Below are 288358 nucleotides of genomic sequence, written 5' to 3' on the forward strand. Positions count from 1 at the left end.
TCTTGTTGGTTGCTTTCTCTTCTAGGTGTTATCTATTACTCTGTTTTCGGTGAAACCCAGGATTATGTGACAGAAAGTTTTTGTATGAAAACTCCTTGAAAATCAGTTTTAAATGTAGCTACAAAGTTAGGCAGTTACTACCATTCCAAATTAGGAAGAAGATGTAGCTGCAGATCTAGTTAGGCAGAAATTATCACTTTTTTTACCTTTGAAGATGAGAAATATAGAACTATTACCAAAATTGATCTTAATGTAATAATCATCATGAAGCATTAGTGAACATATAAGTTAATAGCTTTGTTCCATTTGAATCAGAAAATTCACAGATTCTATGTAGTGCCAATGGTGCCAAGATTATATTATATCATTGTTTTAAAATTATTATTCATATCTCTATAATACAATTCAACCGGAAAAAAATGATTATTTTTTTAGAGTCAGGGTCTTGTTCTGTCACCCAAACCGGAGTGCAATAGCACAATCAAAGCTCAATGCAGTCTCAAACTCCTGGCCTCAAGTGATCCTCCCACCTCAGTCTCCCAAGTAGCTGGAATTACAGGCGCACGCCACCAAGCTAGGTTAAATTTTTTTATTTTTATTTTAGTAGAAATGGGGCTTTACTATGTTGCCCAGGCTGGAAAAAAAAAATGATTTTTATGTGCAGAATTAAGATGCTGTGTGCCCTAGAGGAAGAAGAATGCCCAAGTGATTTTTGGTGTTGACCTAAACCTTTATTCAAGAACACTCACCGTTTAATAATAATGTTTTACTGTATACATTTGTAAGTACATAAACCACATTTTAAAAAATGCTCATCTATTCCTAAAAATCATCCTAAGTAAAGTTACTAATTGAGTCAGGTAAACAGCAAAGACCTTTTTGTGACATATTTCAGAGTGAAATACCCATGACTTTTAACTTTAAACATTTAGCAGCATAAACAGTGGTAAGTTTGTCTTAGACCATTTGGAAAATTGCCTGGAAAGAGTTTGGGTCTTAGAAAGAATTTTGCTTCAACGTGAGATCTGTGAATTGGAGAGCTGTGAAACACTGTGCAGAGAGGCACCAACACTTTCCCGCCCCCTTTATAGTTAGTTGTAGGACTTCCTTGTAACAATACCCCTTTTGAAAACACTTTTACAATAGATGATAATGCATTGATTTAGTCACATTTCTAGTCTTTTGTAGTACAGTTAAAGATTGTATTGTTTTCTTGACCAAGCTAAAATAAAACAGATGCAAGTAAATCAGACAAAGATGTGAATTTGGCATATGAGTGGACACGGTAGAATTAATATTTATTCCTTATTGTTCAGTTAAGCAGTGTTAAACATATTCAGTTAATATGAACAAGGGGGTAATGCTTTCATAGTAAAAACTGCTAAATTTTGTAAATTTTGAAATTTAATAACTTAAACATTTGAAAAAGAGAGTAATGGGCAGAAACATGATACTAAAATCTGGAACATCTACTAAAGAGTAGAATAGTTCATACACTGAATCACTCATTCAACAAATACCTGTGAATGCTCTGTGTGTGTGTGTGTGTGTGTGTGTGTGTGTGTGTGTAATTATAAATATTTTTGTGCTAAGTGATATGGGGAATGCAAATTATATTAGGTCAAAGTACAGCCATCACCAGTCTAATATTCACTGTGATGGGAAAATAAGACACTATTAGTGCACAACAAAGTGGAATTTATTTATTTATTTATTTTTAAATTTGTACAGATTCAGGAGGTACATGTGCACGTTTGTTACTTGGATATATTTTGCAGTGGTGGACTTTGGGCTCAGTCTCCTGCCTTTTGGAGTTGGAAGTGTTTAAATGTTAAACTCTTCTGGAAACATCCTCACAGACAGACCCTGAAATAATGTTTTACCAGCTATCTGAGCATCCCTTAGCCCACTCAAGTTGACACAGAAAATTAACCATCACAAATGTTTTCAAAGGAGAAAAAACTAAGTTTTAGCTGAAGAAAGACAAAAAGACGAAATTGGTGCTTAGGTCTATGGATTGTGATGATCTCGCTTTGCAAAAACATCTGGATATACTATGAGATCATGCTGGAAGATCCTCAGATTAGTTCTCAAGAATCTATGAGAGTTTAAATAGGAAGCAAATACTATTTTCATTTTAAGAAGGTATTTATTTTTCTTTTTAAAAAATATATTCTGGATAAATTTTTTAATATTGATGTCATAACCAAAATTTTACCAGGGTATATCATATTCTGTCAGTTGTGCTTTTATTTTTAACTAGATACTAAAATGTGAGTAAACAAAATCTCAACTAAAGTTGATTTCTTCAGTTTTTTTTTCTATTTCAAAACAATTTTAAATGGAAAATTATGATAAATTTAGAGATATAATAATGTTAATAAAATTACCCAATATAAAGCCAGGTGCAGTGGCTCACGCCTGTAATCCCAGCACTTTGGGAGGCCGAAGCGGGTGGATTACTTGAAGTCAGGAGTTTGAGAACACCCTGGCCAAGATGGCAAAACTCCGTCTCTAGTAAAAATACAAAAATTAGCTTGGCGTGGTGGCACATGCCTTAATCCCAGCTACTCAGGAGGCTGAGGCAGGAGATCATTTGAACCCAGTAGGCAGAGGTTGCAGCGAGCCGAGATTGTGCCACTGCACTCCAGCCTGGGCGATGGAGTGAGACTCTGTCTCAAAAAACAACAACAACAACAATATAAATAAACCAATAAAGGAATACGGGATGTCAAATTATTTATTCATAAAATAATTGATTAATATTTGCAATAAAGGCAGGAAATCATTTAAGGAATATATCTTGATTTGTTTTACTAACTGATGGAGAATGTTCTTTCTTATTATCTTTTCCAAACAATACTTTATGTCACCATGGAGAAAGAGCATGATTCACCAACAATTCAGTACGGTTTTTTCAGGTTCTCTGTGTAATAGTTTTAGACCTTTTCAATTAAAACAGTTGAAATTCTTGCATGTAAAGTATGCTTTAAAATATTTCTCTTTCTCAATCTTGCTACCTAATAGCAAATGTAACTTTATAAGATATAATTGTAATCAATGCTCACCAATCAGGAATTGTTAATTTTTCCAATTTGCTATATATGCTGAAGAACGAGGGAATTTAGTCTTTTGAATGAAAAAAATTGCTTTCTTAAGAAGTCAGAGTAGATGATATTCTGTTTACTACGTGAATAATACGTATACAAATATGATAAAATAACATGATAAATATGACAAGTATTTCATAAATAATATGAAAATTGTGATAAAATAATATAATATAAAATATAAAATATGTGTGGTAAATGATAGATCATATGTACAAATTGTCTATAGTTTTGAAAGGTGTTTATTATATTTGACTTTTATAAATTTTTATTTTTTTCAATAATATGCTATGAATTTGAAATGAATAAGCCTCTTTGTATGTGCCAATCATGTATGTAACTATCATTTCTAAAGTGGAAATAATTTGGGTTTCTAGTTATATTTAAGGAGTTTTTACAAAATTTTGAAAGAATCCCCAAGTGTTTTCCTGAACTTTATCGAGAAACAGTAATCCAAAGTTAATTACGTGCAAGGCAAAGAACTATGTTCCAGTTTACATGCGATCAAATAATCAATAACTTAGAGGTGATTTATTTTAAATCCCCTCATTTTACAAATGTAAAGCTAAAGTCAAGAAAGGTTTGGTAATTTTTTTTTTGTATTTAAAAGTTTAAACCTATAGAAGAGTTGAAGTAATAGTATAATGAACAACCATATAATCTTCACTGTTTGATAACATTTTGACAAATTTCTTTGTTCTCTTTTCCTCACACACACACGTGCATATATATGTATGTTGAATTTTTTGCTTAATTACTTGCTGTTAAACATCATGATACTTTACCTCTAAATGTTTTAAAATATACCTGCTAAGTAGGACATTCTCCTACAAAAGCACATTACTATTATTACCTCCAAAATTACTTAGTGCAATTCAGTTATAACATCTAATGTATCATTCATGTTCAGATTTTTGTCTCCAACATGTCTTTTATGTTTTTCTCTTTATACTGGGTTTCAATCAAAGTTCATTCATTACACTTGGTTAAGAATCATTGGAATATTTTAATTTAAAACAATTCCTATGCTTTTTAGTTTTTGTTTTTAATGATACTGAATTTTGTGAGAGTCCAAGCCAGTTGTCTTATACAATGCCCCCATTTGGATTTGCTTGATTGTTTCTTTATGATCAGATGCAAATTAACATTTTTGGCACAAATATTAGGCCATTAGTTGACACTAGATAGTTCTTATTGCATCAGTGAGGAATCACATAAAGTTATATTGTCTTACTTTTGGTGATCCTAAATTATATCACTCAATTAATGGAGTGATCTCAAGATCTCTTCATTATAAGGTCTATTTTCCCTTTGTAATTTAAAAAAGTTATCTGTGATATGATATTTTTAGACTGTGTGAATATTCTGTTCTCTAATAAACTTTCACCAATTGGTTTGCAAATCTCTGATATTCTTGTCTAAGTTACATATTACTTTGGGGGTTGTATAATGATGATGTTTTAACTCTATAATTCTATATTTATTGTTAACATTCCTCTCTATGAAAGACAACTCCTTTTTTTCAGGCATCTTTATTTCCTTGTCCTTTCCCATAGTTGTCAAGGATCACTTCAGCACAACTGTCTTCTTTCTAGAAAGCCTCGTCTCACTCCTCACCTTTAATATGGCAAATGCTCTAGTCTTCATCCATGCACCAACATCTACCATCCTGGCCATTTCAGACATGCCTTGTCTCACTCCTCACCTTTAATATGGCAAATGCTCTAGTCTTCATCCATGCACCAACATCTACCATCCTGGCCATTTCAGACATGCCTTGAAAGCCACTCAGTCCCATTGGCTCTGAAGGGCTCTCATGGCTTCATGGCTCCCAGGTCCTCGTGGCTCTGAAGGACTGAGGAATGACTGGACGCGAGAGGTCCAGAAGAAAGGGTTTTGACTCAACCAAGACACAGTTTAATGAAACCGAAGTTTGGGTAGTAGGATTAAGGCTGACGGACAGATTATTTATTTACACTTTTAGTGAACAATTTCAAAAATAAGAAAAGCAGTAAAATAGTAAAATAAACCCTCAAATACCCATCATTCAATTTCGACAACTTTTAATATTTTGCCAATTTTATTGGATCTATTTTTCACTCTATTTTTTGTTGTCTAATGAAAATCCTATGCATGATGTCTTTCTATTCTTATATATGTCAGTATTTATTAAACTGATAGGGTTTGTGTTATGCAGAATTCCAAGATCGTCCCCCTAGATTCCTGGACCCTAGAGTACACACATTTTATCCCAGTCATTCAGTCAAACAGTAATGTAGGCACTGCTCTAAAGAATTTTGCAAAAGTAATTAAGAACCTCAATCAATTGACCTTAACATAGGAAGATAATCTGGGTGGGCCTGGCCTAATCATATGAGCCCTTTAAATCTCAGTCTAGAGGTCAGAGACAGAGGAAGTCAGAGATTTAATACATGAGGGGGATTCAACATGCAAGACATTCTCCATTACTATGAATAGCTTGAAGATAGAGGGAGCCAAGTGGCAAAGAATGAATCCTCTAGGAGCTGAGAGTCGCTCTGGTCAACAGCAAGTAACAAAATGAGAACTTCAGTCCTAAAAGCATAGAGAACTGAATTTTGTCCACACCCTATATGAAATTGGACCCTAATCCTCAGATAGGAGTAGCAACCCCTAATGTTGCCTTGTTTTCAGCAGTTTAAGATCCTGATAAGAGAACTCAGCCAAGATTCCTGATCCATAGAAAGTGGAGATAATAAATTTGAATTTTTTCAAGTTCCTAAATTTATGGTATTTTCAAAACTATAGAAAACTAACAGAATTATAATAAAACTATATATTTGTGTATATAAAATAAAATAAAACTGTAGCAAACTAATTTTTAAGAAATATCACCACCATACCATCATCACACCTAACAAAATTAACAATCATTACTGGGGAAAAGACAGTCTTTTCAATAAATGGTACTGGGAAAACTGGATATCCATATGCAGAGAATGAAACTAGACCCCGTATCTCTTGCCACATACAAAAATCAAATCAAAGTGGATTAAAGACTTAAATCTAGGATGTCAAACTGTGAAACTACAAGAAAACATTGGGGAAACACTACAGGACATTGGTCTGAGCAAAGATTTATTGAGCAATACTCCACAAGCACAGGCAATCAGAGCAAAAATGGACAAATGAGATCACCTCAAGTGTAAAAGCTGCACAGCAAAGGATACAATCAACAAAATGAAGAGAAAACCCACAGAATGGGAGGAAATATTTGCAAACTACCCATCTGACAATGGATAAATAACCAGAATATATAAGGAGCTCAAACAACCCCATAGGAAAAAATCTGATTACCTGATCAAAAAATAGTCAAAAGATTTGAATAGACATTTCTCAAAAGAAGACATAGATTGATGGGCATTTGGGTTGGTTCCAAGTCTATGCGGCACATATACACCATGGAATACTCTGCAGCCATCAGAAAGGATGAGTTCATGTCCTTTGCAGGGACATGGATGAAGCTGGAAATCATTCTCAGCAAACTAACACAGGAACAGAAAACCAAAACCACGTCTTCACTCATAAGTGGGAGTTGAACAATGAGAACACACGGACACAGGAAGGGGAACATCACACACTGGGGCCTGTCAGGGAGTTGGGGGGTTAGGGGAGGGATAGCATTAGGAGAAATACCTAATGTAGATTACGGGTTGATGGGTGCAGCAAACCACCACGGCATGTGTATACCTATGTAACAAACCTGCATATTCTGCACATGTATCCCAGAACTTAAAGGAAAAAAAAAAAAGCTGAGATACAACCTTGGAAAAAGAAAAGAAGACATACAAATGGCAAATAGACATATGAAAAGGTGTTCAACATCATTGATCATCAGAGAAATGCAAATCAAAACCACAATGAAATATTATCTCAGTCCAGTTAAAATGGCTTACATACAAAAGACAGGCAATAACAAATGCTCCAGAGGATGCAAAGAAAAGGGAACCCTTGTACACTGTTGGTGGAAATGTAATTAGCACAACCACTATGGGGAACAGTGTGGAAGTTGAGCTAAAAATTGAGCTACAATATGATCCAGCAATCCCACTGCTGGGTATATACCCCAAAGAAAGGAAATCAGTATATCAAAGAGATATCTGCACTCCCGTATTTGTTGCAGCACTGTGTACGATAGCTAAACTTTGGAAGCACGTAAGTGTCCATCAGCAGATGAATGGATAAAGAAAATGTGGTGCATATACACAATAGAGTATTATTCAGCCATAAAAAAGAAAGAGATCATTCAATTAATGGAGTGATGTCAAGATCTCTTCATTATAAAGGTCTATTTTCTCTTTCTAATTTAAAAAAGTTATCTCTAATATGATATTTTAAAACTGTGTGAATATTCTGTTCTCTAATAAACTTTCACTAATTGGTTTGCAAATCTCTGATATTCTTGTCTAAGTTACATATTACTTTGGGGGTTGCATAATGATGATGTTTTAACTCTGTAATTCTATATTTATTGTTAACATTCCTCTCTATGAAATACAGCTCCTCTTTTTCAGGCATCTTTATTTCCTTGTCCTTTCCCATCATTATGTTCCTTCCCATCATAACATTATCTTAACATTATGTTAAGTAAATAAGCCAGACATAGAAAGACAAACATCACATGTTCTCACTTATTTGTGGGATCTAAAAACCAAAACAATTGAACTTACGGAAATAGTGAATAGGATTGTTCCAGGGGCAGGGAATCATAGTAAAGGGCTGGAGGGGAAGTGGGGATGGTTAATGGGTACCAAAAAAATAGAAAGAATGAATAAGACCTGCTGTTTGATACCACAATAGGGTTACTGTAGTCAATAATAACTTAATTGTACATTTTAAAATAACTTAAAGAGTGTAATTGGATTGTTTGTAACTCATAGGATAAATGCTTGAGAAGATACATACCCCATTCTCCACTGTGTGCTTATTTCACATTGCATGTTTGTATCAAAACATCTCATATAACCCATAAATATATATACCTACTGTATACCCACAAAATTTTTAAAATAATTTAACAAAAAAATGAGAAAACAATCATTGCTTACTATGTTTGATCTTTGAGGGTTTTTAAAAGACATAATAATCATGGCTGCTGTTTTATTTGTTAAGTAGGCTTTTATGAACCTGTCAGGAAAGTTAACAACATCATATAACCTTACAATTATGAGAGAGCAAATTCAAACAACTAACATGCAAATAAACTTTTGGATCGCATCCCAAAAAAACTTGGAGTCTGTCTGTATTTCTCAAATTAATTAGTTGAAGAGTTGTAATCAAATGACTGTGGAGACCAAATTACTTAGAACATGTTAAATCATGTCATAGTTAACGTCTCCTCTTTGATGAGTCTCTGCCATTTTAAATAATTCCAATGAGTCACTTATTCTAAAAGTTGAGTATGTATCATTTGCATTGCATATTACTTATTCTCACAAAGGTGTTTTCCCTTTCCAGTCCCTTTTATAATATTCCCAGTGCAACCACCTCTCTTCTTGCACTTCAAGGTTTGGTTTTGTAAATAAACTATATAAGGAATAAAATACTGAATGATGATGTACCCAAGAGTTAATGATTTTTCATTCTGAGATGTTAGTTATATCACTTTCTGAACTTAACTCTATTTAGAATTTTGTTTCCAAATTAAAAACAAGCTGGTCATTTTCTAAATATTCTGCAGCTTCTGACATCAATTCCTTAGTGAGTTTTGATTTCTTGATGATTCTCAGTACCATGTTCACTGGATATTTGTCTGAGATTTTGATTATGTATCTCCCTGAAATCTTCATTTTCCAAACTAACTTTCTTAAGTACTATAGCTCCTTCCCTAATGACCTCCTCCAGATCTTATCCCTTTTTAGAAACTTTCCCAGGTTTTATGGAAAGAAATTACTGATGCATTTCACTCACTTTTAGTATAAGAACCACTAATACATACCTCCTGAAGTCACATAATTACTGATTTCCAAGCTTGTTTCTTGCAAGTTGTGGCCTATTCTGGTTTGGAGCAAATATTTTGCGTGTTTTTGTTGATAATTATAGAAACTATAGCAGTAGAAATTGCTTTGAACGTGGAGCAATCAGCATAGCCACAAGCATAGCTTGCTGCTAAAAGATTTAAATCAGTAGTTTACATTTGCAGGTCACAGTTTTCACAAAAGTTCTTCAAATCATACATCCAAATCATTCAGTAGCCTGGCTATGTAAGTTTTCAAAGGATATGTGTAACTGTTGTTCAAAAATATGCAAGTGATGCTGTGAATAATAATTTTATATGTCACTAAAATATAGTAGCTTTGTCATTAGCATATTTCCTGTCTGTAAGTAATAGAAATAGAAAGGTGGTTATATAGGATTTTGTTGTATTTTTATGTAATCCTACTTTTGAAAAATAATCTCTCTCTAATCTGTATCTACAGAAGATAGATAATAGAAAGATATAGTCATGCATCTTTTAATGGTGGAGATACCATCTGAGAAATGCATTGTTAGATGTTTTGTCTTGTGTGAGCATCAGAGAGTGTACTTACACAAACCTAGACAGTATAGCCTACTACACACTTAGGCTATACGGTATAACCTATTGCTCCTAGGCTACAAACTTGTACAGCATGTTACTGTACTGGATACTGTAGGCAATTGTAACATGAGCTAAACATTTGTGTATCTAAATATGTGTAAACATGGAAAAGGTACAGTGAAAATACAGTATTTTAATCTCACCGGAACACCATTGTATATGTGGTCCATTATTGTTATGTGATGCGTTTATATACACCTACATGTGAATCTGGAAGGATGTACATCAAAATTGAATAGTAATAATCCCCAGCTGATTGTAATAAAGAATGATTTTTATTTTCCTTCTCACAGTTTTTTTATTTTCTAAACTTTTATGATGATCATATATTGCTTCTACAACTCCCATCCACCAAAAAACTATATCTATAGTGTACGTATATATATATATATATACACACACACACATATATTTGTGTATGTATATCTCCAGAAAAAGTATTTTCAAAAAGCAAAAGTTTATCATGTCCTGACCTTCAAGAAACCTTTAAAACTACTGATTTACTTAAGAACACAAAATAAGGTCTTAGTTTCCCTAGTGTGTGCCAAGTATTTGAGCTTTGATATTTTTGTGAGTTTTTAGTCACTGTGAACATGTGAAGCTTTCTAAAAGCTATGTAACTGCTGGTAGTTGGCTTTTGGGAAGAACAGATACATTAAGGTCCAATTTCTAAATGTTTTATTATAAAACAGTACCTTGAAAAGCTCTTCAGTATGATTATCGAGGGCTCAGTCTGTAGTGACCACATGGGTATCTATACTTGCCATCAACTGTCAGAACTAGTCTTCAATGTCAAAAAGAGTTATTTCTATTGATACAGACCACTACCTCCAAAAACCAGAGATTAAATTCTTCCTAAGAAATACCACTTCTCTTATTGATGATTAACAGTTCCACAAACTGTGGATTCCACATTTTCAAATACGTATCTCATCATAACTACAAAGAAAAAGCAAATAAATGAAGCCAATGTATCATTTTATGAGACCTCCCAACACTAATTGCTCCATTGTTCCCTGGCGCCCTTGTTATAAAAGTGGCTGCAACTATCTCATTTGCTGAGGCCACCACTGATGGCTGTTGCATTACCTTCTCCATGGCTAGACATAGCCAGTACCCAGCAACTTCCCTCTTGGGACTTTTTTCTGACCTGCCCCCCATTTAGAAACATATTCTTCTCTTGTACTGGTTTCATGCTGTTGAAGGAAAACATATCCTTTTTTTGTTTCACTATAGAAATAATAAACATAGCCCTCATCCACTTGGCAGAAACAAAAAAATGTTTACCTAACTATATAAAATGCCTCTGCTCAGGAATTTGAAATGTTCTTACAGAAAAGGGTGTTTCTCACAAAAAAAGTTTTTTGTTTATGTAATCCATTTGCTAGGACATGAAGACTCTTGGAACTTACAATATCATTTGATTAAAATTGTAATGAATGTCCCAGGTAAGAAGTATTATATCTTTAAATAATTTCACATTTATAAAAAAATAGAAAGAAAATGGAGTGTTGATCAGAAAATTTTAATTTAAAAAGTTATTAAAAGATGTTAAATAGATTAAAAATGGAAGACTATTTTTAAAGAATTCTATTTTATATTATTTATCCAAGAAGATTAGAAAGACTATTATTTGTATTTTATAATTCACTAGTTACATTAAACAATTTTTTTTTCAGTACCTAATATGCCAAAGAACTGAGTTGAGACAACAACAAAATGAAGCATACTTTCCTCCTTTGGAGCAGAGAGTAGATAGTATATTTTCCTGATTCTAAGACTTTGTGTTCCTGTTTGAACATGTCTCAAACCAGGATTGGTCTTTTAGTTAATGAATACATTTGAAAGAGTATTATTAATCATTCATGCATCTTACATTTGACTCCAGTCTTCTACTGTCCCTGATGATCTAGAAGCAGAAATCAGAAAGCCAATGCCACTTCATGCTATGGGGATGTTCCAAATCCTATCAGGGACAAAAGAATGGGTGAGCTAGGTCTTGAGAGAATCCTGCTCTGCATGAGTTATTTCTATGGCTGCTGCATTCTAAATGACTAAGCATTTCTGACCCTGAAGAACCTGGCATGTGTCCTTATGACCCCACGTGAGAGGATTATAGAGAAAGGCATTAATTTGACTGGGATATCAGGAAAGATTTAAAGATACTGGAGCTGTCAGATTATTTTTATAAAAGCATTGTTTTGCTTCCATTATTTCTTTGTTCAAAAAATATCAAATATCCAGCCTGAGCAACATAGTGAGACCCCTATCTCAACAAATAAATAAACAAATAAATAAATAAGCCTGGCATGATGTTGCATGCTTGTAGTCCCAGCTACTTGGGAGGCAGAGGCAAGAGGATTGCTTGAGCCTGAGAGGTTGAGGCTACAGTGAGCAATGATCATGCCACTGAGAACTGAATTTTTAATTATATTTAATTTTAATCAATTAAATTTAAATTTAAAAAGGGAAACTGATTTTCTATATTGCTGCATATTTGAATGATAACATTGTTTATATATTGGGTTAAATAAAATATTTTATTAAAATTTATTTCACCTCTTTCTCTTTAAGGTAGAGACTACAATATTTTTAATGATACATATGGTTTGCATTATGTTTTTCTTAGACAATGCTAGTCTAAGGACAATAAAAAAGCCTGCTTTTCTTGACATTCTACACTTCAAATAAAACATTCCCTTTCCTCCAGATTTCCTCCCTGTTATAAAAGACTTTTGGTTGCAAGTGACAGAAGTTTAATTCAAACTGGTTATAGAAAAAAGAAAGAATTTATTGGCTTAGTTAATGAAAACAAGCTGAAGAGGGATTCAGGCATAGTTGGAGTCACAGACTCTGATGATGTCATCAGAACCCTCTTCCTCTTCTCACTTTCCCTCAGGTCTGCTTTCCTCTCTGTTGGCTTCATTCTTTTACTGGTTTTCTCCTCACAGTAGTCCCCAGTTTTAGGCTTATATAATTCTTACAGCTAGCCAATCCCAGCAAAAGCAGAACTTAAAATTTCCATAAGTAAGTCTTATTGGCTGGCTTGAATTACACGCTCCTCTTTGAACCAATCACTGTGTCAAAGGAAAACAATTAAACTTATTTCCCAGACATTGGTCATATGCTTACACCAATGTTGGTGTAGGAGGAAATTGATGCCACTCACCTCACATGCAGTGATACCAAAGAAGGGCCTGTTCCTCAGAGGAAAATCGTGACAACTTGTCACCAGAAGAAAGAGAATCATTAATGGGTAGGAAAAAACACAGACACCCAAAAAAGCTGATTGTTCACACTAGAAGTTTTTTCTTCTTCTTCTTCGGAAGACATATAAGACGCCTGGTCAACATAATGAAACCCCATCTCTACTAAAATACAAAAATTAACCAGGCGTGGTGGTGGGCGCCTGTAATCCCAGCTACTCGGGAGGCTGAGGCAGGAAGATCGCTTGAACCCAGGAGGTGGAGGTTGCAGTTAGCCAAGGTCGCGCCATTGCACTCTAGCCTAGGCTACAAGAGTGAAACTCAATCTCAAAAAAAAAAAAAAAAAAAAAAAAGACACTGTTCCTTACAACACCCTCCATTTTCTGAAGCCCCTTTCTCTCTGGCTTCATCTGTTGTGCTCCTTCACCACCCCATTCCCAACCCTTCCAGTTTATGCCTCCCAAATAGGATACTACATGTAGCTCCGTGAATATGATTCTGTTTCTCTGACTTTCATGCCTTTTCCAATTTGTCCCCTCCCCTTTCAAACACCCATGAAGTCCTACTCATCCTCAAGTGTCAATTCAATCATTACACTTTCTGAGCCAATTCTTGATTTGGCTAGCCTAGGACATGTTCTGTAACTCTCCTTTGCGTTTCCCCTGAAACGGTACACCTTCTAGCAGATCAGTTTCCAATTCAAGTGTATAATTTAATTGTATGACGGGACTAATGTATATTTTTTTTAACCTTGCTTTTCCCCCTTTAGAACCTTGCTTTCTTGCTCAGGCTGGACCTGAACTCCTGGGTTCAAGTGATCCCCCTGCTTCAGCTTCCCGAGTAGCTAGGACTACAGGTACACACCACTGTGCCCAGCGAGGGCTAATGTAAATCTTGAGCAATGTCTGCTTGAAGTGGTATATTTTAAATGATCGATTTCATATAGTTTAATGAAGGGAGTATTTAGAGGTGTTGCCATGATTAGTAGTAAATGAGGTATGGCAGAGATGAGCAATGGTGGAAATTGCTAATTGGATTACCACCCCTAGACCTGAAAGGCAAGGAAGAATCATGATATTGGAACCTAGTAATAGCTAATAGCTGAGACTGAGAAAGACAGAGAGTAGCTGTGGCTGTAGGTGGAGGGATACAGACACTTCCAAAACCATGCCCTGGCAGCATAAAGGAGATACAAATAAGCACTCCAAATTCTCTCTTCTCTATATCATGCTGATCCATCCATTAGCCAAAGTTAGCTGGAATTTATTTGTATTCCCAGTCCCTATCATAACTCCCTACATATAGCAGATACAAAGTATTGAATGAATGACTCTCCATAAATCTCCTATATTCCTAGTTTTTTAAAGTTCATTTTTCTTAGTAAACACAATCAATGTAATATAAATGTACAACTAGATGTGATTTGTTAACCTTTGCTATGTTTTCAAATAAATATATTCAAAAATTAGAAGAATATTTTTGTCCAACTATTCATTCACAAATTAGGTTTGAAAATGCTCATCACCATCGTTCTCAGGAAACACGGTCTTCTTGGCCCTGTACCTATGATATTCAATTAATCCTCACAGTACCCCAGTGGAGTTAGTATTATCATCCACTTTTATATGTAAGGAAACTAAGGGTCAGAGATACTTGAAAATAATCAGACTATGCTATCCTCTTCAATTCTTTAACTGCATGTTAAAGAATTTAAATATTTAAATTTATGTTAAGATAAATATAAATATAAATGTTAACATAAATATTTATTTATTTATGTTAAAGAATGTTAAAATATTTAAGCCATTCTCTTAATAAGTAAAAAACAAAATCAGTGAACCAGAAATATTTCTGTCACCACTGAGCTATGAAAAGAGCAGTTGAAATATTGCTACTTCAGTAGTTTTAAAGTGGCCATGAAAATATACCTTGAGAAAGAAATAGTGGTTAAAACCATAAATATATTTATTTTATTTTACTTGAAATCTGTTTCCAGGGACATATGCACAGATGCTTATTTTCTTCTATGTGATAGGCGCATAATAGCAAAATTTACAAAAAAAGAAGAAAAAGAAGAAGAAAGCCGATTTAGGATTAAAATGGTAAATGCAAATGAAAATAATGGGAAATACGAAAACTTTAATATTTTTCTAATCTGCATGGTTTTTGAAATTTCTTTGGAAGGGTATTTTGAAAGTTCTAAATGCAAAATGTGATTATTACTATATTGTTACCTTTATCAAAATATCCTTTCATAAGAAAATAGTGCCCGAATTGTATTTAAAAAGAAGGTATTTTTGTGTATTAGATATATTAATCATAAACTATTTTTAATGCAATATATGATGTAACATGTTCATATATATTATAAACTCCTAACACATGTTTAAATGTATTTTTTCTTGCAATTATGTACTGCTTGGCACATAGAAGAAACTAACAATGTGTTGACTGAGTTTATTCCAAATGCTAGTAATAACTCAATAGCAATAAGCACTACTAAGGTTTAGATGGTGATCTCAAAAATCCCTGTCTACCAAAAGCAACGAAGGTTCTTTAGAGAAATGGGTGATTTCAGTTCTGGGGCAAGAAATACACAAAATGAACCTGGCTATCTTGTGCCAGAAATCAAAGACATTATCAGAGAATATTAGGGTCATCTCAAGAGGTTACCATAGCCAGCATGAAAAGCCCTAAAATGGAGGATGGGGAGAATGGACCATCACCAAAAAAGAAAAATTATTGCAATGCATTCAAACAGAATGTACTTATAATCCTACATATCAATAAAAAGCTGACAATTATGCAATAAAGAAATGTTTGGTCCTGGTAGTAGGTGATCAGGTAAAAAAAATAATAATGAGATAAAATAAAAAGAAAAGTTTGGAATGAATTAACAGGTAGTTCACAAAACTGGAATTGTAAAGGAGGATACAACATTAATATGTGTTCAATATCCACAGTAATCAGGGAAAAGCAAAATAAAAATATTAAGACTCCATTTTCTTGTCCATCAGATTGGCAAATCTTTAAAAGTTTAATTAAAGCAAATACTGGCAATCGCATAAAAAAACAGGAAATGTTGGAGATTAAACCTTTTTTGACTGGGCCATTTGGCAGTGACAATTAACATTTTAAATGTATATGCCTTCTGACCTAACAATTCTACTTTCCTGTATCTACCTCACATAAAGACTTGTACTACTTTTAGAGAGATATTTAAAATGCTCAACTGATCACATTATTTTTAGCTGTGAAGAGTAACACAAATTCAATCAGTGAGGGAATTAGATATATATGAATCAGTTCAAAAGTATGTCTTGGGATACCTTCAAGCCATATTAAGCTTTTTAAAAGTCCCAGTGAAGAACATACAGTGTGATGTTATTTACATTAAAACCCCACAAAATTATTTAACTCCTTATGTGTCTTACAGGTAATTATACAGGAAATAGTTAAGCAAGTATACACATCAAACTGATAGTATTACTTATTTCTAGGGAGAAGAATCATGTTAGAGGGAATTAAAATGGACTTTTGCTTTAACTGTATTTTTAATACTATAAACATAAGAAAGTGTTTAAGTAGTCTTTGTTTTATACTTCCAGTAACCGTATTAGGTGGTCATTTAAGGCCCCATTTACAGGTGAGGAAATAGGGCTCAAAAATGTTGCCTGACCTGCTGAAGTTTAAACAATAGTAGAATTGAAAAATTAATTGAGGCTTATCTTAGGGCCTCTATGCAGACTCTTTTCTGTACATTGCAAGTAGAAATGATTTTATATTTTGCATTGGTGAAAACTTTTCTAGGGAGATAACTGGGTTGGAAACAGAGATTTGGGAGCAATCAGTATTTGCCAGTTAAAACCATGCAAGGATAGTGAGATTGTCGGGTAAGGAGAGCAAGCCCAGGACAGAATCCTGAGAAGTGGCAACATTTACTAGAGGAGCAGAGTTTAAAGACTCATAAATAAATCAGAGAAGTTGCCACATAATCAGAAGGTGAGAGTGAAGTCAAGAGCTGAAAGACAGATAACATTTCCTGGAGGAGGAAGTGGTCAACATTGGCATGTGCTGAAAACAGGTCAAGTAAGAGGGCTTTTGGATTTTGGATTTGGTAACAGGGAGATCACTGGTGATTTTGGCAAGAGTCTTGATAAATAGGAGGAAGCAGAAACCCATGCAGGAGGAAGAAATGTGAGAAAGATAGGTGGACTTAGTATGGTGGGTCCTCAAAAAGTATAAAATTACAGTATGATTCAATTCCACTTCTGGGTGTATATACAAAAAAAATGAAAGCAAAGATTCAAACAGATATTTGCACACCCATGTTTATAGCAGCATTATTCTCAATAGCCAAAGATAGCAACAACTCAAGTGTCCATCATCTGATAAATAGGAAACAAATGTGGTATATACATACAATAGAATATTATTCAGCTTTAAGAAGGAAGGAAATTCTGACACATGCTGCAACTTTGATGAACCTAAGTGAAATAAGCCAGACACAAATGGACAAATGTCATATGGTTCCATTCATATGAAGTACCTAGAGTAATCACATTCATAGAGATAGAAAGTAGAATGGTGGTTGCCAGGTTGAGGGCAGGAAGGAACGTTCAGTTATTGTTTAATAGGTACAGAGTTTCAGTCTAGAAGAATGAGAAAGTTCTGGAGATAGATGGTGGTGATGGTTGCCTAACAGTGTGAATGTACTTAATGCCTCTGAACTGTACATTTAAAAATGGTTCAAATGGTAAATTTTGTTAAATATATTCTACCATACACACATACAAAAAAGATATAAGGGCTCAAGTCAATGTGGGCAACTTTCTCAAAAAGTTCTGATGAAGAAAAAGAAAGTAATATGACAAGTCAGTCAGAGGAGGAATTTTTAATAGGGAAGAAACTTGAGCATATTTATCAGCCTGGAAGGGATCATTAGAGAAGAAGAGAAGTAGAGATATACATCCACTATTCAGGCAAAAGGTACACAAATATTGAGGAAATACATTAAAATTACAGCAGACATTGAGGACTATGCTTCCAGAGTGTGACTGGGTCTTTGGGGACTGATAAGCCTAGTGTTTTATATAATGATACCCAAATACAATAATATTTAAAATTTGTCTAAACACATAGAATCTAAGCAATTTTAATCACATTGACAACTTCTCTGTAGGGATTTCCTTATAAGTAGTTCACAAAGGAATTCAAATAAAATTTGATATCAATGACATACTGGGGTTTTGTTCGTTTATTTGTTTTTGTTTTTTGTGCGTTTTATGGAGGGGACAGCTTTCTGCATTTGGTTTATTTAACTTCCTGCAAACTCACATTAAGTATGAGTTTAGGTGAAATGGAAAATATTTCAGCTTCTAATCATCTCCTAATTACTCTGTTTGTTTGTTTTTGAGACGGAGTCTCACCCTATGGCCGAGGCTGGAGTGCAGTGGCAGGATCCCGGCTCACTGCAAACTCTGCCTCTCAGGTTCAAGGGATTCTCCTGCCTCAGCCTCCTGAGTAGCTGGGATTACAGGGGCCTGCCAAAGTGCCTGGCTAATTTTTGTATTTTTTTTAGTAGAGATGGGGTTTCACCATGTTGGCCAGGCTGATCTCGAACTCCTGACCTCAAGTGATCCACCCACCTCGGCCTCCCAAAGTGCTGGGATTACAGGCGTGAGCCACTGTGCCCAGTCTAAGTACTCTTTAATGCCTCTTTGGACATAAGGTTAAATAAAAAGCAAAGAGTGTGGTGCAGTGACAGCATGATAGCTTCTAAAGTCCAGAAAGTGGTTCTTGCAACATGTGGAGGTTTGCATAATTACTGTATTGCTCTTGCAATCCATCTCCTTCTTCCCCAATGAGCAAGGGAGTTTGGGAGCAACTGCCACACATAAAAAATGAAGCTACACATTGGCTTCTATTATCTGGCAACCTAAACCCATGATAAATATATTTGTATATATCCTTTTATTTGAATTTGGCAGTAGTACTTGCTTTGATCAACTTTTTTATGTCTTTTTTCAACCATTGTCCCTACTGTCCTTTAAATATTCTCATTTACTACTCCAACCTGTAAGAAACTTAGCCAGCTAAATGTTCAGTTTTGCAGGATCTGCACCTCTGCACCTGTTTTTTACTCTTGTGGCTGAAGTAGTGAAAGACCATAGTTCATGTGTAAGTAACAGTTTCAGTTTTGCAGTGCTTTATCTATATGTAACAGGCAACTATTCATGAGAAAGGAAGTTTGAGACTTGTAGGTAAAAAACCGCTACCCAAATTCCAGGAAAATGTCTGTTTACTGGAGGTTTTTTTTTTTTCTTCCTTTAATAAGATGCCTGTAGTCAGATTAGCATTTGTGTCATACTTCAAAGACTTTAAATTAATTAGACTTGTAAAAGCAAGTTAATTCCCATATATCAGCTGGACAGTTTTCTTCTGCATAGAGCAATGTTTTCTGTGATCATTGAGCCACACAGGAGATGCTTCCTTATGTAAACGAGCACTACTTAATCAAGTATAGGTTTCTTTTCTTTTCTTTTCTTTTTTGAAATGGAGTCTCACTGTGTCTCCCAGCCTGGAAAGCAATGGCCGCGATCTCAGCTCACTGCAACCTCCGCCTCCTGAGTTCAAGCGATTCTCCTGCCTCAGTCTCCTGAGTAAGTGGGATTCAGACGCCTGCCACCATGCCAGGCTAACTTTTGTATTTTTAGTAGAGACGGAGTTTCACTATGTTGGCCAGGCTGGTCTTGAACTCCTGACCTCAGGTAATCTGCCCGCTTCAGCCTCCCAAAGTGCTGGGATTACAGGCGTCAGCCACCGTGCCAGGCCAACTATAGGTTTCAATAGCTTAACTTTTCTAAAATTTGCTTACACATATAAACATGCATATACTTTAATTATATATGTGTACAGGCACCAATTATAGCCTGTTGCTGTGATTTCAAGTGTAAGCTTTATGAATAATTTTCCATGCCCCATAAAATGGATAAAGCATAATGACTGTTATTTCATAACTTCCTCTTTTGGTGGACTATCCTTTTGCAGAGGAAAAAAAATAATGTAACTAGAGAAGAGAGTTGAGCAGAGAACTGAGCTCTTTGAAGTGCTGGTAGTTTGTCTCAACCCATGAAGCAGCTTAACAAGCAACTATAACTAAGCATAGAGGTAAGAACAATTATTTGCTATTTTTCATTTTATTATTTGGATTGCTATTTATATAGCAACAATTTAAATGCTGGCCACATTACAGTGTAGATTAGATAAACCTGATAACTCTTTCAAGTAAGTAACCGACATTTTAAATAAAAAGTTTAATACATTTACAAAGCTTCAGCTTCACATACAAGCTTTTAAAAACCTGGAAAAATTTAAAGTTTTCATTGATCTCCAAATTATTTTACCTGCAAAATAAAACGTTATCTTTCTTGTGTATTTGTAATTTTGCACACAATTTAGTGCTGAAGAGGCATTTGGATTATTAACAAATTTGATAACTTTTCTTCTTTCCCAGCTCTAGATTATTTCTAATATTCTCTCACAGATATACTTTTGTTCATTTTGCATATTATTAGTTGAGCACTTTCCAGAAAAAAAAGCATTCTTACATTTGTTTTTACCCACCGTGAAAATATATTGTATCATTTAAAATATGACATTTCAGTATTATTTTTATATCATCACTTTATGATGATATTTGTTTAGAAAAATTAATTTGTAGTGTAGACAGCATGACTTAAAATTTTAAATGAAATATGCAAATCTAATTTTTAAAATGTATTGTTTTCTAAATAAGTTTAATTTGTATTTATAATGCTTAAAATATAGTAAGAATGAAAACAAAGTAAGACATTTGGTTTGATAATTGGAAATCAAACTAAACTGAAACTGATCTTATTAGTGAAATTCTAAAATAATCTAGATCCTAGAAACTTTTATTCAAATTTGCACTAATCCAGAATAATACCTACACATATTAACTGTATTTAATACAATTGTATTCATAATATAGCAATTTTTAAATCTTCCTTTTAAAAGCTGTTGGTTTCTTTATACTTTGGTAAAAACATTAAGGAGTGTTTAATACAGCTTTGAGAAGAAAAATCTGTTTAAGTGAACTACTCTGGCTATATATACATATGGAGGTTTGAAGAGTTTGCCTCTGAGCATTTTCATAATTGAATCCTTTTGAGAAAGTTTCATACATCACACATTTACCGTGTGAGATTTGGTAAGTATAAATATCCCAAGATGTATTTGAAGCTTTCTTAATTTGGTTTGAAAAAATTAGACTAATCTCATGGCTTCCAAAAAAGAAAGTCCACACTATCCCATCAATTAATAGATTTAATTTTTGATAAATTTTGGTAAATGGTGCTGTTATTACTGGTTCTAGTATGTTACCTAGTACCTAGTTGGTTTTTTGTTGGTTTGTTTTACGTATTTTCATGCACTACACCAATAAGTTGCACCAATAGTTGCTGTCTTCTTATTATAGGGAGAAGGAAAGCAGAGTGTTACTGTTACAAACTCAGATGTGAATTGTTGAATCAAATTTGACATACTTAACTCGATGAAAATTTTAAAATTAAGTTGATGGTTGTTAGAAATCCGTTACAATTGTGCTTCTTCATCTTTATCACACACTAATTAAACACAACTGCTTGTCAGGTCTAGGGGCTCAAGCCTGTAGTCCCAGCTACTTTGGAGGCTGAGGCAAGAGAATGGCTTAAGTCAGAAGATCAAGGCTGCAGTGAGCTGTGATTGCACCACTACACTCCAGCCTAAGTGACAGAGCCAGATTCTGTCTCTAAAAATATAAAAATAAAGAAACCTTAAAAATAAACACAACTACTTCCATCAGAAGTTCAAATGTCCACAATTTTAACTATGAGATATTTTGATATCATGAGCTATTAAGTGTTATATGTAGTATGGTAATATACTAAATAATGGCTAACAATCACAAGGAAACATAGCCCAAGGAGATTACAATATAAATTGGTCATAAGTGTAATTCAGAACAGCAAATGAAGGCTAAAGCAGCAGAGAAGATACTATCTTTCTGGCAAGACAGATTTGTTGTTGTTGTTGTTGTTGTCAATAATTAGTAAAGTCTGAATGAACATCCTAGTTCTAGATTATGGAAAATAAGTTTTTAAGTTGTTCTCTCTTTGATAAAATTGTCTTTACATAAGAAAAAAATGAGTGCTCATCTGAGTTTCCATGATAATATTAATGGTAAATAAATATTAACAAATATTTAATATTAATTATTTAATATTATTGTTTATTCATCATAAATATGATAAATAATTTATTACTGGAAAATTTAATTTTGGCTTCTGAGCTGTAGTATATATTTTACTGTGTTTTAGTAGATTATGTTTATGTGACATGATTGTCTAAGAAGTTTTCATTGAATCTAATAAAAATTGAGACTGGATGACTGCTGTGTATAGTATTGTAAAATTTGGTCTCTGTCTTAATAAGGCATAGTTTGATTGTGTGAAGTGGATGATCTTCTTGGGGGTCTATTAAACTATTGGGTCCAGGGTTGATGCTGCTAATCTCACAGTTAAATGGATGTTCTCCTCCTCCTTCACAAGATGACCTTCCCAAAGTTGCTCATCTATAGAAATAGAAAAGAATGATCTGCTTATAGAGGGCTCTATCCCACTCCAACAAATAAACGTATATTATTTTTCAAATAATAATTACATTTAGGAATAACAGTGCTATTTGTTTTTGACATAAATTACTGAACTTCCAAAAGAACATTGAAAGATTTAGTTTTTGTTTAGCTGTTTTGTTTCCTCTTCTTTTGGCCATTTTCCCATTTGCAAGAATAAAGAGAAGAAAGTTTGTTGCCTGAAAGAAAGATTACAGTTTGGGTGCAAACTCAGAGACATGACCTGTTATTGAAAAACAAAAATCTTTGTATCCCAGATAATGTGGGTCTTTCAGCCATTTAAAAGAAAATTTGTGCCCTCCTGTGTTTGTTGACTTTCTATTTATTTTTAATAAATGTAAATTCCAAATGATTGCTATATTTGCATATTCACATATAATTAAAATATGCTAAATAAATAAGAAATTATTATGATTGCAAAAATATGAGCTATGACAGTACATGAGCTCTGTATGATAAAATATGTATCATTTTCATGATACATGAAAAGAAAATACCTTTTACAGATATAAAGAATAAGGGTAAGCCATTTTATATTTCTGAATACTTCCATTTAAAAAAATAAATGAAATGGAATCTAATTTACATATCTGCATTGTAGAAAATAAAACCACTGTTCATTAATTTTTAATCTTTAAAATATAACTTGTTATTTGAGAATTAGTATAGTTCTGTTATTTGTCTGACATCATTGATGCTTTTTATCATTTTTTATTAACTAAAATTAGGCACTTAGATTTAATGTTTTTAAAATTCCTTCCAGTTTTATTTTTATCTTTATATACATTTTCTAAATATAGGTTTTAACTTTTTATTTAATTTTTTTGCTTTTAATATTATGGGGGAAAATACCAGATTTGCATATTTAAATCCAAATTTAAATAAAAATGTCATTAGAATCATTCATTAATATTGCAACCTTGGAAAGCAGATGAAGAATGAAGTTAGTCTATTGGTGTTGCTCCATGAACCAGTATAAAATTTCATACCTCATTATTATTCTACTTTACAGATATTTCATCATGAGCCTTTAGTTTTTTTTTAATATGTAGTGGTTATCACATTCTCAAAATTTTTCTCACCTTGGGAAAAAATAAATTGCAATATGATTTTGAGAAAAATCACCACAGTTTTGATTTTGAAAAAATAAGTAAAATTTTTAAAAGTGTACCTTAATTCAATCTATTTTCTTTTGCACAAGAAAAAATTTTAAGTAGGTTGCTTTTATTCTCGTTCTATGTGGGTGAATATAGCTGAATTGGAGGAGCAGCAAAAACATTTTCTATGCAATTAGGCGGCCTTCTGAATAAAATACAATCATATATCTGATGGCAGTGAGTTTTCTTAAATGCTCACCAGAAACTCTTGTTACACTTCACCTACTTTAAAACATCTTATTTAGAAATAATTGGAAGCTCATATAAGTTGTAAAAATAAAAAAGTATAATGAACCCCTTATATCTTTACCTAGATTTGCTTAAATATTTTATCCCATTTGCTTTATAATGTGCTCTCATTTTTTTCTTTATATTTTTCTATGGTCATAATTTTTTTCTGAACAACTTAAGAGTAAGTCACACATAACAAGGGCTTTCAGTCTGAATTTTCCAAGAATAGAGATAATCTCTTATTTTTTTTTCAAATAAAATTTTTTAAAAAATTATTATTATACTTCAAGTTTTAGGGTACATGTGCACAATGTGCAGGTTAGGTACATATGTATACATGTGCCATGCTGGTTTGCTGCACCCATTAACTCATCATTTAGCATTAGGTATATCTCCTAATGCTATCCCTCCCCCCTTCCCCCACCCCACAACAGTCCCCAGAGTGTGATGTTCCCCTTCCTGTGTCCATGTGTTCTCATTGTTCAATTCCCATCTATGAGTGAGAACATGCAGTGTTTGGTTTTTTGTTCTTGCGATAGTTTACTGAGAATGATGATTTCCAATTTCATCCATGTCCCTGCAAAGGACATGAACTCATCATTTTTTATGGCTGCATAGTATTCCATGGTGTATATGTGCCACATTTTCTTAATCTAGTCTATCATTGTTGGACATTTGGGTTGGTTCTAAGTTTTTGCTATTGTGAATAGTGCCACAATAAACATACGTGTGCATGTGTCTTTATAGCAGCATGATTTATAGTCCTTTGGGTATATACCCAGTAATGGGATGGCTGGGTCAAATGGTATTTCTAGTTCTAGATCCCTGAGGAATCGCCACACTGACTTCCACAATGGTTGAACTAGTTTACAGTCCCACCAACAGTGTAAAAGTGTTCCTATTTCTCCACATCCTCTCCAGCACCTGTTGTTTCCTGACTTTTTAATGATCTCCATTCTAACTGGTGTGAGATGGTATCTCATTGTGGTTTTGATTTGCATTTCTCTGATGGCCAGTGATGATGAGCATTTTTTCATGTGTTTTTTGGCTGCATAAATGTCTTCTTTTGAGAAGTGTCTGTTCATATCCTTTGCCCACTTTTTAATGGGGTTGTTTGTTTTTTTCTTGTAAATTTGTTTGAGTTCATTGTAGATTCTGGATATTAGCCCTTTGTCAGATGAGTAGGTTGCGAAAATTTTCTCCCATTTTGTAGGTTGCCTGTTCACTCTGATGGTAGTTTCTTTTGCTGTGCAGAAGCTCTTTAGTTTAATTAGATCCCATTTGTCAATTTTGGCTTTTGTTGCCATTCTTTTTGGTGTTTTAGACATGAAGTCCTTGCCCATGCCTATGTCCTGAATGGTAATGCCTAGGTTTTCTTCTAGGGTTTTTATGGTTTTAGGTCTAACGGTTAAGTCTTTAATCCATCTTGAATTAATTTTTGTATAAGGTGTAAGGAAGGGATCCAGTTTCAGCTTTCTACATATGGCTAGCCAGTTTTCCTAGCACCATTTATTAAATAGGGAATCCTTTCCCCATTGCTTGTTTTTCTCAGGTTTGTCAAAGATCAGATAGTTGTAGATATGTGGCGTTATTTCTGAGGGCTCTGTTCTGTTCCATTGATCTATATCTCTGTTTTGGTACCAGTACCATGCTGTTTTGGTTACTGTAGCCTTGTAGTATAGTTTGAAGTCAGGTAGTGTGATGCCTCCAGCTTTGTTCTTTTGGCTTAGGATTTACTTGGCGATGCGGGCTCTTTTTTGGATCCATATGAACTTTGAAGTAGTTTTTTCCAATTCTGTGAAGAAAGTCATTGGTAGCTTGATGGGGATGGCATTGAATCTGTAAATTACCTTGGGCAGTATGGCCATTTTCACGATATTGATTCTTCCTACCCATGAGCATGGAATGTTCTTCCATTTGTTTGTATCCTCTTTTATTTCATTAAGCAGTGGTTTGTAGTTCTCCTTGAAGAGGTCCTTCACGTCCCTTGTAAGTTGGATTCCTAAGTATTTTATTCTCTTTGAAGCAATTGTGAATGGGAGTTCACTCATGATTTGGCTCTCTGTTTGTCTGTTGTTGGTGTATAAGAATGCTTGTGATTTTTGTGCATTGATTTTGTATCCTGAGACTTTGCTGAAGTTGCTTATCAGCTTAAGGAGATTTTGAGCTGAGACAATGGGGTTTTCTAGATATACAATCAAGTCGTCTGCAAACAGGGACAATTTGACTTCCTCTTTTCCTAATTGAATACCCTTTATTTCCTTCTCCTGCCTAATTGCCCTGGCCAGAACTTCCAACACTATGTTGAATAGGAGTGGTGAGAGAGGGCATCCCTGTCTTGTGCCAGTTTTCAAAGGGAATGCTTCCAGTTTTTGCCCATTCAGTATGATATTGGCTGTGGGTTTGTCATAGATAGCTCTTATTATTTTGAGATACGTCCCATCAATACCTAATTTATTGAGAGTTTTTGGCATGAAGGGTTGTTGAATTTTGTCAAAGGCCTTTTCTGCATCTGTTGAGATAATCATGTGGTTTTTGTCTTTGGTTCTGTTTATATGCTGGATGAACATTGATGCAAAAATCCTCAATAAAATACTCGCAAACTGAATCCAGCAGCACATCAAAAAGCTTATCCACCATGATCAAGTGGGCTTCATCCCTGGGATGCAAGGCTGGTTCAATATACGCAAATCAATAAATGTAATCCAGCATATAAACAGAGATAATCTCTTATATTATGGTTACATCCAATTATCTACTTCATAGATTTACATAGCTACACTACTTTTATCTAATATTTGTCCATGTTCCAATTTTGCTGTTTATCAAATAATGTCTTTTTAAATATTTCCCCTCCAGTAAATCACCCAGTCTGGAGTCAATTATCACACTTAGTTGTCTTGTCTTTTTAAAATGTATTATTGTTAAGTGATAAGTAAAAATTGTTTATTTTTCTTGTGTAACGCATGTTTTAAAACATTTATACATGGTGGCTAAATGTATAATGGATCAATTGAACTAATATATGCATTACTCAAATCCTTTTTGTGGGGAAAACATTTAAAATCTAATCTCTTAGCAATATTTAAGAGTAGAATACATTGCTATTAATTATAGTCACTACGTTGTACAATAGATCTCTTGAATGTCATGTCTCTTTAGTCTCCTTTTGTCTGGAACATTTCCGTATCATTTCTTTGTCTTTTATGAAAATGAAGATTTTAATCATTATGGCATATTCACTCTTTTTTTTCATTTTAATAAAGTGCTCCTCATTGTTTATTTTTCTGACATTTCCCCATGATTAGATTACGGTTATACACTTTCTGCTGGAGTTCCTCATAGGTGATGTTGTTTCCTCTCCTGCTATCGTATCTAGAGGCACATGAGGGTCTTATGTCCCACATTGTTAATGTTCATTTTTGTTGCCTAGTCAAGGTGTTGTCTGATTTCTCTATTGCATAATGATGGCTCCTCATCAAAAATTTCCTCTCAGATTTAACATTCATTGATGTTCTTGTCAAATGCAATCTTTACTATAATGGCTGCAGTATGATGGCTTTACAACTTCAGCACTCCCTCCACATTTACATTAGTCTTTCCCATTCTACTGTAAGCAAAAGAACTCCCATCTTCAACATCTATTTAATTATTAATTTATGTATCTGTTTGTTACTGGTATGGATTCATGAATTTCTTTTTTCCATGACTCAACTATTTTGGTGCTTAAATTGTTCACATTTGACCAATGGAGCCCATCCATTCTAGAACAAACTAACCTACCTTCCTTCCTTCCTTCCTTCCTTCCTTCCTTCCTTCCTTCCTTCCCTCCTTCCTTCCTTCCCTCCTTCCTTCCTTCCCTCCTTCCTTCCTTCCTTCTTTTCTCCCTCCTTCCCTTCCTCCTTCCCTTTATTCCTCCCTTCCTCCCCTCCCTCCCTCCCTTTGTTCCTCCCTCTCTCTTTCTGGCTTCCCATTCAGGGTGATCACAACACTCCTTTTACATACAATTAGGTTCATTGTTTCCAATTTTAGGGTTTTTCCCTTTACATTTTTATTGATTTAATTTTATTTTTTGAGTCAATTAATTTACTTTAAATCTTTTTTTAACCTGTAGAGATTAAGTGCTGCTTGCCTTAGACATTTCTACTAAACAAACCTGATACACCCTAACTCAAATGTTATTGATACAGTTCAAAAATACCTGCTTGAGTTTGGGGTTGAGCTTTTATCTTTGTATTTCACATCTCTTCAATCTACATTTAGTCTGAAGTCAAATTATCCTCCTTTGCATTCCAAAAAGTGACAGTTTCAGAAAAGAAAGTAGATAGCTGTAGTCACACTGGTAGTTCACTTACCTTATGGGTTTATTATTCCAGAGTTTTTAAAAGTTAAATGGGCATGTTACGGAAAAAATAATTATGTAAAGCAAATAAAGACAAGAGTAATCATAAATATACATAGTCTATAAGAGCTAAAAAAATTTTCACTCTTTTATATGTGATTCTAGAGTATTCCTGCCCCCAGTACTTCCCTATATTCTACTCCAGTATTCATAACTGAAAATAAACCCTAAAATTCATAATAGGAAGAGAAATTTGTGGTTGGTGTCGAAAGATTCATTTTCATGTTCCGTTTTATCACTTACTGACTGTGGATCTTGTATAAGTTACATCTCCTGTCTTTCCAGACATCCACCCTTATAACCCTAAATAAAAAACAAATTCATACCTCCTCAACTTTCTACCAATTTCTGGGCTCATACTCCACACAGATTATTAAAGCTATACACTCAGATGTTAAGAGGCATCTCAAATTCAACATGTCCCACATAAAACCCCTCATTTCCTACCCCTCTGTCTGCTCCATCACCAGTCTTCTTTGTTTACTAAATAGTACCACCTTACCCCCATTATCCAGGCCAACAGTATCCTTAATTTCATTCTCTCTTTTCCTCACCTACACTCCATCTATCAGCATGCCTGTCTCTTCTGTTCCCAAAATATATTCCAATGCTGACCAGAATCACCTGTTTCACATCTTGAGCAAAGTGTAAGACACTGTCATCTCTGGTCTGGACGTCTCTGTTTTTGTGTTAGCCTATTAAGAAACCCTCTTTTTCTATTCTTGCATCCCTACCAATATGATCATTTAAAATATCCATCAAATCATGTGACCTCCTGCTCAAAATTCTTCAATTGCTTCTTATTTTAATTAGGATAAAATCCAGATTCCTCACTAAAGCTTATATGTCTTTGTGTCTTCTCTCATATCCTTTCATCTCTTCATTCATGATATTCTGGCTCTACTCCTCATGTTCCCCCCAGAGTATTCTGAGCTCATTCCTGACTCAGGGATTTTCCACATGCCCTTCTCTTTTCCTGGCATGCCCACACATCTTAGTGTGACACAACTTCTTCTTTATTTGGGTCTCTTCTCAAACATATCTCCTAATAGATGCTTCCCGTGGTCCACTACATATTTAATTGTAGTATTCCCAACCCCATCACTCTGTCATTTTACCCCATTTTAATTTTACTGATAGCACATAAAATGTTACACAACATGTTGATTTTTATTTCTTTATCCAATTATTTGTTATCTGTTCCTTTCACTAGACTGTAAGTTCCATGAGGGCAGAAACTTGGCCTTTGTTGTTCATGTTACCTTTACATTTTCTAGTAAAATAAATGGAGCATAGTAGGTGCTCAGTAAATAAACAATGATTAAGTAAAAGGTCTCAACATTTCTGATAAGCATAATAGAAATAACTATCTTCCAACACTGTCTTCAAGGGGCCAGTACTCTAAACTGCCATGCAAATGTCAGGTGTAGTTTATTTTGTCCGTGTTGAGTCAAACGAACTGAGACCAAAAAGTGGTCCTTGGAGACAACAAATAGACAGAGAAGTTCTCTTTTTTTCTGTGCTGGCAATTTTCCACTGAGCTAAAAAGAGATAAGTTCATAGTGACTGCCACTAACTTTTTAGAATCCTGGGGTGCAACACCTCTGCATTTCTTGCCCCATTGCCTCTGCCCTTGTCCTGCCTTGCCCTCACCCCCAAGAAAAGCATGCACCCACTCTTCCTTGACAGTTAGGGTTCATTGTTTTCCTCAACTACATGGAAGAGTAATCTCCCTCCAGAATCCTTTCCTGATTAGCCATCTGCCTATGCTGGCCTCACATCTATGCTTATTTTCAATATTTTTTTGTAATTACTTCCTTGTTCTATTTTTGATCTTGAAATGGATTATAAAACTACTCTAGGAAAATTCTTTTTCTTGTACATCCAAAATATCAAGGTTAGTTATATGTATTAACATATAACTAAGTTTTTGAGATTATAAGGCCCTAAATAATAATAAAACCAATGATAATGATGATAATTGCAAAGTTAGTAACAATAATAGCTCTGCTATTTCGTGTTAAACTTTTTTTGTATCATCATGTCAGGTGCTTCACATGATTAACGAATTTAATGCCCTCATCAGTCCTATGAAATAAGTACTATTATTTCCACTTTACAGATTTAAGGAAAAATATAGAAGTTCAGAGAGGTAGGTAGCTTAATAAAGGTCACACAATTGATCCTGGTGTGTCTATCTCTAAACTGGATCTGCATCATATTTATATATGGCCTATACCACTTAATTTCTGAGAAGCAAAGTAGGTAAATCTGTGGTTTAGATACAGTTAAGAATTTATAGATTATTATGATGCAGTCCTAAGCCAGAAATCTTACAATTTGGTGGAGTAAATATTAAAAGAAATAGATTTTAAGACACAGCATAAAAAATAGAAGGTGCCACATGAAAGATCAAAATAATTTAGAACTGTACTTCCAGGTGTATTGATGGTTACAAGGCTCCCTGGAGGTAGCTGGTTTAAAGCTGAACTATTGAAATTGTTTCATTAGGTGGAGAAAAGTTGTGATAATAAATTTTCAGAAGAGTCCAGAAAATTTTCAAAGAAATAAAAATATTCTAATATTACATTAATTTAATATTGAGCCTTAACTTAAAATATTGAGCCTTTTTAATATTGAGCATTATCTCCTATAGTGCTACCACAGGAGATATTTGGTGGCTCTGACTTTATGGTTCTTCTCAGGAAGTGGGTTATGTGATGAGAGGATTTTTAACTCTTGCAAGAAGCTCTGTTTTCATTTTAAAGTGAGTTTATTCATGAAGTCATATATCAAGCAGTATACTTTGGGCACTATTTTAGGTGCTGGGGAAATAGTTACGGACAAGATCAAGTTTCTACCCTCAAGCAGCCTTCAGTCTAGTGGGGAAAGAATGGAGTAAACTAGTAAAGAAATAAAATTTTAAAGGACTTCTAGATAGTGATAGTGACCAGAAGAAAATCCAGCATAGTAAAAGGATAAAGAGAAGATGGGAAAATCATCTTTACGTAGGTGGTCTCCTGAGATGGCCTATTTGAAAAGGTAATATTTAAGCTAAGACCTGAACAGTGAGAGGATTGAGAGCACCATGCAGACGACTCCAGGAAGAGTAGTTCAGGAAGAGTGATTGACCAGCGCAAGGGCCAGAATGAGCTTGGCATATCTGAGAAGTAGAAAAGAGCCTGGGTCTCAAAGGATGGTGGGAGATGAAGCTCAGGAGCTGGAGTTGAGAAAGGGCCAAGTCACATAGACTGCAGACCAAGGAATGGAGTTGCACATATGAGCAAACATTTGCAAGGACGTGCACGTGTCTTAATTGGGGATGGGAATGCAATGAATGACCATTATCTCTGGCTAACACAGTCTTGGAAAAACTGTTGTATGAAGAGAAACAGGAATTACTACATAGGTAAAAGTTTCATAGGAGATAAATTATTACATTTAGGTGAATTTTAGATAAGCCAAGTTTACCTGGATAAAAGTGAAAGGGGCTCAGGTATTATTTAAATTTGTAAACTCAATGTTTTCAGCAAAAATTGTCATGGAATAATTGACTCTAATCTTGGCCATTTGAAGATATGTACACTGATTTCTGATAATGGTGTCATCATGCAACCTAGTTTCTGCATGGATGAAGCAGAAAAGACTACAGAAACAACTATATTTTAGCCTCCAGAGACCACAGATGTTTCCTTGTTTATTGTTCCCAAATCCCAGTAGCTATTGGGATTAGGGATAGCAATCCCTGGCAACATCAACCCGCTCCCCTTAAAAGTAGACGTAAATTACTCTGCCATTTTCCATGGTAATTATATTCCCTATGATTTATTTTTATTATCCTAAGAGATCTAAATGAATCATATCACTACATTTTAAATCTCTGTTAGTTGGACACTGCTTCCTTTAAGGGGTAGGAGGTTGAGGGCTGTGATTTGGAGAAAGAATACAGAATAGCTTACTGAAAAGACTCTTTTTAAATTGAGTAAACAAGCTCAATATTTATTTGTTAGGAATGATGGAAAAAATGGCCTTCCCTCATACTTAAGAAGTTAATAACAACAAGTATAGATTCTTCTATTTCTGGTTCAGGTTAAAAGCCGCCCATAAAAAACATTACCTGGCCTTGGACTGAGTGTGTACTAGAAGGATGACAATCATGTTGTCCCCAAGGCAGTTGGATGTGTTGTTGTAGGAGCCAGAAGCTTACTTTTGAGTGCTCCTGGCAACCTCCAAATAGAAAACCATTGTGCTACTGGTATTACAGGGTGTGGAGGATTATAGATGACTTATGTGCTATTTAAGCAATGCATTCTATCTTATCATGTATATATGTGGGTATGATGACCACCATACTATCGGATTATTGCAGAGTGTGAGGTAGTGTGCGGTTTTTAAGTGCGTGTGTGTGAGAGAATAAATGCTTGAATATCTGCAATAAGTATTAGAGAGCACTCCTGAAATATAAGCCACTTCCTGACCTGGGCATATTAACCAAGAAGCAAACCTATTAAAAGTATGAGAGCATTCGATTTTCTACAATAATAGTACACATTTGTTGACATGAACTAGATTCAGGAAGGGAATACAGAAAGAGCAGGCAGACATTGGGCCTATTTAATTAACTTGGGGCTTATGATCACCCTTCAGAAGAGGATGCTAAGGATGCCTTCTCCAGAGCCAAGAGGCCTCTCCTTGTGCCTTTATTTGGCTTTCCTCCTCTCATTGGTGACCCATCATGTTAGGAAAAAAAAAAAATCTCTCAAAAGTGTAAATGTTATTCTTTCTGTGGGTGATGTCATAATTTTAGTGGCCCAAGCATTTGTTACTAAAATAGTACTTAGCAACACATAATCATTATTTTCTCCTCTTAAAATTCTGAGTGTGTTTGTTCTGATGAAGTCAGGAGACACATTTTTCAGGGAGGTAGGAGTAAGAGCTTAAAAACACGAAGTAATGCCTGGAATAATCTCTTGACTTGTGTTCCTTAAATAAGCAAGAAGACAACTAAATTTTCCTTCCTGTGGCGACAGCTCTGGCGGAGTAAAAAAAAATTTTTGAAATATAGTGCTAAAGGAAGTGGTTTTCATGCAACTGTGCATCTTATACTCTTCGTTAATGTGGTAGATACCATTTGCTTGGCTTCATTTGACTTGTCTTTCTCATGTTTTTGCTTGTAAAGTGGGTGAGAAAAGTTCGACCAAAGAAACCTGTGCACTGACCAATCAATAGTTATGTTTCTAAAGTTCCTGTTAATCATTTCAGGAAACATCTTGGGCTCCTTTTTAATTACATCCTACCTAATATAAAAACTGTAAAGGTATCTCTGTATACCTATACCATCTTGTAGAAAATAGCTATATATTTCTTAAAATTTGTAATTTGATTTGAATCCTCATATTTTGAAGAGACTTGAAGCTTAACAAGAGCTTATTTTTTAAAAAACATATTCTGTATTTTAAAATTTCTAATTACTATTTTAAATAATGAAAATAGCTGTAATTTATCAAAGGCCTGATCAATGTTAGGATAATTCTCATGAAGTCATTTATTATCATAATTCCACAAGGTAGACATTTTAAGTTTGCAGGAACCTGAGACTAGGAAAAAATTGTCCAAAATCTTATGCCTAATAACAGATTCTAAAGCCTGTCTTTATGTCTAATAGCCAAGGCCATGGGAAATTACACTTAATCTTTTCCTGCCCTGATTCTTCTAAAAAGTGTGTGGGTCATGTGCAGGCCATTGCACCAAGTTGGTTGTCAGGGGGAGGTGGGTATGCCCTGTTGCCAAGAGCAGCCAACAACAAAGGCAGCAGGGCAAGGTTGCAGCAAAGACCAAGGTTGCAACATCAATAACTACTGCCAGTGGAAACTAGCCCATGTGTCATACTTGGTATGTATATATCTGTTGCCAATAACCCCAAAGTAGACAGTGTTTTCCTTTTAGTCACTGAGTAATCTAGTCATAAACAAAACAGATTTACTTCATCGGCTGCTTCTTTCATCATGGGAAGGAAAATGCCCAAAGTTATGCCACATATCGTCTAAGCATACCTTCTTTCTAACAATTAATTTTGGCTGCCTTCTATGAATCTGATATTGGTGCCAAACATTCCCTTTCCCACAAGTTCAAGAGTAATCAAGAAAAGTTGACACCTTCTAGTGTCCACGTGGGCTTCTTGGTATTTAGGGACCTTGGCAAATTATTTACAGCTTCTTTCAGACGAGCCTTCCAGAGCTTTGTAAGAATAAACAAACTTCAAAGGTCTCCGAAGGGGAAAAACTGTCCTGGCTAAGTCTATAATTTAGGCTATCTTTAGAGAGTACAACTCCATAAAGAGAGAGGTCCAAGAAACCAGCTTCTTTTATACAATTAACTTTTTCTTTACTTAATTGTAAAGACTAAATGACAAGTAGGAAAGTGCTTTTGCAGAAGCGTGGGAGTCTTAAAGCTGTAGAAGGAAGAAACACTGTGCATGGGAGTAAGTATGTGGGTGGGAGTTATAGATTACTGCTCTTTTGCTAGTCTAGAATAACTATGCATAAACATCTTTATAGTAGTAACTTGAACAGAATCGTTAAACTTCTATTAAAGGCACTTGATACATCATTCAAAATAAGCACAGGTTACCTTATATCCAGAAACAGAAAAAAATCATTTTACATCCAGCCAAAAAAGATTTTAAAAGAGCCTTTGATTTTTGACAAAACAAGTGATAATAAAATTAAATTTTTATTTTATTTTCAAATATTAATCCAAAAGCCGACATGCTGTACTTCTTGAAGTTATCAAAGATAAGCTGGCTAGCTTTGTCTGTAGATATCATACCCTTAAAAGATTAAGCCCAGGAAGTGAATGACAGTAACACCAAAGACTGCAACAGCAAGAGCATAGTACTAATGATCAGTCAGAGATTTCTTCCGACCCTGCCTTTAGAGGCTATGTGATGGACACCTTGCCACTTAACACAAATAGTCACTATTTCATGCAACTAGTAATAGAATTCTGTCCTTACAAATGAAGAAGAATTCAATGTGCACATGTAGTACAAATACTGTGAAGACTTTCAACTATAATGTGAGACATTTGAATTCAATAAAAAAGGGAGAGAGCAATAAAATAATTATAATTGTTTATCTGTTTAGATTCACCAGATACACACTCTCATTTTTCTCATTCACTAAATTTTGCACATTTATATTATTTACTTAGTTGATCATAATTATTTACCATTTCATATTCATTGTCCTTGTTATACTGCATATTTCAAGAGGCTTCAGGTCTAGTTTTTCTTACCATGTAGCCTCAGACTCTAGGAAAGACTGGAATTATGCCAGGTGCTCAGTGACTATTGTAGACTGGATAGGAAAGTTGATAGCAATAAGGTTTAGAATGAAAATGCAGCAGTAACTGGTGAGCTGGTGACCTATGGCCAGAAAAGTTTGAAAAAGGAAAAGAATGCTCCACATTGTCTAAAAACACATTCATTACTGGGAGGGCTCGATGGAATCAGGCCCTGTCAGCAGTTACTCATTGCTAAGCCCATTGCAGAAACATGGGCATTCAGATCCATCCAGGTGGGGCCAGGAGGGTCAACTGGACTGACGGCACATTCACGAAGGCCATAAACTAAGATGTCTAGCATTATCTTCAAATGAGTTTCAAGTGAGGTATGTTCTGCTAACTTGTTTGTGTTTATAATTTAACTATGTTAATTTATTGAACGAATTTATAAAATATATTGAATGTACAGAATAGCTTTTGTTGAATACACATAATTACATGTATGAGTATGTAACTGGTGAAGATATGTATATCTTCAAAAGGAAGTGGCCAAGGACACACTTTATCTCTCAGAGGCTCTGATGTCACTCTCAAGGGGGTGCTTATAATCACAATTTCTTAGCAAGAGACAGGGTATAGAATTTTAAACAAACAGCAAACTAAGCATTTTAGAATATGTAGGATTCTCCTTTGTGTGATCTTAACTCTTTGTCTTATCTGTTTTTAATCCTATGGACCACTAATGCTTACCCGGCATAAAGTGAAACATATTTTGGTTGCCTAAGAAGCACCACTTCCAAGCATGTGCATGACAAAATGTACCACCTTGCACCACCAGTTTAGCTATCCACAGCTAGTCCTAACTCCCTCATTTCTAGATGCATATGGGCACCAGCCTACCCAAATCTAATTCTATATGAGATCGAGTTTCCTGCAGATAATTCTGTTTCTATTGAGCCAAATAAACTTTACTTGCCAAAGGAAAAAATGGAACAGGTCAATGGATTGCTACCTATTCTGGTTAATTTCCATTTCCTAAACTCTAGCTTCTTGCAGAGTTTAGGCAAGAAGCTGGCAACCTTGGCTGCGCTTTGAAATCATCTAAGGGGCTTAAAAAAGATACAGACGCTTGGATGCCCCTCCCAGAAATTTTGATTTAATTTGTCTGAGTTGCAGCCGGCCTATCCAAAATGTAGTCAGGGTTAAGAACCACCGCCCTAGTTTCAGTCTCCTCATTATGAGCATGGGGTCATAATTACCTCACATACCTCTTGTTTTAAGTTCAAGGAGATAATGTGTGACCTTAGAGTCCTTAACACTTTCATTACTCCTTTGCTTCATGAAAGACAAATAAAAAGGAAGGACATGGGGTTGGCAAGTCTGGGAAGGTGAGGAGGAGGGATCCTTCTGCAGAGTTCTTCCAATGAGCAGTTCATTAGGGTTAACAAGCTATCCTTTGTTAAAGCAAACGCTCTTGAGGGATTAAGCCTCATTCTCGCCTTAGTGTGAATGACTTTAATCAGATAATCTCCTATCACCTAGTTGAGGATTTGTTACCGAAAGCCTAGGGGAGGCAAAGAGAGAGAGTTGCAAGGCCAGTTTGGGATTCACTGAGGCAAGCCAAGGAAGCCTCAGCCTCTAGGAAAGAAACCTGACATGTAGTAAGCTTTCCATAATGACAGCATGAAAAATCTGAACAACAAACTTTCTCCTCATGTTGCTAGGACAATATTTGTTAAAAGTGTTTTTCTGATCAAGCCTCTTGTCTGTCCAATAGCCTTTCATGACTTTTTTTCTGACTTTCTTTCTGCCATGAAGCTCTTAACAAGTATCAGGTAGTTTTACCATTTGCCAGCTGCTTGGGAGTCCGTGAGGAGCAAGGCCTTGCCCAGTCCTATCCTCCTTGCCATCTGCTTGGCACATGGTAAGCACGCAGGGTTTGTTGAATTTAACTGAATGGTTTCATTTGCTACGCTCTTTTCCAACTGTGATTTTTCCCTCACGTCTGTCCCCAACCGCTAGACTATGAACACCTTGCAAAAGACTTAATAACTTCTTTATCCCCAGTGCCAAGCACAGCCCTTGGCACATAATCAGCAGTCAATGACTATGTGTTAAATGTATTAAGGAACAATAGCCAGTGTACTGATGCCTAAGTTAATATATTAAAATTAATTTATGACTGTACTGCTCAGTTCCCACTCTTTTGGACAAGGCAAAGAGGAAAGAAGAGAAAAAGAAACAGATATATGAAACTCCCACCATTTATTAATGGGACAAATGTTGTTCTTATTCAAAGGTCTCTTTAGAACATCTTTCGAGACATGATTTGAAGGTAATTTCAGGAAACTCAGATAGGCAAGAAGGAATAAGAGGAGCTAACAAAAGATCCACAGAGAGAACTCACACAATGGAATGAAAAGAGAGGGATGTGGAATATCATAGAAACCAAAGGAAAGGAACCTCAAGAATACAATGAGTAAGTAGATAGATACAGCCAACATTTAGGAACATTGACACTGCTATTGGCATTGTCAAAGATTGGTTTACCTTTAGAAATAAATAAGACAATGGCCATATTTTTTCATATTTGTTTTCTATATGGAACAGTGTTACTACGTAGAAATGTTTGGGTTACAGTACATAAAACAGTTTCACTACGACATTTATATTAAAAGCCCTATTAGATACTATTTTTAAAAGATTGCAAGGGAATTCTGGGCTAAATAACAACACAGAATTTTATGAAATGGTAGAAAGTGTTTTACAATATTACATGTAATTACATATTATAAGCATAAATAGATAATATGTCAATTTTGATCTTCTGGCTGTATTCTATATTTATTTTTATATCCGTTTAGTTTATTGAAAGACCACGATTGCATATTTACTTGTCTTTAACAACAGTCCATAGTAGAAGGTACGCATACATCCCAGGTAGAGTGTTTATAAATATATTACACATTAGACAGATGAATTCAGGAGCTTGGGGTACTGGCTGTGAAACACTGTGGGGCAGGAGGCTTGTCCTCTTGTTAGCTGCAAGGCTTTGGTCAAGGGCCAACTCTCCAGCTTCCATTACCTCATGAAAAATGAAGATTATATATAAATGACATGGGGGAGGTGGCCTTTGTTTTATAAGATTGTCTTAAAAGATTAAATTTGGAAAAGAAATTGCATATATAGTACAATATTAACTATGCTTTTAAAAATGCATTGGAAAAGCCTAGAAGGAAATAAACTGTAATACAAACAGTTCCCTATCTCTGGGAACTGGAAACACTGCTGATATCAAAATATTCTACCTTCACTAATTTCGAATTTTCTACATTGTGTTGACTCCAAATAATAAATAAGTCACACACAAACAGGCATACCACATCTCCCTTCCCTCAAGTTATGTTATCTCGAGGATCATGAGTCTTATGGCTTCTCTTCAACTCTGAGATGTAAGGTTCTAAGGTTTGTTGTACCCCATTGCCGAGGGTCTTCAACCAAATCACATTCCGCTGCTGGGTCCCCAGCCATTTGCTGTCTGTTGCCTCCTAGACAGAGCCCACTTTTGGTTTGCTGTCATTCTCAGCAGTGGTGGACTTCATGCAGTCTCTTCTGAGATTAGACTATCAGCCTTTACACAGCAGTCAAGAGTTATCTAGTTATCTTTGTGAAAACAAAATTTAGATAATGTTCCATCACCCCACCCCACCCCTGCCTCTAACATAATCAAACACTTCAATGGTTCCCAGTGAGGAAAAGTATCATGGTTGTAGCTTTGCATTTTGAGTGTGATTAATTTGATGGAGATTCATTTTTTCCCTCTTCCTTGACTGTAAGCTCCTTGAGGTTAGGTAGTTTTTGTTCACCATTGGCTCTCTAGCCCTACCATGAACCCTGGCCTTAGGGCTCTTGCCATGCAGTCCCCACTGCTTTGAATGCTCTTTCCCCAGTTATTTCTCACTTCACCGAGAACCTTGCCTGCATATGACCAGCTCAGTCCTCCATCCTGTTTCACACAACCTTCTCTCCCAAATCCCCCCAACCTGCTTTATTTCATAGCGCTTATCTCCATCTGAAATTACCTCATATGTTTATCTTTTATTTTTTATTTTTGACTTATTTTTTGTTGCTTGTCTCCCCCTAGTAGAATGCAACCCCTTTGAGGGAAGTGATTTATCTGTGCTGTTCATTTCTGTAACCACAGTACCTAGAATAGGAGTTAGCCATGGCTGATGCTCAATAAATGTTTGTGAAATGAATAGAGTCATTGTGTGAAAAGTGTTTTCTGTATGGAAAGAAGAAAGAAAGGATGAAAAAATAGAAAGAATAAAAGAAGGAAAAAATGAAAGAAGGAAGAAACAGAGGAAGGAAGAACTATACTCTTGGAAATCTCATGTAGCACCTCCTTACATTAAACTGGGGAAACTGTTAGGCCTATTTTAGAGCTTCTTCTTGTCCTTATTGTCTTTAAGAAAAAAAAAAAGACAATGAAAATGAATGGCCTGAGAGAGTCAGAAGACACTGATGTCAGTTCTGCTCTGCCATGGTGCCAAGTTCCTTAAATAATGCACTCCTCTGGTTTAACAAGGGAACAAGGCCAGATGCTCTCTAACATTCCATTCAATGCTAAAATTCTATGATTTTGAACTTTTAATTTCAAAATGTATTTGCTTACTGTCTCTCTATTGCCAGATCCTAAAATAATGATATTGAAGATACAGATTCAACTTTTAGGTAAAATAACTTAATTGAGAAATGCATAATATTTAACTGCTTTAAATTTCATAAACATTTAGTAGCAAATATATTGATTTTATATATTTTCACATTCATGTGCAATATACGTGTTATACATACAATATATTGTATTATATATCAAATATATACATAGTATCTATTAGAATACATATTTTTATTTTTAAATAATGAGCACAAAGAAATTGTGTTGTGTATGAAATATATAAAGGTCCTTGAAGATAAACTAAATTCATGTAATTCTTTCTCTCAAGTATATGTATTCAAATATCTGAACAAGTTTGAATTCTACAAAAGAAGGTCTCACCTCTCTCCTCAACCCTGTTGTGAAGTTTAATGTGATAAATTTAATGCATCTACTTAAACTTGATTCTCCATACAAGAATGTTTGCAACTTTTGATTGCCTTTTAGAGTCATCTTCTCTTGACCATCTATATTTAAATATTGATTAGGAAGCACAGGACATGAGACTAGGTTCTGGTTTTGACACCATCTTTCAATCAATTATTTTTATCCTGGTATAATAAAAATAGCATTTTAAAAGAGTATACCTCCTTGAGATATTTTTATTTAGGTGATTTGTTTGTGTGAGAGTGTGTGTGTGTGTGTGTGTGTGTGTGTGTGTGTGTCAGGAAAGACAAGTTATATTGCAGAGGCAGTGAGAGCTTATTGAGCTATGAATGTGGTATGCAGAAGAAGTAAGTCACAATTCACACAGGCACTCACACACTTACATAGGTACCTTAAATATCCCCATTGGACTGAAAAAGATAAATGCTGCCATTATCTTTATCTTTATTATTGGTAAACAAGGAGCTGACATTATCTATAAAAACCATATTCCTTAACTGTATTTTTATTGAGATTCATTGGTATAATTAAAACTTGAATGGACTGAAATATTTCAGGAACCTGCAGTGAACACTCTTTCCTTTATCTGAAAATGTAGTTTATTTCATCTGAAATTGTTTTCTATAATTTCCCTCTCCACCCATAAATGACCTTCTTTTTATACTCATGGATATACTCACTTATGAACCTGTAGACTATACACTTCACAGAAATAGGAGAAACCATAATGTTCTCCTGGCACTGAGGGAATATCAATGGTATTCTAAATGAGGAACTATTAACTTTTTATTACAATAATGATTTTTTAGTAATTTCCATAGTTTGAAATGTGGTTAGGATGCTACTGGCAGTTGAAAGCTGACAACATGATTGAATAGTTTTAACATGATCTGGTGTTTGTTACAGTGCTTTAAAATTTTAAATATTATCATTCATGTTATAATGTTATCCAGTGATAGTCAATTAGGCCAAATCAGTGGTAATTTAGTGTTATATCACAATTTATTTGGACTCGAGTTATAGATTGACCATTGCTTTGTGAGTTTTCTTAGCCATTCTGTTTTTCTGTATCTAATGTAAAATAACATTTTTTCTCCTTTTTTATTTACCAGGATGGTTATTCTACTGTTTCTAACATTAAAGGATCATCCTTGTATTTCTTTGTATTCTGTCATGGAGTAAAAAACATGTCTCATCTCAGTTTCCATTTCTCTTTTGCTCCCAGAAGTCCCCCCTCCTCCAGTGTTGAAGTAGAAATATAATTTCCCCTTTTGCACCATAAGCAGGTTCAAAAGTCCTGTGTTTCACCATGTTGCTCCAAACAGCAAATTTTCTAACCCACATGAAAAAAGAACACTACAGTTCTAACTTGGAATTCTACAAGGGTTTGAGAACAATTGAAAATAAATTTCTACCACTAGGATTAGTCCTTAGTGGTTCGCAGGCATTCTAAGCAGAGGGGCATGGAAGCTAGCTAGGGCACCAACCTGCTAGCAGATGCAAAGTTTGCTCTACTAAGAAGTTAGGCCTTTAATATCACAGACAATGGGAGGCAAAATGAAGACATAAAAAGGCAAGTAGCAAGCAATTCAGTAGGCTAAGCCAGGGATTTGAGAGTCTCCCAAGGCTCCTCCCTTCCTCATTCCCTGCATGAGTCATTTTTCCAGTCTGTCCACACCCATTCACCCCTCCATCCCACACTCTCATTCACCCTCCAAGCTGCCGTCACAGGAACTTTCTGCAATACAAGTCCAGACTCCATCTCTGGCCCTTGCTGCCTAAACTTTCCTAGTTCATTAGTTTTGGCAGTAAAGTTGAGACTCGTTAGATCAACACAGACCTACTTTTAGTGTCATCTCCTGCCACTCTCCTGTACTACCCTACCCTCGCTTCTCACAGAAAGGCTGAGAAGGCTGGCAGACCCCTTGTATATACCCTGCTCCTTTCGTTTTCTTTGAGACAGGGTCTTTTAATGTCACCCAGGCTGGTCTCAAACTCCTGGCCTCAATCCTCCCTCCATGGCCTCCCAAAGTGCTGGGATTACAGGTGTGAGCCATGCCATCCAGCCTGCCCTGCTCTTTTCTCTTCTCCACCTGGACTCTACTCCCTTTTGATCTTGCCAACTTCTACACACCTTTCAAGGCACCAGTTAAATGTAAATCCTCCAGGAACCCTTCCTTTGCCATCCTCAGAGCCCTCATTGGATTGCTTCCCACATACAGCACTTATCCCTTATGCAGAATTAATCGGTTTGTCTCTCACCTACTAGAGGCGTTATCCTTGAGTGTAGGGACTGTCTTATCCATTCTTGCATCACTGGCATAGTAGGCACTAAATGTAGTTGCTGAATGCTTAATAAGAGGAATGGAAGTCTTCGTAGCTTGGGGTAGATACTAATGGGCAGATAGAAAGTTCCCATCCCTGTTCTCTGAGAAAGTGTCAGTGTTCTTTTAGTTTGCTTAAACTGTGTGGGTACTTGAGTCCTTTTAAACGATTAACGCTGGGAAGAGGCACCATTTAATTAATTAATTTGTTCTGGAAGGGATCAGTGTACAATTTTAACTCAGTGCTTTGTGGATCTAGCTAAAGGTCAAGAACTAAAGTCGGCTATTAGTGCCTCTGGAAGATATTTCTGCACTTTAGCACCTTTCTGATGTTTTTCCTTCACCTCGAGCTGGCCTCACTCTCTTCAACAAAACCGAACCTGCAGGAAGAATGTTGTACCATATCCAGCATTTTTGTCCCAACAAACATGGGACAAACGTTTTTCACTAGAATCATCCTTGAACAAGTTATCCGAATTCCTTACATTCAAAGGAAATCCTGCCCCCAGTCTCCAAAACTTCATCACATCACAGACGTTCAGGATTCTTTCCATTCAAAGCAAAGCCAAGTTACATCTTATAGCACCCAGTGAATTATGATATGGGGCTGCGGTTTATTTGCTCTGGCGACAATATGGCTTACTTGCCGTGGAATATCCCGGTATTTCAGAAGTAACATATTATTTTTAAAGAGGGAGCTTTGCTTTCTCTAAATCACATGGTGCAAAGTTGGGAATACAGTGGCCTGTAAATTACAAATATTATTTACAAACTAGAAGGAAAGCTGACATGTGTTTGTGCCTGTGTGACAGTTTCACTAAGGAATTCCAAAACTGTGGATAGCCTGTTACTTGAGAAAAATACACGGTGGCAGTCTTGCAGATGTTTTTCCCGCCTGTTAGCCCTCCAGGTTCAAAAACTGTTTGGTGCATTTTAAGGCGGCAGTCTCACCAGATCGCAGGATTCTAGTCTAATTGGCTTCTAACCTTCAATCTAACCTTGCCGGCTTCCTTGCAAAGCCCGGTGCAAGGGCCTCTTTCAAAATGAACCCACTGGTGTGCCTAGCAGTCGGTAGAAGAAGCGGGAGGGCGTCCGGTCTGCACGCCCGCCGCGAGGTTACAATGCTGAACGCATGAGATGGAAGATACCAACGGGAGGCCGAGGGGATCCACGGCGCCCGCGCGGGCTCCGGCTTCCTCCTGCTCTCGGCGCCGCTGGGCGACCGCCCATGACCCGCTCTTGCGGGCTCTGTCCGGTTGACAGGCGACCCTGTGGCCCGGGGAAGCGCGGGAGGGCGCCGGCGGAAAGTTGAAGAGCGTTTTTCTCGCCGCCGCGTGCATTAGGAGCTCGACGAGTCCGCCCTGGGCTTCCTGGTGGGGCTGGGCGGGCGGGGGAGGGGCCGCGCAGCAGCAGCGGAAGCCAGACCTCGGCGATAAGAGGCTGCACAGCGACATGCAACAGTCTTTTCACTGCAGCTGAATGAGTTGTGGCGCCCACAATGCTCCCATGACAAGGAGCTGACAAGTTCCATTTTCCGTCGCGGGCATCTTGGAATCATGACTCCCACAATGCCTTGGGCACTTGGTCGACAGTGGGGCCGCCTCTGAAAAAAAAATGTGAGAGGTAAGTTTCCATTTTCACAGTTTCCCCGCGCCGCTTCATTGTTCGGACTCCGGCGGGTCTGCCCGTGGCTGAAGGAGGAAGTGCGAGGAGGTGCTCGCCGGCCGCGGTTCTCCCGGGCAGGGGCGGGCCGCTCGCGGTAGTTGGTTTCGCGTCCCTCAGCACCTCCTGCCCGGGGGAAGGCGGGAGGGTGAGCCGCAGCCGCTCCTGCGCCCTTCCCTGCCGCGGGCTCTGCGGACGCTGTCACGGCACAGCCCGCGCACGGCTTGGCAGCCCAGCGGGACCCAGGGAGAAACAGGGGGGCGAGAAGAGAAACAGGTGCGTGCAAGTGTACTCACAACTTAATGACCTTTGTCGGGGGAAGGTGTGAGTCCCTCTGAGTCGAGCGGCGCGCGGGTCTTCCCGGCGGCTCCCGCATCCCTGGCCCCGGGGCTGCCATCCCGCCCGGTTTTCATCTGGGCCAAATATGTGCACGCAAAGGTTAATTCTCTGCTTGCTACCCATAAATTACGCATGACATGTTTAGCTGGGCTGCCTTATATGGAGAGTGCTGTATTTCAGGCCAGTTTGCCTTTTGCCAAGTTTACAGGGCGGAAGACGCCCTGTAGGAGAGGGCTGCCTCCTCCTTTTCTTCTTCTTCTTTTTTTTTTCATCGTTTTGTAGTGCGTCACTCAAAAACTGTAAGAAAAGTAAGTATAGAAGCTCTTTGGGTGGAGCCGCAGTTGGTTGAATTGCTTTCATGAAAGGTTGAAAAGAATGAAAAGTAGTTAGTACTTGGGTTCTGGTTTTTAGACAAAAGCAGGACAAATATGTAGCCACCCCCCAACTTTTTTTTTTTTTTTTAAACGGAGCCGGAATCTGTTATTGGTAGTAATGTGTCATGTGAGAATACTTTGATTCCAGAGCCTGTAACACGAGCAGGTATATGGTGGCGCTTATGCCTTCCCCTCGCACAGCACTTTACAACTACAGGGGTGTTGCTGCCAGAGTAATATTGTATTCTTAAGGCTCTCTGGGGCCGGGAGAGTATGCGGCTGTTGGGATTCTGGGGTGTATTTCCGTGGAGTATGTCTCCCCAGGATTAAAGTTAAGAAGCTGCCGGAAAGGTTGTTGCCGCTGACTTCACTTTGTGTGCCCACCAGCACAGGCACAAGTCATAGCAGATGGATGGCAAACTCTGCCATATACTCTGAGGAGTTTCTTAAATTAATACGCTAGGAGAGAAGTCATAATTAATGCTTTTAGACTTTCGAGCCCTCTGCAGCGTGCTTTGAAATACTACACCGGTGGACACTATGTCCCTTCCTCCTGGGTTTGAACACAGTGTCTGTTTATACACAGAGGGTGTTTAGTACCTAAGTATTCTATACCAGCACAAGAGAGCCACTCCACAGTTATCTCTCTGTGTGGATTCCTAAGTGTGTTGGTGTTTCTCCTTGCTGTTGAGATAAAATATTATCACCCAGAGAGAAAATGAAAGTTCAACGACTGTAAAATTTATCCCAGGAATGTGCAGTTCAATACTTAGAATGTCTTAGATGTAGTTATAGATAGAGGCACTGAATAAGTTATTTTGTAGCCTGAGAATGCACATCGCTGTCACTTGTATCTTGCTTTCTTAAAGTTGGTGACAACTAAGGCTAAACTTCTTTAGAAAACCTAATGTTCTAGTTTTTATCTGTTTTGTGTATTTGCATGGGAGTTACTTTATTATTATTATTATATTGTTAGGTCTTCTTTGAAAATGTAGGCATAGCTTTTTTAGTCTTATTTGTTTAATGGGGGGTTTCCTTGCTGAAGACTACAAAAGTTGCCTTTTGTGTTTTAAGGAACAGGTTGGGTCAGCAACAGAAAACCTGTTCATCTATAATTATAGTGTCACTTAAGACATAATAATCAGATTTCATTATTACTAAGAGACTCAGAAAAACCTCACATATGCCTAGTTTAATTTTTTTCCTTATGTAACTGTGAACAAATTTGTGTGTAGATACACATCAAGTGTGGTACTCTGCGCAGTCATGCCAAAGAGAAACTGAAGTGTTATATGGTTTGAGATATTATTGCTTGTGTTTACATTTCCACATTTGAGGCAAAGTTAGACTCCAAGTTGAATTCATTAAATTTTGATTCCAACATTCTGTTCTTCCTTTGGGCACAGAATTCCTATGAAATGAAACACTGGGTTTTGTTCCAGAACAAGAACAGACTAACCCAAAATTTCTCCTGGGGGAAAAAAAAAGAGTAAAATTATATTTCTCATTGAAAATTGTATTTCTCATTGAGGAAGGGTGTGTTACTTTATTATATAAAATGCCTTATCTTCATTATAAGAAAAAAATGCCCTTGCATTTGTCACTGTTGCCATACATTAGGCCTGTATTTGATAGATCTATATGGAAACAGAGAATAAATAATCTTGCTGCACCTTCTGGCTTTCTGCTTGGTGATAGATGTGCGGATTAGAGAACATCTCAGGTCTTGGTTAGGAGAAGCTGAAAAGAATAGGTGATTGGGTTTTTAAAATTCTGTATGCAAAGGCATTAGGGTGGGTAGTAGATATGAGAGTCAAAAGAGTGGAGGAAAGAAGTGAAATAGGTTCACGAAGTGATTGGCCCAAAATAAAATCCCATCAACCATATGGATCATAGAGAATGTGACATAGAAAGATTTTAAAGTGTATGGTTTTTTTAGGCCAAAAAGCTTCATATGTTTGGAAATCTAGAATGTGCTGTCCAGTACAGTAGCCACATGTGGCTGTTGAGCACTTGAAATGTGTCTTGTCCAGATTGAGAAGTGTAAAATACTACCGGTTTTGAAAACTTTATATGAGGGGAAGAAAGTAAAACATCTGATTAATATTTTTATATTTATGATATGTTTTAATGATAATTTTTGATATATTGGTTCTAATAGAAGATCTTACTAGATTAACTTCACCTGTTTCTTTTCTCTCTCTCTCTCTCTCTCTCTCTCTCTCTTTCATGGTGTCTAGAAAATATAACAAATGTGGCTAACATCGTATTTATTTTGGACAGTGTTGTTCTAGGATAAAGCAGGAAAACAATATTCTGGGAGAAAGCTTAAAGATTTTGCTGGTCAAAACAATAAAATTGGCTTATTTTATTATACATAGAAATACCTCGTCTTTCTTATCCATTGTAACCAAAATTTGAGAAAACACACCACCTAACATCTATTTTTATTTCCTCAAAGCTGCTATTTAGTTTAGAGATTTGATGGTGAGGTAGTAATAATAGAGAAAAACTTATAATTAGAGAATGAGTCTTAACACCTCTCAAAGGCCAAAATAGAGTATGATTGTTACTTAGGAACATTTTAGAGACACTGTAGTTATCATTGTCCTGAAGTTACCAAACATAAACGAGTCACTAAAATTATTTTAAAATAGAGATTTTAGTAAATAGCAATTATCTTCAAATACTTAATATGTGTTTTCTTTTGCTAGAACTTTCTTTAGAAAGTTAAAAAAAAAAACCCATATCCAAAGTCCTGAGCAAATGTTAATAAAAGATTGCTGCATTCATAAGAATGAAAGATTTTTACCTGCAGATAGGAGGGTATTGTTTTGAATATTAGCAAAGGTGAAAATGTGTTTCTAACGTAACATTATGGGCTCTGAAGAATTTCTATACATGGAGACACTGTCTTTATAATTTGAACACATTCTTGAGAAGGCATCTGACTGGTAAACAAAGCACAATGGCATAGGTCCTGGAAACATTCCTTTCAGATATTTTCATAACTGAAGTACATTTTGCCATTCACAGTGAGTGTTAAGCTGAAAAAAATGTGGTTCTTTTCTAGCCATATAAAGTATGCTTACTATTATTTTCTCGAAGGATGCCAAAAAATGTAAAATGGATGTTGTGGATTCTTCGTGGGGAGGTTAGCTAGTTTGTATATAGAGCCTCAAGAAGAGTTGCCTCAGCTTGGTGCCATCTTGAGTCTGTCTTCCACTAGATGAGGCATAGCTTCCATTAGTGTCAGTGCGTGTGTGGAGGGTGAGGGGAAGAATGATCCCCATTAACTTTGTATATTGTTTCTGATGAGTCATGGAGCATATTCACTAATGGTTGGAGAATTATTGATTGCAAGGCAGAGGATTCAAGAAGAGCTATTGGCATATGGCATTAACTGTCTCTAGACATATTTTTTATTTTTAAATTTGAGGTAGAGAAATCGGTTTTTACGTAGTGTTTTTCATATTATAAAAAATAAACGTTTATATAAGCATTACAGATACATCCTTGAGGAAAAAAATAGTAAATACATGGTTATAGTTTTCTACATATTACCAGTTTTTTTCATAACAGATCCAGAACATCTCTTTCAGATAATCGTTCATGTTTTTAGAGAGGCATCTCATCATATGTGCCTGTGAAATCTGTAAAAATATGTGTAACACACATCTTGAAATATTTGTGTTAGGAGAATTAAGTCTTACACATTTGGTTCTTTTTCTACTGTTTTTGATTATGTTCTCTAGGTTACTATGATTATCTTTTGTTAAAACAGTTCAGGAAATATTAATCTCAAAACGAAATGTAGCCATATTGGACAGAGTAGAGAATTGCTTTTCCACAGAGACCAGTTATTCCAAAAAGGTGAAGATGTTTCTGAAATAATATCATGCTCATATGCTCCAAAAGAAAAACCATCATCTCTTTTGACATTCTTTTAGGAAACTGAGAGATGTATGTTTTATATACCAAAAGAGGTGAATAATAGTTGATAAAGGTATGCAAAATACATACTCCTGTGAAGTGTGAACATACAATTTGTATGTAACGCATGCATGAGCATATAACTTTCCCCAAGACAATGCCAATTTATTCAAATCACCTGAATGTTAAATAATATCATACTATTAAGAAGAATTGTGGTAAATATGAAATCTAAATACCAGTGATGATGTCCATGCTGATGTCAACTCCATTCCAGTCCTGCTTTAGCTAAATTCACAAAATGAAGAGATGTCTTTCTCCAAAGTAGTTTTCCAAAAATTTGTATTTGACACTGGATTTTTTCCTACGTTTTCACTTTTAAAAGTTTAGAAGCTATTAACTAAAAATGAACTTGTTTTAGAGAGCTAAGAAGATTCTAGATTTATGGGGACATTTAGTTCTATGAAATAAGCATTACGTTGCTGACTTGAAATATTATTCTATCATATAAAGTTGATTTATAAGTGAATACATATTGTGAAAAAATACCACAGTAGACTTAGTGAAATCTACCAAACTTAATCAAGATAGATATACGTTGTCCTCAAAAAAATAAGAATCTGGTAGGGAAAATAAGAGCTTCGAAAATAACTATAAAGTAGAAAGTGATATTTAATAAACAATGGCTGGGTAACATGGTATGAAAGTTCAGATAAGGGAAAGTCTTAAGATAACTCTGACTTGACCCACATACATGTAATAAAGGGAACAGTCCTTAAATGCATAAATAATGGGAACAAAAGGTATTCAGTATTTTTCAGCCTTAGCAAAATATTATTCTGTTAACGCAGTATTCTATTCAGCAATGGTTCCATATTTTCCATATGTTTATAGATAACATTCAGATATCGAATTTTCATATATGTTTTAATTCATTTATTTATTTCTTTTATCTAGGAGAAATATAATGGTTTCCAAATGTCCTATACTAGATTATTGATAGATTTTGTCATTAGTTTTACTATTGAATACCATGAAATATCAGCTGTTGCAGCCACTAAATAGTTACAAACTGTTGGTACTACAGTTTACTAGTCAATCCATGGTTATATGCTTGTGCTATGCTAAATATAAAGGATTCAAGATGAGGACTTAAGCAGTTCATATTTGTATTTAGAATATTATCAAAGATATTTTCTTAACTTGTCTCAGTATTAGAATTTACAGCCCATTTTCAGCTTATTGTATCCAGAAATTTCAATCATATCCAATAATTTATCAGCATTTGTTGATGACAGTAAAAGTGACACATTAGCATTTTATTTGTTTCTGTGTTGTTTGATTACAACAGTGACATTTTAGCACTCTTTGTGGACGGATAACTCTTCTAGTAGAAAGAAAGCAGGAGGGTGGTCAAGCTAAGTGACAGATACAAAGAGTTGGAGGACATAGGGCTTTCTGTGGGTAAGAAATGGATGAGAAAAGCTTTATGTCACTGACTAGGCTTGCAATTCAGTATTCCCCTATCAAAGGCCCCCTTACTGATGTTTCTGTTTACCAGATCTTGGTTTCAAGATGCCAGGTTCTGAAGAGATACACCACGAGTTCTTATAAACACTATATCTAAATTTGGTTTGAAAGTCTAATGTTTGGCTGTGTGCAGTGGCTCACACCTGTAATCCCAGCACTTTGGGAGGCCGAGGCAGGCAGATCACGAGGTCAGGAGATTGAGGCCGTCTTGGCCAACATGGTGAAACCCCGTCTCTACTAAAATACAAAAAATTAGCTGGGCATGGTGGCGCATGCCTGTAATCCCAGTTACTTGGGAGCTGAGGCAGGGGGATTGCTTGAACTCGGGAGGCGGAGGTTGCAGTGAGCTGAGATCATGCCACTGCACTCCAGTCTGGCAACAGAGCAAGACTCTTGTCTCAAAAAAAAAAAAAAAAAAAAAAAAAAGGCTAATGTTTATACCAGGCAGGTAGAAAAACAAAAACGGACCTCATTAGAGGATACATGAGGTTTCTAAAAGTGGAACTCCTTTGTAAATGTAAGAAGTGATATCAATATTATTATTATTTTAATATACTTATTTTGAAGTAACTAAGTTTTTTTGTTTATTTCTTGAAAGAAACAATAGATTGGGGAAAAACCATTTACTCTTTTCATGCCCTAGTTTCTAAATCTGTGACATTATAAAGGTGTAAATATTTATGAAAATAGTAGAAGTTGCCACTGGCTGTATTCTTTTAAGTAAGGTATCTCATTTAATCTTTTCTACTGTAAAGTAGCCGTAAAGTAATAAGACTTTTACCTTAAAGATCATGACTAGAACAATTTTTTCATTTGCGGAGATATGAGGCTTGTCATTTTTATTATTCCAATGTTCATGTTTTTAACCAATTTTTCTTGTCTTGCCTCCACTGATTATATATAAAGAATAGCGATGAGAATATAGCTGTAATTATGATTACTAACATCTTTGAATACTTTCTGTGTGCTAAGCTAAGGTTTATAATTAATTCATTTATTCCTCAGAACAACCCTATGGTATAGGTACTGTTAATATTCTGATTTTACAGATAGGGGAACTGAAGCACAGACAAGTCCAATTAATTGTGCAAAGGTACTTAATTAATAAGTAGCACAATAAGGAGTTGAACCAAGGTAGCCCAGCTTTAGAATCCATGCTCCTGTGTAAAAGAATAAAAACAGATTTTAAAAATACTTATTTTGGATGCTGATAGGAGCTTGAGAACATAAACGTTTGGAATACTTTAAAAGACTTGTACTTTCTACATCATTTGAAGAGATTCCAGAAGAATGGGCAGAAAGTAAGAGGATAGAGAGAAAAGGCCTGGGGTGAGGGGTGGGAAGCATTAATAGGATAGGAAGAAATGAGGAATCAGGTGTTCAAGGGAGATTGGTGCTACACTTTTGAGGTCATTGATGACCAGCTAGTAAGTTTAATAATACGTAGTGTGGAACATAAACAGACACTTGGTGTTTAGGGTAGTAACCTTACAGGAGTTGTGTTTTGGTGACATTTTATAGGGGTAGGACACATATAGAATGAAGTAGAGATTGTGGTTATACAGAACAGAGATGAGGGACTAGATGAGGGGAGTGGCCCTAGAATGAAAAGGAGGACATGTATGCTGAGAGAAATGTGATAAGGTTAGGCTGCATAGGATGTACCAGCTGACTGGATGTGGATATTAAAGGCAATGGGGGTATTAACAATTATTTTTAAAATACAGCAAGAATTTAAAAAACTTTTAATCAATCAAAAATTCCTTATTTAAGAATTATATAAAATATCAGTAAGTGAAAAACATTTAAAATTGTATTTTATCAGGGATTATAACTTAAGTAGAAGATACATGTTAATTTCTTAAAACATTTCATTTCTGTGCTAAGCTCTTTCAAAGCACTGGATGGTGATCTAAAGGTCACCAAATTCTTTGTCCCAAATTGGTAATTTTAAAGTAAACATAATTTCAACGTTAGGCCTATTTTGTTATTTGCTGAGAAATGTCTCAATGTCAACCAGGCAGTTCTCCTCTCTTATTAAAGTCCATGCTCAGAATGCCTGTGTAACCTATCCTTAGTGATAAACAAGGTGGCAGATAGATACATGATAAAACAAGTTTGCCATGTGCTCAATGTGGCTGACATTTATACTTCTCAGACCTTGCTATTTTAGGGAAGGTATCAGTATAACCAGGGCATTCTTTTTCCTGGAACTAAAAATCCTTAATAATCAGTCACTATTATAAACAGAATGATTTACATACAGGAATCAATAAACAGTTGCTTTTGGTTAATGGTTATCTGGAGTAGGAGGATAGTTATATTTCAAATAGAATAGAAAGCTTTATTGGAATACTTACATGTCTTTTTAGTTTGAGGACCTTACAAGCTTTTTACAAATAAATGGTTTAAAATAGTTTAAACAGAAAATGTCAGAACATTGATAGATTATGTTTTATTTAATATACAGAGAAAAATTCCCATGAAATAAAGACAGTTTTCAAGAAAAATATTCTATTTATAAATATTTACAACTTATTAGTTATTTAGATTGCCCGTGTCCATAAAAATAATACAGAAATTACACTATTTATGTCTTTAAATATAGCATGTTTCTATAAACTAGAGAATAATGTTGACAGTATTTTATTTTGCCTTTGTTAGTATTATGTGAAAGTCACACTTATTACATGCCTTTTTCTATTATTAGACTTTTTTTCCTATCTAGTTTTTGCCTTGTGCTATACAGTATGGTGAAAATCTATTTAGCTATGTCATTAAGATAATGCTTAGAAAATGCTAATTTTTAAGTAACTAAGATTAAGTAGTATTGGATATTCTTTGCCTTCTTTATTATTCTGTCATTGGGCTAATTTTAACTAGACAAATTTATTCCAAAGTATTTTGAGCCATTATTTGAACTTCATTGCTGTAACATTCAGGAAAAACTGCATTGTCTACCTAGTGGCATTCAGATAAGGCATTTGGTCTTAGGTACCTCTTCCAAAAGACTTTTAAGAGGTTTGATAAGCATAGCAAAAGTGAACGACGGAGGATACAAGAAAATCTTTGATCCAGGAGTAGTCTCTCTGAAGCATTGCATGACCTTTCCAAAAAATAATTTGAGAAGTGCCTAACAATAGAAAAATATATATTTTTTCCTTCAATAGGAAAGACTTTAGAAAAAATATACTCAAGTAGAATTCTGCATAATGCTTTCTGGGGGACCACATTTGCTGAAAATTGCCTACGGGAAATGACTTTCTCAGAGTGATATAGTTTTGAGGACTGAGATTTTAAAAGTAAATATTTTATTGGGAGCAATTAATTTAGGAAGAATAGTATTATGCCTATTCCTCTGTAGTTGATTAAAGTTTACTAAGTGCTGAGGTCTTTTCCCTTAAAACATTACTTTGCCATGTTAACAATCAGGTCATAGAGGAATGAATTCATCTTTTGTGTTTTGCTAAATAATCAGTTAACAAACATATTCTGAGCACGTTTAAAGTCAAAGGATTGTAGTAGGTCACAAGAGGGAGATCGAAAGTATAATTACATAGTGTCTTTCCTTCTTTGACATACAATTGGGTTGAGGAGAAAGACTTGAAAACTTAATGCAAGGCACTATACAAGTTAGTACCAAAGGAGGAAACTGAAAGAGGGAAGGAAATTCAAAGAAGGAAGTTTTTGTGGAACTGAATGGCAAGGGAATGCTGTGGGGAAGAGGGGGCATCTGTCATAGGCCCAAAGATTAAGCACTCTTTTCGGAATATGGAGTGACATAGTAAGAATAAGGTGGAAGTAGTGATGAAAGCTACCATATTTGAGCAGCGTCTTTTCTATGTGAGGCCTTGCTAGCTTATGTTGTTTTTGGAAAAAAACAGATAGACAACCTGGTAGTGATAGTAGACAATGAATGAATTGGGCCGGTGAGTCAGGAATCATCATCCTCTTAGAGGACACAGACTTAGAGAAATTATCTTATTTGCCTAAATCCACATAGCTGGTGATCAGCCGAACTGAACAGAAGCCAGGTCTTTTCATACTTCAAAACCAGCATTCCCCAACCCCATCCCTCCCCATCCCATGATTCTGTTGGGAATGAGTGTGGCATGTTTATGACATAGTAATTTTAAAACTTCACCCATACAACAACTGACATAAGTCAAGAAGATAGAAATTTTATTTAAAAGGCTGTCAAATGTATTTTCATCTTTTTTGCTTTGATGATGGGTTACAAATAGCGTATCGTTTGACAAATGCTTATACTCTGTTTCTTGGATTTGTAAAAAAAATAAAACAAACTAGGCCTCCCATCTTCAGTAGATATGGTATGGAGTTGCAGTATCATGATGTTGTAACAGTGCATTTCGCAGTAGGTAGACCCATTTGGGATTCCCTCAGAGGAAGCTTGTGAAGTTTGAAGATAATGTACTTTCTCACCAATAGTATGAGGCTATAAAATTTTCACCAAGAAATGATAGGGGCAAAAGTTTATAGATCATGGTTGTTTGATTATTTTATGCTTTTATGTTACATCATCTAATTTATACATCAGTCTCTGCTCTCTGTAACTTTACATGTGATGTAGCCTGTGACTTTAAAAGATAAGCTGTTAATTGTAGAGTTGTGCTGTTGGAGACCTGTCACTTTGCTAACAAATTCCTCTCTTCATAGAGCTATTTAGAACATATGGCAAATAAAATTATGTGATTATGTGTTTTTAGAGAAAAATTTATTTATATAAAATGAAAGTCTTTGCTTTTGGCTGCAAAAGAAAGCATCCTTAATAGCAAATATTGATTGCAGTGCCAGTGTGCCATGTATCATGCTATACCCTTTGGAGGAAAAAGAGGTAAGATGTGCCTGTTCTCAAAGTAATTTCCAGTATAGTGATAGAAATATTCACAAATAATGGACGGGCAAAACAAAGTGGGCACAAAGAAGCCAAGAATAAGCTGTTTGTGGGCAGAGTGTGGAATTTGCCTAAAACCATTCGGTAGACAGGTTAACTCTTTAGATACTTTGTATATATTGGAGAAGAGACAAAATCAACTCATAATTTATTAAAATGATGTGATTTGATATGTACACCATTTAGTTTTTCTGTTCAAGTATTTGGTAAATAAGTGTGATGCCAGCATAGTATCATCCTGGACTAGACAGAAGAAATTAATTTATTTCTGATGCTGGCAGTTTTGGAGAAAGGTGGGCACATACGGTTCATCTGAATCTTCCTCATGCTAAATTCTTGATTGGAAGCAGGTTAAAACACTCAGGTTAACGTTTATGTTAACAGAAAAGAAAAATCAGTCAGAGAGAGGTGCGTTGTATTTAACATTAATGACAGAGAATTTTAAATATGCACATGATTCTCTTTTTCCTCCAGCTTTTCTTTCTGCACAGGAAATAAAGCTGTATTTTGTAGGCCAGCTTCCAGACTTTGAAATGGTGAAAGTGCAACTGTGCATATTCTTCTATAAGACCCCATTCAGCTGTGACGTGTTGTTGTTTCCAAGATTTAATCTGCATTCTAGTTTAGAAAATTCAGGATTTTATTGCTTATTATTATTCATTTTTATTCATAAATATTTGTTTAAAGCCCATTACATATAAAGTTTTACTATAAGATTTTAATTGAAATTTTTAAGACAAATTAAGAATATGGTTTCTGATTTTCTGAAGTTTATGGCCTATAGAAAAAGGTCCATTCATAAGTGAAATAATAAAAGCAAAACAACAAAAGACTCGAGCTTTAGCCATTCTAGTAATTATTAAAATAGCTACTTTCTTCGTAGGAACTTATTATTTTACATGTGTGATCCCATAGCTCTTACACAATTCTGTGTGATTTAGGCATTGCTATCTTTCTGGCTCCCAAGTGAGAAGATTGAGGCTTGGAAAGATTAAGGTTAGGGGATTTGCTCAAGGGTCATATGATAAGGTACTACTGTGAGAGCTGAGATCTCAACCCAGGAGTTTTGCTGTTTTTCTGCTTGTTTATTTCCATCAGTATGGTATGAATTAGGCACACAAATACTCATTGCATGTAGATTTGGGACCTACTCCAAGTTAATTCTGGAAAGACTCAGTGAAGAAGATAAGATGTGGAAGAGGTTTTTTTTAAGCATTATGGTCATGAAAGAGCAGACTATGGAATGGACTTTGAAGTTTCACTAGCTTTGAAAGGAGGGGTATATCAAATGGCCTAATCTGCCTGTGTGGTTTGCTCAGTATTAGTTCTACTCATACCTAATACCCTCTGCCCCAGCACTCGCCAAGATCAGCAAAATCTACTTTTAGACTCAAAATCATTACCACCTGTGAAGTTTCTGATGTCGCTTCTGAGTGACATAGCACTCTGTCAATTGCTCTGTTGGATGGCTTTGCTGAATGGCACCTTTTAAGAAGTGCCTTGAGCCCCAAAAGAGTTTCAAATGCTCTTGTAATCTATTCAGCTGCATTATTGAAGATATTAGGGTAATTCAATTCATTTTTTCATCACTAAAACATAGAAATCTGTTGCCAACATTAAAATAGACAAACATATCATTGAAAATTTAATAGCTCTACATTCACTTGGAGATTTCCGATAAACTTTTCTCACTTTCCCCCAAATCCTTAATAATTAGAGCATGTCCATGTGTGTATGTGTGCATGTTTTTGTGTCATATCCCTATGTGTCTATATATATATTCCATAAATGATTGTGAAGTGGTACACAAGTTGTAGCTAAAAATGAAATAGAATAAATGTATGAAGCTAAGGGATCCATTCTCCAACTAATGCGTTAGTTGACAAATTTGCTCTGAAATATTGATACCATTTTGTGATTCCCTGTATTGAATACAAGTATGGGCTTGTGAAAATATAGTATCCACAGACCCTAATTAGAAACAAAATAAAGGTATTCTAATATACCTATGCAAATTTAAAGTTTTAACTTATTCATATAACAGTTTTCAGCTTGTCAGTGACCTGATATCAATGGATTTGAAAATGATTTTACCTTTAAGTACCAAGAATTCTTAGGGACATGTGTGTGTGTGTGTATTCAGATTAAAGATTCCATGCTAATATACTAATTTTTTGGCAAGAAAATTAAGCACCTGTATTTCAGTTTAATAGTACTGTGGTAAATGAAATATATTAAACATGCAGATTCTGTTACATTCACCTAATATTAATTTGAATTTTTAATATTCTAGGCACTGTGCTAGATATTGAATACATAATGGTAAACATAAACAGATAGTAAACAGTTATAAAATTTAGACATCTCTCAATTTTCAAATTGGCCATTGCAGAAATAGTGACATTTTATTAGGTTTTGTTGCCACAAGATTTTCAATAATTAAAAAAAAATTATTTATAGATGCCAGTAAATATTTATTTTACAGCATCTAGATGCCAGTAAATATTTATTTTACAGCATCTACCAATGTTAGATTTACTATGCACGAAGGAAGGATTTTATTTTCATGTAAAGAAAAATGCCATTTTATGCTTAGAATCAATGCTTTACAATTAAACAAGAGAAATAGCATCACAAAATAATACGGGAAGAGAAAACTCATTTTGAGTAGCAGCAAAATATTGTGAGTTTAAAAGGTCAGGCCAGTACAGGAGGCTCCAGTTTTGCCACTCACTATGCAGAATGCTGTGACAGCCAGGGCTGATACAGCTGAAAATATCTGCAGCTTTGGAAGCCTTGTAAGTTTCAGAAGGTCATTTTGGCATCATGATAGGAGCACAGATTCACATGGAAGGTCAAACTGGACAGCCAGGCAGGAAGATAGGTTGCTGAACCCAGTGCTTGTAGATTTTAGAGCAATCACCAACTGCAGTAACTGAGTTTTTTAATTCAATGCAGCCATCTTTCATTGTAATGTTTATTGGGGAATGAGCTTTACTTGGTGGGGAAATTATAAATTACCTTCTCTCTTCTGAAACCTAAGTGTTGCATCTACAACTTTCCCTGGTATCAAGACAAATGTTACTTTAATTTTATTTACGTGTGATATATACCCCATCAAGCTTACAAAAGTAAAGTGCACATCAGATAGGACTGTTGTTGTTGTTGGTGGTGGTGTTTTTAATCAATTAGAAGGCAAAGAAATGAAACAAGTACTTATGATGAAATTGAGCACTAAATTTATCTCTCAGCTTCCTGGCAACTGAAGCAGAAGCTTTAGGAAGTGAAAAAGTCCTGAGTTTATTTAATAAGATTTCTTCAGATCCCATACACTGTCTTATTCTTAGCCCTTTGGGTGTTTAGTTAAATATACTGACTCTGCCCTTGGGTGAAGTCTTGAATGGGTGAATTCCAATTACTAAAAAAGTGAAGGCTGAATTCTTTAGCCTGCCTTTAAGGCCCTTACTGATTTGGCTTCAGCCCAAAGTTCCAGGGTCATCTTCTGCCAGCCCCATTACATACAGGTGTTCCATACAGACCAGTTCTTCCAGTGTTGATATGCAGTGCTTTCCCACATCCCTGCCATTACTGTCTGGATTTCTACAGTTTGGATTTCTACTCCTTTTTGTCTCTAACCAAATGAAACTTGTCCTTCCAGACCAACCTTCCATTTCTTATCCCTTTTGAAACTAACCTTGACCTCTCTCTTTAACTTACCAAGCTTTCTTGTTACCTCTACTGTGTACTTCTCGCTTCCTTTTTTATATATAGTTATTTGTGTGTTAGTTTTATACCTTTAATTAAACATCAAATTCTTAAAGGCTGGATCCAAGTATTCTCGCTATATCTAGGCTACATATAAAAGGTGGTCAATACACAGTTAATATAATCAATACACATATTTTATGTGTATTATATATTGTTAATGAATATATTCATTTAATAAAGTTACTGTTGAATGTATTTGAATTTCTTGAAGGAAAACATTTCTTTTCCTAGGATAGTAGGGAACAAAGAAAGAAAACCTAAAAAAAGAAGCACAATTAGAGAAACACACTCCTGTAATTTTTCTCAAAGGAAATATTTTGAGACAGCAGAACCAAGATTATAATTTTTTTTAATTGTTTTGACTTTGGGTTTTCTTTTTATAAGTCAGCTTAATATTTGTGATTTCTCTGTGCCAAAAAGTAACCAATATTAATAGAGAACAGCTTTAGTACATGTAAAAGAAAAAAATCCTTTATGTCATTTCAAACCCTCAGTGCTTTCTTTCTGACAGATTTTTAATGGTTTTATCAGCTGTTAATTAGGTTGGTGCAAAAGTAATTGCAGTTTTAAAAAAAGATCGCAAAAACTGAAATTACTTTTGCACCACCCTGATAAAAAATTGGCCTGACTATATTGCTTTGAAATGTTTCAGACAGTATTCTGTCTCCTTCATTGCTCTTCAGATACTGTTTTAGCAGTTTATCTAGATCAGTCTTACTGTGTGCATAGTCAGCATACATCAGTTTTATACTTTTAAAGCGGCATTGCATTTTACCTACGTGGAAGTTTTCTGCAGACATATTTTAAGCTTCTCTAAGAAAAGCTCTGAAGAAAATGTAGGCTCCTGTTGCTCGGAGGGCTGATGAATAAATTTAAAAAAATCATGCTCAAAGACCACTTCCTTGACAATTAATCTTTCAAAATCAGCTACGGAGTATCTAGAACTTCATAATCTATTCAAAATTGATTAACAATCTTAATTGAGAAGACATTTGTATCTGAAGTGTAGAATTTTCTTGTCTCCAGGTATACATTATTAATGTTTAGTGTCTACCCCATGGACATAAAAGAGCAATAGCATCCGTTCTCAGCTCTGTAAAAGAGACCATCTTATCTTCTCTAGAATCAATATTCAGGGGTTTCTCCTTCACTTACACACACCTCACTCTGAGCTAACCACAAGCAATGCAGTAGTGGTACCTCCAATAAATCCCACTCACCCCCTATCTCTCTCCCTTCTTTTGGCTTCTGTTGTATATATTAGTAGTCATTGTCATTTCTACCAAGTTTGGTATTAAATTGCTAGCATGTATCGTGTATCGTGAATGAAGTTTTACATTTGAAATCAGAAGAGCTGATTTGGAGTTCTGGTTCTTCCATTTATTTAGCATAGGGATTTTAATGGGTCAGTCACTTAACCATGCAAGCCTCGCCTCAATTTATTTGTTCACAAATGAGCAAAATAATATAACCAACCATCTCTTAGAGTTGTGAGGAACAAATAGTAATTAGGATGAAAATAAATTGTATGTCAACATATAAAATATTATTTGCTATTTTTGAATAATAGAATGTATAAGTTGTTGGGAAAGTAAATTTCTATGCTTGGCTTCTTCAGTGGAAACTTTTTTTTTTTCAATTTTTTTTTTTTTTTTTGAGACAGGGTCTCCCTCTGTTGCCCAGGCTGGAGTGCAGTGGCATGATCTCATCTTACTGTGGCCTCCCGGGCTCAAACAATCCTCCTGCCTCAGCCTTCCAAGTAGCTTGTACTGCAGGCATGCACCACCATGCCTGGCTAATTTTTGTATTTTCTGTAGAGACGGAGGTCTCACTGTGTTGTTCAGGCTGGTCTCGAACTCTTGGGCTCAAGCAGTACTCCCGCCTTGGTCTCTCAAAGTGCTGCGATTATAGGTATGAGCCACTGTGTCCATCCTGAAACTTTTTTTTTTTTAATTAAAGAACCAAATGAACACCTTGCAGATTTTATGTATAAGCCAGAAAGAAAGCTCAGTACATGTATAGAATGTAGCACAAGCCAACTTTTCAAAAATTAATCTTTTTAAGGGGCATTATGTAATGAAGGAGCATACATTTTTAGTTTTATCCAGGATAAAAGTGGTTCTTTTTCCCCCATTAACTTTAACACAGAGGTTTTACTTTAATTTAAATTCCAAGGACTAGGTTTTTGTTGTATATGAAGAAAACGATTTGACTAAATCCAATGTAAATGTTTTTCCTTATTCTTTGGGGGCACACACATACACACATTAATCCTTATTTTATATTTTATTTATAATACAAATATTTAATTATATTTTATTTATAATACAAATATTTAATTATATTTTATTTATAATATAAATATTTATATTTTATTTATAATATAAATATTTAATTATATTTTATTTATAATATAAATATTTATATTTTATTTATAATATAAATATTTATATTTTATTTATAATATAAATATATTTTATTTATAATATAAATATATTTTATTTATAATATAAATATTTATATTTTATTTATAATATAAATATATTTTATTTATAATATAAATATTTATATTTTATTTATAATATAAATATTTAATTATATTTTATAGGTTGAATAGGTTCCTTGTTTATCTTTTTTGCAAAATAATTTTATTGTTATAAATTGTTCTTATTATAAGCAATAAATAAGGAACCTAAATATCACAATCTGTAAAGCATTTTATTTGTGTGTGATTTTATATGATAGTTCATTAGACATTAGATAGGAAAGTATGGAAAGTTTTGAGATTGCTACATGATTGCTCTTTTAATTTGTCCAATGTATTCCTTTAAATGTTGTGAGGGATTTTTTTACCAGTGAAGTAGCTTTTGCATGCTAAGTTGTAGTGAACTGCTGGGCAGAACTAAAACATAAATGGTTTGAGGCATGATTAATAGTTGTATATGGTGGCCGGGCGTGGTGGCTCATGCCTGTAATCCCAGCACTTTGGGAGGCCGAGGCGGGTGGCTCACGAGGTCAGGAGATTGAGACCATCCTGGCTAACATGGTGAAACCCCGTCTCTACTGAAAATACAAAAAGTAGCCGGGTGTGGTGGTGGGTGCCTGTAGTCCCAGCTACTCAGGAGGCTGAGGCAGGAGAATGGCATGAACCCAGGTGGAGCTTGCAGTGAGCCGAGATCACACCACTGCACTCCAGCGTGGGTGACAGTGTGAGACTCCGTCTCAAAAAAAAAAAAAAATGGTTGTATATGGTGTAGTATCTTAGAGTGATGTGCAGTGGCATGCATGATTTAAAATAATATTAATAATCATAACAGAGCTTTTTTGTAACATTTTATAAGCATACTACCTTGCTGAAGTAGTCGATGGAATATAATCAAAGATTGTGTCACCAAATCTTTAAACAGGACATTTTATCAGAGAAGATACTCTGGTTTCTTAGGTAAAGTTATAGGGTAGAAACACAGTAAGCAGTCTCTGGTAAGAATAATATTTTAGCCTTGATTGATTATGGTTGCCAAAATTTAATGGAATTAAAAATAACCTGGGAAAACATAGATTCCTGGTTTCTATCCTCAGTAGGTCTAGGGTAGGTCCCAGGAACGGTATATATTTTTAATAGTTACCCACGAGTCACTGATTCAGATAATCCAATAATCTTTCTGGAGCATCAGTATCCCAGAGAAACAAATGTTGCCGTTAATAAACAATTTGCAGTTATTTCAGTTTATTAGCTAGCTACGATTGCATTCTGATTTGCTGTGGAAAGCTGGTCATTACTTTTTAAGAGCATATGATGCTGATGGAAACATGTAGAGCTTTAATCGCTGTCTCATTAAAAGGATGTAGTTTATTCTTTGTGTTTCCTTATTTGTTACAGCTTTTCCAGAATGCACAGAACCTTATGTGCAATTAAAATAATTAAGAAAAAGATATTGTTTTCTATTTAGCAAAGGAACTAAATCTCATGCTCCCTTATAGTTTCTGTTCAATATGCATTCTCTTTTGAAAGTACAAATTTGTAATAATACAATTTTTGATCTCGTCTCCCAAGAAGCCTAACTTTATTTATACTCTGACTACACGGTAAAATCACATTGTCAAAATAAAAGCGTTGGTAATGCTCACATTCTGCCAACCAACCATATTTGAAGTCTTTTAAAAATTCACTTTCAGGTACTTTATTCTGTAGACTGTTATTTAATAACTAAGAAAGAGAGTTTGAGGAGGACAAAGTGAGGGCGGAATGTTTTTATTTTCCAAGAGGACATACATGCAAAGGCATAATCATATAAGAGTATATACCTATCTTGGTTATTTTAATTAGAAGTGCATGCTGCTTCAGGGAGACTCCCCACTCCTGACTCAGGAATGACTGCGAGTGGAACCCCCGCCTCAGGGAAAATTACTACATGGGAAAATATGCTTGGGCCTACATGAGTTTTCCAGAGTTCTCTTGTACCTTAGCTAGTTTGATAATGCTTTGCATTATGTATAGCAGTTGTCAGAAACCATTTCCTTTAATCAGTTAGCATCCAAAAAAGGAAGGGGTAGCAGATATTTTCTGACATTTGTAGATATAATGTATTAAAAAAAGCATTACCTTACTCTTATGACATAGTGTTGTCAGAGATTTCCCAAATACAACATGCCCTGCAGATTCTTAAAACTACACATTTTCCTTTTGTTAATAAGAAAATAACAGTAAAGTATTTATTGTCTATTTTGATACCCTGTCAACCCAAACATGTATTCCAAATTCCAGCCTCTGTTTCTTTGTAAATAATTACAAAATGCAAATACTATGATTGTTTTAGGAATGAAATGCCATGTTTTGATGCAACAGGAGTTGAAAAACTGATTTTACAAATGTTTCCATTGATTAGCTGCTATATGAGGGCTAACAGTTGAAAATATTTTGGAAAAATACAAAAACAGGCTTTCATTTCTATTTATAGAAAAACAGACATACTTTTTTTGCATGTTCCCACAAGAGAAATTTACAGTGTAGATAAAGTACAGCATAGGCTTAACAAATATAGAAAAATATGTTATTGACTCTTGGTGGAAGTACATATTCGTAAAGGTTTTCTTAAAGTTTTTTATTCTAGTTCAAAGTTAATACATATATGAATACACTTCATGTTCTAAGGATTTATATTATTAAAATCACTCATAAGCATAGCTTTTTATATGCAATTTCAGCATTGATTAAAAGAGTGAAAAATGGGCATTAACTTAGTTGACTACTGATAACAAAATGGACATATAGTGGAGTAATATATAATTGTTAAAAAGTAATTATATTGATCTGTTTCTATTGACATAGAAAGATCATTAATATATTTTATATTGTGGAATATTAACATAATTTGTTGTTTAATCTCTGGACCTAGTTAGATATGTGAATTATGTGAAACCTTCTTCCAAGGATATTTAAGTTACATTGAAGTGAAAATAGGAGTTGTCAATGCATGTCTTTGTTTTGTGGCGTATCTTAGTCTTTTAAACCAGGGAAAAACAACTGGGTCTTGAGTCAGTGTTAGTCAGTGAAAACATTATTCTTGTTTGTGAGCATATGTGAATTTGTTATTTTTTTGAAAAAAAGTCAAGTTAAACTGATATATCTTGTTATGAAGAATATATATTATTATGAGGAATATATTCAGTTAACATTGGTATATTTTTTAAAAGTATGTTTGAGATTATTTGTTAAAAAGTAATCCTTAAGGTCAGTTGTATAAGTCAATAGAAATATCCATAGGATTGTAATGTTAAAGTGTGTAGCACCTATGTGGCTTGAGTATTTGTAAGTTTGGAATAAGAAATATGTTAGTGAAATAATAGGGACTTTTACTGATTATATGGAATGGAGGAAATATTTGTGTATTACGTTGTGTCATGAGAAGTTCACTAATTTGTTTTTTTAGGATACATTCGAGCAATTCCATACTCATTCGTCATTGGTTTTAGTCATTGTATTCTGAAAAATAATTATTTTGGTCTTTTTATTTAATTATAGGCATAGATTTTTCTATACTTTTTTTCATAATGATTAATAGTTAAATCACATATTTTGGGCCATATTCAATATAAATAAGCTAATACAATTTTCCTGATTGAGGTTATCACACCAGGTTTAAAATCAGACATTTGGAAATTCAAATTCTATTTGTTAAGATAAAGCTTCTGTGGTCAGATTTAGTGGGTAGTACTGAGGGCAATTATCACATTAAATTTTTAGAAATTCTGAACAGTGTGGCAACTATTAAGTTTGATCCTAATGAGATATGCTTTATATTTTGGGCAGGTTTTTTTTTAAATTATATCTGTCATTTTTTTCACATGTTGATTTTGTAATTTATCCTACTTGAGTCTGCTAAAATAGGAAAAAAATAGGTTAATTATGGAGAAGATCTTATAACTATTGGTTGTGAGAATGATTTCTGTGTGAGAGGGAAAGTTGGAATAGAGGGGCAAAGAGGTACAAAATGCAGCAGATTTCACCAATGTATGAGGTGCTGTGGAAATATTTTCTTAGTTCTGTGATCAATTAACTTCATACTTATTTTTGTGTTGTGCAATAATGTCATTAGGGATGCACAGATGAATTTGCTACCATTATTTAAGCAGTGAACATCATATTTTAAATGTTTTAGGCAGAGGTGCCACCAACCTCAGCAAGAAGCTTGGTGATGTTCAGAAGATATAGAGGTTAAATATGAAAACTATGATTTTGGCCCTTAGTTACTGTATCAAATAAAATAATACTCATTTAAGTAAGCTTTAGGATCAAAGTCTATAATCAGGACATTGTAACGGGAATAACAGTATTACTGTGTGTTGCATTTCATTTAGCGTTCACATTTTTGTTGTGTTAGTTCTACATTGACAGATTCGGGTTGGGTCACTGTACCATTCTTCCTGAAAATTGCCAAGATGATGAGATTTGATTTTTCTACCATTTAGCTCTTGAGCACATAACAGCATTTTAACTTTTGCTGTAGTCTGTGTTCTGATTCCCTATTTACTATTTTGAAATATTAAATGATATGGACAGATCAGATATGTCTACCTGAGGCTAACAAGATGATGTCTTTGTGTAATATATAGGTAAATAAAACACTAATTAGGAGTAGTGCTTTCTCTTGTAGAACAATTAAGTAGCATTCACAGTTTTATCTCATTATACCTTCTTGTAGAAGGAAATGTTAAAATACTTCCTCTTTGAATAGCATCAGAAAAAATGCAGTGTTTCTTTTGCTGGAATTGAAGACTGGTTCTGTCAGAATTTCACAGATAATTATTTAAATATTTTAAATTTGCAAAGCCACATAAATCTGTTTCGAATATTCCATGGCTCAAAATATCTTTCTTCAACTTCATAATCAAGGAGGTATTTAAATATGTTGCTATTTTAACTTCATCGCCTCATGTTCTCTTTCCAATGAGTGACGTTTGATGCTGGTTTCATTCACTTATAAAGGTGACATCCCCAATATACTAAACCATATAGCTTAAGCATTGTAATTTGTCGAAAATACAAACTAGTCTGATATACTAAGAAAAATCTTCAGTTATACCACAAATATTAATTGTTCGTTTCCTCTGGGCCAGGCATTGTTTTGGTGATCTGTTTCTATTAATGGAGAACTAGTGTAACCACTGCCTTCTCTCATGGAGCTTACATTTTTGTGGCAAAGGCAAATGATAAGCAGATAGCGAGATAAGCGTGTAATATTACTCTGCTTTCTTCACAGTACTATGTAGTATTAGATGGGGTTTTTTTGTTTGTTTTGTTTTTTAGACGAGGTCTCACTCTGTTACCTAGGCTAGAGTGTAGTGGCTTAGTCATAGCTTACTGCAGTCTTGAACTCCTGGGCTCAAGCAGTACTCCCATTTCAGCCTCCCAAGTTGCTGGGACCACAAGCACATGCCATGCCATCATGTGTGGCTAATTTTTAAAAATTTGTTTTCTGTAGAGATGGGGTCTCACTGTGTTGCTCAGGCTGGAAGTGTAATGTTATGTACTTCTCTCAAAACGAGTCTGGACTGCTGTTGGGAGGAACAGAAGGTTGGGTGCTTTGGATGGTGGCCTGAAAATCTTCTAAGAAGATAACTTTGCAGTAGGGACTTGGACGAAGGCCTATTGGGGTATAGAGCTAGTATGCAAAGTGCAGTGATTCATTGTGATAATTATCTTCTAGTGAGCTTAAACCTTTTACATTTTTAAAAATTTTGCCTGATACAGGAATTAATTCAAAATTCACTTTTAAATCATTGTCTGTATAGAAGCTTTATGTTCTGTTTTGTCCTAAATATGAATACTTAAGGATCAACAATCATTTTCTAATTGGAATACAGTTTAGTTGCCACTGGAATTCTAATCTTTGGCAGTAGTGTGTCACCTAACCGACACTCCTTCATTATCCTTCCTACAGTAGACCACTAGGTGATTTAGGGAACCAAACTGTTGAATGGATCAGAATTCTAAAAGACTGCTTCGACAGAGCTTAGATTACTTATTTGCGTTAGTAAACACAATCTTCCTTTCTTGGCAGCAGCTAGTCTGAAATGTGGCAGACCAGCAGGCCACATTGGCAGTCTCTATGCCATTCCAGAGGATGTGTGATTGAAAGTTATCTTTTTCTTTGCAGTATTGTTAAAACTTAGTCATTTACATATCTCCTTCATGATTTTCATTTATGTGTAGTCTCTTAGGTATATTTGTGTGTATATGTATCTATTCTTTAAATCTTTTTTAAAAATTTATTTAATTAATACTTTTTTTTTTTTCAGACAGGGTCTTACTCTGTTGCCCAGGTTGGAGTGCAGTGGTGTGATCATGGCTTACTGCAGCCTTGACATCCTGTGCTCAAGCAATCCTCCTGCCTCAGCCTCCTGAGTAATTGGGACTACAGGCATTTGTCACCCTGCCTGGCTAATTTTTGTATTTTTTGTAGATATAGGGTCCTACTATGTTGTTCAGGCTGGTCTCGAACACCTGGCCTCAAGCAGTCCTCCACTTCAGCCTCCCAAAGTGTTGGATTACAGGCGTGAGCCACGGTGCCCGGCCCTTTAAATTTGTAAATTAAACTTTAATTTCTTCCTAAGTTATAATATTGATGTAATCACAGACCGGACACACTAGTTTTAGCATTCTAATCCATCTGTTAAAATTATGTTGTTTGTGCATCACCTGAAATTGCCATGGGTACTGCTGGTAGTGTGCTTACCCCTCACTGAGAAATACTTACCTCTGCTTTTTGCTATGTGGAGTTGAATAGTGCTGAAGGCTGCATTAACTCGTTCAGATGGCAGTTCTTCCCATATAATGTATAACATCTTTGTTACTCTACTTAGCACCTTAGTGAATACAGAGATGGCTGTACAGCCTCCAGAAATGCTAAGTTGGTTGGTTGTATATGGAAATCTCTGTTAATATTTGGGACAAACCCTGGGAATAATTGTGTGAGCAAACTTAGTTTACTAAAGAACTGCATTGCTAATTATGGACTTGTTGACACCAGTGAGCCAGGGGAAGAAGTTGTGGTTTTGGGCAAGGGGTTCTTTCTTATCAACTCCAAACTTACAGGGTGAAGTTAGCCATCTCTTTCAGTTAGATTGAAACTATCTTAATAAACAAAAATCATAATAAACGACCTCAAAAAATTACTTAGTTAACTTCCTCAGTATATAACTTATATCAACATTAAAAGCATATTAAATAAAATTCTTCAAAATTACCAGCTAACTACTCTGGGATATAACTGGACTGATTGCCTATATTTGCTTTAGAAGAACTTTTGCAATGATTAGTAAACATATGTGAGCAAGAAATTTAACCTTGCTCATAGAGGCCATCCAGTTCTCCAAAAGAGAATTTCATTTTCATACCTTGTAAGCATCTCTTTATCTTCTATAGCAGTAGGTATGTGACTCTTAAATAGGCATTCATATGAAGCCATATATATATATATGTAATTTTTAAGAATAATTGTTGAAAGAATAAGAATAATTTCATTCTTCTTTATCCTTTTCTCGGTTTTTATTATCTCTGTCATTTCAAATTTTATTTCTTTCCTTTTTATTTTCTCCCTTATATTTATCTTAAAGTAGAATATATACATGATTTCTGATATCATTCAAAAAGAAATTGGTTCTTGTGGCAGAATATTAGTGTTGTAGATGATGTCAGATAAAGCAAGAAACTATAGCGTTTGGAATGTGATCAGTAGGTTAAAGAGGGACTGCTGTTACCTATTATTCAGATTTTAAAGTTTGATTCTTTTTTTTTTTTTTTTTTTTTTTGAGGCAGAGTCTCGCTCGGTCACCCAGGCTGGAGTGCAGTGGTGTGATCTCGGCTCACTGCAAGCTCTGCCTCCCAGGTTCACGCCATTCTCCTGCCTCACCCTCCCGAGTAGCTGGGGCTACAGGTGCCCGCCACTATGCCCAGCTAATTTTTTGTATTTTTTAGTAGAGATGGGGTTTCACCGTGTTAGCCAGGATGATCTTGATCTCCTGACCTCGTGATCTGCCTGCCTCGGCCTCCCAAAGTGCTGGGATTACAGGCGTGAGCCACCGTGCCCGGCCTTAAGTTTGATTCTTACAATATTTTTGTTGTTCAGAGAAGTTTATTATAATGTATTGAAATATAGGTCAGATATTTACCTCAGAAGCAATGTACCCATTAGTAGAAATCTTTCCTTTAATAATTATTTACAGACAAAATTTATTTTAGGCCAAATATGTTTGCAAGAATTCTCATAATCTGGACATTACCCACATATCTTTAAACATTATATCTATCTGTAGAACAAAACCCCATTACTTAGTTAATGTTTTGTGAATTCAGTATTGATCCAAATTCTATAAAATCTTAATTTACCAAAAGAGATTTCTATTTTTTGAAATTCTTTTTTTAATATAGAGAAGGAATATAAAACAATAATCTGATATCAGCAGTTTAGTGAAATTGATCTATAGGATATAATTTGAGTTTGTTACCCACAGTGCCCTATATCAAGGGCAGGCACATACATTATCAGGTCTAGCTAGACTAATGCATAATGGCCAGTATCTATTTTAATTGTTCAGTGTCTATGCCTGAACTAATTATTAATACTTTGATTATCATCCTTGTCTATGTCCTTTACAATTAAATGGTACAAATCTATGTTGATAATGCTTTCAGTAGCACTTTTGAAGTAAATAGAATTTCTCTGCTACAGAAAATAAATATAATCAGAACACTGATTTGCAAGCATTTTAGTAATCAAAGTATATTTTGTACTTGAGGGATTGTCTGTAACCTGGCAAAAAGGAAAAATAATCAACTCTAGAAATTAATTTTTAGTTGTATTTAGATATGACTACCAAGCAATGCAGATATTTCTTGGGGTACCAGTCTTCTTACATATATTGTCTGGATGCCATAGATCATGATATTAAATAATCTATTTCATCAGTGTTGGGACCACATCCTCCCATACATGTTTATTTCTGTAAGTGTGAATGAAGTTTACTCATTTATCAAACATTTTAAAAAAAGATCTGTTATGTTCCAAGAACTGTGTGATGGAAGACACTGGACCTACACCCTGTTGTCAGGGCATATATAACATTGAGGGGGAGAGGTACGAAGAGCTACAAAGTACCAGAAACATTCTGAGATGGAGTAATGTTTAGCATAGTTGACCCAGTCCTATAGAGAAGGTGATTTTTGAACAGCAATTTAAACAAGGAGAAGGAATTTGCCAAGTTGCAGGGGTGAGGAAGTGTGTGTCAAACCAAACAGGGAGTTAGCATGTAACAAGTCCCAGGAGCTCACACATGTCTTGGCACCTGCCAAGAACCCTCAGCAACTCCTCTCCAGGGGAGATACAAGAGGTACAGCACTGAGAGAAGCAACAAGATAAAATGTATCAGTTTGTTAAAAGGGAAAGGTTCAAGAAAGAGGGAGTTGTAAATCATGTTACAGGTCAAGTAAAGGCAAGAACAAAACATAGTCTTTGGACTTGGCTTTCCTGACAGCATTGATGAACTTTGCTGAGCAGTAAAGTAATGGGTGTGAAAGTCAGACTGATAAGGATTCAGAAGTGAATGGGAAAGGAAGAAGCAGAAAAACAGCACGGTAGATGACTCTTTAGATATTTGCTTGGGAAGGATGGATTAAGTGCATTAGGGAGAGGAGGATGCTAGCCAGGGCAGGGTCCTCTTCCTCCTGCCATGTCACCGTCTGCATGTTGGAGTTTCTTCAGCACATTTGGAAGCTAAGAGAAGGAACTGCTGAAAGACAGGGCGTGCATGTATAGAGGAGGCAGAAAAAGAACTAGATCTTGAGAATGACTGAGTCAAGGTGGAGGCTTGTGGAAGCTTAACTGTGGGCAGGAGGAGGGAGAACTGGGAGACCAAGAAAGATACAGAAAGATAGGTTAAAGACTTGTGAGTAGGAAGGTAAGAAAAAGTTCATGCTTAAGGGCTACTGTTATGGCTATGAAATATTCGTGACGCATAATATTATTATCCACTATTGCTAATGAACATGGAGAAAGAGTAATGAAGTTTTAGAAAGGCTGCCGTGTGCAATGAGATAGGGAGCTGTCCAAGGACAGGGCTAGATTGTGAGGCAGTGAAAGGGCCTATGTGACCCTGGAACATAATAATTTATAGAGGCAATGATTGTGTGTGTGTGTGTGTGTGTGTGTGTGTTTTCAAATGTATGTTTCAGTGTGTTCATGTGTTGTATTCATATATGTGTTCATGTGTGTGTGTTTGTATATTTTGTACCCTAGAAGTAATCCAAATCCTGATGCAGCAGTTGATAATTTAGTTTACCAATATTTTTGGAACTCCATCTATTTTGCATCATTATGGCTAAGCCATGGGGTTACTGAGATGAATAATATATTTTTTCTGTCCTTAAAAACATATGGTCTAGTGGGTCAGATATATAAGGAAATAAAACACTGTATAGGGCATAGGTGCAGAGATAATTCAGAGAAGGCAGTATTACGATATGGATGGATAGAGATGGGGATAATGACATCTTGGTAGCTTTTTGGAGGAAGTAACATCTTAGCTGGCTTTAGAGGAAGAAAATAGTTACATGTGAGGCACTTGAAGATTCTGAAGAGAAGGAGTAAAGACATTGTTGACCATGCAGGTGGTCCATTCTCAAGGCATGAAATCATTGAGTAATTCTTAATGCAGAACAAAGTTTCAGGAAGATAGACACAGCTTACAGTTTATGACTGGACCTTTGTTTTTTTTTTTTTTTTTTTTATAGAAACTGGCATTAAGACCTAGGAACTTTTTTGAAAACCAAAATATTTCTTGAACACTGGGGATGAGGTTTTTTTTTTTTTTTTTTTGATGGAGTCTCACACTGTCTTCCGGCCTGGAGTGCAGTGGCGCAATCTCGGCTCACTGCAACATTCACCTCCCAGGTTCTAAGTGATTCCAGGAGAATCACCCAGCCTCCCAAGGAGCTGGGATTACAGGTGCCTGCCACCATGCCCGGCTAATTTTTTGTATTTCAGTATTTTTAGAGACAGGGTTTTGCCATGTTGACCAGGTTGGTCTCGAACACCTGACCTCGTGATCTGCCTGCCTCGGCCTCCCAAAGTGCTGGGATTACAGGTATGAGCCACTGTGCCCAGCCATGGGTTTTTTAAATTTTTTTTAGACAGAGTCTTGCTCTGTCACCCAAGCTGGAGTGCAGTGGTGCAATCTCAGCTCACTGCAGCTTCCGCCTCCCGGGTTCAAGTGATTCTTCTGCCTCAGCCTCCTGAGTAGCTGGGATTATAGGTGCCACCACCACGCCCAGCTAATTTTTGTATTTTTAATAGATATGGGGTTTTACCATGTTGGCCAGGCTGGTCTTGAACTCCTGACCTTGTGATCCACCCACCTCAGCCTCCCAAAGTGCGGGGATTACAGGCGTGATCCACCAAGCTTGATTGATTTTTTAAATCTCTATCAAAAGTTGTAGTCGTACTGTAGTATTTTCCAAATAGTTTTGGAAAGTAGTTTTTTAAACGAAATTTAGTGTTAAAATGGCAATATTAATCTTAAACAATTTAAGTTCTAGATGTTCGTGTTTTTTAATGTACGTATGTATTTATATCCTATACTCTAGTTTCCAAAAATTATAAATATACCATATGCCAATAGAGCAATTTTGGCTCATGAAGAAGTATCATCAAATACTAGTTATCATACTGTGTCATTGCCTCTTTAAAATGTGAAAATTTTACTTTTTAAAGCCTTGTTTTCCTCATTGGCAACATTCAAACAAAAAATAAAGAAGAAAAATCCTGATAGAAAAAGTAAGTTGTTAAAAGTAAAAATGCCCTGCTCTAAGAAGTAGTCTTGTGGTGCTGAGTTAACTGATCATCAGGCAACAGGGGATCCCTCATCCCCCACCCTCCAGCTTTGTTTGGAATTGTACTTCTGAAGTGCATCACGCTGCTCAAATCAAATTGCTCACTTAATATTTAATGTTTCTGCGATGGAATCACTTTCTCCCTTGAGGTTGACTTCAGATTTACCAGACACACTGACAACACTGTACTCCTTATTTTCCCCACATGACCTCAGCTTCTGCTTTAAAAATGTACGAATAAAGGATGCTTTTGTTCATATCTTGCCTGCCTGTGATATATTGACAAAGTGTCTGCGGGCTCAATGGAATAGTTTTACAGTATGAGTGCTGTTTTCAGTGGAGGGGCAGGACTTGGGCTTTAGAAGGAAGTGAATTGGATAGGTCAGGAGAATGTACCATTTGTAAACACCCCTTTCCTTTTTTATTCACGTGTCAGGACAGCAGGAGCAGGCTGTTCAGTGCCCGTCCCTGCGCAGAGCCGGAGGGAAAGCAGCTTGGAAGTCAGCTGCAATTTTTAAACCTTGCTTTTTATTCCCTGGTAATGATCTTCAAGTGCTTAGACTTGTCTGAGAAGCTGTTTTGAAACTAACATGGTTTAGTCCACTAACTGCATGTTGGGTAAATTCAAAACCCACATGCTCGTCCTCTTGCAGTGGAATAAGTCACATCTGATGGACATTTTCTGTGCTTATAGCATAGTAATGAACGTCTGACAGGCGCGACCTTTCATAAGACAACCCACACTATTGGCTTTCTGCCCAGAATATTGCTGCAACACTATCTGTGATTGGTTATCTCTCTATCATGCATTGCTTCACAAGGGGAAACGGCCCCTTTTTTTAATAAATCTACGATGGCTGGCTGCAATATGCCTCACTGTAAGTATTTTGTGTATGTATGTGTGGGAGAGAGAGAGAGAGGCTGACTTGAATATTACTTAGTCTGGTATCACATGGCAAGGTTGTGATACTGTAGGACATCAGTGAAGTGCTACTTAGTAAATCTTAACCTATCTCTTTTTTCTACAGGTTGGTACTAAGAAGTGCCTTTCCTGACGTCTCTGCTGCTTGGAACCGCTTCTAGAGCAGTCTCTGCTTTTGCCTTGCTTGCTGCCAGCTAGACTGTGACGACAGCACATCCACCCTCCACCTCTAGCCCAGACACCCCCATTTCTACTTATAATCAAGAGAAAAGCTCTAAGTATCTGGCATTGCCCTAGGCTGCTTTAGTGTTAAAAGAAAAGTTTGCTGAAAAAGTAAGATATCTTCTGCCAGGAAATCAAGGAGGAAAAAAAAAATCATTTTCTCGATTTTGCTCTAAACTGCTGCATCTGTCTATGCCAAACTAATCAATACCGATTGCACCACCAAACTCCATTGCAAATTCAGCTGTGAGGAGATTCCCTTTCAGACAACTTTGCTGAAAGCAGCTTGGAAATTCGGTGTCGAAGGGTCTGCCACGTTTTCATGCTTGCATTTTGGGCTCCAAATTGGCACTGGGAAGGGGTTACTGAGAGCACAAGGCTGATACCAGGCCCTACTTTTAAACGTTCATCTACTTACAATCCTAGTATTTCTCTAAAAACCAAAACCTCTTTGAATTAACAGTTTCATGCTGTGAATTTCTAGTGGGAGATCTTTTCCTTGATATTGACGACACAATTTTCCATGTACTTTTAAAGCAGGGAGTGGGGAAAAGTATTTTGAGGGGACATTTTCATCATCAGTTCAGCTTTTTTTTTTTGGTTGTTGCTCTTTTTTGGGGGGGTTGGGTTTGTTGGTTTCACTGAAACATTTAACTACCTGTAAAATCTAAACATGGCTGTTAGTGTCACACCAATTCGGGACACAAAATGGCTAACACTGGAAGTATGTAGAGAGTTCCAGAGGGGGACTTGCTCACGGCCAGACACGGAATGTAAATTTGCACATCCTTCGAAAAGCTGCCAAGTTGAAAATGGACGAGTAATCGCCTGCTTTGATTCATTGAAAGTGAGTAACTATTATATTCTTTTAAGGATATTCAATGATTGAATGAGGGGTATATGGACATACAGTTCTCTGCATATGGGATTATGGATTGCTTTGTTCATAGTTTAGTTATACAGTGTGTTGATGATGTTGGGCTGGGGAACTTTACGAGAAGCAGTAGAATCAAGTCTGGCCAAACTTTGTTATGAATAACTTTATCAGTCCTTTCACTGCATGTTTTTTTTTGCTAGGGCAGAAAGTGTTGACATATTTTTCACTTAGTAATGGCAAAGTGTCTGTCTGTCCCTGGAAATGGTAAATGTAGCTACCTGTGAGTGTTTAGCATATGCATATATTATATATAAGGCCATGGCAATAGCTGAATGAGGATGATTTTTATTTGTTGGTAAAGGCATTGTACAGTTGCAAAAGAGAAGCAGATTTAAAATCAGCTAAACTTGGATAGACTTTTTACTCTTTTAATATTTTGACATTTTAGATTTTCTTTTTATTTTGTGGGCATTTTATTTTCAGGCCAGAGCCACGCATTTTATGGAAAATGTAACTAGAAGTAAGGTGCTGAACTGCTGCTACAGCACCTTACCTGAGGCACAAACTTTGTTGCATGTGAGTTATATAAATAAGTAGAAACTCATAAGTACTATTGTTTATTGGATTTTTCCAGCTTCAAAAATTCTAATGTGAATTAGCAGTTTATTTTCTGTTAGATCATGATTTTTTTTTATTTGTAATAGTCTTAGCTAGAAATGTTAAAAGTTAGCTTTTGTGGGCACCATAATACTAAAATATTTACTTTAGTGTTTCTTGACATTCAAAAATGTCATTGGATTTGTAATTCAGGTATCATATTTGAAAATGAGTCTTTTAAAAGATAACATAAATATCTTTATTTTGACACACAAGGTCAAGACTAGAAATGTGTTCCTGGGTACTTTCAGCCTACTTGGTTTAATCAAATTGCTTTTGAATATGAATGTCCTAATTTAATTCTTTGGACCTTTGAGGGGAGGACACTATCACTTCTACATATGTAGAGAAGTAAAAGTCTCATAGATCCATCTTGTCTTTAAAAATATATGGTGCTATAATAATCTTTTCTTTAATAACATCAGGGTGAGTTATGAGTTAATTGTTTCAGTTCATTGTTTCCTGGTCCATTTTAGGCTGTTCATTTTGCTAAAGTTTTTGCCAAAGATTTCGAGAATATGATCTTTAGAGTTGAACAGAAAGGAGGTATTAACAACAAAAATATTTTAAAATGTTAGATTCTTCTTAATGTCATAGTCCTAAAGATCAATAAGCAAAAGTTATAAACTCCCATTGAGACTTTCTTCACCCTTTCCTTTGAGAGGCATCAGTGAAGGGCACAGTGGTTGTACCTCCGTGAATGTGTATTCCTAAATTCATGCTGGCTGAATTCAGGTGTAATTAGAGACTGAGACCCATAAAATGAGGGGCAAGGAGCTAATTACTCTTGTCGGTAACCAGCTGTGGCCATAAGTAACCCTGTTTTGACCCAATTAATAGTAAATCCAATTTTTAATCCTACAGACAGTTGATGGTGCACTCGTAGCTGCAAAATGAAGGACATTAAATTTGGCTGTGACATTGAGTGGTTACACAGAAGACCTGCTTCTACAACATTTGGAAACATTGTGAAACATTACTATTCAGTTGCTATTTTTCCATCTCAAAATATTTTTTTTTAGTTGCTGCTCACTTATGGCCACAGAACAGTCCCTTTTTGAGTAAAGCAGCAAGGTTGCTTAATGACATGCTATGTGGTTAACAAGATTCAACTGCCACATCAAGGACTTTAAATAATTTCAAGATTTTAAATGTATTTATGAAATGAACTCATTACAGCAGCTAATCAATGCAAACTTTGTCCTTTTTCTTTGTCTTTCTAAGAGAAACTGAATTTAATTTAAATTTAAATTACAGTGTCTAAAACTTGGTAAAATATTTTAAATTTGAATAAGAGGAAAAAAAAAACATGAATTTATTTATGATGGAGCTTCATACCCAGGACAGTAGCTTCTTAAATGTTAGTAAAATAATTATGTTAAGCATTAAAACAATTTTGAATATGTAATTAAGCATTTATGTTAAAAAACATGTTTCTTACGTGTGTGTGTATATATTTATAACTGACACATGTGATTCTTTGTACAGTATTTAGAATCCTTCCCTTCAGATAGCAGTCCTCTTGTATTCAGTCTTGTGGCTAAAATAGATCAAAAACATATTTTAAAACTGTTAAAGTAACTGTATGACTCATGCTTGAAGTTCTGAAATTTGGGAGCGTTATGAGGTTTCCATGCCATTAACCGCTAGATCATTTGCATTCTCTCACAGAGTAAACGGAAAAAAATTTAGAAAACTTGTAATAATCCTGACTTCTTTAATAAAATGTGTCCTGTGTATTGCTTAAATCCATAGTCCAGCCTTTTCTGAGTTCTTGAGCCATGAGATGGAGGTGGCCTGTGTAATCTACTATTTTTAGAAAGTTAGGAAAGCAAACCAAATACTCTCTGAGAGGACCCTATGAAATGGCTGTACCCTTCAGCTGTGCTGCTTCAGACTTTGGCCAGGCTCCCAGGTGACTTACGTTAATAGCAGACTTCTAGTTAGAAGAGGAGAATTTATTTCATTAAAAAAAAAAAAAATAAGTCAAACAGTTCAAGAAAGTATTCATTTATGTAAAAGAAGTCAATTGGTATGTTACTAAAGATAATAGGAAGAAAATTAGCTCACTATTTTAGTTGCATACTGATGATTTTAAGGTTTAAATAATTAGATTTAAATATACCGTATGTAAATGTAGAAGTCTGTATCGTAATAAATCTGTTGCTAAGTAAAATGGGAATACATGACAACGAGGAATGTAGGTATTAAGAATGTCAGAATTAGAACGAGAACAGTAAAAGAGCAAAAGCTGTAATAATGTGTGCTAGTATATAAACAATACTCTAAATACTTAGTTTCTCTAATTTTCCTTTTACAATTGCAGTTTTAATTTATAATAGTCTAAGAGCGTATTCAAGCTGAGACTTAAATTGCTTACGTGCTATAGATTTAGGTGTATTAGCTATTTCAGAAATCCAGAACATTTGCAAAGGTGCATTATTTTATGCCAAAGAGGATTATGTTCCCCTATGGCTTGTGAAAGAGATAGGAAAAAAGAAAAGAAAAATATTAACACTGCAAGCCACCATTAGAAAATTATATTTCAAAAATGATGTTTCAAATCAATGACAAATTGCCTATTCAGTCATGAGCTCTCAACTAAAATTTGGGGAGTCAATGTAAAGAAAGCCTACAGAATGTATTTTAATATTTGCCAAGTTATTTATACCCTCAAAAAAAAAGCTTTTACGATATGATCAACAGAAATAGACTTATTGTTTACTGAATTCTATTTCAAATACCCATTCATTTTTCAGGTACTAGGGATGGGAGAAAGAGAATATAACCTTTATATTTACTATCTATTTTCCAAAAATCTAGCAAAATTCTTTTACCTTTGAAAACTTTAGTCACTTGTTCCTTTATCAAATTGAGCCATTTTATTTAAGATAATTAAAATTTCTTTTTGCTATATACAGTGATATCTATCTATAAATAGCACCCCGATCAGATTTATCATAGACACATTTGAGATCAGATTCCACTGCAAAGTGGCATACAATCAAGGGTGCTGAGAACAGTTTTAAAGAGCCTCTGCAGGCTTAGCAGAATATATGAAGTATGGAAATTAGGTATTAGAAGGCACACAAATATATGTACATACAGGTAAATGAACAACTAAAGCACTCAAAATCAGTAAGGCAAACAAGTATCCAGATGGTCACATATGGATTGGATGGCATAACTAGACATGATAAAGTAGTCCCAAAGGTGGTTATAGTTAAATTTTAGAAGATCCTCTGTTGCTAGCATGGTTTATCCTCAATCCAGAAATTGCCTGTGTTGCTGCTGTTCTAAGCCCCAAGCATAGACTTTTCATCATATTTTAAAAACCAGTTTCACTGATAATCCTGATAAAATATCTGCAAGTTTTAGACTAAATATGCAATTTTCAATTAAAATTTTGATCTATTAGGGTCCTAACTGGAATCACTGTTACCAGGAAGTTTTTTTGTGGTTTGATTTTTAACCACTGGTATCTCCCATGTATTAAAACTTTGACAGATTATTATATATACTGTGCTGGCACATATATTCAATGTGTCTTTCAGTGACAGATTGACATATCACTTCCTTGTTTTCTCCTAATAACTTAGGAGATGAACTAACTATAAGGCATAACCTGCGCAGCAGTATGTTTCATATAAAAGGTCCCTAAGGAGAAACTTCACAACTTTGTAAAGAATATCCTGTGAATATGCTGCAGTGTCATCAACTCTGACATAAACCTTTCTTTAATGAAATTCTCAATAGCTGCAGTTGCTTTGGTGAAACTAGTAATTGTATTCATTTGCCTGTTTATATTAGAACTTTTTTAGAAAACTTTTTTTTATGAGTAAAGGTTTTTTTAGACTATTAGATAAATTGTAAACCATGTTTCGAATCAAGCTACCTGCTGCAGTAATTCTAGAACTATTTATTTTGCTTCATATTATAAGATTTTGGTACACTGCGTCTACTTTTTTTCTCATGAAATCTTGCTTCACTGTGTGAGTGTGACAAACTAAAAACAATTTAGACCTCAAGCAATGTGGCACTTACAGCTGAATTCAGTTTCATTGTAATTCAGATGTCTGAAGCTAATCAAAATTCCACGGAGTACCCTTGAAACAATTGCATATATAAGGCTGTTTCTCACTTAAAAGAGACAATGCAGTGTGGGGTGAATTGTCTTTTGAAGAACTGTATGACACATGCCCAGTTCAGGTGAAAGGTGAGAAATGGAATGTTTCTCAGACCTAGCACAGACACCTAGGGACCTAGTTTGGGAAGCTTATCTTGTCATTTTCCTTGCCAAGGATAAGTAGAGGATTTCAGCTATCAACATTGCTAATCCGTTACCTTTCATGCTGAGCAATGTCTCTGCCTTCCCACAGACTTAGACAAAGCTTCTTATTTTCTTACAAAGAGGTCCTATTGAGGAAATTTGAATTTTTTTTTTTTTTTTAAACTTAGCAGTACTACATCCTGTGCTTTTAGATAGGTGAGCAATTTTCCATGTTAACAGCTAGGCCAAAAATCATGACTGCCAGTAGAAGTGGGTAACTAGATAGATAGATAGATGGCCTTTGATTTAGCACTGATGATAGTTATTAGCATGTAGCAACTTAAGTAAAAGCAACTGGAAAGGCTTGATAGAAATTCTGAGTTGTTTGAAGTATAATAGATTATTAGGATAGTAATTTCTTTGTGAATTTTACTGTAAACAAGCTTGATTCTAGTGAGGACTTATGCTAATTGCTCACTTATACTAACAGCAACTACAGAGTTTTTATTTAATACTGTTTCTTATACAAATATCATCAAATGCACATCTACCTACAGCATCATCCCTACATTTTTGGCACATGTTTGAAATATTTTCACTTTGAGATAAAGTTTGATTTTTTTGCTAGCGATAAAACTTTCTATGCTATGAGCTTGTGTTTTGAAAATTACTGATAATTACTAAACAGTATAACCCCTGATATCTTCTAATTTGGTTGACAGGCTGTTTGTCCTCTGGATTCCTGAGGGCCTTGGCCATCTCTGACCATTACATTTCTTCTTTTGTTATCTCTGAGTTCTTTCCAGCTTTCTAATTGTCCATCTTTAGAACTATTGGTTCCGATCTTAAATATGTCTTTCCATAGTCACACAGAAGTGATTTAGACATTTTGTCTGTGAAGAATTAGATTCAGCTTTGCATAACAGAGACACCTCCCCTACCCTCCCCAGCATTTGGTATAAACAAATTAGGGGTTTATATTTCAGTCGTCTAGGTCTATTTGGCGACTCTATAGTCATTGGAACTCAGGTTCCTTCTCTCTTAGTTCCTAAGGAGCACATGGCTTCCAACTTTAGGATTATTTCAAAATTGCAATGTGGCCACTGCAGTGCCAGCCATCATATCCTTAGTCTAGCAGGACGCAGAAAAGGCAAGACACCATAACTCAGCCCAGCCAGGCTCCTTTTAAGCAAAGGTTCTCTGAGCTTCAGCCAGTAATTTTTCAGTCTCTTATTGACTGATTTTGGTAGCAGGGATTGCTAGGAAGTATTTTTTTGTATGTTTGTTTGTTTTGTTTTGTTTTTATTTATTATTATTTTAAAAAACTGTTGCCTTGATTGAAATCAGGAGTCTGGTAGGTAAGACAGAAGGGGAGAATGGAAATGGATGTTCAGGAGGGCCATTTCTGGAATAAAAGAGTGTTTATTTTTCCTCTCATAAAACTTTCAGAATTAAGTAAATCTCTCTGGAAAGCATCTGGGTAAGGGAGGTGGTTGAAGAGATACCACTTTTGAAGAGAAACTGAAGTCTTCTCATCTTGACAAACTTGTCATCACTTCTGTCTTGCTTATTTAGTAAATAAAACCTGGCATATCACAAATGGATTTATTTTTCCTTATAGAGAAAACTAAAACAGCTTCATTTTTTATCTTCTTATAACTGTACTTATTTATTTATTTATTTGAGACAGAGTCTTACTCTGTTGTCCAGGCTTGAGTGCAGTGGTGTGATCTCGGCTCATTGTAACCTTCGCCTCCCACGTTCAAGCAATTCTCCTGCCTCAACCTCCCGAGTAGCTGGTCCTACAGGCGTGTATCACCATGCCCAGCTAATTTTTGCATTTTTAGTAGAGACAGGGTTTCACCGTGTTGGCCAGGCTGGCTTGAACTCTTGACCTCAGGTGATCAGCCCGCCTTGGCCTTCCAAAGTGCTGGGATTACAGGCGTGAGTCACCGCGCCCAGCCTACTATTCATATTTATATAAACAGTCACATTTTTATAACTGGAATATAGCAGAAATGCCATGTCATTAAAAACAGGTCCCAAGTGATTTTATATGACAAAAGAATCTGCACTTTGATTTGTATTTCTGCTGCTTCCACAAATACACTTTCTTATTTTTTCCGTATGGAGTAAAATAACAAGGTGAGTTAATATTTATTGAAACTTAATGTATGTCAATCAGTGTTTTCAGTGCTTTTCATTTTTTTCATAGTATTTTGTCCCTATAAAATCTCATCGAGATAGTTACTGGTGTTACTTCCATTTCACAGATGGACACACTGAAATACAGAGAAGTTAGGTAATACATGCAAGGTCAGTCAGCCAGTAAAATGTGGACTTGGAGCCTCGTAATCTGATTTCACAGCCTGTACTCTTAATTGTTTTGTTATGTTTGCTGGAAAACATTGCTTCTTAATTTCCATATGCATATTCTAAGGATTCGACAAAGAAAATATAACTAACAGCAGTACTTAAGAATAAAAATGAATATCCAAGACAAATTTATAGTACAGGGCCTAAAACAGTAAGTACTCAGAAGTAATCACTGTATTTTAAGTCAACAAATGAGTCAAGGAGTGAACCCAAAATAGCAGAAAGAATGCTGCCACCAACTTTCAAAGATGTTGTATCTGTTGTAAAATATATGGCCATATAGGAAAAATTTTAAATGAATCATCTTAGATAACTAGTCACTGTATAAACTATATAGCTGCCTCCCCAGTGCATAAAAAGCCATATTCAAAAGGTTTAATTGTTTAGAAAATGTTTTTCCACAGAAGCAAGGTGATTAAGTCATCGGGTCAACCCTGAGAAGCCAAAGTAGCCCAGAGGATGCTTGAGTTATAGTTCAGTACAAACAGTACCTTGGAAACCCTGGTTATTAATTAAACCCAAGAGGCTCCATAGAAGTGTTATCTTATCATAAATCTTGAGAACTCCTAGAGTCACAGACCCCAGCTGCTTTTGTCAAACTATTTCTGTGGCAAAGATGTATTTTAAATTTCAGTTTAGGGTTCCAGAAATTCAGCTTGCCTAGTGCAGGGGAGGTGGCCTTTCCCAAAGTCCTGGAACTCATGCTGTGAGCCAGTGTAGTTTTCCCCAGCTTTAACTTTGGGCTGCTTCTGTTTCCTGAAGCTAGTCTTTAATAGGGCATTTGCTTAGAATCAGCAGGATCTAAAGACAGGGTATGCAGTGAGGAGCTGGAGTCCAAAGCTTCCCACCTGTGTAACCTTTAGGGTGGGAAGGTGTCGTCAATATGTCTTCCAAGTGACCCCCATGTTTCTAAGGACTCAGCCTGCCTGTTTTTTGAATGTAGTGCTCATTGATCCTGGGCCCTGTCTACTGCAGAGCTTAATGAACAGCTTCTCCCCATTCTTCCCCCTCTCTGAAATTTTCAGCTGTGTGGTTGTTGCTGTTGTTTTCTAAATACTAGTAGCCATGGGGAAACAGGTAGATCATAAAAGTATCAAACTCAATTTTTGTTTTGTTTTGTTTTTTTTTTTGGCATTTTATCATAGGATATGGTCAAGAGACCGGTTGTAAAAACTCAGATGTGAGGAAGAAAACCATTAGGAGGTGATAAGGATTCAACAATTTAAGTAATATAACTTATGTACTTCCTATGTCAAACTTTAGGGAGGCAGATGTTAACAATACAGTCCTCAAGGAGCCGGTTACTAACAGGGAGACTAGTATATTAGGTGGTGGCGGCAATGGTTAGGAGGGGGAAGTTTCTCGACAGCAATTGCAGGGTCAGTGAAAGAGATACTTGAGGAAGAGAGAAAGAAATGGCTCTGGTGGTTTATCTTTCCTTTTTCCCCTTCCCTCTCTCTCACACTATTAATTATGACATCACAAGTGGGAATAAAAGAACTAGAGGGAATCCCCAGTAAAAGACTTCACATAGCCACAGGCCACCAGACTGTGGCAGCTGTCCCTGAATCATCATGGGTCAGTTGGTAACGACCTGTATTTTAACCCTAGATCACAATTTTAGGCCCAGCAAAATTGTTCTGAAGCTGTCTAGATTTATTAAGCTATATTTATATTTTAGTTTATGTTAATATGAGGTTGAGATCCAAGACCCTGTTTTCTCCAGACCTCATATGAGTACAGTATCTTAAGTTAGAATTTATCTCTCTGCATAAAAATCAGACCTAGTGCGTAGGCTTCTGGATCTCAGAATCACTTATACTTAAGTCCAGGCTGTTCTCAAATAAGGCAAGAAGCATCTGCTGTTAATAGCTGACAGTAAATTACACAAAGTAAAACATGGAAAATTAAAGTCAGAAAAGCTAGGAAGCTTTTCTATCATTTTCAATTTTCTGCAAAAATACAGACATAATCAGTGTTTAGGATCTGCTTGTGATGGATAAATTACATCTGTAATTCCTTCTTTTCCATATTACTGCATTCAGACGATAATTTGCTTTCAGATATCTTTGCTCATCTAATCGTTCATAGACTGGAAATAAGTAGTAACATCTCCCAATCCTAGGAAGCATTTATAACTAGTCTTTGCCTTTTTGGGTGTTGATAGACTAGTGGTGATTATAAGCTTTCGAGCTTCTGAAAAGCACAACGAAGATTAAAATAATCATAGGATAATAAAATACTTTAAAACCCTTCTAGTCTTTAATTTTAAAATGTTCCAGTAGAACACAAATTTGCTCAGGTAACACACAAGTAAGCATTAAATGCCTTCCTGTGTATCTGAGAAGTTTGTTATGAAATATTTTGGAAACCGCTGCATAGTCAGTGTAGGAGGAGCAGATGAATTTTAGCTGTGGTTATGTGTGCTGTAAAAGACTATACGTGCTTGTATTAGTCAGAATGAGTACACCACTAATTTTTGTATGGTAAGAGATTTATACTAAGCTCATCATCAGTTTCTATAATTCAGTGAGATAAAACTGAGTCAGATTGATTTTTAGGTAGCACATGTAGAAACAGCTAATTTTATTCCCCTGATTTGATCCTCATCTATTGATTATATAAACTAAAGAAGCTAAGAACAATTAACCCTTACGAGGTTACACAGTCAGGAGATGCTGAACTGAGATTCAGTGTAGAAAGTCTGTCTTCAGAGCCTATGCTTTTAGTCTTTATGCTAAGTTTAACTTGTTTAAATAGCAAGATTATGAAGCACTATACAGTGACCTCGTATAGACAAAAATATAGTATATTGATTATTAGAGAAACTACATATTAGACTGTTGTACATACGTGGGCAAGTATTTGTTAAATCATTTCAGTTGCCTAAATTTAAGCAACTGTGCTGTTTAAAACATGCTCATTCACATTTTTTCTTAATCTAGAAAGTCACTTCTGAATAATTGCTTGTTTAGATTTTCTCATTTGGTGTGGGAAATTTATATTAAAATTTTAACTAATATTCTAACAATACAGAGTCTGAACCTAAAGTCCAGAAGAATTTTAAGTCATGCCGCAGACAGGATGAACAGTATAGCAAATCAGAATAATAGACTGTTTGGGGGGGTTGGGGGGAACCCATGAGAATTTCAGGATTTCAAGATAAAGCTTGGAATTGAGGTAAAGGCATCAGATAAGGAAGTGTTTCATTTCATAACTTTTTTTTTGCTTGAAATATAATATATTTTAAATCACAAAAGTAGTATAACTGTTATTTTTCTAATGCACAGAACCATGAGACTTTTTTTTTTTTTTTTTTTTTTTTTGAGACAGAGTCCCACTCTGTCGCTCAGGCTGGAGTGTGGTGGTGCCATCTCAGCTTACTGCAACCTCCGCCTCCTGGGTTCAAGCGATTCTCCTGCCTCAGCCTCCTGAGTAGCTGGGATTACAGGCATGCACCACCATGCCCAGCTAATTTTTGTATTTTTACTAGAGGTGGGGTTTCACCATGTTGGTCAGGCTGGTATCAAACTCCTGACCTCGTGATCCGTCTGCCTTGGTCTCCCAAAGTGCTGGGATTACAGGCGTGAGCCACTGCGCCCAGCTCAAGGCATTATTTTATAAGAGGCTGAGATTTTATTCATCTTACTAGGCATTTATTTATATTATATTGTTTCTAATATATGCCTAGTAAGACAGAAATATGCTTAAAAACCTTTGTAAATCTTTACAAGTTGTACTATATTAAGTTAAAATCCAGATGAAACCATTCACCACCTCTTTGACAATGATTCATATATCTTATTGTATGTCATGCTTGTTTGTGATTTTGAGTATTACATTTCAGAAATTTTCTAGGACTAAAATTTCAGTAGTTTATTTTAATTTTTTGTTTATTTGTAATAATTATCAATAATGCTGAAATATTTAGATCTAGTAGGTAGAATTTTTTTCATGTGAATACATTAATTTTAATGATGTATTTAAAAATAGCTCACACTATTCTTTTTAAGACTTTTGTTATATGTAATTGGACAAAAATTTGACCATGTAAATATAAGAATCGTTGATTCTATTTTGTTCATGATATGGCATAAAGAGCATGTTTGCTCTCAAAAAACATGGGTTTGAGAAGATGAAATTTCTGGGCATACTGGGTATTTAGTAGCTATCAGATTGTAATCCTGAACTCTTAAGAGATGTATCTCGGATGGGCGCGGTGGCTCACGCCTGTAATCCCAGCACTTTGGGAGGCCGAGGCGGGCGGATCACGAGGTCAGGAGATCGAGACCATCCCGGCTAAAAACGGTGAAACCCCGTCTCTACTAAAAATACAAAAAAATTAGCCGGGCGTAGTGGCGGGCGCCTGTAGTCCCAGCTACTTGGGAGGCTGAGGCGGGAGAATGGCGTGAACCCGGGAGGCGGAGCTTGCAGTGAGCCGAGATCCCGCCACTGCACTCCAGCCTGGGCGACAGAGCGAGACTCCGTCTCAAAAAAAAAAAAAAAAAAAAAGAGATGTATCTCAAATATTAGAATTGATCATGTTATTTAAAATACTCCATGGGAAATATAATTATTTTTATGGAACAGTTCATTTGGATGAATGGTAGCTTGAACAGAAACTTTCGATACCAATAGCTAGTGTTATAAGTGTCCTTTCCTGAAACTCTTGCCACGCATTGTGTTTTGGCGATTTTCATGGTTGTACGAATTTAGTCAGACAGCCAATTAGAAATATATTTTTAGAAAATTAAAAATGAATTTATGTGGATTCAATGAGATCAGTTGGGTAAATCCCTTAATTCAGTGTCATGCTCATGTAAATACTCCATAAATGGTAGCCATTAGTATTGATTGTTCTTATCTGAATGCCAGAGTTTAGTCTAAGTTATCTTTCTTCTTATGGGAGGAACTTTGTCTTAGGTCAGAATAAAGATTGTTATATAGATTCAAACTTGGTATGTAATTCAAACTTATTTTATGTTCAAGACTAAATTGATCATAGGGAAAAGTGACTGGTGTTCCTTGTCCTTTCATTTCATTTCTCTGGACGCTTTCTTCATTGGTTTACATTAGCTATAGTGTAACTTTTTATTGTGTTTTGGTATTTTCTGAGTGTCTAGATTGGCCTGTATGCTCTTTTCTTTGGGATGAAATTTGTAATAAAAATTATTTTGTAGCAAATAAATACTGGCGACAGGAATAATGACAATGTGACTACCAGTGGTTTTCACTTCATTCCCAGTGTCACGTTTAGAATTTTCATCAAACTAGGATCTTCAGAATAATTGCAAAAAGCCACATGAAAAAATGTGCAAGTGAAAACTTTTTTTTTTTTTTGAGACGGAGTCTCGCCCTTTCACCCAGGCTGGAGTGCAATGGCACGATCTCGGCTCACTGCAACCTCCACCTCCTGGGTTCAAGCGATTCTCCTGCCTCAGCCTCCTGAGTAGCTGGAATTACAGGCGTGCACCACCACACCTGGCTGATTTTTTTTTATCTTTAATAGAGACAGGGTTTCACCATGTTGGCCAGGCTGGTCTCAAACTCCTGACCTTGTTGTCTGCCTGCCTCGGCCTCCCAAAGTGCTGGGATTACAGGTGTGAGCCACCGCGCCCGGCCAACATTTTATTTTTTATGGCAAAGAATCAAGACTTTGTTAAGAGCCTAAACCGTGGATTCAGCTGGATCTGAGTTTGATACCATAGTGACTTCCTAGTGACATTGTGCCAATCACTTTACTGTCCCAAGCTGGTTTCCTTATCTGTAAAACAAGTCTAGTATCATTTGCTTTCAAGATTTGTGAGGATTCAATGAGATCAGTTAGATATAAATCATTTAATGTAGTGTCTTACTCCATGTAAATACTCCATAGATACTAACGGTAGCCGTTTGTATTGTTCTTATCTGAATGACAGAGTTCAGTCTAAGTTATCTTTCTCTTATGGGAGAAACTTTGCCTTAGGTCATAGTGAATGTTATTTGTCATTATGCACATTGCACTACAGGTCTCTGTGTTGTTTGAAAAAATTAAAAAGGACTTAACCTTGAATGTATATAAGTGTGCACATACTAGCTTATTTATTTACCTGTTATCAAGAGAAAATAACCCCTTAACCTCTTAACATATGTATGACTTGACTACTAGCTAAACCAGTAGGTATTAATGGAATAATTCAGAATTTATATTGTCTGTACCTGAAAATTCATTTTGTAAATGCAGTTAAGTATGAATGGAAAAATGGTTGTAGCCATCTGTTAGCAAATCTAAATTCATTTAAAACTAATCCTATTTAGCTTTATGCTGGTCTACAATAAATAATTCATACTTGATATTTCAAATGCTGTATTATTTATGTAAATTTTCTCCTAAAAGACTCACCTAAGACTTTTCTAGAAATAAAATTGTTTATTCAGCAAAGTACCTGCACAGATTAGAAGGTTAAATATTAAAGTTTATTTTTTCATGATTGCACTATTCTTTTCTATTTTTTTATACCTATATAAACTTAATTGGTCAAATATCTACCACTCACTTCCTCAAATGTGTAAAGAAGCATCCAAATCCATAATACTCTGTTTATCACAGCTTTTTTTTTTTCCCCCTTTCACTGTCACTCAGAATCGATAGGGATCCAATTCTAGCCTGTTGAAATGGTCCGTTTTGCTCCAAGACTTTTTTTTTTTTTTTGAGGTGGGAGTTTAGCTCTTGTTGCCCAGGCTGGAGTACAATAGCGTGATCTTGGCTCACCGCAGCCTCCACCTCCCGGGTTGAAGCGATTCTCCTGCCTCAGCCTCCCAAGTAGCTAGGATTACAGGCATGTGCTACCACGCCCGGCTAATTTTGTATTTTTAGTAGAGACAGAGTTTCTCCTTGTTGGTCAGGCTGGTCTTGAACTTCCAACCTCAGGCGATCCGCCTGTCTCAGCCTCCCAAAGTGCTGAGATTATAGGTGTGAGCCACCATGCCTGGCCTAGCTCCAAAATTTTAAAAAGCATTTGCCTCATTTATGAGTTTGAGACTTTTAACATCATTAGAAATAGGAGAGCATGTACTTTTTCCAGCAAGTGTAAAGGGGGAAACAAACACCAAAACCCCATCTCCCTGATTTTTTTGGCTTTTCAGAAATAATACAGCCTAGTCCTATGGCCAGTTCTGGGTTTTTCTTGACAGCGTCTGTAACTGTTCTTGTTATAGTCTAATTCTGGGTATGAGTTATGTGTTTACAGTTTGATTTACTGAGCCATGCCACTGCATTCTTGTTAAGGTTATTGATTATTGCCCATTCTGTTCTGCTGTGTATTATTGATTTAGTGTGTGACAATGAGTTAATTGTATTACTTGATGTTGAAGAAGGATCAAATATCTGTTCAAAGGGGATGCTTGTAGCCTGTGTAATTGAGTTGGCTATTTCAGGCTTTTAACATGTTGTGAAACAATTAGGAGAAAGTACAGGAGGACCTCTGAGGGCAGGGAACATAAAATTTGTTTTCAGCTTTTTCGCAGTTGCCAAAAATGGTGCCGTAAGGCTTTCCTGGAATTAAGTAGTCAGTTGGTATTTGGTTAGCAGATGCTTTGTAAAACCTAATATATTCCCACTATATTTCCTTTAAAAATCAAGGGGGGGTTAACACCTTTAGATTGTCATGTTTTATTGAGAAAAATCCACTTCTCTGAAACTCCCTATTACTGGATATAAGAAAAAATAACAAGCAAGATGTGTTGTGTATGTTGGTGCCCACATTTTGGAGGAAATTACAGAGATAGAAAATTAAGCTAAATTATTAAGAATCTGATGAGTTCTTTTTGCTTACTACAGTTTTGTTTCGTATTTGATAAAAAAATTTCCATGTAATAACATTTAAGATAAAGCCAGTATTATTTTCTTTGACATTATTTTGCAGTTTGAATTTTCTAAGCTTTAGACAATTCACACTTAATGTAAAAAAAAAAATTAACCTTCAGAATGAGATCATGGTGCCATGGTTCTCTAATGAATGTTACCTTTTGTTTTAGCAGCTCAGTTGGCTCTAATCCATGGAAAAGTTTTTATTTCCCATCAGCTCCAAAGTAGGAGCCAAACCAAAGTTTAAAGAAACGTTTTCCAGCAGACAAGTTTCTACAGATAATAGTGAAAGCGTGTGAACACACACACACACACACACACTCTCTCTCTCTCTCTCTCTCACTCCTCTCTCTCTCACACACATATGCGCGCGCACACACCCACACGTCTTATGGAAATATTAAATCAGGAAGAATTTCTGAAGTTCTCATAATAAAAATAACTGTAATATTAATAAAGTACTCCTTATCAGTTATTTCTCGTCACATTGTGGCCCCAAGGGTTTGCTTGACTTTTCAAAATGTATTTGCTTCAGGATAAATTGAAGAAGTACCACTCTCTCCCTGTATTAATACCTTTCAGGGCTTTTGATCTGTAACCTCTTGTCACCTCTGGTTTATCTGGCTTAGCATATGAATTTTGAAGAATGAGGGAGCATAAACAATTATGACTGCCTTTTAAAAAATGCACGTTAAACCTGCGGCCTCAAACTTGTCAGTTCTGAACTTTAACAGTAGAAAAGTGAAAACTCAGCGTTGAAAGTAGAGAGTGTAAGAGATTTTGCCAGTTGGACCACTTTGCTGCAAATACCTATTAGACCCAAACCTTTCTTTTGCCTAGTGATCAGCTATACTAATAGCAAGATCCACTTAATTCCATGTGAGTCAACAGCTTGCATGGCATGCCCACTGTGTGCAAATAGCTTCTCAGGTACTTTTCCAAGCGTCCTGCCTGCACAAAGCAGAAGAGACTTGGAATATATTTATTTATTCTCTCACCCCACTGCTTGCTCTATCACCTAGACCTTCATGCTCCATCACCTAGTCCTGCTTGCTCCATCACCTAGTTGGAATTTCTAAATCAACAGACATGGGCAGATATATATTTTAAAAGCTGTGTGCCTCTGATTAACAACCATTCCTTTAATACTGCTGAGAGGTTCTGGGAACATAGTATTTTTGCCATGACTTCTCAATCTATAGAGAAGATGTATTTATCTCCTAAGGATAAAACCATCTGGAAATTTTCACATGCTCCAGACTTTCAGATAGAGCTGGCTTTGCCTTCTCTTTTTCTTCCTCCTCTTCCTTCTTTTTCTTCTTTTATTTATTTATTTATTTTGCTTTGCTTATTAAAACTATGGATGAATTTTTAAAAAGATTAAGAAGATAAAATAACCTTCTCACCTGCTTAGTAATTTCTTATTCATAGTTAGAAGGTACAGTAACTGTTTCATAACTGTCCCCATTAAATTTCTGATTCAAAAAATATATATTTTTCTTTATAAATACCGTTTCCTATGATTTTTGGTCCCTAAAAAGCAAACAAAAAAAAGCTACTTGATGGTACCTTGGTTGTAGTTAGCAGGTCTCCATTTTCTACAGATCTTCCATTCTGCTTTATTAACTTCCTTTATTAATGACAAATCAGCCAGTTGATAAAATAATGTGTTAACTTTTAAAAGATTCTTATAAATTTATGTGGAGTTCTGTGACTACCTGATATGACTTTGTGACTATTTTAGTTGTATAAAGAATTTCAAATTATTTATTCCTTTAAAAAAATTTTTTTTTCAGAGACAGTCTCACTGTCACTCAGGCTGGAGTGCAGTGGCGCAATCTTAGCTCACTGCAACTTCCACTTCCTGGGTTTAAGTGATTCTCCCGCCTCAATCTCCTGAGTATCTGGGATTACAGGCATGCACCACCATGCCGGGCTAATTTTTGTATTTTTTGTATAGATGAGGTTTCAGCATGTTACCCAGGCTGGCCTTGAAATCCTGAGCTCAAGCGATCCACCCACCTTGGCCTCTGAAAGTGTTGGGATTACAGGCGTGAGCCACCGTGCCTGGCCTATTTTTTGTTTTATTTTTTTAATCTTGAAATAACTCCACAGTTATCTCCAAGTAAGTCTAATATCTTCTCTTTGAATTTCTAACTGATTCTTATTTATAAACCCATAGAATCTGTAAACCCACAAACAAATGATTCTTCATCGATCAAGTTCTGTTTTCAAATAGATGTTCAACGAGATGTTCAAAAAGACGATAAAGGATACATTGTAACCTAAGGACTTTATTTCGTTCATTTGGTCATTTACCTTTTAATTGTAGTGGACTTAAATGTATACAGATTTTCATGTACAACAAGTAGTATCCTTTAGCTGCAACAAATGAATAGATTAGCCTATGTGAATATAGTTTTGCAAAATATTAATGTATGAAAGTAGTCCTAAGACTGCAAGTACTGTTGCTTTAGAACTTCATGCATAAATTGGGTGTGTTGTTACAGGATACAGAGAAAATTGATGGTCAACCTTAGCCTGTAGTATATTTTGACAGTGTGAATGAGTCAAGCAAGCAATTTTCCAGACTGTTTAATGGTACAAAGGAAAGGGCTGCTAAGGAAGTCATTCTTATGACTAGCTGAAAAATATTTTTCTTAGTGACTGTTCTAGAGAAAAACAGGTCACCGTTGGAAGAAAAAAGCAGTCTCACGTTACAAGCATTTTGAAAGTGGTTTGATCATTAAAATGTATTTATCTTACGACAAAACTTAAAACGGATACTGCTTACTATATTTGCAATGTCTTGAAACTCAACAAGAAATTATGTAGCATCATTACAAGTTTTAATTCATGGTAGAATTTTGGAGATTATATTTATTGAGCTATGTTTTTTATTTCATTAGTACAAATAAAACTGCATTTTATTTGTTCTAATGATAAAATGTTTTAAGTTTATAAAATTACTGCAAATGTATTCCACTGTGTGGTTCTAAACTGCATTTGAATTAAAATAGGACTTGATTGATGGAGAATCATTTGTTTGTGGGTTTACAGATTCTCTTCTAGGTAGTTTGAAAAGATTCATTGTCCAGCAGCAACTGTTCACCCAGAGACATAGTGCTTAGCATGAGCTTGATGGATTCAAACCACTGGGTTTATCATTACTACATAGATCTTTGAAAAGACAGGCTGCAAATCTTGTTTCTAAGCTGTGACTAGCTATTATTATGTCAATTTGAAGAACAGAAGTAAAATCAATCCAGATTCAAAAAAAGACACTCTACAGGCATTCACAGACTGCAACCAGTTCAAATTGTAATATCCTGCCTATTTAAAGTCCCCTGATTATTATGATTATTCAATATCATGTTAATATTTAAAACTTGGAATACAACCTACTAACCTTATTTTTATTTGTACTACTGGAAGTTCCTCTAGCATTTTTGAAGTAGCTTGGAAAAAAATTGAGATTCAGTTGTGGTTCTACTTACATTTTTACTAGAGTAAGTTGGAGAGACAAATCAGTGAGTAGTCAAGTCTTCATATAATCAAAGCTTTTAAAATATGATAACAAAAACTTCAGGTGTTAGATTTAGCTTCACGGAAAACCTTTTTTTGGGGGGCCTAAGTTTAAAATGTGTTTTTTCTTTGCATTTTAAAAGATTGCTTGTGCAGTGTTCAATGGTTTTGTTTAGCATTTAGAGATGATTTTTTCCTTTGTCACTTTCCACATTGAACTCTGCTGATTTAGTGTGTTAGAATTGCCATCAGAAGAGTCCTTAGAAATGATGTCATGCAGTTCATTAGTTTTACAGATAGGGAACCAAGGAGTGGTGAGGTTAGGGTTTAATCATATCCATAAAGATCTTGAGGTCATTAGGACCCTTTAAATGTGACTAGTTAAATCACAGCAAAAACTAGAATATATTGTCTTCATTTCAGGAAAATGGCATCATTGACACACCTGACAGATGAAAACTGCTATTAAGGTCGAGTCCAAGTGACAAAACTTTCTTGACTGTTCTGAGGCCTTGGTTACGGTGGCATTAAAGTTCTATACTGTTTTTTTTTTTTTTTTTTTTTTTTTGGCTGGACAACAGACTCTCCAAAAAAATGCATGTGTATACATTATGCTTATTATAAAATTTACTAATAAAATGACATGGAAGACAATTAAAATTATAATAAAATATACAATGCTCAACATTTAAATTCTATATGGCCAATTGATTCTTACAGAATGCCTTTTTGATTTTTGTCCAACTCTTGCATCTGTAGTCAACCTGTGGTCGCAATTGACAGAAGAGTTTAATTCTTTCTTTGTGCTCTTACTCCTGGGTCCCTCATTGTACAGTGATCATCAAATGCAACATCCTTCATGAAAATGAATAGCTTCACTTTTTGGCATTTCCTTCCTTTTTATGTGTCATAGAATACACTACATTATTCTTGATTTTACAGTTAATTTGTAAATTGTTTCTAACCCCCACTAGTTTATAAACTCCTTAAGAATGAGAAGCTTGCATTAATCACTTCTATATATATAGTGTTTTGAATATCCTTGGCATTCATTAAATGTTTAGTGAATTGAATGCGATGTTTCTTCCAGACTATGACCAATAATTGTGAGAAGATTTTATGTGTTTTTAAATTCAACTTTAGAGAATTTCTTTTTGTGTAATAGGACATTTGTTGGACAGCAACATGTAATTACTCATAAAATGTTTCTCTGCGGAGTCCAGCATCCTTCATTTGTGATAGGACTCATCCAGTTAAATTGCTCAGGCACTATAATGGACTATTTATGTTCTGTTGATGTAAATTTCTAGAACAGGCCTTTCCCTGGACTCATGCCATGTTTTGTATGTTATCTTGTGCAGGCAGCACATGGGGACCTAGTCAGGCTTCCTGATATGATAGCTGTATATACAGCCCATGTCTCAGAGGGGAATGATAAATTGGCCTGTGCAGTGACACAATACACAGTTATTTTGGTGACAGTATTAACTCTCTTTTCATAAGGGTGCTTTGTTGGAAAACTATTCAGCTTAACACAGAATATTTAGCTTTCAAAGGTTGCATAGGGAGAAATGATACTGCCAGGATAGAAACATTATCAGTTTTTTCTTTCTTTTTTTTTTTTTTTAATCTTTTTTGACTCTACCGAGAATATTGAAAAGAGTTTTGATTAGTATTGGTGTTTATTACGAGAGGAACATTCTGGGAACCAGACTATTAGTATAATTATTATTGTTTTTATTATCAAACTAATAGCACTAACAAGGACATACGGTATTTGTCAAGGGATTCCTATATCTCTGTTACACCTAAATTTCTCTATACTCTAATTTTAGAAAAAAAGTTTTGTCTTCCAACTGTGAATACTTTATAGTGTTGCAACTTCTGCTTCTAATCTTTAATCTGAAGTAGAAAAGAGAATCCAAGCTTCCAAGAAGTATGTCTCTAGACTCTGCCACTTATTAACTTGCTCCTTATTTTTTCTCTCCAACAATTATTTTAAGATCTGTATGATATAAGCTATTTTTAGAAGAACTGAAAAGTTCTAGAGAGTAAAAAAATGTTCCAGATTGTGTGTTGGTGCCAGTAGTACTGACAATTAAATATTTGATTGAGGAGAAACCTACATTTATCCACTTTGAAGAGGATCATCAGGGGAGTTAAAAATTTAGTACTTCAGGCTCATTAAGAGTTAGAATAGAGTAATTATGTAGCTGGTAACAAATGCTACAATCACCACTTGAGCATTGTGATATGTTACTCATTGAGACTTACTGGCCTTCTTCAGGGAACTTCAGATTTTATAAAAGTCATTTGCTTAGAGAGTAAAGTTCTGCTAATCCATTATTTTAGTTCTGTCATCTTTTTCTGCAAATAGGGTGAGTTTTCCGAGAGGGTAAGTCCCTGGTAATAATCTTAAAAATGATACAACTTTACAGAATATCTCCCCTTGCCATGAAGCAATACTTAATGTCTTGAACAGTGAGCCTCTTGTTCATGCAGCATTTAAAAGAGATGAGTGTAGAGGTCTTCCTTCTACATTCATTTTATTCGTTAGTAATTGAGAAGCAGGTCTAATTTTCTAATCTTGCAAGTTGGGAAATTATTAAAATGCTCAAGAGACAGTAGATCAAGCCTGGTGTCCCTTTCTCCATCAAATTTTAAAGGATTTTTTTTTCCTCAGTAATTCTGCCTTTGTGTATTTCCAATCTTGCTTCCTATTTGCATTGCACACAGTGGCATGTCAATTTCAAAAGAAAATGTATTCAGATCTACTTTCAAACTAACTGAAAGAGATAGTGGTATTTATTTTATCCTGAGGTTTTGTTGTTGTTGTTATGGTTGTTCTTTGTTTTTTAAATCTGGACATATCAGTAATCTCCTAAGAGAATCTATTCCAAACACAGAGACTGTTTATTCTTGTTTTAGATACTGTTTTAAAAGCCAGGTTATGTTATTATAGTATAGATATTTTAAAAAATAATGAAAACAGAGTTTTTTTAACCATATTTTTGTACTGCATAAAAATGCAGTGACAAGAGAAAAACATTAGAACTCTGTCATACTCCTAATATAGACCATTGCTGTTAGGTTTCTAACTCCATGTTCCCTGTCTGGAAGCTTTATAAGGCCGTGCCTTAGTCTTCTTAAGCCTAACACATTGTAGCCTTCCAATAAATATTACTTTATTTGTATTAAATTTAAAATGGAATAGAATGTGGTACATCACCAGCGTTCATAGCTCCTGACCCATGCCATAACTTTCCTTGCCCCATCCCCAAGATTAAAAAAACACAAACTATTAGACTAATTATAGTCATTACAGTTGTAAATTAGGTCATGCATTTCATTAAAAATTGACGCAGCTCCCTTTTTGAAAGGCTATGTCACGGAAATGCAAACTAGCCTTGTATATAGAACACTAAAATCATTTAACTTGAATTATTCTAATTACGATACCACAAAGATTAAAAAATACATCTATATTATCTCAGTCTGATAACTGGGCTGGGAAAAAATGTCAGTTTTGATATGTAACAAGATTGGTATGAGTTATTTTACGTGACAGTTTTATTGATTGATTTTTTTCATTTATAATCACTAATTTTGTGAGGTTTTCTCCCCTGCAGCAGTGGACTGAAAAAGTTAACATTTTTCTGGCATTTTTTAAGCGCTAAGAGTAGAAATCAATAGTTAAATTGACCTAATAAAAGATCTGTGCATCCTACTACTGTGACAAGAAGAGCAACAGAAAGCAACATGTATAGACTCTTAACAAGGCTCAAGGCACATTTTGGATTTGTTTTGCATATGAATTTAATAAGCATGAGACAGTGCTAGTGAATTACATTTGTTTTATTGAGTCTATTTAAGCCAGGATACTGTTAAGTAATAGACTGACGGTTTGTGGGAGCCAGATTCAGTAACAGGTCAGCAACAGACTTGCCACATGCCAAAAATGGGGTTATACTGGTTTCAGTTTGCTAACTGCCTAAGTAAACTTGTGTAGAATTTGCATTTTTTGCTTTGCAATTACTGGTTACTTCTCTTTAACATTACATTTGCATTCTATGTAAAAAATAGATTTTATATTTAATTCAAAATTTATCCAAATGTACTTACTCATTGGACATTATTTTTAAATGATAAAGGAACTTAAAAAAGTGATAGGATCAATATAGTAATAATTCTAACTCCCTTTTATACCCATATAAAATTCATTTAACTAGACTTATTCATTCAACAATATTGTTAAATAACCTAAAGGAATTTTTTTAAAGAAATAGTGTAAACATACAAATATGAATAATTTGAACTCCCTTTTATATAAATATATCTGTAGTCACTAACTGTAAATAATTTAAAAAATATATATGTACACACACGTGCGTGCACACACACACACACGTCATGCCTTAACAATGGGGATATATTCTGTGTGTCATTAGGGTATTTCATTGTTGTGTGTACATCATAGAGTATACTTACACAAACCTAAATGGTATAGCCTACTACACATCTAGGCTGTATAGTACGGCCTATTGCTCCTAGGCTGCAAACGTATACAGCCTGTTATCCTATTGAATACTGTAGGCAGTTGTAACATAATGTTATGTATTTGTGTATCAAAACATACTCAAACGTAGAAAAGATATTGTGTTGTGCTATGAGGTTATGATGTCTACAAATGTCACTGGGTGGTAGGAATTTTTCAGCTCCATTGTAATCTTATGGGACCACCATCATATATGTGGGTCCTTTGTTGACTGAAGCGTTGTTATACAGCTATTGACTATAGTTAGTGAAAAAATCTAGTTCTATGATTGGTTTTGTTCCCTCCTTTCTTATGATCACTATTCATTCAACACCTTTTATATGACATGCAGTTTGAAAGCACAGGGTATGCAAAAATTATCCCCGTTTTCGGTTGCAGTATCTGTTGCTGACCCAGATAACTTCATTTCCTTCAGCTGTGCTTTCATTTTCAACTTCTCTAGTTGGAAATAAATCCTCTTGTGTTGCCCCTTGAGGGAGAAATCGTTTAGCAGGAAATCACTTACTAATCACAGTTCATTAATCACATATAAAGAATACTTTATAAATGTCAACTGTCATTCATAGAAAATGTATGTTACCTTGAGGAATGTCTATGAATTACTTATTCATTTTCATTGCCTTTCACACATTATATTCCTTAGGAGTTTATTAATTTCAAATATAAATTGACTATGACTTATACAGAGTCTTGCAAACAAGAGAGATAGCAGTTTTGCACCTTTTCTTTGATTTACTTGTTATCTTCCTGGTCATGTAGTTAGTCTGTTAAAGTCACTCTGCCTGTATAGCTTGTTGAAGGTTACAGGCAGTGGAGTGCTGGAACTGGTTTATGTCGAGACCTCTTCCCAATTCCATGTTCAATGATGTCTTTGTTGATAGCTTAAAATTGGCTATGGTGAGAGCGTTTACACTTTGGAAATTGGCAGATGGCAACCATAGTTCTCTCCTAGACAACCACTTATTAAACCTTTAGCAGCACTCACTGTTTATAGTGTTCTTTTTCGTTTTTTAAAAATACTTTTATTATGAGGAATAGCCATGTAGAATTTTATTTCCAGATATTTTGTTGTTTAAAACCCTAAGAACATCACTCACTATACCAATTGCCAACTGAGTAACTGGGAAAGTTACTTAGCTTTTCTGTGCCCAAATGTCCTTATCTGTAAGACGGGGATGATAATAATAGCACGTACCTTGGGATTGATGTGAGGTTGAATAAGAAACACATTTATTTCAGTGAATACATAATGACCTGGAATGAATACTCAAATAATGCTACCTGTTATCTCTCTGTACTTTAATTAATAGATATTTATTGATCCCTTACTAAGTACTTAGCATTTTGCCATGTACAGTGGGTCATCTACTGAGACTCAGTACCTCCCACATCAAGTTATTAGCCACATTGACCTGTGGCAAATGACTTCTTTTGATGTTCCCATGTAATGCCACATACCCGCCCCCCCCCGCCCGCTTTTTTTTCATTTGTTTTTGTTTGTTTTTTGGTCTTTCTGCCTGGGACTCTTTTTTCTTCCTACATGAGTTTTGCAGACCTTTTCCATGTTTATATATGGCTCATACATTCCCTCCTCTAGAAAGCTTCTCCTCACTCTAGACCTGGCCACATAACTGTTTTGCCTCTTTGCTTATGTAGTTTGGAGTATGAATCATAATAATTATGTATCTTACTCCATCTCTGCATTTGATTCCACAGCCTACGACTTACACCTTTGTGTTCTTAACCTCTTAGTAAGAAATGCCTGACACGTAGTAGACTGACTAGAAGTGTACATTGAATGTTTGCTGGTTAAAGGAATGGAACATGGACTTCACTCATAGAGACCTTACTATTTGGTTGAAGAGATAATGCATACACATGTGACATGAAGGTAAACACAAAATATATTGAAGATATCTGTATTTTATTTTTTTTAGTTTATAGTTAATTTTTACATACTATATATTTTTGTAGTAGGTAAGTCAATTATTTTCATGCTACAGATATGGACATTTATGTATTTATGTACAAATACATTGATTTAGGTTATCTAGGCCAGATTGTAAGTAGCAAAGCCCTGTTTGTAAACCAGGTTTTGTGACTTCAGGTTAGAAATATTAAAAAAAAAAAAAAATCCTTAATTGCTCTTCCAGATATGAACTCATTCTTTTTTTTTTTCCCCTGTGATTTCTGTCTTTTTTGTTTGTTAAGTTTAAAAAATTTATGGCAATTTTTAAATGTACATAATATTAGAGAAACAATATAACAACCCCCTCCATATATCTATCAGTCAGCATTTTGTATGCATGTATCCGTATGTGCATCAGCCAACATTTTGCCCTTTTTGTTACCTTTCACACTCCTTTTACCCCTGTAGCATGTTAAAAGAAGTCTCAGACATCCTATCATGTCACTTATACTTCTTCAGTAGTATCTCTGACAGTTAAGAACTTATTTTAAATATAACTCCATTTCCAAATCTATGAAAATTGACGACAATTTTATTGTATCATTTGATAGCCACTTTATGTTCAACTTTTCCTGATTGTCACAGCAATGTCCTTTTTTAATAGGTACGTTTTTCCAGTTAGCATCTATGGTGTCATTTAGCTTGTTCTTCCATCATCCTTATTTTCTGTAAACTGAAAATTAGAGTCGAGTTTAACTTTAATGTTATTTATTATTATTTGGGGGGAACATTTCCTGGAAGGTTCTGTATACTTTCTATTTCATCATATCAAGAGGACATAATTTTAGTAATCCCTGCTTTTAATGATGCTGCAATCTATCAGTGAATCAGATTGGCCTGGGCCAATCCTTATAAAGTTCTCCATCAGACTTGGATCCAATGATTTCACCTCATTGTTGATCATTTTGTAGCCATGATATTTTTTAGAGTTTGCAAAAATGGTGACTTTTAATTATATAATTTCTGCTGCGTTTATTATCAAGAATTTTTTTCATAAAGATCTTTTCATAGTAACTAATGGTCAACTTCAAAACATAGTTTATATCAGAAAAAGGGAAAAAATGCATGATATTTATCAATTTTCAGAATCAGATATTCTCTTCTAACATAAGATCTAAATAAGCTTACACATATAATCAAGGATGCCAGTAAATTTTTCTAAAAAATTTTTCCCTTGGGAAAATTATTTATTTATTTATTTATTTATTTATTTATTTATTTATTGAGACAGAGTTTCACTATTGTCTCCCAGGCTGGAGTGCAGTGGTGCAATCTTGGCTCACTGCAACGTCTGCCTCCTGGGTTCAAGTGATTCTCCTGGCTTAGCCTCCCGAGTAGCTGGAATTACAGGCATGCACCACCATGCCCAGCTAATTTTTTTGTGTGTATTTTTAGTAGAGATGGGGTTTCATCATATTGACCAGGCTGGTCTTGAACTCCTGACCTCAAATGATCTGCCTGCCTTGGCCTCCCGAAGTGCTGGGATTACAGGCGTGAGCCACTGCGCTCGGCTGATAAATTATTTGAATTGCTTCTCCTAATTTTTTTTGATTAATATGTTTTGATAACATTGTTCCTATGGTAATATTATCAAAAAAGTTTTCTTTCCTTCCTTTTTGTTTATCATTAATGTGCCTCTGTATGGTTGAATTTATTTACTCAGAAGATATTTATTGGGCATCTGTCTTTTTTTATCAAGCTCTGTGCTAGTCCCTGAGGATGTAGATATGAGCCCTGCTTTTTTCTTTTCTTTCTTTCTTTTTTTTTATTTGAGACAGACTCTCACTCTGTCACTCAGGCTGAGTGCAGTGGCATGATCTTGGCTCACTGCAACCGCCGCCTCCTAGGTTTAAGTGATTCTCCTGCCTCAGCCTCCTAAGTAGGTGAGATAACAGGCATGGGCCACCATACCCAGCTAATTTTTGTATTTTTGGTAGAGATGGGGTTTCACCCATGTTGGCCAGGCTGGTCTCAAACTCCTGGCCTCAAGTGATCTGTCTGCCTTGGCCTCCCAAAGTGCTGGGATTATAGGCTTAAGCCACTGTGACCGGCTGCTTTTTTCCTAGAATATATAGTTTGGGTTTCTTTTCCACTCGTGATGTGATTTAAAAAATTGAACCTGTTGTATATGAATGTGGTTTTGTAAACTATAATATTTGGTATCATATACTATATTTTTTTCTATATATATATATGCTACTATATAGTCATATAGTAGCATTTTTTTTTATAGCTTTCTTTGGAGTTCTTGGTCTTAGTGTCTAAAATAGTGGCCATAAAGGAATTTGGAAGTTAAGTTGTTCTTGCTGACCCAAAGAAAAATCAGATGTTTCTGTTTAGGACACTGTATGTGACAAACAAGGAAGTTTTTATTAATTTATTTTTTTGAAGAAGAATTGATGAGAGAATAATGAGAATTCCTCCAAGATTAAAAGTAAATTATAAGATCCTGTGCTATTTTAATGTAAGCCAACATTTGAATTTAATTTGACTTCTATTTTCAGTAAATTAGAGTGAAATTTTAGGGATGTCTTTATCTCCTATAGTGTGTGTTTTGCCAAGATTTATTAAGGGTAATTTTGGATTTTAGAAAATGTACAGTTTCTAAAGGCTTGTGAACGTTTTATATTGATAGAAAATGTAAGTAAGACTAGTAACACATTATTTTCTCCAAAGGATCCTGTGACTGACACAAAAAATATGATATAATATTGAATCTGCCAAAAGATGCACTGTTAATCTAGGGTTATGTTATGTTGTTATTTTATTAGGTATGTGATACTATGGTGTGAATTTTAGAATATAGGTAATTATTTAAGTAATTACTGTAATTCTAAACATCTTCTGAGATGTTTTCTCTAAAGCAGAAACTCAGCTTTTACTCATGTTTAGATAATGTGATATAGCTGTTCTAGATATTTGAGATTAGGGTTGAGGCAAATTGTTGACATATAATTAAAATGTATTTTATAACTAAAATTTAGAAGAATGGAAAAAGTTTACATTGTATTTATAAGACTTTGCTAACATGCTTTATGACATTACGGAGAAGTACTAGGAAGAAGGAGATCTTTAAAAGGAGTGATATTCTGTTTGCTTTGCTGGAGTACCTTATCAGGAAATTTGAAATCTTAGCCCTTTAATTGTGATATCTGTTAATTCTAAAACTTACACTGAATTTAACTTTGAAGGTCAACATATGGATTTTTTTAAAAACAATATTTACTCTATCAAAAGATTAGTTGTATTTTTGACTTGAGGAAATAGCTTAATCTGAACAGCACGAAACTTGACAAAAAAGTTTGCTAATACATAAATATTGGCTATTTTAATCTGTTGAAAACGGAAGGCTAGTACCAAGGGAGACGGTAGTAAAATTATAGAAGGAGCTAGTGAAAAGTAAACATTATGCAACATGAAAAGAATACTAGGGGAAAAACTGACAGAGTAGAATAACAGGAAGATTAGTCACTTCTGGAAGGAAAAAAGTAGGTAGGGGCAGGGGGATGAAGTACTTTAAACAGGAATGTGGAACTGGAAGTGCTAGGGCTAAAAGACAGATGTGAGCTTATTTGGGAGCTAAACTGGGCTTTGAAAAAGGAATAATACTGGTAGCATTTAATATCAAAATTTAAATTTTATGTTAACAATAAGAAAAAAATGGAGAAAAATTTTTGTTAGGGATTATAAAATGCCTGTTAAAATAAAAAGACTTATATTTACTCCTTTGTGGAGCTGAATTGGTTTCGGTCAGACAGCAATGTCAAATGCAAATCAAGAAAATACATTTCTGAGGCCAAGGCAGGAGATTTCTTGACCCCAGAAATTTGCAACAACCCCAAGGAACATAGTGAGACTCTGTCTCTACCAAAAAGAAAAGAAAAGGAAAAGAAAAGAAAAAAAATTAGCCAGGCATGGTGGTGAGCACCTGTAGTCACAGCTACTCAGGAGGCTGAGGTGGGAGGATTGCATGAGCTTGGGAAGTCAAGGATGCAGTGAGCCATGATCAGCCATTGCACTCCAGCCTGGGCAATGAAACAAGACCCTGTCTCAAGAAATATACATATATATTTTATCTTATATATATATATCTTATATATTATATATATATATAATATATATGTCATATATAATATATAATATATATAAGAAATATATATATAATTTCTTTCAAAACCGGTCAAAGTTCTTTTACTTTCAAGTGATGGATAAAATAAAACCATTGTGGATATCATGGGATATATGTGCTATTGGTTTGAAATAATTTTCACTTTTGCATTTATTTATCTGTCAAAGGAGTACCAATCTCTAAATATTTTAAGGATTATTTCTATGAATTCTCTAAAAAATATAAATTGTAACTGTCTATATCATACAAAAATATTTAGCAATCCTTATAACAGAAAACAAGATAGTAAACATTGTGTGTATGTTCATGTGTGTGTATGTGTGTTTATTGGTAGTCTCATTAATCCCTAGTCTCTACTGACGTTATTAGGGACATTAGTGGAACAGATTTTGCTGAACACATTTTCAGCCACTCTGAGTGTTCTTAGGTATTTTATTTATTTAGAGACTGAATCTGTGTTGTCCTGCCTGGTCTCAAACTTCTGGGTTCAAGCGATCCTTCTGCCTTACTTTCCCAAGTATCTGGGACTACAGATGCACACCACTGCCCAGCTAAAATGTACTTTAAATAAAGTAGATAATTCTGGGGTTATCTCAAACTCCTGGCTTCAAGTGATCCTCCTGTCTCAGCCTCCCAAAGTCCTGGGATTACTGGCTTGAGCCACTATGCTTGCCACCTCTGGGGTTATATTAGCATGACACCAGGACAAAAATCTGCCCATTTTTATATCAGGAAAAAAAATGCTACTTTCATTTAGGTGCAGAAAATGGCTTATGCCTATTGAAATAAAAAATTCAGTCTAATTTAGACACCTAAGATTATTATTTGCTATAACGACATGGAATACATCACTGTGTGTCACTGAATTCATGGAAATGCAGTACAGAATGCAATACAGTAATCCCCCCTTATCTGCAATTTCACTTTCTGCAGTTTCAGTTACCCATGGTACAACACGATAAGATATTTTGAGACAGAGAAACCAAGAGAGAGACCATATTCACATAACTTTTATTACAGTATAATTGTTCTGTTTTATTATAGTTATTGTTGTTAATCACTTACTGTGCCTAATTTATAAATTAAACTTTATTGTAGGTATGTATAGGAAAAATAATAGTATATTTAGGGGTTGTTACTGTCCATGGTTTCAGGCATCCTCTGGGGGTCTTGGAATGTATTCCCCATAGATAAGGATTATCTACTATATACAGTCAGGTAAGCCATTCCCATTGATTTTATTACAAATTGCAGTGCTTCCATGGCTTGCTTACACATAATTTGCTGAGGTAACTTTTGCAGAAAGTAACCATTTTACGTGAACACCAAATACTGATTAAAAAAATCTCTTTTTCTCCTTTTCCCTCTCTTTCTCTCCCTTCTCCCTCTCTCCTTCCCTGTCTTACTCCCTCGTTCCTGCTCTTCTTCTCTTTTCATACTCACACAGACACTCCTTCCCCTACACACACACACATACACACATACACACACACACCCTGCCCCTGGGCATAACTGAATAGGAAATGTTTATTTTCCAAACTACAGAAAAAAACCTTATCTCAAACACTGAAAGTCCTTCCTTTTCCTGGTTTGGAAACACTAAGTCATACTGAGTCACTTGTAGATTTTCTTTAGCCAGTTTTATTTAAAGCATAAAGTTGTGAGGACAAAATGACTCAGGAATTTGTAATGTACCATTAGAGCTTTTCACTTTTAGGATGCTAGTTCATATTCAGATGACTTAGTATTAAAGATTGATGGGTTGTTTACTTTCTAGAAGAATCTGAGGAGCTCACTGTAACTTCACTTATTTTGACCTAAGTATGGCCTAGAGTTTATGCTTATTAATTCATTTATTTCTCGGTAAAGCCATGTCCAAGGAATTAAATAAAAGGAAGCGGACCCAGTAAGGGTTGATGAATAAGAAGCTGTTACCTTACTCATTTACATGTATTACTTCAAATGTTATTGATTGATTGATTGATTGATTGAGATGGAGTTTTTGCTCTGTTGCCCAGACTGGAGTGCAGTGGCATGATCTCAGCAACCTCTGCCTCCTGAGTTCAAGCGATTCTTCAGTCTCAGCCTCCCAAGTAGCTGGGATTACAGCCTCCCCACTACCACACCCAGCTAATTTTTGTATTTTTAGTAGAGACAGGGTTTCATTATGTTGGCCAGGCTGGTCTTGAACTCTTGACCTCAAGTGATCCACCCGCCTCAGCCTCCCAAAGTGCTGGGATTACAGGTGTGAGCCACCGCTCCCGGCCTTGATACCTCTTTAAAAATGAAGTTTGTTAAAATGATCAGAAACTTTAATGCAGCTGATTGCATTGCCATTGACATCAGTGAGAAATAAAAACTATAGCTATAATGGTTAAGTTGAGCAGTTGGAATCTGTATGTCTGTATCTATCTATGTTTATTTAGATGACTGGATAAAAGAGTCATGATTCCTCCTAGTCTATCACGTGGTAATGCCAAGGTCAGAAAAATCATTTGTTATGATCTATCTTATGTAAAAGCCTGTGGAGTTACTTTGTTTTCCTCACTCATAAGATGTCAAAATGTGCTTTCTAGAATTTTTGAATAATTTTTGCTTAAATTCAGTGTTAAAGTTGGAGACTGAAACAAATTTAAATCTGTTGTTAGCCAAAGAGTAAATCAAGCTTATGTGGGTGCAATATATAACATGACTACCCAAGAAATTCTGCAAAAAAATGTAGTTGTCTAGCAATTAGGTACAGAGTTGTCATCTTCCTTCTATGATAACTTTTGATTATAAAAATAATTGAAGGTAAATAAACTGTAAATGACACACCACCTCAAGCTATGCCACATGGGCACCTAAATAAGTTCTTTTTAGTAAATGCCACCAAATGGCTGTATTTCTTACAGCTTATGGCTAAATTCTGACAGAGGGGAGGTGCCTTCACCATAAGAGTATTTTCTCTTTGAAGTTTTCATGGTTTTGTGTGTGTGTGTGTGTGTGTGTGTGTGTGTGTGTGTGTGTGTGTGTGCGCGCGCGCATGCGCACACACTAGTTTATATTAGGTTAGAGTTTAAAAAAAGCTGAAGATAGCCAAAATTAGTCCAGAGAGTTAGACTTGCTGCCAAACTAAAGAAATAGCTTGGTTTCAGTATTCTTCTGGCTTCTCAGTCTTAACATTTGGGGACCTGAGTGCTTGATTTGAGCTGACTGAAATTAACCCAGATGGCCCACTTTGGGTCCTCAAGAGCTAATTAAAGGAAGTCATTTCAGTTGCTGAATAATCAAGGCCGTACCTTCCTCCAATGTTGGTTTCAGCCCACACCTTACAGATGATCGCTGGCTTTCTGAAGCTCTCTCTAAACTCATAATTATTGTTTGGACCCTGCATGTAACTAAATTAATTTGCCAAGGATGGGAATGAAATGTAAGTTTTATTGGCAACAATGGTAATCCCCCAAAACAGAATGACAGATACAGTGATGGTAATAATGTTACTGCCCTGTTAATGCCTCCGAAGATAAGATACACTTGAAAAATAATGTGAAAACTGAATTTGTCCTTGATTTGAAAAATCTGAGAATCACATAAAATGTTTGTTAATTTCTTAAGCTGGTAAATATCATTAAGAGAAATGGACACATATAAGATAAGTTTGTGTGCATATTTGTACACAGTTAGGTTTTTGGAAAAAGACAGGGATATCAGATGCTCCTGCCACCAGGGTTCTGGCCAAACACGACATTTCCTACTCTTGTTTTTGAAGAGTTCTAACACTTCATCAGTTTTCAAGTGTCAGTAGAGAGTGGGCATAAAACCACAATTTCAGGAGCTGCATTCTCTGGGTCCAGATTTCATCTTTGCTACTTATTAGTTGTATAACTTTTGGCAACTTAACATTATATGCCTCAGATTTATCAGATATACCCTATTAAATGGCAATGTGTCTACCTTGTTAGGTTATTGTGACTCTTAAATAAGTTAATACATGTAAAGAACTTGTGGAATTTCAGGGCACACAATGTTACCTTACCATTGATATTATTTGCTGTTATTAAATCTTAATTTTATGTAAACATTTTAAAATGTCTGTCTCGTTAACAATAAATGTGCAATATACAAATAAATGAAAATCAAAATTAGTGGTGGAGTTTTAATGAAATAATTTAGAGCTCCAGCTCTGGAACTGTATAATCTTCATTCAAATCACTGTGACCTTGAAGAAGTTATGTAACCTAACTAAGCCTCAGTTTCCTTGTTTCCAAAATGGGAGCAGTACTAATATCTAATCCTTAGAGGAGTTGTGAAAATTAAATGGGATAACACGTATAAAGCACAGAGAACAGTGCTTGGCACTTAATGAGTCTACAGTGTGTGTTAGCTATTGTTTTATTAATTCTGTCATGATGAAGTGAACACTGTGATGCAATACTTTTATACTTAGAATCTGCCTATATAGGGTTTTCAGTTTTGCTAATGAGGAGTGTTATTCTCTGCTGTGTAAAGAACACATGCTTTGGTGTTTATAATTTTTCTCTAATAGGTAAATGATTAGGAAAAGAATAACCTGTTATTTTACTTATCCTTTGTTGAGATATTTAAATTATACAAAAAAACTGTAGATGGCTTTTTATATCTATAGGATTTTAGCTCTGGATAAATCAGTTAGGTAAATGCATTATTAATGTTGGAACCTGCTTAACTCTGTTGTCCAGCCACATTGTAGCCACTGGTTAAGTCGAACGCCACTAGAAAGAAAAGCAAATAATCAAAAACATCAAAATGGAAATGAAATATGGAGCAAGGAAGTCATTACTTCTGTAAAATAAAGGTCTGAGACCTAATATTTTCCCATTGGTTGGAAGTATTGATTATGAAAACATTAGAATTTTCAGTAAAATTGTTTCTGTGCCAAGATGGCAGATAGAATATTATGAAAGAAATGACCAAAATTGCATATGACATTTATTTTATATGGTAACATTCTTTCTTTCATTAACAGGAAATTTTAGGGCAATTATTTGCTTATTGGGAATGAGAAGGATGAATGAAAATTTAAAAAGGATTCATCAAGTCTTCCTTATAATAAAGTAAACTTTTAAGAGCATGTTTTTCCATAGAATTAGAAACTTAGAATTTCATAGTAACAGTGTATTCATCACCTCGTTTGGGGAGCAGATTTTCAGTATGATCACAGGAAAACACCTGTTTTGACACTCTGAAAAAGGTGCAGACGTACGGGCAAACTCTCTGTAGGTGTAAATAAGAATGCTTTGGCTAGCATCCTGCAAGGAGATGGGTCTAAATGGTCTGCTCCAGCTTCTGCTGCTGCTGCTGCTGCTAATATTGCTGGGAAGGAAAAGTGGCTGACCTGGCATATCCATTACTCTTGGTGCTGCAGCAGTCACTCAGGAAATGTTGTTTAAGGGGAACCTTCTGGATCCTTTTCATGGCACCATGGCAAGAAGAAGCTGTATCTTATCTATGGAAGATAAAGCATGGAGTTGGCTAATGGATGCTGGTGAGTGAATAAGGCAATTGGGGAGCCAGTTTGCTAAGATACCATTTGGGTAGGCCTGCTCGCTCAAGGCCTGAGATGACATCCATGGGAAATGGCTTTTGGTATTCTGTACATTAGAAACTGTTTTAGAGAGGAACCGTGGTTTTCACATTGGTGATCTGATCTGTGATTCTGTATATGTTCCATAAAGTTCTCATTTATTCTCTGCTTCACTACTTGAAATACTAATATTGAAGTTTGTTCAGTACTTCAGTAGATGGAGCATAGTTTTCCATGTAACTTCTTAGTCACTAATCTCTACTCTTGTTTTTGACTTGCCCTACAGTGATTTTTAAAAATAACTCTGTGGTATATGAAAGCAGTTGTTCCTCCTTTCAATTCTAATTGAGCACCTTTTTTTTTTCACAACAGTAGATTATAGGATTTTAAATTATCTTCCCTTTTATGATTTACATCAGACACAAACATGTCAATAGTTTACTTTTGTCCAATTAAAAATTGGAAGAAATAAGAATTTTAAGTTAATCATAGAGATGTAGGTCAAATTTTCTTAGAATTATTATTCTGTGGTTAATAGGTATCCCATAAAAACGGTAAGAGCTATGTTTGGGAACTTACAGTGGCATAGTAAAGGTTCTGCCAAGTCATGGGGGAACAGACTTGTTTAACTTCAACTTTTAACAGATTCATTTGACCAACCCCCTCTCCTCAACTCTTCTTTTTTCATGAAGAGTGCCTTTCCACATGTGGCACTACCGGACAGTAAGTGTTTATTGAGCACCTACTATGTTGCTAGGCAAACTAGGTGCTGGAAATATAACTGTGAGCACATTCATCAAAAATTTTTCCCCTTGCGATGCTTAACAACAGTTATGAAAACCTTTGTTTAGATGATCTGATCTTATGTAAGATACTTTAATAACAACATAATTTTTATTCAAAAATGTAATCTGAAGAGCTTCATAAGTGAATAAACCTACAATTTCTGATTGACAATGTTTATTTACTTCTCTTCCACTTTTTTGGGGGTTTGTTTCATTTTTGTTGTTTAGATTGTTAAAAACTGGTTTTCACCAATGGGATTAAGAGCATAGGTGCAGAATACAAACTGCAATTGATTTTTAATTTTTTATTTAAAGTCAAATTATTACCTTTAAAAAAAGGTCAGCCTCCATTTGGATTCTGCCATAGAGGCTTACACAATCTTTCTGCATTCAAACCTATCACATTGACATGATTATATTTTTAAAAAATTAAGTTTAGTTTAAGTCAAAATCTAACCTTAGGCACTGTCTCTAAGATGAAAAAGTATTTTTAAAGGAAAATTTAGATTCCTCATTCTCTTATAAAATCCCAGTTCCCTCAAATTTAAAATACTAACTGCTTAGGCAGTACTTAACATGTCATAAGGTGGGAGTTACTTCATTTTATAACAATGTCTAACTCTTAGTGACTTATCAGACAGAAGTAAACCTTGCACAAGCTATTTGATAGCTTTTATTTCCTGTGTCACTTAGAATATATATTTTGCAGGTGAGGGGAGAAATCAATTTTCCCAACACAGGATAGTTTGAACCATTTGTCTCAAAGTAAAATAGACTACTGTTACTATTTTAGTTACCTTAGAACTAAATACCTTGGAATAGAAGAAATTAGATATCCGAAGTCAAGAATTACACACACATAACTGCTTTTAGGCAATAGCTTTTCTTCTTTACTAATTTCAAGTATAAAGTCCATGGTTAATTTGCTTCGAGTCTTGAAAAATTGAGAGTTCCTAAATGATTTTGACCATTTTCATTTTCATTTCATACATATTAGGAATTATTAAAGTCCTGTCAGAGTTTATACTGAACCTCTGACTTGATTTTATCCAGCTCATCAAAGCAAAATTGTCTTAGTAGCACTCTTTTGTAGCTGTTTAATATTTAATATTCAGTGGGCTCCTTAAGGTGAGTTCTTGAAGGCTTGTGAGTAGTTGAAGAGCTGTGAATGGTGGTTAACAAGCTATTATCATCTCCTTGAAAAGCATAACATGAAGCAGAGATTCAGGAAAATCTTAGACAGTGATTAGTCTATCTGACAGTGCATCAAAACTAAATTAGTTGGCCAAGCACGGTGGCTCACGCCTGTAATGCCAGTACTTTGAGAGGCCAAGGCAGGTGGGTCATTTGAGGTCAGGAGTTCGAGAACAGCCTGGCCAGCATGGTGAAGGCCTGTCTACTAAAAATACAAAAATTAGCTGGGTGTGGTTGTGCACGCCTGTAGTCCCAGCTACTTGGGAGGCTGAGCCAGGATAATTGCTCAAACCCGGGAGGTGGAGGTTGCAGTGAGCCAAGATTGCGCCACTACAATCCAGCCTTCCAGCCTGGGCAACAGAGTGAGATTCCATCTCAAAAAAAAAAAAAAAGGAAAAGAAACACCAACTAACTAAATTAGTTATATTTTCTGTCCTTCCTCTTCTTTATCCTTTTTCTTTTTCCATCTTTTGTTCTTCTCATCTCTGCACTGCTTATCTACTTGCTTCTTCTTTGTATTCTTCTCTTATCTCATTGAATTTCTTCCGTCTGCCTCATCTGATCATAACAGAAAGTGATAAGTTTGATAAAATGTATATTGTACTTACTAAAAACAATTTTAATTATTTATCAATTTAAAAATCAGTTGTTTAACCTTCTCTCTGTCTTTCCGTTTTCTCATCTAATTCCCAATAATGTTGCCTTTTAATTTCTGCTGCCTTGCGGATCAGCACCCTGGGATTTTTTTTTTGTATTTGTAAATTAAATATTGCGATGACAAGATATAATAATTTTATGTCACTTATTAGATTTTTAACCATAAATGCCGTAGGCATGCTATAATATGTATTCCTTACTTTTCTTTCTAGAACTAAATCTCCATACCCACTTCATCCGTGTTTTTGGCTTATGTATGGGATGCTAGAATGGCCTATCTCCATGTATTTTGTTGCATTTCTCCATTGCTTCTTGTGTTCTGGCGGGAATCTTGGTGATTCTTTTCAAGCACTACCTGAGCTCTGTGCCAATTGTTCCTCTTCTCCCAGGGTGTTGTGCTGCGTGGTCATGTCTCCACTTCCTTAGCCCTGTCCATTGACAGAACCTTGGGTTCTGTGATGGCTGCCTCTAAACCCTTGTGAAAGCGGGGAATATTCCTCCCCCTGCTGCTACAGTTGAGCACCGTGCTGGGTACCATGTTGCCCTCTACACTTGCTTTCAGTTGTTAAGGCTTCCCAAGCTTTGGCTGTGGCTCAGTGATCCTGCTGTCAAAACCCTGAAACTTTCCTAGCCTGGACACTCAGTGGTAGCAGCAGGTGTTGGGATTTCTCCAAGCCCCTAAGACTCTGGGAGGAAGAGAATGGCTGTTTGACATAGACCTCAGGAGTTTTCAAAGCACCAAGAAACCTCTCCAGAAGATATGTAAAGGTAAGATTCTGATTTCTCTAGGAAGCCGTTCTAGAAGCTAAAAACAAAACCCTGTAGCTATGGATTTAATATAAGTTAGTAGTTAAAGAATGTCCTTGGGAAACTCTGTGTTTGATCAAACCAAAATATGAGTCTTAGGGAACTATTTATTAAAAACTCTTATAGGAATTTTGTGTGAGATTCACATTAGTTTTATTTATATTAAATTTGGCATGGAACAGATTTTTAAATATTCAATTTTTTTTATTCGGACTCTGTGAAGCACTTTTTCACAATCTGCATTGTATATCTAGTAAGAGAAATCTTGTTGAGAATTAAAATGGTTAAAGATAAAATAGAAATTATTTTTTCAAATACCGATGTTTTATTTGCCTCTGTGTTAATATTTAAAACCAAAAACATTTAATGAATATATCTTCAAATTCTTCAAGCTGAAATTCTTAAATCCATAATTAATTCAAAAGGAATTAGAAGAGCAGTTCAAATCTTAGTTGGTAGTGCTAGGGATGCATTACTGTCCTTTGTCAAAAGTTACTGCTTAGTATTCTAACTATGGTGATTTCTTGCTTTATTTTTAGATTTTAAAGGGAAAAAAATTAAAATAAAAAAACTTTTTGGGAAAAAAATTCACTACATATGGATATAAATAACCTGAATGGAGGATACTTGTGGAGAGGTGGTAAGGGTGTGTGTGTGTATGATGGGTAGGGGAGAGAGATCAGCAGCATCTTAAGTTAACAATACAAAACACCTCTTCAGTGTTATGAGTTTGTGACAGCTGTTATTCAGTGCCCCCTTCCTTTTCTTTTTTTTCCCCCGCCTCTATTTTCAGGCAGTAATCTGTGAAGTGATATTAAGACACCTCTTCTAATATGAGATCATTGTTGGCCTTACTGTCAGTTTAGGTCTTCTTTTTTTCGCCCATTTGTTTTCTTTTCAATATTAACTTAATTCCTTAAATGGTTTCCCCTTGTTGAAATTAACGCTATTAGCTTACTACCACATTGGAGCCCTTTAATTTCAATGGCCAAAAATGCAACTTAATTTTTAAAAATGAAGGAAAATGTTTACTCATAGCTGAACAAAATGAAAAATATTGATCTTTGACAGTGTTTATTAAGGATGCTTTTTATTTTTAGTAAACTTTATTTTTATTGATATTTCATTTAACATAATTTCAGAGTAGCTCTGTGCTGTAAGATGAGCAAAAGAACAGATACCCTAAATCTCAAAGAGCTTTTTCTTTCGTGTTTTTCTTCTGAGTAGGGCATGAGGTTTCAGATTCCCCAGTGTTGACATCTATTATTTTCTACCTTGAGATTTTACCTATAGACACAGAAAGAGGAGATAAAAAGGCCAGGCATGGTTGCTCATCCCTGTAATCTCAGCAATTTGGGACGTCAAGACCAGAGGATTGCCTGAGGCTGTAAGACCAGCCTGGGCAATATAGCAAGACATTGTCTCTTCAAAGATAAAGAAACGAACAACAACAACAGTAAAAAACTGGGCATGGTAGCAGGCACCTGTAGTCCTAGTTACTCAGGAGACTGAGGCAGAAGTATTGCTTGAGCCCAGGAGGTCGAGGCTGCAGGCATCACTGCACCCCAGCCTGGGCAATAGAGTGAGACCTTGTCTCAAAAAGAAAAAGGGGAGATAATATCAACATGCAAAAACTGAACAATAGTAATCTCTTGTGGTGTATACTTGCCACCTCTGTAAGATTGTAATGACAATGACTGAGTTTTTTCCTGCCAAGTTCAGTTCCATTTTTTTTTTAAGTAAAATATCAGACTATGTGAATTTATAGACTTATTTCTCAGAGTATATTAAAAATAGTGGAAGTTGGGAGATTTTTAATTCTTCATGAGTCCAAGCTGAGACATAGCTACAACTGACAGGATCTGTTCACCATACATACTTCCAAGTTTGGAAACTATCAGCAGGCACCTGCAACTAAACCCACAAGCGTAAATGTTCCAGAGTGTTAGAATCTTATTCGCATAATACCTAGCAAGATCCCAGATGTAAACGGGAGAACTCAAATGTTCCTTTGGATTCCGTGATGGCTGAGAAGCATCCAGGCCTGCTAACTCACTGAAGAAGAATCCAGCAGAAGGGGACTGGACAGAACCTACTTTTGCATAACCACTGATCCCACCTAAAGCAGCCAGTGCTGCATAGACAAAGCCAAGCCAGTATAAAGGCACCTGTGGGCCAGGGTCCATCTGCATTGTTCTCTTCTAATTCTCTCCAGACAGGAGACTGCAGCAGGCCTGCACCTATACCACTTTCCTGAAGGTCTGGGTAAATTGATGAGGGGACACAAACTGTACGATGCTTATTTTTTAAAATGAAAAGATGTTTAACAAAGCATTTTATTCATATATGAAAACATTCAAGTTTATTCCCTCTAGACTTCAAAGTATAACTAAATGAAATGTTTTGAAGTGCATTAAAATGGGTAATTCTTTCATATATAAAAACAGAAAAGTGAAATTTTCATGCTTTTATTAACACTTATAGTGAGTTTATAATTTTTTAAAATGTGTGGCACAGTCTCAAGCTAGTGGTTAGCATTATTTGCAAGTTTGTCTATAGAGTGCATTTTGTCTTTTCTATTTCTAGAACTCTTAAATTCCCTTGGGACAAGAAATGAAACAAATATAAGAATGTAAATTATGAATTCTCTTTCTTGGAAGTTTAATTTTAAAAAATAGTTTAAGTACTTTTAGAGTGGGAATTTAGAACACTTAATTCACAAACAGTATGAAGTACTTAATCACTGAAAGTATTAGAAGTGAGTGTTAATTCTCAAAATAAGGTCTCAATCGCAGTCATAATTTCTATAAGAATTTCTGCCATCACTCTGTTCATAAGACTAGTACTGCTCAATTCCCATTGTTTCCTCTCTCCCTTCTGTTCTGTTCTGTTTTTGGAGAGCATGGGAGCTGTCCATACCGGTAGGCAATGAGGAGAATGTTTATAATTGAGATTGAGTAATGTCAAATATAAGCCTTTTATGATACGATTATTTCCTTTGTTGTAATAAATTTCTCAGCCTCATTAGGCATATCCATGTAGAAAATAAATTTAAAAATAAAGTGTGTACAGAGCAGCTAAAAGAGGTGGCAAATATAGGGATGAGCCCAGATAGTGACATTTTTGGTACTTTAAGGGACTGTTTCACTTCAAAAACAAAATATTCCTGTTTATTATTTTTAGGTGGAAATAAAAGCTCACTGAATCAGAATTATTCAAAATTAAAATGGTGTCTTTAGTTAATGGTAGTAATGTATGGATTACCTTTTACCTTCAGTCCCATTACAATGATTATTTTATTTATTTTTCACAAAAACACCTTGAGGTGTAGTTAGCATTATTTCACCTATACAAGTGAGGAAACTGATACCAAGAGAAACTTGGCCTCACAGCTGGACACAGGATTCAAACTCAGGAAGTGTGGCTCCAGAGTCCATCCATCCTTAGAGGTCCTTGTTAGTTGTAAATCTGGCAGTGAGTGCCAGTTCTCAAATCAGTCCTAACCCTTTTCATAGCCTGGTACCAGCAAGGGGATTCTGTCTGCACCTCCTTCCAACTCAATTTTGGGTTGCCATTCACTTGCTGGCTATTTGACCTATCCTCTCTCAGCAATAATCCCACCCTGTCTAAAATATGAATAATATTGTCTCCTTCTCAGGGTTTTTATGAAGATTTAATTTTACGAGACAGAGTATGCCAAGCACTTAGCACAATGGCTAGCATATAGAAAATAGCCAATAAATTATTGATGTTATTATGTAATGTTTCCAGGGTCACACAACTAGAAAAAGATTGAGTCAGAATTCAGGCCCAACTCTGTCTTACTGGGAAACTAAACAAAACACACACACACACACACACACACACACACACACTTTCCACAAACAACAGGACCTACAAAGCAAAACTCGTGCTCTTTCTGGATTATAACACTACCTCTCAACTCTAACCATAACTTTTAGATGAGTAAATAAGGATGTCATGTATGTGCTGAAGGGATAAGTAGCATAGTTTAGTGGCTTAGGGCAAACTTTCAAATTGAGGTTTCCATTGTGTGACAGCAGGCAAGTTAACCCCTCTGAGGTTCGTTAACTACACATATTAAACTAAAAACAGTATCAGTTGTATTGCATTATCATGGATAATAAATTTTAATACAATTAAAGAGCTCCAATAAATGTTGGCTTTTAGTAATTGATATAGATATAAATGTTTCTTTAAAAATATATTCACAAAATTGGGATGCATAGTTAGTGAAATCATAAACATGTAAAGTCTTAGAGATGGATATAATCTTAGTAGATGATCTTCCATTTTTGAACAGTCTGTATGCTTTCTCTGTCAAATCCATTTAACCTCTCTGAAAGGTCAGTGGAGAAAGGGGAAGAAGGCATCAGAGATCAGGACTGACCCAAATATGGGGTGGTTGTACCTCCAGAGATGTGGGCAAATTTTCTCAGTCTTGGCTTGATGTCAGTGACTAGCATTGGAAAACCAGATGGTGGAAATAACCCCTGTTAAGCAGATGATGGGATTATCAATCTTGTGTTCTTTCTCTTTTGAAGCAGAACCCAAACCAACGGTTGGGACTCCAGTCCTGAAGAGAGAGAGAGTTACCTGGACTGAGTTGAATGCCAGAGTTTAACCTTGAATGCTAGTCACAGCAGGGACTTCTTGAATTCTTGGAGCTCAAGTGTCTGGCCTGCCTTACTAGATTCTGAACACCTTGAGGTTGAGGATGTGTATCATAATATTTATTTGCAACTTTAGAACAGTGTCTGGGAAATAGTGGGCACCCAATGCATGTTTGATAATTAAATAAGAGCATAAGATCCAGAAACGGTACAGAAGATCTTGTTTAAGGATCCCAAGCCATCAAAGGGGTTAGAAATCGAGGCTGCAGTGCAGAAAGCATAGGATGTCCTGGGGATGGGGGTGGGTGCCATGGAGCTGAGGGTGCATAACATTTGTAATGACGGGTTTAGGAACTCAGTAAACTGAAACTGTCAGTGTAGCCTATTCAATAAATGTAGGAATAAAGTATTCCAAATTGTTTAAAAAATGTTGTAAGCAGATGACATATTTAAAGAATTGAAAGCCATTGGAATCCATTTATATTAGTTTTTCATACAGTGAAAAATAATATTTCTGGCACTAGAAACTCAATTTGGTACCAGAGACTTGAGGAAAAATGTATTTATAAATGTGTCATTGATATATTCCCTTATAAATAAGTTATTAAATAGGGTTTTATGTTTATAATATTATAAAATTGTAATTTGTATGTATGAACGTTAAGAACTTACATGGATGATGGGGGAAGTAAGAGTGGAAGTGTAAAAGATGACCTTTTTTTGGGGGGTGACTGGTATAACTTTGAGGTTTGTTTTTTAACTATAATTTTACTACTTGTTTGATATATGTTTCCCAGAAATATGGTGAAAACATCTTTCAGTCAGAATCTAAGTTAAAAAACATAAAACATAGTAAAAAGAACAAAGAGAATTAACTATGTTTGGTCTATTGAGACAACAAAAGAAAACACAAAGCACAAACTCATACTTTTTTTCGGACTATAACACTACCTCTCAGCCCTAACTGTGCCTTCTCTGATAAATCAGGATGCCGTGTGTACTAATGGGAGATGTAGCAAAGTTTAGTGGTTGCCACAAAGGTGATTTTAGGTAGTCCTAACAGGTATTGCAGTGATTTGGCGTGGTATATCAAAAGCCAGAGACACTGGTACCTTGTATTAAAACCCTGGATATTGTGTGCTGGCACCTGAAGGAAGGTTGTTTAGAAAACTTAAACTGAGAGTAAAACTCAAACCAAGTGTTTCCGTGAACATTTGTGTCTTCTTAATTTGAAAAAGGCCATGTATTAAACCAGTGCTCCTGTCAGTGTGGAACTTTCTGGTTTCTCAAGAAGAGTCTCTTAAATTAAGCACTAAGTTAATATTACACATTTAAACATTTTCGCTTTCGAAAACATACATTGTTGTGAAAGTAAAATATTAAATGTAGAGAGAAATTATCACTTACACGTGTACCTTATTTTGTAGACTATAGAGTCCATTTGTGCTATTATTATTTTCAGATGTGCCTGTAAAGTGGCTTCTTTTGCTGTTCTTTTCTTCCTGCTCTCTCTGTATACACAAATGTCCATACAGATGGAAAGGCACACAAAGACACACAGACACCCATGCTTTTGCTTTTACTGTAAAAGAGTCATACTAGAGTAGAAATTACGTGACATTAATTCTCTGTAATTCTCTATTTCTTTCCTTTCATGGCTATGTATGCCTGAATTGTATGTAGGTCTAGCATACCATTTGGGCATGAAAACGTTGTTTTACTTCACTTACCCTGGGAGACTTTTTTTTTTCCTAAATTCCTAATGCCTGTTTTTAATTTATTTTGGCAATTCACTGTGGGAGTTTTAATTAGGTAGTATGTTTGGGTTACTATTGAAGCAGTATGTATTAACTACCAAAAGTTAAACTCATCGTAAAACCCTTTACACATGAAATAACTTAGATACCTTGAGTACCAGCTTTTCTTTTCCCTGCCCTTATCCTGGATGTGTCCTTGGCAGTTTAATCTGCTTTATTTTACTCCTTTAAAAGCGTAAGATGGAATGGCTCAAATAAAATCAGTGGGATCTCTCCCTGAGGAGAATTTTGTCATCAGAAATAAAAGTGACAACACCAAGAGGGGAAGTGTTATAAATAAAGTGAGTAGTGTTTGGTAATCATCACCATTCTTGATTTCCTATGTGGAAATAGGACTTTGATATATGCATTTTTTAAAGCATCTTGCAATTTAAAAAATTACACATGGAACAAGCCAAATAAATATTTTTAAAATACTGTTTTTATTTAGAGAGAGAGACAGCTGTATAAACTGCTCTGTGTATGTGTAAAACATTGATAATACATTAGACATAATTTGCAGAAACTACTAATTTTCACATCATTTCCAAGTAGAACTGCAAAGGTACAGTACTGGTTTAGCTTTATGGTTAAAAGCATTGGCTCTAGAGCCAGATAACACAGGCTCAAACCCTAGTTCTGCCGTTTACTGGTTGTGTTACCTTGGGTAGGTTACTTGACCTTTTTGAGCTTCAGATTTCTAATCTTTATTTAATGAGTTTTAATAATAGAATAATAGGATTGCTTTGAGGATCAAATAAGTTAATAAACCACTTAGAACAGTGTTCAATAGGCTGGATTTTTGTTTGTTTGTTTGTTTGTTGCTATTCTTTTTGTGTTATGTTTTGTATCCAGCAGAAGTGGTTATTTAGCTTCCTATTTTATGAGGTAGGACTGATGGGAATTGACAGTCTTAGGAAAAAGTACAACTGTAAGTCAGTGGAAGTTTTTCCTAGTCAAGATGTCAAATGCCAGAGGTCGGATTCATGTGGCAGGATGGGGTCCAAACTGTACAAAAGCTTGGAGATGAATGAGGTGAGACAGCTAAGCTTAAGACAAAAAACAATGTGAAGTTATGTCCTTGGGCAGTGTTTGCAGTAGTATAGTGCCGCTTTGGAAAACTTAGAAGATGATCCTCAACTGTGTCCACTCAAAATAGATTGTGCATCTCAATGTCATAGAGTCAGAAATTTCTACCACTATCTGTTTAAATCATCGTTTATTTATATTCCTTAAATATTCATACCTTTCACATAAGTGAGATACATTATTTTTAAAAACGCAGTTTTCCTTCTTGATTTTTTCATATTGTCCCATTATTCTGAGAAGAGTTTATTTTATGAGAATTAAGTTATTATCTTACAGAATAAATCTGATTACTGACTAGATACAAGATAACCACATATTTTTCCTAGAATAATTTAATTCCAATTTTACTTATTTGTACCTTATATGACTTATTTTCAGGTTAGAAAAATGTGGTCCTACAGTTTTGTTTTGAAGTTTGCCTGGGCCATGTGAAGCCACCATTATCATTTACGTCAAAAATGAAGGTTATCTGTTGCCCAAGAGAAAAATACAGCATTCTCAATTTAAAACACTAAAATAGTGAGGGTTTCATAAGCTGTTTCAGTGATTTCTGACCTTGGGTTGGAAAGCTCTCATGTCTCAGTTACCTCAGTGGGTATAGTGACATTGTCCCAGTCTGCATTACCAAATTGTTTCAAATCACTTTAATTAAAAAAAAAAAAAAAAACCAGTCATGGTGACTCACGCTTGTAATTCCAGCACTTTGGGAGGCTGCAGTGGGAGGATCGCTTGAGTCCAGAAGGTGGAGACAAGCCTGGGCAACATAGTAAGACCCTGTCTCTACAAAAATTTTTTTAAAAATAAGAATAAATTATCTATATTGTAATTTCAAAGTTTAGGATTGAGAGATTGAGCTCATGCTTTTTAGTGTAATTATAATTTTGGAGCTATGCTGACATATTTGTAAACAAACGCTTAGTGAAAACTCATATAACAATAGAACAGCCAACTATACTGTATTAAGATTGCTACATGAGAAGAGTTCCCTTTAAAAAGGAAATTTCAACTCAGAGGAAAGTTTGATTTGTGTTCATTAGAGAACCAAAAATATTTAAAAATATTTTCCATGAGTTGAAAAGTAACATGAAAAAAATGGATTATTTTAAAAGCATTAATTGACACTTTAAAAAAATATATTTTTATAGAACCTCAAATTGAGTTAAAATTATACTTTTAGTCACTTTTAGGTTATAGTTTTCATATCAAATGTATTTTAAATTTAGGTTTTATGTCTTTTAAGTCTTCAAATAGGCCATTTTCTGCCTATTGCTCAAATATGTCGACCTTTATAGCATCAGGTCAGTTTACACTGAAAGCTTTCAATGTGTTTGGCATTTTTAATGGAAGTCAGGAGCTTTACAACAAAGAACACAGAAAATCATGTAAGAAGACAGTGTGAAAAAGCACTGGACTTGGAGTCAGTTATTTGGCTTCCTATGACAGGTCCCCATTTGATCACCATGTTACTCTGTGCGTGTCATGTTTTCTCGGAAGTATACCTGCCGCCATCTTGACTCCTTGGTTGAACAAATCTAATAAAGATAATGCACAGCACAGTACTTTTTGTAAACTGATACTCATCTCTGTGAAATAATTCATTTATCTGAAAAGCAATATAAATGCATGTTTAAAAATATACTGTGAAAGTCAATATTTTTATGAATTCTGCTCATGAATCCCACAACTGTATGTTGTTCTCATGAACAGTAAAATTGAAAATGTAATTATTGTTTTTATAAGGATAATTGGTAGTATAAATTTTAATCTATTTAGAATAACAGGTGGGTGAAAAGAATACAGACTTTTCCTCCAGGATGAGTCATAGATTTTAAAAATTAAGATGATATTTACCATTTAGTCTACAGTTTTGAGAATGATAGTTCTATTGCTTGAAAGAGTTAGATACCTTCCAAAAGAGAAAAGGAATGTAATGGGAGGAGAGATAGGCAACAGAAAACAAGCATCTGTCCCTTATGGAGAAAAATGTATTTTTAACAGATACTAGAGAATATAGAAGTTGCTATATCAACAAAAAATTTTTATTTGCTCAAACAGGTGGATAAGCCAATGTGTATTTACTGAATAAATGAGTATGTGCTAGTGGAAATCAATGAGTGAGTGAATAAGTGAACAAGTAAATGGATAAACTCAGTAGGTAACACATTATTCTTCCTGTTTATTATTTTTAGGAAACAATACTTATTTGAAAGTATTACAAAGAATTCACTTAAAGAACCCTGGTGAAATTCCTCATTTTCTCTTGTGGTAATAGGCAGTTGTTATAGTACAGTCATAATCTTTTGGTTGTAATTTATTATGTAGGTTGAATTACTCTACATTTACAGAGCTTTTGGGAATCAGGAGATGAGAAAACACAAATAATAAGCAAAAGGGCAGTTAGTACTATCCTAAAAATAAACATTGGCCCATGTAATCACATCCTAAATAAAATAAACTGAAGTGGGTTAAGAAAATTATAGCGGTTTAGAAGAATTTAGTGTGTTTTCTAGCCCCATTTTCATTTGATTTTGATAGTAATGATTATTAAAGGAAGACAGAGTACTTTGTACTTTTAACATTTAGCCGGCAGCAGCAATTGCAGCAATATCCAAAGTGTATTGAATGTCTTTGGTGTAGAAAAAGGCACTGGACTTGATATGATCATAGAAGGTTTTTAAGTGCTTGAGAAAAAGGTTGGGGAAGCAGGTGAAATATGAGATTAGGGCTTGTTGGAAGTCTTAGGACATTACAGAGAGCATAATAAGTCTTACTACCTCCTGGGAACAGAATGCATGGTTACAAAAATAAACTGAGGTGGAATTTGAAGAGAAGGGAAGAACTTTGGCTGACAGGGAAGCAAGATCAGGTTAGCAAAAATTCTGGCTATCAAGACCTCTCCTGGGGCCCATTCCCTAAGAATGTATCCCTTGTGCTAAATAGAGTATGTATGTACAGGCACACTGTACATGTTTGAAATACTTGAATAACAGTTCTTCAGGGATTACTGTGTAATTATTTGTATCTATTGCCTTTATCTTAGTGCTGATTTATGGGGCTAGATTTTGACTTAAGTTACCTACAATGTCTTGTTTCATAGTTTGAGAAAGTACATAAACAATATTGAAAAAACTAAACATCAGTGGTGTTATTTAGTGAATAGAACAGTTGGAAACATATCTTATTTTTAAAAGAATAGCTGAATGTGACATATCCATGGCATGTTAAAAAATGAAAAAAAATGGAAACTGACTTTGAACAGATTATTGAAATGCTAGTGTATAATTTTTCTGAGTTGCACTATAAAAAATTTTTACTCTTGCAACTAGAGGAAATCACTCAACTGGAAGTGCTGGATATAATTTCTGACTTATCCATTAGTCATCCTAATAATAAGAAAGTATTTAGTTCCTTTTTTTCATAGCGGTCCATCTTAAACAATAAAATTACATAGCCCACTCAAAGATATTTCAGGAAAATTGAGGTGTTGCTTTCAAAAAAGTATTAAAAAGTGGGCACAGTAAATTGTCTGTGTGTGTGTGTGTATGTGTGTATTTTAATGCTACTGTTTTTATCATTCATTTCTCATCATGTAGATAGGAAGGTTAGCAGAAAATTACCTTGAGATTTATAGTTGGGATGACTAGGCCTGGAGCATTGCCCTTTGCTAAGATAAGAAATATAGGTGTTAAAATTGATGTTTTCTCTTTCTTTTTAGGGAGAACATGTAATTGGTTTGGGAGGGTTGAATTTAAGGAAAAACATCTGAAACCCTCTTACACAGACTGATAGTGCTGTGATAGGAAGAAAATACCCAGAGAGAATGTACAGTAAGAAGAAGGAATCTAAAGACAAACCTTGGCGCATCTCTCTATAACCAGCAGTCAGAAAGGAGGGAAATCAAAAGAAAGTGTCAGAGAATGAGTAGGTTAATACATAGCAGGTAAATGAGGATGGTGCTTTGCCAAGGCAAAAGAGAAAAACATTCAGAAAGTAACTAGTTATTCTATAGAGAAGACAAGAAATGAGAAAAAAATCACTTTGGCTGTTAAAAGGACAGTAGTAATCTTTGAAAGCAGATGAGTAGAATTGGGAGAGAGGAGGTAGAATTCAGATTGTAAACCAGATTCCAAGAAGATGAGTCACTAGTAAATTGGGAGGTAATGCATGAGGCCTCAACACATGTAGACAACTCTATAAAGAAATTCAATAATAATAAGAGAAGTGGGAGTCAGCTGAAGGATTCAGCACAGAAGAGGTTGTTGTAGAGCAGTGAGGGTTATTCCACTGCAGAATAGTGGAAGCATGTCTTTTTCACTAAGGGAAGGGGCAGCCGTCAGTGGAGAGTGAAAGAATGAATGACAAATCGCTAAAATAGGGAAATATCAGAGAAGATGAGAAGGGATTAAGAAAAAGTGAGTTAGAGAGATTGGCCTTGAATGGAAGATTAACCAAAAACTTCCTGAGAGACAGAAATGAAGGTGCTTAGCCAGATTCCATTCCCTAATACTACCTGCATTTTGGTCATCCTTGTCATTTGGGTGGTTCCATGCCTTGGGTCCACACTCCTTTCTTTACTCTTTTTAAAAATATTTTATTTTAACTTTGACTTATAGACCCATCTCGATAGAATTTCATGAGGGCAGAGGACATGTTTTATCCATGCATGTGTTCTAATGTGTTTCGGTAACCCCCGAAGTCAGTGCTCTTAGGGGAAGAAGTTTCATAGCCCTGCCTATCGATCATAGTACAAGGCTGATGACTAATTAGCTACCTAGGTGAACCTCAAAAGCTGTTTCCAAAACAAGTCCTCAATTTCTAATGAATGGGGCAGATTATTATGTATCAGACTTTTTTTTTTCCTGTTTTTGGTTAATAAAGTTACTGCATAACAAAACATAACTTAGAGTTCAGAAGTGGATATATCCAAAGCCAGATAGAAGTTGTAACTATAATTCATTGTAATAAGTAGAAACATTTAACTGAAAAAAATGAAAAGACAAAAATTTGCAAGGCAAATAGTTGTTAAATGCCATGGTTTATACCACTATGTCAAACAAATGAGATTTCATTATGTCATTATATTTTGTCTGATCCATACCATAAGCACAAATCCCTTGATTAGAATAGTTGGATTGCATTTTCTGATTCTTACATAGCAAAAATAACTCTAAGCAAAAGTTAACTAAATGTTGTCTGCCTCTCATGTAGAAAACATGTTTTATGTTAGTGTTTGTTTTATGGTTGCTATTTTTTCTGTAAGTTATTAGTTTTCGAGTTTTATTAAAGGTGTAATTTCACAGTTGGAGTATATTTGTCAAATCCTGACCCTTTTTACTTGTACATATATGGTACAACAATTTTTTAAACACCTTTTTATGTGTAAACACTTATAGGAGGGGTTTTAAGGTAGTGGGCTTGAAGTCAGACTGCTAGTGTGTTGAATTCTGGCCTCAGGAATCACTAGCTATGCAATCAGATACAAGTTACTATAAGCTGTAGTTGTGTCATCTGTAACACTGGGTTACTTAAAATTCTTTGCTGAAGTGACTTTTAAGATATTTAAATGAAGTGAAACACAAAAAGCATGCAAACAGGGTCTAGCACATGATAAAGCCTTATTAAATGTTAGCTACTATTATTATATTTTCAGATTATATTTTGGAGATTCAAAAGTACTTAGTAAATGTCCAGCATTGCTCTAAGCATATACTTGGTCTCTACTAATCCACTTTATTTATTTTTTTCACAAATGATCGATAATCTATTTTTCAAAGTACAGTTAGACATAGAAACATTATGAACTGTCTACCATTTTTATGGCTTTAGACTCAACATTATATTTGAAGTGAAAAATTGTAGCTATTTTAATTCCTAAATTATGTAAAGCTATAAAATGTGTTATGTTAGCCAGTTGATTTTATTCCTCCTGAAAATACTTTGTTTTATTTCTCTTCAGAAGGAAAAATAGAAAGATAAGACAGTAAATTTAGGATGAGCAAAATATGGCCGATGACAGCTTTCATGTATTCATTTTTTCATGTTTTAAAAATTATTACTATCACTAATCACTTAAAACACTGGTTGATTATGACTGTTGTACAGTTGCACAGACATCTTGTTTTCTTCTAGAGAGTCCCAGGAAAGCATGAGAACATCATTTAACTACACTAGAATTGTAAATTAAAACAATTTTATCCTGGCTCACGTCTCTAGGGCTGCCTTGAACCACTCTTTAGTGTAGACTCTCCTGTCCAACCTCCCTGGAGTTTTTAAAACACATCGCCCTGTCTCACATTTCTGTCTTCACACAATTTTCTTTTCATAAAAATTTTCCCACCCTGGTTTTTTTTTGCTGTTGTTGTTTTTTTTTGGTTGTTGTTGTTTTTAAACTTACGACTCATCCTTTTAGACTCAATACCGGAGACAGCTCCTCTGGGGAGTCTCCCTTGATCCCCTCCATTTCCTAAGCTGTGGGAAATGTCTCCGTTAGTAACCCACATCAGTTCCTGTTGCAGTCATTTACTGACCTGAGTCCTCTGGGATGCAGCAGAGACACATCATTTGCCCTGCATGTACTGTGGCTAACACTGTTGTGTCAGTGCTCACTTAGTGTTGGTTGAATGACTGCATGCAAGAATAGCTGTTTTAATTTGGACATTAGGCTAAGTTTTATCCTTTTTAGGGAGGTGCATGGATGTAAACTTCTTGGATTATGTAGTACGTTATGAAATGAACTTGTTTAAGTCTATTTTATGATGAATAGTTTACAAACATAGAAACAACACTTGTAGTAAACTCTCTTAAAATTAAATCCAGACAGATTTAAACTATGTGTGTCAGATATAATTTTTTGTCTTTTATATGAGAGTACAAAAGTCAGAGTACTCTGTGATCAGCGAACAAAAACACACCTCAGTCTCAGAAGCTTATCCTAGCAAAGGTGTCTTTCTTTCTCCTGTAAAGTCAATGGTGTACTCTTTCATCCAACTACTCAGGAATCCAAGCTTACTCTGCCTTCCTCTGATGTGTGGCTTCCAAAGTGTCTGAGGCTGTGTCAGAGAGAGATGGGAAAAGAACATTGGTTTCCAATAATCTCTTCTGGGAAATCAAACCACCATTTACGCTTAGTGTCTTTTGGCTAGAATAATGTGCCACCAACTTAATGCAACAGAGGCTGAAAAGGTTGCCTTTTAGAGTAGTCAGGCAGAGGAAATAGTGCGTAGGAATTGACCAAGCCACTAGGTGATTTGTCTCCTTTTTTGTGTTTCTATTTTTGATTTATTTAATTTTTTTGTGATACTTGAGGGCCTGGATGAATGATGTGAGGTAGATACCACTGGGTAAATTCAAGTATAAAACATAAATTCTATACTAATTATCAAGCCCTTGTCATATCTTAGGCATATTAATTATTGAAGAAGAGTCTATCTCAACAAATCCTTTTTTTTTTTTTTTTTTGGCTTATAGTCCATTTTGAAAATGTGGTAGACATTTTAAAACATAGTGCACATCAGCATGTAACCTCAAAATCTGGCATGCAAATTCAGAGGTTCACAAAATCTCTGCAGCCCACCCACTGTAGCCTTCCCAGAGTTAAGAGCACCTGGCCTGTGCTACATGGATTGGTGAAATATTAGAAAAGATGAGAGAAAATCAGTATGAGCATAAATTTTATCTTCTTTTTGGTGAGTACTTTGAAAGAAAATTAGGACCTAATCCCCTAGTTTAAGTGAAAGAGGTAATTTGGTTGCTACATGATAGAGATTCATTGAAGGAGAAAGAAGTAGACAGTAGACAAAGTTGTTGTTCAAAGTATAATCAAGAGTCAGGCATCCAATTGAGGTCTGAACAATAGCTTTTATTCATGTTCTCTCACCAGTCTGTGTTACATGAAGCTTTAATGATATTTGATGATTGAATTCATTTTTTAAAATAGCTGCATTGCAGAAAAGTGGTTTGCTATTAAAATATTACGTACCTTAGGAGACTGAGGTGGAAGGATTACTTGAGCCCAGGAGTTTAAGACAAGCCTGGGCAACATAGCAAGACCCTGTCTCTAAAAATAATAATAATAATAACTGAGCATGGTGGCTTCCGCCTGTGGTCCCTGCTACGTGGGAGGCTGAGGCAGAAGGATCACTTGATGCCATGAGGTGGAGGCTGCCGTGAGGCGTGGTGGTGCCATGGCCCTCCAGCCTGGGTAACAAAGCAAAACCTGCCTCTTAAAAAAGAAAAAATTACGTACTTGAGTTTGGATCATACAGATTAATGAAAGAACTACAAAAGATTTTTACTGCTTAATTCTGTATTTGGGGTCTCTTCATTTTTAAAAATAATAAAGCAATTTGCTTTATCTTACATTGGGGTTTTATATTCCCAATTATTTCACCTTAATTTTACAATTTTTACTATATGAAAAAAAAAAACTGCCCTGAAGCCTTTGGTTTATATAGAATAAAATAGGGCACATATTGTTGTGTAAGAAAAGTAAATACCAACTTAGCATGTTTAATCATGTTGTAGAATTATGTATTTTCAGAGATAAATACTTGTTACTTAATGTCAGTTTTATAGATGAGGAAATTGAAATTCAGTGTTTAAATGATTCCCCCTTAGTATTTGCTTCTATAGAAATTTTTACCTGTTTTCACTCTGGTTTCTCTTCAGATCGTGTAAATCTTTCGCCTTTTACTAAAGAAATTTTTACCTATTTTCAGCAGTTTTCTCAGTGTATTGTAATTATTTCATCAAAAGTTGAATCTCCTTACCAAACTTGGGTACTACTGAAAGGCAGAAATTTCTGTTATTCATCATTATTCCTCCAGAGCTTGGCATTTTTTTTTATGCTCAATACATTGAGTGAAGGAATGAGCAAACAATTAAAAGAAAGTATGACAAAAAAATCGTAAGTGAGATCCAGTCTCTGCCCAAATGCCTGAGAGGCAAAATAGCAACATGATTGGTGCTGGGACTCCAGAGCCAGGCTTCTTACCAGCTTGACTTCATACTGTCTCGGTCAACTTGGCAATTGATATTATCTATCTTATAGTGTTGTTATGAGAATTAAATGAGTTAGTATACACAAATGCCTAGAGCAGTGCCTGCGTCCAGTTTAATTTGGCTTTACAAATTTAAACCTGCAAGGATTATGTAATTAGACATACATAAATTTTACACAAATAAAAATCAGAGTGAATGTAATTTGACATCAGTTGAATAAAATGAAGCAAAATATCATAATCTTTGGTTTATTACTGTGTATTTGGTAATCCTGGAAATTGATACAATTTGCATTTTAGTTTAAGTGCATGTTATTTAAGTAACATTTAAGTTTTATAAGATCATGGAATTAACCATTTTTTCGTATTTTTCAATTAGAAAAATTTTGTATTTTTACAATTAGAAAAGTGTAATTTTTTATTAGTATGCAACAGATATGACACAGCTAGGCTAAATCAAATTATTACATATAGTCCAAAATTTAGATGATTATACTGAATATTAGTATTCACTTACTGTACTACTGAAGAGTCAACATTTCAAAGCTAATGATGAAAATTATCTACTAAGTGTGTGACTTTTTCCCCAAGAATGATTTCATCTGCTTCCACCAATTTCAGTATTCTAGTTGATAGAGTCAAAATCATAGCATGCGGAAGCAGCACAAGATATCATGTGCAACATGTGTTGTGCCAAGTCAGTAAACAGCCATCGTAGGAGTGGCCAGCGTGGCCTTATACCTTACTAGAACCCAGAGAAAAAAGAGCCTGCTTTTTAAAGAGAAAGGCAAAATTGCTTCTGGCCTCCATTTCCCACTCTTTGTTTCTCATGGGAAGAAGCAAGAATTCCAGAATCGTGTGAAATTTTCATGGTTTTATGAAATCATTCTCTGAGTCATTAAAATGTATGCTAAGAAAAAAAATCTAACTTATGCTTTATGCTCAGATGCAATTTTAATAGTCTCAAACTAAGATAAACAAATATCCCAGCACACTTTTTTAATTAAAAAAAAAAAGCACCCGAAAAACTTATTATTCTATTCTTTCCTGAGATTGACTAGAATTAATACTTTTCACAGTTTTTATGTGCCACCAATAGCACTAAACTTTTTAAAGGGTATTGTCTCTTTATAAAATGTATCGACCAGAATCTGCTTCTTAAACAGTGGAATACTAGAATGTGTTACAGAGGTGAGGAAGCTTCTAGTAATCCAAGTTTGCCTGACAAAGTCCACTCTTTAAAATGTCCTGATTTATTTATTTGAGACAGAGTCTCACTTGGTCGCTGGAGTGCAGTGGCACAATCTCAGCTCACTGCAGCCTCCACCTCCTGGAATCAAGTGATTCTTGTGTCTCAGTCTCCCTAGTAGCTGGGATTACACGTTCGCACCACCACTCCCAGCTAATTTTTGTATTTTTAGTAGAGACCGGGTTTCACCATGTTGGTCAGGCTGGTCTCGAACTCCTGACCTCATGATCTGCCCAAAGTGAGACCTCGGCCTCCCAAAGTGCTGGGATTACAGGCGTGAGCCACCACACCTGGCCCTGCTTTTTCTTTTTTAAAATGATAAAAAATACAGTTACTTTTATTCTGTATTCCAGAGGGGATCTGGGCATATGTGTGTAGTGTGTGTGTGTGTGTGTGTGTGTTCTTACTGTAACCCAGGTATATCTTAATGCAAAATCATGTGTTTCCCTTGTGGTGTTACCATACTTATAATATCAAATGTGGTGGGTCCTGTGGTAGAGAGGCAGTCTGGGAATGAGTAGACCTGATTTTAAACCTCCAATTCACCATGCTATTGACGTAAATGTTGGTCTTCACTTTACTCATTTTCTCAACAGAGATCATGTCATCCTGAATTATAAAACATGCCTGGCCCATCTCTCCAGGCTGCTGGGAGAATAAGAATAGAGAGCCCAGTGTAGTACAAGCCCAGAGAGAACTTCAAGAATGGTAGCTGTGGTTTGTGAATTATTAGCTACTATTCTTAATAGTGACACAAGGACGGAGGCAGGATTCAGTTTTCAGAAGCCCACAGTTATAGTCAAGACCATTGCTACTCCTTAGTTATATGATCTTTGAACGGACTTTTTACATCTTAGAGCCAATTTTCTTATCGCTAAAACAAAGTTGTAGCATCTGCCATGATTACTTCAAATGGCTGTTGTGAGTTGTGTATAAAATAATACTGTTTTGTAAATATAAATCATGATAGCAGTTTTCTCATGCTTTCTTAGTACTACATTTCCAACCCTGAGATGGAGTGTTATAGGAGCAGGGAAATCAGCCACGGGTGGGTGTGGGCAGGAATGGTTAAACACTACTGTTATTTCAGTAATGTGATAATTGGAGTTTTAAGGGTATGTGTGTGTGTTTTGGGAAAGTAGAGTGGAGCAGGAGAAAGGGTATGTAGACAACTGTGTTAGAGAAATTGAATCTCAGATGGTGAGTGTTTTATTTTCCCACCTTACTCTTGCTTCTTTAAGTTACTACTCCCACAGGAGATTGGCTATAGACTGACATGAGTGAGTAAAGTTACTCATTAGGGGAATCTAAGCTTCAGTGAGATGATAAGAAAGTGATTGAAGCAGGGAGCTGTGAAGAGTTAGAAATAAGGTTGGCTCATGGCATGCATCATCAGCTTATCAGGACATGGATGGTGGCAGAGAAAGGAAGAAAACTCATTGAAATAAATATGGGGATTTCAGGGGTCCATGGAGCAGAACACACTTGAAAAGGTCAAAATGAAGTTAGAAGGGTGTGTGTGTGTGTGTGCGCACGCACGTGCGTGTATCTGTGTCTGTGTGTGTATAAATTAAGGAATGAGTATGCTTGTAGGACGTATTTAAGAAAAAGGGGGTTTGTTAATTTTAGTCTTCTAAATTTTACACACTACATCAGTGAGGACAGTTTCAGGTATCCCATGAAGAGCGAAATGTGTATAAAGAGAGATTTTTTTAAGCTTAAAAGACAAATTATGATTTCTGAAGTTTTGAAGTCATATAAAAGTTTATTCACTTCTTATAAATATGTTATTATCTTTGATTAGTGATATTTTATTAAAGGTACTTCTCATTTTTATTCATATTTAAACATAAATGTGTTGATGAAGATAGTGATGGTAATGTTAAATCATTGGCTTCTTGAGAATTGTGTAGTCCTGGTATGTGAGAGAAAAAAAGACAATAAATGATAAGTGACTCATTAGGATAAAGGATAGAAAAGAGAGCAAGAAATATTTGAAAAATATGTATTTCATTTACTGTTAAATATCCAGTTCAATTAGTTTTCCCTGCAACTAGATCTATTTCCTTTGCTGTTAAGGAGAATGAATTGAGATATCCAACTGATGACATTCTGTTTTTCATTTTTTCCTTTTATTCATGTTGCTAAAGCATGCTTTGCTTCTTCCCTGATTATGGATTACATAAGGAAGCACTAGTTTAACTATCTTTTCTAAAAAAGTAACTAAGGGATTCACATCAGTTAACCTCTGAATTACAAAGGAAATGTTGTGGACATTATTATTATTACTATTATTATTATTATTATTTTAATAGAGATGGGGTCTCACTATGTTGCCCAGGCTGGTCTCAAACTCCTGGGCTCAAGTGATCTTCCCACCTTGGCCTCCCAAAGTGCGGGAATTACAGGTATGAGCCACCGTGCCCAGCCTCATCTGGTTTTTAAAGTAATAAATACACATGCTTTAGGAAGATATCAGTTGCTTAAAAGTACATTAACAATTAATTTCCCTTGAAGGGGAAACAGTTTGACTCATTCAAAAGCTAGATTTACTGCTTATGAACAATGACTAATTATTTCCCTGAAGATTAAAACCTTATATCCCTGAAATAACACAATTTAAGTTTATATGCCTATTATATTATTTGAGTTTAACTACATGTATAAGCAAGAAATTGTTTTTGCATTCTTCTTTGCTGTCACTAGCAGAAGAAACTATATGTATTTTGACCTAGTAAGTTTCAAGTCATTTGATTTAAAAGGAGAATCCAAATGGATTTGCTTATCAACAGATTGCCAAACTAAAATTTAAAAAATAGTATCTCCATTTCTCACATAATTTTTATTTAAATATTATTCAAGTCTAAAATTCCATCTATTATTTATCACACAATTCTTAGTTGACTCCTGACTGTCTAGGTGAGATGGATCCAGTGGTATCCTGGTAAATGTTTACCAACCTGCTCTTATGGGGGTGGGGAAGGAGACACTGATTTGTCAGGTTTGCTGATTTCTGTGGTGCAGGCACTAATATCACAGACTTAAAGCTACCTAAGTGAAATCACTAAATGTGGAGGTAAGAAGAGATGCTCCCAATCAGCTATTGCCAGCCAGTGTAAGCTGGCTCCTGCACATTCCTGGAGAGGCCAAGATTTGAGAATCCCAGGATTTTCATTCTGGGATTTGAGAGAGGAGTATAATAAAAGATAAGGGATGGTTCTAGATATCTCTGATGGTGTTAATTAATGTGATTGCTACATGTGAGCATAGGTGCTCCAGGCCCTTTCTTCTATTCAGATAGAAAATTCCTCAGTGATTCATAGTGGTTTTAAAAGCTAGGAGAGAGTTCAGACATTAGGTAAATCATCCCTGTTTTATGGTGCCTATCTTTTCTTCATCTGCAGTTAGACCAGTCTCACTATAAAATACAAAGCACAATAATACACAGAAGCTATTTACAAGTGAGATTTAAAAATTATACTTACTGCCTTTTGAAAACATTGGGCTTTTTCCTCTCTGTTCAGCTTTGCCCAGGATACCTGTTAGACAAGTCTTCAGTATATTCTTTTGGCTTTGTCATGTCAACCACATACCTTGGCCAGGTCTCTGATGATTTCCAAATGTTTAATCATCCTAATTTGTGATATCCTTGTTCTGTCACTTTTTTAGTATCTTCAGCCTAACGTGTCTTGAATAGGTCTTTGGTCTGTGCTTATAATCAGGTTAGTAGTCCTGTCGTTTTTCCCTCCTCCAATAAATCTTTCATATTTTAAAGGAAAAGCAGCTTCCTTGTTAAACCAATCATAACAAAAGCCCCACACCCTTATCCCAAACCTTCGTGGTTAAGATTAATGATAGCTGAAAATCATATACCCGTTTAATAATTATCTTGGTAATGTTAATAAAAATTTTAATTGTTTTCATTGAAAAAAATCAAATATGAACAATCCCTCCCTGCCTGTGCCATTTAGGTCACTTACTCATCCTGGAATCCCCTGATCTTCTTCCTGTCCCCATCTCTCTCTGTCCTTTAAGACTCATCTCAGGAATCATCCTTTCTATGATGCCTTCTCTAGTTAACTCCCTCTGCTCCCAGGCCTGATTGGGGGTTCTTCTCCTATGCTTCTTCTTAGGGCTCCCATAGAACTCTGTTGACCCTTCATTAAGTAGTTCTACATTTATTATATCTGCTGTCATTTTCTCCTCAGCTTTTATTTTGAAAAAAAATTAAACCCAACAAAAATTATAATACTAGTATAATAAATACCATATACCATTCAAGTAGATTTTCCAGTTGTTAACATTTTGCTGACACTCTCCGTCATATACATTTTTCTGAATCTTTAAAGGAAATAAGTTGTGCATATCCATTCCTTTTGTTAGTCAACTTTATCTAGATTTTGCGATTCTTAGATTAATTATACTTAATAATTTTTGAAGATTTATTTCTTGATTTATTCATTCATCAAATATATATTAAGCAGCTATTATGTAACAGATGCTAAAGCCTTGAAGGTTTCAATGGGTACATAGCCTGATTACAGGATATTTTAGATATATATGATATAATTATGACCAGATCAGATGAGGAATAAAATATTACCATTGTAAGTGTAGAAAAAAACCCATATACCCAGATCTATGAAAGTGTCATCACTGATTCATCATTGATTCGTTCAGTCACCAGTTGTCTACTCTGTGCTGTTCTATGTTAGGTGCTGCCAGAGACTGTGGGTATACATTTGAGGCTTCTTACCCTTAAAGAATCTCATCTCACATGAGAGACAGAAGATTATCCAAGAAAGCAGTGGAGTATGAACATCAGTGGAGTTCCCATGGTTCTATGGAAACAGAAGACAGAGAGGCAGGCAGATCTTTCTGTGTAGTTCCAGTGATGCTTAGATAGTAATTTGAAGGATAAGTAGAAGGAATAAACTAGGTAGATAAAGAGACAGAAGACATACGAGATTGAGGCACCATTATATTTTAAGTCAAGGAAGCATGAAAAAGATACAAGATGTTCCAGAAACTGGTGGCGGTTTAATACAATGGGAGGGGCAAATGCTAAGGGGCAATGATGAGAAAAGGAAAGACACAGGGCTAGAGGGTTAGGCCCAGGTTATGAGGGACTTTGTGAGTTAAGCTGAAGAGTTTAAAAGCTATGGTAAACCCATGAATGATTCAGATGGATAATGATAGATACCAGATTTGTGTTTCTAATAAGGTTATCCTGAAAAAGATGGTGGAACAAAATTGATCTTGATGTCTTGATAGTTTTAATTTAGGTAGATTAAATCTTGCTTTAATAGGAGCTAACTCAAATATTAAAAGTGATTCAAAGGTGATTACTGTACATTTAATAAATTATCCAGATTATTGATGCCTCAGCCAATTTATCTTACCTAAGAATTTTATTTTCTTCCACATTGTTTTCTTCTAAGGTAACCAGCATTTAAAATTTTAAAAATGTGTTGCTCTCAGCAAGGAGTTAGTAGTTTCTGCAGCTAATATTGCTGCCTGAAAGACAGAAAGAGGGAAAGGAATTGCTATAATTAGACACCTGGCTTTGTAAAAGGACTAGATGTCATTTAGAGCATTTTATTTCTTGCTGCAAAACTCTTTCTGTTGAGTAAATGAGTAGGAATTAATCAATGACAACATGACAGTGATTCTGGAGGTTTTATAATGGATGTAATGTTTTTGTTTATTAGATCAATTAAGCCTGATTGACTTGCAGATTGCAGCAGCTCTGACAAAGCACCCATTGCTTATAACATTTCAATTCTCTGTGCTCACTGCCGCGCGGATCCACTGGCAGGATCAGCAGGCTGCAGGGATCTTGTCAGAGACAGCACTAGTAGGGGTGGTTTGCGCAGATGTCAAAAGTCATATGATGTAGATTCAAAAAAGTTACCTAGTTGTATTAGTTTAACACTTTGTTTTAACAGTTTTACACTCCTACAGTCAGATAGCATAGTTCATACTCGAAGATTAATACACCAAAAGAGCTTATTAGTTTGATTTCTGAAGGATGTCAAATTGTTAAATTTCCATGTAGTCTAGGGTTTCTTAGCCTCAGCACTATTGTCATCTTGGACCCGATAAATATTTGTTGTAGAGGGGTGTCCTGTGCATTGTAGAATGCTTACTAGCATCTCTGGCCTCCACCTGCTAGTAACAGTTTTCCCCCAACCTCCAGATGTGACAACCGAACATATCTCTGGGTATTGCCAAATGTCCCATGGTAGGCAAAAGTGCCCCTGCTTGAGAACCATAGTTGCAGACATTTAACAGTTAAAGTAAAACAAAAAAAGTAGTTCACTTAACCTTTCCATGGGCTAATTGTATTTATTTATTTAAAAATCTATATTGATACATCTGTACTTGTAGAGATATAGATAAATGTTTGGCACTTTGCTAAGTACTCAAAGTTGGGGAGTATTTTATAGAATGAACAAATCTGAAAGATCCATGCAATTGGCTAAATTAATGTGTGTGTGAAGTTTCCATGTTTTTAAAATTAAGATAGGCAGGAAACTAAGTCACAGAAATGGGTATCAAATAAAATAGATGTTCTATTTAAAAATTCTATGTTTTGACATAATAATAGGAGAAATAGAATTGCATATGTAAGAACATCATCAGAAGATTATCTTTTTCATTCATGGTTTGCAATATTGGAATTATGCATTTGTTTTATAATTTTATTTTTATATGCATGTTTAATATATATTTTTTTCACTTTTCAAATGGTATTACTAGCATGTGAAAATAGCACTGAGGGATATAAATTGAAGCTGTTATGGGATTTTATGTGGACCTTGCACACCAAGAGCCTGATCTTTGTTTTAAAATGTTGTTAACTCAGTGTTAAATCAGAGTGTAAGACAGCAGGGAAAAGAGTAAGGCCTTAGCAGGGACTATGTGCTATGATCATTAAGTTGAATAGAGGTGTAAGATCCTTCTAGCTATTATAGAAGAGCAGTTCATGGAAGACCAAGTTTCTGAGAAGAGGAGGATGAAGATGGTAGATAAATGAATATTCCAAAATGAAACTACTTGTTGTCTTTGTCCAGTGTTAAACTATTACTATCCATCATTTTCTTCTTTGGTAATCACTTACCAAATGCTGAGCGTATGCCAGGCATTAAGGTGCTAAGCTAGAAACTTTCATTTACATGGTTTCATTCAGTCTATAAAACAGCCCTCTGAAGCAGGTATTGATAGTTCCATTTTAGAGAGAGGGAAACTAAGAATTAAATGCCTAAGTACGGGTCACACAGTCTGTTCCTATTGCAACTAGAGATTAAGCCTCATTGCTATATCATTACCTTATTTGATATATTCAACAAGCACCTTCAAATATACCACGTAGTTTTTTTAATGAAAAAATATCAATTCCTGCCCATTTGTATATAATAATCCTTATCAGATCCTCTTCACATTCTACGCTTTTTCATACTCTTTCTGAAACAAATTAAGAATGAGATTGATCCTTCATACAGCTGATAACCTGTGTTGATACAGTAGCTATATTTCACCAAAACCTTTTTCATAATAAGACTATTGGTCAGGTGCATTTTTTTCCCTACAATACATTAAATTCAAGATGCCCTTTATTTTTCATGGACAACTCCTGGAAGCTAGTTAGTTCCTTTTGTCTCTAATTTGATTACTTAAGCTATAAAATAGAGGCTATAGTAATAATCTCCACCTGTTTCATAGCTCAAGAAATAGCATCTTTATTTAGCGGTGCCTACATCTTTTATGTTTAAAATTCCTTAAGACAAGACATCTGTACACAATGTAGCTATAGTGTGATTTACAATAACTTTGTGTTTTTGTTATCAGCAAGAGATCACTTACAAAGAGACAATACACCCTTTGTACTTGCTAGTAAAACACTACATAGTTTTACATGTCAAGCATATGTAAGGCATGGTGGAAGTCAGGAAGGATAAATTCATTACATGCCTGTCATCACATCAGAAATCCACCTCAATCAGAAGTGGTGTGGGAGTTGAAACATATCTGCCACTCAGGTGATATATTAATCAGATTTGCCCTTTGAATTGTACAGTAAGAGCTGTAATGGCATTACATATTTATGGCCAGAATTGGCTCATTAGTGGATAGCTTTGATTTGGAGGTTAAAAAAAAAAAATCTAACTATGTTTTATTTTCCAAACCCAGTTTTACTAACATGTTGTAGCTTCTCATAAAATATTTTGAACTAGTAACATTAAGTTTTGACAAAAGCTTGTAACCTGAGGGGAAAAAAAATTGGTCAGATACTGTGAGAGAGATTTCAAAAGAATAGGGAGTAAATTTGTTATTACAACAGTGAAAAGGAATACAATTTGTTATTTTGTGACTTGTCCTGCTTTTTTTTTTTCATAACCATTTTTAGAGTTTTTAGTAAAGATCCAGGGGACGTTGGTTCGATGTACTAGCAGCTGCATGAAAATGGACTGCTTCATGTGTGTGCTCATCTATCTGTCTTCTATCTCACCGAGTTGTCTTTGACAATTGACCTCTCCTTTGGAGATCTTTTCAGATAATTCCAGACACTGTATAATGCCAAACCTTAGGATAGTTGCAGGTGGCATATGTAGAAAGCATTTTAATTATGCTACAGATTTGAAATAGATGCAAGTCATATCTTTATTGAATTTAACACCTTTAACATATATATTGAGATGAATTTCCTAAGGTGTAGTCCAAAAACGCTTGTCAGTTCATTCATTTTGAAAGTAAAATGGGCATGGGGCCTAAACAATTTTCTGATTTTTTTTTTATAACCCCTCTTATCACTTGATTATGTGAATAGTTACCACATGACTATTCTCTTCAGGTTTCAGCAACGAAACAGAATGGTTGAATGTTTGCTACTTCCACATTGCTTCATTCAAGGCAAAATAACTCACCTATTAAAATTGTCATTATTTCTTTTCTGTCTAAAGTCTCAAAGACTTTCCCTTTTCAAATTTTGATACCTTAAATTGGATGAATCTAATTGAGCCTTTAAGCTCAGTTTATCTTACCTAACTAAATTCAGAGGTTGCTAAAAGGATGTACTAGAGGTTAAGTTAGTAATGTTAAGCAGTTAATTTTTTTTCCCTAAAATTATGGCTTCTAAAAATGGAATTGGGAAACCCTTGCTTAATTTTACCTGGTGTCTTAAGAACAGTTTGTGTACAACTGATATAACCATGAGGTTGATAGAAACAGAACTATATTATTTTAATTATGCAATTCTATTAAACATCTGTTAAAAGGCTGAAAGGCTGAAAGTGTATGAAATGTTTTTTCCAGAAATTCCAAGATAGCTTAAGGGACCTTTTTTCTCGTCTAAGATATTTTATTAGCATAAAAGAAAAGATACACAAACTCACACACATATATTAGTGACAGGAAGATATTTTTGGACTTAGATATAAAGAAACCTTTCAAAATCATAAACAATAGAGCCTTTGTTAGGACAAACATGTAAAAAGGTGCTATATTTGCTACAACCTAGGAGGAACACAATACTGACATTTCAGGAGCCTTCATTTCTTCATCTCCAGAATGAAGTAGTTGGCTTAACACTTTCTAAATTCTATTTCAACTCTAAGAAATTACTAACTGCAAAATTAAAATCAGAAAAAAAAGAGTAATTTTGTTGATCACAGTGTAGCTAAAAAGTTGTTAACTAGGCTGGTAATCATAGCCCGAGGGTTTGTTGTTGTTTGAACATTGAGTAACAGGTTTCTAACCTTGAGTTTAATTACCATCAGAAGTGTCTTATTCTGATGTTAAAGGCCAAATATCTGTGATTTCAGGACATAATTCTTTGAGAAAGTACACACCTTTCATCACATGTAATTTTTACCAGCTGATTTTTATAGCACTTAATGTTACTCCATTTCAATCCATTTGTCTTCTTATTTTGCTGTGTGAGTCATCTTGCCGAGTTCTGCAGAGGATAATGTGATACCCTCAGCACTTAATAAGCTGGCAGATACATTTCCAGTTGAATGTTGATGCTATGGAAAATTTAACCGAATTAAGCTATAATGCTTCACTTACTTTTAAGTGGTCCATGTTAGAAGATTAATGAAGGAATCTTTTCAGTTCATTGTTATATTTTGGAAATATAATACTTTGATAGGATACTTTGGTAGGATAAATTATAACAGGTGTAAGACTGCAATTTAAATATGTAGGCATAAGGAAGAAACAATATCACAGCCAATTAGGAAAGTGAGTAAGCTTTTGAATGTCATTATGCTTTGTTGTTTTTGTTGTGAAAATTAGGGGCATCAAATTAATTGATTATTAATGTCAGTTATTTTAGATGGTGAATAAAGACAAATTTTCTTTAGATATCATCTCATTTATTTTCCCTTAATTAACAGTGAAGGGATAGTTTGCAGAATATTAGACATTAATAATTTTATGTACAAAAGAGAAAATAATACAGTGTTCATAATTCTGTGATTGAGGATGTATTATATATTTACATAAAACAAGGCTGTAAATTCTAAAGGAACAATACATTAGACGTAGTTTACATTTGGCTTTTTAAAATTATATTTTAAGTTCTGGGATACATGTGCAGAATGTGCAGGTTTGTTACACGTGCCATGGTGGTTTGCTGCACCCATCAACCCGTCATCTACATTAAGTATTTCTCCTAATGCTATCCCTCCCCTAGCCCCCCACCCCCTGACAGACCCCAGAGTGTAATGTTCCCCTCCCTGTGTTCATGTGTTCTCATTGTTCAACTCCCACTTATGAGTTAGAACATGTGGTGTTTGTTTTTCTGTTCCTGTGTTAGTTTGCTGAGAATGATGGTTTCCAGCTTCATCCATGTCCCTGCAAAGGATATGAAGTCATCCTTTTTTATGGCTGCATAGTATTCCATGGTGTGTATTTGCCACATTTTCTTTATCCAGTCTCTCAATTGATGGGCATTTGGATCGGTTCCAAGTCTTTACTATAGGGAATAGTGCTGCAATAAATATACGTGTTCATGTGTCTTTATAGTAGAATGATTTATAATCCTTTGAGTATATACCCAGTAATGGGATTGCTGAGTCAAATGGTATTTCTGGTTCTAGATCCTTGAGGAATCGCCACACTGTCTTTCACAATGGTTGAACTAATTTACAGTCCCACCAACAGTGTAAAAGTGTTCCTGTTTCTCCACATCCTCTCCAACATCTGTTGTTTCCTGACTTTTTAATGATTGCGATTCTAACTGGCATGAGATGGTATCTCATTGTGGTTTTGATTTGCATTTCTCTAATGAACAGTGGTGATGAGCATTTTTTCATGTGTCTTTTGGCTGTGTATATGTCTTCTTTTGAGAAATGTGAGTTCATATCCTTTGCCCACTTTTTGATGGTTTTTTTTTCTTGTAAATTTGTTTAAGTTTCTTGTGAATTCTGGATATCAGCCCTTTGTCAAATGGATAGATTGCAAAAACTTTCTCCCATTCTGTAGGTTGCCTGTTCACACTGATGATAGTTTTTTTTTTTGCTATGCAGAAGCTTTTTAGTTTAATTAGATCACAATTGTCAATTTTGGCTTTTGGTGTTTTAGTCATGAAGTCTTTGCCCATGCGTATGTCCTGAATGGTACTGCCTTGGTTTTCTTCTAGGGTTTTTATGGTTTTAGGTCTTATGTTTAAGTCTTTAATCCATCTTGAGTTGATTTTTGCATAAGGTTTAAGGAAGGGGTCCAGTTTCAGTTTTCTGCATATGGCTAGCCAGTTTTCCCAAAATCATTTATTAAATAGGGAATTCTTTTCCCATTGCTTGTTTTTGTCAGGTTTGTCAAAGATGAGATAGTTGTAGATGTGTGGTGTTATTTTTGAGGCCTCTGTTCTGTTCCATTGGTCTATATATCTGTTTTGCTAGCAGTACCATGCTGTTTTGGTTATTGTAGCCTTGTAGTACAGTTTGAAGTCGGGTAGCGTGATGCCACCAGCATTGTTCTTTTTGCTTAGAATTGTCTTGGCTTATACAGGCTCTTTTTTGGATCCATATGAAATTTAAAGTACTTTTTTTCTAATTCTGTGAAGAAAGGCAGTGGTAGCTTGATGGGCATAGCATTGAATCTATGAATTACTTTGGACAGTATGGCCATTTTCATGATATTGATTCTTCCTTTCCATGAGCATGGAATATTTTTTCCATTTGTTTGTGTCCTCTCTTATTTCCTTGAGCAGTAGTTTGTAGTTCTCCTTGAAGAGGTCCTTCACATTCCTTGTAAGTTATATTCCTAGGTATTTTATTCTCTTTGTAGCAAGTGTAAATGGGAGTTCACTCATGATTTGGTTCTCTGTCTATTATTGGTTTATAGGAATGCTTGTGATTTCTGCACATTGATTTTGTATCCTGAGACTTTGCTGAAGTTACTTATCAGCTTAAGGAAATTTTGTGCTGAGACAGTGAGGTTTTCTAAATATACATTCATGTCTTCTGCAGACAGAGACAATTTGACTTCCTCTCTTCCTATTTGAATACACTTTATTTCTTTCTCTTGCCCGATTGCCCTGGCCAGAACCTCCAATGCGATGCTGAATAGGAGTGGTAAGAGAGGGCATCCTTATCTTGTGCCAGTATTCAGAGGGAATGCTTCCAGCTTTTGCCCACTCAGTATGATATTGGTTGTGGGTTTGTCATAAATAGCTCTTATTATTTTGAGATACATTCATCAATACCTAGCTTCTTGAGAGATTTTAGCATGAAGGGGTGTTGAATTTTATTGAAGGCCTTTTCTGCATCTATTGGGATAATCATGTAGTTTTTGTCATTGGTTCTGTTTATGTGATGGATTACGTTTATTGATTTGCATATGTTGAACCAGCCTAGCACCCCAGGGATGAAGCTGACTTGATTGTGGTGGACATGCCTTTTGATGTGCTCTGGATTCGGTTTGCCAGTATGGTATTGAGGATATTCACATTGAAGTTCATCAGGGATATTGGCCTGAAATTTTCTTTTTTTTGTTGTGTCTCTGGAGGTTTTTGGTATCAGGATGACACTGGCCTCATAAAATGAGTGATGGAGGAGTCCCTCTTTTTATATTGTTTGGAATAGTTTCAGAAGGAATGGTACCAGCTCCTCTTTGTACCTCTGGTAGAATTTGGCTGTGAATCCATCTGGTCCTGGGCTTTTTTTGGTTGATAGGCTCTTAATTACTGCTTCAATTTCAGAACTTGTTATTGGTCTATTCAGGGATTTGACTTCTTTCTGGTTTAGTCTTGGGAGGGTGTATGTGTCCAGGTATTTATCCATTTCTTCTAGATTTTCTAGTGTATTTGCATAGACGTATTTATAGCATTCTCTGATTGTAAACTGTATTTCTTTGGGATCAGTGATGATATCCCCTTTATCATTTTTTATTGTGTCTATTTGATTCTTCTCTCTTTTCTTCTTCGTTAGTCTGGCTAGTAGTCTATCTATTTTGTGAATCTTTTCAAAAAACCAGCTCCTGGATTCGTTGATTGTTTTTGGTTTTCCGTGTCTTTATCTCCTTTGGTTCTACTCTGATCTTAGTTATTTCTTGTCTTCTGCTAGCTTTTGAATTTGTTTGCCCTTGCTTCTCTTGTTCTTTTCATTGTGATGGGGTATTGATTTTTTATCTTTCCTGCTTTCTCCTGTGAGCGCTTAGTGCTATAAATTTTTCTCTAAACACTACTTTAGCTGTGTCCTAGAGATTCTGGTACATTGTGTGTTCTCATTGGTTTCAAAGAACTTATTTATTTCTGCCTTAATTTCATTATTTACCCAGTAGTCATTCAGGAGCAGGTTGTTCAGTTGCCATGTAGTTGGGCGATTTTCAGTGAGTTTCTTAATCTTAACCTCTAATTTGATTGCACCAGGGTCCGGGAGACTGTTATGATTTCTGTTCTTTTGCACTTGCTGAGGAGTGTTTTACTTCCAATTCTGTGGTCAATTTTAGAATAAGTGTGATGTGGTGCTGAGAAGAATGTATATTCTGTTGATTTGGGGTGGAGAGTTCTGTAGATGTCTATTAGGTCTGCTTTGTCCAGAGCTGAGTTCAAGTCCTGAATATCCTTGTTAATTTTCTGTCTCGTTGATCTGTCTAATATTGACAGTGGGGTGTTAAAGTCTCCTACTATTAATTGGGTGGGAGTCTAAGTCTCTTTGTAGGTCTCTAAGAACTTGCTTATGAATTGGGTGCTTCTGTATAGGGTGCCTATATATTTAGGGTAGTTAGCTCTTCTTGTTGCATTGAACCTTTTACCATTATGTAATGCCCTTCTTTGTCTTTTTTGATCTTGGTTGGTTTAAAGTCTGTTTTATCAGAGGCTAGGATTGCAGGATTGCAACCCCTGCTTTTTTTTTTTTCTTGGTAGATATTCCTCCATTTCTTTATTTTGAGCCTATGTGTGTCTTTGCATGTGAGATGGGTCTCCCGAATACAGCACACCAATGGATCTTGACTCTTTATTCAATTTGCCAGTCTGTGTCTTTTAACGGGGGCATTTAGCCTGTTTACATTTAAGGTTAATATTGTTATGTGTGAGTTTGATCCTGTCATTATGATGCTAGCTGGTTATTTTGCCCGTTAGTTGATGCAGATTCTTCATAATGTCAATGGCCTTTACAATTTGGTATGTTTTTGCAGTGGCTGGTACTGCTTTTTCCTTTTTGTATTTAGTGCTTCCTTCAGAAGATCTTGTAAGGCAGGACTGGTGGTGACAAAATCTTTCAGCATTTGCTTTTCTGTGAAGGATTTTATTTCTCCTTCACTTATGAAGCTTAGTTTGGCTGGCTCTGAAATTCTGGGTTGAAAATTCTTTTCTTTAAGAATGTTGTGCCAGGCACCGTGGCTCATGTGTGTAATCCCAGCACTTTGGGAGGCTGAGGCTGGCAGATCACCTGAGGTCAGGAGTTCAAGACCAGCCTGACCAACATGGGAAAACTCCATCTCTACTAAAAATACAAAATTAGCCAGCTGTGGTGGCACATGCCTGTAATCCCAACTACTTGGGAGGCTGAGGCAGGAGAATCGCTTGAACCCAGGAGGTCAGGTTGCGGTGAGCCGAGATCTTGCCATCATACTCCAGCCTGGGCAACAAGAGTGAAACTCCATCTCACACAAAAAAAAGAATGTTGAATATTGGCCCGCACTCTCTTCTGGCTTGTAGTGTTTCCGCAGAGAAATCCACTGTTAGTCTGATGGGCTTCCCTTTGTGGATAACCCGACCTTTCTCTCTGGCTGCCCTTAACGTTTTTTTCATTCCTTTCAACCTTGGTGAATCTGATGATTACGTGTCTTGGGGCTGCTCTTCTCGAGAAGTATCTTTGTGGTGGTCTCTGTCTTTCCTGAACTTGAATGTTGGTCTGTCTTGCTAGGTTGGGGAAGTTCTCCTGGATAATATCCTGAAGAGTGTTTTCCAACTTGGTTCCATTCTCCCCATCATTTTCAGGTACACCAGTCAAACATAGGTTTGGTCTTCTCACATAGTCCCATATTTCTTGGAGGCTTTGTTCATTCCTTTTCATTCATTTTTCTCTAATCTTGTCTTCATGCTTTATTTCATTAAGTTGATCTTCAATCTCTGATATCCTTTTTTCCACTTGATCGATTTGGCTATTGATACTTGTGTATGCTTCACAAAGTTCTTGTGCTGTGTTTTTCAGCTCCATCAGGTCATTGATGATTTTCTCTAGACTGGTTATTCTAGTTAGCAATTCTTCTAACCTTCTTTCAAGGTTCTTAGTTTCCTTGCAGTGGGTTAGAATGTGCTCCTTTAGCTCGGAGGAGTTACCCACCTTCCGAAGCCTACTTCTGTCAATTCGTCAAACTCATTTTCCATCCAGTTTTGTTTCCTTGCTGGCGAGGAGTTATGATCCCTTGGAGGAGAAGAGGTGTTCTGGTTTTTGGAATTTTCAGCCTTCTTGTGCTGGTTTTTCCTCATCTCCCTGGATTTATCTGCCTTTGGTCTTTGATGTTGGTGACCTTTGGATGGGGTTTTTGTGTGGACATCGTTTTTGTTGATGTTGATGCTATTCCTTTCTGTTTTTTAGTTTTTCTCCTAACAGGCAGGCTTCTCTCCTGCAGGCCTGCTGGAGTTTGCTGGAGGTCCACTCCAGACCCTGTTTGCCTGAGTATCACTAGCAGACACTGCAGAACAGCAAAGATTGCTGCCTGCTCCTTCCTCTGGAAGTTTCGTCCCAGAGGGGCACCCGCCAGATGCTAGTGGAGCTCTCCTGTATGAGGTGTCTGTTGACCCCTGCTGGGAGGTGTCTCCCAGTCAGGAGGCACAGGGGTCAGGGACCCACTTGAGGAGGCAGTCTGTCCCTTAGCAGAGTTTGAGTGCTGTGCTGGGAGATTCGCTGCTCTCTTCAGAGCTGGCAGGCAGGAACATTTACGTCTGCTGAAGCTGCACCCACAGCCGCCTCTTCCGCCAGGTCCTCTGTCCCAGAGAGGTGGGAGTTTTATCTGTTAGCCCCTGACTGGGGCTGCTGCCTTTCTTTCAGAGATGCCCTGTCCAGAGAGGAGGAATCTAGAGAGGCAGTCTGGCTATGGCAGCTTTGCAGAGCTGTGGTGGGCTCTGCCCAATTCGAACTTCCCAGAAGCTTTGTTTATACTGTGAGGGGAAAACCACCTACTCAAGCCTCAGTAATGGTGGACGCTTCTCCCCACACCAAGCTTGAGAGTCCCAGGTCGACTTCAGACTGCTGTGCTGGCAGCAAGAATTTCAAGCCAGTGGATTTTAGCTTGCTGGGCTCTGTGGCGGTGGGATCCACTGATCCACTTGGCTCCCTGGCTTCAGTTCCCTTTCCAGGAGAGTGAACAGTTCTGTCGCTGGCCTTCCAGGTGTCACTGGGGTATGGAAAAAAAAAAAAAAAAAAAAAAAACCTTCTGCAGCTAGCTTGGTGTCTGCCTAAATGGCTGCCCTGTTTTGCGCTTGAAACCCAGGGCCCTGGTAGTGTCAGCACTCGAGGGAATCTCCTGGTCTGTGGGTTGTAAAGACCATGGGAAAAGCATAGTATCTGGGTTGGAATGCACCATTCCTCATTGCACAGTCCCTCATGGCTTCCCTTTGGTGGGGGAGGTTGTTTTCTCACCCCTTGAGCTTACCGTGTGAGGTGATGCACCCCCCCTGCTTTGGCTCGTGCTCTGTGGGCTGCACCCACTGTCTAACCTGTACCAAAGAGATGAGCCAGGTACCTTAGTTGGAAATGCAGAAATCACCCACTTTCTGCATTGATCTCACTGGGAGCTGCAGACCTGAGCTGTTCCTGTTAGGCCATCTTGCCAGCCACTCATATTTTACTTTTAAGTGATTAGGTTGTTTGGGAGAAATGGTGATTTAATGGAAAACTTATCCATGTTTACATATTTTAAAATTAGATTTATAAATGAAGATTTTCAAATATGTACAAAAGTAGAGAGAATAGTGTAATATACCATAATTCAGTGTTGATGATTTTCCTTATTTATTGATCTTGTTGCTTCTATCTTCTCACTTTTTTGGGAGGAGGGAATAGGCTAGAACATTTTAAAGCATATCTTAAATGGCATATAATTTCTTGTGTATATGCATCTTTTACATATAAAGGCTGTTTTAAAAATGAGTTGCTGCTTTATAGTTTCTTCTTTAGAAACATATAAGATTAAAGATAAAAGAAATAGAATAGGGAAATAGCCTAGCTATAGAAACAGCACTTTTAAATTTCATATGTACAGTGATTTATTATTTGCAAATCATCTACTTTTTAAAAGTATGATACTTTATTATTTGCAAATTATTTAATTTTTAAAAGTGATTTTTGTGGGAGGTCAGAGTTGGATGGAGAAGGGTCATTTTCATTTTTGATTAGAGGATTCTTGTAATGACCTGATGAAAACTGCTCTGAGGGCATCTTCAGCTGGAAAGTATGTATTACTACTTTCTGTAATCAGGGTCAGCCACCAGTGTCTCCCAGGAGCACAGCAAGTAGTCATTTCCCAGCTCTATTATAAATCACTAAGTAATCACACTGCAGTGTCTTAAACCCATAGAGTTGACAGATATGCCTGGTATTCCCCTTATATGCCGTGACCATTCAAACTAGGGGGTCAACTTGGACTCAAAGTAAGCTGACTGAAAAATGGGCAGCATACGAATACCAGGAAAGTGAAATTGAAGTCACACTTATTAAATAATCTAGATCACATTTGCCAAACAAAGTGTTCACTGTGGATCTGAAACATGTAAAAATAAATGGAAAAGTAGAGGAAGGCTTCAGGGATGCTTGAGCTGTTTCTAACATGGCATGTATAAATTGCCACACCCACTGTCTTCTGCCCACTGGCGGCAAATCCTTTGTGTTCTCATAGGTCAAAAGAGGACTCAGGAAATGGAAGTAATTATTTTTCCCATGAGCAAAGAAGAGTTGATTTCATTATATTATTTCTTGGAACTTGTCTGTTATTTTCATATTTTATTTATGTGGCAAAGAAGATATCTTCTAAGACATGCATATTATAAGAAGTTGAGGTTATTTTTTGTTTGCCTGTTTGCTTTTTTTTCGCGACAGACTCTTGTTATGTTGTCTAGGCTGGTTTCAAACTCCTGGCCCCAAGCAGCCTTCCTTCTTCAGCCTCCCAAGTAGCTGGGATTACAGGCGTGTGCCACCACACTTACCCAGCGGAGTTGGGGTTGTTAAGCTACTTTTGAGAATCGTTGTATTCTGCAATGAATAAAGATGGGTTTGCCCAAAAGAAATTTTTTTCCTCAAGTAAAGCATTGGCACTAAAAGGCTCCTCTTGACAATCTGTTTATAGCTATTCTCACAATTAAGTGTGGAGAATTAGATTAATTCCATTGAAATCATAAATGCACTGCAATCTGTAGATTATCAGTTAGTTTAGATAAACACCACTGATTACTGTTGAATTATGCATACAAATATTTATAGCATCTTGTATAAGGTACTTGTAAAAATAAATAATGATTATAATAATAAAGATTTAGATCTGGGTGTGGTGGCTCATGCCTGTAATCCCAGCACTTTGGGAGGCCAAGTGGGGAGGATCACTTGAGGCCAGAGTTCAAGACCAGCCTGAGCAACATAGTGATTGGTATTAGGTCTTCTTCACATGTTTGGTAAAAATTCAGCAATGAAACCAGTAAGCCCCAGGCTATTCTTCTCAATATCTACAAACAAAACAAAAAAGTTAGCCAGGTCTTCGATGTGTGCCTGTAGTCCTAGCTACTTGGGAGTCTGAGGTGGGGGGATTGCTTAAGCCCTGGAGGTTGAGGCTGCAGTGAGTCGTGATTGCTCTGCTACACTCCAGCCGGGGTGATGGAGCCAAGACCTTGTCTCAAAAAAAAAAAAAGACTGAGTACTTAAATTTCTATATCTTTTTCCATCTTGAAAGGAATATTTTCCAACTGGTTTAATACTGTTGTTTAATAAGAATAAGATATATCCTTAAATTAAACAACAGTATTAACCAGATTTTGAGATGCAATGTTAGCCACATTTATTTCCCTTTAGCCTTCAGAAAAATCTAAGTTTAGATACCAATTCTTTGTTTCCTGGATAAATTTCTCCATTTTTCTTTATATATTTCTGCTCAGAACTCATACTGTCAGGCCGGTATCATACCCATGGTATCTTATATTCCAACTATAAGATGCATGAATATATTAATAAGTTTTTAGTTTTAAGTGTAGTATGACATACTTTACAAAAGTTTTCAAGTTCAGAAATAGTTTCTATTTATGATAGAAATATTTAAAATGTAAGATTTTTTTCTTGAGAAAAGACTATATTTTGTTAACTTTTTCGGATTATACAAGTATTTGACTCAGATGTCTCAGAAAAGTCTCACATATTATCTCGAGGAAACATACATTGAATTATGCTTTAATTGTTTATCTCCATTGTTTTAATCTTTTGTCTAATACAGTGATATAGTTTTCTCTTCATAGTTAGACTCTCTTAAAAAAGAAGCTCTTGAGAGTGTAGTTATGTGTGGTTCATCCGTAAAATAAGAAGCTGTTTTAGAAGTAAAATGTGATGTTTATGGTGGACAAGACTTGCTGACTAATGGTTGTTGGAAATTTTCCATTTGTCAGATTGTTATGTAGATGATCATATATTAAATATAGCTAAGAGGAGAGCAAAAGCCCAAGGAATCTAAAGAACATTTTTTTTTGGCTAATAGTATGTTTTTAGGAATAAGAGCTGCTGTAAAGAATGCAGAAGCCTCATGTCATTAGCTGCACGTCCATCTCCTAGCAGATGAGCTGAGGGGTGCCACGCACTCTCTCTATATATATACGCACACACACACGTGCATGCGCACACACACACATACACACACACATACATATATATCTCTTCTTGGGGAAAATGGGTCTCGCTGCTTCACCTGAAGTCTGCATGCTTTTTGTTCCCTATTTTTTGCTAGTTTCATTTCCTCACTTCCTCTTTTCCCTTTTGTTCCCTTTTCCCCGTACTTCCCCTAGACTTAAAATGTTACATGAAGTTGAGTTTGTGGCTAGTGATTTACATGCGAACTTGTTGTTTTAAAACAAAGCCCCAAAACTGTGGCAGTGAGGATAATACAGCAAAAACAGTGAGGCTATTCCAAGTAGTTGAAAGATTTTCATTGTGAGTGAGAAGCCATTAATGATGGTTGTGGTTGTTCCTTTTTTCAAAGGTTTTCTCATTTTTGATAAGATGATATTTTACTACATTTAATAGAATTATGCTTAGATAAGATGCTTTTTTCATTGAATTGGCCTGGTCCTTGTTTTTATGTGGGCCTTTGAATCTGGGTTGATTTGAAACTACCTACTGCTGTCCTCTATACTGTCTGCAGAGACCTGAACCTGTAGATCATATAGAAGTCGTGTAATAGCTAGGACCCATCAGGTGGTTATAGAACCGAAATTAAATTCAAGCCCCAACACCTCCACTCGTCAGCCATAGACCGTTAGTAAATTAACCTGTTAATTTATATTGTATTATCTCTTATTTGGGGACAATAAAAGGCCTATTGAATAGAATTTTAGGGTCTAATACATGTGAAGCTCTTAGAACTGTGTATAGTACACATTATATAGCAAGAAATGTTTGTTGTCATTATGTGTTCAAAGGCAAATTGTTGATGGAATTGAAACCTATATTGTGACACACATTAACATATTTGGAGGCCACATTCATGTTTCAGAATCTTTGGTATTGTTTAAAATTATTTAACATTGAGTAAATTAACTGACTTCTACAGTGACCTAAATTTGATCTATGATCAGATCTATCATGTTAATCTATTGTTTCATAATAGGTTGAGCTATCAAATGATGGACACAAGGATAAGGTATAGGAAATCTTCGCTTACTGTCTTCCGTGGATTCTTGGAAACTATGACTTGACATGAAATGGAGTATAACAAAACCAATTGTTTTTCTCATTAGTGTTATAACTAAATGACCTTGAAGGAAACGATATTATTTGAGGACCTGCTGTATATTGTTTTATGTAAAGTAACAGTTTCTAAGAACCTATTGGTGATGTTAAGTGAGGACTAACTATATTAAGAATGTTTCAGGCCATGTGGGATGGCTCATTCCTGTAATCCCTGTGCTTTGAGAAGCCAAGGCAGGAAGATTGCTTGAGGCCAGGAGATCGAGACCAGCCTGGGCAACATAGCAAGACCTCATCTCTACAAAAACAAAACAAAACAAAAAAACAATTCACTAGGTGTGTTTTCTAGCTACTTGGGAGGCTGAGGTGGGAGGATCACTTGAGCCTAGGAATTAGAGGCTGAAATGAGGCACAATTTCACCACTGCACTCCAGCCTGAGTGATAAAGCAAGACTCTATGTCTATTTTTTTTAAAAATTAATGTATGTTCTAGCTACTCAAGAGAGATATAGTAATGTACTTTTTAAAAATATTTCTATTTTGCATGATAGCTCCTACCAAGAAACGGGTACAATATAATGCAACAACATGTTTTTAATGCTACCTCTCTATATTTATTTAGGTAGGTAATAGTATATTTCTACCTGGTATTTATGTAATAGCTAGACAGCTTTTTGCAAAAATCTTTTTAAATGTACTTATATCATTACTTTTTCCTTTGAAAGATTTTCTCTTTGAAATCTTCCAAGGCTTTTTACAATTCCAATAATATCAAGAAATCATACCCAAGATACTATTTTGCATCATTATTGAAACAGGAGTTTTACTTTTTATCCTTATGTTATTTATTTATTTTATATTTAGAGACAAGGTCTTGCCCTGCTGCCCAGGGTGGGATACAATGGTGCAATCATGGCTCACCGCAGCCTCAACCCATCAGGCTCAAGCAAACCTCCTATCTCAGGCTCTCAAGTACCTGCAACTACAGGCACATGCCACCATGCCTGGCTGATAATTGCATTTTTTTAGAGATCAGGTGTCACTATGTTGCTCAGGCTGGTCTCACACTCCTGGGCTTAAGTGAGTCCCCCTCCTTGACCTCCCAAAGTGGTAAGATTACAGGTATGAGCCACCATGCCTGGCCTGAAGTTTAAAATGTATGTTTGTAGTAGACTGAATACTCTATCAACTATATTTTGATTTGTAAAAGGGTCATCCTGCATGTTTAACATTAACAAATAATCTCAAACTAGATTAGAAGCAATGGAAATTAATTAAAAATTTGTCATATAAAGTCACCACTGACATTTTTGATAATTACCCTTGGGTTTCTCTTGGCAAATTGATAGACTCTACACTGAAGCAGGAACTCCTATATATTTAGCTCTCTGCTTTTAATGTGGCTATTTCTGAAAAATATTATCAGAGTTTTCTGTCAACCAATGATCATTAATATTTGGTGATTACAGCATTTTCCCTTGGAATAGAAACCACCTATGGAGGTGTACAGCTTTTCTTACAGGTTTAAATATTAAAACTATTTTAGCCTTTCTTTGGAACTATTTTGACTATGAGTTATATTTTTGGAAAAATATATTTTCCTTTCTTGGGGACCTTTCCAAATTGTTCAGAATTGTCTTCATTAAATTAAAGCACTTCTGTTTATGCATTTCAGATGCGTGTGCATGTCACTACACGTTCTTATAAGCACTGACGTAATACTTTCTCCTTCTGAATATTGATATGTTTTTGTTTGGCATTACACAGGCAGAATCTCAAAAATTTTCTAAATGACATCTACATTTAATAATTGCTGCAAATATTGTTGTAGAATCATGAGGTTGCAGTAGGGTTTTGTTTTGTTTTTGAGAAGTTTTAAAATTTGTCTTATTTTGCATTTTTTTTCCCTTTAGTTAAAGATTCAGATGAACAATGAGTCAGAAGATAGGTTAAGCTTTTCCGCCTCTGCTCCATTGGAATGAGATAGACTAATTTCCTTGGGATAGATGGAGGCTATTTATATAGGATGTTTATACTATAAGGCAATTAAATACTTACTAAGTAGATATAATTTCTAAAAGTAAAACAGAACCTAGAACCACAAGACTGCTATTCCTAGCCCAGATAAATTAATATTAATTCTAAACCTCAAAGATCTTCTTAAAGATTGCTAGATATGAAGATTTTTATACCATTGCTCAGTAGTACATAACAGGTTGTATAACCTTGTGATGAAGAAATTTTCCTTCCCTATTCGTCACTTACTGTTAGGTTCTCTGTATTTGGAAAGTCTCCTTTTGTTACAGATTTGAAGTTTGAAGATGCATCATAAAGTCTAAAAGTAGGAAATGCCCACAGAATTTAACATTAACAGTTGTAGAACATATTGAATACCTAAAATACAGTGTCTGAGTGATTAGAGAAAGAAAGTGGAGTATTTTGAGAATTTGACACGCTCCTTATCTTCCAAATTGCTCAAATCTGTTTCCTTGTATCTAAACTCAAAGTTTATGGTAAGGTCTAAACGGGCATTGAGCCAGATAGAATGGAGAGAATGAGAAGAAAAGGGGAATCGACAGGGAAACAGCATGAATGGAAAAACTTTCCAATTGTTAATTGATTACTAGATGTAAGCCCCTAAAGAGGTATTGAAAGAGGTTTTACAGCTTTTGCTTCATTATCCTTACCTTCAAAACCTTGGCTAAATGTGTCCAGAGTATTTTGAGCTCAGAGTATGAGCTGAAAAGAGTAATATTTCAGATACCTTAATACATTATATTTAGCCCTTTATGTGGGAGTTACTGCATTTTCACATTATGTACTTTAACACAACTTTAAACATTTCCTATATTGAGTTTTTTTTTTAAAAAAGGCACTTCTGATTACGTATTTCAAATGTGTGTGGATGCCACTACACATTTTTCTAAGCACTGAGTTAATATTTTTCCTTGTGAATATTCACATTTTTGTGGCACTACACACACAGACTCTGAATAATCGAACTATTCACAAGCCAATTCTAAGTTAGAATATCTTTTAATTTTTGTTATGTTTTGTTTTTGTTAATAGCAAGTTCTTATACCTTAATATTTGAGAAACACACAGTTAATAAAACAGAAGGAGGGGCAGCAATAAGATAAACTGGCTTTGCTTCATCAAATTATCTTGTTTTTAGACAAATCCAAATGGCAACAACCATGCATCTTTTCTCAAACTAAGATTTTATAATAGATGTTTTCATTATAACAAGTTGTATATCTACATTTCATTTATATAAAAGGCAGCTCTAAACTCTGACTACATTCAAAGTTACTTGTAACAAAGACTGGATTGTAATATGAACACATCTGGATTTGGGGAAATGTGTACAAATATGGCTATATGTAAAGGTAGCAGCAGTTTATAGCTTTCCTTATTAGACTTCTGTCTATATACTTCAGGCAGGAGTAGAAAAAGCCCATGGCATATTGAGCTAGTATGTGTCCTTACTTGCTAAAAACAAACAAACAAACAAAAAAAAGTAAAAACAAACGCTGTCCATAAGTGCACACTATTCTGTAAAGAAAAATTCCTATTTACAGTTAAAATATTTTAAATTTTAAAACAACATAAAAATGTGAATACATTTTGGTTACTTTTTGGAATATTAAAGCAGAATAGATAAATGTGTCTGTGTCGTTTCCTGGAAAATCATTTGTTAAAAAACTCATTTTGGTAATTATCTAGTAATTCTATAGTTAGCAAAATTTTATTTTATATTTCTATATTCATATTTCTATGAAAATTGTTCTTAATTTAACATGCCAATAATTCTTTTCATTCACATGTTAATTTCCACACCTGTTTCTATGAAATGTTTGTTTTTAATTTTTCTGATTAAAAAATGTTATCTAGTTTAGCTTTGTAACTTAGAGTGAGAAAAGGCTATGGTTTGTTCTCTGAAATGCTTAACTTACTTTCAAACTGATTAAATCAGCCAAAGAATTTGAAGGGTTTAGCTATTAGATGTCAAATAATTGCTTGATTAACCTATACTTCAGTTTTTCAACTGTTCTTTTGACATATTAACCTGCTTCAGTGCAGGGAACAAATTTTTGAGGCTGGGGACATAGTAGGTGTTTGGCGTCTTTCTCAATTGATTTAGAAACAAACTTAGTGTAACTAAGTAGGCGTAACATACTCTTTAGTTACCCCTAGAAAGGTATATTTAGACTTGTTTAGTAAGCAGAGGTGGTAATATTCAACCAAGTAAGCAAATATAAGTATGAAATAGTTTTCCTTTAAACCCACTTGGCAGTGGAAAAAGCCAAATGGAAAACTAGCTGACCACTCTGATCCTGTTTGTCTTACACAGTAGTTAAGCTAAATGCCACTCAGACAATGATTTATTTATTAAAGCAAAGAAAATATTTTTCTTTCCTAAAATCGTAATGTAAAATAATAAATATAAGAGTACATTTTGACTCTGTGATAGAATCCGTGTTCCTCGCCATAATATGTTAGGTTGCATAACATTTTTTTTAAAGGGACAAAAGCTGGAGAATTCATACGTTGTGTTAGCAAGAAAAAATAGATAATGGAAGCAGGACTTTCCTGCCCCTTCCCTAAAGCTTCAAGTAATTTGAAGCGTGAAAAAGAAAATGAAACTTAAAAAATCAGTGAGAACAATGTGCTTCCCTAGAGGCTCTTTTCATTATGATAGCACTTATTTCCAAGAATGCTTCTGAATATGTATCCCAGGCAATTAATGCAACATACATTTGTCTTTAATACTTTTCCAGTTTGAAGATATTTGTCCTCAGTGGCAGAATATAAAAAGGAGTTGAATAGGTTTCTTTCTGTTCCATTATCTTTTCTTTTTACACTGGTTGCCCTAGCAGGGGCTATCTTTTCCTTGTTTTTCCTCACCTTTTAAATCCAGTTTTTGTTATCTTTAGCATTTTATTCAACTTCGTTTTATATTTTGCTTTAACATTCTGGTTCTATAATGCTACTTTATCTTGTATATCACTCCGTACTTATTGGGGTTTTTCCATGTCTGCCAGTCACATCTCTTGAGGAATGATTCTCACTTGAGAGGTAGTGAGATTTTTCTTCCAGCTCAAAACCAGGAGAAAGGAAGACCTGCCTGATTCCGTCTTTGGACTCAAGGAGCCCATGAGATAAAGGCTGTCTCATAAGGTAGCATCAGGCTTTTGTTTTGACACAAGTTTACCATGCGTTTTCTATAGTCTCCTTTCATTACCTACTAAAACTTATCCGAATACTTACAGAGAATGGTTTTGTGCAAACTGCCTTGCTCTTGGCTGCTTAGTGGAGCCTTATTTCCTGTAGTCTGTAGCAGCTACTGCAATGGGTAGAACTTAGAATTCCACCTTAAAATTGGGATTCTTACAAAGTCCACCAAACCCATGAGGAGTCTATATTTGAGTTTTGAGGATATTCAAAAGCCCTGAAATGTTATGTAATTTCACGTGTACAGTTTTCTGGAGAGTGAGTCTGTAGCATACAGAGGTGTTTGTGTCATGCCTCACCACAGTTTAAGAGCTGTTTATATGCATTGTACAGAGCCCAAGGGTATTCTGGAAACAACAAAGATATGAAAACCTTGGTTATAGAGAATTAGAGAATTACTGTTCCATGAGTGTGGAATACATTATATTAGACTAGATGAGCTGGTGTAAAGGAGTCATTGTAACAAAATCAACAAAGGTTTCTTATGCCTGTGGAATAGCTTCCATGGAGCTTTTTCCCAAGTGATCCCTCCAGAGTTGTTTTTGTAGAATCATCTGGGCAGCTGTGCGTTGTATTCATGCTGAGGTGATAGATGAATACTTTTCAGAATGGACATGTTATGATACATTTCAGGATCCTTTTACCTTGAAAACTATGTTGCTGCCATGTTGGAAAAATAACACCTAGCAAAAATGATTAATGTGGAAGGGTACGTCTTTAATCTGTGATGAAGAGAAATTAATTTCATCTTCCCTCACCTCAAATCCCTGTTCTATGTAATGGACATTAGCAGATCTATATTGTACTCATGGCACCTAAATAAATTCATACCATTAAAGGGAGTTTTAGATTTATTACCTATTAGATATATTATTTATTCAGGTTAAATGAGAATTTGGCTTTGCAATGTGTATTCGTTATTTGGGTAATGAAGTAACAAACATTTTAATGTTACTTTTCAAAATGTAAAATGTAAATGATTTATATTTGAATTATTATAGACTTCATATGCTTAGTGTACAACAGAAGTTTGTAATGTTTTATTTTTAAGGAAAGTTACACTTTGGGAAGGGTGATCCATGGAGGCAGAATGTACCAAACTGCCTAGAGGAAATGTGTTTCTTTTTCCTAGAGGAAAAGCATAACGATTGGAGTAGCCACCAATAGTTAGGCTTTTTATCCATGTTATCAGGGCATTAAATTTTTTGGCATATAAAATAACCCTTTATCCTCAGAAGTTGCTGCTTCTGGGTTTTTGCCTGACTAGAGAGTTACAGAAAGATAATTGAAAATAAAATGTATGCAGTTTGAAAAATATTCAAACTAAATTCAAATTGGTTTTTAGAAGTTACATTTGTAAAAAATCACACTTGATTGCCATTTAAAAACCATCAAACTTCAGATGTGGGTTTAATGACAATACTATAGAACAACATATCTTAGAAAAAGAAACTACATGACAAATAGATTGCAGTGAGCATATTTAACATCCTTTTAGGCAGCCTGTCACAGTGCTGGTTAGTGACCAAGTCAGACAGGCACTTAAGCAGGTCATTTCCAGCATTCACTAGCAGGTGCAGGTTTTATATGATGTTTGTTTTCCAACTTTTGATTTTAAAACTTTGAAATCTTAATTTGCAGAGAACATTCTTGCCTGATAAAACAGACATTCTTTTTGTGTTGCTTTGAAATGTTCACTTTTATAAACCTATGCTGTCCGGAGTTTCTATTTCCAAACTTTGTACCATTAGATAGGCTGTGGTCCTGAGTGGGCCAGTTGTTTGAGTATTGCTTGCAGATTTGATTCCTCAATGGAAATGTTCCCGTAAAGCTTATTCAGATAATTATTATTTATTCTTTAAGCATGAAAAGCAGGTCAAATAGCTATGGTGTAATTTTCAGAATTATTTATACTTTTTGTGTAACACAAGAGAGATTATACATCCCTAGTAGAAATCTCAGGAAAAGAACCCTTTCCATTTGGTAGCGATACTTAGTTTTGAGATGTGATTTGCATCTTTGCTGTAATTTGAAAGACAAATGGCTTAAGGTGCATGTTTTTAAATGAAGTTTGAGATTTTTAAAAAATATGCCTTTTAAAAAAATATTTCTTCTTGTATTGAGGCCTCTCTTACATTAAATCTTTGAGAGCCATTGTTTCCTTAAGTAAATAAGGTACTTCTTTAATCCTCTCTGAGAGTGGGGAAAATGCCCACAGGGTATAGAGAAAGGAAGGACTGGTACTCTCAGATACTTTGTAATATTTTAGTTCTTTGATTTCAAAAAATCACTCTCCTCTTTCTTAACAACTGCTTTCTTTCATCTAAATTAGACATTAGATGTTAAAATCTTCATGGATTTTAATTATATCAAATCATGCTATTTCTGGATAATTAATGATGGACAATTAATACTAATGTATTAATTGAAGTATTCTATGGAGTACCTTTTTACATGTTGGGTAACTCTACCCTCAACTGATAAAGGAATAAATAATTTTAAATTTCATAAGTCATAGGATCTTTTCATTTTATGCATAATAAATCAAGACACATGCTAATAGACTGATACTTTCAAAAATCAAATTTTAAATGTGCCACTTGCCTTTTAGAGTGATACTGAAGTGGTGCAATCTGGAAAATACATGATAGAATTTCTACCAAACATTAATATTTATCTTCTGGATCACCACCTGAAGACTAATAGCACTATGTCTAGAATTCTTGTCATGGGCCGTGTTAGTAAAACAGTAATAAAAGTGATAGAGTAGTTCACTATTTTATGTCCTGTGGCTGGTTATGGTCATCTGGCTGAAGTCTATCCCATATTAATCCCTTGAGTCAACAGTCAGGAACATTCAGTGATGTACTTGAAATACTTTTAACATGTGGTATTTAGAATGTTTAGAATGTCAAAGGATCCTTTGTAATGATCTTCCCCTTGGGTAGTTCAAAAGATATTTTTAAAGTTATTTTTCAAAGAGCACAGTATTTGAAGATTTTAATAAGATATAAATCTAGAGTACTTTGGGGAAAAAAAGCTCAATTCTAGAAAAGGAAAAATCATACCATACAGTGAAGTGATATATTAGTCAAATAATCTATGAAAAAATTCAAGAAAATAGAGCATGTGTTCATTTTTGGTTGAAAAAAAGGAACTTTTTTTATGAACAAGAGAATGCATTTGATGCTCTCTTGGGAAACTGTTACACCCTTCTCTAATTGTGTTTTTCACATTTTATGTTCAAGTGTAGATGACTGAAGAGATAACATAACCTGTTCATATTTTTCATAGAACATATTAAAGCCTGTTTCTATGGCAACAACTTTTAATTGGCAAATCCCATTCTGTCAGCACTCTCAAGTGGATTTTTCTTGGGTACATTGAATTGTTAGAAATGCTTCACAAAGTAAAAGTTAGATTTGGCATTACTGTTTGGCATGAAAGATGTTCATGGTCAAGGATTTATTTTATTAAATAATTTATAGTATGTGTAGTAAGTTGCTGTACAGATGATACATCTATCTCAACATCCCGTTGGTGTGTCAAGATACCTGCTGAGAATTGATACAGACACTTAGGGCTTGCACACTGAAAATAGCAACTTGGGTTATTTCACACAAGTAAAGTAGGCAAATGCCTTACCTGGCAGGAAAAAAAAAGTTTGAAAAAAACACTAAAATCCTTTTAGGCAACATTTTAGACTTTTTAAAGCAGCATATTTATAGTTTTTATTTCCTTATGGCTCTGACTTTAATAGTATAGGTTGATTTGTTAGAAACATAGTTTGCAGCTTTCTTACTCATAAATTTTATTTCTTGAATCAATGTGGTGCAGAATGTTGAAGCAGGTATTTGGTAAGTTGGATCTGGCTACTGCAGTGTTGTAAAAATAGATTAAGTAAACAGACACAACAGGCCAATGCAGCTTGAGTTTTGAACCCTTCTGAGACCCCGTATAGCTTTAATAGTCTTTAGTTCTAAGAAGGAAAACTATGAATCTCTCAGGTAATTTTAATATTATATAATGAAGGAAGATCTATCTTACAGCCAATAATCAGGTGTTGTATCTTTTGTAATTATTTCAGAGCGCTTTATCTGAAAGCTTCAATTTTTAAGCTATTCCAGTCTGTGTATTTTTTTTTTTTTTTTTGGTCTTTGCTATTTTTATATCACTGCGGTAGCATAACCCTGCACCAAGTACAAGACAGTATTGCAGTTTGTGTTGAATGTAAAACTGTTATTAAATGAAAGCTAATAAAGCAAATTCTTGGAAAGAAGGAAATTGTCTACATTCAAGACTTAAAATATTAAAATCAAATTTGTCTTCTAAAAATTAAAATATGAAAGGACTAAATGAAACTGTATATTTCCCCCTCTTCAAAAGTCATGACTTCATGTAGTCAAGGACCAAAATCTGATTAGTCACTCGTATTAATTATTTTTCACTGTTGCATAAATTCTGTAAAAGTGTTCCTTTCTCATATATCATCTTTGTCTCTTAAAACTGTCCTTACTGTGTTTTTGGATTTTTGTCCTTTTCATCAGAAGTCACAGAAAGCTTTTATGGCTGAATAGTTCAACCTCACCTAGGTAAAGTGCCATTGTATCTTTCTAATCCATATGTTTCCTGAGCAGTTATGACTCTTGTAATTTTATAATTATATTTAAAAGAAATAAATTGTGTGTATATATATTTATAAATATAAGTATGTGTACACACATGCATATATGCTCTGTGGGTATATTTGTATGAATTTATTGCTAGTAGTCTAAGAAAAGGATGAGATGGTATTATTAATAACTTAGATGAAGAGTGGTAAGCCAGTTTACCAAGGCTTTTCCATAAATTAGTGAGAAAGGTAAAAGTAAAAATAAAGATTAGATGGCCTACAGCTCCCTGTAAAATAATCCGTTCTCAGAACCACAGGCCTTTTGCATTGTTTTATGGGCCAACAGGCTTTCACTAGACCCTTGACATTCTTGTAGTTTAGATTTCTGGTTTTTAACATTCAGGAACTGTCCCAAAGATTCATTACATGTAATCGATTGTTTTTGGTCCTTGGGAGGAAATTTTCATCAGGTGCTCTGAGTTGACTTGAGGACTCAGCTGGAGAAGGCATCTAGTTGGCTACCCTCTTCAAGATATCTTTGTTGACTGTTCATATAAGCCATAACTATGGTGAGGAGGATGGAGTATTTGTCCATTTGGGAATTTACAAAGGTCCGTGGAACACATAACATTAAAATATCAGGTTCTTTTCATACCAGTGCTTTACAAACAGGACTTGAGAAATGAGAATAGTATAATAAATGTCAGTAGTTATGGATTTTAGCTTTTCAGCTTTTATTAACCCTACCAGTCCCAGTCCCATAGTTGAGTGAAACAATAAATGTCTGTCTTCTCTTTGCTCTCAATTTCTATGCCAAGTGCAGTTCCCTTGATTGTGAGTGCTTCAGACTCCCAGCTCTTACCTTTACCTACCTAGGTCCAATCTAAAGTTTCCGACTTTGAGGAGGTATGACTAGGTACTGTATGGGAAAAGGATAGGATAGAAAGGGGCATAGAATTCCTAGGAAATGACCACTGATTCTGGTTCAGAGGCCTAGCAGTTGAAAGCTAGAGCTGGAAATCTGGAAGCTTTATTAATGGTATTTAGTAGGTATCTGGCAGCACATCTGGTAGCCTGCATGTGCATTATTTACACAGGTATTCAGGTAGATGAAGTGACTAAATGAAGAAATATCTTTATCACACACAATGAATCATGTTCTAACGTAAGGGCAAAGAAGGAAGGTGAAGTGGTGGAGGAATAGTTTCTGAGTTACTGGAAAATATGAATGTAGACATTATTAATAAAGATTAATAATAAACCTTTTCTGGTTTAGAGCCTAATTCACATGCTTTTAAACAGTTGACATGAAATATTTCATAGATTTAAATGGGGATCAGTCTTTATACATACCCTTTTTATACAGTCATGCATCTCTTTTTTTTTTGAGATGGAGTTTCACTCTTGTTGCCTAGGCTGGAGTGCAGTGGCGTGATCTCGGCTCACCACAACCTCCGCCTCCCAGGTTCAATCGATTCTCCGGCCTCAGCCTCCAGAGTAGCTGGGACTACAGGCATGCATCACCATGCCCGGCTAATTTTTGTATTTTTAGTAGAGATGGGGTTTCTCCATGTTGGTCAGGCTGGTCTTGAACCCCTGACCTCAGGTGATCCACCCACCTCAGCCTCCCAAAGTACTAGGAGTAGCACAGGTAGCACAGGCATGAGCCACAGTGCCTGGCCCCGTATCTCTTAACGATTGGGATATGTTCTGAGGAATGCATTGTTAGGTGATTTTGTCATTATGTAAACATCATAGAGTATACGTGCACACACCTGGACGATATGGCCTCCTACATATCCAGGCTATGTGGTTATAGCCTATTGCTTCTAGGCTGGAAACCTGTACTGCGTGTAACTGTACTGAATACCAAGGGCAATTGTATCTCAGTGGTATTTGTGTATCTAGACATAGAAAAGGCACAGTAAACATATGGTATGAGAGATTACAAATTTTTACACCTGTATAGTATATTTATGATGACTGGAACTTGCAGGACTGGAAGTTGTTCTGGATGAGTGAGTGAGTAGTGAGTGAATGTGAAGGCCTCAGAGATTACTATACATGACTGTTGGCTTTACAAACACTGTGCTCTTAGGCTATACTAAATGTATATGTTTTGTTCTTCAACAAATTAACCTTAATGTAATTTATTTATTTATTTATTTATTTTTTGAGATGGAGTCTCGCTCTGTTGCCCAGGCTGGACTGCAGTAGCACGATCTCAGCTCACTGCAACATATGCCTCCCGGGTTCAAGAAATTCTCCTGCCTCAGCCTCCCAAGTAGCTGGGACTACAGGCTGCCATGCCTGGCTAATTTTTGTATTTTTAGTAGAGACGGGGTTTCACCATATTGGCCAGGCTGGTCTCGAACTCCTGACCTTGTGATCCACCTGCTTCGGCCTCCCAAAGAACTTTTTTAAATTTATAATTAAAAAAAAAAAAACTTACTGACTCTTTTGTAATAACACTTAGCTTAAAATGCAAACAGATTGTACATCTGTACAAAAACTTTTTTATATCTTTAAGGCTTTTCTCTATTTTTTTTTTTATTTTGTAAACCTTTAAAAACTAAGACACAAACGTATATGTTATTTTAGGCCTACACAGGGTTGGGACCATTAATATCAATGTCTTCTTCACTCCACATCTTGTCCCACTAGAAGGTCTTCAAGAATGATACCATGCATGGAGCTGTCATCTCCTATGATAACAATGCCTTCTTCTGGAATACCTCCTGAAGGGCCTGCTGGAGGCTGTTTTACAGTTAACTTTTTTTTTTTAATTATTAGAAAGAGTACATGCTAATGATAAGTAGTATAGTAAATAAGTAAACCAGTAGCACAATCATTTATTATCATGTATTTTGTACTGTACATAATTGTATTGTTATGCACACACACACACACACACACACACACACACACTCTGATATAAGTGGGTTGTAGTCCTCTGGTGACTTAGGCCGAGATAGTTTTTGAAAATGAAATGCCATACCTTCTTTATTGTAGTGGCAAATCAAAGCTAAGTAGCAGTAAAACTGTTAATGGACTAGGATACTTGATGCAGGGAGAGGGTCACAGGGCACAGGCAAGAATGCCCTTGCCCTAAAGACTGCAGAGTAGCAGAGCAGGAGCAGCACTTTGTGGAAAGACCCAGCTTAACCAGAACAATGCCCAAAAACCTTTGAAGTGCAGTGATGTGAGAGCGAGACTAGAAAACTTTCATTTAACAAATCTAGATAAACTTAAAATAAGAACAACAGCTATACTCTACCTGTGTTCTCTAGGTGCTAGGTATTGACTTCACACAAATGTTCATTTAAATCCTCTTATATAACCTTATCAGGGAGATAGTATAGTTATTCCCATTTTATTGGTGAAGAAACAGAGGTTTAGAGGATTAAGTGCTATGTACAAGGCCGCAGGGCTGGTAAATGGCAAAATTGGGATTTGAACCTGAATACATCTTTCTGCTTTTTGAGTTCCTACTATTAAGCACTCTCTCCTTTTTCAGTTTTAAAGGAATGTTGCAGCATAATATTACACATTAAGTTGCCCTTTCTTAGATAAATTAAAACCTTACCTAAAATGAATAATGATTCTAAGTTTGAACCATGAAATCTTCATAGCAAGGACGGATGTTATGTAACTGCTTAAACTTCTGTTCACAGATTTTTGACACTACCTTTCAAATTTATGACCTTCTTTCTATGTTTTCGTTTTTTCTTCCAGTTCTTCATACCTATAAACCTTCCTCCTTTTGACCTTGTTATTTGCATTTGAAAACTTGGTCCATAAAGCTTTCCTGAAAATCACATGGGAAGCAGTATTTCATACAGCTCCAGAAAACTTTTGGAAGGAAGGCTGACAGTGTTGGGGGCTTAATTCTACATGCTTCTTTATTCTCTGCATTTAGCTCCTGCCTGACATGTGCAGCATATTGCTAAACACATGTGAGACATTATTGTAGTGATATTTCCTATAGAAAACACCTTGGTATAATTCAAGATGAAAAATAGAATATACATGAGAGGTGAAAAGGCAACTTTGATTAGTAAAGTGCTGACATCCCAGTTGGAAGCACTGAGAAGTACATTCAATTGCCTCTGGCTTGCTGAATCTGTCTATCCCATACCCACCCCCATCTCACAGGGCTAACAGGGAAGCACATTTTGAAAATTCTGATGAATGCATTCCAATTCTCTTTTGGTGGGAAAGGCTGAGTTTGCAGGGAATTGGTAGTAAAGTATTGGCACTTTCTTTGTTTCTATAATATCAATAAATTGCAAACTGTCGTTTCTTTTACTGAACATGTGTTTCAAATACAGAGCTCATCATTAAGTCCTGTCATTTTGTGCAAAAAAAAAAAGTATGATTACATTATAGAGAAGCAGTTGACATTTATAAATAGTAAGTAGTGGCATAAAGACTTTTCTCTTTACGTAGTGCAACATGAACAGAAATCTCCGCAAGAAGTACCTGAAGATGGGTCTTAATATTTTTTTAAATATAATCCCCTGCTTAGGTAACATTACACATAGGTTAATGTGTATTTCACTTATTTCTTTGTAATACTTTTATTATCAATTTCAGAGCTCATTTCTGAGACAAAAATTCAGAACTAAAATTGATATTAAAACCATTGGAGTGGTGTTAATGGGAGACAGAGTTAAACAAATTGAGCCTTTTGTACATATTTACATTTCATGTGCTTTTTAAAAACTCAAAAAATGAATGGAATGCTTTTGAAAATCAGCATACTTATTCTACTTCTTCCTCTTTGAATAAACTGCTATCCCAGAATTTCTACTTTTTAAAAGCAGCAACAAGAAGTAAAACAAAACATTCAAAGCCTTGATGTTGAGATTTTGAATAATACATGTCTGTTTTAACATTTATCCTTAACCCCTTTCTATTTTTATCCTCTTTGGCAAAATTATGTAATAGCCTTAACTGGGTGAGCCATAGTCTCCAGATGGGTAAGATATACACAGAGAAGGAAGATATATTACAAAAGCACCTTTTAGAATATTCCATGTTCTGGCAATACAAACACGTTCTTCTGAAAGGTAGCTACTCCCAGTTTTTTGCAGTAATGTCAGGGAAACTTTATATGAGATGTAAAAATATTCCTGAGAAGTATTCTGAGTAGAAAATCCCAAAGGCCTTCTTTTTTTGTTGTTTTTAACAGGAAAACATGCTTGTACAGATGGCTAGTTGAATTTTCTAGCTTTTAAAATGGTGTACAATTTGTTGCGTTGGATCCTAAGTTTCTAGAGTGCTGCTATCTTATTGCTTCAAGGTACCTCCTAAAAGAAGCCCAGAATCTCTTGCCAAGATGCCTCCCATAGGAAGGTACCAGAACTCCTTTACATAAACATCTCTGTTCTCTCACCCAGCCCTCCCTGGCCTGTCTCCTTGACTTCTGTCATTCCTCCCTGAAATCCCTTTTCCATGAATACCTGCTTTCTAGATAGTCCTGAACTGCTGGAAAATAGATATTGTATTCCCAATAGACTGGGAGTAGAAAGGGCCCCTGGCCATTGATGGCTTTTAAATCTGGAATGTAGGTTAGAGCTACAAATTAGCTTGCAGCTACAGTCTATCTTAGAGAATTTCTTGATATCCAAGACTAATCCTAGGTATCAGATAACTTTTAATGGGCATGATAATTTTAGGCCTTTTACTTTCTGAGCATTGAATCTACCCAAGAATAGCAGCAAAGAGCTAAAAGTCTCTGGAACTGTACTGAAACACTGGGTGAGAAAGCCATTGACTTACCTTCTTAAGGAAATGAATGTTACGGTGAAATATGATTCAGGTCTGAGGGAATATCGTTTGACTATTAGTATCCCAGCTTTATTTGTACCTCTTCTTGAGAGTGTTTCTCATGAAGTTACCTTCCATTAATGTCTTCTATAGCTAGCTTTCTTTACCAGTTGGAATTGCATTTTGTATTTCTTTTTCTATCCTGCATCACCCAGCATAATGATAAGCAAGTAGATACCTTATATATTTATTAATGGATAAATATGAGTATTAACAACACATTGTGGATATATGTTCCCCTTTCCTGTGCGTGAGCTATAGTTGGCACAGTGAATTTCAGCATTATGTAGTTCACTAGTTCTTTGTAGAAATTGTTTTCTCAAAGGTAATTTCTTTATCGCCTTTAGTAGGAGATATGAAATTATTTTAAATAATTTTTTCTGAGAACTATACTGAAAAAATAGTGCCTAATTTATTAAGCTATTCCAGTGGTTATTGAGAGTAACCAATTTAGTTATAAATCTATTTTTATCACTGACATTCAGTTCATCCTACATGGTTTTCCAAAACGAACCTACCATTTTAAAAACCAAGATTGTTGGGTAGATTTTCTTCACAATTTCATCCAAAGTGAGAATCTCTGAGACAGCAGTAATATTTTGAGGGCAAAACCAAATTTTTCCAAAGGGTAACAGATAACATTGTTTATAATTTGCAAAATAGTCATAGTCAATTAGTGTGAAATACATATTTTAACTAAATGTGTACTGTGATTAAAGCTATAAGAAGTCTGTCTGACTATTTATATACAGTGAGAAGAGTCTTTCACAGACTGTTTGCTTAATTGCTGCATTTTTAAACACCACTAGCTATTTGAATTTCAGTTTGACACTGTTTTAGTTCTGAATATAGCCTGCCAAATTTGTTTATACGGTACATATGCCTCATGCAGATGTCTCTGACACCTTAATTGTTCTGTGACCTTGTACAAATTATTTAATTTCACAGGATGTCTGAATCCTTGTCAGCAAAGTGGGGAGTAACAGTACTGGTGCTATAGAATCCTTGACAGAATTATGTGAGATCTACTCTTTCCTTTATTCAGCACTCTGTGGCACACTCTAAGCTAGGTGAAACAGGGTGCCTGCCCTCATGGATCTTATTCCCTAGTGCAGGAATTAGTTGATAAATAAACACATAAATAAGCAACATAATTACAGGCATGACAAGTACTATACAGAAAATAAACAGGGACAGGTGTCAGATGGAGCCTGACTCTGGGAGACCTTTAGATGGGTGTTATGTCCAGTACTCTTGGAAGAGCATAAACAATAAATAGTAATTTTCTCCCTTCATCATCCATAGTTAATTTTTCTTTTTTTGTCCCGAGAGGGAGTCTCACTCTATTGCCAGAGTGGAGCGCAGTGGAGCGATCTCGGCTCACTGCAATCTCCACCTCCCAGGTTCAAGCGATTCTGCTGCCTCAGCCTCCCGAGTAGCTGGGACCACAAACATGCACCACCACGCCAGGCTAATTTTTGTTTGTATTTTAGTAGAGACGGGTTTCACCATGTTGGCCAGGATGGTCTTGATCCCCTGACCTCGTGATCCACCTGCCTCAGCCTCCCAAAGTGCTGGGATTACAGGTGTGAGCTACCGTGCCCGGCCTTCAGCTTTTATTTAATTATTATATTCACAGTCTATAAAACAAAAATATGGATAAGTAGTTTTTATCCTGTGAGAAATATTTTTAAAGTTTAAGATTTTGTAGCAGACATGTTATTGCTTCAAGGTTAACGGAGTGACTAGTACATTTTCATTATTTTGTGGCATAATATAAATTATTTTAAACTTTTTGTTTAAATAAAATGCAGGCCAACTGTTGCGCTGTTTATCAAATGATAGTCCTAATTAATATTTGTCTGTTTTTTCTTCTCAAGCATTTTGGTGCTATATTTCACAGAAGACATTTGTGTGCTAGCTTATCTTGCCACCCCACTTGAACAATTTAGGCAGCTGTTTTGTCTTGGATTTTTAGGTCCTATATAACCAGACAATCAGTCATTACTCTTGACTTCTCTTAATGAGCGCAGTCTTTCTGTATTCTTAGGTCATCTTCACTAAGGAGTGTCTTCCTGAAATTCAAGTAGGCCTCAGCAAGAGCATTGGATGGATGGATTATCTTTGCTTGTATTTTAGAGTTCTTAACCTGGCATTTGACGTTACTTTCACTTAACTCTTGCATTAACTCTGAACTTAACCTCCCCTGAACAAAGCCTTTACCCCAAACAGATTGCTTTAGCCACTGTCTGTTGCCTAGCGGGAATGTTCACACCTGTGTGGTTTTAGTTACTGCCATTTTACCTATCAGGCCCTCCTGGCTTTTTTAATTCCTGGGAAGTCAGCTGTGTTATAGAGGAGAGGTCCCCAACCCTGGGCTGCACAGCAGGAGGTGAGTGGCTGATGAGTGGATGAAGCTTCATCTCTATTTACAGCTGCTCCGCATTGCTGGCATTACCACCTGAGTTCTGCCTCCTGTCAGATCAGTGACAACGTGTTGGATTCTCATAGGAGTGTGAACCCTATTGTGAACTGTGCATGCAGGGGATCTAGGTTGGAGACGCTTTATGAGAATCTAATGCCTGATGATCAGTCACTGTCTCCTGTCACCCCCAGATAGGACCATCTAGTTGCAGGAAAACAAGCTCAGGGCTCCCACTGATTCTACATTATGGTGAGTGTTATAATTATTTTATTATATATTACAATGTAATAATAATAGAAATAAAGTGCATAATAAATGTAATGTACTTGAATCATCCCCAAACCATCCGCCACTCCACCACCACCAGTCCAGGGAAGAATTGTCTTCCACGAGGCTGATCCCTGGTGCCAAAAAGGTTGGGGACCACTGTTATAGAAGACATAATGCTCAGACTTGATATCAGACCTGATTTGCTACTGTGTGATCTTAGGCAAATCCTTTCACCTCTCTGAGCTTTAATTTCCTCATTGGCATAATGTAGTTAGTACATTTACTCATATCATCATTTCAGGTTAATTGAATCTGCTTTGAAAGTGCTCCACTCCTAGTCTGTCTTTCCTCTGCATTTTTTCCACCCTGGTTTCACAGCGCACTTCATATTAACATTCATCTATTTTCTGTAATATATCCTATATTAAGCTTTATTGCAGCCCTACCTTGACCCTATTCCACCTTTTCTTCTGTTTTTTGTTTGTTTTTGTTTTGATTTTTGGTAGGTTGTCAGATAACAGAGATAAATTAAGATTCTCAAAAAAGTTTGGGGATTACCTGTTTATTGTAATGAACCATCTTTTCAATTGCTCGAACAGTATTTAGTATAAATGAAGTACAAGAAATGGTCTGTATGAATTAACAATTTCTTTTCCATGGTGGACCCATAGAAATACATTAAAGAAAAACTCATGGGGGTATAGCATGTTCCTAAGTGTAACATTGGGAAAACAACAAAAGGAAAAAAGGACAGAAATACACTCATGGTAAGTAGTAAGCTGGCTGGACAATACAAAGAGAAAATATAATAATGCAATCCTGTTGGCACATGTAATAGGATGTGATGTACTGCCAAAATGGATTGTCTAATCTGAAAGTTTCCCCAGCTTAAAAAAATCTTGGAGATAAGAACATTGGCATTCCATTCTAAGACTTGTTAGGTTTCAAATGATTGAGAATATGTTTATTATTATTATTATACTTTAAGTTCTGGGATACATGTGCAGAATGTGCAGGTTTGTTACATAGATGTACACATGCCATGGTGGTTTGCTGCACCCATCAACCCGTCACCTACATTAGGTATTTCTCCTGATGCTGTCCCTCTGCTAGCACCCCTACCCCTGACAGGCCCTGGTGTGTGATTTTCCCCTCCCTTCGTCCATGTGTTCTGATTGTTCAACTCCTACTTACACTTGAGAATGTGCAGTGTTTGGTTTTCTCTTCCTGTGTTAGTTTGCTGAGAATGATGATTTCCAGCTTCATCCATGTCCCTGCAAAGGACATGAACTCATCCTTTTTTATGGCTGCATAGTATTCCATGGTGTATATGTGCCACATTTTCTTTATCTATGTTTTAAGCATAAATAATAAAGCGCTGATAATCTGTAAACTTTACTTGAATCTATTTAAAGTATTTCTTGGTCCTTTCATGGTAATCTTCTTTAATCTTTCCTTAAAATAACCCTATTGACTAACATATTATAAATATTTTCCTACTGTGTGTCATGTGAGCTCCAGTGTTTTTACCAATTCACACATGTAGAGAGGAACCTTCCCCCCACCATAAACCAGTAAACTAGCAAAAATCAGTAGTCTGTAATGTGGAATACTGGTTTTAGAAGAAATTCTATTTTGTTTGTGTAATCAGTTCATTTTATTGTCAGCCAATTTTCTACTCTTTCAGAGATTATTATTATTTAAAACAAATTCACTTGCTACATAGTCTTTTCAAACCACAATTTATTCATTTATATTTTTTCACAATTTATTTTTAAAAAATCAGAACAAACCAAAAACAGTTGCCCAACTACAGTACAAAAGAAATGCATTGTAAATTCAGAGCCACATTTTAAAAATGAAATTTGAAATTATTTTAAATTATAGTTAAGTGCAATGAAACAAGATATGCATAATTTTGGAAACAGGGAAAAATAGTTGCATGTAGAGACTGGGCCCTATTTTGGATAACATAGAACTTAGTCACTCAATTATGATTTTTGAAACAGTTTCAGAACAGTTGATTAAAAATTAGGCCCATCTACTCATTCTTTCTGTTTATGTTAGTGCATGTAATATATTAGTATAGCACAGTTTTTTTTTTAATTAAAAAAGACCTATCATGTTTAATATCAGGAGAGGTTAGGATTCTTTTAGGGTGTGTAGTAAATTATTGTTTTTAAATATTATGGCTGAATATGTCACATTCAAAAAACATACATTAAAATTATCTAATAGAATCAAATGATGCAAAAATATGGAGTGTATGTGTGTTAGTATGCATTAGAAAAGGAGTAAAGTGGGAGATTATGAAAGATGGGTCTGGGATTATTATCTAGAGAATGGTAAAATCTGTTACCTCTTGCCTGGACTGTTAACATAATTACTTAATTGGTCTCCCCTTTCCAGGCTCTTAGCCACTTCAAGCCCTCTTACATTCTTGTCTGAGGAATTCATGAAGTACAGCTTTGCTTATGTCCTTTCCACCCCATTCAGTGGCTCTTTCTGGCTTACAAAAGGAAGTAGACAATCTGTAATACAGTATTTGAAACCTTCCCCAAGCTAGACTTTTCTAGGTGCTCTTTCAAACTTGTTTCCTGCTGCTCTTATTACAGATGTATTACTTGTCACTGATGCCCCAATGTATGATATTTCCTCTACCTAGATATCTTTTCCAACTCTTCATGTATAAATTTAGCTTCTTTTTTGAAGCTATTACCTGATACTTCTAAATGGAAATAGTCCCCTTGTCTTTAAAATTACCAGAACTCTTTATCTGAATGTCTTTTGTGACACTCTTTGCCCTATAACCTTATATTCTATTAATAGCTATTTATATGCGTGCCTTGTTTCCTTTCTTAGGATAGGTTTCTAGTTCATTTTGTGTTTCCACTGTCCCATAGCACAGAGCACATGAGAGGTCTCACCATACAGTAGGTGAATAAATATACAAATGAGCTATTCTGAAATTTGGTATAAAATATATTCAAGGTGAGACCACTTCTGCCTGCCTTGCCTTGCCTTCTTCTTCCTTCATCATTCTTCTTCCTTCCCTCCCCCTGCTCCTATTTCTTTTGTCTCATCCATTATTACCTTTTTTCTCCTAGCTTAGAAAACAATGAATTAATTGTTCTGCTTTCTCTTTTGCATCTATGTCTACACATACTGTATTTCTGACCTAGATATCTAGCTCTTCTACAACAATTTCAGAAAGTAGGTATACTCTGTTATTATTCTAAGAAAAACAAAAGGGACTTCTTATTTAATTAATTATTTTTTTTTTTTGAGACAGGCTTTTGCTCTGTCACCCAGGCTGGAGTATAGTAGTGCAATCATGACTCACTGCAGCCTCAACTTCTTGGGCTTAAGCAATTCTCCCAAGTAGCTGGGACCAAAGATGTATGCCACCACACCTGTCTATTTTTTTTCTATATTTTTGTAGACACAGGGTCTCACTATGTAGCCTAGGCTAGTCTCAAGCTTCTGAGCTGAAGTGACCCTCCTATCTCAGCCTCCCAAAGTACTGGGATTACAGGCATGAGCCACTGCACCCACCCATTCTTATTTAATTTTTGATGACTTCTAATGGGAGAAGCACATTATCTATTTTCATTTTCCATCTCTATTATAGTAAAATCATTTGTTGTATCTGAAAACAAGCAGGAATGACAAAGTTTTCCTTCAGTCCCTGGATTATTTAGGTCACTTTCATTCTGGCTACCAAATGGTAGAATGCATGCTAACCCTGACATTACTAGTACTTCCTAACTTCATAGCTTAACATTGTCGGGACCTTACATGAGATATTTAACCTCTGGGAACTGCAGTTTCCTGATTTGTACTATGAGGCTAATAAGAATACCTCATGGGATTGCCATGAGGATAAAAGCTACATATTATTGTGAGAGTTAATGGTAGACGTTGTAATTACCTTTGAACAGGCCACTGAGGAGAGGATTCTACTGATAGTACTAATTGTCTTCCTAAACAAACAGCAGCAGTCCTGTTGAGACATCTTCTCTCCTTACTTGAAAATTTATAATATGCCACTTTAGTTTTATAAACATTTGCTATAGCTATGAAATTTTTAACTTGAGCTTAAGCAACTTAAAATTGAGTTATAAAAGCAATATTGTCAGGTTAACATAGGAACTGCCTAAGACCTCTAGCCCTTGATGGGTGATAAGAAAACTAAATTGTATAGAATCTATTATTACTTATCTAATTTGCTATAAATAACACTGATAATACACTCTTTCTTAAGTGTACTATGTATGTTGAGTATATTTTTAAAAGAATAAGGGCTCTCATGGGTACATTGATGTTGTGGATCTGTTATCCCCGCTTTTTCCTTGAAATATTTTCTTTTTGTGAACAAGTTGTTTAGAAATAACCCTGTGATTATGCAGGTGTTGCTGGTCTTGAGACCCTGTCCAGGATTATATGCCCAAGGGAACAAAGGACAGTAGCTTTTTATGCCATCCATTGCACTTGAGTGCCCTTTTCCCCAGTGTATATGAAATGAACTATTTGGAAAATGGATAATTTAAAAATAGAAGTATCAGTTAACTAACAGTCAGATAACATTAGCAGTTATCTTGAAGTCACTGGCAAAAACAGAGTTTAAAAAAACTCTGGAAAAGGTTGTGGTTGATTGGTAAATGAGAATGTGTATTAGTATATGTAAACCAACCTGTGGTCTTCAGAGTAGCCATCATTAGAATCATCTGGGGAGCCTTTAAAATACACTTATGCCTGGGACCCAGCCAAAACTATCTAAATAAGAATTTCTGGGAGTGGAGGCTGGATGTAGGAATTTTTTATTTATAATATACAGTCATGGTCAAGGACCAGTGACTAAGCTTTACAGTATTGTCAAGTGATGTGATAGCTGGACACCCAGAAATGCCCTTCTGTCTCTTATTCATTCTACAAACATTTATTTGAAATGCTTAGGTTGCCAAAATATATAATTCCTAATCAAGAACAGTAGACAGACTTGTAGAAATTATCTATAATATAGCTTGGGAGGTGCTGAATTCACTACTGTGAGTTTATTCTACTTGGCAAGAAAAGAAGGGAGGGAAAGTGAAAGAAAACTTCTTTAGTAAGTGACATTTGAAAAGGGTCACTTCTCATAATCAAATTTAACCTATTAAAATGATTTACTTTTAATATCAACTCCTTTTAAAAACAGATGCCCAGTTTCTTAATGGTAAGTGAAATGAACATGAGTTGATTCTTACTTTGGCCTGAGGAAAGCTTTGTCACAGCTACTCTAGGAGCTACTGTTTCTTGAACACAATTTCCCAAGTGAAGGTACGGCTTGGGCAGGGAGTTTTGAGTACCTGCATAAGGTCATGTAGCTAGCGGGTGAGAGAGCTGCAATGAACACAGGTCTCATTGGTTCCTGGATATGTGTTCTTTCATTGCACTAAACTATACTATAGTCCAGTGAAAGAGGCTTCGTTTGGGTTAATTCATTAAAGGAGATTTGCGGCTGGACGTGGTGGCTCACGCCTGTAATCCCAGCACTTTGGGAGGCTGAGGTGGGCAGATCACGAGGTCAAGAGATCGAGACCATCCTGGCTAACACATCCTGGTGAAACCCCGTCTCTACTAAAAATACAAAAAAAATCAGCCGTGTGTTGTGGCAGGCACCTGTAGTCCCACCTACTCGGGAGGCTGAGGCAGGAGAATGGCGTGAACCTGGGAGGCAGAGCTTGCAGTGAGCCGAGATCGCGCCACTGCACTCCAGCCTGGGTGACAGAGCAAGACTCTGTCTCAAAAAAAAAAAAAAAAAGATTTACTAGAGGCTTTGTTGGGTTAGTTCATTAAAGGAGGTTTTAACTTGATGGTGAGCTGGCAAACTCTGACAAAGGAAATGTTGAAGGAACAGGAGAAAAGGATGCTTTCAAGCATCTCTGGAGAAATTGACCTGAGTGATGGGAACCAGGGGTTGCAAGGTAAAGAACGTGCTAGGAGAGTGAGAGCAGCCTGGTCATTTTCCTTTTCTGAGTACCAGACCATAATTGAGGCCCCTGTATATATTCCCCCATTTAATATTCACGTTATCCCTAGCCTGGTATTCTTATCCTCATTTTCATAGAAGAGGAGGTTACAATTCAATGAGGTTTAATAATTAACCCAAAGTCTCACTGTTCATAAATATCAAAGTTGGGATTTGAACAAGCAACTTTCTGATTTCACTTCATGTGATTTTTAACCATTGAGCTGGGACTGTATTGCTCTTTCCATGTCAACTCCTGGGACTGTTTCTCTGTGCTTGTCTCTAAGGCTTGTGTATATGAGAAGCTTACAAGCTTAGGATACAGATACCTCTAACAGGTGACCATATTGTTTACTTAGGTGGGAGCAGAGCCACAAATTTGTACTTGGATAACAGTAGTAAGCAGTTAACTGAGAAAAGGAGGAAATGGTAGAAGACTAGAGGAGAGAAAAATATATTTGAATGAAGAAAAAAATGGGGCTATAGTATGTCAGTTTATGGACCCTGAAAGAGATGCAAAAGGAATGTTTGAGAGCTGTTTTATTGGACAGAATATCCTATATTCTGAAATATAGTCAGGACTCATTCACTTGGTAAACACTTATGGGGTTTTCTTGGCCTGATATAGACTGTGGGCATGAGCCTCCTTCTGGAGGCTGTCACCAGGGAAGGAAGATGTGTAAACAGTGCCCAGTATTAGGAGAGGAACATGTACAAAATACAAAGGAAGATACAACAACTATTTCTAATAAAAGCCACCTGTTTTCAGCACAGGTAGAGAGTGTAGAAATCACAGATATATTCCTTTACTCACTTAATGCACCCGAGCAGAGTGTTTAGCAGATCCAGGCTTTCAGCCTAAATGTTGTTGGTGTGATAGCAAGAAAAAAAAAAAAATCGTGTGACAACCTTCTGTGCTTTCCCCTCTCACGTTCACATTCTGGTTTGTTAAAAAAAAAACTGTGTTGCCATGGCTGACGCTCCTGTGAGGCCCAACATCTCCATACTTTTCATCTTAACTAAGCACTTAAGAATATGCACTACAGCTTCTGATTGCCATTTAGAACAGAGCACCTTGTGATGACTAAGCTCTTTCAAGTATCTATGCTTAACGTGATGGCTTCAATACCCTTTTGCTATATAGACTCATCTGTAGATACTTGGTACAAGTTCCATAGTTTATAGTTGTCATCTATTTTTATTTGTATGTTTATTGTTAATATGGATCTTTTTCTGAAAAACTATTCAAGGATACTAGACACATACTGTATATGAAATGATTCTAAAAATTCTGAGACTTTTCTATTTTATTCTCAGTGGTAATTTTTAGGTAGTTTGTTGAGTGTTACTTTAGCTATTTGGGGAACTGCCCTAGAAAACCAGTGGAATTCTCTAGGTATGGGGGTGGAGTGCAGAGGAGGAGACAGGCTCAGATAACCTGTGTTGTGATACTGCTTTTTTTTGCCTCAAGAGATTTTCTTTACCCTTACTGCTTATGCTGTTGCAGTCCATCCAATAGAAACATGTTCTGGGCTCATGAGCCAATTTGTCTTTCCCCTCGCTGCTGCCTCAAGTCTGGGAGAGCTGATGGCAGTGCACAATTTTAGCAAATGGTCATAGGCAGGGGGGTGGGGCAGGGAGGGGAGTGTTTTCTCCATGGGGACAGAGCCAGTGTCATTGAGCACATTTTGTTCAAGTACAAAGTTGATCTGTCTGAAGGAGACTGTGGTCAGCAGTGGTGAGAACCTTTATTGCCTCACCTTTTCTTCGTGCTCTGTCATTGTTTATGTGAAGCAGTAGCATTTAATGGCTGGACTTGAGGCAGAATTTGTGAGGTCAGAAATTGACAGTATTTGTTTTTCAGTTAGGGAATCTCACAGATTTAGAAAGGAGTGCCAATGAAAAATTGGGAAAAAGAAAGGGTCTTTGTATTTGGCAAAGACAATGCAGAGCAGTGTAATATATACTAATTTCTGCATGTAAATGGCAGCCAAAATTTTACACATCTGCTACAGTTTAGAAAATTATTTAAGCACTAATTATATGCATAATATATGCTGTCCCATCTAGAAGGCTGAGTAGACTTCAATGGAAGAGTTACAGTGGAAATATTGACATAGGTTGTTGGAAACATATTACATAATATTATACTTTGAAATTTATCATGACTGAATAAGTGTTATCACTTTAGAGATACTTTACTTTATTTGTAGGGATATGTGGGATCTAGCAGGTACAAATACAACAAATGCCTCATATAAATACTAAGTAATGATGTTATTATTCTCAAGCTGACTTAACCAAAATGTTTTTCCTCTCTGATTTCCTTTAGTTACTTTTATATTTCTCAATAAAGACTTGCCCCTTAAAACATACCATCCTATATTACTGTCTAACTTTATATCTTTAATTTTATGTGTTTGTATGTATGTTTACATATATATGTATGTATATATACACACACAAAGATATATAACTTTTTCATTATATAATAGTTTTTAAATTATTTTATATCTAAATATAATATATAACTATATATAATTAATTTTTCATTATTTGTGTTATATCCAAATTGAAGAGGCATGTCAGTGAAATATATAGATAATCCAAGAACCTCTTGCTTCACTAGGTTTCTTATTGAAGTAGATAATATGAAGCAATATTTTAACTTCTTTGGTGTTCCATTTCTTAAAAATATTGTTGATACTGTAAGACAGGTTCCTCTGAGGAAAAAAAAATGACAAGTAAATTGAAATTTACAAAAGCATCTAAATTTTTCCCATTACACTTTGGAAATGCTATGTGGATTAGTCTTCTCCAAATTCAGTTGCTTACATTATGAAATATCTTCTCCTTTGCAGAACTCAAAAGGGTTGAAGACTTCCATTTGGTTCTGACCTAGAGTCATCTGTTTCTAGTATTAGCAGTCAATGATTAAACAAAAGCAAAACAACTTACAGATGATCAAGTGGGATACACTTGGTACAAATACATATCCCTACAGTAATGATTAGGAGCACCTAGTTTGTAGTTAAACTGCCTGGGTTCAGTCACTTGTTTTGTCGTACTTAAGTATTCAGAAAAACTGAAATGTTACAAACAACCCTTCCCAGTAATACTGAGAGAGGATTAAGGGAATTAACATTGGTAAAGTTTTGAAAACAGTACCTGGAATATAGGAAGCACTATGTAAGTTTTATTATTCCTGTGTTATAATAAAAATATACCTTTTGGTTTTTAGTCAGTACTTCCTGAAGGGAAGGAGAGATTTAAAGTTGGAGCATTTTTGCTTTGTAAATGTACTAGGAACTAGTCTTAAACTATGTTTAAGCAGTCTGTAAAGAACTGCTTAAATAAGTCTTTCAAGAGATTGTTAGAAGAAAAATTGGATGCATTTGACTTAAGAAGTTTACCTCTGTTTTATCCCCAGGAAAGCTCTAGAAATTTAATAGAGACAGTCATACTGTAAATCCACCTAGTAATGGTACAATGATAAATTGGATAAATATTTATAACACATTTTGTGTTTCTCCACTGAAAGGCATGCTCTACACATAGAGCGCTAACATTTATTATGTAAATGTTAGGGCTTTTAACTATTAGCCAAGATTGAAAAGTGTCTGATTTGGATGTCATAAAACTTCAGAAGTATTTCAGCTACAAACAGTTTAGAAATCTGATTGTTGCTGTACTGAAAAAATAATGAAGCAATTTAAAAATAATAGAAACATAGTGATCTGCCATTTCCAGTTTCATGATGCTATAAAAAAAGCAGCCAACAAATGTTGGAGTGTTCAATGATGCTGGCACCTACCAAATGTCACTGGGCTTTCACAAGGTCATAGAGACTCTGGTTTGGCTCAGGGATGGTGGTCAGATCTGTCTTTGGAGCCTATGAAGACTATGGAATAGTGGCAGACAATAGGTGCAGTTAAGCCCTGCATAGCATTAACCTCAGCAGTGGTGATACACTTTTCTAAGATTCTCTGGGATAGAGGAGGCCATAGGTATGAAAAAAAAGTGAGACTTTCTTTTTACAGCATCCCATCACAAGCAACTCTAAATAGAAGAGCCTTATAGGCCCACTCTGAGGAGATTAAGATTTCTTCAGATGACTATCAGCTAAAATTGTGTGCTGAAATAACTGCTACTGCAACAGTTGTATGTGTATCTGATTTCTCACAGGCAAAAGCTGCTGGAGAAAAAAGTGGTATTTTTTGTCACAAGAATGTGTGTGTGATTTGTTGCCTTTTTCCCTTTCTCAGCCCTCTCAGTGGCAGCTACTTTGACTCTCATGCATTACATAATGTTCTGTAGAAGTGTAGAGTTTCAGTTATGCCATTTTCAAGATGATTAATGGGAATTGTGCAATTAAAGCTCTTAGGTTCTCTGGGGAAAAAAAAGTCATAGTATCCCAGTGTTTGAGTGGGGGTGTGTTGATATTGCGTCAATAGTGAGGATATTTTGGGATATCGTAAATGTCGCTATTGGTTTCAGTATCTGAGAATCTTCACCATTAAACTTAGGAGTGTTCTACAAAATAGTGCCTAGAACAGCTATTGAATACTCAAGAGGGCTGTTTAAGTAGCTAGAAAAGTCTAACCTAAAATCCCATTTGTGATTAGATTATGCACTGATGAAAAAATGTTTAATGCCGTTAAAAAGAATCTATTACATTATATTCTTTCAGGCCATGGTAAAGTTACAAATTTGAACTCAATAGGCTGTGTGTGTATTTGTATGTGTGTATTTTTCTTTCTTTTATTGGCAGTCTCAATAATTGTTAAGCCACTGTGTGTGTGTGTGTGTGTGTGTGTTTGTGTGAACTTTTCACAGGACCAGGAAAGGGGAAAAATCTACATTTGTTTTATATTGTGTTTCATTTGAAAACATGTTTTATATCTGTGGTAAAGTAATTGAAAGAAACTGGGATTATATCAGTGGAAATATGTTCTTTTTTTTTTTTTTTTTTTTTTTTTTAGTTTGTTTCACTGGTACGAAAAAAATCTCCCAGCTCTTGTGGTTGAATTGAGCTCCATGCATTTGCTGTTACGCTGATTGGGTGAATAAATAGCAATTTACATCTAGAAAGTTAAGCTTTAAATATTGATTAGGATTGCTATATCTACCTTAATTTAGAAGACTAGAGATTGCTTGCCTAGCAAAATAAGAGAATTGCCTCATTTTTTCACCTTCTGTGGGGATGCTAGGCATTTGTTGCTGGTGTTACCTGAAAGACCAATGAAGAAATCAAAACAGTAGAAGTTGTGTTTGATTTAAAGAATAGTTTCTTGCCTTTAAAGATGGTAAAACTATGAAATAAGTACAAGGGTGCTATGATACTAAACACAGACAATTATGTAATAAAAAAATCCTATTTACTTATTTAGGTTAAAGAGTCATGAATATTTGAGAATTTAAACATTAATAGAAAAATTAGTGTTACTACAATAGCAAAGACATGGAATTAACCCAAATGCCCATCAATGATAGACTGGATAGAGAAAATGTGATATCCCTACACCATGGAATACTATGCAGCCATAAAAAGAAACATAGTTACATCCTTTGCAGGGACATGAATGGAGCTGGAAGGCATTTTCCTCAGCAAACTAATGTAGAAACAGAAAAACAAACACCACATGTTCCCACTTATAAGTGGGAGCTGAACAATGAGAACACCTGGACACGAGGGGAACAACATACACTGGAGTTTGTTGGGGAGGGCGAGGCAAGAGATTGAGGGGGATTGGGATAGCAGTAGGAAAAATAGTGCATGCTGGGGTTAATACCTAGGTGATGGATTGATAGGTGCGGCAAACCATTCACTGTGGCACATGTTTTCCTATGTAACAAACCTTCACATCCTGCACAGGTACCCCAGAACTTAAAACAAAAAACAATAGTGTTAATATGAAAATATATTTCCTCCATAGTTTAACATATGATTTAAACATAGTAGATACATAATATTTACTTATTAACAGGATATATACTATGTATATTTACTCTGTGGTATAGTATACTACTTGTAAAACAAATAACAGCATCAAAACAGTGAAATCTCCCTAGAGACTTTTCAAAGAAAAAAATGAATGTAATGTATCTGTTATAACTACTCTAAAAATTTTAGGCTTTATTTTATAGTGCTATAAAAGCTCTTAAGAGTTTATTCAAATAAAACATGAAATATAAATTATGTCATATATCCTAAGTTTTGAATTTGTAACACAAGCAAAATCTGTTTGTAATACATATGCTGCTGTTAGAAATAGGTGCATAATTGGGGTGAGTATATAAGTGTGTATTTATGCATAATTATACACTGTTATATTTGGTATTATGATAACTATTGTTATAACTGGTTATGATAAAATCTGGTATACTAGATACTGGTATAACTGGTATTTTGTTATGATATCCCAGGCAGATGAATACAGCCCCCCACTAAATTCCATGAGGTGTAAAGTGGCGGTTGGCTCTCAACAAAGGGTGATGCTGTCCTCCCTCCTCCCCGCCAAGACATGTCTCAATATCTGGAGACATTTTGGTTTATCAGAACTGAGGGTAGGGGTAATATAGGCATTTAGTGGTTGTAAGTTAAGGATGCTGCTAAACATAGTACAATGCACAGGACAACTCCCACAACAAAAATATATCTAGCCCAAAATGTCAGTAGTGCTGAGGTTGAGAAATTGTGAACATCTTTTTAGGATGTATGTGCTCTTGTAAGCTAACCCAAGTCCTTTACGGAAACAAGTGAGTTATCAGGAAATATACATTTAAGAGCAACAATATACTTCGTGTTAGATGCAGTTATTTTCAGTACTTGCAAAAGCCAGTAAACTGTGATTCTTAGAGTGAATCAAACTCATATCTACCAAATGAAAACATAACCCTGAAGTATATATGTGTGCATGCATATTTATATTTGTATGTATGTGAAGTATAATTTTCTCTTAAAATCATTCACCTTATAAGCTGCCATAAATTTTCTAACACTAGATACTTGTAATTTTTAAATAAATATTTTATATACGTGTATGTGTTTGTGTGTGTGTGTTTATTCACCCAGGCATTAGAATTGATAACTAAAAAGCATGGCAGAGCCATAAAAAACATTTTTTGCAAGTGTGAAATAATATGGCTTGACTGCCAATGTTACTATTTTTGGCAAAAATTTTCTGAAATATTTGTATCATCTTAGCTGAAAAAAAAAAAAATGGTAAGAATTTTCAATAGCTAACTACCAAACTTGTTAGCCAGAGTTTCTGGGCAATATCTGAGCAATGAATACCCAGAAAGTGCTCCAAAAACATTTGCATATATCAGCTATCCCAAAAGGAAATCTTGGTTTTAACAATTTAAATAAATAATTATAGCTTGAACAGTCTTACCAGAAAACCATAATGAAAATTTGAAAAGACTTATGAATATAAGCTAGTAGCCCTGTACTTTTCCCATTGCTCCTTTATTTCCAGAGTCTACTTAAATAGAACTTGGTAATTGTAATCCTGCCACATAGTTACCATTTGGCTGCTTAATAACATGTGTCTTTAGACTCTGACTCCACAAATCACAGTATTCCTTTTAAGTAGAAGAAATATAATTAAAAATGGAAAATTAGTTTTCATTTGGGATTTTGATATTTTTTGCTTTATTAAGTCCAACCAACTTCTAATCGTTTTGTTTTCAATTAGCTAGTTTGTAATTGCATTGCACATAGCTAGAAAATAGCTTTCTCATATTTCTAACTTACCATCTCTAGTTTCATTTAGTTTTATTCTTATTTTGATTGGCTATTAATTACCTAGCTTCCATTATATAATTTATATCTTACTATATATATCACATATGCAGTTTATATATATACTATATTTGTACATATGTAATGTAAAGGTATACTGTATTAAACTGTAATGTTTATAAATGAATCATACATTTATTTGGAGGATTAAACACTTAATCTAAATGTATATTTTCCCTTATTATAGCCACAAAAAAATTATAGCAGTTTGAAAGACTAATGAGATAATTCTTAAATTCACAATCGAACAACTTACAACTTCAGAAATTACTCGATGAATTTATTGAATGACTGTTATTGGTCTCATACAGGTTTTTAAGACTACAAGGGGGAAATTTTGCCTTTTTTGGACAGATTACTTTTAATTGAAAAGTACAGAAAAAATATTACAAAAAATGAACTTGGTGTAGACCAATATTTTATTAATTTTCCTTCTTTCCCTTAAAATATATACTGCATATATTGCAATGATGTCTTTGGAATCTTTGTTGGATTAATTCTATTTTAAAAGCCTCCTTGAATGGAGCCTAAGGGATCTATTAGGCTGGGGCAAAAGTTTTGCCATTAATGGCAAAAACCTCAATTACTTTTCCCCAACCTAATACTATGTAGGCTCTATAGAGTGGCCTGCTAGTCAGCAGGACAGCTCTCCAAAAGTAAGATTTCAGTGTAATCAACAAAAGCAAGGCACAGAAACGTAACGTTGTAAAAAATGTGTTACAATGAGACTTTTTCTTGGTGTATGTGGCAAATACACATTGATTAAGAGCCAAGCTTTTATTACATTATTGATGACTGATATGCATTGTCACTGGGTTTTGCTACCTGTATTATTTTTAGAGCGTTTAACAGATACGCTGCTAAATTGAGCAACTGCTGCTTGTTATTAGCTTGAGAACTTAGAAGAGGAAAGTAACTAATATTTATTGGCTGCCTATTACGACAGGTGCCATTTGTGAGGATGGCCTGTAGTCTTACTAATCTTCATACATCACCAATGAGATGTTATTGTTACTATTATATAGAAAAGATGTGACCACTCAGAGAATTTCACTAACTTCCACAAGGTCACACAGCAAATAAGTAACATAGCTACAATTTGAACAAAGCTCTATTTGATAAAATTATACAGTTATCTCAATAGTTGGAGCTACCTGTACCTATCAAAACTGAAGATGGCTGGTCATGGTGGCTCACACCTATAATCCCAGCACTTTGGGAGGCCAAGATGGGTGGATCATGAGGTCAGGAGATCGAGACCATCCTGGCTAACATGGTGAAACCCCATCTGTACTAAAAATACAAAAATTAGCCGGGTGTGTTGGCGGGCACCTGTAGTCCCAGCTACTCGGGAGGCTGAGAAAGGAGAATGGTGTGAACCCAGGAGGCGGAGCTTGCAGTGAGCCCAGATCGCGCCACTGCACTCCAGCCTGAGCGACAGAGCAAGACTCCGTCTCAAAAACAAAACAAAACAAAAAAAACTGAAGACATATTTATATTTATATTTCGCATTAACCTAGCAGCCCAATTTAATGTATCTTGAAGTGAAATCTCTAAATGATTTAGAGTAGTAGCTCCAATATAAAAGTCTGTATATGTGAACTTTAGATACCGATGAATTTCTGTTTTTAGACTTTTAAAATGTAATGTCATTGTATAGATTTTATGATGCCAGAAACATTGAATGTCTATACAAATCTCCTTTCGTACCTGGTGAAACTTACAAACCTGCTTCTGTTTCCTTTTTTTCTTTTATGTGGCTAGCTTTATCATGTATTTAAATGACTGACCTCTTAATGAAAGCATCATTAGGTCAGTACAACTCAGAACCAAGATTTGGTATCATATTTAGTTTTTTCTATTATCTCCATTGTCTCTAGAATAGAGTTAGAGTAGAATTCATCTTGAGGCATTTAGTAAGAAATGAACATTCATTCATTCTGTGAATGTTTATTGAGGTGTGATGCTACTAAGGGCTCAGAGATGGATGAAGCTGGCAACATACCAACATAGTATTTACCTTAACTCTCAAAGGAAGGTATGTTCCTGGTGGTTTTAGGCAATTCTAATGGAGGATGTATATTCTAACTTATTTTTGACCTTTTTCCTTTGTCAAACTATAATCATTCAGCAGCAGAATCAGTATTAAACATGTTTTAAACTTCCTAAGAAGCAAAGTGTATCTAATATCATTTGCAGACATTATTCTCTTATTTTTTCCACACATGTCAAATGAAAATTTATCTGGCTTTGCACAATTGTATTTTGTAGTGTTTTCTGCTATATCAGAATCACCTGGAATGCTTGTTAAAATGTTAATTTCTGGGCCCTCAAACCTGTGGTCACAGCTCTCTGTGGGAGAGTCTTGGTAGTCTGTATACGTTCTCACCAAATATCAGTTGATTCTTAGGAACACAGCTTTTTGAAAATGAAGGGCTCAACACAGTCAAATCAAGCTGAGCATAGAAAGGTACCATAGATAAAAAATGTAGGAGAACAGCATTTTTCCTGAGTAGATGTCATATATTCAGAATGAAAATCAAAAGTCTGAGCGTCTTGTAAAAGTTTTGAGATGCACTGATGCAGAATATACGTATACCAAACACACGTGATTTCTCTCTGTTATTTCAGTCCAGGCTATGTTCATTGGCAGGATGGTCTGGGTGGTGTGTATTCAAGGAAGGTACTGGAATGAAGTGCTTAGGAAGACCACAGTTAGTGTTGGAAGGTCTGGTTCATGGCCCAGGGCTATCTATCTACTATTTACAGAACTATAGAAACCGATGTGAGTGAATTGATGGGAAGTGAATTCTCGTGGTGACCATAACCCCTCTCACCTGCATTTAAAGAAATCCAGTTTTAGTAAGAACTATGATGCGGAGATACTGAGAACAAGAATTTCTGTTGCAGCCAAATTATTCTTTGTATTGAAAAAGCAGGCTTTTTCTAGGAGACTTCAACTAAATATCCCTGAAATTAGACCATATGCTATCCAGGAATTTATTTATTTTTGCCAGTCCTACTCTGTGGTTTATCTTGCGAGTCTAAGGTTGTTTTTGGTTGTTTTGTATCAAGACACTTTTAAGCTAATAACATGCTCATGATCCCAACCTACATCAAGCATGGTGATTTTATATGGAATAAGTTTAATATATATGTTACTTCGTGAGCATACCAATAGCCATAACTAAAAGATGTTTAAAAAATCATCTTCATACCAATGTTTTGTTTTTCTTTTGTTTGATACACAAATTAAATTGTGGTGGCAGTGATACACGTTTTCTAATAATTCAGTACTAGATAGAGAGCCTGAGGCTTACAGAAGTTAGCTCCTTATGCAGTTCATGCATTTGATGAGTAAGAGAGCTAGGCCTCTGTCCCAGCTCATGAGACCTGTAAGGTCTCTGCTATCCACTGTCCCCTGCTGCCTACTGATTTCAAGTATTACATGAAGCTTGTAAAAATAACAAGCAGTATCCTATGATTCTAGCCTAGTGTAGAGACATTCCTAAAAACCTCATACAAAAGGAGCCAAAACCGATCATTTAAATTAGAATTATGACAGATTTTATCATAAGTATAAGCATCAGAGTCAATTTATAGCATAAAGTTCAATTATACTAAATTGGTGTTTTTAGAATGTGAATGATGGCTTCAATTAATCTTTCTTTTATTCTACTGCTTGTAAACAGTTTTAATTAGATTTATTGGTGAAAGAAGTTGTCAAGGTGGTTGATGAGATCTGCTACTATTGATATGATTTGAAAATATGTTGAAATAATATGGGTAGAGTGCCTCACACCATATTACATATTATAGGCTTTAATGAATATTTTATTAAAAAGAATTATCCAAAAGGAAGGTATATTTGTACTTATGATTTTATAGTAACTTCTTTTTTTTGAGATGAGCTCTCACTATGTTGCCCAGGCTGGTCTCAAACTCGTGTGCTCAGGAGATCTCTTGCCTCAGCCTCCCAAAGTGCTAAGATTACTAAACATGTATGATTTATCTCCATTATTTCAGTCCAGGCTATGTTCGTTGGTAGGATGGTCTGGATGGTATATATTCAAGGAAGGTACTAGAATGAAGTGCTTAGGACAGAGTACAGAGGTAGTGCACCGCCATTCCTGGCTTATAGCAACTTAGTTTCTCCATTTTTTAAATTTTTTGGAGGGTAAATATATCCATTTCTTATTGTTTCATAGATTTTGTAAAATGGAGAAGACTAGATTTATCTTTGAAAAGTTAAAGGCCACATTTTTCACCAGTATTTCATTATACTTATTAATCTCTATATACAGTGGGAACACATGGGAGTTTTCTTCTTTTCAATTGTAAATTCCTAATACATGGACTGGTAAAGCCTAGTAGTAATTTTAATTTTATTTGTTATTAGATACTTATAAAGGTGTTTTACTGAAGATACAATGTGCCTTGAGTCCTCTAAGTTCATTTCCTAAGATTTCAGTACAAGTAAAAATAAAATATAAAACTTGGATTCTTAAATCATTAAATTTAACCAGGAAGATATTATGACAGAAGCCTGATATTCTTTGTTTGATATTCTATGTTTTAGTATTACCCTAGCAGTTTGTAGATTTTTAAACTTGAATCTGGAAATGTTAATGCTAATATTATTAAAATAATTGAAACTCTTTAAGCTTTTAAACTTCTTTAAATGTCTCAACCTCTCATATTGATAGTACATTCTGGTGAATTCATTACTTGTTCTAAATGTATGATCAAATGATATGGACAATGCATTGTGTGAAAAACCAATGATACATTCAAGTGGGTGGTTTGCATTATATTTTTTTCATAATTTGCTGATTTTATTCTTTTCTAAGATGATGTTTGCTGCTTTTGTTTCTCTAGGGCCGTTGCTCCAGGGAGAACTGCAAATATCTTCATCCACCCCCACATTTAAAAACGCAGTTGGAGATAAATGGACGCAATAACTTGATTCAGCAGAAGAACATGGCCATGTTGGCCCAGCAAATGCAACTAGCCAATGCCATGATGCCTGGTGCCCCATTACAACCCGTGGTAAGCATGTTTTCAGTCTTCACTCATTAAGTTTTTGATTCAAAGTGCTCAGTTGTAGTACTAAAGTGATTATTGCACCGGATCAAATGAACACAGGCAACAATTTCAGTTGCCTTACCATTTTCTAGCAAAATTAAGTATCAGTCAAATGCTGGAACAATTTATACTTTGTGTAGGCACTCATTTTCTGGCTAAATCATGTGGACATTTACATTATAGCATTTTTTTTCCTCTAAATTTTTCTTCAAAATAAATCCCAAGACTGGCAGATGTTAAAATGCTCTGTGTTACAATGATCATCTAACTCACCGGTATAGTCAATATACATTTTCAGCCACCTTCAGAGGTAATAATGATATTTAAAATTGGTATGTATAGTCTTTAATTTTGAGAATAGTTCTCCCTTTCCTCCCTCCTTGAAAAGAATGTGTATAGTTCTTTTTCTTGAAAAGGTACCTTTCTTGTTCTTCTATAATTTAAGTTGAAATTATTTCATAGCTACAAATGCTAGGAAAATTCTGACAGTAGTAAATCAATATCATAGACTTGGAGGTCTCATTAAAGAAGAATTAATCAGGGTAGGCTGAAACTCTGAGGGCTTAAAGAGCTAAAGTTGAAAAACTGGGTGGTCATAGATATTTAGTATTTGCTGAGCAGTATATGTGGGTGACTCTTGCTTTGAAACACACATTTCTATTTAACTGTTTGGATTTCTGGAGTATGTGTGTAATAAATGACTTTAATAATCTCTATTCATATTTATTCATCAAAATGTGAAAGATTATTATAAGAATTAGTGTTAGGTTGAAAAAGGTGCTTTGACGTTAATTGTGATATAGTAATTCTACATTTAAATTCAAATGCATGTTGAAATTTGCAATTATCAGAATATATCTGTCAGTAATTTATGTCACTAGCTTATATGCAGTATCGTGGGGTCATGGGAATGTGAAGACCCATGTTTTTCTGCTATGCTAACTGTAGCATGTGTGCTGTTTTTTTTCCGAATACATTCTAAAACCTGAACTCAATGTAATTATTATTCTCTTTTAGAACTTTATGCAACAATCATTTCAAAAAAGAGTGGGGGATTGCATTTCAAGGTGGGAGGATCTCCACATTACATGGGCAGTGATACCAGTTATCAGTTCTATACAGTTGAAGTGAGAGAATATAATTAATTATGTGTCTGTTTTAACCTGATCTGGTTTTTTCCCCTATGATTGTAGGCTCAGTTAAAAATGTGATAGCTTAAAGTTATTTTTGTGACATCTACTAATTTCACATGGCTGTATTAGGATAGCATGAAGATTTCCATTTGGTTAAAAAAATTAGCTATAATAATTCTCTAACAGAACATGTAGGACAAAAGTCTCATTTGCACTTGGCTCTCACATACAGTTTCAAAGATCAGACAAGTCTTTAGGGTGGCTACCACCTTAGCTCCTCTAAGGCCTATCCTTGATGTGAAGATACTTTGTTCTACTTAAACATTTAAAGCATGCTTACCACCAGGCTGTACCCTCTCTGTGACTGGGAGCACCTTTGAGATCAGCAAGTGTGTTCCCAGATGGAAGAGAACACTGGCCACCACATTTCCTGACCTAGCCCTTGAGTCTTACTCTGAAGGCCATTCTAGGATGTCGTGTGTGCAATCCTGGGACAAACTGTAAACAATATTTATGCCCTTTGAAATACTAGTAACAAATATATTGTTCGTGAAATCACTAAATCACAGATTTCTGAAACCATGAGAACAATCATCACATTTTCTGATGCTTTTGTTAGAAAATTCTCTGCTTAGACAAAGAAATTATTTTTATTAGTTGTGAGCATATTCAGGCTTTATGTTAATTTTTCCTCATATGACTAGATTTGAATGTGGAATTACCCTTCTGCTAAAGGTATCCTGAGATCATTGTCTAAAAATATACTTTATTCAGAGTGATGACTTTGTAATAAGTACAGAAATCATTTTAATTATTCAATTTTAAGGCATTTGGGACTTTAATGACTGTAGAGAAAGCTTTAGTACAGGAAATTTGCCTTCAAAACCTCACCTGAGACTTTTTTATCCTTTTTGTAGTCAGCCCTGTTTTGATGAGGGTAATGACATGGAGATTCAGAAATGAATGGAATGGTCATAATCAGCTGCTTACTGGGAGTTTAATGTGGGCCTTACAAATAGGGATTGTAACAGGACTAGAGGAAGCCAGGTGACTAATGTGGAAAAGGGTTGCCACTCAGAGAGAATGGCCACTACTTACAGATGAGTGTTTGAAGACATGGCATTAACTTGGATCCAACCCAGGTAGTAGTCATATCAAAGAAGATAAATACTATGAGCAGTTCCATACCATCAGCAGTATTCAGAGTATCTGAGCAGTGACAAGACTTTTAGTCAAGTAGGTGACAGCATCTAACTTCTCTAGGGCCAGTTTAGCTCCCAAACCTTGGAGGAGCAGGAAGGAGAGAGGGAGACAGCAAGGTCTAAGCAAACTTGGAAGCATCTAGTATTATGCCTGGCATATAGCAGAGATCAATAATTACTTGATGAGTGAAAGAACAAATGAAGGAAGGAGTTTCCGAAACACCAGAAAAACAGGCAGAGATTCATAGTAGTTTACCTGCTCCATAGTTCAAAGGAATCATAACCAGCACCCAGAACACAAGCCCAGTTACAGAGGCTGCAACATAGAATGGGGCATAGAAGTGGACACATATCAGCAGATTATTAGCAAAGGCAGCTAGAGGCTTGATGGCTACAAGAAATATGCCACTAAGCTTGGGTTATTATGCAACCAAGTTTGGGTTCTCATTTTCTCATAAATTGTGAGTGACGAGGTCTATACATTTAATATCTTCAGAGCACAACACTGGGCTAACTTGGGGAATGCAGGGATCTGTAGGAAGGTTTCCCATTTTTATACACTTTGTGAGCTTCTATTGAAATGTACCAAGCCAAGAATCAGAAACCGGACTTAAAATTTTTGAGACAAATACAATACATTAGGGGCATTTACTGCACTTGGCACTTTTTGTATATTAAATCCTCACAAACCATCCTTTAAAGTAGTAATGTTACCCTAAATTTAGAGATAGACTGAGAAGTTCAGAAGGGTTAAGAAGTTTGCTCAGGTTACACAGCTAGTGAGTAGCAAGGCTAGGATTTTAACCACCTTGTTCTGCTTTTGGCACTCATGATGTGGAAGCACCTAATTGGAGACACACCACTGGCCAACTCAGGGTCCTTGGTTGATTCATTAAGATCTCTAACCTAGCTGGGTGTGCTGGCTTACACCTGTAATCCCAGCACTTTGGGAGGCTGAGGCAGGAGGGTCACTTGAGGCCAGGAGTTCAAGACCAACCTGGGCAACATAGCAAGACACCAACTTAGGAAGCTAAGGCAGGAGAATCACTTGAGCCCAGGAGGTTGAGGCTGCAGTGAGTTTTGATCAAACCACTGCACTCCAATGTGGGTGTCAGAATAAGACCCTGTCTCTAAAAAAAAAAAAAAAAAGAGAGAGAGAGAGAGAGATCTCTGACCTTCCTCAACAAATGGTGAAAAGTTTGGAATATATTACCTACAAGGTCTTAACAATCTTTTTTTTTTTTTTTTTTTTGAGACAGAATCTCACTCTGTTGCCCAGGCTGGAGTGCAGTGGTGTGATCTCAGCTCACTGCAAGCTCCGCCTCCCAAGTTCACACCGTTCTCTTGCCTCAGCCTCCTGAGTACCTGGGACTACAGGCGCCCGCCCCCGTGCCCGGCTAATTTTTTATAGTTTTTGTAGAGGCGGGGTTTCACTGTGTTAGCTAGGATGGTCTTGATCTCCTGACCTTGTGATCCGCCTGCCACAGCCTCTCAGAGTGCTGGGATTACAGGCGTGAGCCATCATGCCCAGCCGACAATCTTATAATGTAAACATAATCTCATTTCATAAGATGAGAAAATAAGTAGTAGAAAATGAATGATTTAATCTGTGTCCACACAGATTAATAAAACTAATATTATCAATTATAGAATAATTGACATTCTGCTGTCATTCCTATATCACTAATAAAATGCAAAATGATCTTTTTTTTTTAATCATATGTTCTTTGAGGACAAATGGAAGGCCTATAGTGTTTAATTATTTAAATTTAAAAAAATAAAACTTCTGGAATTGCCCGGGCAAGATGGCCAAATAGGAGCAACTCCAGTCTGCAGCTCCCAGCAAGATCAATGCAGAAGGCAGGTGATTTCTGAATTCCCAACTGAGGTACCCAGTTCATCTCACTGGGACTGGTTAGACAGTTGGTGCAGCCCACAGAGGGTAAGCAGAAGCATGGTAGGGTGTCACCTCACCCTGGAAGTGCAAGGGGTCAGGGAACTCCCTTCCCTAGCCAAGGGAAGCCATGAGGGACCCTGCTGTGACGGATGGTGCTGTCCAGCCCAGATACTACACTTTTCCCATGGTCTTCGCAAACCGCAGACTAGGAGATTCCCTTGGGTGCCTACACCACCAGGGCCCTGGCTTTCAGGCACAAAACTGGGCGGCTATTTGGGCAGACACTGAGCTGGCTGCAGGAGTTTTTTTGTTTGTTTGTTTGTTTGTTTGTTTGTTTGTTTGTTTTCATACTCTAGTGGCTCCTGGAACACCAGCGAGACAGAACCGTTCACTCCCCTGGAAAGAGGGCTGAAGCCAGGGAGCCAAGTGGTCTTGCTCAGCGGACCCCACCCCCATGGAGCCCAACAAGCTAAGATCCTGCTGGCTTGAAATTCTTGCTGCCAGCACCGCAGTCAACCTGAGACTATCGAGCTTGGTAGTGGGAGGGACATCCACCATAATTGAGGCTTGAGTAGGCGGTTTCCCCTCACGATGTAAACCAAGCTGCCAGGAAGTTTGAACTGGGTGCAGAAACCACCTCAGCACAGCAAAGCTGCTGTAGCCAGGCTGCCTCTCTAGATTCTTTCTCTCTGGGCAGGGCATCTCTGAAAGAAAGGCAGTAGCCCTAGTCAGGGGCTTATACATAAAACTCCCATCTCTCTGGGACAGAGCACCTGGGGGAAGGGGCGGCTGTGGGCGCAGCTTCAGCAGACTTAAATGTTTATTTCTGCCTGCCAGCTCTGAAGAGAGCAGCAGATCTCCCACCTAGCACAGCGCTTGAACTCTGCTAAGGGACAGACTGCCTCCTCAAGTGGATCCCTGACCCCTGTGCCTCCTGACTGGGAGACACCTCCCAGCAGGGATCGAAAGACACTTCATATAGGAAAGCTCCAGCTGGCATCTGGTGGATGCCCCTCTGGGATGAAGCTTCCAGAGGAAGGAAAAGGCAGCAATCATTGCTGTTCTGCAGCCTCTGCTAGTGATACCCAGGCAAACAGGGTCTTGAGTGGACCTCCAGCAAACTCCAGCAGACCTGCAGCAGAGGGGCCTAACTGTTAGAAGGAAAACTAACAAACAGAAAGCAATAACATCAACATCAACAAAAAGGACGCCCATGCAAAAACCCTATCGAAGGTCACCAACATCAAAGACCAAAGGTAGGTAAATCCACGAAGATGAGGAAAAACCAGCTCAAAAAGGCTGAAAATTCCAAAAACCAGATTGCCTCTTCTTCTCCAAAGGATCACAACTCCTCGCCAGCAAGGGAACAAAACTGGACAGAAAGTGAGTTTGACAAATTGACAGAAGTAGGCTTCAGAAGGTGAGTAATAACAAACTCCTCTGAGCTAAAGGAACATGTTTTAACCCAATGCAAGGAAGTTAAGAACCTTGATAAAAGATTACAGGAACTGCTAACTGAATAACCAGTTTAGAGAAGAGCATAAATGACCTGATGGAGGTGAAAAACACAGCATGAGAAGTTCGTGAAGCATACACAGGTATCAGTAGCTGAATCGATCAAGTGGAAGAAAGGATATCAGAGACTGAAGATCAGCTTAATGAAATAAAGCGTGAAGACAAGATTAGAGAAAAAAGAATGCAAAGGAATGAACAAAGCCTCCAAGAAATATGGGACTGTGTGTAAAGACCAAACCTACGTTTGATTGGTGTACCTCAAAGTGATGGGGAGAATGGAACCAAGTTGGAAAACACACTTCAGGATATTAGCCAGAACTTCCCCAACCTAGCAAGATAGGCTGTTTGGGCAGACACTGAGCTAGCTGCAGGAGATTTTTTTCGTACCCCAGTGGTGCCCAGAATGCCATCAAGACAGAACCAGTCACTCCCCTGGAAAGGCGGCTGAAGCCAGGGAGCCGAGTGTTCTTGCTCAGTGGATCCCACCCCCATGGAGCCCAACAAGCTAAGATCCACTGGCTTCAAATTCTCGCTGCCAGCCTAGCAGTCTGAAGTCAACCCGGGACTAAGGAGCTTGGTTGGGGGAAGGCATTTGCTATTACTGAGGCTTGAAGAGGCAGTTTTCCCCAAACAGTGTAAACAAAGCCGCTGATAAGTTTAAACTGGGTGCAGAAAATTCACATTCAGGAAATACAGAGAACGACACAAATATACTCCTCGAGAAGAGCAACCCCAAGACATATAATCGTCAGATTCACCAAGGTTTAAATGAAGGAAAAATGTTAAGGGCAGCCAGAGAGAAAGGTCAGGTTACCCACAAAGGGACTAACAGCAGATTTCTCTGCAGAAACCCTACAAGCCAGAAGAGAGTGAGGGCCAATATTCAACATTCTTAAAAGAATTTTCAACCCAGAATTTCATAGCCAGACAAACTACGTTTCATAAGTGAAAGAGAAATAAAATTCTTTACAGACAAGTAAATGCTGAGGGATTTTGTCACCACCAGGCCTGCCTTACAAGAACTCCTGAAGGAAGCACTGAATATGGAAAGGAAAAACTCGTACCGACCACTAAAAAAAAAAATACCAAAATGTAAACACCATTGACATATGAAGAAACTGCATCAACTAATAGGCAAAATAACCAGCTAGCATCATAATGACAGGATCAAATTCACACATAACAATATTAACCTTAAATGTAAACAGGCTAAATCTCTCAATTAAAAGACGCAGACTGGCAAATTGGATAAAGAGTCAAGACCCATCAGTGTGCTGTATTCAGGATACCCATCCTACGTGCAAAGACACACATAGTCTCAAAATAAAGGGAAAATAAAGGGATGGAGGAATATTTACCAAGCAAATGGAAAGCAAAAAAAAAAAAAAAAAGCAGGAGTTGCAATCCTAGTCTCTGATAAAACAGACTTTAAACCAACCATGATCAAAAAAGACAAAGAAGGGCATTACATAATGGTAAAGGGATCAATGCAACAAGAAGAGCTAACTATCCTAAATAGATATGCACCTAATACAGAAGCACCCAATTCATAAAGCAAGTTCTTACAGACCTACAAAGAGACTTAGACTCCCACACAATAATAATGGGAGACTTTAACACCCCACTGTCAATATTAGACAGATCAACGAGGCAGAAAATTAACAAGGATATTCAGGAATTGAACTCAGCTCTGGACCAAGCAGACTTAATAGACATCTACAGGACTCTCCACCCCAAATCAACAGAATATACATTCTTCTTAGCACCACATAGCACTTATTCTAACATCAACTACATAATTGGAAGTAAAACACTCCTCAAAAGGTGCAAAAGAACAGATATCATAAACAGTCTCTCAGACCACAGTGCAATCAAGTTAGAACTCAGGATTAAGAAACTCACTCAAAACCACACAACCACATGGAAACTGAACAACCTGCTCCTGAATGACTACTAGGTAAATAATGAAATTGAGGCAGAAATAAATCAGTTCTTTGAAACCAGTGAGAACAAAGACACAATGTACCAGAATCTCTGGGACACAGCTAAAGCAGTGTTTACAGGGAAATTTGTAGCACTAAATGTCCACAGGAGAAAGCAGGAAAGATATAAAATTGACACCTGAACATCACGATTAAAATAACGAGAGAAGCAAGGGCAAACAAATTCAAAAGCTAGCAGAAGATAAATAAGTAGGATCAGAGCAGGGCTGAAGGATAGAGATACAAAAAACCCTTCAAAAAATCAATGAATCCAGCAGCTGGTTTTTTGAAAAGATTCACAAAATAGATGGATCACTAGCCAGACTAATAAGAGAAGAATCAAATAGACACAATATAAATGACAAAGGGGATATCACCACTGATCCCACAGAAATACAAACTACCAGCAGAGAATACTATAAACACCTCTATGCAAATAAAGTAGAAAACCTAAAAGAAATAGATAAATTCCTGGACACGTACAGCCTCCCAAGACTCAACCAGGAAGAAGTCGAATCCCTGAATAGAACAATAACAAGTGCTGAAATTGAGGCAGTAATTATAATAGCCTATCAACCAGAAAAAGCCCAGGACCAGACGGATTCACAGGCGAATTCTACCAGAGGTACAAAGAGGAGCTGGTACCATTCTTTCTGAAACTATTCCAAACAATAGAAAAAGAGGGACTCCTCCATCACTCATTTTGTGAGGCCAGCATCGTCCTGATACCAAAATCTGGTAGAGACACAAGAAAAAAAGAAAATTTCAGGCCAATATCCCTGGTGAACATCGGTGCGAAAATCCTTAATAAAATACTGGCAAACCAAATCCAGAGTACATTAAAAAGCTTATCCACCATGATCAAGTCGGTTTCATCCCTGGGATGCAAGGCTGGTTCAGCATATGGAAATCAATAAACATAATCCATCACATAAACAGAACCAATGACAAAAACCACATGATTATCTCAATAGATGCAGAAAAGGCTTTTAATAAAATTCAACATCCCTTCATGCTAAAAATAATAAACTAGGTATTGATGGAATGTATCTCAAAATAATAAGAGCTATTTATGACAAACCCATAGCCAATATCATACTGAATGGGCAAGAGCTGGAAGTATTCCCTTTGAAAACTGGCACAAGACAAGGATTCCCTCCCTCACCACTCCTATTCAACATAGTATTGGAAGTTCTGGCCAGGGCAATCAGGCAAGAGAAATAAATGATATTCAGGTAGGAAGAGAGGAAGTCAAATTGTTTCTGTTTGCAGATGACATGATTGTATATTTACAAAACCCCATCATCTCAGCCCCAAAACTCCTTAAGCTGATAAGCTACTTCAGCAGTCTCAGGATACAAAATCAATGTGCAAAAATCACAAGCATTCCTGTACACCAATAATAGACAAACAGAGAGCCAAATCATGAGTGAACTCCCATTCACAATTGCTACAAAGAGAATAAATTACCTATGGATATAATTTACGAGAGATATGAAGGACCTCTTCAGGGAGAACAACAAACCACTGCTCAAGGAAATAAGAGAGGACACAAGCAAATGGAAAAACATTCCATGCACATGGATAGAAAGAATCAATATCGTGAAAATGGCCATACTGTCCAAAGTAATTTATAGATTCAATGGTATTCCCATCAAGCTACCATTGACTTTCTTCACAGAATTAGAAAAAAAAAAAAACTACTTTAAATTTCATATGGAACCAAAAAACAGCCTGTATAGCCAAGACAATCCTAAGCGAAAAGAACAAAGCTGGAGGCATCACACTACCTGACTTCATACTACAAGGCTACAGTAACCAAAACAGCATAGTACTGGTACCAAAACAGATATATAGACCATTGGAACAGAACAGAGGCCTCAGAAATCACACCACACATCTACCACCATTTGATCTTTGACAAACCTGACAAAAGCAATGGGGAAAGGATTCTGTATATAATACATGGTGTTGGGAAAACTGGCTAGCCATATGCAGAAAACTGAAACTGGACCCCTTTCTTGCACCTTATACGAAAATTAAGATGGATTAAAGACTTAAATGTAAGACCCAAAACCATAAAAAGAAGACCAAGGCACTACCATTCAGGACATAGGCATGGGCAAAGACTTCATGACTAAAACACCAAAAGCAATGGCAACAAAAGCCAAAATTGACAAATGGGATCTAATTGAACTAAAGAGCTTCTGCACAGCAAAAGAAACTATCATCAGAGTGAACAGGCAACCTACAGAACGGGAGAAGATTTTTGCAATCATCCATCTGACCAAGGGCTAATATCCAGAATCTACAAATAACTTAAACAAATTTACAAGAAAAAAAAAAACATCAACAAGTGGGCAAAGGATATGAACAGACACTTCTCAAAAGAAGACATTTATGTGGCCAACAAATGTATGAAAAAAAGCTCATCATCGGTGGTCATTAGAGAAATGCAAATCAGGGTCCGGGTGTGGTGGCTCACGCCTGTAATCCCAGCACTTTGGGAGGCCAGGGCAGCCGAGATCAAGACCATCCTGGTTAACACAGTGAAGCCCTGTCTCTACTAAAGATACAAAAAATTAGCCGGGCATGGTGGCACACACGTGTAGTCCCAGCTATTCAGGAGGCTGAGGCAAGAGAATCGCTTGAACCTGGGAGGCGGAGGTTGCAGTGACCCGAGATCACGCCACTGCACTCCAGCCTGGGTAACAGAGAGAGGATCTGTCTCAGAAAAAAAAAAAAAGAAAGAAATGCAAATCAAAACCACAATGAGATAGCATCTCACACCAGTTAGAATGGCAATCATTAGAAAGTCGGGGAACAACAGATGCTGATGAGGATGTGGAGAAATAGGAATGCTTTTACACTGTTGGGAGTGTAAATTAGTTCAACCATGTGGAAGACAGTGTGGCAATTCCTGAAGGATCTAGAACTAGAAATAACATTTGACCCAGCAGTCCCATTACTGGGTATATACTCAGTTTTGTAAATCATTCTACTATAAAGACACATGCACACGTATGTTTATTGCAGCACAATTCACAATAGCAATGACTTGGAACCAACCCAAATGTCCATCAATGATAGACTGGATAAAGAAAATGTGGCACATATACACCATGGAATACTATACAGCCATAGGAAAGAATGAGTTCCTGTCCTTTGCAGGGACATGGATGAAGCTGGAAACCATCATTCTCAGCAAACTAACAACAGGAACAGAAAACCAAACATCTCATGTTCTCACTCATAAGTGGGAGTTGAGCAATGAGAACATGTGGGCACGGGGGGGGAACATCACACACTGGGGCCTCCTGGGGGTTGTGGGGCAAGGTGGGGGATAGCATTAGGAGAAATACCTAATGTAGATGATGGGTTGATGAGTGCAGCAAACCACCATGTCCATGTCACATGTATGCCCATGTAACAAACCTGCACGTTCTGCACATGTATCCCAGAATTTAAAGTATAATAAAAATCAAAAATAATCAAAAAAATAAAACTTCTGGATTCTTTTTCCAAATTATTATTTTTACTTTGTCACATACTGTCTGGTGCAAATTTTGTCTGATGAAAAATTGGTACATAATTTAACCAAAAATAGGCTGTATATCATGGCTTGCAACCTGGAGACCTCTGGTAGATTTCTTTAGTGCATCCCAGCCAAGTGTCCTTCAGAAATTCTGTTGTTGCCAGGCTCTCTTCATTGCCCTCAAAGAGCTCTACATAAGCAGTGGTTATAAAGAGCTTTGCATGATATCTGGAGTTTCTCTAGTAATGGTCTCATGTGCCTTTACCTGTGATCCCAAAGTTAACCTTGGCTATCTATAATTTGTGATGGCAGCTATTCTTTGGGTAAACAAATTAGCTATCTCAGGGTCCATAATTTGTGTAGAAATCCTGTGCATTACATGAACTTTGAAATAGCCTAGGAATAGAGAAATTCAGTTTCTGGTTTTAGCTAATGTCTTGAGAGCTTCTTTGCTGCTTCTGTAACCTAGATAGACTTTGCTGTCACATCATGTTCCAAGCATTTGTTGCCATTCAGATGCAGAATGCTTTGAAGTCATCATTTGTCATTCATTCTTCCAGGAACACCTAGAATTCTTAAATAGTTTTTTGGTTCTTTACTTTCCACTTTATCCAGGTAATGGTTGAGATAAGGCACTTTATCCCAGAGTGTTTCTGGTAAAATGTTTCCATGTCAGTTTCTCTGAGTAGTCTTTCATCCATCCTGCTGTTGTTACTGCCTTTTTCCATTAAGGAGCCTGTGAATCCTCAAACAGCCTGAGAGAATGGGCCCTGGATTTTAGGAACTAGGCCATGCCTGGTTGATACCTTTCTACTAGGAAGTCCAGAGTGTTCTTTATTTAAATGTTTGTTATTTCAGTCAAACTGGATTGAAGGATAAAGTGAAACTAAGAATGAAGGAGGTACTCATTGATTTATCCAGTTACAAGTCAGTCTAGGAGCAAAGTTATAACAGTATCTCTTATTTTATTCGTCATTTGCTACCCTTTTTTTAAAGATAGAGGGTCTTGCTTTGTCACCCAGGCTAGAAGGCAGTGGTGCAGTCGTAGCATACTGTAAGTTCACACTCCTGGGCTCAAGTGATTCTCCTGCCTCAGCCTCACAAAGTGCTGGGATCATAGGCCAGACCCACTGTGCCTGGCCCTGCTTTCTTAGAAAAAAAGAACTTTATAATATGAATTTGTTGATAACTCCTGTTAGCTTTTGGCACTGTTTATATTCAAAATAGTTCAGTGAGACTAGTTACAGGGTTATGCCTACCCAGAAACATGCTTTCATATACCTTGATTATGTGTGCTTTTTTAAAAAAAATTTTTTTATATTAAAAACATTTTTAAAATAAAAATTTTAAAAATTTTAAAAAATATTTAAAAATTAAAAAAATTTTTTAAAATATTTTATTTCTTTATATACATACATAAAATCTAGAATAATATGACTTAAAATTTGTGATCTGTGAATTTCATCTGATATTGATTACATATTATTTGTTACATATACTCCCTCTATTTTTTTTTTAAATCTCAAACATTGCAAAACAAACAGTGTTCACATGGTGTTTTAAGATAAATATCAGCCCCTGTGATATTTGCAACATTACAGCATGGTAACTACATTACTGAAACTTAGAAAGCTTAATATAAAAAATTGCAAAACAAAAGGAAAAAATAAACTTTGGACAGGTATATTAGAGATAGTAATTATTGAATTTTGAGGTAAAGAAAGAAACAATCACTTTTATTTCACATTCAAGTATATATTCTAAAGAATATTTAATGTATTTGCTTGTTTCTGTGGCAGAGAAAAGCAGCAAATCCATTAGTATATATGTTAAGTAAATGTTTGTAGAAGATCTGTATAGATGCTAAACGCAGCGTATACATAACATGAACAAGACATAAAGCAAAAGTCTGCCCTCTAGGAGCCTCCAGTCTTGTCAGACTAGAGGAGATATTCAGGTAAACACTGGCAGTGGTATATGCTGATTCGAGTAATTAGGAGTTCGTGGGAACAGAGGGTAAGAAAAACCCCTTTATAGTTAGAGATGTAGATGGATCAAGAGAAACTTACCTAAAGAGTCCTAATTCTTGAAGCACAATTAGGAATTAAACAGATTGGCTAGGCACAGGTAGCATTCAATGTGGAGGATAAACCATGTTTAAAAGAAAAGAGCTATAAGGGAACATGTATCCTTAGAGACCTTACTTACAGTCAGAAAAATGTACCTATATCTGTAGAAAACCACATAGTGTGTGGAACTAGAATCACCTAGGAGCTTTCAAAAAATACTGCCACTTACCAGAGATTCTGACGAGTGAGGAGTGGCCAGGGCATTCACGGTTTAAAAGTCCTCCGGATGATTTTAATGGACACCTGGTTCATTGTGTGAAAACCACTTTATCACAACCACTTGGAATCAGACATACCTGTGGTCACATCCTAGGCCTTTGATTCACTCATTTGTGTCTATAGACACATAATCTTTGTGATCCTTTTTCCTTATCTGCAAAAATGGGGCTAATACCCACTTCAGAAGGCTGCAATTCACTCATTCATTCATTCACTCAAGTACTAATTCAACAGGTATTTATTGAGCGCCTACTGTGTGCCAGGCATTGTTCCAGGCTCTGGAGATTTAGTAGGGAACTAAACAGATCTCTTCTGATCTGTACCCCTCAAAAAACACAAAAGAAAAGAAAATTACCAAGGGAATTTATACTCTACTGTTGTAAGGATTAAATACAATAAATAGCACCGATAAAGCACTCAGCATGATGCTGACACAAAATAAATAAGGAATTACTACTAATAATCATGTTTGCATAGTTAACTGGGGTCATAATATGAAATTAACACTTTGATTTATAATGAAGTCTGATTACCTTAATGGAATCAATGTCTGATTTAAAACAAACAAGTGATTAACCCATAAACAGCACCAGAATTAGTAAGTTTGTACTTTGTTTTTCTCTGATGAGGATGTTCATTGGCAAAAGGCAATTATAAACCAAACTTTCTTATGTCTTTCAGGAACAGAGATACTTACAAATCATTATCACAAGAATATAGTCAGTATCAAATATACCAATTACATTGTTATATGTTATCCTTCAGAGAAAACAGGATGCCACTTGATAACAACATTGCATTAATATCTGTCTTTGAGATTCTGCTGAACCCCCTGCAGGTTAGCTTTTGGAATAGAAAACTGGCAGTAGTGCAGGTCAAGTGCTTTCCTAATCTGATTTCTCTGATTAGGGCACTCTCTGATGGGGCTAGCAGTGACCTATCTTCAACATGGCGCTCCTTGAAAAAACAATATAACTAAAGTGATGTAACAAATTTACAAAAATTTAAAATAAATGAAGGAATGGTGTGTGTTTGTGTGTGTGTGTGTGTGTGTCTGTCTGTCTGTCTGTCTTTTGGAATCAAGTTTCAAAGTATAAAGCTATTGTTACTGATTGTCTGCCTGTTCGGCAAATAGCTCTACTTATCGAAAGAGGGAACAATTTGAGATAGTGCTTGCTGAATAGTTGATGTTTCACATTTTTAAACGCTCCTACCGACTTTACTTGGGGACAGTGCCCTAAAATTGTTCAGATTTGAATTTGCTCTGCTGAATTAAAGTGAAAGATCAATTGTCTTGATGACTCTATAGAAACAACTCAGGAAATATTATTGCCAGTTATTAAAAGCAGTATTTTTACATAATAAAAGTATTATTCTGCCTGTAATGTGCAACAGCTGCATCATATGCATTTTTAGATTTCCAGTGTATTTTATTTGACGAGATTTAGAGAGCTGAGTTTTATTAGCCTCTGGTCTCATTTTATTAAAATAAAAATTGCTTTTTCTTCCAAAAACATTTTTAAATTTGACCTTTGCTTTTAAATAATTATAGTAGATTATGTGCAATAATATAAACATCTCAATAACTTTCTGAAGTATACATTAAAAATGCACTATCTGGAAATACATGTTTATTCATAGTAAAAGAATGCAAAGAGGAATGATAATGAATAGCTTCTGTTGTCCATTTGCTAAACTAGTCTGTTAGTCCCCTGACATAGACTCTTTTAGTCTTCTATGCTAAATTTCTTATAATTCTTAAATGACTAATATAGAAATTAGGGTGCTGGTCTGGCTGGATTTTCATATGCAATCTGACAATGTATAACAAAGTACAAGTTTAACCTGAATATCCTTGAATAGAAATCCAAGTTCAACATATATTCAGTATACAATCAATCCTTGTCCTGCTGTCACCTGGGCAGAGAGTGGACAGTGGCACAGCATTAAGTCAGCTGCGGCTCAGGGAAGTGTTGGTGGACAGAGAATGCCCTAGGCCCTAGTTTCTGACAGCTTGTTGATAAGATTTGGAATGCACAGATAGTTCTTGTTGTCTGCAGGTTGCTGCTTTGTGCTGGGAGGGGTTGGGGATTAGAGGTGCTACTTGAGGGCACTTCATCAGGCAAGAGCCATCGACCTGGCAGAGCAGCTAAACATGGCATTCAAACCAACATGTTCAGAGGCATAATTATTTTAAGTTGAAATGGTATAATCTATATTGTATTGTTTCTTCTCAATGAATCACATTAGGTATTACATATTCTGTTTTTTCATATTTTTGTTAGTAAAAATGTATAGCTAAATGCAAAGAGTTTGTTTCCCAAGCAATTTTTGAGGTCAACAGAAGAGTTCCCTAAGAAAGGCCTTCTTAACATTGACAGTATTGACTTTTGGGGCTGGATAATTCTTTGTTGCGAGGGGCTGTCTTGTATGTTGTAGGACACTTAGCAGCATCCCTGGCGTCCATCCATTGAATATAATAGTTCCCCTCCAGCTGTGACAACCAAAAATGTCTTTAGACATTGCCAGGTGTCTCCTGAGAGGCAAAATAACTCAGTTGAAAACCACTGCCCTAAGAAAAAGGGAATACTTGAAATTCATTTTATTTTTCTAAATATAGAATCAGGGCCAGAGTGAATAGAGGATATATTTTATCTTTTAACAAATTTCTTTTGTACTATAAGAATTACATTTGTAATATATACCTTATATTGCAAAAAGTTTTACTACAGAGCTCTCTTGAATACTACATATATTCAGATATCATGTAACTTCTTATTCCTGTCAGATGGCAGAATTAGTTATTAATACATTCTAATGTCTCTTTTATTCTAAAGAGTCTTCTATAATTCTGTTCATTACTGCTGAGTAAAGAAAATAAATTGTTAAATATTACCTTAAAGAACAGCATCCGTTTTGCCTACAAGCTTTTGTGTTTCAGAAACAAACATTATTAAACGAAGCATTAAACTTCAAGAATTAGAATTGAGACTCTATTAGGAAGTTAAAAATGTACTATGAATAAGGTATGAAATTGTGTTCTGTTATACTTTAAATACTAGAAAAACAAATTGTTAGATTTCAGGTAAATTAATGCTATTCAAGAACAAATATATTTTATGATATGCAAGTTTGCATATCAACAAATAGAAACAATCCTTATATATCCACGAAAGCATTTCTGGAAGAAATTCTGTCTTGTAGCAGTTTATTCAGTGCTGCCATATGTATTTCCTTGACCAATCATGTAGCATTTCTTTAGTAGCAGTTCTACTTCAAACTTCACATTTCAGACTTGTTTTCCCCTAATAAGGTGTGATAGGCTAGTGGAACACTTATAATTTCCCCCAGGAAAATCACCATCAAGTAAATATACCAAACACTTTATCTTATGTGCTCAAAAGGCAAGGTGTCATCATCACCTTTCACATACCCCATGAGATTTATTTACAGCTTACATTGACTGTGAAACTCTTTTATCCCCTGGGAGTTCTACTTTATTTATTCCAGATAATAGGACACTTGCAACCTATTAACAGTTGTAAACAGGTCTTTCAAGTACATCTGACATAGCAATTACAAAATGTATTTGTTAGACAAATATCTAGAATTAAATCAGGACAAAGATGAAGATTAGATGACCACAAGAAGTTTCTGCATAGTTTATCTATTTTTCAAAAAAAAAATACAAGTATTATAGACCCTCAGCTACAAAATTCCAGTGAATAATTTAATGGATATTTTACTTATTATATTTTAGAAAAACATTGATTTGATGAATGTTTATTTAATAAAACAGCCTTACCCTAAATGATAGTAAATGAACACAGGATTAAAGGGAAGGAGGGAAGGCCTAAGGAAGAATGGATAGATGGATGGAGGACAAATGTATAATTAAGAATATCAACTTTGAGCTGAGACCTGCATGTTAAATTTTGCTTTTATTTTATTTTTCAGCCAATGTTTTCAGTTGCACCAAGCTTAGCCACCAATGCATCAGCAGCCGCCTTTAATCCCTATCTGGGACCTGTTTCTCCAAGCCTGGTCCCGGCAGAGATCTTGCCGACTGCACCAATGTTGGTTACAGGGAATCCGGGTGTCCCTGTACCTGCAGCTGCTGCAGCTGCTGCACAGAAATTAATGCGAACAGACAGACTTGAGGTAGGAATGACTAGTTGGTGTCTTTATATACTACATTCTAATTCTCAAAGTGTGGTTTTTTGTTTGTTTGTGTGTTTCCATGGCCAAAAAGTTGTAAAAATTTTAAAACAGATTTTGGCTTAGGGTTTGGAACATTTTACTAGAGTATAGATAATGCTGTATTTGATTAATGTAACGTTTATAAAGGCTACAACATCCATGTTTAGAATAGTGGATAAGAGGTTGGACGCTAAAGTCACATTGCCTGGTTACATCACTGTACCTCAATTTCCTCATCTTTAAAACGGCGCTTACCTCAAAGAGTTAGGGGAATATCTGGCACATAGCAAATGCCTCCTGAATGTTTGTTGTTGTTGTTGTTGTTGCAGCTATCAAGAATAACAAATATTATCAATCCCCTAAAAATTGTTCTCATAAAGATTAACAAATATTAGTGTCTATAAAACATTTTACAATTTATTATTGCAAGTTTCCTCATAAGCTGTACAATATTTTGGTTGAAGTAGAAAGAAAACCTTATGAAGTATGCTCTCATAAAAGTTTTTTGCGGCCGGGCGCGGTGGCTCACACCTGTAATCCCAGCACTTTGGGAGGCCGAGGCGGGCGGATCACGAGGACAGGAGATCGAGACCATCCTGGCTAACACGGTGAAACCCCATCTCTACTAAAAATACAAAAAATTAGTCGGGCGTGGTAGCGGGCGCCTGTAGTCCCAGCTACTCGGGAGGCTGAGGCAGGAGAATGGCGTGAACCCGGGAGGCAGAGCTTGCAGTGAGCCGAGATCGCGCCACTGCACTCCAGCCTGGGCGACAGAGCGAGACTCCGTCTCAAAAAAAAAAAAAAAAAAGTTTTTTGCATAATCCTCTAAGTTCTAGAGTAAAGGATGATCAGATGTGTGGGCTCTGCTGTTGGTACATGAAAAAGATATTAAAGTTTTAAATCTTATTTCAAAGTGGTTGTTCAGAATTTCAGCATGACTGTGAATTAATGAATTTGGTAAACTATAGATGTAGAGAAAAAGTGACAGCATCAAATGTACACTGAAGGTACAAACGTGTCATTCATTGAACCCACCTAAAGAACAAAATGACCTTTTCCTCTTTTCCCTGGTGAGGATGAGGCAATATATTTTTTTAACTTGCATTTTAGGTTCAGGAGTACATGTGCAGGTTTTTATATAGGTAAACTTCATATCATGAGGGTTTGGTGTAGAGATTATTTCATCACCCAGATAATAAGCGCAATACCCAATAGGTACTTTTTCTGATCCTCTCCCCTCTCCCACCATCCACCCTCAAATAGGCCCTAACATCTGTTATTTCCCTCTTTGTGTCCATGAGGTCTCATCATTTAGCCCCCACTTACAAGTGAGAACATGTGGTTATGTGGTTTCCTGCTTCTGTATTAGTTTGCTTAGGATAATGGCCTCCAGCTCAATCTGTGTTGCTGCAAAGGACATGATCTCATTCTTTTTTATGTCTGCATAGTATTCCATGGTGTATATGTACCACATTTTCTTTATCCAGGCTACTATTGATGGGCACTTAAGTTGATTCTATGTTTTGCTATTGTGAATAGTGCTGCAGTGAATACACGTGTGTGTCTTTATGGTAGAATGATTTATATTCCTTTGGGTATATACCCAGTAATGGGATTACTGGGTCGAATGGTATTTCTGTTTTTAGGTCTTTGAGGAATTGCCACACTGTGTTCCACAATGGTTGAATTAATTTGCACTCCTACCAGCAGTGTATAATTGTTTCTTTTTCTTTGCAACCTTGTCAACATTCATTATTTTTTGACTTTTTAATAATAGACATTTTAACTGGTGTGAGATGGTATCTAGTGGTTTTGATTTGCATTTCTCTAATGATTAGTGATAATGGGAATTTTTCATATGCTTGTTGGCCACATGTATATCTTTCTTTGAAAAGCATCTGTTTATATCCTTCACCCACTTTGTAATAGGGTTGTTTGTTTTTTGCTCGTAAATTTAAGTTCCTTACAGATTCTAGATATTAGACCTTTGTGGGATGCATAGTTTGTAAATATTTTCTCCCATTCTGTAGGCTGTTTACTCTGTTGATAGTTTCTTTGGCTGTGTAGAAGCTCTTTAGTTTAATTAGATATCATTTTTCCATTTTTTTTTTTCGTTGCGATTGCTTTTGGCATATTTGTCATGAAATCTTTGCCAGGTCCTATGTCAAGAATGGTATTTCCTAGGTTATCTTCCAGGGTTTTTATAGTTTTGGGTTTTACATTTAAGCCTTTAATCCGTCTTGAGTTGATTTTTGTATATGGTGTAAGGAGGGGGTCCAGTTTCAATCTTCTGTGTATGGCTAGCCAGTTATCCTAGCACCATTTATTGAATAGGGAGTCCTTTCCTCATTGCTTGTTATTGTCAACTTTGTTGGAGATCAAATGGTTGTAAGTGTGCTGCATTATTTCTGGGCTCTCTGTTCTGTTCCATTGGTCTGTGTGTCTTTTTTTGCACCAGTACCATGCTGTTTGGGTTACTGTAGCCTTGTAGTATAGTTTGAGTCAGGTAATGTGATGCCTACAGCTTTGTTATTTTTGCTTAAGATTGCATTGGCTATCCAGGCTCTTTTTTTATTCCATATGAATTTTTAAATAGTTTTTTTTCTAATTCTGTGAAGAATGTCATTGGTAGTTGGACAGGAATAACATTGAATGTATAGCTTGCTTTGAGCAGTATGGCCATTTTAATGTTACTGATTCTTCCTATCCATGAGCATGGAATGTTTTTCAGTTTGTTATGTGTCATCCATGATTTCTTTGAGGAGTGTTTTGTCATTCTCATTTTAGAGAGCTTTCACCTCCCTGCTTAACTGTTATTCCTAAGTATTTTATTCTTTTTGTGGCAATTGTGAATGGGAATGCACTCCTGATTTGGCTCTCGGCTTGGATGTTGCTGGTTTATAGGAATGCTACTGATTTTTATACATTGATTTTGTGTCCTGCAACTTTGCTGAAGTTGTTTATCAGATCAGGGAGCTTTTGGGCCGAGACTATGGGGTTTTCTAAATAAAGAAACAAGTTGTCTGCAAACAGGGATAATTTGACTTCCTCTCTTCCTATTTGGATACCTTTTATTTCCTCCTCCTGAGGATGAGGCAATACTTAGTGCTGATAAATTTTACTGAGAAACTGGCAAACTGAGGCTGTTGTATGAACATAATTGATTCTAATACTTTGTCAGTTTAGCAGGAATTTAGTTAATAAGCTGATTTATTATTTATTAACTTTTGTTGCATATATTACAAAGGCTGTCAGATTTTAGCATATTGACAATCATATACCAGACACATGCATCGCAGGTTTAATGCTCAAAACAATCTTATGAGGAAGATACTATTATTAATTCTCTTTTACAGGGAAATGATTTTAGGAGAAGAGATGTGAAGCAACTCTTTCTTGTTAGGTAGATACACCTGATACACCTGGATTTTTGAGTGATTTGTCATTACACAACTGTACTTGCTTATTAATTAACTAATGCTGTTTGCAGATGGATTAAGAGGAAACTTAAAAATTTTTAAATATCTGAAATTATTGGATCCTCAGCATGTGAAGCAGTTTTATTCCCCCAACCTTTCTAAAGCAAACCCTGAGTTCTTAATGCATAATTGTTGATTGATTAGTGGGATCCAAATAAGAAGTCTGAGATTAACTTTAATGAATTAATTATTAATAGATGATATTCAAAAAGCTGGTTATAACTCTTCTAATCCAATCCTGCCACATTCACAGTTTCAGGTAGTTTGTTACTGGTTATATTTTGTAGTGCTTAATTGAAATGAAGACTTTTGTCTTTGAGTTTTTTCTTTTTGTGAGGAGCTACTTAGCGTATTTTGTCTGTTTTCTTTTGCTGTAGTCAGCACAAACGGTTACAACTGCATCAACTGTCATTTCCCTTTTATCTGAATCCTGCTGATCTAAATGCTTGATTGTAGTGCAGCTTCCTGTCTTATTCTTGTTAACAGGATCTGATCCAGTGTCACAGTTACAACCTGTTAGGATACTGCCGTGTGAAGCTCAGAGGCTTATCTTTCTGCTCTGTGCTTGTGATTTTAGACAATCCTATCTGCAGGTTATTTCCTCGCATGCTAATTGCATTACGTATTGAAGTCTAAAAGACATGGCAATAAATGCACACACTTATTAATTGACCAAATGTTTGGTCATTTGGCATTTAAATGTATACTCTACTTCTTCCTTGTGAAATTCTGAAGCATATTTTTGAATGTTGAGTTCCTTCTGAGGTGAAAAATTTTCGGAATCAGTTAAACTATTGGCCAGTTCTTCTTGCCACTTCTTCCTCTCTTTTTACTGCAACTTGTTAGACAGTAAAGAAATTTAAAATACCATAGATTGTCAGCCTTCTGGTTCTTACATAATTGCTTAAAACTGACATCTTTACAGCACCCAGTGTGATACTACAGAAAAAAAATGTTAAATTGGAAAACAGGAATTCAAGAATTACTGCATGTGATGTTGCTAATTAGGTGAGTCAGCTTGGATCGAGATGCTCTTATTCTCTGGGCTTCATATTCCTTACATGTAAAATTAGGGGGTTGCACCAGATAATCTCTAAGGTCACTTCCAGTTAGAACATTCTAGGGACATTTAGGTCATTTTCTTGTTTTTAACACCAGCCACAAGCTACTGAAACATTTATTTTTAAAAATTATATACATATATCTATAAGCATATATTACATATATCACATATACACACAACATGAGATTTATATCAATATTCATATTATCCTTTCTTTACTGACTATCTTTTAAAAGACTTTGTTGCCAAGTACTTTCTGTACTCCAAAATTCATACTTTTTTTTTTTTTTGACACTAAGTCTCACACTGTTGCCCAGGCTGGAGTGCGGTGGCGCGATCTCAGCTCACTGCAACCTCCACCTCCCAGGTTCAAGGAATTCTTCTGCCTCAGCCTCCTGAGTAGCTGAGATTACAGATGTGTGCCACCATGCCCGGCTAATTTTTGTATTTTCAGTGGAGATGGGGTTTCACCATGTTTGCCAGGCTGGTCTCAGCAATTTCTTTCCAGGATTATGTTAAGAAATTATTCAAATCTGTAGAGTCTAGGAAAGACTGAGTGTTTTAGCCATACCCCTGCTTTACTACAAAGAGTTAGTAATTGGAGAAATCATTGTTTGACTTATTTTCAAGATGCACAGTAATTTTTTATGGTGCAAAAAGAATTCATGAATGCATTCATTCTCTCATTTACTGAACGATATTCAGTAGAAAACTGTTGAAAATATTTCAAGTAGAAGATGTGAGAAATGTCTTTGAAATGCTTTAATTCCTGTCTTATCAATGACAATAAAAGATCCACATGAGAATAGTGCCCAAACTCATGACTGATGCCCAGTAACTTGTTAAATGAATGGATAAATGAGTCAGTCAACCAGTTACTCAGGTAATTAAACACAGAAAGATACATCCCCTTATTCAGGACTCAGGGTAATCCCACAGAGGTACTAAAATATAAAAAATGTTTATCATGTGTTAACATTCTCCTTGGAAACATGTTTGCATTTTGAGCACTTCAGCTATAAAATACAGCATCTTGGTTATGCACCTAGACCTAAAGGAGTGGTTTTCATACTTTAATGAGATTAGAATCACATGGGGTGATTGTTAAAAATGTAGGACCTCATCCCCAAAGATTGATTCAGTAGATCTGCAGTGGGGTTTGATAATATTTTTCTGCCATGTGATTCTAAATGCAAATAGTTAAAAACACATGCACTAAAAGATACTAGCATCTCTTATTTAGGCTTCAACTTTTTCATCGTTTACTTAATGTATTTGTAAATGATATGGTTTTTTGTGAAACTTAATTAAAAATCTGTCTCCTCAGATAAGTTGGTAAGAACACTGTGCATGGCATAGTGAAATACTTTAGGTAAACAATGATGACTGTTAAGGTAATTCATATTACATAGGCGTAATCCAATAAAAACCAGGGGACACGTATTCCAGACACTGATGAAAACATTAGATTGACATTTGGTTAGCTGCACCATTTTTACATCAGCAGTCTATATGAGAAAAGCATGAGTATTCCAGGAAAGGTGGGCAAACGACTTGGTTTCTGATAGTTTCAGTTCGCGTTTGCTTGTATTAAAATATAAAATAAATTATTCTTGGCTGAAAGTTTTATTCTGTGAGGTAATCATTACACAAGTTTCTAATTTGGGCCACTAATTGTTGTATGTTTCCATTACTTACACAGAAGAATCTAATAACCCTTTTCATGTAGGCAGAAAAAAATATAATACCCATTGACTACAAAAAATAGAACGTTTAAAGCTAAATGAGGATTAGAATGACAGTGAAAAGCATGCCTATGTTGGGATTTTTTAGGTGTTTAGTGGATTTAACATGATGGGATAAAAGACTTTCTATTCAGAAAAGATTAGGAAAGAAGATGCTTTTAATAATGTAGGAAAGTCTTATCGGTAGGATTATTTTAATTTTGCATTTTTGTAGAGGATGTTTGGCTACTGCTTGTGTGACTTTTTTTACTATCTCCAGAAAATTGCCAAGAAACCTTAAGAGTTTTCACATAGAGGTTTATGTAGGTTGTTTTTTTATATCTGTAATAAACTTTAGAATGGCTCTTAAAAATGTAGTCACATCTTCATTTAAACAATTTAATACACTATGGCTCTGTCAATTATTAATCTATGTGATTAGAGTTTTGATATGGTATAGAGTATAGTAATTGCTATATTAAGAACAGTGGTTCACACCTGCAGTCCCAGCTACTTGAGAGACTTAGGTGGGAGGATCACTTGAGCAGGGAGGTTGAGGCTGCAGTGAACTGAGATTGCACCACTGCACTCCAGACTGAGTGACAGAGGGAGACCCTATCTCAAGTAGTAATAATAATAATAATAATAACATAAATGAAATAAGGTAATGGCTAATTTGGTGTATTGACAAGCTTGTTTCAAAGTTGTGTCTATTTTCCTGTCCTCTTGGGTTTGCACAGTCATTCATGGGAATGAATAAATGACAACGTGGAAGTGGATTTAATGGTTCTGTCTTTGGTCATTCCTATTCAGATTTTATTTTATGTTTTTATAAGAGATCAAGTGGTAGATTCTTAGTTCTGTTACCTATAGAAGCATGCTTGTGTTTTCTGGCCTGAATAGTAATGATGGAGTCTGCCTTTTAGGCTTCAAAGAATGCTCCCATTTGATCCTAACAGAAATACTATGAGGTAGCTAAAGTAGGTGTCCTTTTCTTGAATTTTTTTGGAAGGAGAAAAATTGATCAAATATGTACAATTATTGAATAACCAAATGTATTAGTCCATTTTCACGCTGCTGATAAAGACATACCCAAGACTGGGCAATTTACGAAAAGAAAGAGGTTTATTGGACTTACAGTTCCACATGGCTAGGGAGACCTCACAATCATGGCAGAAGGCGGAAAGCACGTTTTGCATGGTGGCAGACAAGAAAAAAGGTTGCACAGGGACATAACCCTTTTAAAACCATCAGATGTCATGAGACTTATTCCCTATCTTAAGAACAGCTCAGGAAAGATATGCCCCCATGATTCAATTACCTCCCACCGGGTCTGTCCCACAACATGTGGGAATTCAAGATGAGGTTTGGGTGGGGACACAGCCAAACCATATCACCAACTGAAACTAGAAATCACATCATCCGATATTTATCTAGGGATTTTAATTGTACAATAAATTGACTACAGTTACATTTACCTAATCACCAGAATTATGAGGATTACAAAGTAGATATTTTAATCCTTTTTAAATGAAAATAGAGATAATTTCTTTACATTAAATTATAAACTCATGATCAGCGATGCTGTGGACACTTTGATCAAAGTGATTGATCAAAGTGATTATCTAGGATTACTTTTTAAAGTAATACTTAGAAAAATTTAGCTTGTTAGTTCCAGCTTAATAGAAAGTGAAGTCCATGCTGCTTATTGGTGAACATGTAGCTATATGTCTTTGAATACGTTTCTTAATATTGGCCATTAACTATTAAATTGACTTCTCAAAATGTTAAAATGGACAAAGTCCCTGTTTCTTGTTATAATTAGCTTTCTGTTCCTGCTTTTGATTGTTATTCTCCAAGATGACTGAGTTAATTATACAAATATGGTGAACACAAAACATATTACCTCAAAGGGATATCTCCTTAAAGAATATGCAAATGACCCTCCACTTTTGAATAAATTCAAATATTGACATTAATCTCCTTAGAATCCCAGTGCTTTAACTTGAGAGCATTGCTGAGTTTAATACTACTTATAAAACTTACGTTATTTTGACCATTTTGAAATATAGTTTTTCATGTATTAAAAAATTAGAGATCAAATGACAGGATTATTCATATTATCCAGATTTGTATGGTGTGTTGTAAGCTATGCATTATTTTATTCAGTATTCATGACCTTTTAAATAGATGTTAATAGTGTTTTCATTGTGAAGATTCCTTAGCTAGTAAAGTGATAGGAACTGGAACTCACAATTTTTGACTCCAAACCCTATTGTCTGTCCGCTATATTATTGCTATTTAGTTAACAAAAGAAGGTTTATTTAGAATTAATTTACATTTTCTTGGGAAATTTTCCTGATTATGTTTTCTTTTGATTATTTAAAGTTTATAATTATTCCATAGATGTTTTTCTGGAAATAGAACTTAAATGTTTTCAGTGAATATCTTCATTGTCAAATCTTGCCTTAGTATTTGTAAAGTAAAAGGCTCATGTTGAATCACATTATATGTGTAGCTAAATAGATCTTATTGTTTTAATGCAGGTTTGAAAACCATTTATCAAACAATATTTTTTTTCTTTTGTGACAGAGTCTTGCTCTGTTGCCCAGGCTGGAGTGCAGTGGCACGATCTTGGCTCACTGCGACCTCCACTTCCCAGGTTCAAGCAATTCTCGTGCCTCAGCCTCCTGAGTAGCTAGGATTACAGGCGCCTGCCACCATGCCCAGCTAATTTTTGTATTTTTAGTGGAGATGAGGTTTCACCATGTTGGCCAGGCTGGTCTCGAACTCCTGTCCTCAAGTGATCCACCCACCTCAGCCTCCCAAAGTACTGGGATTACCAGCTTGAGCCACCGCGCCCAGTCAGAAAATATTTTTATGTGTTGACCCAGTACATACACATATACCAATAAATCTGTACATTTATCTGCCAAAAATAATGAAAAATGCCTATAGTCATGGATATATTCTTGGAATATTACTTGTAATATGGAAATACTGGAAATTATCTAGATATCCTCCAAAAGAGTTACCTGTATTATGTACACTATTTGATGAAATTTGATGCAGCCATCAAAAGTATTCACTCTGGAAATTATTTAGCAAAATGAGAAATGCTTATGCTGCATTGTTGAGCATAAAAGATCACCAAATAATAGCTATACTATAATTACAATTATTTTTAAAAATGTGTGCATACATACAGAAGACTGGATGAGAAGAGAAAAATGAACCACAGTGTTGTTAGAATTTTCAGATTTAATTTTATATTCTGTTTCAAATTCTCTGTATGATAAATGTTATAATTTCTTATCCTGTTTTTAATTATGAGATTAAATTTGTGAAATGTTGTCAGTTATAATTTACTAATGTAATAGTATGTCTAAGAGATTTATTTTGGGTATCAGCATAGTCTAAAGTGTCCTTGAGTTTATCAGAGAAACCAGATCAAACTCATATTGAGCAACCAAGGGATAGATCCCATTTTATTGATGATGTCTATTAGGGAAAATGTGTTTTAGAAGGTTTGGGAAGTTCATGTTCCCATAGGTACCCCACTATTCAGATGCATATCTAATGCTTGGTAAATTTCCAGTCCCACTGGCCTGTAACTCTCACCAGTACAAGTTTTCACAAGAGATTTTCTCTTCCTTATTTTTTCACAAGCAAGAATAATGTGAGAGTAGCTATTACAGTATGTTTCTGTCCTATTTCTTAGGAGAAACCGTAAGCTGTAAAAAAAAATAAAAATATGAAAGAGTCAAACATGCATATTATGCAAAAGCAGTTGACTAAGTTTTTTTTAACCTCAGAAAAGGTTGGTTTTATGACACATTCTGAGCTAATTCTTAGTTATTAAGTCTGCTTAAATATTTTTAGAATTCTTTCTAAATGTTCCACAGGAGAGTAAAGAACATGAAATTATAATAAACCAATCCTTAACCTGTAGAAACCCCCCCCCCCACACACACACACATGCAAATACATACACACAGAACCTAAATAAATTCAAGTCTTCTTTCTTGTTAATGCGGCAAAGAGTAACCTAAATTGGAAAAGTAGAGTATTAGTTCCCTGCTGCCAATTCATTTTGAGCATATTCAAGAAAGCAGGAATTACTGAGGGAGCAAATAGCAGCTGAGAGAGATCACTTATAGACCTTCTGCAAGTTTCCTGTTTGGTGATGCCTACATTGACATAGACTTGCTTAAACAGAAAAGTAGCCCTTTCGTTTATGCAGTAGTATATATTTAGCATACACACACACACACACACACACAACTTTTTATCATTATTTAATGTAGGCACATCACTCTTCCTGAGTATAGTGATGAGCCTCACATACAATAAATTTTGATTAGGTACTGGGTACTGTTTTAGCAAGCTCCATAGCTGATGCTAATGTTCAGCCAGAGAGGAGGATAATTATTCTCGGTAACAGCTTGATCATTTTTTGCTTTTAAGTTATAAATCTTGGTAATACTTTTTTTCTTATGTTCAATAAGATAAATATGCTAATAAAAAACCAGAATCTTGAATAACTTTTTAAGTCATTTTTGTGATCTTAATAACTGAGTGTAGTGGTGAATGACACTGGCTCATTGTATGTATTTGGAACACAAAACTTTAGCTAGGTTGAGGTTTCCAAGTAGTGCAAGATATCATTTATAATGCTCTTTTTTAAGATGTAGCATGATACAGATTATAGTATCTCCTTCTTTAAGAAACACTTTCCTCAATAATAGGATATGAATATAATGTGGGAAAACACCCAGATTTAAATGCAATCATTGTATTTATACAAATCCAAGAAAACCTTTGCTTCCTAAGTCGTAGTAGGGTTACAGTTTTTCTTTCTTGCTTAACTTCAAAATAAAGTGCTTAGTATCTGCGTTTGCTATTTGTGAAAAGATACTTGAACAATTAAAAACTGTTTCCTTGAAGCTTGAAGTAAGAGCACGAAAATATTAAAAGGACATTCTGTGTTTTAGATGGCCCTCTTGTGGTAAAAGGGTCAAAGTATCCTGAATGAAGACTGCTTTTAAATAGTAAGAGTCAAAATTGCGCAGATGAATGAGAAATAATGTTCTCGCCTTTTCCCTAAGATCTCCGTGGCAAAATTAACAGAATTAGCAAATATAAAACAAACAGACATAACAAAACCAATCTTTTTTTACTGCTTTATATAGCTACCAAGTGAATCTCTAAAGATCAAAAAAATAACTCCTGGAAACATTTTCATAAAAAGCTATCAAATTTGATTTTGTATATTTTTCACTTGGAAATAATTTTATATTTACACGAAAGTTGCAAAAATGGACCCAAGAGTTTCTGTCTACGCTTTACTGATCTAAATATTAATATCTTACATAACTGTAGAATCCCTCTTAAGACCAGAAAAATTAACATAGATATGCTGCTGTTTAACCAATCTACAGACTTTAATCAAATTTTACCAATTGTCCTCCCAATATTCTTTCTGTGACTCCAGGATCCTCCAGCTTGTGATAATATCTCAGTCTGTCTTGCATGACCTTGACACTTTGGGAGAGTACTAGTCGGTTATTAGTAAAATATCTTTCCATTCACTTCATCTGATGTTTCATCTTGATTAAATTCAGGCAGTACTACCTCTACTGTGATTGTGTGCCCTTCTCATTGTATCATATCAATAGATACACAACATCATTATGTCTCATTATTGGTGATATTAATTTTGATCACTTGGTTAAAGTGATGTTTTCCATGTTTCTTTACTGTGAAGTTATTATTTTTCCCTTTGCAATTAATAAGTTTATCAACACCATTTCAGATTGTATTTTTACCATAATTAACATTATACATGCATTTTCTTATGGACATTTATACTGAAATGGAGTTATAATTTGTAACTAAACTAGGAAATGCTGAAGTTACTTGTTGCCTTGTTTGAAAATCATTTTCCCTTTTCATCTATAGCCTTCTGTCACCAGTCTTGCACTTTAAGTTAAAATCTTCAGAAAGCTTCTTCTTCTTCATGTTGACTAAACCTCATGTACTTAATGACCTCATAGGTATGTCGAGAGTACCAACGTGGCAATTGCAACCGAGGAGAAAATGATTGTCGGTTTGCTCATCCTGCTGACAGCACAATGATTGACACCAATGACAACACAGTCACTGTGTGTATGGATTACATCAAAGGGAGATGCTCTCGGGAAAAGTGCAAATACTTTCATCCCCCTGCACATTTGCAAGCCAAGATCAAGGCTGCCCAATACCAGGTCAACCAGGCTGCAGCTGCACAGGCTGCAGCCACCGCAGCTGCCATGGTGAGTAGAGATATCAGCTCTCTCCTTGTTAGCAGTCAGAAAAGCAAAGTGAGCAACTATATCTGACTACAAGCTATTCATTTAGTAACCTTTTTAAAAAAATTGCTGAAGATATGTTTGTTCAGGTATCCCAGACAATATATAAAGAAGTTACTTTCACAGAAGTGAGGGTAACTCCTCAAATGGTTCAGATTGCTCCTACTCTTGGCCTAACTCTTAATCTGTCTTATTGTGGATGTAGGGTTTCTGAAATCTCTGCTTTGTAAAGAACCACCTGTCTCCTTTTCAACTTAACGATATTGCCATTTTCAGTCTTCTTATTTCTGTGTGCCATCTAATCAGCCATTGTTTTCCTTTGGTGTGTTCTTTTGCACATCAAGGCTCTTCTTTACATATATCTTGCTTTTAACAATAACATGATCTGGAACTATTTAGGAGAATTGTTCAACAAAATTGTTCTTAGAATTAGCTACAGGATTTTGAGTAGTATACTATCTAGATTGTCTGAAATAATATTGTGGCATAAACATAATAGTAACACTAGAGAAGCTTGACTATGCCATTATATAGACAGGAGAGAGACAGCAGTACTCAAGGAGTTAGAAATTGGATCATTAAGAATAGCTACTAAACTATATTCTCAAGGTAAATTTTAATGTGATCTAGTAGCTGATTTTAATGAGCCCATTCTTTGTTCTTTGCTTACCTGTTTTAATGTTGTCATTTTTTTACATAAATATATGACTTAAATCAATGAAATACTCATTTTAAAAGTCACTGTGTAGTATTTCATAACACAGTGAAATAATCACGAGAGAGATCTTTTCTGTGTTTATGGATACTTGAGCAAAAATACAGAAGGCAGACTCTCTCCTCCTCTCTTCCTTTCACTCTTTTTTTTTTCTGTTAGAGTATCTTGTTTGTAATTAACTACAAAGAGGAGTTATCCTCCCAATAACAACTCAGTAGTGCCTTTATTGTGCATGCTTAGTCTTGTTATTCGTTGTATATGGCATTCCGATGATTTGTTTTTTTATTTGTTTTTTCTCACCTACCCAAAAATGCACTGCTGCCCCCATGATGCACCTCTGCTTGCTGTTTATGTTAATGCGCTTGAACCCCACTGGCCCATTGCCATCATGTGCTCGCTGCCTGCTAATTAAGACTCAGTCGGCTGTCAAATCACTGAAGCGACCCCTCGAGGCAACCTTTGACCTGGTACTATGACCTTTCACCTTTTAGCTTGGCATGTAGCTTTATTGTAGATACAAGTTTTTTTTTTAAATCAACTTTAAAATATATATCCTTTTTTCTGTTATAGAGTTGTAAAGTACAATGAAAAAACTGAGTGTGGTTTCCTGACAAAATTAGTAGAAAGACTATAATCTAAGTACATAGATGGATATCATACAATAAAAGATTCTGAAAGCCCAGCAGCCCACATTCAGTTTAACTACATTGTAGAATGTTCTGAAGAAATAGTCGGAGGACATAAAGAGTGTATTTTTGACTGTATATTTATGTACCTGTTTGGTTAGCATGGCTTTAGTGGTAGAATTATTTACATTTTAATATTTATAGTTCAGTATTTAAGGAAAAAAACTTGCATGCTCTGGGACATTTGCATGTCTAGGTAGATCTGGGGGGAGGAGCAGAGTGGGTTAGTTTTTATTTTATCTGTTTCAGTCACTCTGTACAATTAACTATTAACATTGCTTATACTTGTCAATCCTCATGGAGCTCGCAGTGCGGCTTTTCTTCTTTTCCCAAATCAATGGCTTCTCACAGAAAGCCTGAAGCATTATGGGACATAAAGCACTTTAACACATTATAACATGTGCTCTTGTACTAGTGAGATTTTGTTTTGGACAAAAATAATGCTTCCTTTAAAGCTTTTATCTTGCTTTTTTTTTTTTTTTCCTCCTTAATTTTTTGTTCATTGGATTTTTTCCCTCGGGTAGTTAAGTGCTCTGCTGCTTGCTTGCTCATGCTTCCTAACAATTTTAGCCTTCGACTGATTTTTCTTTTTTCTTTTTCTCTTTTTACTGGTATTTGTTTTTTATACTCATTCACTAAACAGGGAATTCCTCAAGCTGTACTTCCCCCATTACCAAAGAGGCCTGCTCTTGAAAAAACCAACGGTGCCACCGCAGTCTTTAACACTGGTATTTTCCAATACCAACAGGCTCTAGCCAACATGCAGTTACAACAGCATACAGCATTTCTCCCACCAGGTAAGGGGTGGGGTTTCTTAATAAATGAATCTGATGATCTACAGAGAGTCCTACTGTTAGAGCAGATAAACCACACCCCAAGTTTGTTTGTAATTATAGATGAGGTGTCAGGTAAGGTGGTCAATGATGGAAACTTATCTGAGGTATCTCATGTGGTTTTCCTTAAAAACTAAGGATTGTAGCTTAATGAAATGTGGATTAAAGATCAGTGGTATTTTATATATTTATTTGTGTTTGTGTAATTTGGAAATGAAATATAGTTCTCTTTTTTTCTCTTTCCTCAACACTTATATATGTCTGTCAAGCTATTTTATGATACTTTCTTGCTGTAAGACCCCTTTGCCTTCATTATTCCATAGAGTTAATTTAAATTATATAAAACAGCACTTTCAGTTTTGATTTTTATTTTTCAGCCTTTTTGTTTTCAAGGTCAAGAATGAAAACAACTATGCGTTCTAGAGCTCTTAAAAAGGGCTCTTATTGGCATCAATCAGTACACTGTTTAAAATTATGACTGTTCCTAAGCTAATATTGAAATAACCCTAAGTGCTCAGCAATGTTTAATTTATTATGGAGTTCTACATTTGTGGTTTCAGCTTATTTTCAATTTGGTAATGTATACATAATCTAGAATTATTCACACAGATTGCAAAGTTTAAAACACAGACTAGCTACTCATTTAATTACCTGGAAATTTACTCTTTTTATTCACTCTGAACTTACTTCAGAAAATACATATAAGCTCATTATTATCTGGAATTTTACTAACCAGAAACTCAAATCTCACTTTCCTCTTTATTGCTTCACCCTTATTTTCAGAATACCATGGTTTTAGAGACTTACTTAATAAAATTATTTTATTAATTAAATTAATGAGTAGATATATATGTCAAAAATCCAGCTCCCAATTTTATATTAGACTATACTGGCAGTATTTACAGTGTATTAGGTTCATAATGCTATAAGAGAATGTGAATTTATTTTTGATTCACAAAATAAATTATATGAGCTTTTAATACTAACCATAAGTTTTATACAGTACATATTTGAAAATCAGTCATCCATATGTAAAATAAATACGAAGTAACAATTAACTACAATATTCCACTAGCTGAAATAGCCAGTGCCCCAGACACGTGGATAAAATGATATTTGTACTTGTGAAATAGTATCTTTCAAATTGCAGTTTGCCCATATTGGAACAAAAACTAAATCATTTTGACCTGCAGCCTCACATTTCTCTTATGTTTTGTAATATTATAACTTTCTTCTCAACATGCATAGTTTTTCAGAAATTAATCTTTTTGCTCTTGTGCAAGTTGCTGTGTCCCTAGATTTTCGCTGCCCCCAACAAACAATCCATCAGTTTTTCTATAGTCAGATGAGCAAAGTTTCAAGGGATTATATGTAACTATCATAATCTCTTTGAAGAAATTAAAACTTATTTTTGTCAGTTTATTTTATTGGCTAAAACATTACCATGATAAATGACCGTTTCAGCTAGACCAGAGGTAGTGAGTTATCTCAATAGATTGTTCACAGTCAGTTACAGATTGAACTCCTCGTTCTACTCATTGCTGTCTTCTCACTGCTGCACTTGACTAGTCTTAAAAAATATGATAGTTTCTCTACTAAAGTCTAAAAAACAAATCTGTGCTATTTAAAGAAAGCTGAAAAAATCTGTTTTATCAAATAGGTTTCACATTAGTTTTTTCAACAACTCTCAAATGACTATAGTTTTTTTTCTAAATAAGTATAACCAATTACATGGTATGATGACCCTTACTTGTGACACTAGTGTCTCCCTAGAATAGCTTTTTGTCTGTGGATAGAGCCAAAGATGCTAGATAAAGTTCAAATTAGGGAAAATAATAAACTCATTCATAAATCAGAATCAAACTTGTCTCTCTGTGCTAGGTTAAGCATTGCTAATTTAAATAAAATCTGCATTAATTGAAATATGCTGAAAATTTTAAGATATATTTGCATTTATTATGATGCATTTTGCATCAGAGATATTCTATTCTTGATCAATATTTCTCAAATATTGGCCAGGCGCAGTGACTCATGCCTGTAATCCTAGCACTTTGGGAGGCCGAGGCAGGTGGCTCACTTGAGGTCAGGAGTTTGAGGCCAGCGTGGCCAACATGGCGAAACCCCATCTCTACTAAAAATCCAAAAATTAGCCGGATGTGGTGATGCATGCCTGTAATCCCAGCTACTTGGGAGGTTGAGGCAGGAGAATCCCTTGAACCTGGGAGGCGGAGCAGTGAGCCAAGATCACATCACTGCACTCCAGCTTGGGCAAAGGAGTGAGACTCCATCTCAAAAAAAAAAAAAAAAAACCACACAAAACAACAACAACAAATATATATACACACACACACACATATTTCTCAAATATAATCAATATAGTGTGAAATTATTGCATTAGTAACATAAAATAACATTTATTTGCAACTCAGTTATAAGGGCCTGAAACAGCAAGTTGACCTTTATTAATCACATAATCAGAAGTAGGTAGTGACTCCATGATTATTTTAAAATATTTTCATTATATAATATATACCTGCATTCACAAAAATTGACGCTGTGGCATGAAAAGGTTAAAATGGATAGCTCTTCATTATTTCTGCCCCATCACTTTGTCAGACAGTCAGAAAGGAAAGAAGTCTAATGCAGGGAATGTATATGCAAAAGCCTCAGGGGCCAGGCAGGAAACACAAGTGAAGCAAGAATAAATTGGGAGCTGTGGGGTCTGGGAGGCACAGGGGAGCACAGGCTCAGTCTAAAGAGTATAGTCAATGTTCAGACTTTGCCTTTTGTTGCCTCAGAGGATTGTCTGCCTGGCAGGTTGTACTTGCTGTCCACTGCAAACCCTTTGTGGCTCCATTTATATCATAGTCTGTGTAAACCACAATTGATTGTGTATATGCCTCATAGGGTTGGTTGTAAGAAACCCGCACAACCTAACACAGTAGCCCTGACATACAGTGTTGCTAGGTCTTATGGTCTTATGATTTTTTCCCAGATACTCTAGACATTTGTATGTTTATATGTGAAATTTCTCAATATTTAAATTTTGGCAATTCAGTTTTTTAAAAACACCCTTTGAGAACTAAAGGAAATTCATCTTACCACACATTCACATGTAATCTCATGTCTAATACCTGGGAGAAAAGGAATTTCATTTTCCAAAGTTTGGTTGTTCTGCAGACAAATAATACAGAAGAATTAGATGATCAAGGAATCCGATCTGAACACAATTTAATAATTTGGAAGGTACACTTTTGAAGGCTTTATTGGAACTGGGAAGAAAATGGAATTCTTTTATTTTTTGCAGCTCAGAATTTTAGTGGTCTGTAGTCTGTTGTTTCAATGATAACTTCAGATGTGTAGATATATTTTATTCAAATTACAGTGAAGCATGGTTAGCTAAATTCTTAGAGCAGGTGGCTGCGTATAGAGTAGTTTGCTGGCAAAAGATCAGGGTTCAGTGACAAGCCAGCCAGCTAGCTAAGAAAAATTACTACATACTTTAACTTTTAAGAACAGAATTGGATTTAATATGGACATTACCCATCTAAGCATCATTCAACCATACATCCATCCATCCTCCTATCATTCTGTTCTCCCCTTTCCTTTCCTCTCTTTATCCTTTTTTCCTTCCTCCCTTCCTCTGTCCTTCAGTTTTCCATCCATCTATTCATCCCCCCATTTATCTATCCACCCATCTTTCCATTTATTCAGTCAATAAACATTGATTGTATGCCACATGGTATACCAGTATTTATGTGAAGGATTGCAAACTGATAGCTCAAGGGTAAAATCTAGTATCTAGAAATATTTTTGTTTAAGAGTGTTTAAATGAAAACTAAATGTAAATCCTTTAGATAGGACACATACTGTACCCTTCAGTTCCAAACGCTACAATTCCCTATTGCCTTAGGCCAGGTTGTTTCAGATATTTTGTTCAAAAGAGCTACGTTTTATTGAATGGTTGCTCTTGTTCCCTGCTGCACTGAGTGCTTTGCCTACATTATCTCATTTTTTTTCACAACGCCCAGAAGGTTGGCATTAATATTTTCATTTTACGAATGAGTAATTTGGAGCCTAGTAAGGTACAGTGATTTGTCCCAAGTTAAATGGCTTTTGTAAGGTTTAGATTTAAGTACAACTTGAACTCAAGTCAGGCTGACTTGGTTAGTCTCTCAATATCTATTACACGAAGACCTTAAAAATGATTTGGGAGAGTGGAAGTAGCCCTTACTGAACACCTAACTCCATGGTGTTTCACACCTTCCACCTCATTTAAAGATAAATATAAGTATTAGGTTAAATTCATATTGAAGTTTTGTCTTTTCAAATTTCGATATATACTTGTTTTAACCTTCCCCTTTCAGGACCAGATTGATTATTTGTAGATATTATGCATAATTTAGGATCTATTTATGTTATATATATGAGTTTTCACTCATGAAATTACGGCGTGTAAGAAATACCACTTTCCTTTACACCATTTCTTTTTTCGTTGAAATTAAGTCTAGCTCTGAACTGTGATCTCTATCTCCCTGGGTTGAGAGAAATAACAGGCATTACTGGGAATCCAGGACTACATGCCCCAGCTCCCTCTCTTTCCTGACCTTACCTCAATGTGAGGTCCTGTACAGTCTAGTATTCTCAGACAGGCTATGCATTCTTCATGCTTCAGTCACCGCTGCTCACTGCTGATGTGATCATTGTCTATGCTTGCAAGAGCTCTTAAGACAGGTACTCCAGGGGTTCTGTGCTTGCCTTGGATATAGGCTTCCTTGTCTATGCCCTCCAGGCTCCCATGCCCTTGAGGACCTGATGTCTGCAGGGCTATTGTGAAAGAACAGGCTACCTACCCAGCTACCTGTGGAGCTGCACACTGCCTGCCACTTCAATCTTGAGGAATTTTTTTCTCTGCCCTCCATCACCATTTTTGCTTACCTACCATCTTCAGAATCACACCTCTTGTCTCCCTCTCTAGCATATCTCCCTCAATCAGTGTTGGCTTATGAGTTTTAACAGTTCTGAAAATACATTTACTTTAAACAACTTCTATTTTGGCTTGTATTACAACTCTACCAAGAATAAGGCAACGAAAGGCCAGGAAACTCTTAGGTGGTGGTGTAGGTCTAAGGGCAGGGGTAGGCAGGGTTGTGTTTATGCAAAGAAGAGAAAAAGATTTGTCACATTTAGTATCATTAATACATATAATCATTTATAATTATGTATATTAATAAATTACTTATAATTAATAAAAATAAAGAAGGTACTGCTTGTTTGGATACCAATTTTGAGAATAATCCAACTGATTGTTAACTTTTAGTCTTAAAATGATATACACTATTTTTAGAAAATCTTAATCAGCCTAATACTTCTTATAATCAACCTAAATAGGACTGAATTATTACATCGAAATTCTAACTTCCAACTAAATCTTCATTACAATTCTTTTTCTCTCTTCTACTTACTTCCCTTCTACTCCAAGTAATTTTAAGTATGCATACATCTTATTTGTAAATTATCATCCTAGTTTTTCCTACATTTTCATACATATCAATTAAAATTTTTGATTTAAAAGGTCATGCAATTAAAATAACACATTTCTCAGAAGCACACCATTCTGCTCTGCAAATATCTTTGTAGGAGAAATTGGAAATTGACAAATACATTCACTTAAATTTTGCTTTGTGCTGAAAATTGAGGAAAAATTTAAATTGGCCATTTGCACATTATTAGTAGTAAATCAACCCATGTAAAGATGGAAACTATGGTCATTTCAAAAGTGATTTTCATTTTTGGTAAGTGGGTCCTACAGCATTATGTCCTCATATTTGTGAGTTATTGCACCCTGGCTAGTATTTTCATTGCTGCCTTATGTTTATTTGCTGCAAATCCCTCTCAAAACTGTGTGCATTGGTTATAATGCTAATGAGGAAGATAATTCAAACTAAAATTCAAATCATAATAGCTTTAGGATTTTAGAGAGATAGTATAAGGTTAACTCATTTTCAGCATGTGCAGACTTAATTATGCATGGGATGAAATACAGTAGGCAAGTCTCAGCCTAATAATAAATAATTGAAAAATATAACCTGTACAATATTTAAACTGGCTTTAATATTACTTAATTATCACATTATTCTTTTTCATTCATCATTTCTTTTCCAATTCTCTCACCCTACCATTAAGACAGTAATGATTTTATAAGATGTAGATCCGGTATTAAGTTTTGCTTGCTCTACTGTCTCAAATTATTATAACTTCTTTGTTATTACTGGCTTGTTTCTGTTTGTCTTTCACAAGTCTTTGACTCAGTAGTAGTAGCAAATGACAGAGATCTTCAAGTGTCTTAATGCTTGTCAATATAATATTATTCCACTTGATAGGATGTGTCCCCAGATACATTACAGAGTTTAATCGTTGATCACTCTGCCCACAGTCTAATTGTGATAACAAACTAATCGCAGCTGTTACAGAGATGCCAGTTAAGTAATCCGTGTTTCAGCTGAGTTTCTCAATGGCAGCTTTATTTTATAGGGCCATCTCTGACGAGATTCATTTGGCAGATATTTTTCTAACAAATGTTCGTCCCAGATGCTGCTAGTATTTAAACAGGATATGCTAAGATTTAGATAGAAATATAAAATCCTTGGATATTTTAAAACCTAGAATTCTAAAATAATCCCATAGAAAGAACAGTAGTTCTGCATATGGGAAAGTGCCTTGTACTTGGTAAAATAAGTTAAATTTTCAATATTTACATGTCAAAGAGAACAAGGACTATCTATATATGCAACATTTATTTTTGCTTATCATGGTTGAACAATTGTCAGCATCAGTGCTAACACCCCATATGTGATGTATGTATTTTCACTCTCTCCCACTCAAGGTTTTTATTGAACTCTAATTAGCAGTTTCTTGCGTGTGAAATTTTGTAGAACATTTGCTACTCCCAGAAGTCTTGAAGGTCTAAACCAGCAATGAAAACCACTCTGATTTCCTAGATACTGTGAAGTAAACCAATTTGATACTTATAAGAAATTATATTCCCCCTTAATGCTTTTCCTACATTTTAATTTCAAACTAAGGAAAGGCACAAATTTCACTTTTTTATGTATAATTTATTGCTTGGCATCCCTCCAAATACAAATCCTGTATGAATAATTACAACCCCTTTCATGTTTATATGGTTGCTGCTACAATGAACAGGAAAATAAAGCAAAAGGAATGAAAATGAATGTTTGGGTTTCATTATATTGTTAAGTCAGTTTTGTACATTGAATTATTTAGTATTTAATAATAAATATCTTTAGTAAGTTAATATGTGCCTGATATAAAGAAAATGTTAAGGCATTCATAAGTTAAAGTCAGAAATAGCAAAACGACCAGATGGTTAGTAATCAGATTAAAACAAAACAAATTACAATATTATTTTTAAAAGAATTAAGTGGATTTAAATTACTTCCAAAATACTTTTGTTTATAGGCAACAATTAAGAGAAACAAAGTGTACCAGCACACAGTTAAACTGGCTTTTATTCTTCACTTGAGACTAGTTCTAATTGATCACTGTGCTATTGTATGATTTGATTGTGCTGACAGTTACATGCCACTGTTCCCATAATAACAATTTTTCTTCTTTGTTCAAATGAATTTTCTAATTACACGTGTGATGGGATGTTTTAATTCTTTTCCCTTTTCAAATCCACCTTCCTGTTGCAATGCATGATGGGCAGGCTCAATATTGTGCATGACACCCGCTACAAGTGTTGGTAGGTGCCAGCTTTGTTTCTTGATTATCTTAAACCTATGGTGTACCTCACAGCCCCTCAAAATCCACTGCTAAGTTTAACTTATATCTATTGGGCAAGTCCATTTCCCTTTTACTAACACTTGTCAATTAAATGCCATTTTCTGTTTAATTGACATGGACTCACATAAGTGTTTTCTTTACACACAACAGTTTCCTTTAGTCACCTTTGGTGGATTTTGATTGGACTATGAGTTCTGGTGTGTAAAAAAAATCTATTTCATAAAAGTAATATACTGTATATTTTTATAATAGTAAATGAGAAAAAAATACTTTCATTCAAACAGATAACTGTATATATGAAGTAAATACTTGTATTTTGACTTAGATTTTGAATGTCTGACTATGAACACTATATAAAATTCTTGTTTTTGACTTAGCATATTAAGCCTGTTTGTGTCAATTTTCTTGATTTGATGGTAACAAGCTTTTTTCCCCCTTTTTTTTCTCTTTCATCCCTCCTCCCCTTCTCTCCTTGGAATGTTGTCCTGCTTTGCGCTGTGATTGCATGTCACTCGCTGGTGATGATGTCCTGTCACATGGCTTATTGCTGTGATAAATACCATGCCCAATTATCTCTTCCATGTTGCCATGGTTTCCATATTGCTACACTCTTCTGTATGTTCGCTTATATGATTTTCCCTCCGAAAGTTCCCATGGTGCACGGTGCTACGCCAGCCACTGTGTCCGCAGCAACAACATCTGCCACAAGTGTTCCCTTCGCTGCAACAGCCACAGCCAACCAGGTTTGCTAATTTACAGCTTTGTTTCTTAAAAAACAACTCTAATAGGGCTCAATCCAACAGCCCTTACGCACGTGGATTTCCCATTGAGGTCAGTGGGAATCGTGTGTACGTGAGGGCTGTAGAGGGTGCTTTAATAAGCATGGGGTTTCAAAGATACCTCTTGTTGGCCTACACATTCTCTCTATGATGAGCAGCAGAATGCTTTTATGCCATTTATAAGTGCTCCAAAGTCGTCGCAGCTCCATTTCTGAAGCTACTAAAATGATATTTACACAAGCAATTCTCAATTGGTTTCAACCAATCGTGCAGGTATTTTGACCAATCAAAAATAGAGGCCATTTTAAGGTTTTTATTTAAAATATTTGGTATATACAGTTTCTTAGTTCTTGCCTAAATGATTAATAGAAAGTAAAATACTTAAATGTATTACGTATGCCACAAATGACCACTCTTGTAAATAAGTTTGTTATAAATTCATTATAATCTGAATCATTTAATGAGCAGATTCAAAATAAATTGTTTGCATGTAGCATTTCTAAGCTTTTATTCTCAATGCTTTCAGTGAAAGAAAAATCCTAAGCGCTCTTATTTTTATAATTACCCTGCATAAATGTTGGAGATTTATGAAGGAAAAGAAAAGAAATTAAGTATGGCAAATTGACAGTCATTCTGTATTCCATGCAAATTTATTGCAGGATACTTTTAAGTGAAAGGGATTTGTTTCATAAATTTAAATTTTATGATATACAATAATAACTATTTAAAAATAAATGATGATTTAAAATATTTAAAATTTAAAAATTGACATTTATTCACCCAGCATTTTCTGATTCTACTTAAAAATATTTTCTAGAAAATACTGGTTGATTTCAAGTTTCATTTATGTAGATTTGGGCTTCAATAGAGTTGATAGTGTATGAAAAACATAGAGCCAAGCCACATTTCAGATAATCCACAGAGGAAGATTAAAGGTAGCCAAATGAATCTCAAAAGAATGAGTGTCAGATGAAAATGAACATGTTCCCCCTTGGGAAGGGAAGACCAATTAAGACATAGATTTGTTGTTATTACTGTGAGGAGTAGCCACCCTTGTTCTATAATACATCACGTACTGTTGATGAAGAACATTCAGCTATTAGTACAGCCATTAAAAACTTTCAAAATCAGAACACAAAAATGAATTTAACGTTTCAGTCAAGCTTTAAACATTTCTTGGCAAAGAATCATTAATTTTTCAGAAGCTTGTCAAAATAGCCCTGGGTTTACATGAACACGTCAGACTCATTTACAAGAATGCTAGATTGTGCATATGTGGCATGTTAATAAGTAACCTTTGGTAGAACTATTATGATGGATTCAATACAATCCATCTATGGTGCAAATCAATGATAAAGAACTCTCATGCGTCTACCATGTATGACTGTAGAATTGCTGGTGTAAGCAGAACTATAGCAGAGCAAATTTCAACATGCCCTTGGCCACCTGGGTTGTAGGGGACACTTTACTTTTTGCATTGTGCTGTGACCATTTCATGCATAATCTTGGATCTTCATACTATTTGACAACCAAAAGAAAGAAAAGGGAATGGATATATATATACACACATATATTATATCTACATATACATACATATGTATATGCCTACAGTACATTAGCAATGCTGGAAATAGCTGATGCCACAAAATGCAGCCTGCATGCATGCAGAAGTTTATAGCTGGCCCTTCATCTGCATCGATTGGTGTTGAAGGTCCTTGGTATGTTTCGACAGCCCCATCCTTGATGCTTCTACACTGTTGGGTGCAACATCCTGTCCTGCAGCAGCAGGAAAAATGGTATGAGAAGCTTCATTATGCTTGGAGCACATTTTCGTGCCATTTGCCAATGCTGTAAAATTGTGTAAAAATGTCAGCTGAGAACTGGAAATAAAACAGGGACATATTAATATACACGCCAGACTGTGGATTGTAGTATGTTGAATTAGCCTAAGATGTCTAAATTGAAAGAACAGCAACAAAATGCCTTTGTGTATCTGATTTCATTATTCTCCCAACAACATTGCTGAAATGGGATTAGTATCATTTTATAGAAGAGACTTAAGCATAGAGTAATGAGTTGCTTTGCTCAGGGTCACACAGCCAGTAAATGGATCTCTGGGGCTAGCACCCGTGTCATCAGTCCTCTGACAGTCTCAATCCATTGTGCTGCCTCTCTCAGGTTAGCAGGCATTAATTTCAGGTTGAAGAATCAAGCTACAAATCCGAAGTTCTTAACTTTGGGAACTATTGAAATAAGTCAACTCTATATTGGTTTCTTATTGTATTTTCTCTCAAGTTCTCTAATTCTCTTGCCCATTTAAAATACAATAAAAGGTGTCATCAGGATTCAGAAATATGTTCTGAAGTAAACTTAGGCTCTTACCTAGTTCTTTTGAATTACTGCTTTATAATTCTTACCTGGTATTTTTAATTTGGAAAAAAAAAGTTAGACACCCTAATTTGAACGAAAATGTTAGAAATTTGGTTGCACAAAAATAGGCAAGACATTTCCTTATCTGATTTCTGGATGATTACTAAGTAACTGAAACCACGGGGGTGCGTGTGTGTGTGTGTGTGTAGGCCAACAAAAAGGGCTTCTTTCAATTACTGCTCTGCATGAATTTTTGATAGTTTTACTTATTTCCTAAAAGCTGGTAACATTTATAGAATAGTATTTAACATGAAGATTTTAAAGTTAGTTGCTACTTTGGCATTTAAGTTTACATTAACTTACTGTTATGTTGACCAGATAAGGACTATCACCTCACAGCTGAATTTCACTTTTCTTTAAAAATTTAATATTAAAATGTTTTCATCTCTTAATTGTTGGCTTGCTTGCATGGATCATTCATTAAATAATTTTTTATTTGCTAGATACCCATAATATCTGCCGAACATCTGACTAGCCACAAGTATGTTACCCAGATGTAGAATTTTCATCACTAAACAGTAAGTTCATTATGTAATATATAGTTGCATATTTGTGGTGGTTTTTTTTAAGATAGCAATTGTATAGTGCACTTAAAATTTTGCGAAATCTCTGAGAAAATATATACAGATCACATTTTTATCTTAAATGGGTGTGAGGAATTTTATCAGACATCTTTATAACAAATATGTTAATATCACTTAAATATACAAAGTACTAAGAGAAAATAAATTTTTTAAATTTCTGATTAGAGATAAACACAGCATAAAGAAAATGTATGACCAAAAAGTAATTAGAAGGTGTAGATCAAGGGTTGGCAAACTTTCTTATAGGGTCAGACAGTAAGTATTTTTGCTGTGTGGGCCGTATCGTTTCTGTTGCAGCTACTCTCCTCTGCCATTGTATCATGAAAGCAGCCAGAGACCACATGTAAACAAATGGGTGTAGCTGTGTTCCAGTAAAACTTTATTTACAAAAACAGGCAGTACATCACATCTGGCCCACAGGCAGTAGTTTGGCTGACCTCTGGTGTAGATTATCACTTTTTTTTTTTTTTTTCATTCTTTGGCTAAACCTTAAATGGGACCATGTACTTACTTCATCCCATGCACCACCATACACAGGGGCATTAGAATGTAATGAGTTTGGCTAAGCGTGGTGGCTCACACTTGTAATCCAAGCACTTTGGGAGGCCAAGGTGGGTGGATTGCTTGAGCCCAGGAATTTAAGACTAGCCTAGGCAACATGGTCAAACCCTGTCCTACAAAAAATACAAAAAAATCAGCTGGGTATGGTAGCACACTCTGTAGTTCCAGCTACTAGGGAGGCTAAAGTGGGAGGATCACTTGAGCCCAGGAGGTTGAGGCTGCAATGAGCTGTGATTGCGCCACTGCACTCCAGCCTGGGCAACAGAGCAAGACCTGTCTCAAAAAAAAAAAAATGTAGTGAGTCTGACTTTAAATAAATATATACACATAATCAAATATATGTGTACACACAAATCTACATATTCAAATGAATCTTAGTTACTTTAAAGTAGTTACCTCAGAGGATCATATAATTCTGAAAATGTTGCCATTGCCACATTTTAAAAATGGTTTGAAAGTCTTGTATTTTGTCTTTAAAAACACTGTGGTGGTGGGGTCGGGGGAGGGGGGAGGGATAGCATTGGGAGATATACCTAATGCTAGATGACACGTTAGTGGGTGCAGCGCACCAGCATGGCACATGTATACATATGTAACTAACCTGCACAATGTGCACATGTACCCTAAAACTTAAAGTATAAAAAAAAAAACAAAAAAAAAAACCACTGTCTTAAATACTTAAAAAGGTGTCCATTTTTCATCCATAGGAATATGTTTTGTCCAGTATGCATGCATTCAAGTTATAACATGTGCTCAGATGCTTGTTATTTATTTTTATATTTAGAAAGAGACATTACATTTAAAACTGAAATTGGTTAAGATGGGTGACCATTCTTTGTTGCTTCCTTTATTTATTTATTAACATATTTACAAATGAGTTTTTGGTGCTACTTTGTGTTAGTTACCATGGCAAGGAGATAAAGGTAAATAGATAATAAGATAAAGATGTAAGGAATTTCAGGATAATATAGTAAAATAAGAGAGGTTTGAAGAAATTTCTCTTAGAGCAAAGATGAAGGAGCAGCTGTTCCCAACAGGATCCGTAAACAAATGAATGTGGACAATGAAGGTGTTGTTCTAAAGAGAATGGAGGTGTAAAGGCCTTGTAAAAGAAGGACAGTGTGCCAAGTCAGGAAACGATGATGGCTGAGAACCAACTCAGAAACCCTTGTGATGTTAATCTGTAGCAAAGCTGGACAAAGTCAAAGCCCATGCAGGAGAACAGGCAGAATTCAATAGCCATTTAAGAAAGAAATGAGAGGCTCAACTGGAGAAGTACTGCCAAAGATATGCTGCAATCGTGAATTATTAAAATTGATTTTTGTCTATTTCATAAGTTTTCTCAAAGCAGTTCTGATAAAAAGGTTCAGATTCTGAACAATAGCCACATTTGTAGAAGAAGAGGCATTACTTTGCAGTGTTGTAGGTTTAGAAGAAGAGGTTTTTTTGACATGCCAGAAAAATCTGTTTCAAGCTCTTATAGTCAATTAGGTGTGTTTGGTATGTATATATTTAACTAAATTCTGTTTCTTAGCAATAATCCAGGTTGAAAAAAATTTCTAAAAATAATTAGCAAACCAGTAGTTTTGTCTGTATTGAAGCTAAGCTTTTAATGTTCTGTTCATTTAACAAATGATTGCTCATCTTCATGAGGAGTTGCAACATTTAAACTGGTTTTTGAGTCACTAGATTATGATTTCTTTCATTTTCAAGGTTGTATTGTGAAGCATACTTTTAATATATGTAAATATTCGCTGCTGAGAACAAATTTCATGTAAAAACTGGAACTGTTAATCCACAAGTACATTGTAATGTCTATTACAGCTTAATTCATGAGTAATAATTCTGTAATTCAAAAAGAATGATTTTTATTTTCTTAGTTTTAGGTGAAAAAAGTTCAACAAACTGAATTACCCAAAGCCATCACTTAAAGTATCATTCTTTTTTTTTCAAACATGCATTATGCTAATCAAGCACCCAAAAAGAATAAATCTTGTTTAATAGAACATATTACATGAATTTTAATTTTGTAGACCAGACCTTTACTCTTGAAACCTTATTAAACTTCAGAAAAGAAGTTTAAATTTTGCCCTACAACAATTGTGCTAAAAAAGAGCTCTGTATATTAGGCCCCCTGATTCTGCAAATGTATTTTATACTTTTAGTTTAGGATTGGTAAATTTTGGAGCACATTCTACAGTTTTATTAAATTGTACGTGTTATTTCATTCGTGTAGAGATGATAGACAAATTTTGATCTGTCTACTCTTGTAAAATGGTTTTTGTTTTTATATGAAGATATAATGTAAATATACTGGTTAATCAAAAAGAAAATTTTCATATTAAATGTATATTAGAAACTGCTTTTAGATATTACCTGTTCTAACAAAGCTTATCTCTTTTTCCCTTGTAGATCATGCTAAAGAGGAAAGGACAGTGTGCTTGGTTAGAGTAAAGGACGAGGTCATTAGCCATATTGTATATATCGTCAAGCAACACACACAAAAGTTCCTCAGCCACAAGACATCCACATATTGCATGTTAACCAGAAGAAAAGACAACATTTTCCGGAAATCCACTGCACACTGTTGCCTATACACTTTGTACATTTAATTGATATTTGTGCTGAGGTGATATTCCTGTCTAAAAGAACAACATTGTCTTTCTTTTCTAGCACAGAGTTATGCATTCAAAGATGCATACCTAGTTAGTTTCCTATATATTCATGCCATCTTGAAAAGACAGACTATGGTGTAACCATGATTCTATTATGTATTGGTACGTCTGTAGACCAAGATATAATTTTTTAAAAATAAGTTTATTTCTTTCAAGGTTTACAAATAACAAAGGTGCACCTTGTATTTAAAATTGCCATTATAGATGAGAGCGTGCATGCACAGTCATTTTTGTTTAAGAGTAATATTTTTAATGTAATAGATTGTAAGACGTGGTGAGGGAGGGATCTGACAGAGATGAATGTGCCAAGCAAAACCACAACTGTGTATATTTTAAAGCACATCATGGCTTTAAGTACCATGTTGTTAAGGATTCTCATGAAGTGCCATAGACTGTACATCAAATTAGAGTATTATTTCTTCAGTGTTATTGTTTTCAGAGCCACATTTTGTTGCATATTTGCTAGTACTAATCAGTCAAAGGGCACCATTCTTTTTTTTTTTTTTTGAAACCAAAGCTGTCTCAGAAATGGCCAATTTAACTTTACAGTAACAATAGACAGCACAACACAAACTCTCTCAATACAGATAAACTCACACATACTGGAGATATATATATAATAGATATATATAAAATTATTTTAATGCATTGTAGTGTAATATTTATGCATACTATACTGTATAACATGTTATTCAAAAGGGATTGCCATTTCTGAGACACAGTAACAAAAAAATGAGGAAATTATTTTGCTTCTATTTATAGCCTCTGTCAAAAGTCAAAAGACTATAAATGCTTTGCAAAAATGGTTTCACGTTTGCTTAAATGCTTCATCACAGTCACATTCAAAATAGTGACTCTAAACAAAGAAGAAAGCAGCACTGTCATCAGATGCATGATAAACCAAAATATGAAAATGGGAAATGTTTAATTAACCTAGTAATTGGGTGGGTTAAGTACATGGGTGAATTTTATATGTGATTTTTGTTTTGTTTTGTTTTGTTCAGATTAACTGCTTATAGCCTTAGAAAGCCTTTTACAAAATTAAAAAAAAAATAGATGTGCATTCAGTTTTTAAGAATGGAATCATCCAAAGGAATTCCTTTTTTTGAGGTTTGGATGTTGCAGCTAGTAAAGGATATTTTTGCTCTGTTCAGCAGTTCTAAAAATTGCTGAAGTAGGGGCCAGGTCACTGGTAGTTATAGTATGGAATGGGAGAAGTGAAAGTTCAGTTATAGAACTTTCCATACTTCCAAGTTTACTGCAAGTTTTTATGCTTGAGAGAGATGCTTTCTAATATAAGACTGATGTGTTGATTTTACTGATTGTACTGTACATCTATTAAAGCCTTAGATTATTACATTACGGGTTGGAACCCATACCAATGTAATTTCAATCGTGTTAAGAAAGTAATGGTGACTTCACATGTTATTGTAGTTAGTTACATTATAGAATATTACTTATTTTTCTTGTTAAAATGTAGTTTTTCATTTCCTACATTTATTAGATTTTCATTTTCTATTAACAATTGAATACCATTTCAGTTTATAGACTTGTTTTATTAGATTTTACCAATGAATTTTTCAAAATACAAAAAAAAGTAGTTTTTCCTTCATAACATACTCAGTTTTGAATTACATGTAGTGTCACATGAATATTCGTATTGTTAACTAAATGATTTATATTTTACTGATTTAATATTACAGTGTAAGAATGTCAGTCATTGTTAGTTCTTGTCTAGTTTTCATTAAAAGAACAAAGATCTTTTATATGGATATCTTATAAATATATAATCATTGCTAAGTAAGAAGTTAAGTTGTTGCTATCGCAACAATCCTGGCAGACAATTGAGTAATATTTTGATGATTTATTTTGTTTGTAATTAGTTATTATAAGAAGATCTAGATCCTAGATATTAGAATAAAATTTATTTTCTACTGTATCCATTTCAAATGTTAAAATATTGTTTAATATTTTTGAAATCCCTGAGTATCAGGCCTTGTTATAAATAAGCTGCATAATCAATAAATAGAACAAGGGACTTTTTGTTGATAATCCAAATACTCAAAGTTTACGTAATGAAAATTATAGCGTGTGTGCAAACTCTTGAGGGTTGATTATGCTGCAATTTAGCATGTTGGAACGTCTAGGGAGAAGGTTGACTTTTTGCACTTCTGTATATAGTCAAAAGAGAGAAACCTGTATAATAGTAAGATCTTATTTTGAATAAAAACGTCTATAATTACAAGGAGTTTTGTTAAGGCTAATACAATGACAGACTGAGCAAAATTGCTTGCAAAAGTGGCACAGAGTTAGCACTCCATACCCCTTCAAACATGTTGCTTTGCTTTCTTGTGGACAGCTTGTAGTTTGCCAGGATTTTTTCAGCTGGAAAGATACGCCATCCTTTCAAACCCTCATGACTGACAAAAACTCCATGGGGCCAAATCTGCCTGAAGATCATTACCAAAAATAGCAGGTACTTCTACCATTAAGGTGAAATCATGGATCAGATATTCCTTACATTTTTCAAAACTACTGCATGTTTAAAACTTCAACAAAAAAAGAGAGAAAGAACTATACTAAGAACATATATTATTCAGATCAGTTTCTGCCAATTTCAGTGGTTTATTGTTCACAAAAAAATCTTCAAAACAAGTATTGACTTTCACAAAATTTAAATCATAAACAGGCAAACCAAACAGCACACTGTAGCTATAGTTGTTATGTGATTGTTTTTTAATTGCTGTAGGATCCTGTTCTTTCAGCAGGTGAAAAATAAAACGCAGTTCAAATTTCATGGTTTTAATTTTCAACTCAGAAGCACTCAAAAATGCAAAATGTGATAATGGGCACTTGTTTAAAAGAATTAGTGTATCCAGCCTTCACTCCAGCTGGTTAAAAATGTTGCACTTATCAGCAACCCTACCACTTTCATCTGCTGAAAGGACAAATGTGCTTGGTTTTACTATTATGTAATCACAACTTACTTTCTGCTTGTAGTTGCTTAAAATTATGTATTTTGTCTTGGGCTGCAATTTGTTTTATGCTTATTTTATTATTACTGCAGTAGTTGACTTTGCTGTATGGAAAAATAAAGTGAAATTGCCCTAATAAAACTTCTCTTTCTTAAGTATATTCGTGTATCTGAGATTGAATACTAAATTATTTTTGCGTGTTTCATGTATTCATGCATATGTATCTATCTTTACAAACATATTGATGTATAAATTTGTTACCTGGTTTTAACTGATTGCAACTGCGAGGAAGGCATTTGTTGTCTTTCTCACTAATTATCCTTTGACACTGAGAGGGAGAATCTAAATCAGCATATATTGCCCTCCTGTGCCCAATGTTTTCTGAAATTCTTGCCTTCCCCTGTCTGACACTTTAAGCGCTGATTGAAATAGTTTTAAGTGTCAGGGCAAAAAACGGTAAGAAAAAAATTATTATACATTATAGATCACTATCTATCTTTTATTAAAGAAATCTTATTTGCCTGACTGCTGCGTCAGCTGATTAGGACTGGAAATCAGGCAATCCAAGAGAGGTGATGGCACTGTATTCAGAGGGATGAAAGAAATTATGCATATGATCTATGAGGCAGGCCATGATATTACTCCTGAGGGGTGTGTGTGTGTGTGTGTGTGTGAATGTCTTAAACGGTGGGTTAAAAACTTTGTTGAAGTGGGGCCTGGCATCACATATAAGCTTTGCAGTTTCTACAGATAGCCAGTGAATGCCAAAGTTTCAACATGAAGAACGTGCACATTGTATCATTTAGTTCTACTTTATGCTGACTGCCACTTGGTATTTGGTCAAGAGTTACAAATGCTCATTTGTAGGTTGATGCCTTTTTTTCTAAAATTTATTGTGATAAAAATAGGTGCATTATTCATAATCAATACAGTTCTGTTACTGGTTGAGTTCTAAAGGACAATTCTGTTATTTTCAGTAGGTCCAACTGTTCTGGGTGCCACTTGTCAAAAAGAATGGCTGCCCTGAAGATGATTGTCTAAAGCAGGAGTTCACAGCCTTTTTTGAGTAATATCAAGACATCTGGCTCTTTCCAGTTAGTGATATTTTGGAAATCTTTTCATTGAAAAAATGCATAACTAAAAGTCCTTGTAACTTTTGCAATACTTTAAATGAAACTGTATTTTGTTAATCACAACAGCATATACATGCATCTGAAAAATTATTTTCAGAAGAGTTATTATTACAACGCCCACTAGGAGTCCTCAGCTCACAGAATGGGACTCTGTTAGAAGTCATTCGTTTTTCATTTGGAGAACAAAATCGTTTGCTAGAGCTATTACTTCATCACATACCCTTGGTACTCATGGAATTTAAACTTTGAAATGATACTAAAGGTCAGTGATGTAGCAATCTATTATTTCACTGAGACATACTTTTGAATGCCTGTATGAATGCTTTCATACAGGAAGTAGTCACTAAAGCACTGGGGAGACATTGCAGTGGTCGAGGAACGGCTCAAAAATCAGAACACCTGGAATCACGTCGCAGCTCCCTGACCTTGGCAAATTACTTCTCTGACTCAGTTTCCACTTTAATAAAATAAGTACGAGAATATAAATACTGCACCATTATTGAGTGGTTTCCAGACTTTGCTGCAAACTGGAATTGTCGGGGGGATTTTTTTTTTTTTTTTTTTTTTTTTTTTTTTTGAGACAGTCTTGCTCTGTGGCCCCGGCTGGAGTGCAGTGGCGCGATCTTGGCTCACTCCAAGTTCCGCCTCCCAGGTTCACGCCATTCTCCCGCCTCAGCCTCCCGAGTAGCTGGGACTACAGGCGCCTGCCACCACGCCCGGCTAATTTTTTGTATTTTTAGTAGAGATGGGGTTTCGATACTTTTAAAATAAAACTCAATAAAAGTATCGATACTTTTAAAAGATCCCCCAGATAACTGGTTCCTACCTGCACACATTCTGGTTTAATGACTATGGAGGAAAGAACTGGGTTAATATATAAAAAGAGCTTAGAAAGTTGCTTGGTTTATAGCAAGTAATTGATACATGTTAACTATGATTGCTATTTTATCAATTTTAAAAATCACTCCACTTATTCTTCAACTTTTTATCCTGATTCTTCGATTACACATCCCTTTCAAAGTAGCCAGGTACACACACTCTCTCATTTATATTATCTGTAATTTTATCTTTCATGTTTAGCAATGAAACTATCTTGTAATTTACCACCACCACAAGACCTGCTGTTACTTCATTTATACTATTTCAAAAACAGAATCAAGTACATTTTTATTAACTCTGAAAATTTTGTATAATTCTTATTTCAATTTGATATGGTCAATCTGAAAATTTTGTATAGTTCTTACTTCAATTTGATATGGTCACAGACAACACCTAGCCCATTTAGACCCAATATGAAAGTAACCATTTAGGCATATCTAAGCTTAACTCTTTGAATCCCCCTTCAAATATTTTAACTGTGTTCAAGATCAAGTAATAGAATGAATGCATTATGAAAATGATACCATTAAATAATGTATTTTAAATATTTTTATTGTATTTATCAAAATAATACTTCTAGTAACATTTCAGTGACACTAGTATATTTCCATAACATGTTTCATCATAGGTTTATTTTGAATGCTTAAATTAGTACTATTTCAACTTAAACATATTAGAATCTGGTTATATACTGTACAGGATGCTAGGCTCTGAGATACAAGGATCAATGGCAAGAACCTTACAGTGTAATGACTAAAACAAAATATGTAGAGTATGTAATTCCATCTGTATAGACACTCATCTAGTATTTCCCTCCTCCCTCACTAGTCCGAATCTCTTTATACCACAAAATAATTTAGAATAAAATTAAATAAAAACTACATTCTCTTCTGGAATACAATGATACAACTCCCCTACTTACTGTCTAACTCACTTTATCCTTAAAAATTAACTTGAATATTGAAAAAATATTTTTGAATAAACATGTTCATTGCAGCATTTTTATAATGGCAAAATCCTGGTCTCAATACTTAGGAAATGTTTCAATACTTAGGAAATAAGTAAAGTATCATACAGTGTTATATATTTATAAAGCATTTTTTCAAAAATGAGTTAATCACATAGGAAAGTAATTTTAGTGGTAAGATAATAGGAGACTTTAATTGGCTTTTCAGAGATTTCTAGTTTAGTAAATATTCATTGTTTTTTAAATTTATTTTTTTTAAAATCTGAATTATTTACTTTTTTCTTAGACCATTTCCCTATTTAGTTGAGTCAGTTTGTCATCTTCAGAATCTTAAAATGTCCTACAAAACTTCCACTTTACCTATCACTGTTAGTTGAGAAATTATAGAAGACATCTTGCCAAATCAGTAAAATATGTATGCTGTTTTAGTAAAATATGTGTTGTTTTAGTGAAAAATAGCAAAAGGATATGAATAAAACTCCTTTTAACTTTTTTTTAAATTGTTCTTTTTTTTTTGAGACAGGGTCTTCCTCTATTGTCCAGGCTGGAGTGCGGTGGCATAAACATGGCTAATTGCAGTCTCAACCTTCTGGGCTTAAGCAATCCTCCCAGCTCAGCCTCCCAAGTAGCTGGGACTACAGGCATGCACCACTACACCCAGAGAATTTTTTAATTTTTTCGTAGAGATGGGGGTCTTCCTATTTCCCCAGGTGGGTCTTGAACTCCTGGGCTCAAGCAATCCACCTTGGCCTCTCAATTTAATTTAATTTAATCAATTAAATCATCTTTTTGTTTTAGGAGTATCTCATCACCTTCCCGACTCTTTAAAAGATGCTGAGTCACCAGAATTGGTTAATATCTACTATAATTTTATCAAAAAAAGATAACTGTGTGCAAAATACCTTAGGAGGATTTGCTAACAGGGTAACTATAATAATGTGGGAGATGAGAGCAAGGTGTGCTCGAAGAAGGTGACATTTGAGCAGAGACCTTGTTAAAGTAAAGGTGGCATAACATTACCTCGGTGGCATACACTCTCCAGCCATCTTTGCTATTGGATACTGACTCATCCTTCTTGCCAAATTAAATGCCACTGCATCAAGAAGTATTATTTTCCCTCCTGACACTATGAAGCATTATTATTTGCTTTATTTTTTTCATGATGTATTGCTTTTAACTGTATTTCAGTACTCATTTTGTTCTGATATTTCAAATTTGTTTACAGTTTGGAATTGTTCCAAAGACAGGTACATTCTTGCTAGGAGGAACCAGTCTTACTCATGTCTGTGAAGCACCTAGAGCCTAGCATCTAGTTTTTATTTAGTAGGAACTGGCTGATTGTATACATTAATATTTATTAAATCTGTCTTCTAGCCTTCATGGAAAATGCAGATGAGGAACATTCTATGACACTCTACTTTTCAGATTGTAAAAACAATGCAGACACAGTATCTAGAAAGGTTGATTGACTCAATACCTTCCATTCTTTGAAAATTAGTCTGGAAAAGTGAACTGGTATTTTCCAGCCCACACTGACCCTAAACCCCAAAAGCCCAAACTATACCACCAAATACAGTATTTTAGAATGTGTTTAATTAAAACTTCCCTCGCTTGAATACAAAGATGTGATTACCTAACTCGCTGTCTATGGAGAGAAGGATGTGTGGGAAGGAATATTCTGGTATGAGTGGTATACGTTATGAACATTTTCTTATAAAGCATCTGTGGTGAAAGAGAACATACCTTTACGTTCTCTCTGCATCCCTTAAAATATTTCTAATTCTGAACTTATGAATCTCTTGCCTTGCATTCAAATGCCTTTCCTTACCATCTGCTGAACTGTTTTTATTTATGTTTTGGTTTCTTTCCCTTGGCACCTCACACCTGTGCTAATTAGCAACAACAGCAGAGCATAGGAGGAACATAGGCCATCCACCTGTGAACAAATTGTAAGAACTGCAGTGGACATTGATTCGTACAGAATATATACTTACAGTTGAATGCTTTTTAACATATCTATCTTGCTTTAATTAGTTGTGTGTATTTTTCTTTCATCCTGTTCCCTTTATATTATTTCATAGGGCTCGAAGCTCTGATCTCTATTTAGGCTATCTCATCTCCCAGGAGAACCTTCATTATGAAAATGTGTATCGAACAGTTACTTCATTTGATAAGGGGGTCTGAGAAACCACCATATTCTCCTACAATTTCCCACTTGTTCACAGCTAATTAACAATCGCTGAGTTAGACATGAATTTAAAAATTCATAGTTAATGAGATTTAAAAACTTTAAGGAGACTTTATTGGAAAGTGACTTAAATCCATATTAGTTTATTTCCTTCTTCCCTCCTTTCATCCCTTTTCCACCCTCTCTTCATTCTTTTGTTTTTTTCTGTTCTCCTCATAGGAATTTACAGAATGCTAATCTGCTAAGCACTGTGGTAGACAGATTAATCCACAAAAGTCTGTGCTCAAAGAATCCAGTGAAGAGTGGGCAAGATATACGTGTCAACAACTAGTTAAAATACAAACTGATAACTGATATGCTAAAAGACTGCCTAGTGTTATGGGAAAAGAGAAAGGCCACTGATTCCTAAGGAGAAATGGAAGAGAAGGAGCCCAGAAGATAGGTCTGTGTTGGAACACAAATTTCCCCAAATTCACAGTTTTTCCCCTGGTTTTCAGTGTCATGCAACTTTCTAAAGGCATTATCATGTTCATGAGGATAAGGAGAATATTACTATATGCCTTCTATAATTGCACAGTAACCAGACCTCAAGTTGGTTAAGACAAAATGTGACAATCACCCGCATTTTGGTCCTACAAACTCTAATGATACTGTGTCTTTAACTTGAATTGATTGGATGTGTTGGTATAATGTGGATATCTTTTGAAATTTGAAATTCTTTCATTTGTTATTATCAAGTTCTTACCCACCACATGCATATGTATATGAAGGAAATATTTTATATAAGAAAAATTATTGAAATAGTTGCCTCATTGCATTTTTTTCAAGACTCCAAAAGATAAAATCAATGTATTAGTTTATTTATTAGTCTTGTTTCAAAAACAAATAGATAAGGATGGACAAAGAAACTAGTTCTCCACAAAATTCAGAAATTTAGAACTCAATTTAGTCAGGTGTTTTTTTTTTTTTTTTTTTTTTGACAGAGTCTCGCTCTGTTGCCCAGGCTGGAGTGCAGTGGTGCTATCTAGGCTCATTGCAACCTCCACCTCCCGGACTACAGTGATTCTTCTGCCTCAGCCTGCTGGATAGCTGGGACTATAGGCACGTGCCACCACACCCGGCTAATTTTTGTATTTTTAGTAGAGACGGGATTTCACCATGTTGGCCAGACTGGTCTTGAACTCCTTACCTCAGGTGATCCACCCACCTCGGCCTCCCAAAGTGCTGGGATTACAGGTTTGAGCCACCACGCTAGTTATTAGTATTACCATTTTAAAAGTTTTCCTCCAGATTTGCTATCAGTATACAACAGACTGATTCTAATTTATGTTGTTTTCCTTCTCTTGCTCGCCCTCTGGTGGAGCTTCCTGTAACCCTAAAATGACGAAAACTGGGCAGTCACCGTTTTACTCGCGTCATCTCCCAAAATACAAATAACTTGCTCTCTAATGGTTCAAAACACTTGAACAAACTAATCGATTATTTTTTATTTTAAGAGTTTCTAAAAATAGCAAATTCTTAAATTACTAGAGCCCAACACTTTGGATTTTACAAAAAAATCTACTGATTACTTTAAGCTAAGTATGTGCTAGCACTAGACATACGCAGATGAAACGAGTAAGGTACTGTCGCTGCTCTGGTGGAGGCTGTGTTTCCCTTGGGGAGAAAGTCACAAGGCAGTAACATGTAAGACCTAGGAGTATTGAGGGGGTAGGGTGTTTGGTGGGGTCCAGCAGTAAATCCAGCTTGAGGTGATGTGAGAAGTTCTCCTGGAGGGGGTGCCAACAAGATGAGCAGCTGTATTTAGGAAAAGAGGAAGGAAGATTATCCCAGGCAGAGGAGGCCACCTTACTAAGGCACAGAGGAAACAAATACAAGACCTGAGTGGAAGGCATCAACAAAGTTGATACCATTATCACATAAAATGAGAGGCTGAGAGGGCCAGATGAAGACACTGATGCGATAGACTGGTATGGGATTATGGAGATCTGATGGGCCTCAATAGCGAGTTTACACTTTCAGGGGGCAGCTATGGACAGATGGATTATTCTGGTTGCTGCTGACAGAGGATTTGTGAAGGTAAAATTGCACGCAAGGAAACCAGCTGTTGGATAAAAGACAACATGGTGGCAAATTGGAATAATAAGTACAGGGACTGTATTACTTAGGGTCCTCTGGGAAATAGATGCCAAGATAGATCAAAAATGCAAGAGACTTAGTGGGGAAGGAGCCACAGAAATTAAAAGGAGATGTCAAACCGTCCTATAGACCTGACAACTGTGAAGGAAAGGGCACTAGGGTAGAAACATTTTCAAACTGAAGCACAATTCCAGGAAAGTTTCAGCCGGGTCAACAGTCTCCAAGCCAAAACAGCTCATTAAAGGAATCTTGATTTTTCTGTCATAGGTCTGCATTAATAGGAGTAGGTATTTGCAACACAACAACAAAGGGCAAATAAACCGAATTTATGAAGAATTTCTGGAAATATGTTTTTGAAAAGACTGACACCCCATTAGGAAAAAGGGCAAGGGGCTTATACAGGTACTTTATAAAAGAGGATATTCAACACAAGTTAAAAACCAAATGAAATGCCTCTACTCACTCCATCCCAATTGCCAAGATGAGAAAGTATCCATATCAGGTGTTGGTGAAGATGTGAAGTAAATGAAACACCATGTACTTCTGGGTAGAGATCAAATTGGTAAAACCACGTTATTAAAATATATTGGTGTTACTGAAGTTGAAGACCTATAACCTATGAGCTAGCAAATTCATTCTTAGATTTATATCCAACAGAAATGCCTGTATATGCACCAAAAGACTTGGACAAAAATGCTTATATTAGAATTAGAAACAGCTCCACATCAGAAACAACCCAAAAGTTCATCAAGAACACTTTGGTTCAAAAAATGGTTATATGTTCATAAAATTGAATAATACTAATCAAGGAAGAGGTATAAATCACAGCAAAAGGCAAAACTAAACCATAGTATTTAAAAATGTATACTCAGGGGTTAAACTGTAAAAGGAACCAAGATGTGAAATGTAATACAAAAGGGGCAATGAGGATTTTCTGAAACATGTTGGCAGTGTTCTATTTCTTTATCTGAGTGGTGGTTACATGAGTGCCCATCTTTCCATAATACATTAAACTGCACATTTGTATATGATATACTTTTTGTATTTCCTTGCTATGTTTTATAATGCAAAGATTTTTTAAAGGGACAAAATAAATATTTTCCCAAAAGGATAACTTATAAGATAAATTCAGAAGAAAATATTAATATTTCCTAACATGCAAGGCTTATGCTAGGAAACTAGGAGGTAATTTTTACAGATACCCATGGAAAATATACAGATTTTTTTTTCTGAAAAAATGAAACAAAATAATTTTTAAGTTGTAGAATTATTTTTCTTTTACTGAAAAGTTTCAGTAAATGAAAGATTAGTGTAGCAAGGAATATTTTGCATTAGATTATACTTAAAATTTATATGTAGCCAAGGGTAGGAAAGTGTATTCTTCTTCAATTTCACTATTCCTCAAATACCTAATTCATATCACAAGTGAGACAGCAGGAAGAAAACTTAGAAGAATGGGCAGAATAATACAAACCACAGCAACAAATCATTTGTCAAAACTGTGTTCACATATCAATGAAAAGTGAGGCCTCCAACTAATTTAATTTTTTCTCTAATCCAGAGAACAATAACCATGCTACTTACGAAACATGGGATGAAATTAAATTCTTCATATTCAGAGATATGTATAATGTTTTGCTTTTAAAAATATCAAATACGCTTATTTGGACCATGCTAAGGCTTATGTATATAACAATTAGTAATTTAGAGTAAAAATCCTATGGCCATGTTTATCCCTAAAAATTTGTTTGCCAAGATTATCATCTCAATAAAACAAATGTTTCTTTGCACTTTATTTCTACTTAACCAACTGCAGGAACTGTGAGCAATGTGCATTTCCAGCAGATGTCAGTGTTGGCGTATGATGTAATCTAGAAATTCCTCCAAACCTGAGGCCTTACCCTGAAGATGACCAGAGTACAGTGCAGATTCTTGTGAAATGTGAAAAGGCATTCTGGAGAATTCTGTTCTCTTGGGCAATATTTTCTTAAGAAATATATTGTTATAGGTTAGGAAATAGACATGGAGGTCTTCAGCAGTATTCTCCCATCTCTGAGATTGCATTTCTTCTGGTTATACATTAATTACCTGCATTTATTCTTCCTCTTGCTCCAAGAAGTATATTCACTACCTATTCCTGTCTCTGCATTTCTTCCCAGAATAAAGTGGTTGTTTTTTTTTTTTTGCCTTGAAGAATTTCAATGAGTTTATACAAGAAAAACATATTTAGCATTTACTGGGTGTCAAAGAAATAGAATAGTCTAGCTGCCCTAAAGAAATTCTTATAATGATAGAGTTGAGTTCTGTCACAAGGTACTAAGAATACACAGAAGAAATATATGTAAAGCACTTAGTGCAGTGTGTGGCACATAGTAAGTCCTCAAAATGTTAGCTATTATTAATAGCTATTTTATCTCATTAGGAATAATGAAGAAACATATTTTAAAAGTTAGCATTGAGTAGAGGTACTCAGATTTTAATTGGGGAAATAAGTGAATTGATTACTTTTTTTTCTACCAGTAGCTCACTAATGTTTGATATTTGTATGAAAACTGCTCTATCGCCTAGGAAAGAGAACATGTCAAAACAGCCATTTCAAACAGTTGCCCCTTCTGTGTTTCATGCTATTTGGTTTGTATTATGCTCACATATTATCAATGAAGGACCAACTCAGGTTCAAGAGCATATAAAGAGAAAGACAGGCTTAAAGGGCAAAATTTGAGAAAAATCTTCAACCCAGTAACAGTTGGGCTAATTTTTTATCTTGTTCCTGTGCACTTTTTTTTGGTTTTTCTTTTTCTTTTCTTAGATGGAGTCTCGCTCTGTCTCCCAGGCTGGAGTGCAATCTCAGCTCACTGCAACCTCTGCCTCCCGGGTTCTAGTGATTCTCCTGCCTCAGCCTCCCAAGTAGCTGGGATTACAGTCGCCCACCACCATGTCCAGGTAATTTTTGTATTTTTAGTAGAGACAGGATTTCACCATGTTGGTTACGCTGGTCTCTAACTTCAGACCTAAGGTGATCCACCCGCCTCAGCCTCCCAAAGTGCTGGAATTACAGGCATGAACCACTGAGCCTGGGTTGGTTTTTTTTTTTTCTTTTTAGCCAATTGCAAGAACTGTGGGCAATATGCATTTACAATACTGGGCATGTTCCCAACAATAGCGCTCAAGCAAAGAAAATAAGAGAGGACTTTGTCAATATGAGCCTAGAAGCCAAAATTCCACTTGGAAAGACTGATCACCCAGTAGTCCTGCTTCCCCTCTTATGAAGAATCGTGACTCTTTTCCTAAGTCAGAACAGCTGAGAATAAAATGCTTTGGTTGAGGGAGAGAGTGGGAATCATATCCTTAGCTTTCAAGTTTACTGACAACGAAGTCTCCCTCATCGTTAAGCAGGTGAATTATGGGGCTTATTAACGTTGGGTTGACTGTATAGTAGGTATTTATATTTGTTTCACTGAAGTGATGTTATTCAGAAAATAAAATGGCATATAAGAGGAAAAACAAGACTTAGAGAAGAAAATCAATTTACAGCAACTGGGTAGATATGCCTTACTTTGATTTTCCAGACAACAACGTAAAAAGATTGACTGAGTTTAATTACTCACGTGAAGAGAGAAATATATCACTCTCCCAAAGAAAGCCAAATTTTTATAAGAAGGAAATTTTGTCAAATGAGGTATTGTATAGGGGCCAGTGAGTTATGTAATTAAGAATATTCTCAACAACAATTTTACAGTATTGTTCCTATGTCAGTCTGATGTATATTTGGATATATAAGGTGACTCTACAAGTTTTAAATACAACTTTAAATACTTTTCTTAGATTAGAAGTCTTATTTTTCATAATGAGAGTAATATACCCTCTTTACTTCTCTTTTTGACTACATACCATCTCCTAGCTATATGAACTTGAGTGAATTACTGCCCATGTGTCTTGTACATTCCCTCATGTGCAAAATGGAGACTAATGTTAGTGACTTTGTGGTTGGAATTTGAGGAATTCAGAAATTCTCCAGAAGGACCTAATCTCTACTTTTCCATGATAACACTAAAGATATTAATACAAACAATAAGTTTCACTTGCCCTGGAAGGATTAGATCAATTCAAGGTGATAGGAAATACTGACAATTAACTATATGTCCCTTGGTTTAAAATTGGAAACATGTATTATTATTCAACACATGTAACTTGGTTAGTAGATGTACTCATTCATATAGAGTATGAAATAACACAAGTTAAACTGTTGATATTTCAGTTCTGAAAATTGGTATAATTCTAGGGTAGAGAATATGGGATTTACCTTGATTCCCACCCTTGGCTTTGGAACAAATGGTCTGGATAAGGATCCTAGCTTCTCCAAGCCTGGCCTCAGTCTTCCTGGTACAGCATAGGTACAAAATGTACCTTTATTTTTTACTGAAACTGTATTTTCTTTCTATAAAAAGCCCCCATTCTGCTTGAAGAATAAAACAAAAACCAAAAAACAAATATTAAGCCCACCTGATTCTAATCACTCCCAAACAAACATACTCAAATTTAGTGATAGAGTTAGTGACTAAGTTTTCATTGTCCAGCCTACACTGGCATTCTTCTGAGATAACCACATCCTAAAATAATCCCTGGCTGGGATTATTTATTATTAACTACGTGCAGTTGTGCACATAGTTGCTGCTACAGAGCCCCTTATCTTAGCTAAAGAAACCGACTCCAGGCTTTATCAATCCCTTTCTCATCCAGCTTCTGTACTCTTTCTGTTGGGCACTGAGAAGTCTTAGCTGCTCTCATGCACCCCTCTAGGGTAGCCAGAAGCCATAACATGTTCCTATTACCCCTCATAGACTTCTTGATTCTAGTTTTCACAACTTTTAATGGGAGGGCACTAGCAAGGCTGCCAATTACCAGAGTCTGGAAGGGACTGGGAGTTCATAGGTCTTCTCAACTCTCGAACCATTCCCAGGGGTTCTGAGAAGTCCTATTGCTGCTGCAAAGTCCCCCTCAGATGTATCCTGGGATGAAGGTGGAAAGCAAGGCATAGAGAACAACCAATGTCTAAATGCTTTCAATTCTCCTCACTTTATGAGAGTTTTATCTGGTCTGGATATGGATGGAAGTAGGATAAACTTGTTCTGGCTGAACACTGTCACTTCCTAAAGTATCCTTGCATAAACTTTGTTGGAGGTTACATCAAAAAGCTATACTTTTTGATCTTTGATCTCTTGTCCCTTTCTGATGCCTCTTTGCTAGGCAAGATAGCTCATATCTTTTAGCCCCAAAGAACATTTCAAATTATTAACCTACCACATTATTTCTTTCAACTGGGCCAGAATCTGGTGTAGTTGTAATAATGACACCTGTCACATTCACAAATTGAATACCTGCAAAGGCTTTTGTCAGAGGAAAACGTTCTCAAACTTAACTCTATTTGGCATATACTTTAGGATAAAAGCTTCGTGATTTATGGATTACATAAATTCTCCATAGAAAGGTGCATATTCTTTTTTTAAAAAAAAAGCATTCTCAGAACAAGAAGAAGGGACATTTTTTTTGGTGGCAACTTTTTGTATTAAAAGAATTGTATTTTTAAAATGTACCTGAGCATTTAGAAAGAGAGAAAGAGAATACTGTAAGTATAAAGGATACAGCTGAGATAGGTAAAAGCCAAACAGGCTTAAAAGTCATATTGTTATGAATATGATATATTCATTCAGAATATGTATTTTTGGAAGCAGAGAAAAGGTATTCCATAGTTTTAGTGCCAGCTGAAAAATATAATTGTGCCATAATGATAATTACTATGTACTAGGTGCTTCCATAAACTAGATGCTATACTCCACTTTTTTTCTGAAAATCATTTCTTTGTTGTTGTTTTTGTTGGCCAAAACGTCTTCCATTTTTATTTTCTTCAACTTCTATTTTAGATTCAGGGGATACATGTGCAGGTTTGTTACCTGTGAATATTGCATGATGCTGACGTTTAGGGTAGGAAGGATCCTGTCACCCGGGTACTGAGCATAGTACCCAACAGTTAGTTTTTCAGCTCTTTCACCCCTTTCTCCTTCCCACCCCTAGTAGTTCCCAGTATCTGTTGTTCCCATCTTTATGTCCATGATTAACGAATGTTTAGTTTCCACTTACAATTGAGTACGTGCAGTATTTGATTTTTTGTTATTGTGTTAATTCACTTAGGATAATGGCCTCCAGCTGCGTCCATGCTGATTTTTTTTTCTTTTCTGTTTTTTTTTTTTTTTTTTTTTTTTTTTTTCAGATGAAGTATCGCTCTGTCGCCCAGGCTGGAGGGCAGTGGTATGATCTCGGCTCACTGCAACCTCTGCCTCCCAGGCTCAAGCAATCCTCTGCCTCAGCCTCCTGAGTAGCTGGGATTACAGGTGCCTGCCACCATGCCCAGCTAATTTTTTTTTTAGTAGAGACGGGGTTTCAAGATCTTGGCCAGGCTGGTCTTGAACTCCTGACCTTGTGATCCACCCGCCTCAGCCTCCCAAAGTGCTGAGATTTACAGGCATGAGCCATCACACCAGACCGATTTCATTCTTTTATGGCTGTGTAGTACTCCATTCTGTATATGTACCACATTTTCTTTCTGAAATTGTTTACTCTGTATATGTGTGTTTATACACACACATATATAAACACACTCACACATGTATATGTACAGAATACACACATATATATTGCTGCACAGAAGCTCTTTAGTTTAATTAGGCCCTACTTGCCAATTTTTGTTTTTGTTGCAATTGCTTTTGAGGACATTGTCATAAATTCTTTCCCAAGGTCGATGTACGGAATCTGTTTCCTAGGTTTTCTTTTAGAATTCCTATAGTTTGAGGTTTTACATATCTTTAATCCATCCTGAGTTAATTTTTTATGTGGTGAAAGGTAGGGGTCCAGTTTCATTCTTTTGCATATGCCTATCCAACTATCCCAGCACCATTTATTGAATAGGGAGTCCTTTCCCCATTGCTTGTTTTTGTCAAAGATTAGATGGGATGGCTGTAGGTGTGTGGCTTTATTTCTGGGTTCTCTCTTCTGTTTTATCGCTCTGTCTGTTTTTGGACAAGTACTATGCTGTTTTGGTTACAGTAGCTTTATAGTATAGTTTTTACTTGAGTAATGTGATGTCTCCAATATTGTTCTTTTTGCTTAGGATTGCTTTGGCTATTCAGGCTCCTTTTTGGTTCCACATGAATTTTAGTGTAGGGTTTTTTTCCCAATTCTGTGAAAAATGATGTTGGTGGTTTGATAGAAATAGCATTGAATCTGTAGATTGCTTTGGTCAGTTTGGCCATTTTAATGATATTGATTCTTCTTGTCCATGAGCATGGAATGTTTTTCCATTTGTTTGTGTCATCTGTGATTTCTTTTTTTGCAGTGTTTTGCAGTTCTCATTGTAGAGATCTTTCACTTCCTCAGTTAGATGTATTCTTAGATATTTTGTGTGTGTGTGTAACTATTTTAAGTGGCATTGCATTCTTGATTTGACTCTCAGCTTGGACATTATTAGTGTGTAGAAATGCTACTGACTTTTGTACATTGATTTTGTATCCTGAAACCTTGCTAAAATCGTTTATCAGTTATAATAGCCTTTTGGCAGAGCCCCTAGAGTTTTCTAAGTTTAGAATCATATCATCAGTGAAGAGAGAGGGTTTGACTTCCCCTTTTCCTACTTGGATGCCTTTTGTATCTCTTGTTCAATTTCTCTGGCTAGGATTTCCAGTATTATGTTCAATAGGAGGAATGAGAATGGGCATCCTTATCTTGTTTTGGTTCTCAAGGGGAATACCTCCAGCTTTTGCCCATTCAGTATGATGTTGGCTGTGGGTCTGTGATAGATGGCTTTTATTATTCTAAGGTACGTTCATTCAGTGCTGAGTTTTTAACATGAAGGCATGCTGAATTTTATTAAAAGCCTTTTCTGCACCTATTTAGATATTCATGTGGTTTTTTAGTTCTATTTATGTGGTGAATAACATTTATTGCTTTGCCTATGTTGAATCAACCTTGAATCCCAGGAATGAATTCACTTGATCATAGTGAATTAACTCTTTGGTGTGCTGCTGAATTCAATTTGCTAGTATTTTCCTGAGGATTTTTGTGTCTATATTCATCAGGGATATTGGCCTGTAGTTTTCTTTTTTCACTGTGTCTTTTCCAGGTTTTGGTTTCAGGGTAATGCTGGCTTCATAGAATGAGCTAGGGAAGAGTCCCTCCTCCTCAATGTTTTGGAATAGTTTTCGTAGAATTAGTATCAGATTTTCTTTGTATGTCTGGTAGAATTCCACTGTGACTCCATCTGGTCTAGGGATTTTTGTTGGTGGTTGTGGTGGTAGGTTTTTATTTTTTTAATTACTGTCAATTTTGGAACTTGATATTGCTCTGTTCAGTGTTCCAATTTCTTCCTGATTTAATCTTGGGAGATTGTGTGTTTCCAAGAGTTTATCCATTTCCTCTAGATTTTCTAGTTTGTGTGCATAGAGGTGTTCATAATAGTCTATCAGGATCTCTTTTCTTCTTCCTAATCCTCTCACACTGATCTGAGGATCTTTTGTATTTCTGTGGGGTCAGTTGTAATGTCACTTTTGCCATTTTTGATTGTGCCTATTTGGATATGCTCTCTTTTTTGCTTTGTTAACCTAGCTCTATTGATCTTGTTTATCCTTCCAAAGAACCAACTTTTAGTTTCCTTGATTCTTTGTATTTGATTCTTTGTATTTGTATTATTTGATTTTGGGGTCTCAATTTCATCAGTTCCACTCTGATTTTAGTTATTTCTTTTTTTCTGCTAGCTTTGGGGTTAGTTTGTTCTTGTTTTTCTGATTCCTCTAGGTATGATGTTAGATCATTAATTTGAGATCTTTCTAACTTTTTGAGGTAGGCATCTAGAGCTATAAACTTTTAACACTGCTTTTGCTACATCCCAAATATTTTGGTATGTTGTGTCTCTATTTTTATTTATTCCAATTTTTTTTTAAATTTCTGCCTTGATTTTATTGTTTACCCAAAAGTCATTCAGGAGCAAGTTGATTAATTTCCATGTAAATGTGTGGTTTTGAGAGATCTTCTTAGTATTGATTTCTATTTTTATTCCACTGCAGTCTGAGAGAATGGTTGGCATGATTTCAATTTTTTAAATTTATTGAGGCTTGGTTTATGGCTGAACATGTAGTCAATTTTGGAATATGTTCCATGTGCAGATGAGAAAAATGTATATTCTGTGATTGATGGGTGGAGTATTCTGTAGATGTCTTTTAGGTCCAATTGGTCAAGTACCAAGTTTAAGTCTAAAATTTCTTTGTTAGTTTTCTGCCTTAATGATCTGTCTAATACTTTCAGTGGGGTGTTGAAGTCCCTAACTGTTGTTATGTGGCTAAGTCTTTTCATAGGTCTAGAAGTACTTGTTTTATGAATCTGGTTTCCCAAATGTTGGGTGCATAGGTATTTAGTATAATTAAGTCTTCTTGCTGAATTGAGCCCTTTATCATTATGTAATGCTATTTTTTGTCTTTTTTTTTTCACTGTTTTTGATTTAAAGTCTCTTGTATCTGACATAAGAATAGCAACCATTGTTCTTTTTTGTTTACTGTTTGCATGGTAGATCTTTCTCTAACCCTTAGAGCCAGTGGGTGTCATTATGTGTGAGATGGGTCTCTTGAAGACAGCAGATAGATGGATTGCATTTTTTTATCCAACTTGCCACTCTGTGCCTTCTAAGTGAAGCATTTGGGCCATTTATATTCAAGGTTAATATTGATATGTGAGGTTTTGATCCTATCATGAAGTTCTTAGCTGGTTGCTTTGTACTTTCTATTAGGTAGTTGCTTTATAGAGTCAGTGGGCTATGTACTTAAGTGTTTTTGTGGTAGCAGGTATTGATCTTTTGTTTCCATGTTTAGAGTTTCCTTAAGGATCTCTTGTAAGTCTGGTCTAGTGGTAACAAATTCCCTTAGCACTTGCTTGTCTGGCAAATATTTTATTTCTCCTTCACTTATGAAGCTTAGTTTGGTGTGATAAAATGAAATTCTTTGTTGAAATTTATTTTAAGAATGCTGAAAATAGGCCCCTGATCTCTCTTGGCTTGCAAGGTTTCTGCTAAGAAATGTGCTCTTAACTTGATGAGGTTCCTTTTGTACATAATCTGCCCTTTTTTTCTAGCTGCCTTTAAATTTTTTTTTCTTTAGCACTTACCTTGGACAATCTAGTGACTATATGCCTTGGTGTTGATTATTTTGTATGATATCTCACAGATGTTCCCTAGATTTCTTGTATCTAAATATCTACCTCTCTAGCAAGATTAAAGAAGTTTTCTTGAATTATTCCTTCAAATATATTTTCCAGGTTGTTTACTTTTTCTCCTCTCTCAGAAATGCCAATAACTCACAGATTTGGTTGCTTTATGTAATCCCATAATTCTTGAAGACTTTTTTTCTTAAAAATCTTTTTTCTTTATTTTTGATTTTTGTCTGACTTAGTTCAAAAGATTGATGTTCTAACTCTGAAATTTTCTTCTGCTTGGTGTAATCTGTTGATAAGGCTGTCGATGGTATTTTGAAATTCCTTAAGTGAGGGTTTTTTTTTTTTTTTTGAGATAGAGTCTCGCTTTTTTGCCCAGGCTGGAGTGCAGTGGTGCGATCTCGGCTCACTGCAAGCTCTGCCTCCCGGGTTCACGCCATTCTCCTGCCTCAGCCTCCCGAGTAGCTGGGACTACAGATGCCCGCCACCATGCCCAACTAATTTTTTTGTATTTTTAGTAGAGACAGGGTTTCACTGTGTTAGCCAGGACGGTCTTGATCTCCTGACCTCGTGATCCACCTGCCTCGGCCTTCCAAAGTGCTGGGATTACAGGCATGAGCCACCACTCCTGGCCTTAACTGAGTTTTTTAATTCCAGAAGTTCTGATTCATTTTTTTAAAGATGTTTATTCCTTCCTTCATTTCCTGGATTGCTTTAGAAGTTTCTTTGTATTAATTTTCAACCTGATCTTGAATGTCATTGAGCTTCCTTGCAATCTATGCTTTGAATTCTTTATCTGTCATTTCTGAGTTTCCATTTTGGTTAGGAACCATTGCTAGAGAGCTAGAGCAATCCTTTGATCGTGTCACCACATTCTTATTCTTCATGGTGCCAGAATTCTTATGCTCTTTCTTTCCCATCTGGAGATGCTGGTACTTCTAATTTTTGTAATTGTTTTTGTGTGGGTAAGATTTTTTCTTTTTTGTTCTTCCTCTATAATGTTATTATTATATTATTTTTATCTTTCCTTTTCCCTTTTTCCCCATCCCTAGGGGTTGTGACTGTAGAGAAAGCTGGGTAGGGTATTATAGCTTTGCTTCCATAGCCCTATACACTTCTTTTAGCAGGTTTTATATTGCATTGTGGAGTACAATCTACAAGCTTGCAGATGGCACTTACAGGTAAGAGCTGGTGCTGGCCAGTTTGGCTGTGTAAATACTTGATCCTTGTTTAGTGGCAGAAACTCTCTGTTGCTTCAGGCAATAAGATGATTTGTGAAATGTATGGTTGTCTAATCTCCCTACTCAGCCCTGGGGAGGGGGGTACAAGGGGCAGACCTGGACTGGGAAGGTCCATGTACAGATCGTCCAATGTCAGGCATAGACACAAGTGCCAAGGGAGAATCCCATGAGAAGCCACCAAGTGCCTAGAGGCGTGCCTAGATGCGGAGCTAGGAAACCACCTTGGCTCTAAGTTCTCTGCACAGAGAGGTCAGGGATGCCGTAAACTACCAATCCAGAAGAGTGAGTCCTCCATATGCCTGGAGATCTGCCTGAGCATGCAGCAGAGAGAAGACCCCTGCACCAAGATCTCTGGACAGGAGGGCTGGGGTAACTCAGGCTGCTGAACTAGGCAAGCAGGTGCTCTGAATACCTGGAAATCTCCTTGAGCATGTAGCAGAGAGGACCCCACTGCACTAGGAACTCTGCACAGTAAAGATGGGGTGGCTCAGTCTGCTGGTCTAGCTGAGCTGGTGCTCAGAATGCCTGGAGATCTGCCTGGACATGGAGTAGAGAAAACCCCACTGCAACATGGAAATCATTTTTTTTAATTCTCACAACTAACTTACTGAGATAGGTATTTTTATCTCTATGAGGGAAACGAAAAAACTCAGGAACAGAGAGAACAAGTACCTTGCTAAATACACCAATAATAATTAAGCAATACTTCAAAATAGGTATTTCTGACTCTAGAGTTCTTAAGAATATCTTGAATTCTCAAGGCAAATATCATTGGTCTTGATCAATTTTAAATTGTGGTTCACCTGATTTATAACTGATCTGTTTTATTTTTATATAAATTTGATCACAATGGCTTAAAGCCATATAAACATTTGAAGAGATTATGCAGCTGGATTAGTCATTAAGCATTAATTTGGGTTAAAGGATATATATATATATAATATATATATAAAAGTACCAAATATATTAATACCAAATAATATAAATTAATACCAAGATAGGTATACCCTGATTTTATATATATAATAGATATACCCTGATTATATATATATAATAGATATGCCCTGATTTTATATATTATATAATATTATATAATATATAAAATCAGGGCATATCTATTTTGGTATTAATTTCTCTTCTTCTAAGGAAAGTAAATGAAATGTTTAATTATAAAGACGCATTGATTCATTTGTATCCCTGAGCACATTTTACAAGAAACCAATTCTAGTCATTTTAGTCATATCAATTGAAAAATTACTTATAAAGAGTGATAAAGAAGAAAAATATTATCATAAATATATAATATTTTATATTCAAGGTAATATTTTTTGTCTTTTATATTTAATGAGTCCAAAACTGATCTTTATAACTCTTTTCCTATTAAATCACCACCTACTATTGTAGTAAATTTGAATAGGGCAGATTCATCTTAATCTTGAAAATTTTTTAGTTCCTATTAAGCTCCTTCGTTATGAAAAATACTCACTTGGATTCTCTGAGAGGCTGATGAGCTGTTTCTAAAACCATATCTCCTCGAATCTGAGGGTGGAGTCACCTTGAAATTTATATTTGAATTATCCAAATTATTTATAATTTAAGACAAAGCTCAAGCAAGTGAATTTATTAGATTGTCCTCTTCAGTGAGAATCTTGTTTGGAGTTGGATTACGGAAGGAAGCAGCACAGTACCTAACTTCCAAACCTATCACTCTTGGTAAATGCTCAGCTATGAAACCATTACAAGTGAGGATCAGAGGCTTAATGCTTACAAATAAATTTATTCATGATGCCAAGTATTATAGCTAAAGTAATTTACCTCTCAGTACTACATTTCATTAGGAAAAATTAGATGTAAATATATATCTTAGCAGAAAAAAATATAAATATATATCTCACTGGAACAAACAGAAATGGTCATGCTTTTATTCTGAAGTATATTGTGAGTGAAAAAAGCCTAGAGGAAAAGAAAAAAATCTGAATACTTTCTGTGAGAACTCCACTTTATGAGTTTTATATGAATGATAAAATTTAATTGACAGAAATCTTTTATGATCTTCAGTTCACTTTTCAGGGGGACTAACAGCATTTCTGAGTCTCCTGAGTCAAGATCGTGTGAAGTTACATCATTTGGCAGTAAGGAAGCCAACAAGATCAGCAAACCATGTGTCAGCATTTGTCTGCAGGTACTTCTTTGTGTGTGTGCTTACTAAATTATTTATATTTATAATCTCATGTAATCAAAGGGAGACAAATGATTTTGTTCATGTCATAGAGGAAAAAAATTACTTGTTATTTAAAGTGCAAATGTATGTAGTAACTTCTGCCTACTAGGAGGCATGGCACATTTTTATCAATAGAAGTAATAATCTCCTTATTGCTCTATTTCTCTGAATTATCTATTTTAGAATAGTATGCTGCAAATGCAAATGTCTTGTGTAAGTAGGACATTTATGTTCCAGTCGTTGTTTCAGCCATGAAGAAGGAGAGAATTCTGCATTTTGATCAAATCAAGTGCAAAGACACAAACGGTCTTGGGAGAGGAGGTTCAAGTGAGAATCACAAGAGAGCAGGAATTATGAACCTAGGGCGATCACAGGAACCTAGGTCCCTGCAATACATAGAAATCTAATGGGTCTACACAGTATAGGAGGCAGCATGTGTGGGTAGGTATATTCCAATGTTTACTATGTTTGTGCAAGTATAGTATTACAATAAGGTTATGACTCCATTTCTTAATGTTTGTCTGCTAACAACTTTTAAGCTTCTCCTCTTCCTTTTCCTCTTTTTTCCCATATGTGGGCAACCTGATTAGAAAGCCTAATACTTTCTCCTTTGGCACCTGCAGGAAGTTCAAGCCGCATACAGGAATCCTCACCTCAGTCTTCCTCTCTGATTACATAAAAACCCCATGCTAGTCTTTTTTCCCTCCTCTGTCAAACTACTTTTGGATTTGCTTGGAATCTATCTTCCTCAAAAAGCCTCATTATTTGAGTAGTAAACCTTTTCTTTTAATTAATTAATTAATTATTTTTTTTTTTGAGACAGTCTCCCTCTGTCACCCAAGGCTGGAGTGCAGTGGTGCGATCTCAGCTCACTGCAACCTCCGCCTCCCAGTTCAAGCGATTCTCATGCCTCAGCCACCTGAGTAGCTGGGACTACAGGAGTACACCACCATCCTCGGCTAATTTTTGTATTTTTAGTAGAGATGGGGTTTTGCCATATTGGCCTGGCTGGTCTCAAACTCCTGGCCTCAAGTGATCCACCTGCCTTGGCCTCCCAAAGTGCTGGGTTCACAGGTGTGAGACACCACATGATATGGTTTGGCTGTATCCCCATGCCAATCTCATCTTGAATTCCCACATGTTGTGGGAGGGAGCCGGTGAAAGGTAATTGAATCACGGGGGCTGGTCTTTCCCTTGCTGTTCTCATGATAGTGAATAAGTCTCACGAGATCTGATAGTTGTATAAGGGGGTGTTTCCTGCACAAGCTCTCTCTCTTTGCCTGCCACCATTCACATAAGATGTGACTTGTTCCTCCTTGCCTTCCCCCATGATTGTGAGGCCTCCCCAGCCATGTGTAACTGTTAGTCCATTAAACCTTTCTTTTGTAAATTGCCCAGTCTCGGGTATGTCTTAATTAGCAGCGTGGCAATAATACACCACGCCTGGCTAATAAACATTTTCATACTCTCTTGGTGTATCATTCTCAACATTCAAACAAATTTTGGATATAGGTTCATTCCCTTGTGTTACATAAGCATGTAAGTACATTTCAGTATATATGCACAGTTAGATTTTAGATTTAGGTTGAATTTATAGGGAGAACCCTACTATCAGAAAGAGAACTCAAAACTTGTGAAAGGAAATAAGAGATCTGAGTAAATATTTTTCTGAAGTCTGTGTTTAAAATTCACATTGAGTGAATATAGCTAAAAAGTCATTTTGAAAATTAAGGAGCTTCTGAGAAAGAGATAATCACTTTTAAAACAGCATCTAATACATAAGCTTTTCTTTTTCTTTTAAATACCAGTGAGGTTTTAAAATCCTACCCATAGTTACAGAGTACAAAATAGAGTCTCAGGTGACTATGGCAGGCATAGATATAGATTAACATAAGTTCTTGCATTTGTGTGGCTCTAGTCAGAATCAAATCAAGCACAGAAATAGACAGATGAGATAAAACCAAATGTTGATAGAGTCTATACATGAACTTGGCACCGTTAGAGATGGAAAGCCTGAGTATTACTTCTGTCATTTCTGGCACAAGGTAATGAGACTGGTAAGGGCAAAGTATTATGATCAGATGCACTGGATGACATTTAGTCACATGTTGATTAAGAAAAGAGGCATGTGGGTTTTTTGAGGTGTTAGGTGAGAAAATTCAGGGAAGTTATATGTTTAATATATGCCATTCAAGAAAGGAACATGCCAACCATTTTTTTTTTTTTTTTTTTTTTTGAGAGGGAGTCTTGCTCTGTCACCCAGGCTGGAGTGCAGTGGCGTCATCTTGGCTCTGGGTTCATGCCATTCTCCTGCCTCAGCCTCCCCAGCAGCTGGGACTATAGGCGCATGCTGCCACGCCTGGCTAATTTTTTTGTATTTTCAGTAGAGACGGGGTTTCACCATGTTAGCCGGGATGGTCTCGATCTCCTGACCTCGTGATCCACCTGCCTCGGCCTCCCAAAGTGCTAGGATTACAGGCGTGAGCCACCGCGCGCGGCCATTCCAACGATTTTTACGTCATCAGCATCAATGTGGTTTCTTTAGAAAAAATGAAGTTTCGGGCTGGGCATGGTGGCTCATGCCTGTAATCCCAGCACTTTGGGAGGCTGAGATGGATGGATCACCTGAGATCAGGAGTTCAAGACCAGCCTGGCAAACATGGTGAAACCCCATCTCTACTGAAAATACAAAAAATTAGCCAGGTGTGGTTGTGAATGCCTGTAATCCCAGCTACTCAGGAGGCTGAGTCAGGACAATCACTTGAACCTGGGAGGTGGAAGTTGCAGTGAGCCGAGATCACGCCACTGCACTCCAGCCTGGGTAACAAGAGCAAAACTCTGTCAAAAAAAAAAAAAAAAAAAAAGAAAGAGAAAGAAAAGATGAAGTTTCAAAAGTCTATCCAAAGTGGCTTTATTGGGTCATTCTACTTCTAGAGAGGGTTCTGAGGTTGAGGTCCTTGGATACACTATCCAAATTAAATCATGATCTCTTAGAGAAACAATTATTCCTTCTAAAATATAATAAAACCCAGCCAGCTCCCTTAGGAGTTGTTAACATCTCATTGCTATATCAATGTTCAGCAGAAGCACAAGGAAGAATTATATTCAAGAAATTATTCTGACAGATAATAGTTTGAGGTCTTGTTAAAAGTTATTAAGGGTTTTGTCCTCCAAATGATTTTTCCATCACAGTAGGAACAGATACACCAAACAGCCTGAGTAAGAATGAGCGCCGCCATTTGAATTAGCTGAGAACTGGATTGTTAAAACCCAAACAAGGTCATGTGCAGTAACTCACGCCTGTAATCGCAGCACTTTAGGAGGCCAAAGCAGGAGAATCGCTTGAGGCCAAGAGTTTCACACCAGCCAGGGCAACACAGTGAGACCACGTCTCTTAAATATATATATATATTTTATTAGCCGGGCTTGGTGGTGCACACCTGTAGTCCCAACTACTCAGGAGGCTGAGGCAGAGAGTATCTAGAGCCCAGAAGGTGAAGGCTTCAGTGAGCTAGTATCACCCCACTGCACTCCAGCCTGGGCGACAGACCAAAACTCTGTCTCTGGAAAAAATTTTTTTAATTTTAAAATAAAAAATGAAACACAAATAAACAATGTTATAATCAATATTCGATAGAGGCACTGCAAAACACTTTTAAGTGATAAAGTCTTCATTTAATTCAAATTAGGTTGCCTTAAATATTTCTAGTTAACACATTTTTTTCTCCATTTACCCCAAATTTTCATTCCACCATCTCTAAGTGAATGAAGGAAAGGTAATTCTGTTGTGGCACATTTTAGAAATTACACTGTTATTGAAGGTAAGAAATGCAGTAACTTTAGTTATACCAAGAGAAAAGTTATGATTACATGAGAAAGACCAAATGGCTTACAGTCCACTTGCAGAAGCCAGTAGAATGTCAAAACAGAAATGTGTTTCATTGGGAATCTCCTTAAACAAAATCATGAAATAAGGAACAACTCATAATGGATTCTACGAAACAAATTACTTTGAAAGAAGTATTAATATTATATAATTGTGCCTATAACAATATTAGATTAAACAGTAGAAATACACTAGCTGTAGCCACTTTGAAGTTAGAACCTATAGATAATGAGCAGAAACAAAAATCAAGACTGTAGCAAATTGTTTTAAGAGACAAGAGCTAAAGAGTAGAGAAGAGTACTTTGCAAGGGGATAATTAGACTTGTGGGAGTCAGAATCCAATCTTGTTAATGGTATGAGGCTTTTTATTCTTTTCCACAATCAATTATTTAAGCCTATTTCAGGAATTTACACAATGAATGCAGTCAAGGTACAGAGATTTTGGACGACATGAAATTGTCCAGAGATGCACTGAGAGTAATTTAGTCTACACTGGAAAGTTTCCAATGTGTGAGTATTTGTAGAAGCTCTAAAATGGATTATTTTCTTTCAACTAAAGTCTTGGGAAGACTTATACACGTTAGTGACTCTCAGGACTGATAGAGCCTAGCAAATAATCTGGAGACATTTGACACTATATATCCATCAAATATTGGAAAACAAACACAAAAATAACAACTATCTATTAAGCACCTATAATAACCCAAACACTCTGTTAGGTCCTCTCTCTCTCTCTCTCTCCATATATATATATATAATATATATATATAAAATATATATATATATATATAATCTCATTTAATCAAGGAAAGCTTTATAAGCCTTTAAAAAAAATGGGGACTTTGTGACTCTGAGGGCTTAAATAACTTCCTGAGGTCACTCAGTGGATTAGTGGAAGGCTGAAGATTAATACATTGCTCAGATTTTACTCTGTCAGACGCCTCTTTGTAGATTCACATGGATAATATTGAAATTAGCTCTAATAATTCCAGTTTTTCATTCATGTTTGGAGGTCAACTTTATACCATTTCTTGTTTTTTTTCTGGTCACAAGGTACTATGACTTATTAGTGTCTCCTCCAAATTCTTATGTTGAAGCCTTAATTCCCAACGTGGTGGTATTAGAAGGTGGGCCCTTGGGAGGTAATTAGTTTTAGATGAGATCATGAGTTTGGAGATTCTATGATTGGATTAACACCATTATAAGGAGAGGATGAGACTGGATCTCTCTCTCTTCACCATGTAAGGATACAGCAAGAAGATGGACAAGAAGAAAACCAAGTTTTGGTTGGCCATCTAAAAACCAAAAAGAGAGCTCTCACCAGGAATTGAATAGCAGCAGTTTGTCATGGACTTCCTAGCCTTCAGAACTGTGAGAAATAAATTTGTGTTGTTCGAGCCACTCAGTCCATGGTATTTTTGCTGTGGCAACTGAACTGATTAGAACACAAGGCTAAAGCTAAAACTCAGAAATGTGACGGTATGAATCAGGCCATTCTCTGACAGCTTCCATATGATAGGCTGCTTTTATGAACACTTCCTGTATTTGATAATTTGATCTGTAGTGGTTAAAAAATGTCATATGTGGGGTCTAGCTCTGACTTCATCACTAACCACCTGTCTGACCTGTGGTAATTAACCTTCTCTCAATTCCTCTTCAGTCACCTCTAAACCGGTAATAATAATAATAATAGGATCTACTTCATAGGACTGATAGACAATATTAAATGAAATAAAGTGCCTGATGCCTACTGTATGCTCAATTTATGTTCAGCAACTAGAATTATAAATAGCTGATTTCTATGAGCAAAACCAGTATTTCTAAAAATAAGATTCCAAGAGCTTTACAAAGCTGTTCACTTGATTTTTAAAATTGATTACAAATTTTTGTTGCTTAGCATCAGAGAAATCTATAAAGAGTTTATTTATATGGACAAAGAACAACAAAAGACAATTTTCACAAGGCAACATAATAAAATATGTAAAAATTTAAAGCTAATTAATCAAATAAATGCACAATGCGAGATGCCGTTTATTATTTATTAAATTGATCACTCCCAAAATGATGCCACTCAATGATTAAAAGAGTGCAGTAAAGAAAGTAATTTTATACATTGCTGAAAAGGACATTTAGGATAATAAATAATATTTTCCAAAAACTATATAAAAACAATAATTTTTAAATATTAACTCTACATCTGAGAACTCCCACTAAGGAAAAATCAAAAAATGAAAAATCACTATAGATACAGATTTTCATTATAGTATTAGGTAATTGAGTGAAAACTGAGAGCAATCTGATTACCCAACAAGAAAATTGTTTACAATAGTCATGGTGCCATCTTTTCTAGGCATATTATGTACTAATTAAAATTAAGGTTATGAGGATAATGTGGCATCATGGTAAGGATTAGGAAAAAAAAGAGAAAAGTGTGATATAAATTGTGTACAGACTGGTTAAGGTTAAATGAGAAAGAGATGACCAGGAAAAAATGATTACTAGAAAATTCAATATGTTAATAATTGTGTTAGGGTTGTGGAATATATGAACATTATTCTTCTGAAAAATTATAATTTCAATATTAATTATATATTTAAAAAACCAATTTCATTAAAATAGTATGAGTGATTGTGGTAAGAGGTGACTATCTTCAATTCTACATAATATTGGCAATTTTTAGAACAATTTAAAATTTCTGACTTTAGAACATAATTTATAAATTATGGTGGTTTTTATATGAATAATATCAAGAAAAAACAAAAACAAGAACCAAATAGTAAAATTCATCCTAACACACATTTATGCTTATTATTTTTTGAAGTATTTTCAGTCAAATTAATACTTTCTCAATATGAGTCAAATATATGATATAAGACTAATTATATTCATTCAGTAGGTTAAAATGTACTACGATTGATTAATATCTTTAATTTCATATGTACATGGACATTGATAATTTGTTTTCTCAAAGTTTTGGCATAATCTCTTATCTTTCGGGAGTTTCTTTAGAAGGATCAGTCACAATACCAATATTGCTATATTCTTGCTAAAATCTTTTTTAAAAAGTGTAGGGAAAGGTACACAGTCAACCATTACAGCAAGTAGCCAGAGAGGGCTTTGATTAATAGACAGAACTTCTTCACAGTAACAGAAGAAGCTCTGAGACTATGACAACAGAGAAAACAATCTACCCAGTGAAATTTAACATTCACTAAGGCTTATATGCAAGTGCTAGATATGGCAGACAGAAGAAAAGATGAGCAAGAGACAGGTTTTGGTGTCAACCTAAACCTAAAAAGAAATTATGTTCGGCCGGGCACAGTGGCTCACACCTGTAATCCCAGAACTTTAGGAGGCCAAGGTGGGCAGATCACATGAGGTAAGCAGTTTGAGATCAACGTGGCCAACATGATGAAATCCCGTCTCTACTAAAAATACAAAAAAATTAGCTGAGTGCGGAGGCTCACGCCTGTAATCCCAGCACTTTGGGAGGCTGAGGCAGGCAGATCACAAGATCGAGAGATTGAGACCATCCTGGCCAACATGGTGAAAAACCCATCTCTACTAAAAATACAAAAAATTAGCTGGGTGTGGTGGCATGCACCTGTAGTCTCAGCTACTCAGGAGGCTGAAGCAGGGGAATCGCTTGCACCCAGGAGGCAGAGGTTGCAGTGAGCCAAGATTGTGCCACTGCACTCCAGCCTGGCGACAAAGTGAGACTCCATCTCAAAAAAAAAAAAAAAAAAATTAGCCAGGCGTGGTGGCATACACCTGTAGTCCCAGCTACTCAGGAGGCTGGGGCAGGAGAATTGCTTGAACCTGGGAGGTGGAGGTTGCAGTGAGCCGAGATTGTGCCACTGCACTCCAGCCTGGGCAACAGAGTGAGACTCTGTCTCTAAATAAATAAAAAATAAATATTATGTTTATTTGGAAATAGAGTGTTGCAATGGGAATATACATGCTGCAACAAAGTTTGTGCTTATTCAAGGAAGTAAAGGAAAACAAATCTTTCTAAAGGAAAAAATGAAGAGGAGTACATAATTGTTTTGAAATAATTACCCTTGGCTACAAAGATCAATAACAAGGGTGACACCAGTCCGAGGTTGGACAGGCAGTTGCTGAACAGATGTTCTTGCAGAAGTATATATATAAGTATATATATATATACACACACACACACACACACATATATACATACACATATACACATATATATACACATATATATACTTACATATATATGTACTCACACACACATATATATACTTACACACACACACACACACACACACACACATATATGTATACTTCAATGGCCTTTGTGTAAGGTCTTTGTAGAATCTTTTTCTTTATCAGGTATACAAGGGAGAGCCCTCCCTTCATGGACTTCCTTGACTCAATTTGTCAGGAATTTCTTAACATTAGTGACTCCATTTTAATTCTGAAAATTTTCACCCTGGCAACAAGTATATATTTAATAAGGAAGAGAATACATATGAAAACAATAATAAATATACACAAGTCACTAAACTATATTTCTTTCAGTTATGCTGGGCTGAAATTCTATAAAAGTGTTTTTTTGCCAAGCAGTTTTAGAAAATGTAAAGCAAAGGCTATTTTTATCATTTTATATTTATTCCTAAATACATACATAATATTTGTGCTCATTATAATAAATTTGGTAAAGGGGGGAGATGACTAACAAAATTACCCACAGACTCTGGCAGTGAACAAAATAGAATAAGAACACTATATCTATCTTTCCCATTGACCACAACCAAACACCCTGGATAAAATACCCAAAATAAACAAGCAACTACTCTGAAAATTAATAAATGAATTGGTAAAGACCAAACTTGATAAACAATCTTTATTGGGTGAGTTTCCCAATTAATTATCTCCTCTTTTTTCTTTGTGCTTTGGTCCAAGGGCAGCTCCAGCTTCTGGGCAATTGGTTCAGGCAGCAAATTTCAGAAATGGTCTTTCCGGCCAGAGGAACAGGAAAGGAGCTACTCTTTGCTTTAATGGCAGCCCGAATTGTGCATAACTGTGCAGCAGCAAAAGTGGCTAAAACGCCAAAAAACAAAACAAAGAACATCTTTCAAGACAGGGAACTAGGAAAAGAGAGCCCTGGGAGTCAGATAATAGGGGAAAACTTGCAGAAAGGAGAGAATCGAAAATAGGGATGCCTTAATTCTGTGTGTGAACTGACAAAAGTTCAGCTCAGCCCTGAGCTGTTCATATGTGGGACAGACCAAAAGCAGCATAGCAATGGCTTTTAAAACTCAATTGACTTTGGAATGCTCCCCATGGAAGCTAAGACAGAACTTCCAGTTTGAACCTAACTAGGTTAATTGCCTGCTGAAACAGCCACAACAATAGCAGAAAAGCCAACATTCTCCAGCGTATTGTCATAGGACTCAGAGTCTCATACTATCAAAATGTCCAGGATGTAATCCCAAAATACTCACCTTACAAAGAACCAGGACACCCTGAGAAACTCTCAAGTGAAAAACCATCATCAGATCAACAGATGGAATCCCTGAGATAAACCAGATGTCAGTCAGAGAATAACTATGTAATAGTTCAGTCATTTTGAGTTTATTGAGACTTGTTCACAGCCCAGCATATGATCTATGGGTGACTGTTCCAAGTGTACTGAAGAAAATTGTTTTTTGTTATTGTTGGTTTAGGGTTCTAAGTTCCCACTGACTGCCATTTTTCTGGATTATAGATCCCACTTTCTTCTTTCTTTGCATGTCTAGTAATATTTTAATACTGAACATTGCAAATAATATATTGTAGCAACTCTGGATTCTCTTGTGTTCTTCTGGGTATTTTTCTTTTTAATAGTTGGTTAATTTTTTAAATTCAAACTGTATCCTCACTCTTTCCTGTGGAATGCAGCAGCTGGTAACTGCTTATTGCTCACAGCATCCAGCTGCTGTTTTTCTTACCCTTGTCCACTGAGGGTCTCCGCTGTAACTGCATGGCAATCAGCTGAAGACTCAGACAAAATGTATTGTTACATTTTTAAGCTCACACATCATGGTTACTCTGCTGCTGGAGAGTTCCCCTTAAATTTCCAGATGCTCTACCAGCTTCAGGCTCTTTTCTGTACTATTTCAAACTAGTAAATTTTTAGGTTTTCCTTGCTAGATTGAAATATGAGTTGGGAAATGCACCTAGTTAACAACAACAACAATAAAGCAGCAAACTCACAATCTTACCTGGTGAATCTGTCTTTCAGGACTATATGACTTTTTGGTCTATATTTACCAGACACACAGGGCTCTTCTTTGCACATTTGTAATTTACTGGCCAGTTGGAGATTTCTGCAGAACTTAACATGCAAATTTTGGCTCTCACCCCTTCTGTAGTACTCCTGCTTACAGGATTTCCTTTTCAAATACTCAGCTGCTCCCCTGGTACTGAGTTATTTCCCCTGCATCTTTGACCTGGTTAGGCTGGCTTTTTCTCTTTGTTATACGTGTTCTTAAAGAGAATATCCAATCATTTCCTACCTTTTGTAAACACAGTTTTATAAGAATAAAATTTCCTCTGGCTTTTGTTTGTACTTGAATACTTTCTACTACTTCCAAATAGTTATTTTTTAAAAAATATATTATGTTTCAATGTGGTAACTTTTATTTGTGAGGTTTATGACATCACTTTGTTACCACTATCAGAATTCCTCCCAAAACCCTCCCAAGTCTTTGATCTGCACTCCCTTCACGGGCAAGTTTTCATAGCTGCCTTTGTTTTTGCCTGCTGTAATGGTATTGAAGCTTTAAGTCTAAATAGTCATTTTAAAAGAATTCACTGTCAAATAAATCTTGGAAAGGCCATCTCACTAGAAGTCAGTAGATATGCATTTAACTTGAGCAAGTTGCTTGACTGCCTTGTATCATTGCTTTCTCTTCTAAAACTTAAGGAATTGGATGAGCTATTCAATGACTTATCTGATAAAGTTTCTTTTTCCCATGGCTAAGTCAGTAAACAAGACCTCTACTAATTTATAGGCATAGTGATTGTCTAAGCTAAGTTTTCCTTCTGTTTCCATTTTCCCAGAAGAGAAACTACTGGTCAGCCGAGATGTTCTCAAGAGTTGAACGAAGCATTTTATCTATCTGTTGCTTTCTACATCCTGTTTTCAATTTCAATGCCAAAATGGTCATCAGGCACATTACTCTTAAGGATATTTTGCAATGTGCTCTAGTTTCCCAACCAAGATGTCTCATTTTTCTTTCCTTGATTCGCTGTCAGTTTTCTCCCTTTCTTAATATCTCTGCTATCACTCAACTCTAATTTCCAATTCTTTCTCAGTATTTTAATATCAAGTTGCATTTTTTCTAAATAAAAGAAAAACTATGATTGGCTATCTTGGCCCAGAGTATTTTTACTCTCTGCACAATTTAAAAGATGGATGCTGAACTGTATTTTCTCTGCTGAATGACAAAGTAAACAAAATAAGAAACATGTCAAGAAAGTATCAGGTGTGTTGGTAAGAGGCGGAAAATAACAAGTTGAACAAAGTGTAGGAAGCATTCTACCACACATCATGGTTACTCTGCTGAGTAATTATTCACAGTTTGTGAACACATCACAAACTATGAATAATAGTTTTTGTCATCCTTATTTTTATGTCATATATGTGGAAAAAGTAATATTTATCTTACTAAGTCTAGCATGCTTATTTACTATAGCTGTTATATTTTCATTCAATTTTTTATTTATCAAAAATGTTTAAATTACTACCATCTGCCATGGAGCAGTGAATAAAACAAAGTGTTTCTCACTTATTGTTGCCCCCGCAAGTCACAGGAAGAAGAAAAAGGCTACTTGGAGTTGACAGTGATCATGGGATTCAGTAATTAGGTAAGGCTTCTGGACAAGACAGCAGAAGTAGGTAATTCAGGGATAAACTTCTTTTTAAGATGACAGTATGAGTGATGAAACAGGAAAGGGAAGATGAGGGATTATCAAATGATTTGTTTTGCTATTCTTCCACTGAATTAACCAAATTGTTTCTAATTAAATTTATTAAAATCCTATTACATTTCAAAACAAATACCTGCTAATTTTGACAATTCAAACAAGAGTTAAGTTTGAAATTACTTTTCATAGTTACATTAAAAAAACCAATTGATTGATGTTGCATTATCAGGGAATGAACATCATAATACATTTTCCTTTTATTTATTAAATGAACAGCCAGAATATGTTAAAATGTATTAATCTAATTAATATAAAGTTGATGTATCAAATATTTTAAAACTTATTTGCTTGAATTTACTTGTAGTACACATTGAGATTAGTACGTGTAAATTTTAGAAATATACAATTACATTTTGTGTGAATTTTATGATCAATTTATGAAAGAATTGAGAATATTTATTTAGGAATCTTCTTACATATCTTAAAGTAAATGATGTCTTCCAAAGTAGTTTATTGAAAATTTTATTAAAAATTGATTTTCTGCTAGCACTTCTGTAATACTTTGATTTCGGAGATGCTGAATTTCTGAAGCTGGATTTCAAAATTAAAAAAACTAAGTCTCTCATGGTAGTTAGATTATATAGCTATGCCTTGAATCATGGATAGTATATGTGAATGTGCAACTTTGATTTAATATGAAATATGGGAATACTAGAATTTTTAAAGGATGTGTTGCTTATTTGCTAGTTTGTGAGTATTAGGATAGAGATAAGTGGAATGTAAGACTATCTTTCAAAACCCCTTATCATCCAATCCTTTTATTCTGGTGATGGGGATGCAAAGGAGAGATGAGAATTTCTTGGTAGTAAGAAAAGGTAGAAAGTTGGGGAAACAGAAATATATTTTTAGTAAGAAAATTAGGCTTTCTTTTTAATAACATGATTTATGTGTAGTCGACATTTACATAAATGTTCATATTTTGGTCAAGTAAACTTTTATGTTTCTAAACTATCTTTACTATTATTAATAATATGTAATAAGCTAAGTTATCTTAATATTGGTTATATGGACATTAAACAGATATGATGACTATGTTGCTACAATTTGAAGCTATTGTGCATCTAGATTTATTCATAAATGTAAATATTACTTATCTTAGTAAAATGCTTAACAGAAATTGCTTTTTAAAGAATATATGCTTTCTCCAGGGAATAATTTTGGCCTTGAAAAAACATGTATATATGTTTTACTTATCTTTCAATATTTACATCCCAGTATTTCTGAACAGAGATAAAAATTCTTGCTGTCAAAGGTGGCCGACCAGGAACATGCATTTGTCTCCCATGCCTGCTAAGACCTCACTTAAAAAAAAGATAAGGTGTGTGATTAAGAATAAACTCATAATAGAAAAAAAGAATTGTGGAGGTTAACGTAAGGGAGGATATCATCGTGAAAGGGAAATTACACTGAATTTCTGCAAAACAGGAAGAGGATGAGAAATCACAGTTGGAGGAAACAAACTAAACAAACAGAAACCTGAGGTAGCTTTTGTTCATAGTGAGCTGTTACCAAAATTTTCTCCCATAAAATAAACTCTAGACAAATCTCTAAGGAAATTGAGCAGAGCTTTAGAGAAGAGCTAATCTCTATGCAGGTTTTATTTTGTCATTTGGCATTGCATTCACCAGGAAATCCAGTGCCACACCAATTCAGTTTGCTGACCTTCATACCCACTTGCCTTGCTCCAGTCAGAATTTCCATTCCAGGGAGGTCCGTGTAAGGAAACAGTTTTATATACATAAACCCACACCATGTACCAAAATTTTTAAAAAGGTAGCTCTTTGACAAACGTATTCTATGTTTATTGGATTGGCTTATGCAAATGTAGAGGCCAATTTTAGTAATGTATATCTTCCCAGAAAATTAATGTTTTCATTCATGTTTGAAAATATGTTTAGATGGAGTTTAATCAGGTAGTCAATTTTGATTATTTAAATTTTGTTTGTATCTTGTGGTTATTTCACCATCTTTTAAAAATTTAATTTTTTTATTTGTAATTTTTGTGGGTTCATAGTAGGCTGATATGGTTTGGATTTGTGTCCTCACCCTAATCTCATGTTGAATTGTAATCCCCACTGTTGGAGGAGGAGCCTGGTAGGAGATTATTGGATCATTGGGGTGGATTTCTCCCTTGCTGTTCTTGTAATAGTAAGTTCTCATGTAAGATCTAGTTGTTTAAAAGTGTGTAGCACCTCCTCCTTTACTCTTTCTCCTGCTCCCACCATGTAAGACTTGCCTGCCCTCTTCGCTTTCCTCCATGATTATAAGTTTCCTGAGGCCTCTCCACCTAGCCATGCTTCCTGTACAGCCTGTGGAATTGTGTCAATTGAACCTCTTTTCTTTACAAATTACCCAGTTTCTGGTAGTTCTTTTATTTATTAAATTTTTTTTTTGAGATGGAGTCTCCCTTTATCTCCCAGGCTGGAGTGCAGTGGCACAATCTCAGCTCACTGCAACCTCTGCCGCCTAGGTTTAAGCGATTCTGTGTCCGGACTTGGTGGGTTCTTGCTCTCACTGACTTCAAGAATGAAGCCACAGACCCTCGCGGTAAGTGTTACAGTTCTTAAAGATGGTGTGTCTGGAGTTTGTTCCTTCTTATGTTTGGACATGTTCAGAGTTTCTTCCTTCTGGTGGGTTCGTGGTCTTGCTGGCTTCAGGAGTGAAGCTGCAGATCATCGTGGTGAGTGTTACAGCTCTTAACGCAGCACGTCTGGAGTTGTTCATTCCTCCCGGTGGGTTCATGGTCTTGTTCATTCCTCCCGGTGGGTTCCTGGTCTCGCAGGCCTCAGGAGTGAAGCTGTGGACCTTCCCAGTGAGCGTTATAGCTCATAATGACAGTGCAGACACAAAAGTGAGCAGCAGCAAGATTTACTGCAAAGAGCAAAGGAACAAAGCTTCCACAGTGTGGAATGGGACCAGAGGGGGTTGCCGCTGCTGGCTTGGGCAGCCTGCTTATATTCCCTTATCCGACCCCACCCACATCCTGCTGATTGGCCCATTTTACAGAGAGCTGATTGGTGCATTATACAGAGAGCTGATTGGTCCATTTTGACAGGGTGCTGATTGTTGCGTTTACAAACCTTGAGCTAGACACAGAGTGCTGATTGGTGTATTTACAATCCTCTAGCTAGACATAAAAGTTCTCCAAGTCCGCACTAGATTAGCTAGACACAGAGCACTGATTGGTGCCTTTACAAACCTTGAGCTAGACACAGAGTGTTGATTGGTGCATTTACAATCCTTTAGCTAGACACAAAAGTTCTCCAAGTCCCCACTAGATTAGCTAGACACGGAGCAGTGACTGGTGCATTTACAAACCTTGAGCTAGACACAGAGTGCTGATTGGTGCATTTAGAATCCTCTAGCTAGACATAAAAGCCCTGTTGCCCAGGCTGGAGTGCAATGGCACAATCTCAGCTCTAGATCTTGGAGGCATGCTTCATTCTTTTTTATTTCTTTTTATTTTATCTCTTCTGACTGTGTATTTTCAAATAACTTGTCTTCAGGCTCACTAATTCTTTCTTCTGCTTGATCCATCTGCTGTTAAAGGACTTTGCTGCATTCATCAGTATGCCAATTGCATTTTCAGTTCCAGAATTTCTTCATGATTCTTTGTAATTATTTCATTCATTTTGTTAAATTTACATGATAGGATTCTGAATTCCTTCTCTGTGTTGTTTTGAATTTCACTGAGCTTCCTCAGATTTGAATTCTCTGTTTGAAAGGTAACATAAGTCTGTCTCTCTAGGATTGGTCCCTGGAAACTTACTTAGTTTGTTTGGTGATATCATGTTTTCTTGTATTGTCTTGAAATCAATGTCAAAAAATCAATGTCTGGGAACTGATTTTTTGAGTGTTTTAGGACTTGTTCTGTGACTTAATATATGGTCTATCTTTGAGAATAATCCATGTGCTGAAGAAAAGAATGTGTACTCTGAAGCTCTTGGATAAAATATTCTGTAAATATGTATTAGATCCATTTGGTCTGTAGTGCAGATTAAGTCTGTTGTTTCTTTGTTAAGTTTCTGTCTGAAAGATCTGTTCAGTGCTAAAAGTGGTGTGTTGAAGTTTCCAGCTATTACTATATTGGGGCCTATCTCTCTCCTTAGCTCTAATAATATTTCCTTTATATATGTGAGTGCTCTGGTTTGGGGTGCATATATATTTAAAATTGTCATATCCTCTTCCTAAATTGACCCCTTTATCATTTTATATAGTGACCTTCTTTGTCTCTGATAGTTTTGGTCTTGAAACCTATTTTGTCTGGTATAAGTAGAGCAACTCCAGCTCTTTTTTGGTTTCCATTGGAATCAAATATCTTTTTTCATTCCTTTATTTTCAGTCTATGTGTATCTTTATAGGTGAAATGTGTTTCCTATAGGCAACAGATCAGTCGATCTTATATTTTGTTCATTCAGCCAGTATATGTCTTTTTATTGGAGAGTTTAGTCCATTTACATTCAATGTTATTGATAAGTAAGAACTTACTTCTGCCATTTTGTTATTTTCTTTCTGGTTGTTTTGTGGTCTCTCTTCCTTCTTTCTTTCATTCCTGTATTCCTCTACTGAAGGTGACTTTCTCTGTTGATATGATTTAGTTTCTTGCTTTTTATTTTTTGTGTCTCCATTGTATGTTTTCTGGTTTAGGGTTACCATGAGATTTGCAAATACTATCTTATAACTCATTATCTTAATCTGATAACAGCTTAACACTATTTGCCCACACAAACACACAAGCAAAAAGGAAACTAATAAAACCTTGCTTTAACTTTGTCTCTCTGCTTTTTTACATTTTTATTGTTTCCATTAATATTCACATCTTATTTTACTATGTCTTGAAAAGTTGTTGTAGTTAGTATTTTTTATTGGTTCATCATTTACTCTTTCTACTTAGGATACAAGTAGCTTATACAACACAGTTAAGTGTTATAATACTTTGTGTTGTCCTGTTTACTTACTATTACCAGTAAGTTTTGTACCTTCAGGACATTCATTGCTCATGAATGTCCTTTTCTTTCTGTGTGAAGTACTCCCTCTAGCATTTCTTGTAGGACAGATCTAGAATTAATAAAATCCCTTAGCTTTTATTTTTCTGGGAAAGTCTTTATTTCTCCTCCATGCTTGAAGTATAGTTTCACTGGATATACTCTCCTTGGGTAAATTTTTTTTCTTCAGCATTTTAAATAAGTCATGCCACTTTCTTTTGCCCTGCAAGGTTTCCACTTAAAAGTCTGCTGCCAGATGCATTGGAGCTCTATTATATGTTATTCTTTTCTTTTCTTTTGCTGCTTTTCAATCCTTTCTGAATCCTTGACCTTTGGGAATTTGATTATTAAACACATTGAGGCAGTCTTCTTTGAGCTAAAACTGCTTGGTGTTCTATAACCTTCTTGTACTTGAATATCTCTCTCTAGGTTTGCGAAGTTCTCTGTTACTATCCCTTTAAATAAACTTTCTACCTCTATCTCTTTCTCTTCCTCCTCTTTAAGGCCAATAACTCTTAGATTTGCCTTTTGAGGCTCTTTTTTTAGATCCTGTAGGCTTTCTTCTGACTGTGTATTTTCACATAGTCTGTCTTTAATTCACTAATTCTTTCTTCTGCTTGATCCATTCTGCTGTTAAAGGACTGTCTTCAGTGTGCCAACTGCATTTTTCGACTCCAAAATTTCTGCATGATTCTTTTTAATTATTTCAATCTCTGTTAAATGTATCCGATGGAATTCTAAATTCCATCTCTGTGTTATCTTGAGTTTATTTGCATTTCCTCAACACAGCTATTTTGAATTCTCTATCTGAAAGGTCACATATATCTGGCATTGTTCCCTGGTGCCTTATTTAGATAATTTGGTGAGGTCATGTTTTCCTGGATGGTGTTGATACTAATAACTGTTCTTTGGTGTCTAAGCATTGAAGAGTTAGGTATTTATTATAGTCTTCACTGTCTGGGCTAATTTGTAGCTGTCCTCCTTGGGAAGACTTTCCAGATATTTAAAAGGACATGGGTGTTGTGATCTAAGCTGTTTCTGCTTTAGGGGGGATCCCAAACCTAATAACACTGCAGTTCTTGCAGACTCATAGAGGCACTGCCTTGATGGCCTTGGACAAGGTCTGGGGGAGTTCTCTGGATTACCAGGTAAAGAATTTTGTTCTCTTCTCTTACTTTCTCCCAAATACACAGTCTCTCTCTCTGTTTTGAACCACCTAAAGCTGTAAATGGATGACACAAGCACCCCTGTGTCCACCACCACTATGACTTCTATGGGTCAGACCTGAAGCCAGGACAGCACGGGGTCTCACCCAAGGCCTGCTTTAACCACTTTAACCACTCCCTGAATACTACCTATGTTTGCTCAAGGCCCTTGGACTCTAAAATCAGCAGGTAGCAAAGCCAGCCAGATCTGTGTTTTTCCCTTCAGGGTAGCAAGGTCCCCCAGGCCCTGGGTGGGTCCAGAAGTGCCATCCAGGAGTCATGGACTAGAGTCAAAAACCTTAGAAGTCTACCTGATGTTCTATTATATTATGGCCGAGCTGGCACTCAAACCATAAGATGCCATAATTCCCACCCTTCCTTCCCCTTTCCGAAGGCAGAGGATCCTCACCTCCATAGCCAATGCCACACCTGGCCACGAGGAATACTGCCAGACTACCACCAAAGTTCCTTTAAAGCCAAGGTCTCTTAAGTCAGCTTGTGGCAAATGCTGCCTGGCCTGGTTCTCACTCTTTAGAACAGTGGGCTCCCTCTTGCCCAGGACAGGTCCAGAAATGCTGTCCGAGAGTCAAGTCCTGGAATTGGGGAACCCAAGAGCCTGCTTGGCGCTCTACTCCCTTGTGGCAGTGTTGGTACCTAAGGTGCAAGAAAAAGTCCCCTTTACTTTGCCCTGTGCTTTTCTCAAGCAGAAGGAGTTTTGCCCCATAGCCACCACAGGTGGTTATGTGTGAGTATCACCTGAAGCCAGCAAGTCTCATAGGCCCACCAAAGCCCTTGATGTGCACCTCTCTATTGCTACTGGTTATTCAGGACCCAAGGGCTCCTCAGTTAGCAGAATACTGGCAGGACTGAGTCCTTTCCTTCAAGGCAGTGGGTTCCCTTCTAGCCCAGGGTGTGTCTGGAAATGTCGTGTGGGAATTAGGGCCTGGAATAGAGGCCTCATGACTTTAATCAGTGCCTTATTCTGCTATGGCTGAGCTGGTATCAAAGATGCAAGACAAAGTCCTCCCCGCTCTTCCCTCTCCTCTCTTTAAGCAGAAGGAAGGGGTCTTTTTTGGAACCATAAGCTGCGCAGCATGGGGTTAAGAGAGGAATGATGCCAGCACTCCCTAGGCCGCCCCAACTGGTGTCTCAGTATGTCACATGCCCCTCCAGTCCACTACCTCTGTGCCTAGTTCAGCCCTAGGACTCGCCTACAAGTTGCAGTCCTAATGGACTGAACTGCCTTTCATGTTTACCTAGAGACCCAAGGCACTGTGGCCCTCGGTGGTGAGGTTTGCAGGCACTCAAGTTCAGACCACTGGACTAGGTGATTCCCCTCTGACTAGGGCTGGTTTAAATGTTGCCTTTGTGGGCGAGCATCAGCTGAGGTTGGTCTCATTTTCCTTTCTGCTCTAAGAGAACAGTCTGAGCTCAGTGCCTCATGATTGCTGTGTTTTTTCCTCCCCAGTTCCCAGAAATGCTCTCCACATCATGCTGCTGCTGTGGTAGGTGGGAGGACGGGCGGCATTGGTGATTCAGGACTTAAAAAAGAAATCTTTTCATTGCCTCTTTCAGCAATACGAAGTTAAAGCCAGGTACTATGAGTGCTCATTTGATTTTTTATTCTTATGCAGGTGTTTTTTTCTGTGTAGAGAGTTGTTAACTTGGTGTCCTTGCAGGGAGGATGATCAGAGGAACTTTCTGAGGATGATCAGAGGAATGTTCTGCCATCTTGCTCTGCCTCCTAATTATTATTAATCTTAATAGCTGTATCCAACATTTATAGCAATGTATCAGTTTCATGTACAAGACACTATTGTATGCTCAAGGAACACTAACTCATCTAATCATTACCAGTTTGCAGGTCAGAAATAAGAAAACTGAGATTTAGGAGGTTATAGGCATCATGTTAAGTCATACAGCTTACTAGACTCTAAATTAGAACACGTAGTCTCTAACCTAGGTCTCTCACTCCAGAGCTAATGCTCTGACATCAGAGCCGCACACTCTGATGAATGTGTGTAAGGGAAAGAGCATAGGAACTGGAGTCAGTTGACTTATATTCTAGCCCCATCTCTGCTACAGTAAGACCTGGTTCAGGTCAATCAAGCTCTATGGCACTAAGTTGGAGTTGTACTAAGTGAGTTCAAAACTCTACTAAAGTAAGCAGCAATATTATATGATCCTTTATTTGCTATTTCCAGAATAGGGATAGATTTATGCACTTCAAATACTTCTCATGGTCAGCTGCGTCATCTGTGATATGGCCAGCTTTGAGTAAGGGTACATTCCAGAGTCACGGAAAAGAAAAGCTACCTGCCCATATTACACTGACATCATTAAAACTATACTGTCACCAAGTACTCTAACAGTAACCTAAGATTCCATGCAGGCCTAAAACTAATGCTAAATTCTCAGAAGCCATAGGGGTGAGCTGATATCAGAACAGTCTACATCCATGTGATAAGTGCAGTGGACATAATAAGCTTCAAGTTTAATTATTTAATACTAATAATATTGGGTTTGACTAATCCACTGTTGGACCAACTTTAGCCATGTGTTAAGTACAATTTTGAATACAAAAACTACTTCAGTTTCTTAAGTAAATGCAAAAGAAAACAGCTTTTCAAAAGAAAGCAAAGATGAAAATATATATTGTATATATACATAAATGATAATATGGCAGAGTTCACAGTATAGCATTGAAGAAAAAAATAACTAGGGCTAAGAAAGAACAGTTCTCGGTATCTAATTCACTAGAATTAAAAGGCAGTCTCTTCAGGATGATGGGAGAAAAATTAACCCGAAAAACTTTTCATCTTTTTGTCACTCAAGGGACAAGTTTAGGACATATGAAATCTCATTGGTCAAGGTTGGATTCTGTGCCCACCTCTTGCACAAGGCAAATGGCATCTTGTTTCATAGACCAACTAAGAGAACTGTCATGGTTCCACAAAAGCTGAGCTAATGTTACAGAAGAAGAGTGAATACTGCAGGAAATTATGACAGGGAACAGATAAGTCCTATACTTACTACATTTTCCCGTCCATTATACTCCATAGAGTAATTTCATTAGACTTACTGTAATACCATACATTAGAGTAATACCATATTTAATTTGGCTACATGTATCTGAAAACTCAAACAACAGTGCCTTAAGTTTAAAGTTTATTTCTCTCTCACATAAAAGAGGTAGGCATATAGGGCCATTCAACAATTAGCTGGCTTCCCTCTTCAAAGTCACCTTCAAGGTGGCTTCTGAAACTTCATTCATGAAATCTGATTTTCAGGCAATAGGAAGGAGGAAGGGGGAAGGCAAAAGAAAATACCTCTCAAATGAGTCAGATTCTAATAAGCAGCCCTCCCAGAAGTCCCCCATGCTTAAAATTACATCCCAGTAGTCCAGAACTTTGTCACCTAGCTGCAAGCAGGGCTGGCTTCGATCTAGTCCGTTACAAGAGTGTATTATAGCCCCATTATGATTTGGGTTCTATTACTAAGGAAGGAAAGAGTGAATACTCTCTCTTCATCTTAGAAATTACTCTTCTAATTTTCATAGTGCAGGATTAATTCAGGGTCATTATAACAATCTGAGAGTTTTAAACAACTCAATTTTTAGCAATCAATGAAGTCATTATATAAGTCTAAGATTTAAAGTCTTTTCCCCCTTCTTGCCAATCATTTGTATTTTTTTCTTAATTGGCTGCTATTTTCAATCAAGTACAATTGCTTTAAAGTGAAGTTAGAGTCACATTCCACTGATTAGAGTTGTCTTCTAATGATTAATGAGCCAGTCTTAAATTCACACTGAGCTTATTTGGAACACGATAGCATCGTTCAGTAATGAACTTTTGAGAGATTATTTATTTCCCGTTGCCATATTTCTAATCAAGTGCTCATATGCATAATGAATGCTTCAAGAGAAATCAGTTTTTGTCTTGTTTACAAGAAGAGTCATTTTAATGGCAAACCATAAGCATGTTGAGATAGATTGTCTAGTCAAACCTGAAAATGAATTAAAATATTTTAAGAATTCATAAACCAGTGAAATATAATTATCTTTAAAATTCTAATAAAATCACATGAACCCAGAAATGTAAGACCTTGGAATTCATTTACTTCAACCTTCAAATTAATGTCATGAATATAATGACCAGCAGGTGGTTCTCTAACATCTTGTGGACACCTTTGGAAGCTGAAAACTTATTACTTCTTGTCAGTCCCTTCCAGATGGCACCAATTGTTAGAACATTTCTTTACTAAGCAAAGCCACAAAATATACTTTCCCTATCATCATCTTTAATTTTTTGTCTTCTTCTACCACGCCAGATGCCAGATATGTGTGTATGTGCTAGGTATTTATTTAGCAAAATAAGTTGCCATCAATACTGACAGGCATATTACAACAAATTTTCATTTTGGGAAAGGATAGTAAAAGTGGTGAAAAAGATTACCAAAGAGCTAAATAAGTTAGGAAAGAGGATTAAGGGTGACAGATTTGGGAGAGGCAGGGAAGCCTACTTTGATAGGCAAAGTTTGACAGAGACCTGAGGGAAGTGAGGGTCCTATCTATGCAGATATTTAACTCTTTGCCCACATTTTGGGCAGACAAAACAGAAAGTGAAGAGGCCCTGGGGGAGGAGGTGAGTTTGGTTGGGTGTGTTTGAGGAATACCAAGAAGACTAGAGTTAGCAGAGCAGAGTGAGTGAAGAGAATATGGTAGGTGATTAAGATAGACAGTGAGGCGGGTTGTGAAGGGGACATGAAGTCTTTGGAAGGTTTTAACAAAGGAGTGACATGATATTTCTTAGATTTAAAAGAATAATTCTGTCTGATGTGTGAAAAATAGATTATAAGGCAAGGGAGAAGTAGAGAGACCATTTAGGCTGCTAAGTGGAGATGGTAGCTTATGTCAAGGTATAACAATGTATAAATGGTCTGATTCTAGCTGTATTTTGAAAGAAGGGCCTATAAGATGCCTAATGGATTGAATGTGCACAAAAGAACTAAATATAGTGAATCAGATTATTTTAACTTGAGCACCTGGAAGAATGACTGTATCACTTACTGAAGTAGGGAATCTTGGGGAACAGGCACATTTATGCAGGAAAAAATCAATACTTGCTTTGCATTTTATTACGCCATTTAGGCATACAAATGAGGATATTCAGTAGGCAAGTAGATATATAAATTAAAATTCATCTGAACACCATTAGTCCAATGTCTTTAGAGTTGTTCGATTTATAGGATATCATCTATATTGTTTCCTCTTTACTGCTTTGAGAGGGTTGAGCTTGATGATGACAAAACGTTTTTTTCAGGTTATATTTCAATATTAATGATATCATAATCCCAATAGTACATTGGAAGATTTTTCTTTGAGTTTGTAAATTATAGTGGATACTACAGTGTACCCCACCACCTTCAGGATGAAGGCACTTAGTTACCGAGGGTATTGAGTGATTAGAGCTCACAGTTGCATCTTATTTGGAGAATTGCTCTTCCTTCTGTAGAGGCTGCCTTGTATATCCCTTCCTCTGGGTGTAGTTTACATCCAATGACTGGTCAGTGTGGGAAGGGTAATAAGGCTTGGACCCTTTGCCTTGACTTAAGAACACTCTTTTACAAGTACATCACAGTTTTATTATTCTACTTAATTCTTTTCCTTTATTCCTTAGAGGTGCTCCTAGAAAAACTCCCTAATAGATCTCTGACACTCAAGTTTCCATCTCAGAACCTGTTGTTCAGGGAACTCAACTTAAGCCAAAAATATTCTACAAAAGTGAATATTCATAAATAAAATGTTATAAGTTACAAATGTAACAGGAATACTAGTGATTAATTGAATTTGGTATTACTTGCATTATTTATTGTAGCTATCCAAGAACACTGGTTAGAGTATTCAATGAGACTACATCCTGTTTAGAATTATTTTACCTAATGTACACTAATCCAGGCAGAATCAGTCTCATGGCAAATATAGATTTCATTTGCCCTGTATTCTGTTTAAAGCTTAATTAATGATTCATCCATAGACTATCATGCTTAAACAACATCTTATCAAAATTTATATTGAACAAAACAGAAAAAAATTAACGAAATAACACTTCAATTGCAAATATACCTCAAAACAACATGCTAGATTCATCATTTTTATAATGTAAAAATTTCACAAAAGACACTAAGATCAAACTCTCAAAGCTTTTGTTCAGAATATCATCTGTCAATCAAATGCTTCCTTTATGAACACGTTGCTTTTCATTCCAAAAAATTGACATTTCTATGGTTAAGATTATCCTCTCATTTAAAAATCTCTCCCCCAAGTTCCTGTGTCTTTCAGTATTATTTTTTAAAATACGAATAAATGGTCTTTTGATGGATTCAGTTTGTTCACTTGACTACTTACAAACCAGCAAACTTTAAGATAATGTTTCTCCTTTTTTAATTCTTAAAACATTTAAACCTGCTGACTGCATTTTCTTAACTTTCGTTATATATTTACTAACATTGATTTAAGTTGTTTTAGAAACATGGGAAGAAAAACATGACCAATAAATAAGACATATACCTGAAACCCCATTACTTCATTGCTTTCAAAAAACAATACCTTTGACTACAGAAACATCTGTTTATCAGCTGCCTAGAAGTTGCCGACCCTCATTTATTTTGTTCCTTTAGAATTTCAACCTTCAATTTCTTTCATTTTGTTGATAAAGTAAAACTGTATCTTAAAAGAGAAACTAGGCAATGTTATTTTATTTAGATTATTTTAAAGTGAAGTACTCTGTTTTCAAATTATATTTCATGAAAAGAAAATGGAAGATTGTTTTTCTAATCTTAGTTTTAATGACTGAGGTGATCTTTAGTGTATTGGAGATAAATTTCAAGTTTAAACTGTCTGGCTGAAAGTTCATTGTAGAGGGTTTTTGAGGTTTTCTTTGCAAAGAACCCAAATGAAAAAAATATGACACGGATTAAAAATAATTTAGCAGATCTATGATATTATGCATCTCTTAAATGGTCTTACAAGTGATTACATAAGCTAGGTTCTTTTTTGTTTTTATTTAAATTGTAAAATAGGAAAAGTTTATAAGTTTCTTTATTCTAATCTATTCAGTGGCCTAGAATGGTTCCATAAGGCCAGTAAAACTGTAATCAGTGGGCTGAGCAGAGATTTATTTTTAAAGGAGAGGACTTTTAAAGGGATGTGTTCATGACAGGCCTTTAGCTCCACTATGCGATCATTAAGTATGCATTGTATGTCTACTAGTGTTCATGATGGCAAACTGAAGGTTAAGTTCAAAGACCTTGGGGTTAAACAATGCTGACTGAGTTCAGGCTCTACTATTTAGGACTGTGACCATAGCTGTGATCAAGTTTCTATTTCCTCATCTGAGAAATAAGGATAACGACCATGCTAAACTCTTAGGTTTACTGTGAAGTTGAAGTGAAAGTACACATATCACACGCCTAACACAGTGCCTGGTGTAGAGTAAGGACTCGGCAAACTTGACCAATTAGTTATTCTCTGTCTCAGGCTCAAGATAAGACATTGTGTAAAGGCACAGAAAAACAAGAAGACTCAACCCTGAACCCCATGGAGCTTTCTCCCACCCGTCAGACGTTTCCTCCCTGTGAATAGGCATCAGAAAAGCAACAGCTCTCGCTTTTACAAAGTAGTTAATTCATACAAACCTGGAATTTTCAAACAAATTTTGATCAACAACAACAAAGCCAATTACTTAAATCCTTGTGTATATATGATTTTTCAATGTACTGCTTTAGAATTCTCACATTCAGGCTGGGTGTAGTAGCTTAAACCTGTAATCCCAACACTTTGGGAGGCCGAGGTGGGAAGATAACTTGAGGCTGAGAGTTTGAGACCAGATTGCTCAATATAGTGAGACCCTGTCCCTACTATATATATATATACACACACACACATTTTATATATATATATATATCCTGGTATGGTGGCATG

At 35.8% G+C, this 288358-nt stretch overlaps 1 protein-coding gene, 2 long non-coding RNA genes and 1 pseudogene across 134 annotated transcripts, besides 12 other annotated features; 1 reads left to right on the plus strand and 3 right to left on the minus strand.

Annotated features, from left to right (window-relative positions):
- Positions 19171-19230: an enhancer, noted in NCBI's record as "active region_20704". NCBI's record gives its function as "activates an Ori minimal core promoter by ATAC-STARR-seq in GM12878 lymphoblastoid cells {active_cell/tissue: GM12878}" and the evidence as "EXISTENCE:reporter gene assay evidence [ECO:0000049][PMID:35858748]".
- Positions 19297-241445, plus strand: MBNL1 (muscleblind like splicing regulator 1). 130 transcript variants are annotated; one of them, NM_001376819.1, is made up of 13 exons: positions 19297-19597; positions 19986-20105; positions 75070-76032; positions 76546-76638; positions 190606-190776; positions 208382-208585; positions 220947-221204; positions 222369-222422; positions 223285-223438; positions 231207-231242; positions 231932-232026; positions 234936-235010; positions 238050-241445. In NM_001376819.1, the coding sequence occupies exons 3-12, from the start codon at positions 75859-75861 to the stop codon at positions 234990-234992; spliced, it is 1296 nt and encodes a 431-aa protein (NP_001363748.1). In that variant the 5' UTR covers positions 19297-19597; positions 19986-20105; positions 75070-75858; the 3' UTR covers positions 234993-235010; positions 238050-241445. The 130 variants fall into 130 exon arrangements, 114 of the variants coding, with proteins under 114 accessions (NP_001363748.1, NP_001374710.1, NP_001374714.1 ...); NM_001387781.1 differs by lacking the exon at positions 222369-222422; NM_001387785.1 differs by lacking the exon at positions 76546-76638.
- Positions 19361-19490: an enhancer, noted in NCBI's record as "active region_20705". NCBI's record gives its function as "activates an Ori minimal core promoter by ATAC-STARR-seq in GM12878 lymphoblastoid cells {active_cell/tissue: GM12878}" and the evidence as "EXISTENCE:reporter gene assay evidence [ECO:0000049][PMID:35858748]".
- Positions 36774-37463: an enhancer, noted in NCBI's record as "NANOG hESC enhancer chr3:151978898-151979587 (GRCh37/hg19 assembly coordinates)". NCBI's record gives its function as "activates a minimal SCP1, AML or CMV promoter by ChIP-STARR-seq in naive H9 embryonic stem cells {active_cell/tissue: H9 hESC(naive)}" and the evidence as "EXISTENCE:reporter gene assay evidence [ECO:0000049][PMID:30033119]".
- MBNL1-AS1 (MBNL1 antisense RNA 1) lies at positions 38281-45291 on the minus strand. 2 transcript variants are annotated; one of them, NR_027037.1, is made up of 2 exons: positions 45104-45291; positions 38281-44737 (listed from the first exon to the last, which is right to left on the minus strand). It is a non-coding gene; the product is annotated as an MBNL1 antisense RNA 1 (long non-coding RNA). The 2 variants fall into 2 exon arrangements; NR_027038.1 differs by having other exon boundaries at positions 45093-45291.
- Positions 43797-44639: an enhancer, noted in NCBI's record as "H3K27ac-H3K4me1 hESC enhancer chr3:151985921-151986763 (GRCh37/hg19 assembly coordinates)". NCBI's record gives its function as "activates a minimal SCP1, AML or CMV promoter by ChIP-STARR-seq in naive H9 embryonic stem cells {active_cell/tissue: H9 hESC(naive)}" and the evidence as "EXISTENCE:reporter gene assay evidence [ECO:0000049][PMID:30033119]".
- Positions 44082-44181: an enhancer, noted in NCBI's record as "active region_20706". NCBI's record gives its function as "activates an Ori minimal core promoter by ATAC-STARR-seq in GM12878 lymphoblastoid cells {active_cell/tissue: GM12878}" and the evidence as "EXISTENCE:reporter gene assay evidence [ECO:0000049][PMID:35858748]".
- Positions 44372-44431: a silencer, noted in NCBI's record as "silent region_14823". NCBI's record gives its function as "represses an Ori minimal core promoter by ATAC-STARR-seq in GM12878 lymphoblastoid cells {active_cell/tissue: GM12878}" and the evidence as "EXISTENCE:reporter gene assay evidence [ECO:0000049][PMID:35858748]".
- Positions 44482-44531: a silencer, noted in NCBI's record as "silent region_14824". NCBI's record gives its function as "represses an Ori minimal core promoter by ATAC-STARR-seq in GM12878 lymphoblastoid cells {active_cell/tissue: GM12878}" and the evidence as "EXISTENCE:reporter gene assay evidence [ECO:0000049][PMID:35858748]".
- Positions 44640-45481: an enhancer, noted in NCBI's record as "H3K27ac-H3K4me1 hESC enhancer chr3:151986764-151987605 (GRCh37/hg19 assembly coordinates)". NCBI's record gives its function as "activates a minimal SCP1, AML or CMV promoter by ChIP-STARR-seq in naive H9 embryonic stem cells {active_cell/tissue: H9 hESC(naive)}" and the evidence as "EXISTENCE:reporter gene assay evidence [ECO:0000049][PMID:30033119]".
- Positions 44932-45041: a silencer, noted in NCBI's record as "silent region_14825". NCBI's record gives its function as "represses an Ori minimal core promoter by ATAC-STARR-seq in GM12878 lymphoblastoid cells {active_cell/tissue: GM12878}" and the evidence as "EXISTENCE:reporter gene assay evidence [ECO:0000049][PMID:35858748]".
- Positions 78199-78298: an enhancer, noted in NCBI's record as "active region_20707". NCBI's record gives its function as "activates an Ori minimal core promoter by ATAC-STARR-seq in GM12878 lymphoblastoid cells {active_cell/tissue: GM12878}" and the evidence as "EXISTENCE:reporter gene assay evidence [ECO:0000049][PMID:35858748]".
- Positions 99380-99429: an enhancer, noted in NCBI's record as "active region_20708". NCBI's record gives its function as "activates an Ori minimal core promoter by ATAC-STARR-seq in GM12878 lymphoblastoid cells {active_cell/tissue: GM12878}" and the evidence as "EXISTENCE:reporter gene assay evidence [ECO:0000049][PMID:35858748]".
- TMEM14EP (transmembrane protein 14E, pseudogene) lies at positions 115363-116655 on the minus strand (annotated as a pseudogene). The gene has a single exon (NR_132656.1). The product of NR_132656.1 is annotated as a transmembrane protein 14E, pseudogene (transcript).
- Positions 260066-260271: a silencer, noted in NCBI's record as "fragment chr3:152202190-152202395 (GRCh37/hg19 assembly coordinates)". NCBI's record gives its function as "represses an EF-1alpha promoter that drives an FKBP-Casp9 reporter gene in an ReSE screen in HepG2 liver carcinoma cells {active_cell/tissue: HepG2}" and the evidence as "EXISTENCE:reporter gene assay evidence [ECO:0000049][PMID:32094911]".
- LOC105374163 (uncharacterized) lies at positions 271046-275705 on the minus strand. Its single transcript, XR_924589.3, has 3 exons — positions 272420-275705; positions 271661-271731; positions 271046-271256 (listed from the first exon to the last, which is right to left on the minus strand). It is a non-coding gene; the product is annotated as an uncharacterized LOC105374163 (long non-coding RNA).
- Between the last annotated feature and the right edge of the window lie 12653 nt (positions 275706-288358).

This window comes from Homo sapiens, chromosome 3 (assembly GCF_000001405.40).
Source record: "Homo sapiens chromosome 3, GRCh38.p14 Primary Assembly".
In the NCBI taxonomy this organism is placed as follows: Eukaryota; Metazoa; Chordata; class Mammalia; order Primates; family Hominidae; genus Homo; species Homo sapiens.

What these genes read in the sequence shown, in the direction of transcription:
- MBNL1 (NM_001376819.1), top strand. Translation starts at nt 75,859, where the DNA reads ATGGCTGTTAGTGTCACACCAATTCGGGACACAAAATGGCTAACACTG. An exon ending in CCTGCTTTGATTCATTGAAA is followed by an intron (nt 76,033 to 76,545) that starts GTGAGTAACTAT and finishes TTTTATTTTCAG; the next exon opens with GCCAGAGCCACGCATTTTAT. An exon ending in GTGCCCCATTACAACCCGTG is followed by an intron (nt 190,777 to 208,381) that starts GTAAGCATGTTT and finishes TTTATTTTTCAG; the next exon opens with CCAATGTTTTCAGTTGCACC.